This window comes from Rhinolophus ferrumequinum, chromosome 20 (genome assembly GCF_004115265.2).
Source record: "Rhinolophus ferrumequinum isolate MPI-CBG mRhiFer1 chromosome 20, mRhiFer1_v1.p, whole genome shotgun sequence".
Taxonomy (NCBI): Eukaryota; Metazoa; Chordata; class Mammalia; order Chiroptera; family Rhinolophidae; genus Rhinolophus; species Rhinolophus ferrumequinum.
Window position 1 is genome coordinate 17,148,556 of NC_046303.1, and position 224,970 is coordinate 17,373,525.

The 224,970-nt window shown below is 39.5% G+C and overlaps 4 protein-coding genes across 10 annotated transcripts; 2 read left to right on the plus strand and 2 right to left on the minus strand.

Moving 5' to 3' along the window:
- The first annotated feature begins 777 nt into the window (after positions 1-777).
- TRA2A (transformer 2 alpha homolog) lies at positions 778-23,988 on the plus strand. 5 transcript variants are annotated; one of them, XM_033088208.1, is made up of 9 exons: positions 778-996; positions 10,295-10,607; positions 10,888-11,021; positions 13,749-13,914; positions 16,278-16,466; positions 19,152-19,267; positions 20,708-20,839; positions 21,171-21,238; positions 21,394-23,988. In XM_033088208.1, the coding sequence occupies exons 4-9, from the start codon at positions 13,882-13,884 to the stop codon at positions 21,402-21,404; spliced, it is 549 nt and encodes a 182-aa protein (XP_032944099.1). In that variant the 5' UTR covers positions 778-996; positions 10,295-10,607; positions 10,888-11,021; positions 13,749-13,881; the 3' UTR covers positions 21,405-23,988. The 5 variants fall into 5 exon arrangements, with proteins under 5 accessions (XP_032944099.1, XP_032944100.1, XP_032944098.1 ...); XM_033088209.1 differs by having other exon boundaries at positions 10,295-10,596; XM_033088207.1 differs by having other exon boundaries at positions 10,295-11,021.
- A 24,002-nt stretch (positions 23,989-47,990) lies between these two features.
- IGF2BP3 (insulin like growth factor 2 mRNA binding protein 3) lies at positions 47,991-161,405 on the plus strand. 2 transcript variants are annotated; one of them, XM_033088578.1, is made up of 15 exons: positions 47,991-48,514; positions 49,927-49,987; positions 85,409-85,457; positions 119,292-119,343; positions 119,439-119,502; positions 129,019-129,300; positions 133,064-133,198; positions 134,483-134,605; positions 136,816-136,951; positions 138,486-138,611; positions 152,142-152,258; positions 155,300-155,374; positions 157,964-158,095; positions 158,798-158,911; positions 159,201-159,517. In XM_033088578.1, exons 1-15 carry the CDS (start codon positions 48,340-48,342, stop codon positions 159,297-159,299), a joined length of 1,740 nt encoding a protein of 579 aa, XP_032944469.1. In that variant the 5' UTR covers positions 47,991-48,339; the 3' UTR covers positions 159,300-159,517. The 2 variants fall into 2 exon arrangements, with proteins under 2 accessions (XP_032944469.1, XP_032944470.1); XM_033088579.1 differs by lacking the exons at positions 47,991-48,514; positions 49,927-49,987; positions 85,409-85,457 and adding an exon at positions 91,212-91,330 and having other exon boundaries at positions 159,201-161,405.
- MALSU1 (mitochondrial assembly of ribosomal large subunit 1) lies at positions 155,369-170,264 on the minus strand. Of its 2 annotated transcripts, XM_033088580.1 has the most exons (6): positions 169,975-170,264; positions 168,617-168,795; positions 163,483-163,564; positions 162,081-162,260; positions 161,391-161,450; positions 155,369-155,518 (listed from the first exon to the last, which is right to left on the minus strand). In XM_033088580.1, exons 1-5 carry the CDS (start codon positions 170,252-170,254, stop codon positions 161,401-161,403), a joined length of 771 nt encoding a protein of 256 aa, XP_032944471.1. In that variant the 5' UTR covers positions 170,255-170,264; the 3' UTR covers positions 155,369-155,518; positions 161,391-161,400. The 2 variants fall into 2 exon arrangements, with proteins under 2 accessions (XP_032944471.1, XP_032944472.1); XM_033088581.1 differs by lacking the exons at positions 155,369-155,518; positions 161,391-161,450 and having other exon boundaries at positions 161,725-162,260.
- An 11,183-nt stretch (positions 170,265-181,447) lies between these two features.
- Positions 181,448-201,380, minus strand: GPNMB (glycoprotein nmb). Its single transcript, XM_033088893.1, has 11 exons — positions 201,214-201,380; positions 196,551-196,703; positions 195,655-195,798; positions 193,423-193,596; positions 191,055-191,213; positions 190,430-190,741; positions 188,245-188,343; positions 187,303-187,405; positions 185,438-185,652; positions 182,993-183,086; positions 181,448-182,525 (listed from the first exon to the last, which is right to left on the minus strand). The coding sequence occupies exons 1-11, from the start codon at positions 201,281-201,283 to the stop codon at positions 182,378-182,380; spliced, it is 1,671 nt and encodes a 556-aa protein (XP_032944784.1). The 5' UTR covers positions 201,284-201,380; the 3' UTR covers positions 181,448-182,377.
- Between the last annotated feature and the right edge of the window lie 23,590 nt (positions 201,381-224,970).

The following is a 224,970-nucleotide window of genomic DNA, read 5'->3' on the forward strand; positions in this document are numbered from 1 at the left end:
GGCTGAATGGATAAGAACACAAAACCCATACATATGCTACCTACAAGAGACTCACTTCAAATTGAAAGACACCCACAGACAGAAAGCAAAGGTATGGAAAGATATTTCATGACAATGGGAAAAAGGGGGAAAAAAAGCTGAGGCAGCAATACTTATACCAGACAAAACAGACTTTAAAACAAAGGCTATAAAGGGGTGGCTCAGTTGGTTAGAGCATGGTATTAATAACACCAAGGTTGCCGGTTTGATCCCCACATGGGTTACTGTGAGTTGCACTCTCCTTAAAAAAAAAAAAAAAAAAAAAAAAAAGGCTATAAGAAGAAACAATGAGGACCCAGTAAACCCTTTTCAGGGTATTTATCCAAAGGAACCTAAAACACTACTTCAAGGGGACATGTACGTGCATATGTTCATTGCAGCACTGTTTACAGTAGCCAAGATGTGAAGGCAGCTTGGGCATCTCTTGATGGAAAAGTGGATAAAGAGGAGGTGATATATATCTATATCTATATATCTATATCTATATGTATATCTATATAAAGGAGTCAAGGTCAATAAAAGCTCATCTGGTGACTGAACATCTACAAAAGGACTGATGCATTAGAAAGGAGTCTGAAGTTTGGAGGCCAACGCTTGAGATTAGGTTACTACGCACGAGGTTCGGAGCACACGCCATCCAGCCGGCTACGCCAAGACCGCAACAAAGCATCGCGGGAGGCGGGGCCTCCTGACGTCACAGAGACGTCCCGCCCCCTTACGCTGCGCACTAGCGAGGCCAGAAGATTTCTGGCGGCGACGGCGCCATCTTGCAGGACCCTGAGACCGAGTGGGAGTGGAGTGTGGCGGCCGTTGTTGCCGGCTCTTTCCTTCTCCCCACGGTCCAGTCAGCAGGTTGATTAGGCCATAGGCCTTCAAGCCGAGACTTGTCTCTTATTTAATTCTGGGGAGCGCCTGGCCGACATGAGTGATGTAGAGGAGAACAACTTCGAGGGCAGAGTGAGTACAAAGCCGCGGGAGCCGTCTTCGGCGGCGGCCCGATGCTCGGGGTTTCACGGGGACGAGCGCGGTCGGGCTGGGTTGCCGGGAATTTTGCGGGGGCCTTTGGGGAGCAGCCTCTGGAGCCATCGCGGTTGCTTCCTCACATCCCAAGATGGCTTCTGGGTTCCACTCCTGCCCCAAACACCACGGATGACCCCCTCCCCCTTTTTTAGAGACTGACTGATGCCTGGACTCCCGGGTCCGATTCCCCCTGCAGCGCGCCCTCTATTCTTCCCACCCCTGAGCCTTCCTTATCTCTGTTCCGAGGTTTGGGTCCCCGTCGCGGTGGGGCGGGAGCAGACGGCAGGGAGGTCCCCTCCGACCGGATAGTGGTAGGTGCTTCCTGCGGTGGCATTTCTGGCGACCCCGAGCATCGTAGAGGGTCTCGGGATCGAAAGTGCGCGGGGCTGTCGTCCGGGCGGGCAGAAGCTGGCTGGGGACTAGCTGGGGCCTGTGTCTCCTTGGCTCTCTATTGCAGTGAGCGGCCGCGTCTCTGTTGGAACCGGCGGCGTTGCGTCTATAAAGGCGAAAGCCTTGAGGTTGAAGGTGGGACGAGCCTAATGAAGTGGTTAGTCAACGACCGCATCGACCCTTAAGCGTTCTTAGGACGAGAGCTGTGAGGGGAAAACTACGCAAGGAGCCCTGTTCCCTACTATAATGCCCCTTCTGCTTTCCTTTCATTTCAAAATGTAGAAATGCTATAACGCCTTATTTTTCTGATTCCTTGATGTTGGGTTCTTTTTCCCTCTATCTCTCACCTTCTAATGCTTTTCTTCCTATGACCTTTCATCTAAAAACTGACCGCTCCTTTACAGGTTTTTTTACGGTTAAAAAAAAAAAAGCAACAGGAATCTTCTGTCTTAATCTTACATAACTGAACACATTTCATGGCTCAGTATTTTAAAAATAGCTAGTCAGTTTATGCTATTCTGTAACTCAAAACGGTACCTGACAATTTCAGGCCCTCTCCCATTTCTTTTCTCAACCCATCCTTCAGCAAAGAGGGCTCAAAGGTTTTCATTATTTGGGGTGGGTGAATATAAACATCACAAAGATACATTATCGTAAGCTTCAATGGACTAGACGTTTATCAACGTTTGAGTTATATTTCCGAAGTGACCCTCGTAATGGAAGTGAGTGTGAAACCCAGAAAAGCAAACGGTATCTCCAGGCAGCTGTTCTGGCTGTTTTGTTGGTATTCTAGTCACTAGGGGAAACGCATCAAAAAACACGTAAGGTGTGTGCTGGATGGAATGCTTTTTTTTTTTTTTTATTTTAAAAGCTCATAATATAAACACCTGGAACTAGACAGTTAAACCAAAGAAGGTGGATTTGGGCTTTTGTTCTTTTTGAGAAGAGAGATTTAAAGAGATTAGAAACAAAAAGGCTACTTTCAGTACTTTTAAGATTGGATTTTTAAAATAAAATCTGGAGCATAGATATAAATGAGTATGGTTGAACCTGCTCATTGATTATTGTCCCAACGAAACTTTTTTAAATCATGTAATGAAAGCACTTGATGCTGGTAAACTGCTGCTTGTTTTGAAAATGTTAGGTAGTTATGGGAATTCTGCAGTCCATTAGTTTTTCCTTCAATTAACTTGTAAAAAAAATTTTGTTCATGTTTGTTTTGATTTGTGAGGAAGTGAAGAGGATTATTTGGGACCTGGTTTCCCTTTAAGTTCTTATTTTTTTAATTAGTCAAGTGGAGGAATGGAGCAAGTTCTAGATAATTATCCTTTTACCCACCTAATAGATGACTTCCACCCAATTGTAAGCTAAAATGTATGTAGGTATTAATTTATTTTAATAGAAAAGGGGTTTTTATCTCCCCCCCAATAGTGTTTGTGGTCATGGAAAATATTTTTTCACGCTGTGATACCAAAATGTATTTTAGTGTGAATGAACTCAGATTGAATAATGAATGTGCCCACACTCACCTATTATGTCTTTTTTTTGTAGGTTGAGGTAATTGTCTTTATTCATAATTGGTTAAAGAATTAGAAGAATGCCAGAAGCTTTTCTAAGGGTGTATTTTACCTTTTTTTTAATTCTAAAGCAATTCACTAGTGCTTTTGGTTTTTAAAGAACAGTGATCTTTTTATCTCACCACAAAACCACAGTTTAAAAAGTTTTTACAGAATATAATTTTTGTGTTCTTTGTATCTAAATGTAATCACCATTTAGAAAGGATTTTGACATAATGTTTTTGAAGTGTTTAAGTAATTGTTATACTTCAAACTCTTGACTAAAATAGAGAAAAAATTGACGGGTCAGTATTCAGATTTCATTTTCTATGCACATATTAACACCATCTTACTGAAAAAATATTTAGAATTAGAAGGTAACTTTCTAGAGATTGTAGAACACATTAGAGAAACTGGGCTAACAGTAATAGTTCCTACTTTTGTACAATTTTAGAATCTATACCCCCCAAAAAAAATGACGTATTTTCTAATTTACTCCTCACAATAATTTTTCCAAGGGCTAGAGTACTCTTACCATTTTAGAAATTAAAAACTGAGACCCAAAGACCATGTAGCCAGGAATAGGAGATGTAAAAGTCCCAGTCGTTTGCTCACTGCATACTTAACCTATGCTGTGTATATTTTGATTGGCTTTTTTAAAAAGAGTGCACTGCACTTCAGTGTCTCAGCCATTAATGGATTTTGCTAAAAACCAGTTACGGGAGCTTAATTTTCTATTATAGATTAATGCCGCTTCCATTTTAAAGGACTGGAGTAAAAGAACTTGAGGAAACAAAATATAATTGACTGAATTTAGTTTTAAGTAACCCTTAGAGTTAACCAACCAAAATTCCCTTCTGCCTGTGGTGAATCTGCTGAGCATCTGCTGCCTTTTTATTAAAAAGGCCAGGTGTTCAGGGAAAGAGAACTTGAAGTCCTATTTGAGATGACTTACAGCTCAAATCTGGGTAAAAGTAAGTATATAATCAAGTACTGTGTGATAGAATTAATAAGGAATTCAGAAAATGGACCTGAGCAGTTTTGTGAGCTATGGGAAAGGAAAAACTTTACCTAATATGTAAAACTTACACTGGATCTCATGATTAGGAAAATGAATACATGGGTGTGACAATTAGTAGGTTGCTGGAATAGTGAGAGATGATAGATTTGACTAAATACGCAGTCAGACTAAATATGCAGGGTTTTGAATTCTAGATTTAGGAATTCGGACTTAATCCAGTGTGCAGTAAGGTGCCATTTCTGGATTCTTAATCCTGGGAATTGTGTAACGAAAAGAATTTTAGCAAAGAATAGACTGGTACAGGAGGAGCAGCAAGGCACAGTTGAAATACTTAAGGAAGGGAATTATAAAAATTCTGATCTAAACAGGATATCAATGGGATGTAAAGAATAAATTAGACATTTTTAAGGGATCCAGGAGAATAGTGGTGCCCTTAAAATCAATAGAGTCATCAAAGCAGTTTCTTGGGATATTTTAAGTGAAAATGTCTTTTAGAGCTGGGAGTTAGGTTGGCACTGGAGCTATGACTTTGCATATTATCTTCAAAAACTGAATTATTCGCTTCTCACAGCTTAAACTAAAATTAGGATTTCGATCTCAAAAAATTTTAATGTCCTTTAGAAAAAACATTGAGTCCATTTTTTTCCTAATACAATGGCCCAGTGTTTTTAATGGAGGTTAATGATTCTTCATCATGTAGTGATCCAGCTTATAATTCCACAATTGTCTTATGCTTTGTAGTATAGTTGAAGAGGAAAATTACTCCTTATTCCCTTTTGAGAGCTTGCTCCTACTTTTTTTAGACTTACTTAGGGTTCCTCTTCTTACTATGTGAGATTATTGACTGGATGTCATAAATGAAGAGCCAAACACAAATTCATCTGTATCAATTTGGAATTAAAATTTGTGTGTTAATACTTTGATGAACAGCAGAAATGGGGGAAGGTTTATTCTCTGACACCTGATTTGTAATAATAGGGGTGATGACTATGCCATTCAAAATCCAGCTTGGGGACTTGTTCCTTTTTTTAAAAAAGTCCTTAAACTGGGTTTTTTAATTTTCTGCTGAAAATTTTAAGTGTGAGGGTACTAGAAAGGTTTGCCCTCTCCCCTCCTTTTTAAAAAAATAATGTAAATAAAATTGAATCCCTATTTTACAGATAAGTATGTCAGCACTTTAGTTTTTTAAAAAAACGTAGTTCAGCTTCTTCAGCAATTTAATTTCCTCTCATCACATCAACCTGTTACAAAAAGAGGAAGGCTTCCTTATAATAGGTGTTGTAGTAAACTTGAGACAGTCTTATTTTCTTGGGTTTAGTTTCCTAAAACTAAGTACTATCATCCTGTTTTAATGGCTTTTTTGTAATCAGAAACTCCCACTATTCACGCAAAGAATTTGTAAACTAGAAATATTTTAATGCTCAAAGATTTTTATATTCAAAATTCTTTCACCGAAGGGTGCTAATTTGCTCAATAGAACTAGAAAGTAGGATTTTAAAAAGGAGCAATGCAATGAATTGTACCCACAGTACATAACTGTAACTTTACAGATTTGACATACATGGTGCTTATGGGATGTACTATTCCTAAGAGAGAATAAAATAGCATTGGGATGTGAAAGAATATCAAAGGATTAAAATATTTAGGAATGAGTCGTTAAAAAAATACAAGTAAACTTTATGGACTTAATTTTGTAATTGAACTGAAGTTATTTACTCCTGGTATAACAGGTGTAATATCATAGGTATGAAATGGCCATGTTTAATCAGCATAGTTTTCTAGAACTTGTCAGACAGTGTGAAAACTTTCTGTTTGTAGTCTCAGTGGATGCTTAGGCATTAAATAACTAACCCTGGGACCTTTGTAAAAAGGTATATATTCACATGCTGAGTTAATAATGATATTTGTTCATATGTCCTAACAGATTTAGCAGGACAGGAGTAGAGGTGAGAAAAATGGTAAAGATCACGGGGGGGAAGAATCAGTAAACACTGTAAATAGTTTGAGGGGAATATGAAAGGAAATGTGGTTTCCCCTACCTCCTTTAAATTACTACCATGTATTATTGTGTATACTTCTTATTGTTTCATGATTTTCAGTAAAAGTCTGAGTGAGGAGGCCTAACCAATCTGAGGTAGAAGAAAAGTTACGATTTTTCCTTTGAACTCAGGCCGTGTAGTCTTACTCAAGATTCATAAATACTTCATGACGTTAGAAGATGAGAACATAACTAGAGTTCTGTAACAGGTTCTCAGTAGTTTGCTTTCAGCTGCTGTCTGTTGGCTTTTAATGTACCTAAGAGGACATCTTAGTCCTTATAAACTTTTCTATACCTTTGAAATTGTTGCTTATACACTAGGTTTTTGGAAATGACAGTTTATCATGAAATAAGCTGGCTGGTTTATGAGCCACGTTTAAATTAAACTTGTACAAAATATTATAAATTTTACAGGTAATTTCACAGATATGACATGAGTTTAAATTTGATTATATACATATAAGCGCCAATTCTTTGTTGAGCGTTCCCAAAATTATTCGAAACTTTAGAGCATATAGACACAGTGTTAGAATACCAGTGAGCCTTTGCAGATACAAAGACCACTGTAAGCTCATTTAGAATGCATCATTCCGATACTACCTCAAAAGAAGGGAAATTATTGTTTTAAAATAGCTGTTGTGAGCAATTGGTATTTTCTTTTTAAGGAATTGCTCTAGTAGCAGCTATGGGTTAAGAAGAGACTGGGAATATTTCTCGTATTAAGCCTTCGAGTCTGTAAAGGAAAAAGTCTATCATACTCAAGAGAAAGGAGGCAAAACTTGTCTGTAGACTGAAATTAAAGAATTGAGTCAACACAGGTTTCCCACAGGTCCTAGAGAGTGAAGTTCTTGGTACAATAAATATTAAGTTATTTGAGTAATGTAAGTACCCCCCCACACACACACATACAGTTTACCTAAATGCACGAGTGTATTTCTATGGAAATAGAGCTCCAACTTCATAAAGTAGTAGGAAAATATACTTGGAAAAGGTTGTTTTAAAAGTTTATACTACATTCATATAGACTTGAATTTGTGTAAACTTGGCACTATTACTTGGCATAGAATTTGCCTTACCATAATATTAGAATTGGTTACAGTATAGTATTTATATTGATTTATGTGTTTATTTAATGGGCTTTAAGTATTACACATGTATATTGTTGGAATTTTTTCCACCTATATTAGCTGTATTAAAAGACACGGCAGTTATTGCTTGCGTAGTTGTTCATGTCCTGCGACAGTGTGCATATATTTAATAATACATTCTCCTGGTTAAAGGAATACATAGTTATTTTCACTGTGTAAAATACAACTGTATTTCAACACAGAAAAGAAACATGGTTCTTAGACTACTTTATTGAATACTTTTAATATTTATGGTTAGCTCCCTCCTTTTTATTTTTGGTTGTGTCCTTCAGCTAACCCCAGAGATAGGTACCTTGATAATAAAGAATAGTTAAAAGAACAAACACACATCATTTAAACAGGTTGTACTGTGAGAACTTTTTGCTTGGCTTCTGGTTAATAGTAGTTAGATTTATATTAAAATTCATGATTTGATTTGGTTACAAGTCAAAAGTAGAAAAGGATAAACTAGAATTTGTCTATAAAGGGCTTATTGTAGCCTGGTTGCTAATGCACAGTTCAGTAAAAATGGTATTTATTTGGTACCAGCTTTTGAGAAATAAGTTGCTTAAAAATGGTAAATATTAATGCAACTACTTTTCTGTGTGAAGACTTAACTGCTAGTTATTATGACAGGCCATTTTTTAGGTATTATAGTAAAAATAATTCTGAAGAATTAAAAGTTTAAATTTGTAGTTTATTCATCTCTAGTCTCTAAATTGTTTTGGGAGGTTAATAGGAGTTAAAGGGGAGTTAAGAGGACTGTTTCTCACAAATGCCTAACCACTACACTGTACACCTGAAACTAATATAAAATAATACTATCAACTGTAATTTTAAAATATATGTAGTCACAGGATGTAAAATACAGCATAGGGAATATAGTCAATGGTACTGTAATAGCTTGTTTGTACGGTGTCAGACGGGTAGTAGACTTGGTGGGGTTATCACTTAGTGAGGGGTGTAAATGTCTAGTCACTGTTGCTTTGTACATCTGAAACTAATAATAAAAAGGACTGTTTCTTAACTTTTAATGATTCCAAGAAGAAATGTATGCAGGTTTAGTTTTCTCTGGTATCAAAATTGAAGGAGAGGCAACAAAAGAGGTTAGGTATTTGTGACACCTTGGAAAATGAAAAGCAAGCCTTCTTTAAAAATATGCTGATGTCTTTTGAAAAGATATTTTGTAATATCTTAATACTTTCATAACAAACTAAAAGGAAAATTGCATTCTTTCCCCCAATATGTTGCTATGCCAGACCTGGGATTCAAACTTTAAGAAGTTACTGAGTTACCTTGTTTACATTAATTCCTAAGAAGTAATTTTCATCACTTGAATAATTTTGAACTGTTAGTTATGCTTATGAGGGAAGACTTGAAAATCAAATATACACATGTATTTGGACCATAAAATTTTTATCCCATAACAAAAAGCTTCACATAAACATTTAAGAATAAATGTTGGGTTTTAATGTAAGATTTTGATTTCTATCCTAGTCAAATGAAAGGTTTTACAATGTCATAGAGCACAAAACCTTCTGATACGTGTATATATAACAGGGTTGTGGTGACACTTATAGATCCTATTCCATCTACTGCTATTCAACAGTAGCATAAATGAATGTTTTACCAGTGTATCTGTTATATAGAAGGGAAAGCCAAAAGTGAGAGGGGAAGATACTTGTATCATCTTAGCTGATGAACCAGCGTGTGAGATTTCAATTATGAGCAAATTAGCCCTACTTTGTTTGTTTGTTTAAGTATTGAGTATTGCTGTGCCTGCTGCAGGCATCCGTCCAGGAATTTAGAGAGTATGTGAGATGTGGTGAAGGACTTACTGTGTGTAGCTAAATGGGGACGGTTAATATTGAACAGAAAGGTAGCAATATATTTCAGTTTTATTTTCCGCTGAAAAAGTAAATAGGCTTGGCAGCATTAGTGTATACAGTTTTTGATAAATAAGTCTTTTGCCATTAAATGCAAAGGAAAGTTTTAGGTGTTGCATGGTCATCTTCTGGCATAAATGAAAATTGGTGTGAAATTGGGATAATTATTTATACTACTAATCAAGGCTTAAATGGGGAGAGAAACCAAATTGTCCATTGTACTTTGGTCATAGGTGCCTCATGTATCAGTCAAATTAAAAAAAAAAAAAGGAAGACTTAAATCAGTTTTAAATTAATTGATTTGGAAAGTTTTGATTTGTATTCAACGTTTTCAGAAGCCAGTCAGTTTTCTGGTATAGGATGTAGTCACTGAGGGGAGTACAAATATTCACAGCTGCATAAAATATGCAAAAACTGAACAAAAAGGTGGGATCAAAAAAGAAAGCCCACGTTACTAATTTTGTAATGACTTCTTGTACATTATGATACATCATGGATAATACAGAATTTTTAAATGACACAGTTGCAAAAATACATACATAAGGAATTTACAAGCCAAAGGGGAAATTTGAAGAATTTCATGCTTTCCCCATTTTTCAATATGCTTATTTTTACTTCAGAACATATTTTTCTGGTTACGTCAGAGTGAGCAAAGATAGTGGTCAAACAAAATTGGGAGATGTTCATAATTTTACTAATTTTTTCTACTTCTTTGAACCTCAGCATGTGTCCTATAATGTTTGAGTTCAGATGGGTGTGTACAGATACTTCAGCCTAGGATGCTTTGCTTTAACTATATATATTTTGATATCTTAGCATGGCTTAGTGGAAGATTATTTTAAGATCACTAAGAATCTTCAGGTTATAAATTAGTGAAAATGTAAAGCATAGGTGGGGGGATTGCAGTTAATGTTAGATTTATGCTTGAATTAACTATATTAAAATTGTTCACATTTTAGGAATTAGGATGAAACATGAAAGGGGAGGAGGGTGAAGAGTATGGTAAAAACATTTAGAGAAATTCAGTAAATTCTCTTTAATTTTTAGAAAGTAGACTTTTGAACAATTTTAAAGATTATAAAATTGTTTTTTTAAATTAACTAGTTATTTGCACTTTACCTGCTGGCTTTTCCATTTGGTAGATAACATTCTGAACTCCAGCAGAGTTTTATAATCCCCACGTGCTTAAATATACTAAATGTTCTTTTTCCATTAAGGTTAATGTTCGTGAAGAAATTGAAGAGTTTTTTCCAAGAATGTGGAAGATAAATCAAGATAAAAGAAGGCTAATGAAAAGTATTAAAGATCAGAAAATTAAAATTGAATGGGGGAAAAAATTGAACAGAAGATTGGTCAGATAGAAGCACTTGAATATTTTTTTTAAGGCTATTTTGAATTGTTTGAATTGGGGAAGAATACACGAAGTATGAAAAATGAAAAACTCAATGAAGAATGAAGAGAAGTAGAAAGCAAGAGTGAAGTAGAATTAAAAGAATCTGGAAGAATGAATGGGTCCTAGGTTAAGTAAATGTATGGTTTATGTTCCAGTGTCTGTATGATCAAGTTGTAGATGAATTTGCATGATTACTTAGTTAATAGAGAATTGGTGCTCTGGTTCAAGTAGGGAATTATTGAGGACAGTTAGCAGTATTAACATTGGGTTATTAATGAGCTGAAATTTTTTCTGGAGGGTGTTGCCTAACCATTTGTTTTTCAGGAGCAATCAATATAAATAATTACGGTACTTTAAATGTTAGGTGTTAGGCACCTGCGTGACCAGTGCCATTTGTAATACTGTCTTCTTTGTTAGGAGTCTCGCTCTCAGTCAAAATCTCCACCTGGAACTCCTGCTCGTGTAAAATCGGAGAGCAGGTCAGGATCTCGTAGTCCATCAAGGGTTTCCAAACATTCTGAATCCCATTCTCGATCAAGATCAAAATCCAGGTATGTGTTTTTAAAGTAATACTTAAAATGCTTTCCTTGGCTTTTTCAGGGCAAAATGGTTTTTGCTAAATCCCTCAGTTTTGCTGCGGGATTGTATACAAATTTCAGCAAAGACACACAATCACGTAGTGTTTCTCAAATTGTAGAGTTTAGAAATAATATGTTCTAGATAACGACTTAAAGGTAGAGTCATTGCTAAGCCCAATTAAAACAAATACGTCAATTGATTTAAATGTACTTTGCATTTAAGGATTAGTGTTTGGTTTTATTTCAATAATATTTGCACAACAAAAAGATAATTTTCTCCATTGGAGACTTGGCGTGTAATTTAGTGCAGAGGAAGTTGAAGTATGTGTTATGTATGTTGTACTGGTTATCAGAATGATATGAGAAGCTTTTTCAAGATTGACATTCCAGCTACATCCTATATCTGAAGATTCTGACCTTAGTAGGTTTAGGGTAGAATTCTGGTCAGATGTAATATGGGGTGCATGGTGGGGAATCCCTGGGTGATTCAGAGTCCCTACCCCTACCATCTCCCCTGACAACAAAAACTCTAGTAAACTCCGGCAAGGTTCACTGTATCAGATGTCTCAGGTGTATTGGGGTAAGGAAAAGCAGCCTGGGCAGTTAGTTTGATAAGTCATTGTAATTTTTTGAATGGAGACATAATTTATGTTTTTGAGTAGAGTCTGCTTGCATGGGGGCATGAGACAGAAGAATCGGTTAAAAGACTGGACTTTTCTTGAGGTCCATAGCTATATCTTTTTCTGTATTGTATCAAGCCCAGTGCTTTGATTTACTAACCATTCTGTTTAATTAAATGCACATGTGCAGAATACCACTGAATAGAATTTGGGTATAGAAACAGAAGTGAGCGTATTTTCACTTAAGGACCTTGCATTTGCTGACTTCAGCCTAGAATTTCTTCCCTTAGCTATTCTCTTATCACTTGATTTACTTCTCTACCCGTTTGTCACCCAAAAACATTAAGTAGCACGAACACTTTTTATTTCCTTAATTTTTTTTCATAATACTTGTTGCTACCTGATTAGAGAAAAGATAGACACTCTTGAAGGGTTTTCAATTAATGTCTCACCTTTCATTACTATTTGAAAAGTATCAATTAATATTTTAAATGACCAATTTTCTTATTAATGTTTTTATTTTTTAAATTAAGTCTGTAAATTAATCTAAAGAAAATGGGAAATATCCTGTTTGGTATTCTTGCGCAAATATGTTTTCTTCATACATACCTCGTTCCACCTCCCAAATGATTAATTTCTTTTAGATAATAGGCCACTCATTTTATTGTTTTCATTCCCACGCAGAAGCCTTTAATTGTTTGCAACCTTCAATGAATATGTACTCTCAGCTTGATGTTCAAGCTTCTACACAATGTTGTCTCAGTCCTTCTCCAATCTTCCCTCTCATTACTTCCTTTATAAGTATCCTAATTCCTTGCAGATTGTACTGTTTTGCAATCCTCTGATTACATCTCCATGTCTTCTTGCCAAGGAACCTTTGCTCTTGCTATTCCTAGGACACTTTTCCCCTGTCTACCTAGCAAAGTCTGTTAAGCCTCCCCGCTTTATTATTAGCCTTCTTTGTTTTGAACAGCCGTCCCTCATTTTTCTTCCCTACACCCATGTGCTCTCTTTCTAAACTTTCTGGCCCTTAGCTTTTATAACATTTATTGAATGCCTTATAGAAGTTATTTTGTATAGCTGTCATCACTACTGGTCTAGGTGTTTAGTTAAGGATGGGTCATAATGAATAGTAAATAAGAAATTGTTGTTGCATTAATAGGCAAAGAAAGAGGACTGGTTGAGAGCAACTAGAAATCAGATAGATGAACTAGGGGATTGGCAGTGGAGAGATGGGTGACATGCTGCAGAAAGCTTTAAAAAATGAAGACAAAAACAGAAATGAAGACTTAGATTAGTTGGACATTTAGGTTGATGAATTAATTTAGTAGATGGTAGATTGCAGCAGGCTAAAAGAAAGATTGGAAAGGAAATGATACTTAACAGTAAAGGGAATCTAGAACAATATTGAGAAGATGGTAAGTGATTCAGTCAAAGGATTTTATTGTGGTAATGGTAGGTGGTTGGTGATTCATTGTCTTTTGTGGTAAAGTACACACAAAATTTAGCCAACCATTTTTAAGTGTAAAGTTCAGTGGTATTCCATACATTCACATTGTTGTGCAACCATCACCACCATCCATCTCTGTAACTCCTCATCTCTTGTAAACCTGAAACTCTATCCCCATTAAACAATGACTTTCCCATTCTCCCCTTCTCCCAGCCCCTGGCAACCACGATTTTACTTTCTGTCTTAATGATTTTGACTACTAAGTACCTCATATAAGTGGAATCATACAGTATTTGTTTTCTTGTGACTTGTTTCACTTGGCATAATGTCCTCAAGGTTCATCCACGCTGAATATTACAGAATTTCATTCCCAAGGGTAGTTGTTGTTTTTCTTTTTAAAGAAAGTAGAGCCTTAACGTGCTTGTAAGCTAAGGTGAAGAGATTGAATGTACAAGGGATAGACTGAGAACAGGAGAATATTGTAGTGATTAAGAGAATAAGAGGAGGAATAGCGATTCCTCAGAAAGGAGAAAGGAGCTGAGAATAATAAGCAGGGATATATGTATGTGTAGATCCTTGGCGTTGACCATTTGGTTTCAGTATTTTCACCTAAATTTATTTCTCACAAAGGTCGAGGTCAAGGAGGCATTCTCACAGACGTTACACTCGATCCAGATCCCATTCTCACTCTCATAGGAGACGCTCTCGAAGTAGGTCATACACACCAGAATACCGGCGTCGAAGGAGCCGGAGTCATTCTCCAATGTCTAACCGGAGAAGACATACAGGCAGCAGGGTATGTGGTTTTTAAAAGTCGATGAAAACTTATTTTGTCTTTCATGTGTGTTTAGTCATGGCATAATATCTTGCTTTTATGAGAGCAAAACCATTGTTTAAAGGTGGTGTTTCAGAAACATCCTTGAGTGTATGAATATTGTTTACATGCACTTAAGTATATTTTCTTGACTTTTGAGTAGTTAAAAGAGACGAAATTTGGGAAGAAACGGTATGTTCCAAGAATTAAAATGAAAAGCATAAACTGAGTTGAGAATATTGAGATAAAAAGTTTTATGGGGGTGGGCAACAAGGAAATACCGAAAACTGTAGTAATATAAGATATGATCAAACAATACGGTGAATGTTTAAATTTAAAAAAAAATTATTACAGTAAAAGACATATTGCCATTAATCCCCCTCAGAATACTCCCCCTTGCTTCGAACACACTTACCCCATCGTTCTTGCCACTTTCTGAAGCACTTCTGGAAGTCCTCTTTCGTGTCTTGAGTTGCGCTGTCATGGCTGCCTTGATGTCCTGAATCATTTTGATTTTGGGGAAGAGCCAGAAGTCTCACGGTGCCAGATCCGGTGAACAAGGTGGATGGGGAAGCACCATAATGTTTTTATTTGACTGAAATTGCTGTACTAGAAGTGATGTGTGACACGGAGCATTATCATGATGGAGAATGATTTATGGGACACTTTAAAACACACCTCTCAACAATAGCTCACACCCGACTGACTACACTGAACAAGTTGAAACTTGTCACACACTGTAAGGTTCCACGCGCTGCTTTCGGCCCAACCCCTCACCCCCCACTGAAGAGCCCTCTGTTTCCGTTGGGTGGCACTCGGTGATCACAATGGAAAGGCTCCGTGTCACACATTGCTTCTGGTATGTGGCAATTTCTGTCAAATAAAAACAACAGTGGGGGCGGGCCCAGTGGCTCAGGCGGTTAGAGCTCCATGATCCTAACTCCGAAAGCTGCCAGTTCAATTCCCACATGGGCCAGTGGGCTCTCAACCACAAGGTTGTCAGTTCAATTCCTCGAGTCCCGCAAGGGATGGTGGGCTCTGCCCCCTGCAAATAAGATTGAACACGGGCACCTTGAGCTGAGCTGCCGCCGAGCTCCCGGATGGCTCAGTTGGTTGGAGCGTGTCTTCTCAACCACAAGGTTGCCAGTTCGACTCCTGCAGGGATGGTGGGCTGCGGCCCCTGCAACTAGCAACGGCAACTGGAACTGGGGCTGAGCTGCGCCCTCCATAACTAAGACTGAAAGGATAAACAACTTGAAGCTGAATGGCACCCTTCACAACTAAGATTGAAAGGACAACAACTTGACTTGGAAAAAAGTCCTGGAAATGCACACTGTTCCCCAGTAAAGTCCTGTTCCCCTTCCCCAATAAAATCTTAAAAAAAAAAAAAAAAAAAAACACAACAGTGTGTCCTTATTCACCATATCTGGCACCATTCAACTTCTGGCTCTTCCCCAAAGTCAAAATGACCATGAAACGTAAACGTGAATCGATTCAGTACATTGAGGCAGCCATGATGGCGCAACTGAAGACACTCATGAGAGAGAACTTCCAGAACTGCTTCAGAAAGTAGCAAGAATGATGGGATAAGTTTTTGAAGCAAGGGGGAGTGTTTTGAGGGGGATTAATGACAATGTGTCTTCTACTGTAATCAGTTGTTTTTTTATTTAAACATTCACCATATTTTTTTTATCACACCTCATAGTTAGCACTTGTAGTATTGAGCATTGTGAGAAGTTCTTTAATACATTTAATACTCTTAACAGCTCTGTAAGGTAAGTTACCATGGTGTAGATAGGGAAATCAAATCTTGCATATGTGACATTGAGGTTTATTTGCTTTTTGGCTAACTGGCAGAGCCCAGGTTTCAAGCAGGCTCTGGATTCTTAATGTTCCTGTGTTTAACTTCTATCCTGTGCTTATGTGATACTGTATTATTTAACTGCTGGAGTCTGCTAAAGAATAAAAATGGGGAATGGCAGTATAATCAGCAATTACAGATAAAGTCAGATTAAGTACAAATCTATAAGGGATGTAAAACATTTTGATAAGCTAAAAATACGGCATTAAACTAAGGGTGAATTCTTGGATGAATTCTGCAAATTGCTGGGCTAGAGAGTAGGATTGTTTTTACTCAGGCTACAACCTGAAGTATATTCTAGCCAAGGCCTGGGTGTATTATGAACTGTAGGACATGGCTCATCTAGTTTTTTTCCCTCTTATTTCCAAGTCACTTGAAATAATATAGTCTTTGTATATTGGGTGACGTGTTCAAGCAAAGTATTTCTGTTTTAATTTTTATTTTAATTTGGAGCTTAAAATGAAATGACCTCTTTACTCAATAGGCGAATCCAGATCCTAACACTTGTCTTGGAGTGTTTGGCCTCAGTTTGTACACAACAGAGAGAGATCTTCGTGAAGTATTTTCTCGGTATGGACCATTGAGTGGCGTCAATGTGGTTTATGATCAGCGAACTGGACGGTCAAGAGGATTTGCGTTTGTTTATTTTGAGAGAATAGATGACTCAAAGGAGGTAATTTTGGTTTTATAATTGTGTCAATTGGAAAATTTTCTAATGTGCATGATTAGAATATTGAGTTACTGTTAAAGGTTGATTAACAGACTTGCAGTTCCATAAACATCATGTCCTTTTTCATTCTTGATTCAAACTCTGCCTTTCAGTGTTACAATTGGAATGGCCAGTTTCACTTTCTGAGTTAATGGGGAAAAATGAAGTGTGTGTTTTCTTTTGAATAAGCCTTATTAGTGCTCCAAGCAGATGATTATATTCACTTTTTAGAATTACGGTATTTAGATTTAATCTGTTTAATTTTGTGTCTAATTAGCTGCCTGTGTATAGATATAGAGCTTTGTATTTCTATTCTCTCAGTATTCATTTATCATTCTGTTCTATAGTTGAAAAGTAATACATGAGAAGAATTGGTACATTTTCATTTTATTTAGTGCCATTCTTAATTTGCCTAACAGAATGATCCTAATCAATGTTGGTGATTTAAAATAGTGCTGTTCTAATGTATTAGGTAGTGTAGTGTGAAAGAAGCAGTAGGCTGCTTTCTCTATACTAAAAATTGATCACAATTGAGTTAGAAAACTCCATTTTAAGCAATTTGAGGCTCATTGTTAAGGTTTTTGTCAAACCTTAAGAAATGGCAAGTACTGGCATTTTTTGTACCATTTTCCATGTGACATTTGGATATGTAGGTCATTATTGCTTTATGCATCAAGAGTGCTTGATTGTAACATAAACAATAATAATAAATGTTACCTATCTTTTAAAAATAATAAAGACTATTGGCATCTAGTGGGTAGAGGCCAGGAATAATACTAGACATCCTACAGAGCACAGGATAGCGCCCACAACTTAAAATTAGCAATCTCAAAATGTTAATAGTGGTGAGCTTGAAAAACCTGGCTAATTCTAACAAAATAATGCCTCAGGTTGTAAATAAATGTTATTACATTTATGTAATAGACATTCTAATAGGCACTCCAATGTTTTGTCAGTATTATGGTTTTGTTTTGTTTTTAGTGTTAACTTACAGTGGTCCCCTCTTATCTGTGGGGGATATGTTTCGAGACCTCCAGTGGATGCCTGAAACCACTAATGGGACCAAACTTTCACCTTTTCCACTTAAAGGAAGCACTTTATACAGCATCTCTTTGGCAAATCCAAATTGCTAGCATCGCTATACTTGTGCTTTGGGGCCATTATTAAGTAAAATAAGGGTTACTTGAGCACAAGCACTGTCATTGCTACAGTTGATCTGACAACAGAGATGGCTACTAAATGATTAGTGGGCGCAGGGTGGCTTTATACAGTGTGGATATGCTGGACAGAAGGATGTTCACATCCTGAGAGGGATGGCACACAATTAGTTTTAAATTGTTTATTTCTGGAATTTTCCATTTCATATTTTTGTCCCATGGTTGATTGGATAACTAAAACTGCAGTTAAGGGAGACTACTACATTTGTGATTTGTTTATTCCTGTTCTCAATTAAGGGAAAAAGGTGTAAATTTAGAAATACCAGGATATCTGATCTGAAGTAAATGTTCGAAGTGAACCATATCACAGTGTTTTAATACGAAACTTGTTTGTCCTATCTCTTGATACCTCTTCCCCCAGGTTTATTTCTCGGTAAAATAAAATGAAAATGGCAACTTAGTTCCAAAGAACTTCTTGCAGATTTTTTAAAGTGGTTGAAGTATTATTGAATTTATTGGTATTAGTGTCAAAGGGCAAACTGATGGGGAAAGTGAATGCAGATACAAAGACCTTAAGAGCACTTACTGACAGATTTCAAGGTTCCTTTATATTTGGAGTTCACTAGGTGGCAGTGTGTTGCCTAAGGAATGTCCTGACTAGTTTAGACTTGTCAGCTGAATTGTGGTTTCTCCTTTGATTTGCCCAGATTGAAATTAATTACTTCAGCCTCAGAGTTATGCGGGCTTCCCTGAGTTGGGTAGTTCCTTCTTTCTCTATGGCTGTTGCCGCTGCCCCCAGTCTTCTATCACAGGCCAGTTAAGCGTCCATATGTACATTAGAAAAGTCAATACTATTGACATGCATCCAGCAGGGATTAATGTGTAAGATCCTATCCCTTTTTTTTTTAAGATTTTATTGGGTAAGGGGACCAGGACTTTATTTGGGAACAGTGTGTACTTCCAGGACTTTTTTCCAAGTCAAGTTGTTGTCCTTTCAGTCTTAGTTGTGGAGGGTGCCGTTCAGCTTCAAGTTGTCCTTTCAGTCTTAGTTGTGGAGGGTGCAGCTCATCTCCAGGTCCAGTTGCCGTTGCTAGTTGCAGGGGGCGCGGCCCACCATCCCTTGCGGGAGTCAAACCGGCAACCTTGTGGTTGAGAGGATGCGCTCCAACCAACTGAGCCATCCGGGAGCTCAGCTCAAGGTGCTGTGTTCAATCTTAGTTGCAGGGGGCGCTGCCCACCATGCCTTGTGGGACTCCAGGAGTTGAACCGGCACCCTTGTGGTTGAGAGCCCACTGGCCCATGTGGGAATTGAACCGGCAGCCTTCGGAGTTAGGAGCACGGAGCTCCAACCTCCCTAAGCCACCGGGCTGGCCCACTATCCCAATTTTAAGTTTTGAAATTTTGAATGGAAAATGTGTTAAATTTGTTACAATTTTGGTAGTTTCTCCTTGGTGAATTATGCATGACATTCTACGCCTATTCTCCTTTAAAGGCTATGGAAAGAGCAAATGGAATGGAGCTGGACGGTAGAAGAATTCGTGTGGATTATTCTATCACCAAGAGAGCCCACACACCTACACCAGGCATCTACATGGGCCGACCAACTCAGTAAGATTTCAAGTTTCCGAAGCTAGATTATTATAGCCAGAAATCCATCAGAAATGGCTACAAAATTTTGATGGGTCAAAAGATAAAATGATTTTTCCTATAATTAAAATTGAAAGTTATTTAATTTGTATATAGTTTCTTTAGTTTTTATATATACAGTTGACCTTTGAACAAACTCGGAGGTTAAGGACCCCAACTTCCACACAGTCAAAGCCATGTATAACTTTTGATTCCCCAAAAACTTAGTTGTCCCTTAGTATCCACCAGGGATTGGATCCAACCCAAGGATACCAAAATCCAAAGATACTCAAGTGCCTTATGTAACGTGGCATGGATCGGTGCATGCAGTCAGCCCTCTGCGTCCTCACACTCCCGACCATAGATCAAAAACAGTACAGGTATTGTACTGGGAAAAAAGTCAATGTGTAAGGAGACCTGCGCAGTTCAGTCCCATGTTGTTCAAGGGTCAACTGCACATATATGTACATATGCTCGTGTGAATATGTGTGTGTGGACGTACATATTCGAGCAAGGAGTAAATAAAAATAATGAAGTGCATTTCTGGCCCTTTTATGGTACTATAAAAATAGAAAAATTAGATGCTAGAAAAATATTGTATGCTCTTAAGAAAGTATTCTCTTTCTAGTCTTATGTGACCTTGGAAACCTCTGTATAGGGAGGGGTTTTACTGATAATTAGCATGGTTTTTTGTTTGTTTGTTTTTTAAAAGCCAGCTTTCACATTGTGTAGAACATAAACGGAGGCTTTTATGGTGTGTGTGGTTTTTTCTGTTTGTTTGTTTTAATACAACTAAAGACAATATTTATGTCTTAAGAATGAAAGAAGGAATATAGAGTTTCATCTAAAAGCTGACTGGGGACAGTGTAGGATTTGGCAAACTAAAGTGAACAAGTGCCCCTATGATGAGTTGGGAACACAGCAGGGAAAGAGGGCTCAGTTTAAATTCACTGCCAAAGCTTTAAACACTAGAGCTTGAAATTGTTTTAGTGCTGGACCTTACTGTAAGGTAGTTCATTTCTTGCTGTTTAGGGTTGGTTACTTTTTAATTTTTGATGTTTTTAAATTGTTTTGAATTAGTCGTAAGGACACACATCTTAGCATTTTAGTATTGTTTTCCTGCACAGTCATTTTTACCTTGTTGTAAAGTCCTATTGATTTGGGTAGTGCATTAATAAGAACAGTTTGTAGTTTAGAGAGTTGAAATCATCCCTGGTTGTTTCTGTAAAGAATAGGAAGCCGTAGCAGAATACCATGGGCGTTACCCAGCTAAGACATGGAGGTAATTGGCATGACAGGATTTCCTTTCTCCCTTATCTTGCCTCCTTCTTCTGTTTTATTTTTTTAAAGTACCATTTTGTATTAAATGACATTGCAGAATAATCTTTCACACTGATGTGACATTTTTACATTTTCCTGCAGTAGTGGCGGTGGAGGCGGCGGCGGCGGTGGGGGCGGTGGAGGTGGTGGAGGCGGCCGGCGTCGAGACTCTTACTATGAGAGAGGGTATGAGCGTGGTTACGACAGATACGAAGACTATGATTACCGGTACAGGTAATGTTTTAACTTGGGATTTCTGTTCTGAATTAGGTGATAGTAGTATTTGGCACTTTTAATTGATGTTTGATACGTATTAATAAAAATATTTAAAAGATTTTATATGATGCTTTCTTGAGAAAGTAGGAAGAAATTATCTCAAAGGCTGTGAACAGGTTAATTATCTGTATTTGCCAATTGTTGTGGCATTTACTTACTGTTTAAGTATCATTTGCACACGAAGAATTTAAAAGTTATCTTGGGTCCGTTATTTGCATGATGGGAAATTTTTATTTTCATCTACTTCAGTGGATTATGTGTATGCTAAGTAATCTTTTATTTCCTACAGAAGAAGATCACCATCTCCTTACTATAGTCGATACAGATCACGATCAAGATCTCGTTCCTATAGCCCACGTATGTGCTCTTGTGCTTTTGTAGCATTAAGAACTTTATCTCTAACTTTAATGGTTGATTGTAGAAAATTGGGGTGTGTGGTGACTGTTGATAGTTGGGAAAAGGACAGGCAAGTCAAACTATAACTCATTTTGCCTTTTTTTTCCCTTTTTCAGGACGCTATTGATAAACAGAATGGTTGCAGTTGAGGACATGTTTATCTTTTCTCTCTTTCTCTTTTGTTGTTTAATTCTGGATTTCTCTAATCCTTCCTATATCTTAAAAAGAACCCTTAAAAAACTCTGGTTTATTTAGCATCTACACTTTGTCAGTCGGAGTGCTGTTTTCCACCCCTTTTATTATTCTCTTAAAGATGTAACTGTCATTTTGAGTAGTTTAACATCTTGAGTAAAAAAAGGAGCTCCCAATGTTATGCTTTGTAAATGGTGTGTTGTTTGGGGTTTGTTTTTGTTTTTGTTTTTGTTTTTTGGGGGTTTTTTTTTCCTTCTTTTATAGAAAATAAACTGGCTAATTAAATGAGGAAAGAAATCTTTTTAAAGCTTCTTTTGTGTTAGATACTGTATTAGACACTATTAGAAGTCTGCATTTACAGTGAACTCCTTTTTTAACTTTCTTTTGGGGAAGATAGTAACACATAAAGTAGTTCAGTCATGTCAAATTTGTCAGGGGTGGCATGGAGCAGTCAAATAGTTGAATGCAGAAAGTTTGAAGCTATAAAAGAAAACACTTGGTCATTTCTTTTGAAGAATGGAATTTTTGAACCCTGAATATTATGTCACTTTTTAAAAATGGAAAGCTTGTGAACGCCTATAAAACATGTTGTATTTAAAATACATCTGTTAAAATTTACAAACTTAAAAGTGTGTTTTTTGTATTGAATTTATTGAAGTTGAAGTACTCCCTTAATCATTGAAGGACAACCTTTATTATTTATTACTTAGAGCAATCGTATACTTTGCTGTTAGAAATTTTGGTGTTAGGACAATGGTTAAGCAGGCTATTGTATAGTATAGAGTCCTTAGAGGATATGTGTGGGGAAAAGTAGTCTCCTTTCAAATAAAAGTTAATTTCTTCGAAAATGGAACTGTCTCTTTATTGTGTTAAAATGGGAAAATAAAACTGGATTGATTTGGGAACCAAACCAGTCCTTCCTTTTTCCTGACATTTTTGCTTAAACCTAAATGTATAATCCTTGTTTCTTATTTAGTCTTTGAAAACCTTTGTTGTACTCTCTCTCCCCTTTTTTGTTGACCAAGTTGTAAATACTGAGTATTCAATATCAAGAATCATGCTGAAGGAATGATAAATAATATGGTTATTATCTTCAAGAAGCCCACATTTTAGTAGGAAACACACTTAAACGACTGTAATGTAATGTAAGGGGAGTTTTTTAGCAGACGTGGAGGGTGTTTTATAAAAAGCTATAGGACCATGAGCTCCTTTGTTTTTTCCCCTCAAAGCAGTGGGAATAAAATTAGATTATTATGATCTGTGTAATAGATTGATAGGATCTGTGGTATTGAAGTGCTTCAGACATCTTTATTAAACAGCTACTTTTCAAAATGTCTGTCTTTAAAAAAAATTTTTTTTTGTAAATAAAGATGATATCCAAAGAACAAAGCAATCTCTTGTTGGTCCCTACAGGGTTTTTGTTTATGCCAGGTTATTAAAAGACAGATTCACTGCCTTAACAAGAACATTAATCTGTTGACTATGGGAATACTTTAAAGATTGAAGCAGTATATCAACAAAAAGTGAGAAAACAGTCACAATCTGGAAGCGAACTAATAGCCTATGAAGAGACAGTAAACATGTAGATGTATCACGTATGTGTTAATGGAGAAAAGGCAGGGAAGGAGAATAAGAGAGTAAGAGGGTCACAAGGTTAGGGCAGTCTTTGAAGGCTTCCCAGAGAAGGTGAAATTTGAGTAAAATCTGAAGGTAAGGAAGGAAGCCTTGTAGCTATCTGGCGAGAGCATGTTAGGTATAGGGAACAGCTCATGTAATGACCTAAAGGCAGTAGAATACCTGGAATATTGGAGAAAAGAGCACAGAGATGATCACCAAGGGCTGAGCCTTGCTGGGGAGAGAAGGGTTGGGAGGAGTGGTTTTAACAAGAGAAGTTCTTTTAGAAGGAGACTGTCAGAAATGGGTGCACAGCTGTAATGTTACATATATATGTAGACATACATATGTGTTAGATGTGTTAGATTTCATGGTGTACATCATAGAAATAAAAGTGGATATTTTTGGGCCTCTTCTGATACCTATAGTACTAAAGTAAAAATCTAAGAATTTTTTCAGCTCATTGAAGGTAAGAAACTTTCAGTCTGGTTCCTATCTCTTTTGGGTCATGGAGCCCTTAAAAATCTGGAAAAAACTGCAATCTGTCTTCCTGGGAAAAGTGCACATACAAAACAATTTGTATACAAATACTGGATTTTTAAATTATTTTGTGTGTAGAATAAGATCTGTAATAATATGCACCAGCTTTCTAATCCTGATTATTTACCCTGTGAAGTAGTCTGGAGAAACGAACTTGCAGAAAAACAATAGAACAATTTTACTTACAAATACATGGACATTATGTGTAGCCCTGAGGATAAAAGCTTCTGTCATAGACATTGCCCATGGATTCAGCAAGAATCCATTGCCTTTCCTGGCTGTTTGTTTTTTTAGGATGTGGCTTAGAACATTGGAATTTCATACCACCTTGAGAACTGTGAAGCACAAGTACTGGGGGTGCCAAAAAAATGTATACAAGTGGACACTTTGGTCAACGTTGCTCTAGCAACGTTGTACACCGTAATCAGAAGTATCTGGATGCTGATGGTAACCACTTTGAGCACCTCTTGTAATTGCAGAGGTCAAACGTGACTTTTATTCATCTTGTGTTATCTATATACATTGAGTATTACAATTTCAATAATTTTTTCCATATCTTAAAATGCGTATACATTCTTTTTGCACCCTCTGTATATATTGCTTCATTATGGCAATTAAAAGTATTTGTAATGTAAAATAAAGGTTTATTTGTTCAAAATGTGTTCATCCCTGATGCCAAACTTAATGCTTCTGGTGTATGGATTTACTTTTTCCCACCTAATTTTAAATTAAGTGGGTTGGTCAAAATCAGTGCATTTTTCTAATTATATGAAATACACATTAGAAGGTACGATGAGAGATAAACCATCAATGGAGAAAAGGCAGGGAAGGAGAATAAGAGAGTAAGAGGGTCACAAGGTTAGGGCAGTCTTTGAAGGCTTCCCAGAGAAGGTGAAATTTGAGTAAAATCTGAAGGTAAGGAAGGGAGCCTTGTAGCTATCTGGCGAGAGCATGTTAGGTATAGGGAACAGCTCATGTAATGACCTGGGGAGTAATGAACATAGAAAACAAGAAGGGTCTAAGTTACCTTCCAAGAAAGCAAATTCAAATAGAATTGAATTCTATTCTAAGTTACCTTCCAAGAAAGCAAAGTCAATTTATGTTCCTACCAACAATATATGAAAGGGAGGTCTTTTCTTGAAGCAAAAGGTGTTAAGATTTTACTAAAGGAAAATAAGCTATACTTTGAATCATTTACACCACAAAGTTACTTCAAAATGAAATTAAGGTAACAGTTTTCAAAAACTATGGTGAAATAAACTAATGGAACTATGGGAAAAGAGACTACATGATAGAACAAAAAAATGCATACAAACTATGATATCCTCTATACTTAATAGTGATTGACTAATTCTGCCCTATACTTATCATTGACCCCATAAAGGCTACCCAATGGGGAAGCTCTGCATGGTGTTCTTAGGTTTAAAGAAACTGTTGCTTGGGGCCGGCCCAGTGGCTCAGGTGGTTGGATCTCCGTGCTGCCGGTTCGATTCCCACGTGGACCAGTGGGCTCTCAACCACAAGGTTGCCGGTTTGACTCCTCGTCTCCCGCAAGGAATGGTGGGCTGTGCCCCCTGCAACTAACAACTGCAATGACCTGGAGCTGAGCTGCGCCCTCCACAACGAAGATTGAAAGGACAACAACTTGACTTGGAAAAAGTCCTGGAAATAACACACACTGTTCCCCAATAAAGTCCTGTTCCCCTTCCCCAATAAAATCTTAGGAAAAAAACAAGTTAAGGCATTGTATTAAAAAAAAAAAAAAAAAAAACTTGCTTAACACTCAAACCAGTCATGAGTCCTCCCATACGGATCTAGCTGTGTATCTCTGATAGTAATTTAATCCAGGAATAGGTTTTTGTGGCATAATTTTCACACACAAATACAGCTTTATGATGTGTAAATTTGAGAAGATACTCTATACAGGGAGTATAACTGGCAACACACTTTAACAATTAGTTGGGGGAAAAATTGAAAAATTGAGACTACCAAAGAGAGGGTCTACGTAGACTATCCTCTCCCCTCAGAAGTGAGCATGGACACCTGGGTAATTGAGGCTTCACAGTGTGGCTCTGATCACTTAAATTTTGAAAAAGTAAAAATACAGAGGGGAGAAGGGGGAGTTAGTGTTTACTTTGTATAGTTTCAGTTGGAGAGGATGAAAAGGTTGGATGGTGGTAATGGTTCCACAACAATGAATGTACTTAATGCCACAAATCTGTACACTTAACAAATGGTAAATTTTATGTATAGTTTACTACACACAAGAAAAAGGACATATAGAGCAAAAAAATTCAAGCTCCCCAAAATAAAGGTCCACACATATCTAACTTGGTATTATTTCTCGCTGGTATATCCTATGATTTTAAAGTTGCAAAATGATTAGGTAACCAGTGAGGTAATTGCTTCGTGACTGTGGCGTCATTGGTGCCTAGAACAGAGCCTACCTGCTATGGGGTAAGTGTCCAATTAATATTTGAATGAATAAGGATAGTAACATGGGGAAATGATTGGTAGGACCCATTGACTTGCAAAATCCCCAATCAAAAGCTCATCAAGTTAAAGAGCTGAAGTATAAAAGGAATATGACAGAGAGAGTCTAACCTGAAAATGGATTCGATCATGATGAATACATTTGTGATTAAAACCTAAACTAAGAAAGGATTAAGAATTACTTTTAGGGGCCGGCCCCGTGGCTCAGGTGGTTGGAGCTCCGTGTTCCTAACTCCAAAGGCTGCCAGTTCGATTCCCACATGGGCCAATGGGCTCTCAGCCACAAGGTTGCTGGTTCAACTCCTCCAGTCCTATGGGATGGTGGGCAACACCCCCTACAACTGGCAACGGCGACTGGACCTGGAGCTGGGCTGCGCCCTCCGCAACTAAGATTGAAAGGACAACAACTTGACTTGGAAAGAGGTCCTGGAATTACACTGTTCCCCAATAAAGTCCTGTTCCCCTTCCCCAATAAAAAAAAAAAAATTTTAAATCCGTTTAGTAAAGGAAGAAGAGAAATGGCAATTTAACATAATTACAAAAGTATCGGTACTTAAGTCACCTCGTGTGTTTATTTACATGGAGCAGATCCTTAATGTCAGATAAGTGAAGCGTTCTGATACTTATAAATCAAGTGCAGAGAAGTCAAATGGAAAATGTTCTTTTTTTAAACAAGGGACGTGAATTTTATTTTCAAGTACCGATATTATTTTCACCAACCTATGTAAAGACATACATGTATTTGTAATTGAACTTTTAATACAACTTAAAATTTTAAATTATGGTTTGTATGCTCTGGTTTCTCAGGACTATTTAGGGTTTATAATTTTTAAAATACCATGAGTTTTAAGTGCAAGACTCAAATGAAAAAAACTGCAAACATTTGTTGTCTGGTGTATATGGATCCTGAATCCACTTATATACATTACTGTGTGAGAAGACCTAGTACTACAAACATTTGAATCCTTACCCTAAATTTATATATACATGTAATGGAGGTTAATTGTTATAGAATGCTCTGCTACATCCGTCAAGGTGTCTTAAATTCCAGTAAACATTCAGACTTAGAAAATTATATTAATCCACATTTGGCATCATATTCAGAAAAATATAGGACAGGAAGCAACATGCAATAGGGCAGCTCCAGGCATTCCACAGGAGCCCTTGGAGCAGTCCACACAGCAGTGCCAAGTAGGCACAAGGTGATTAAATCCACATTGCGCAAGTGCAGGAGCCATCTGGCTTTAAGGGTTTTATGCATCAGTACCCAATCTCTTGTAACAACTCCATAGGCATAGCTTCCAAAGCTCCTGGAAGACATGCCTATGTCACTGAACTCTGAAGCTTCAAAGTATGATGTTCGCATCAGATACAGTTTCTTCTAATCCAGTCCAGTCCAGTCCAGATGCAGTTCACCAATTATGTCCTTTTTGCCATAAGCAAATGTGACAGAGTTGACATAACAATCATTATCAGGATGCCAAAGAAATTTAATGAAAGGTCAAATTCTCAAGGGGGCAGTGTTTTGTTAACCACTTAAAATCTTACAAGATGGGCGGTTGGGCATGGATGAAAATTTTCCAAAGATCACATGGAAGAATCTATGTAGGAATGAAAAAAGAAAAGAGTTTACAATAGATCCCCGTACATATGAAAATTTATACGATAAAGATGACATTTCATTTTGGTAGAAAAAGTACAGAACAAAAGATAGTACAATTGGCTATTTGGAAGAAAATAAATTTAGACCCTTTCCTCAGATTACATTAATATAAAATACGGATGGGTTAAATATCTAAATGTAAAAAATAAGGCTATAAATTACTATTTGGAACCAAGATAGTAATAAAGCAAGACTTCAATGGGTGCTAAAACTAGTGGATAAAAGTTAGAGGAATAACCAGAAACGCACTGTCCGGGGCCGGCCCGGTGGCTCAGGTGGTTGGAGCTCAGTGTTCCTAACTCTGAAGGCTGCCGGTTCGGTTCCCAATGGGCCAGTGGGCTCTCAACCACAAGATTGTCGGTTCAACTCCTCGACTCCCACAAGGGATGGTGGGCTCCGCCCCCTACAACTAGGATTCAACACTGTGCCTTGAGCTGAGCTGCTGCTGAGCTCCCAGATGGCTCAGTTGGTTGGAGTGCGTCCTCTCAACCACAAGGTTGCTGGTTAAACTCCTGCAGGGGATGATGGGGCTGCATCCCCTGCAACTAGCAGCGGGAGGCTGGACCTGGAGCTGAACTGCGCCCTCCACAGCTAAGATTGAAAGGACAACAACTTGACTTGGAGAAGGTCCTGGAAGTACACACTGTTCCCCAATGGAGTCCTGTTCCCCTTCCCCAATAAAATCTTTAAAAAAAACAAGTTAGGCATAAAAAAAAAGAGAAAGAAAAGAAACACACTGTCTGAAAATCTCTCCATGCAAGATACTTGCTAATTACAAAGGGAATATATTTGTAATTTTACACTGGAGAAACCTAGCAGACACCCCTTAACCAAGTGATCAAAGTTAATATCACTGGTAATGGGACTAATGGACATCACATGCTTCTTGATATGATGCACTAACGACAATATCACTTTTGTGGCATTTCACAAAAAAATACATAACTTGAGTCTAAGCATGGGAAAAACCAAATAACCCAAAATGATTTATAAATGGTTTCATTGCTTTCAGTCATAGGGATTCACACAATTTATTAATCAGTCCTTTAGCTCTTTTAAAAAATCTGCTTTATTGAGGTACATTTACATAAAATTAAAATCACCATTTTTAAGTGTACAATACGATTTTTTATTAAATGTATACAGTTGGGGTTTACATTATTTTTTAATCTACTTCAACCGTTAGAGTAGAAACCTTTTCATATCAAGGCAGTTATTCTTAGTATTTCTTTCGTACTTATCATATTAGGGAGTTAATTATGTGAATTGACTTTCCAGATGGAATTGGTGTGAAAAAGAATGTTTAATTTGATTTTAACTAAAAGTAAATTAAGTCCTTGGTGAACTAAGGGTTATTCTACTTTTAGGTGACAGATGTGTCATGAGAAAACAAAGTGCTAACCAAAATTTTATTTAGTGAAACAATTTTTATTCTATGGCCTTTAGTTTTCAGAGATTTAGTAAGGTCCTACAATTTCCACAGTAAAATACAATTGGACTTAATTTTAAGGTATGGGAAGATTGTTAAAAGTTGTTTATTGGAGTAAAAGAAGGCTAACATATTTTAAAACTTACTTCAAGAGTTGAAATAAATGTCACATTGATAAGAAAATTCAATTAACCAGAGCACTCCAACAGATGACCAAAACTTTACTAATTTTTAACATAAATCTTCATAGAAATGGGCCCAAATTTGAGTTAAACTTATGTTGATACTTATAGCACTCCAAATCTAAATTGGACATTTAGATTTAGAATTGTAAGTGTGAGAAGAAAGCATATTTCTTTATAATATGGGTGTGAGAAAATCCTTTCTGACTCAAAATTCAGGTGCAATAAAAGATTGATAAATTCAACTGTATAGAAATAAAAACTATGACAAACACCATAAAGTCAGAAGAAATATGATAAATTTGTAAACATCACAAAGGGTGAATCTCCATATGTACTCATATGTGATAACAGACATTCCCCCTACAAACTCTTAAAAATGAAGGTGAAAAGAGAGAGAGAGAGAGAGAGAGAGAGAGAGAGAAAGAGAGAGAGAGAGGAGAGAGAGAGAGAGAGAGAGAGAGAGAGAGAGAGAGAGAATAAGAAAGTTTTTTACAGGTGAATGCCAGTTAATAAATATACAAATGATAATAGAAGTAGAAAATAATAATTCTGCAGCCCTCAATATAACAGATTCAGACAAAAATTATCAGTGGATTCTAATATCAGTAGAATGGGTGTTAGAGGAAGGGGTATTTGCTCAGGCTCAAAGTATCACGCCACAGATTACTTATGTATTACAAAAGAAAGGACCATTCCTTTACAATGGAAAGATCTGGCAGTCACATTAACAAAGTAATCAAATTTAGCATCACTGATAGTGGAACAACCCAACGTGTGCCTCCATGAACCTATACTGTAATACAACATAAGGTTTACAACTTTGCTTATGAGTATTCTTGCCTGAATCTAATTTGGAGGAAATAATCTGAAAAATTCAGAATGTGAGAAATTCTGCTTAACAACCAGCCTGAAGGGCTGAGGTGAGGGTGGAGTGGGCTAGATTAAAAGACACTAAAAAGATACACTTTCCATAGGCTATGCTTAAATCTTGATTGCATCCAGGATCTAACAAAAGAAAACATCAGCAAAAGGTATTTGGAATGATAAATGTCTACCTAGCATATTATTTTGTACACCTGAAACTAATAAAAAAAATGGTATTTGGGTTAATTGGGAAATTGAATTTAGATTATATATTAGATAATACTATTGAATGAATGTTCATTTTCGTAGCTGTAAAAATGGCATTATGATTCTATGAGAGAATGTCCTTATTCTTAGAAGATGAAGGCTGAAAAGGGTGAAGTGTAGTGAGTGCAGCCTTCTTCAAATAGTTCAAACAGACAAAAACCAGTGTATGTACATACACAGAGCTAAGCCAAAAAAAAAGTTTGCGGATTTATCATACTATTCTTTGAAACTTTTGGTAAGTATAAATTTACTTAAATAAAAATTAAAATGTGTACAATGTATAGTTTGAAAAAGGTGAGACCACTGTGGCTAAAAACTGGAAAAAACTCTTATCCTTAAAAGTAAAAGAATAATCCTGGGTTTTGGCAAAAATAAAATAAATAAGAAAATAAAAATAAAAATAATGAAAGGGAGATGAGTGGCCCAATTCCTCAAAGAACACTTCTACAGTATATGTGGTATGAATTACTATTCCTGGGCTTGCTAGCCCAGGGACATTCACTTAGCTAAACACAATGCAAGTAGGTTTAGAATATTTTTTCAGCAAATTAATCCTTTGGAAAACAAATTATGGTCTCATATTGTGAGAAAAATGCTACTGTCGTAGCATGTTGTATACCACATAAAAGAGCTGAAAAAAACAAAAACATTTAAAGATCACACGTGAGATAAAACCATAACCTAATAGACAAGAATACATAGACCTTAGAACTGTATCTCATTACTTAACATGCTATTCTGAAGGGATGAGTTTAATTTCTTGAATCTTAATGGTTTCAGCCTACATACAATTGAAAGGAAGTACTAAAACTTTGACAAGAATTCGTTTAATTTTACAAGTAGTAGAATCAGAAGAATAAATGTTGTCCAAGGGTCCGTGACATATGTTTACTCCCTCTCCTGTAAAGTGAGGTTAAGGTTTTCTCTTGGGGTGGTGGAAATGTTCTAGACCTAGACAGTGGGGCTGGTCACACAACATGGTGAATGCACCGAATGCCGATGACTTGGACATTTTAACATGGTCAAAATGGTGAATTTTTAAAAAGTGATGCTAGAATTTCGAAAGATAGGTGCCTGGGGACAAAAGCCCACTCACCCTTCCTCTCACCCTTATTTATTTCAAAATGTTAATTCTGCTACAATTACAGTTCTCTAAATAGAAATTTATTATCCTGTCGTATATTCTGCATTTCTTCCCAGTAGAATCAACCTAATTATGATATATATCGCTATCTTAGCTGTGATGTAAGTTTCTCCACTTAATATTGAAATACTAAATGGCCAAAAACAACCTGTAAAGAAAAGTCATCCTTGCGTGGCAGTTTTCCTGTTTAAGGAGAATCAGTAAAATTTTAGAGCTGGAAAGTGTTTTAAAGCTCACTTAGTCCAGCCCACTCATTTTCAAATTAGGAAGTAGCCAGATAAAAAGTAGGTATAAGGCCAAACTTGTGTGTGACACCATTTAAGTGAACCTGATTTTTAAAAACTTTTTATTTATTTTAAGTGTGTTTTTCCAGGACCCTCATCTCCAAGTAGTTGTTTCAATCTAGTTGTGGAGGGCGCAGCTCACACTGGCCCATGTGGGGATCAAACCGGCAACGCTGGTGTTATGGGCATTGTGCACTAACCAACTGAATCAACCTGCCGCCCCCAAACCTGATTTGTTTAATCATTAGCACATAAGAGTATCCTACCTGTGGGAATATGACAGTGGGCTGATATAATAATTTCTACTTACCGTTTTAACACACTGGTTAACAATTACCTTTTTTTTTCCTCCATTCATTTGCCCAAGAATATAAAGAGCACAAAACAAACTTCAGCTTAGATAAGGATGAAGAGGAAAAATGAAGGGCTCTACGCTGAGCTAATAACCACTGCTCTGGAAAAAGACTGAAGAGTTATTGTATATAGCTCCATTTAAACAACCTGAAATGCAGCTCCCAAAAGCCTGAAATCTACCCACCCTGAGTGATGCTCACAAATTACTGAAACAAGTCAGAAAACAGAACTTTCACTTCACAAAATTATAGTGAATCCACGCCTGCATGTTGAATATTGCTCCAAAAAAAATAAATAAAAGTAAGACAGAAGTATGGGAAAAGGCAACAAATGATCAAAGGCATCCATCGATGACTATATTAAGAGACTAGACTAAGAGAATCCGGGCACTATTATCTAGAAAGTCAAAGTACGAGGACATATGATTGAGGTGCAAAAATTGCTGAAAGAAACTGGTGGGATGAGTGTGAACTTGTTCATGAAATCCTTATACTTAGAATTAGAAAGCATGCTTTCAAATCTTGAGAGATGTTTTGGGGGAAAAAAGGTCTTTAGAGCATAAGTAGTGAGCTGCTTGTGCTCCCTTACCGCTAGTCTCTGTTGGGACATGATGAACCAAGAAATCCGTGGTTGACCCCCCAAAAAAAATTATTTGATGGAAGTGTTGTTTTTTGAAGTTACTCTGATATTTTCATTTCATTTAGATATATTCAAGAAAGGTTTCGATAAATCCTAAATAAAAGCTTTCAAATGGGCTATTAAAGAAAGCTAAGGACATTTTGGTTATATAGCACTGACATTTTTAAGGACTGCATAAATGGCGTTTATATGCTGCCTCTTCAGGGGTGATGGGCCAGGACCACACCATCAGTCTCTATCCTCCACAGCGCCCTACACTTTTTGGGACACGGTGTTTGTTGAATAAATAAGGAAACCCTACTTCACCAAATTTTTTTGATAACATTTATGAAAGAAATTGTAGACTTGAACAAATCCAGTTCAAAGTACACCTAAATACATAAAGGTCTTTACAGGAAAATGTATCTGCTATATTCATCATGTTCAGAATCTAGTGCTTATATAAATCTTTTTTGTTAGCTAACCACACAATGACACTATATTACTGTATTTTAGATATGCTAGCTATTTGATATTGCCCATAATAAAATAAGAAATGTAAAAGTTAAGGCTTCCATAAAAATCAAAGCATATATTTTACTATCTAAAAATTACAGCTATTTGAAAGAGGAAGGTGAAATGAGTTTACTGTGACTTTCTAGAATCCCATTTAATAATTTTTATAAGGCTCTCATCAACTCTACTTTTTTAACCAGAGAATTGTTGTTTAAGGAGTTTAGATTGCAGATTGACATTTGTTCTGCACTTCTGCCATTTCTTCTCTTCAAATAGGACTATATCGTAGGGACTACATCATTAAGATTGTGTTATAAAAACCTCATGTTTACTCAATATATTTTGCCAAATGTGACAAAAGTCATTCATAGTAAGCCTCAAAAGAGTTTCCTTTGAATTCAATTCTCTCTATTCTTGTTTGTTTAGAAGTTAGCCCACGTATGAAGGGATAGTTTATCCTGCTTTACCTGACAGGATTGTATTGAAAATGAATTATGACCAAGGATTTTTCATCACCCTTACAAAACTGGAGTCTATAGAACTTTGATATGTTTTGGTTCAGAAGTATTAGTCTATATTCTCAACCTCAAAGTAGCTAGTTTTTTATTTGAAACAGTCACCACATACCTTTTAGAGGGCAAGGTGGAGTATGTGTTTTTGCACACAAACCCCCAGTATTTGTATGTTCAACAACTTTAATGGAGGACTTGCTTCTTAGAAGGCTGGATGTTAAATGGTATCATGCATTCATTCAGCAAATATTTATTTATTATATACTATGTGCCAGGCACAATTTTAGGTATTGGAAAACTAGCAGTAAGTAAGCAACATAGACCAAACCAAACAAAACAAAACAAAAAAACAATCCCTGCATTCATGGAGTTTACTTACACACAAAGATAAATCAGAACTTACTAATCAGTTTACACTCTAATAGGGGAGAGAAGTGTAAAAATTTTTTAAATGAACAATTGTCACCCCAACAAATTAAAAAAAAAATTTAAATGATTAATGTCTTCCAATATATAGACAAAGTGCTATTTCAAAGTTCACACTTTAAAATTCTGATATAAGAGGAGGGATAGATTATTTCTAGTGTCAAGGCTGAGGGAAGACTTCATAGGCAATAATGATTCAGAAATAGTCTACAAGTATAGTCTAAGCTATGAATACTTGATACATATAATTATTTTACATTAAGTTCAGTATATTACAAAATAAAAATAACAAAGAAAAATGAGGTAAGTTTAAAATATAAAGTACACAATCTGCCCATCTTTGACTGTCATGGACATGAAAGATTTTCAACCTTAAATACATAACAGCTCAGGAATTAAAAGGAAAAATAAGCCCAAATTTGACTGACTTCCTTGTTTTCAAAGAATTATTAGTTCCGATTTTAGACCATAATGATTTTTCTTATTAAAAATATATTTAAAATTTTTGCAGTGGTATAAAAGTCTTATGAAATAGAAATCTCTTATCCTATATTTGCATTATTAATAACTCCAAAGTTGCAGGGCCAGATTAAAAGGCTTTTATTTTTATAAGCACTTGGAGCTATAAACTAAATAAGCTAAATAATATTTTCTGCTATGTTATTGAGAGTCTTCATTTACTTTCATATTATAAAAGTTATGTTAACGAAATAGCCTTGCAATTTGCCTAGACTCTAAAAATTTTAGTCTCTGCAAAAATTTGAAATATCATAGGTGAAAGCACCAACCAAATCTCTTTCAATAGAATTCCAATGAGGGCTTTTTTGGGATTTTTTTTTTTTTTTTTTTTTTTGCTTTACAATTTGTTATTTTAAATAAGTGAGAAATAAGAAATGGTTCCTAAATCACTCAGTTTGCTCCATCAACCTTCTCACTCTCCTTCATTCGATGAGAATGAATTAAACAGATAAAATGTACAGGGGCACTATAATCACAGAATGTTAGATTCTGAGTCCTATAACTGTGCTTATTTCAAATATTTAAAATAAAGATTCATCTACGGGATGCTTTTTTTTCCCTCTTAGCAGAGCCATGCTACTTCCATTATTTTTGCTAGTTTTTTAAGTGCACCACTGCTAAAGCTATTTTGCAAGAAGGAGCAGTTATGCCGGAGTTCTTTAATTCTTTGGAAAATTTCCTCTTAAATGGTGTTGCTCAAATGAATGTGTCAACTCAGGAGGGGAAAAGCCTAAGCCAGAGATAGTCACTGCAGCACAAATGAAAACTTTATGTCTGTCTTTTCTCTAAGTAATTCTTACAGAATATTTCAAAAATCCACCAGGAATAGAAGTAAACATACACATTTAAACCCAGCACTTTAAATTCTTTCAATATATGGTCTAAATCTAATGATATTTTATTTACCTTTAATTTGGTCTAGAATATCTTCCAATAGGTCTCAAGGGGCTCTAATTTTTGTTCTAACCATCTGTAATCTGTTTCTATAAAATTAAAATATCCAAATTGATCTGTTCTTCAGAAATCTAAGGGAAGCAGATAGAAAACTAATTTCAAGGCCAAATGTAATTAATAGTAAACATTCACATTGACTAATCTAGTAATTTGGATGTTTTTGTTTTCACTTTTAATTCTTTTACACATAAATTCTGTATTATGGCAATAATATCTTCTCTAAGTTCATGTGAAGCAGAAGGATTTCATCTAATAGAAGGAAACCTTTTGTGAAAATACATTCTTTTACTTGGAGAGTAGATAACAAATTTCAGATAATTTTCAGGACATTAGCTTGTGTTAGTGGTTGGCATCAGTAAGGGATTCCTTTAGGATAGATTTTCATTTTTATTCTACTTTCCCCACCAACTGTTACTTAGCTGTGGTATTTATATAAGCTTTCTTTTCTCTGATACTAGATAGATGTATACAAAACATCCCTCCCTGCATTATTTTCCAGTGCCAAGCATTAATCCCTTCTCTCTTGCTTTTCATAGAACTTTCTGAAGTGGTCCAATAACTTCATTGATATTCCCAGTCCTACTCCTTTTTCTGAAAACGAAATTCCACGAATAGTTGTAGAAAGCCTGCTCAGTATCCCATTGTTTTAACAAAGGTAAAGGATGGTATAAATAGTTTAACTCGCTCTATAGCTGTGAAAACAAAGGCCAAGAAGGTGACAAAACTGATTCAGGGTCACAGCAGGGTCAGCTACCTACATAGAAAACAGGCGCCATTGTGGCATCCACCGTTTGTGAAGATCAACAGATTTACAGATAGACAAGTTATTCAAGTGCAGTGTTTAATTCAAAGGCACAGCCAAGGACTTTGAGCTCTTAGAACAGGATGTGGTTCATGCATCTTCTCAGGGGTGGGAAGCCAGGAGGATTTATGGCTAGTGACCACCTACTCCTTATCGGTGGAGCAAATAAGAGCTGGTGGCAGAGTGAGCTTCTGCCAGCTGTTCTTCGACAACCAGCAAATAAGAGAGGAGTGACCTACACCATGGGAAGATATATATGCACATGTGAGTGTACCTATATATGTACACACACACACACACACACACACATAAGTAAATAGTAATACACAGTCCCCCCACCCTCTGAAATTTTACCAATGCTGAAAGTAAATAAAATTCAAGCCCACTGATAAACTACTGTTAACTTGGAGTAAATCCGAACATACCATTTTTAAAGTTTCATATGAGGAGGAATTTCTTAACTTATTGCTAAGATTGTGTGAAGTGGTTGAAATGCAGATTCCTTGGCCCCTAGAGGACCTGATATAGCTGAGCCACGAATCAGACTTTTGAGAGTACACAAGAGAAATCATGGGCTCTTCTTCCCTACAAGCCTTTCACACTGAATTGATTTTACCTGTTTGGGATAGTTTAAAGATACCGAGTAAAGTCACTAAGATGAACCAGGTAAAAAATGTTTTTCAAGGTCTCCTCTACCCTCAAAGCTTTTTCCTTTAGCTTTCAATGATAAGCAGAACCTTTGGTCAGGATAAATGCAGGGGTTTTTTGTTTTTTGTTTTAAGTAATGATATTGGGTCTGGGCAAACCTCACCTTGAGTCTGTTTTCCTGTCACCAAAAATAGAAAAATGTATTTATTACTAACTCTCACTCAGGATTGTTATATGGTTTCATTCCATAATAAACTCATCTCAGTTCTGCCTTAGACTAGCTGTATGTCTACCTATGTTGACCTTTCTTAGCCTCAATTTCCTCAACTGTAAAGTGGTAATCCCTAGTAATCGTTACAGCCCTCAAATTATAGAATCATTTTATTATGAAACAGGTTCACGTTAAGTCACATAAAATAGAAGATACCCTAATTTAACACACAAACAAAAAACCCAAACTTCTTTAGACAAAGTATCCAAAAATTGGGAATATATGTATATAGAAAAGTATAAATATTTTCCTCCTTTGAGTTTTTTAGTACTAGGCTCTAATATACATTGCCTCAATCCCTTCCTCTTTCCATTAAATAAAAAATGCTAACAGTTTACATTTCCAAAGACAAAAATCTTAACTACCAAAATTACATTTTAGGGAACTGTAACTTACTATTTACTCTAGTCAATCTAGATCTCTTCTGGTTCACACAGCCTTTTCCTGTTACAAGTGCTTTAAACACTTTGACTTAACATCACATTACAGAATCTGCTTTCTTGAATTTTACATCCACTCTAGTCTGTGTTTTTTAAATAAATAATTTGCATATTTATATTGATATAGCCATAGCAGAATTTAAACTCCAGAGTCTATAACTTCATGTGACATTGCATAATCACTTTGATAAAGCGACTCTGACAATTTGCTTGAATTGCATTGGTTTCAAAATAAATTTGTTTGACTATCCAATCTCTAATCAGTTATATATGATATACATATAATCAAATTCTCCAATATTCTTAAATTATATGTAAGATTATTTTTTTTAAAAATCAGTAAAAACCTATTTATTAGTTTATAAATACCATTAATTTTGTTGACTTTTAATAGGTTATATTCCAAGCTTTCATGGAAAAATTAGAAGAAAAAGTACATTTTAATCCACAAATAATAAATTTTAACAAAGTAATTAACAGTCTTCAGTTTAACTTTCTTGTTTTCGATTTTACTGCAAGGAAACATGAAAAAATGTTAAAAAGAACAAGATAATTGTTTCTTTATATCACATGTAAAGTTAGAGGAAACCATGAACTATCAAAGAGATTCTTCCCATAATAATTAGTAATAACTGCATACTAAAAATACCTTCAAGTATTAACTGTTACAGACTTTATACAATAAAAACTATAAGCTTGATCATTGGATTTGGTTGTGGGAAGATATTTCAATTTTTAGCTTAATCGAGTTCCATAAACAAGGTGATTTTTTTTTTCCCTTGCTTATATATCTTCTTTGCACTTGGCTATAATATACTTATTTCCATTAACTGCCACATCCGAGAGTAATTCAGTTTATTATTATATCAACAGAACATTGGTAAAGATAAGGAAAAAAATAATAAATGCATCATTTATTGTAACAAAAAGAAACTGTTTATTTAAAAGGCAATGGCCATTCTTCATCTACCCAAAGTTCAAAGTGTTAAAATATTTGGTTATCCTAATGTAACCTGACTCCCCACCAAACTTTGTAATGAAATAACTTAGGGATACTTAATAATCTAGGAAGGAGAATCTCTCACAAGAAGAGTAATAGGAAGAGGCTATCATTGATTGAGACAACATTCTTCATTTATAGCCACTAAAAACTTCATTGGTGGTCAGACCTGAAGCAACATTACAGTTTAATCTGTTTCCTTATCCCTCCATAAACATAGAAAAGGCAATAAATAACAGAACCCACCTTACACTTAAAATCTGAGTTTCCTCTCCAGATTTAGATTTCAAAACACATTGTTGTTTTCACAACAGCAGCAGACCATGTCTTTGGCATTTTTCAAATAATGCTATTTACTTTGATTAAAATAAAGTGCCACATATGAATTATATGCACAAATAGAAGTGGTAGAACAATTCAACAGAAAGAATGTGATAACTTTATACCTTGTAAATAAAGTTAACATTATTTTCAAAATATGTGATCATATTATTCTGTAAGTTTTAAAACTGATCAAGTATGTTTTAATATTGAATACTTTATTGTATGTGCATAGTAAAATAGTTGAAAACAAGACACAGAAAGTTATAAAATTAAAAACATTTGTATTATTTAAATTCTAATGTTGATGTACTAAAAGTATCCTAATTTCACTCTGTATTGTTACTCTGGTCTTCCCAGCTTGAAAAATATCATATTCAAATATTCTGATGGTTAAGAAAAAAACTTAATAGTGCTACACCTTGCTTGTTTTAACCTGCAACCTCAGAATTTGAACACAAGTTCTATCTTGTTTACTCCTTCTCAAATCTCCAGAGGACTTCTCACAGGAATATGTGTATATATTCTTTTTTCCAGTTGCACATACTGACTGCATTCCATACCCGACAAAACTACCCTCAACTGTAAGATTTGCTGTTGTTGAGGGGAAAGAGTAATATTACCTTTAACCCTATTGTCTATTTCACTGGATTCAAACATTTACTCAACTTTTTTTTTGTTTATTAATATTTAAAACAAAATTCAATTTAATCTCTTTTTAAAAGTCACAATATTGGCTCTGGATTAAAATAAAATTTGAATATAGCTCTATAATTGCCAGAGATAAGTGCTTAGAGTGTATTATACCAAAATTTTCGATTTTTTAGTTTATTTTCTATTTGGCTTTTTATATATGGCCAGTCATTGAAATCAAAACCAAAAATGTCATTTTAATCTTGGTAGTTGAAATATAAGAGCAAAGAAATTACCATAAGAGATACAATAATAGAATCAAGGAGCAAAATTCTAGGCAATTTTCAACAAACGAAAACAAAAGATGGTGACAATATTTTGTATTTAATTGTCCTAGAACAAAATTTTAACAATATAACAGAAACCATATCTATTTCTGATATAACAAAATTGGTATTTTTCTTGTTTTTTATAACTTTTTTTAGTGCCCTCTTTATAAATTAGATTTTTAATAGCTGGATTAGAATTAGAATGGATTAGATAAAATTAGAAAGGGGATCATAAAATTACATTCAAATATTCAATAGCAATGTTTCATACTTGTTTGCATCAAATTATATACATTTTAAAAAGTCTTTACTAATATTTTACAGATTAAAATTTAGTTACTTTTATTTTCCAAGTGTTGGAAAGTGCTAGGAAAAACATTTTTAGGTTACAAATAAGACATGAATAGTTTACAAAGAAAAATTACTTTAAAAATAGAGAAGTTACCTCAATGACTAGCACATGACACAGCCCCCAATCAAAATTAAATAAGGAGAAATTATTAAACAGATTCAATTACTGATATTAAATTAAACCTCAGGTCAAGCAAAATTTTACCTTTGAGAAAGCACTACCATTGTCAGTTTAAAACTAATTAATCAGTAAATTTAAGTCACTTGAGAAAACCAACACAAAATATTGCCAAGTTTTAAAAATCAATTTACTACAAAAAAGTAAATGTTTCAACAGAAGTGTGTTAGGCATGAATTTTAGAACAAATAATAAGTATAGTGTCAATCTTGATCAAGATTTCACATTAGGTTTGTTTTTTTCCTGATGTATCTTAAGTTCTCAGATTATGATGAACTTTAGCTGAGCTGTTTTGAAATAATAATAAAAAATCCTCACCTCCCTTGCTGCTTTCATCTTTAAAGCTGGGATTATCATGCTAGAGAAGCTGAGGACCAAAATGTAAACTGAACTCAAAAAGGGATGAATTTTAATGAGTTAAAGTGGAAATGGTAATGATCTACTATTGTTCTTTCAAGTAAGGAATTTACAAACATATCTTTCCTTATTAAATCTAAAAATTCACTTTCCATTTATAGACAGCATGAGGAATCTATCAATTTATCTCTAAAATCACCTAGAATGAGTTGATTTGTATATACTTCTCATGAAATCTGCTGTTTCATTAAGAGGACTTTAGTTCCTAAATTTTTTGGAATGGGATCTGGAAAAGAAATGGTCAGGAAAACAAAGGGTTCAAATATTTAAATAGTAACCTAAGATGTGTCTTTTAAATGTACATGTTAGAAAATGCTGAAAACTACCTATAACGTCAGCATGTGCTTTGCTTTTCAATTATTTTAGTGAGGGGAGTGGGTTCTTATTGTTCTTTCCAGTGGGATTTCATGCTTGGATTACTGTCCCATTTTACTCCATTAGTTAATACATTCTCTCTCTACCACCCTTAGCAAGGAAGCCTTCAGGATAAATGAGTTGCAACCAAGAAACAAGTTTAAATACCCAACTCTTCTCTGCCTTCCCATACTCCTCCCCCACAAATGCCTACCTTCTTTGTTTTCTAGGGCTGGTCTGCAAATACTTATGTACACACCAATTACCAAAGAATCTTTTCACTAAAGGTCTCATCCCTCCCCCTCCTAGAAGAATAGTAATAATAAATGAATATTTTAAAGTTTCACCCAAGTGAAATAAAATACATAATTGCAATAAAAGGAATCATGCTTTGTTTACTACTTTAACACTTAAATACAAAGTTTACCAGATAGATTAAAATTCTCATTCCTGATTTAGTAGCTGAAAATTAAGACAATCAATTTCTCCCAACCAGAACAAAGTTTTCTTAAAGAAAAATACTGGTTATATAAATCTTTGATTTTGAGAAAACATTTGAAAATATCTCAAGTTCTAGAGTTTGGGCTTGTCTATATTAATTTTGGAATTTTTTCTACAATTAAAAATTTCTCTAATAATTTTTTAAGAATATTTTTCTAATGCATCATTTTCAAAACATAAAAATTGCAGAACATTAAATCCCAATCTAGAATCGTTTTACAAATAATCTTGTTTTCACCTTTTCAGTTTCTTAGGTATTTAAGGGTTATCTAAATTATTAACTCTGTCATCTTCAGCATTTACACTATAAATTTAATCTCTAAGCTTTAATTAATTTGTTCAACTCAAAATAAACCATTTTTAAGTTACTGATGTTTCTGAGAAATAATTTTACATGAAGACTTCAATATATATCTATTAACCACATTAGTGAAATGTAGTTGAATTATACAAAATGTAAACAAAATATGTGTATTTTAAGGTTTTTCTTTACTAATTAAGTCAGTTTAAAATTTTTGTTTTAAAGAGCTGTTAAAATAACTTTGTTTTAGTGTTATGGTTCATGGCAGTTTATGTCACTCCAATTAGTTGGTTTTTAGACACTAAAATGAAAGAGTACAGAACTAAATAAAGAATACTTTTTCCAAAAGATTAAGAGAATGAAGTAACATCACTATTAGCTAAGATTTAACAATACAAAAACAAATTTTGAACTCAGTGTTTTAAACCAATTCTCTCCAAGTTTTTAATATTTACTGGGGAATTATCGTTTTACTGGTTTTTAACCACATCAAGTATTTTGTCAATACTTAAAAAATGAGCAATTAAATTATCTGTGAACAAATTATTAAATTACATTTCTAACTGGTAATTTCCTTTTGCTTAGATAATGAAAGAATTGGAAAGTCTGTTACGAAATTAAATATACCAAACAAATTTATACTTCCCTCTTTTCTGTCATGGTCAGAGTTCTGATCTTTATTTTTGAGAAGACCAATAGCAACTTATGTAGATAATTACAAACGTTGCAAAGACACCACTACCTGGAACACACCACTGTAGCTGTTAGCTTTTTCAGTTAGTGAAATTAAATATGATTATTCGTTTGTTTTGTGCTTCCCTAAGCCAAACTTGTATTTATTTTTTCTCACCGTCTCCACCAAATGTCCGTAAAATTAGAACATTTCAGCTACAGAAATCGCTAATCCTTCAAGGTCGGTCTCAGCTTCTTTGGTCTTAGGACAGCTTCAACGAAAATATTGGTCTCGGCATAGCTGATATTACCCGGAGTTTTTCGTTTGCTTTTTTTTGGAGGGGTTGTTTGGTTTTGCTTGTAACAATCCCGTGGACCACAAAGGGGGTTAGAAAAGGAGGGGGCTGAAAGAGTGGATTTCTCTAGAAGCCCAGGAAAATTCAGGCATCTAGAGACGTATTTTGCTGTTGTAATTTAAAAAGACGTATACATTCTAAGATGTTGGAAACGAAAGAAACGGTGTGACTTCAGCTACTTAGCATGGCGCAAACCCACGACCTCCGGGCGCTGGACGTTGGGGGAAGGGAAGGGAGTCTGCGGGCACCATGCGGTCAGCCCAAGGGGCGGGCTCCACACGCACACGCAGAACTATTTTCTACTCTTCCTTAGTCATCTCCCCTTTTCCTCTTTGGGGGTTGGGGGGCTCACAGTTAAAGGGCAGGAAAAATGAAAGCACTAAGAGGGGAACCCAACCTCAACCCTAAGCAACAACAGAACCAATGAGAGGGAGTAAAGGGTTATTTTCGCGCCACAAAAGATGGAAATCCAGGGGTGGCTAGCGGGCCAATGAATGGAAACCAGCAAACGGCTCCGGCGGAGGCAGCCGACGATGATAGGCTCCCTCCATCCACCAATCGGGTGAGAGTCGAAGACCCCCGCCCCCTCCCCAGCTAGGGGCGGTGTCTCTCTCCACGCCGGTTGCTCAACTTGGTTTCTGCGAATCGGCCCCCGTGCTGCACAAAACCCCGCCCCGGGGCCGCGTTTGCGCGCCCTGGGCGCCTGTCTCACTGTCCCGCCCCGCCCCGGGCAGAGGCGCTGGGTTCAGCGAGGGCTTCTTGCGGTCTTTTTCCTTGGGTACCAAACATTTCCCAGCGCAAGGGAGCCCCTCGCAAAGTCGAAACAGGCTGGGAGCCCGGGAGGTCTGCTAATCGCACGCTGCTTGATTCGCCCCCGCGGGCCACGGAGGAGGACCTCAGGTGGCGTCATACAGTGAGGGTAAAGATAGAGGCGCCCCCCGACCCCCAAGTCTAACCAGTCCACGCAGCTCCACGCGGACGGACAGAACCCGAAGCGGAGCCAGAAGGCGCCTGTCCCGCGGCAGAGCCAGGGCCGTGCAGTGTTCGAGGGCCTCCGAGGCTAGCCGGCGGCCGACGAAGGATCTTCCCCAGTGTGCGCTGCAAGGATCCCGCCCTCTTTCTCCCGGCAGAGCCAGGAGGAAAGGAAACAACCCCATCTTCTCATCTTCTGGGGCACCATTTTTTATTTTAAACAAAAATAACTGAAGGCAGGTTCAGAAGAGGGCAGAGCCAGGTTACTACTTATCACGCATCAGGTTTAAACATCAGAGCCCAGGAGAGCTGGTTGAAGGAGCAAGAATGATGTTAAAAATACGTCGTAGGAGGCCCAGGCGACGCGGCGAGCATTGCGTGCTCACCCGAGGACTTCGTCTCCCGCTTGTCCCCGAGGCAGCGGGAGTTAGGGGTAACAACGAGAATTTCCTTTCCCCCTCCTTTACCTGCTCAGCCTTCGGTCATTACCTGTGGATACCGCAACGGTAACCGACCTTCTAAAGAGCTTTTTTCTCCTTTAATATTACACTCACCCATAAACATTTTTATTGCCCTTCGGTCAGCAGATGAGGAGGTGCAGCTGTCCAAAGAGTAAACAGGCTGCAGTTGGAAAGACTCAGTCGCATCAGAGCACATACAATGGGTGGGAGTCCTTCGTGAAGTTAACATTAATTAGGAGCTGCAACTGTTTCAGGAAGAACTTGGAGTAGCCCATATACATAGTTAATTTCTTGTGGGAGATTCATTAAAAGATTGCGAGTTAGATTGACTTTATATTCATTTTTGAAAATCCACCAAAGTTATTTTTGCAGTTGAAATGCCAATAAAAAACAATTACCCATGCTCTTTTTACTCAGCCATTTAGTGTATACTTATCTCTCAGTGCTTGGAAGAATCGAAGTGGACTGTGTCCACCTCCCTTTTTGATGTGTGAGCTTATATAACTCGTGTATGTTTTTAAGGTCCTAGACGGAGTATCCAGTTTGTTACAATAATACACAGATTAAGTTCACAAGAGTCCTAGGAACATATTTCATCAAAACAGCACACACTTGTTTTAAATTCCAGCTGTTAGATTTGTTTGATAGTGACAGACAAGCATGGGCTAGTATTTATGGAAAATAAACAATTTATCCCATGCTTTGGAAGTAGATATTTCCTTTGGTCTCAGTTTTAATAGCAGCAAATTCAGTCAGCAATCCAGAAGGTACCATTCAACTGACTTTGGAAACAAGCTAAACATACAAAATTTGTTTTTATGAAAATCACTAAATGCTAAATTATCAGAAGACTCGTTTATAACATTTAAAGAAGTATTTAGAAAAACACAAATGAATGAAAAGCATATTTTTCCAAATAGTTTTTGAGCGCATGCAACAGGTCCATGAAAAATAAATTCACAATTTTTGATATTTTGAATACCACAGAAGTCATAAATACATATTTTTTTCTTTTTTAGAACCAAAGTTCTCTTTTTAAAAACATCAAAAGGAAACAAGCTCCTTTTAAAAGTTAAACCTAGCCATAAACTTAAATTTTCACCAAAATGTTCAAGATAGAGCTCACAAAACAATTCTAAACATTATACAAAAACACATTTGTCCTCTTTATCTGATAAAGTAAAAACATTTTCCTAAGTTAAACGTGAATGAAAATACTGTGAAAGTGAATTTACGTTTAAAAAGTTGGATTTGCTTGCCAGGAAAAAAACCTAGTAGAAAGAACAGTTGCATTTAAAATGGATGATCTGACACCTTCCGGTTCCTTAACACAAAATTACAAAATAAGTTTCTCTTAAAAGAAAAAAAACGTAAATACTATTTATATCATGTAATAATTCCCACATACTTAAAAAATCACCAATCATCTTTTTATTGGAAAATATACTTTTAAATGCCATGTACGGGTTTGACAAAGGGAAATTAACTATCAATTGTCATAATTACTTCAGCTATTTCAGTGTAAATCACAATAGTGTCTATTACACAACACATTTTCCTACTAGTAAGAGTACGAAGTGATTAAATAGTTTTGTATGTAATTCTATGCTATATAGAATTCCATTCACTTATTTAAAATAAGCATTTTGTTTTTCATGGAATACCTGTTAAAAATATACCACAAGTATCTGGTACAAGTGAAGCCTTTGAGTGGAGTAGACAATCATTAAACGACATTTGGAGATTTCCAGCACTGCGTTCATTTCCGTATTCCTCGTCTCCAGTCCACATTTTGTTGCCCAGGAAGGCTCCACCGGGCCCAGACCCTCCCCCTACACCCAGCATTGTACTCGTTACGTACAAGGGAAATTCTGAATGGTTCTCATGGCCAAATGCGGGCAGAAAAGAGGCAGAAAGAGACTCGAATAATTTTTCAAGTGCGAATAACACCTAGGGGTAACGCAGAGCGGTCTCTCTGTTTTAAGAGTCCCAAGTTCTCCAACTAAAATTATTTAAATGAAAGTACGAGCCTACCCCACTCCTCCTCCTCTGGAAACTACAGGAAGATATGGTTTCCGTTTAAATACCGACTTTTCCCACTCTGTCTTCTCTGCTCCGGCCTCCGGGGCCCCGGGACGCCCCTATCCCCACGCCAGAAACCGCCACCCTTGCGCTCCCCTCCCCCACTGTTGGCCAAGCCCGCCCCCGGCCTCATTTATCCCAGAGCCTTTTCTGAATCGCGCAACCAATGGCAATCGCGAAGCCGAGAGCCACTGCGAGCGCAGGCGGAGGCGGAGGAGGTGTCGCCCAGACACCCGCCCAGGACGCCGCGGGCTCCCATCCCCCACCGCCCAGGCTTGGGGGCCCCCCCCCCTTCCCCGGTGCCCCGGCCCGCGAAGGGTGCAGGGGTGGGGCGCCCCTGCCCGCCTCTCCCGCCCCTATCCACCCTACCCCCTCGCCGCGTTTCCGCCCCTGCCAGCTCTGGAAACGTGCTCGCGGCTTTGCCGAGGTTACACTTCTAATGTCATCCAAGCCACAAGGCGAGTTCGGAATTGTGACTCTTTGCTTTTGTTAATTACCTATTTTAAGAAATCGAATATTTAAAACTCCGGTAACTAGAGCTGAGGAATTGCCTAGTTAGTACCCACACCCCATCTCATTTAAAAAGGAAAAAAATCGATATTCCAACCCTACTCCCCTCCCCCTCAGGATCCGCCCCGACCGGATAACCCTTTCTAAACTCCGTGGTGACAATCAGCTCAAGCAGCCGCGCTCCCCTCGCTCGCCGGCTGCGGCTCCTTTAGCGTTTCCCCGGCTGCCTCCTCCCCTTTTCAGGGTCCCTCGCCCAATCTCCTTTCCCCTCCCCCTCTTCCTCTCGCTCGCTTTTTTTCCCCCGAAACCCACTCTAATTGAGGCGCTGGGATTCCTCACGTGAGACGTTGATTTGTAGTTTGAACACGTGGCTCATTCAAAAAGCCGGACACTCGGAGCGGATTTTTTCCGCCTCCTGCGCCTTCCTCCAACCCGATTCCCCTCCCTCCTGCCAGTCACTCTTGTGGGTTTTTTATGGGGAGGCGGCGCCTGCCCTCACGTAGTGTGATATTTTCACAGTCCTCCGGCCGAAGCTAAAGGGGTTGGGGAGGAAGAGACAAAAAGTAGTTTTCCCCCTCCTCCTTCTCTTCTCCTCCTTTTTCTCGCTAAGCCCGCCTCCTCCTCCGAGTTAGGAAGACTCGTTGATGCGTTTGGGTTCTAGCAAGGCTTTTCAATTTCTCTCTCTTTTTTTTAATACCTAGAAAAGGGAAAACAAGACTCCTCGGATCTGATTTTTCTGTCCTCGTTCTTATCCTTGGTTCTTACTGTGTTTGTGTTTTTAAACGGCGAGAAGACGAAGGGAACAAAACCCTCCGGGTCCATCCATCCCTGTGGGTGGTTTTAATTTTTCTTTTTTTCTCCTAATTCTTTTAAACAACCACTCTTCACAATGAACAAACTGTATATCGGAAACCTCAGCGAGAACGCCGTCCCCTCGGACCTGGAAAGTATCTTCAAGGACGCCAAGATCCCAGTGTCTGGCCCCTTCCTGGTGAAGACTGGCTACGCGTTCGTGGACTGTCCGGACGAGAGCTGGGCCCTCAAGGCCATCGAGGCGCTTTCAGGTGGGCCCCGGCCTGGCCCCGCCGGGCGCCTGCCCCAGCCCTGCGCCTCCGCCTGCCCGGGCCTGCCGGGGTTGAGGGCCCGGAGCCAGGCCCGCGGCTGCCGCCGGCTTGTTCACGCAGGGCTCCGGGCGAAGGCGCGGAGAGGGGCCGAGGCCCCGGCGCCACACGCGTGGGCTCCGGGGTGCTTCCTCAGCTGGGCTCCCACCCGGGCCCCCGTCGCTCCCCTCCCCCCGCCGGGGGTTTGCGGGCGCAGGGCGGACGCGCTGTCAAGAAAGCTCGGGCGCGGGCTCGGAGGAGGAGCGGGGGACCGTGGCGGGGCCCGGGGAGCGGCGCCAGCCGGCGCGGGACCCTCAGCGCTCGCCCCGCGCCCCGCCCGGGCCCAGGCGCGTGCTCGGGCTCCGGCACGCCGGGCCTCGGGGGCCGGCCGCGAACGCCTGCCTCTCCCTCCCTCCTTCCTCCCTCGCTCTGCTGCTTACTTATGGCATTGGAGTCGCTGCGCCGCTCCCGCCCCAGACCCCGGCAGTGGGGGAACGCGGAGTGGCCTCGACCCGGCTGCGGAGTGAGGCCCGCCGCGGGCTGGTGCTTCGCACCGGAGGCCCCGCGCTGCCTCTCCACACTGTGGGAGGCGGGTGAGTGCGACCTGGGTTCCATGCTCCGCCGTCCACGAGACAGGGGCAGGTGGACAGGGGCGGCCTGTGGTCGCTAGGTAGGGACCCGCTGTTCTCCGCACCCGGCCACCGGCTGCGGCCGCCGGGGGTTTCGGGACGCGATCTGCGAGGGCGGGGGACGGTGGGTAGGGGGGCAGCGGGCCCGGCCGCCCCCAGGGGAAGGCTGTGCTGGGGTCCCTCTGGGATCCCGGAGGCTTTCGGTGTGGTGGGCGCCGCGCTGTCCTTCGTGCGTTGTCCATTGGATACCGAAATGCACCTCCGGGCGTTCGCTCCTTCTGCACCCTCTCTACTGTCCTCGAGCCTTTTCCTCCGCTCCCTGTTCCCGGAGGGCCCGGGCGCCCCCTCCTGAAGAGAGCCAACACAGCCCCCTCTCCTAAGTTTGTCTTGTGTGTGTGTCCAGGGAGGTGGGCGGAGGGGCCGCGTCCATCCTGCGACTGTCGTGGGGTTGGGTGACCCCCCTCTGGTGGGCGGGGGAGCTCTGCCAGTGGGTAGACTGTGACTGAAGTAGCGGGGCCGCCAATCGACTCCCCTCCTCACCCATCTGTAAGTTACACACACAGCCGGGAGGGGGTCAGCTTCCCACCCGCGCGGTGCCGGGCTTCTCTCCCGGTCTTGAGTCGCGTCCGGATTCCGTTTGGGGGTCTCAGGAGGCCACTTGTGTCGCCGCTCAGAATGTGCAGGTCCTTTGGGCGCGGAGAGCCGCTAAACCCGGCCAACTGTCTTCCTCCTCTTGTGTGTCCGCAGGTAAAGTGGAACTGCACGGGAAACTCTTAGAAGTTGAGCATTCGGTCCCTAAAAGGCAAAGGTGAGCTCATTTATTCTGTTCTCGCCGATTCTGTTCTCATTCCAGTATTGGGAGGAAAGACTATCAACACAGCTGAAAACAACTTTTCCTCTTGTACTTATTGGGCGGCTGTATGGCGTGGCGTTTCTCGACTTTTTCTCTTGTATTTAAGTGTATGGCAGGTGTGTTTGCGTGGGTAATGCTGCAAAGGAAGAGAGGGCTTATGTGTGGCCTCTGCCACTGGAGTAGTGTTATTGGACTAAGTCTCTCGAGGAAGCTCTCCCATCTCAGTATTCTCTGGTAGAGGAGGGCAAGTTGCTTCATCAGGAAATCAGTCGGAGGGCAGTTTTTGGGAATCTGTAACTCTTGGGAAGCAATGGGTGACCCCTCCCCCACCACACCTATAAGTACAGGGTAGGCGAAAGCAGCTGTGGACACACACGAGTGTGTCCTGCCTTTCTTTCTCTGTCCTAAGCTGGCGGCGACCAGCCTGAGAGGCCAGCCCCAAGTCTGAGGGGAGAGGGAGTGCCTTTACCCTGTTAGCTGGCCAGCTGGGATTGGAACACGTGAGTGAACCTCTGGCCTTCTTCTGCCCAGAAGCGCCTTGCACGCACTCCGGAGGCAGACAGGTTTCTGCAAACCGGTCTTTGTCTCCCGCTTCTCTCCCCCATCCTTAAAAAAAATATTTTTGCTTACGAATTACCACCAAGAGATCGTGGAGACTAAAGATTTGTGCTACTTCAGCAAAGGGATTGCACTTTGCAGAGAGCATGTGTCGTGTGTCATTTTATAGAATGTTTGGAGGCTGTGTTTTAACCTCTAGAGTAATTGGGAGAAATGGCTCTTTTCTCAAGAGCAGGCCAGATCCCTGCTCTGTAACTCTAATTGGAAAGGTGCTGCACCCTCCCAGTGGTGCTAGGGCTGGCCTATGCCTTTCTGGGTTTCACAAGGTGGGGTTAAGGTTCCTGCCCTTTCCCTTCCCATCTCCCCACTCCTAACCTGGGCCAAACAATAACGGGGAAGTTAATTTAAACTAGGACTCTGTATGTCTGGTTAGGTATTGGTGGAGTGTGTGTGCTGAAGGGCAGGAGGGGTTTGCAGCCGTAGTTCCCTGGTGCAGAGCAGACATGGCTACACAAAATGTCATGGTTTGCCTATTTCTAGATTGAACTCTCTTCCAGGTAAAGCATTTTCACAAGTCGCGCTTTTGTTAGTGAGCTGGTTTTGATTTTTGTAGATTTCTCTTGTTCGTGTACTTAATTTTTATTAGGATAGTTGGAAAGGGATTTACCTGACCCAGTGGATTTAGTTTTAGTTGGGAATTTTGGTAGGGGTCAAATTATTTCATATAGTAGAATGGAATTCTTTTTAAAAAGCTATTAAAATAGTAGAATGTGTACAGAAAAGTATCTAAATCGATCTCAGTTTAATAGGAATTGAAAAATTGAGGATAAAGTCATATCTCCTCAAAAAGAAGTTTAAAGGCATGATCTGAATTGTTTACCTGGGGAAAAATGTAAGCACATTCGGCAAATTGTAATTGTTTTCATGTTTAGCCAGTGTGCCTTAATTTTCTTAAAATACTGAATAAAAAATAAGCAAATGGTTGTGTTGCAGGACTGGCATTTTAACATTTGGGTTTCTAAATTTAAACATTAACTGTCTTGTGCTTTTCAGCTATAATTCATTGACCTGCAGGTAAATGCAGGTTACTTTATCTCACTCTCCTGATTTTCCTTTCCATCCTGTGTGAATTTCTCCCCATGTGTAGGGAATTAAATTTAAAACATCTGGTAAGGAGACTGCTTGTTTTATTCTTAAAGGCTTTTGCTCAAACCTAAAAACATAGTTACTTGTTACTTGATAACAGCAGGAGTTCCTCTTTCAGAAAGCACATAGGTAAAATGTTACCAGTCACAGCAGCTATTTATCAATGGAAGCCTCTTCAGTTTATTAACAATGTAGATTAAATGCTCAGGATTTTAAATGATACTATATTACTAGCAATGTAAATAGGAATACATTGGAGGCAATCAAGATTAAATGCTCAGGATTTTAAATGATACTGGATTACTAGCAATGCAAATAGGAGTACATTGGAGGCAACTGATTTAGAGAATACTCAAATAAGTCCTTTGCTTGCCTTGAAATAGCTAAAAACAAAAGGAGAGCTTTCTTTTTCTGCCCAGGGAAGTTTGCTGGAAATCCATATTGCATTTTTGTTTTAATTGAACTTTGGAGCTGTGATGCAGTTTCCCTTATCTGGACAGTTCCACTTTCTGAATGGGCTTTGGGAGAGGGCAGAGAAGGCACCCTGGTGATCCACGTGCCCAGCACCTATAGGAAGGTCAAAAGGTGGTATTGGTGAAAGTGCGTTGAATGCCACACATTGATTCTTGCCAAGGGAGCCTGCTGGACTTCTGGGTGGAGTTCTTTGTGTTTAGCAGTCACTGCATTCCATCCCATCATCATGTAGGCATCTGAGACAGGCACACCCACACATGCAGCAATGACCTTTATACCTGCTGTGAGCCGGGTGCTGAAGAATGCTTATGGCAGCACTCTGTGATGGATAAATGGGCTTGCAGGCCTAGGAAGCGATTCGATGCTTAGCAGACTGGCCCAACTCCGCCTGGGAGCAGAGCTGGGGGTGGGGGGACCCTTTCAGGAAGGGGTATTGTTGAATTTGGTTCAGACCAAGCTTAGCTCCTGATTACCGAAGTCTCAAGGGAATGTGGAAGGAATGTTGCTTTTCTGCATTCAGATACCCCTCAGTTGGGGAAGATTATAGCAGTGCTTCACAGCGCATGAGTTCTCCTGCATCCAGAATGAAGAGACGATTGCACTGAATGTCCGTGAAAGTGTTGCATTTTCTGTTCCAAATGTTCCAAATATAAAAGATAGAAATATAAAAGATACATGAAGACTTGGCTTCATTCTGAGGTATAAGCTTTAAAAAAAAAAAATCCCTCACCTTTGGGGTAAGGGTTAAGGGTGGGCATGAAAATTGTGACTTTGGAAGACTAGCTGAGCTTGGTTGGAAGAGCAGTCACTGGTAATCTCTGTGGGACCTTGTCGGTGCCCCTATGTGATTATGTAAATAGCACCAATTTTTTTGTTATGTTGTGGGCTGTTGGGCATGGGAGAGGGAACGGGAAAGTCGCTGACACTGGGGAACTGAGAGGATGGTGGTTTTAGTTCATTTTCCATTACTTTTTTATGAAATTTTTAAATAATATTTTCAGTTTTCTATAGCTTAAATTTCCTCATGGTTTCACTGTCGGCACTGATTAGGATTACATGTAGCCAAAAATATATTTGAATAACGGAGAAAAAAATAGTAGCATGTTGTAGTTAATATTTTCCCAGGAAGAATCTGTTAACCCAGACTGTGGTGGCCAAGCTCAAATGTCCTTTTTCGTTTGTTTGTTTGTTTGTTTGTAGCCTTAAAAAAAAAAATTAAGTGAACAACTTATCTCCGTATTAGACCCTTGTGTTTACCAAGTAATTTGGGTAGACAGAGCATGTAGAAAAGTTACTGGGGTTTTAAATGTGTCTTGTTTTAAATGGCTATTTAGAAGCTAGAGCTGCCTTTTAATAGCTGTAAAGTGTGGAATAGGATGCTATCACGACCAGCCACGTCCCTAAACCTGGGCCTCTGACCCTGTCGTCTCAGAAAAGCACAGCTGTTTGTAATGCTGACTATTTAAATATAGGTATGAATCGCTGGGCTGCTCCTGGCGTATCAGTGTGGTACAGGTGAATCTTGTGAATTAGGGAGATTTCTCACACATGTAGCAACGTGAGGTTCTGAAACTTTCCTGGCTGGTTAAGAATCATAAGCAGGGTTATCTCTGGGTGCTCAGGTCAGTAATGCATGACTGCTTAAGTGGTTGTAGCCAACGAGATTTTTCTTGATTTCGTATTGTTTTCTCCATACAGTTGAGTTTAAGTGATTTCTTAACGTTGGCCTTATTAGGATTTAAACAAAAAATCAATGTTAAGCAGCGTGTGTGTGGCTATCCACCGTAATAAGGAAGATGTTATGGAAACCTGACCTGAGCCTGGAGCTGATGGGAATCGAGAATCTTGGCTTCTGTTTCTCTTTCCTTTTGATTTGTGTGATCACTTACATTCTCTGTTCATACCAAATGCCATTATAATACATGAGAAGGGGCATATCTTGTTCTGAGTTTTGCTATTCTGCTTGATATAAATGACCAGCTAAGGCTTAAAAAATATTACAGAGATCTGTGATTTCCCTGGTAAGAAACTTGTGTTTCTTTTCTGTCGTATGGCAGTGCAGTTGTTTTTGCACTTATACCTCTTTTGGGCAGGCAGCAAGAGGGCAATGATCTATGTCAGGCTCTGAAATTCTTCTATGAGCCACATCACTCCAGTTAAAGTGTTCCGGGTCTGGGATTTTGTGTGAAAGTGAGGCTTTGAGCCGCCTCGATGATGTATTTAAAGCAATTCCGTTGTAATTGTCTCTAGCCGTATTAAGACAGCAACTTTTCTAGCAGTAACATTTTTGAAAGGTATGAATGATCCATTCAGTAACTCTGGTGGTTGGTTTGGTCTTGGAGGAAGGAGAGAGTCTGTGCTATTCTTAGCTGAGTTTCCTTTATCGACTCTTGCCTCTGATTCAAGCTTCTAAAGTCATAAGACGGGAGGTGGCAGTGTGGTAGCAGTGACCAAGGGGTAGGATTGGCAGTTGTAGTTAGGTCTCTACCCCGTAAATCTGACACTTAAAAATTGACTTGGACTGCCAGGGTTTTGCTTGAAAGCTGGTGGCAAATGTAGTTTTCAGTATAATACCCTCTATTAAAACTGAGGGTATAATTTTTCATGGTCTGAAATTGCTGTTTGGCAAGTGTTCAGTATTGGTAAATAAACAGTTATAAATGCTAATATACTATGTGGATTTTGTTGCCCTGAAGGGAAACACATAGTATATAAATTATTCATTTTAGAAAATTATCCTGAGACCATTTAACTTGATTAGGAAATAATTTTAAATTATGGTGAAACTATTCTTTGAGGACTCGAATAGAACTGTGAGCCGAAAGAGACCTAAGTCCTTAGAATAAGCTCTGGCGTTAACACTTAGTTGTTTAGGAAGTTGATTCCATTGCGGTCATGATGTTACAATTATCTTTTGCTACATAACAGATGCCCACAAAACTAGTGACTCAAGACAACAACGTATTCATGATTCTGTGGGTCTGCGCGGTGGTTGGTTCTGTCCCAGCTGGTGCCATTTTGGGTCGTTTACTAAGCGAGGCTGAAAGGTGTAAGGAGGCTTCACGCATGTGTTTGGCCTCTCGGTGCTTGTCTTGGCCTTTCTCCATGGTATCGCATCATTTGGTAGTAACCTGTAGCTGGCTACCCCCAGCGAAAGTAGAAGCCGCTAGGCCTCTGAAAGGTTTGGTCCTGAATTGGCACTTTAGTCCCTCTGTCCCATTACCATTCTGTTGATCGAGACAAGTCACGAGGCCAGCACAGATTCAAGCGGGGTATGGACGCAGACTCGACCTCTTGCTGGTGGAGTGGCAGCCCTGCACAGAGAGGGAGGAGTTGGTGGTGGCCATCTTTGTAGTTGATCTTCCATAAATTAGAGGAGCAGGAAGAGGATTGGCTTCAAAATGCTTGGAATGTGAAATATCTGAAAATTGCATTTCGCTCTAGAAATGTGGAGCCAATCCCCATTGTACTAGCCTGGCAAGAGATAATGGTACGAGCTTTGGAGGTGATGAGTAGTGGTCAGTCTCTCGTTTTCTAAGGAACAGCCAATAGGATTTGCTGATGGGTTAGGTGAGGGGTATGAGAAGAGTAAAGGATGGCAAGAAGATTTTTTTTTTTGCCAGAACAGCTGGGTGGAAGGTGATGCTGCTTACTAAAATAGAGAGCATTGGAGGCAGAATAGATTTTTGGGTAGACATCAGGAGCTTTACTTTTAGCATATTATGTTTTTGATACTTATGAGAAATTGGGAATGTAAGGGAAGAAGTTGAGCAGCTGGATATATCAGTCTGTTGCTCAGGGGAAGGTGGGAAGTAGACGTGAAAATGAGAGGCTTCGTTAGCTTATGGTATTTGAAATCATGGAATTGGATAAGATCACCAAGGGACTGAGGCTGGTGCTCGCGGAGGAAGGAGGGACCAGCAGAGGAGAGTTAAAGAAGCCAGTGAGGAAGGAAAGCCAGCAGAGCGAGCTCGACCTTAGAGATAAGGGAGGAAAGCCTGTGGAGAAGGAGAGTGTCACCAACTGTTTAGCACACCACTGAGAATTTCCGACTCAGGTGAATGAATAAGCGAGTGGGGGTGGTGGTAAGCCTCAGCCTTCTGGCTTTGCTGTAAATAGATGGAGAGTGAGCTGTGAACTTTGGAGCAACCTGGAATGTAGCCTTCTCTTGCAGAATTTGTTTATTAGGATATTAGTTCCTTTTCTTACTTTCTGGAAACATCTATGAGCATGTTTATTTTATCACCTGCTAGAGATGGAAGAGTCTGAGTTGAGTAGATCCTCTTGCTGAATGGACAAGGCTTGTTTATGACAGTTGACCTGCTCTCTGGTGTCTATTTCAACACTTCTGGTGACTGTGAGCCTACTTGAGCCACAGTTGCATATAGACAACACATTCTGCTTTTTATTAATATACACTTGGAAAATCTTCTGGTTCCAAAACAGTGTAGAGCAAGTCCAGTGCTTCTCTCTGTTCTTGTCTAAATACTTGATTTGACAAACAAAGGTTGAAACTATTGGCCAAAACATTTATGGATATCCTGGGCTAGGTTTAAAATACTTGAATCGCTTTGTGATGTTAAGATGCTGGAATAAGTGAAGCATTTCTTCCATTTTACTCATAAAACATTAGCTATAAGAAATACAAGAAACCTTTTGTAACCCTCATTTTTGCATATTTAAACATCTGGTCTTTGGTAAAGTAGCCTCCTCCTCAAATTGCGAATTCTCTTTGGCCCCAGTAGTCACTGGGTGATGTTGGAGGTGATGTGTTAGAGCAATTGATTTTGAGACAGCTGACTTGGTCAGAATGCATGTCTAAGACTTCCTGTGTCTATGCAAGTCCTTTGATCAATAGAGTTCTACTTTGAAAATAGGTTAAACACTTAACTAATTGAAGAAAGGAGAACTAATCAAAATGAGATAGCACAATAGATTTTTTTAGTGGCATTAGTTGCTTTACCAAAGGATTCTGCATAAAGCCCAGGAGAAGAAGTGACTTGCCCAAGGGCTGCAGGTGATTAGTGGGACCCGTTTCCAGGTCCCTGACTGGGCCCTGCCTTCATTCCTCCCACTTAAGTTGTCAAATCCTCAAAGTAGCTTACACAGCAGCCTGATCATGTTTGCGATGGCAAGTCAGAGCAGAGATGTCCTGTTTCTTGCTTTCTCGGAAGAAAAAAAGAAATCTTGTTTGGCATTTTTGAAGGGTTGATTTATTGTCTTCCTGTAGGAAAAAAGACAGGAACAGGTAGTCTGGAATTTGGGGCTTACTACAGAATAAAATATACAGACATCTTTGTTTTAAGATGGAAAAAAAAATGAGACGACTTTTTCCTTGGAGGTAATTTTTAGCAGCTTCACCTTAATATAAATGAATCGCAGAGAAGTTGGGGGTGCCTAAGGAGATAGGAGAGGAGAACAGAGGGCATGAGGAAGCCGATGCCATGGTTTTGTCTCAGGCAGGTGATTGTGACTGATGGGGCGTGTTTTAGATTGCAGAAGAAGTAGGGTGTCTGGAGCGGAGTCTCCTGCTTGTCCCAGATGGTTACCAACATTAGCAGGATCCTGGCTCGCAGAAGGAAGTCTCTTAAACTTGAGAGTATTGTTAAGGATTAGGGGTGAGTAGGAGAGAGAAGTTGTGCTGGAAGCCCTTGATGGCGAGGCTGAGTCCGGCCGCATGTGCCCTGGTTGGTCTGAAGGGTATGGCCAGAAGAATGTGGGATAGGAGATCTTAGATCTGGGTTTGAATCCCAACTCCACTTTCTAAAATGCATGATGTTGTTTCAGGTTGAGGAAATCGAGGCCTGGGAGGTTAGAATGGAAGTGATGCCTCATAGGATCGTGGGGACGTGTGTAAAGCATCACTACAGCATCACTCAGTGGTCACGCTAAGGGCAGCTGTTGTATTTTCCCCCTTGAGATTCAAAAAGCAAAGGCTGGGTGTAGGTTATATTTGGTGGTGATAATAGAAATATGGAAAATCTTCTGTTCTGGGATGTGGGATATAAGTAGACATCTGTGGGTGGTGTCCTTTTGTTTTTATTTTCATTGAGCAAGTATTACTTTTTTTAATTATTAGGGAATAACCTAAATACAGTAGAGTGTGTAAGTATTAAAAACTTGATGAATTTTTGCATATGCAAACATTCAAATTAATTCAAAACACATGAAGGAAAAGGTGAACATACTTGTTTTTCAATCCTCCCTTTACCCATGTATTTCCCAGGTCTTACAGCTGGTAGCTTGGTATATTATTTTCCAGAAATTCTTTTTTGCATGCATCTATAAACACTTTTTAATTTAATAATGAAATCATTCTGTTGATATAATCTGTTCTTTTACTGAATTGTGTACTCTGAAGAATCTTCAGTGTAGATACAAATAGTTCACTCTTTTTAAACAGTTGCATTGTTCAGCATAGGTGTGCAACAATTTAACTGTTCTTTTTATAGTAATTTCACTCGAGCATATTTATATGTATGTCATAGGACTCTGGGTTGTTTATTCTTAGAAGGTAAATTCTTAGATTGGGAATTGCTATGTCAAAAAAAGACACTCACATTTAAATGTGAAAGTCTCTGCCCAAAACACTAAGTTAACATATTGACATGGTTAGTCATAATTTGACAAGCAACAGAGCTGTTTTCAGTGAAGTGTGCAATGAGATTGTTTGGTTAAAAACTGTCTTTTCAAGCATGGAGGACTCTTACCATTCTAGGAACATCGTTTTCTTTCTACTGTAGATGTTGTACTAACTCTGACAAGTCTAGGTTCCAAATCATCTGGGGCCCTTGTATGTAAAAATTAAGACAAAAGTTACAAAGGTTTAGGTCTCATAACTTATAGCTCGAATATCTAGGGTTTATGTTTTCCCATACTTAGCATCTTGAATTTTGGATCTTACCTAGAAACTCACAATATTTTCTTGCACTGGGCATTTTACTAAATTATATTTTGAGGTTAGATGTAATTAAAAATTACTTTCCAAAACAAAGTGTTACTCAGCTTGCCACTCAAGCTGGGCAGAGGATGATTGGAAAGTATAATAGAAGCTGTGATGTTATTAAAACTGTTTGAGAAGTGATTGCCTTCTCCCCAGTAATCCACAAATGTCTATATATATATATTTTAAGTCAGCTGTTCTTGCAAAAAAGGAGTAGCTCTTGTTATTTCTTTGGAGAGATACGTGTGGTTGAAAATTTTAATTTCCATATTTTTTGTGTGCTAGTTTACCTATCTCTGCATTTGCTTTTTTTTATTTTTTATTTTTCGAGTTTCAGAAATGAATTAATTCCCTATGGCTTATATGAATTTTTAGTTGAACAAGCACTTGTGCTTATAGTTCCATGTAGGTTTCAGGGGCTAGAAGAATAAGATACTTGTTCTAAAGAGAACCTGGAGTTCAGTGGCTTTTCCTTCATTCTGTCTCGATCCCTGGATGATGTTTTTATCTTCAACACCAACTTGAGTGGCTCAGTGTGACTGAGTCATCCTGAAGGTAGATGCATATCTCTGCAGGTAAAGAGAAGTTGTAAACATGAAACACAGGAGGGGGGACAGCAGGCTTAGCTGGTATTGGTTCCCAGCCAGGGATAGGTTCAGAGAGGAAGGGATAAGGTTCAGACCGGGCTGTGCAGGCAAACTGAGGCGACCCGTGTGCCACTGGGGGGAAAAGACAGAAGGGGCCGCAGGAGCCGAGGCGTGTAAGTGTGAAATATCCTGGTGTGTGCGGGCTGGGGCAGTGGAGGGGACCACTACAAGCTGTTTGGGATTAGAGAGGCTCCCCTTCAGAGGATGGAGTTTGGGGCTGAGCCTCAAGGGGCAGCAGCATGAGCAGCCTCTGAGTCTGAGGCGTGTCTACCGTGTTTCCCCGAAAATCAGACCGAGCCGGACCATCAGCTCTAATGCGTCTTTTGGAGCAAAAGTTAATATAAGACCCGGTCTTACTTTACTATAATATTAAGACCAGGTCTTATATTTTACTATAATATAAGATGAGGTCTTATATAATATAAGACTGGGTCTTATTTTACTATAAGATGAGGTCTTATATAATATAAGGTCGGGTCTTATATTAATTTTTGCTCCTAAAGATGCATTAGAGCTGATGGTCCGGCTAGGTCTTATTTTCGGGGAAACACAGTATATTATTCTGCTTCTTCATGTGTGTGAGTTTAGAGGCTCAGTCAGTGTAATTTAGCAGGTGGTCATCTGGGATTATCATGCAAGACTTGATGCCCAGGTGAATTTTGCGATCTGCACAGCAAAGATTGTGTCGAACTGCTTTTACCTCTTAAGTACTTCCTGGGAAGGACTGTGCCCCTAAAAACATGCCATGGAGTTGAAAGCTGTTCTTAGGGTACCCTCTGCCGGGGTAATTAGGGTCAGCTGTGATAGGACTGAGGAACCCGGACTGAGCCTGTGTGACCTTTTTAAGGTCAGCTATGACAAGAGTCGCGACTAGTGATGATTAAAGGATACCCGTGGTATCCGATTTTTATTGGAGCACCTCAGATGATGTAATGACCCTTTGGAGAAAAATGAGCTAGACTCATCTACATGCACACACTGTTGACAGCAAAATCAGGGGCAGCAGTAGAGCACAGTGATAGGGAGGGCCGGGGACATCTTGCTAGGAAGCACCAAGACCCCACTTGCTCAGCTTTGTGGTCCTGGCAAACTGATTACACTCTCTGAGCCTCTCAGTTTATACATAGGGACAATAAAACTAACGGCACCAGGTTGTTAGGAGCTGAATGATCACGTCTGTAAAGGACTTCTTGGAGTATCTGACACCTAAGTGGTATTGACTCATATTAATTAGCTTGTGTATTTTCATGGGGCAGCTGGAAATAAGTGAGGAGTGTATCTATTCCTGTGTAATCCCATGGTTTGTGTCTCGTGTAGCCTCCACATTTCCGTGTTAGAATGAGTTCTGCGTTGCGAATAAGTTAAGAATTTGTACTTTATGTTTAAATGTGTGGGTCTCAGGATCCCTAACATGTGTCTAGTTGTGAAATTATCTTGAGAGATCGCACTGTTTAAAAAGAAAAGAAAAAAAGACGAGGAGATGAAGAACTGTTAATTTCAAAGAGATAGACAGCATTGCACAAAAATGTACAAAGGAGAAGGAGCTGCAGTTCGGAAGGGGATATCTGAAGAGCCAATCTTAAGGAAAGGAAACCCAGTTTTAGCAGTTAGTATTAGGAATATGCCAGTGATAATGGCAGCGTTGCCTCTCAGGCTGGGGACAGTGAACGAGATTGACAATATTTGGTGTTGGCAAGAATGTGGAGGAATGAGCACTCATACGGCTAGAGAGTAAATTGTCAAAGACTTCTCCGCAGGCCATTTGGCAGTATCTGTTAGAACTGAAAGTGTGAATACCCTTCAACCAAATATCGTGGAAAACAGCTCAGTCCCCATGGTTTCGTGTGGTTTCTTAAGCTTAGTTTTAATCAGCAATATTATAAAAGAGCTCCAAATCACCAGGCAGGGCTCGGCAAAAAGGTCTTGGGTAGAAGTCCATAATAACATACAGATAAACCTGTAGGCTTTATTATATCATTCATTACATTTTAACAGGTATTACACAGATAATCTGGAACTTTCACCATTGTCTACTTTCCAAGCAAAGACGATCCCTAGCCTTAATTTGACTGTCTGGGACATTTTGTAGTTACCAATTTTTTTTTTTTTTTTTTTTTTTTTTTTTTTTTTTTAACCTGTAAGTACTGGGAAACTGTCAGAGCTCATGGTGGTAGACAAGTTTGCCAAAACTCTGATTTTTTTTACTGATTTTTGAGCTTTTGAAAGTAGAGTTTTGAAAAGGAGGAAGATAGGTAGAACTCCTTCTTTTCATTTTCTTTTTTTTTTCCTTAAGAGAAGTTTGAAGTAATGTTAAACAATTTCTAATGTTTAGGCTTCTTTCTTGTTTTTCTCCATACTAGCAATTTTACTTGTCGTGTCCTGTTACAAGGAAATACTTGGCAAAAAGACACTTTTTGCAGTAGTGTTTAATAGAAAGTTGGAAATAACTTAAATGTCCATCCAAAGAAAATGTACGATATTTTAACAAACTATACTGCAGTATGTTTTGTGGCTGTTATACAGAATGACAGATTTATATGAGCTGCCAGAGGAAGAGCAAATTGAAAAGCAAGTTATGGAAGAGCTCCTTAAAAAGACAGGTATTTGGAAAAAACTCTTATGCACAGGTCTGTTTAAAAACAAAAATGTCTGGAAGGTTATCCACAGAAAAGAGTGGTTATCTCTGCAAAAAGGAACTGACTGAGGAAGGAGAAGGCTAATGGTTTTGAACTCTGTAGTAATGGTTCTCAAACATTTTGGTTTTGACTCTTTGACACTTAAAACTTGAGGACTCCCAAAGAGCTTTTGTTTGTTTCATTAGCAATCAACTGGATAATGTTTAAAATTATTTTTAAATGAATAACTGTAATAAAACCCATTACTTGTTAACATAAGGTTTTTGTAAAAAAAATTCTAAAAACAAAATAAAAATTAGAAAGTTGAATTGGTTCACATTTTTGCAAATTGCTTTAATGTTTGGCCTAAAAGGTAGCTGAATCCTTATAACTACTTCTGCATTCAGTCTGTTGTGATACATTGTTTACTTGACAAGTGGTAATTTTTTAAAGGTTCATTGAAATGTGGAATCTGAAATCGTATCTGAATTTTTTGAATTCTGTTACATTAAAATCCATTGGTCTTTCTTGCACTTTGGACTTTTTTTTAAAAAATCTGTAAGTATTGGGAAACTGTCAGAACTCATGGTGGGAGAAAAGTTTGCCAAAATTCTGGGTTTTTTACTCAAAAGCTCAAATTTAGTCATTGGCAACAAATACTGTGAGTTTTTATAGAAGTGACTGGCTGACTCTTCTCTTTTGAGAAAACGTCTATCAGATACTCAAGGTTAAATACTTTGTCTTTAGCTCATTCAAGTGAAAATGGTGCTCCGTGAATAAAGTGGCTGGTTCAATCTTGCAGTTCAAACAACTGAACACAGTGCTTTTTCTCCAGACAACCATAATAGGTAACCCAAGTTCTTTACGCGTACTGCCCTTGGCTTCACAGAGATATTCACAAGATGCGTACTCAAGGGTCACTTAAGAAAATTAATGATTTGTACTGCTTCATCAAGAACATTTAAAAATGAAACTTGGATTATGTCCTTCAGCGTTACTGCCTTCATTCATTCATGCTCAAGTGCTCCAGGTTACCCACCCATTGCTTTTGCACCATTGGTGCCAATGGCAACACAGTGAAAAAGGCAAATAACAACTTAGTATGATAAAAATAGTTTTGATTTCTTGGACCTCTTGAAAATGTCTCAGGGACCCCCAGGAGTCCACATACTATACATTAAGAATTGCAGCTCTCCACGAATGTGGTGTTTGAAATTAGTTGGATTAGCTCTTCCTGTGAATATATATTTACATCATAACACAGCAGATGGCAAGAACAAGTGAGGACTTTATACAACTTCATGGCATGTTAGCCTTGATCAGGAATTTTACAGAAGTCAGTTTGTGAAAAACAGGTGTGGGAAGAGAAAAAAAAGTAAGAAACTAAGCACAAAGGAAAATTCTAGGTGTGCGAAAGATAAAATATTTAAGCAGTTAGGGAGCACTTCAAACAAATACACAGGAGCAAAATGAAGTGAGTTTGGACATTTGGGCACCCACAGTCATGTTTTAAGTTCCACAAACCAAAGGGAATGGTATTTGTTGACTGCAGGTCTTGCCTAAGGAAATGAACAGCCTCACTACCTTTTGTTATCCCTAAAATGTTAAAGAAATTAATTAGAATCTAGGGGTACCATCAAAGTTGGTGTTTTAGATATTTTGATGTTTAGATATTTTGATGTTTTAGATATTTTGCAGCTTGAAGCCTGCGGTGACTTCTTGAATGTGTGAGGGTGAGGAGGAGTCTCACCTCTGATACATTTCAGCTAGCTTTCCTTGCCCTTCCTAAGTGTTGGTTAACCTCGGGAAATTACTTTTGTTCCTATCACAGGAGAGGGACTTTGCTTAGACAATAAATTTTTTCCCCCTTCAAGAGTTATAACACAACAACGACCTTTCATGGTATTTCACCAAGTTTCCGTTCTGAATATATATATTTTTTCTGGTTTGAGAAAGCTTAGTAGCTTGCTAGTATGTTTTCTTTTTCAAATGGTTCTGTTTTGCCGATCTCGGATCTTAGCAGTTTTTAAAGGATTCATTCAACACAATTTTGACTGTTTACTACGTGCCAAGGAACCGTGTTAGTCTCGGGAAGACAAGAACTTGCTGTCACAAAGCCTAAGGTCTAGGACCGTGCTGTCCGCTAGGGCAGCCCCTGGCCGCGTGTGGCCGTCAAGGAATTGAGATGTGGCTAGTCCTAATTGAGAAGTGACGTATGAGTAAAGTCATTGGATCTTGAAGACTTAGTTCAAAAAGAGTATAAAATATCTCAAATTTTATATTAATTTCACCTGTTTCTTTTTACTGGAATGTGGCTCCTAGGAAATTGGTGTATGTGACTTGTGTTATATTTATTGGACAGCACTGATTTAGCGAGGAGAGATGGAATATGCGTGTATATACATTGTATATATATATACACATATACATGCATATATAACGTGAGGCATGCTGAAGGTTATGGAGAATAACTAAAATGGTAAGGAGGAATGGGGACAGTTGGTTACTTCATGTTGATGATCAGGGAAAGCCTCACCAATAAGGCGCTCTGCACGAGTAGCAGCTCATACTTCTATGAGCTGGGAATTAGAGGGAAGGGAATTAGAGCACTAGGTAGGTGCCCGGGGAGGACAGCAAGCCCAGGAAGCACCGAAGCCTGTGCTCACCACCTTCTAGTCAATAAGGAGGCCATTGTGGTTGGATTAGAGCAGCAGAAGGAGAGCGGTAGAACGTGGTGGCTAGGAATGGAATGAGAGGAAGCCATGGAACGGTTTTTAGAAGGGACAGTTCTGTTGAGGTTTATTTTTAACAGGGAACTCTCTGCTTCAAATAGAACATGGTGGGTGGAGTGGGACCAGGGAGACCAGTTAGGAGAAAATCACAATTATACAGGTCAGAGATGGTGATGGTGATGCCAGGGCTATTGACATGATGGTAGTGGTGACGTATGGATAGAATCTTCTACTTTGAAGATGGAGCCAACAGCAAATGTGGAGGGATTGGGTGAAGGGAGTGATGGAGGAACCAAGGATACCTTGACGGTTTGGCACAAGCAACTTCAAGGATGAGTGGAGGGGAAGACAATGAGTTCCGTTTGGCCGGATGAAGTCTGAGATGCTTGTTAGACATGTGTGATAGGACAGTGAATAGGTGTAAATGGAGGAGGAGGGTGGGAGGAGAAGAGGTCCACAGGTATGGTGGGGAGGTGAGGGGAGCCCCAGTGATGGAGCCCAAGGACAGGCCCATGAGGTAGGAGAATCTTGAAAGAAGTACCTGTAGGCCCTTGTGAAGGTGTTTCAGTAGGAAGAGTTATCCACGGTGACAAATGATGTAGAATAGAGTGAGGATGGAGTTGGCCACATGTCACTACTGGTATCCTGACAGGTGAAGTTCTGATGGAGCAGTAGGGCTGAAACCTTGAATGGTATGGGTTTGTGAAAGAATGGCAAGATGGAGAGGAGGTCGACACAGCAAGTGTGGATAGACTTTAAAGGGATGCTCTGTAAAGATCTCAGAGAAATGGGATGGTAGTTGGAGGGGTTGCAGTTTAAAGGGAAGGGAAGGATTGTTTAAAGCTTTTTATTTCAATTTATAGGAAAGTTGCAAAGACAGTACAGATTATCCATATACCTTTCATCCAGTTTCCCCAAATGTTAATTTTGACTATAATTTTTCTGGAACGTGTGATTGTAAGTTGCAGAGCTCAGTATCTCAATGTGTGTTTCATAAAAACCAGGACATTGTATTATATGACCACAGTAAAATGATCAAAATAAAAAAATTAACATTGATACCCTGGTGTTTAATGTACAGGTGTTATTCAGATTTTGCCTGTTGTTCCACTAATGTCCTTTTTCTGACCCTGGATCCAATTCAACATTACATAATGCATTTATGAGATGTTTCTTAGTGTTTTTTTTTTTAAATCAGTCTAGGATAATTCCTTAGTCTTTTATTTGTCTTTCATGACCTTTATGTTTTTGAAGAGTGTAAACTAGCTATTTTGTAGACTGTCCCTCGTATAGATTGGTCTGCTGTCTCCCTGTGGTTAGAATCAGGCTGTGCATTTTTGGTGGAATACCACAGAAGTGATGATATCCTCCGTGAACCGCCATATCAGGAGGCTCGAGGTGTTCGTTGATTTTGTTCCAATAATGGAGATGTTAATTCTGATCTTCTGGTGAAGGTGGTATCTGCCAGGCTTCTCCTATGTAAAGCTACTATTTTCTTCTTTGCGTGAAGAATCTTGTGAGGGATGTATATATCTATATCTATATCTATATCTATATATATATATTTTTTTTTTAAGTGTGTTTTTCCAGGACCCATCAACTCCAAGTCAAGGTTGTTTCGATCTAGTTGTAGAGGGCGCAGCTCACAGTGGCCCTAGTGGGGATCGAACCGGCAACCTTGTTGTTAAAAGTACTGCGCTCTAACCAACTGAGCTAACCAGCCGCCCCGTGAGGGATATTTTGAGACAATATAAAGATCCAGTTTCTCATCTCACTTTCACTAAATTAGCATTCATTGATGATTCTTATCTGAAATCATTATTATTGCAGTGGCTGCCAAATGGTGACTTTCTATTTGTCATTCCTCCTCCATTTGTTAATTGGAATTTTACTCTAAGGAAAGCTTTCTCTTCTCCATTTATTTTATTTGTATTAATATTGACTCACTCATTCTTTCATGGATTATAACATGTTACTATTATTTTGTTGCTCTGTCAGAGTGAGGGTTTTTAAAGTAAAAGGTATTTTAGATTTTAGCATGGTGGTGGTGAGCTAAAGGCATGATTTGGCCAGATGAAAAATGGTTATGATAATCTGGTGTCCATAGTACTAGATGAAATCTTTGCATGTTTATGTTTCATTTTAGATGAGCAGTTTTGCACTTAACTTGAAAACAGACTTTAGCTGCCTAAGTGCAACACGTCTAACATATTTGACTCTCTTCTGGTAATGTCTTACAACTAGTAAAAAATGAGGTCATTCTTCAGGTATATATGACACATTAAGTCCAAATTCAGACACTGTGCTCTGCAGCTGAAAATGTGTAATACGTGCTGTCTGGTGTATGCATCACTTATAAGAATTGGTAATCACGTGCAGGTTTTTCCCATACAGGTCTAACTTTAGCTCATGATCAGGCATTTTCCCTGCTCTATTGCATTTTGATGCACTAACTATATATAGTACGCGTGAAATTGCTAGAGCACTGTCATGGATTTCTTCAGTGTTTCTGTTTAATCTTACATCTTTTGGCAAGTGGTATAGACACTGAAACAAATCAAATGGAATCTCAAACTACTTGAGATAATAGACTATACAAAACACCCACAGGAATTAAGCAAAACTGTTTTTTTCCAAAGGTAATTAAATTTGGAGGAGTTTTTAAAATGCAGTTGCATGACAAAATTTAAACCATAAAAATGATTAAAATCTTTTTCTTTGCCCCCAAATGCAATCGCTGTGTAGTTTCTTGTGTTTTGGGGGAAAAGATTTATGTATGTGTGTGTGTGTGTGTATATGTATACACACACACACACACACACACACACACACACAAGTATCTGTGAATGTATACTTTTTAGGAAAAAAATATTGCTTACTCAGTTCTGCCCCTTACTGTTTTGAAGTTTTAAAAAGCAATTTTAAAGGTGCTTTGGAAGCTGGGGTGGGGGAATTATGGCAATACAGTAGTTCAAAACTATTAAAATAGAGAAGTCTTGATTTAGGAATAAAGTACGTTTACCCAAATCTGGGCTGATAATAGATTAAAGCTTGTTTAAACGTCTTTGCTATTAACAGGGTATTAAAGCTGTTAGGTTTCATTATTAGTACTTAATACAGATCATTCTGATTTCTGAACACTCCAATGTGTGCTTTACCTCTAGCATCAGTATGGAAAGAAGAAATATGTTGTACGATGTTTAACCAAAACTGAAAAAAGAAAAACCATCCTGCAACTTCTGAGACTCTGAGAGCACTCCTTTTAAATAGCATGTACACAATACGTTATGTTAACGAACTAGTTCAGTACTCAAAATTTCATTCTGTTAGTGTTCTTTCCCCCCCCAACATTTTTGGTTTTAAAAATTTCCTTAAAAATTTCTAAAATATTTCATTTTTAATATTTAATTTTTTATATTCTTAGTTTTCCTAGTGGTGTTCTTAAACTGCTTTTCTGGGTTCTCAAAATGCTGTTTATTTTTTATTTAAAGTATCTTTAAAAATTAGTTTTGAATTACAGTTGACATACAGTAATTTCAGGTGTGCAACATAATGATTAGACATTTACATACCTTATGAAGCAATCACCATAAGTCTAGTACCCATGTGACACCATACATAGTTATTACAATATTATTGACTATATTCCCTATGCAGTACTTTACATTCCCACGACTATTTTTGTAAGTGACAATCTGTAATGCTGTTTATCTTTAAAATTAGAATTTTTACAGAATCTCTTATTAAAATATTCTGCATATACAGAAATTTGATTTGTAAACTTAAAGGAAATAGTTCAAGATTTTAAAGAGGGGACTTATTTTTATTTTGAAACTTAATATAAATATTTTAAATTGAAGTATATATTAATGAATTTTTAACAAGTGAAATACTGGTGTTTTTAATTCCAGGTGGAAGTCTGTCTAAAACATTTAGTGCACATCAAACTGGCTTATACTAAATTTATAGACTTGTTTAATAGCTCTTAAATAAACTATAATTAAATGTTAAGAATCTCTTAATGGATTACATTACTAATTACATTAGTAATTACATTAGTAATGACATTAGTAATTCAATACTGCATATTCTAAGACTAGTTATGTGTCTTGAACTTTAAACAAGTTTATGTTTTAAAAATATCACTATAGTGTCTAAATATGTATAGCTGAGATATTTTAGTTTTGGTCATGTTAGATTTGTGTATCAGCCCAACTTTTTCAGAACAAGTTCTAAATTTTATGATATTGTAATTAATTTTTAAATGTTAAAATTTCACTAACCTTCCAAATGGCTTGGTCAAGCACAAAATTCTAGTCAGTTAAGTTTTTTTGTAATTTTTTAATTTGGTTTAAATACTGCTACCCTAAATCTCTAAATTTATTAAAGGACTGGAAGGATATTTTAATAAAATAACATCAAAACAAAGTGTCTAAAACAAATACTTAAAGTTATTGATTAAATTTGAAACACTAAAACTTTTTAAAATCTGGAGATTGGTCTCAGAAAAGTCTAACTACGTATATATATTATTATTTCTTCCAATAATGAAAAAAAAACCAGAAACAAAACACCAAAATGTCAAGAATTAAGATTTTTGAAAGTATAGTTCTATATTACTAATTTTGAACAAAACTTAAAAACTTACAAGATAATGTTAATTCAAAGCCAGCTGATAATAAATCTGCTTCAAGACATTGTATTTTAAAGCTATTGATATTTGAAGTTTGACTTCTGTGGCTTATTTGCAATTTTATTTTCTTTCAACTTAGCTGTTGAGTCCTACCAATGACAACCAGTGCATCCATGTGCTAGGGATACAGAAAAGCATTATCTTACAATTACGAAAGAGAAAAACATTTTATAGTAATTTGATTCAAATAAGAAAGCAAATTTATGTGACTGATATGTGCATTAACATATTTTTAGCCATTGTCAGAATTGGCAGTAACTTTAATGCAGAGCTCAACTGAGTCTTTCAGACTGTTTGATTTGGTAATCTGCAGTTTTTGGAAGAGGTGGGAGCGGTTAAGATTCTGAAAGTTTCTCTTTTTTCCCCTCCAGAATATTAAGATGTGTGTGTTGTTATAAGTAAATCAGGTCTGGTTCTGGTTGGTTGTTTGGTTACTATTTGCTTGGTTTCAAAACTGTCATGACTCTGAATTTATAGGCTCTTGAAAAGACAGACCAAGTTACACATGCAGTATTCTTCCTGTTGCTTTTTCTGCTTGTATCAGAGTGAAGATAGAATTCTGCGACTAGTTTTTTAGTTACCCACTTTATATAATTAAAGCCTTTCCAAGTCTCAATACCAAAATTCTAAACATAGGGGTAAATAACTATTTAATTGATGTCTAACAGATAAATCTATAAGAAGGGATTTAGAATCCCAAATATTTGTAACTGATATTTTGCTCTTAAATTTAAGATGTGTTTTAGTTTAAATCCTCAGTAGAGTATGCTACATGCAAGTGTATATGTTTGCTGTAGGATGTCTTAGAAGAAAAAAAAAGTTAAAATTTCGACCTAGGTCCTTCCACAGTCCTTCTGAAACCTGTGGGTTTTTTTGTTTTTTGTTATTTAAAGACCGGGTGAACAGATGGCTGGTGGTTAGGGGGTGTGTCAGAGTCCTCGTGTGCTGCCCCCTGGTGGACTGTCTGTCCTGATAATTTACGTTTTGCACTTGTTTCTACACGTCAGTCTTTAGGCAATTAATTAAGTGCTTGGCCAGCGTTTAATACGTTCTTAAGTGTTTTGAAAATGCATAAGCTTTTATTTCAACATTTTTACAAGGTGTTAAAGTCTAAAGCCCAGCCCACTAAAATTTAATGCCCTGTACAGATTGTTAATGACAGACTTAGTTTGTGATGGTTTTCCTAATAGTAAAGCTTTCAAAAGGGTTAGAGCACTTAGGAGTAGTGGGGGTGTGGGGGAAAAGGGGGAGAAAAGGCCATTTTAAGCTCTCGGTGTCTTTGTCATAGAGAAACCCCGAGGGCAGATAGATGTGCTCTGGGTTCTTTTGAGGGTGAGCACTGTGCAAAGGTGAGAGCCTTTTATACCTTTGGTGCTCAGTGCCCCTGTCTCCTTTTGGCTTATGTTAAACTTTTTGGCCAATTACATCAATACCGTAAAGCAGACCAAGAGTTTCTTCCTTTGAGGGACTTATGTCCTCCATAAGTTAGTCATAGATAGTGTTTTTTTGCATATAATCACAGTGATTATAAGCATATTACATTCTAAATTATCATACTAGGCACACTTTTAACATGTCACTTTTTAAATTGAACCATATGTAACATTTTCTTAAATAGAATGAAAAGTACAGCCATTGAATTTTCTAGCATCTAGGTCTTTTACATTTATTAAGTAGATTTTATCATTATTGCTCTTGGAAATTTCTCGTATGTTTTAGAATGTAATTGGAAGTGTGAATATAATTTGGAAATGTAAAATATCGTTACTGAAGTTGTGAAGAAAACACAACAGAACTAGATTATTGTAAAGTTTGTTTAACGAAAAGATGCATGCCTGATAATTTTAAGATCATTTTATCTGTCTAATAACAGATATAATCATTTATAATTATAATCAATTTTTATAATCAATTATAATCATATGGGGTTTTTGATAGGATTTCCCAGTAGAAGGGAACTTCTTGAGATACCATATGCACTGGATTTTCTATTGTCAGAATAGCTATTTGTCTTATTCATGTGTCATATTAGCTGCTGGGTGAGGTTGGATGTTTGATTACTTTGCAATGATGTACTCTGTGTTGATGTGAACTGCTGGGGCCCCTTTTACAAAGTATGGATGTAAATTTAAAAAGTCAGTGTTTTCTCCAGGAAATTGGGATTTATGTTGTTCTGATTATATTGGGCAGTTTTTTTGGAAGATCTGTGTAAGTGGTTTTTTTGTTAAACAGAAGCCAAATAGTAGGCACCTAAAGTTAAGGTAGAAATAGCATGGAGTTAGGAATTTGAGTTTCACTTTTTCTTTGCCTGCTTTTTGACCTTGGTTAAAATAGTATCTTGAGGCTGTTTTCCTTAATCTGTAAAGTGGGAGTGTTAATGCCTACTTAGCGGGGTTGGTGTCAGAATACAATGAAAAATTTCTAGTGCCTGGCACAGCCTTTTATCCATTAGGAATTCCGGAATAAATGGTATGTGTTGTTAGTTTCATTCTCAATATTGTTGACAATTTAAAATTTATTGGTAAATTGTAGTTGTGGCAGAAATAATCTGGAAATGATTAACTTTCTCCTGAATGTTGGCTGTTTTCAGTCTTCCTAGCTAGATGATGGAACTTTTCATCTGCAGTATCTCTTATTTGTATCCGAATTGGTACAAATGAGAATTATGTAGAATTTCCTAATATTAACAAAATATTTCTTTTAAACGAACAATACAATTTTATTAATATACATTAAGTTATAAAACAAAATTTTTGTGAATAACCTGTACTTGAAGTTATATTATAATTGTGGCAACAAAATGAATCTAAGTGTACAGTTATCCCTTGGTATCCATGGAGGATTGGTTTCAGGAGACCCCCGCTCCCCAACTGATACCAAATCCAAGAGTACTCAAGTCCGTTACATAAAATGGTGTGGTAGTTGCATATACCGCCCCCCCCATCCTCCCATATACTTTAATCTCTAATTACTTATAATACCTAATACAATGTAAATGCTATGTAAATAGTTGTTATGCTATATTGTTTAAGGAATAATGACAAGAAAAAAGTCTGTACATGTTCAGTACAGATGCAACCATTGTAGACCTAACTATATAGTACACATCAGCAACAATGTAACTTTTTTTCCCAGAATATTTTTGATTGTGGTTGGTTGAATCCATGGATGTGGAATCCTGCAGATACAGAGGGCCGACTGTACTGTCCTTCCCAGGCAAGAGAAGGAGACTATTGTCTAATGCAACAATCTTAGGACCTTTTAGTGTTTCTGCAGTATGGGAAATGCTAATGTGATTGACAGTTATATGAGTGAAAAGTACTTACAGCTTCTTTGTTACCAGACAGTCATGTAAACTTAAATCATATTTTTCTTATAAAACTTCCTTCCTCGTGGTATGAAGTACTAACAGGCCCAGAGTTTTGTTTTAATGGAATTTATCATTTGTGAAGATGGTGACTTCTGGATTTAAGGGAGTTGGGAAAAAATGAGGACATTTCAAAAGTACTACAGTAGAGACAATAGAATAATAAATCCTGTTATACCCCTCACCTAGTGTCAAGAATAACTAGCTGGTGACGAGCCTTATTGGATCTCTGTGCCCCAAGGCCATACCTCTCCCGATGATTTTTGGAGCAAATTCAAGACAGCAAGCATATTGCAACGCTAAATTCTTTTGGGGAATTCTGTTAGAGAATGTATCTCTAACAGATAAAGACTTTTATAAAGCATAGCCAATGCCGTTATTACATATAAAAAACATTGGCACTAATTCATTGATGTCACATACTCCAGTTTTTCCCAGTTGTCTAATTTTTTTCCCATTAGGATTCAAATAAGTTTCATAGATTGTGATTGATAGGTCTTAGATTTTTTTTTTTTTAAATGTCTAGGTTCTTCATCTTTTTTCTTTGAAATTTGTTTGTTGAAAAAAACTTACCATGTCTTGATGAAAATAAGACCGGGTCTTATATTAATTTTTGCTCCAAAAGATGCATTAGGGTTTATTGTCAGGGGATGTCATCCTGAAAAATCATGCTAGGGTTTATTTTCTGGTTAAGTCTTATTTTGGGGGAAACGTGGTAGATATTTGTGCTGGAGAGTTTCCCAGGGTCTGGATTTTGCTGGTGTGGTTTCTTTCAACATGAACTATATACTCTCTGTCCCCAGAGGACACCATAGGTCTACAGATTTGATCGTTTTCAGGTTTTATTTATTTTTTTAATTGGCAAACATGTCATAGGCAAGGCATGTGAAATATTTAATGTCTTGGCCAAGGTTTTGTTTAAAGGAATAACACAGATTTAAGTAGTTTATCAATGTAAATTCAAGTTTGGGGAAAAAATTGGTAGGGATGAGGAAGCATGTTGCATTTAAGTAAAAACAGTTTCTTTAACCTATTCTTCCTTAAGTAGTGTAAACATACGTGTGTGTGTGTTTAACTGCACTAGAAGGTAAATTAGCTTATTAAGCAGGAACAATTTGCTGCTATCAGGAACTGGTAAGGTAGCATTGCATTTATAGTACGCGTTGTGCTGGGAGAAGGGTTATCTGCAGAGTCTAATAAGGTTCTATCAGAGGCACAACAAGGGTTGACTTGCCTTGGACAAGGAATGTCAGACAGAGATATTTGTCTACCTTTGTTTTCTTGCTATGTAAGAATTCTTCAATTGCATGAAACAGAATTTTCATACTGATTTTCTTGTGAGCAATAACCATTGTTTGCTTATTTTATTTGCTTGATTGTACAAAACATACTAAAATTTGAAATGTAAACTACATAGATTCTATAACAACCTCTTTGAAACAAGAAGGCATCTAGGGGTGGCCGGGTTAGCTCAGTAGGTTAGAACGCGGTGCGCTTAACGCCAAGGTTGCCGGCTCGATCCCCTCATGGGCCACTGTGAGCTGCGCCCTCCTTTAAAAAAAAAAAGAAAAAAAGAAAAAGGCACCTAAACTCTCTTCATTCTGCAGACTCCGGTAGTGGGGTTATTATAATTTCTGAAGTTGGTGAGAACTTGATGATCAACTGTAGCTTTCCCACTTAAAAAACAAACCCAAGGATGGCCTTGGGAGAAGGACATCCAGTTGGCAGTAATATGAAATAAGTGTTAATGTAGAGATGCCCTAGATTCAAAATGCAGCGCTTTTAAACGTTATCCTAAAACACCTCTTCTTGCAGGTACAGCTCACTTAGTGATGGTGGAACTTTGTTTCTTTATTGTTCCTGAAGTTTCCTTGACAAATAGAAATAAAATTTTATCAGTTAGTTTTGCCTTTGAGGATTAGATCAGTTCTGTCCCATTGAAAAATGTGAAATTTTATATATATGTAAAATTTTCACTTTTCTAGTAGCCACAATAAGATGTAAAAAGTAACAGGTAAAATTATTTTTTAATATTTTATATAACCAGTATAGCTAAAATTTTAACCTTTTAACATGTGATCAGTATTGAAAACTGTTGAGAAATTTTGTATTCTTTATTTTTGGTACTGTTTTCAAAATCTGTTTTATATTTTACACTCATGGAACAATTCGATTTGGACTAGATTAGCCACATTTCAAGTACTCGGTAGCCTCATGTGGCTAGTGGTTATTAGACAAAGTAGTTTTAAGATTTCAGCTTTTAAAATCACTTGTTCAAAATATGAATCTTGCTGGGGAAAAAAGTATTTATAAAATTAGTTTTAACTGTGGAAAAATAGGGGAATGATTAATTTTCAGTGTGACTGAAACAAACTAGAGGTTTCATATGCCAGTACTTTATTCCCTTGTGACCACCCTACTAGTCAAGGAAGATATGTGTAATTTGCTATATATTGTGTTAATGTTATACTTTTGAAAGAGCTACACTTTGAGTCATACAGGCAATGAGACGTGTATTTAAATAGAACTATCTCTGATATTCCGTTGCATGTGTTTCTGTGGTTGGTTGAGACACTGGTAGTAACTGTTCTGGTTAAATGCATGTTGTCAGATTGTCTCAGCATGAAGACTTAATGGTCTGCACGGGGGCTCTGGAATCTTCATGTTAAGTAAGCCCTTCTGGTGATCTAATGTACTAAGGGAGATGTTTCTTGGACCACGCTTGGAATGCCGTCTCTGTACAGTGAGGGAGCAGCATACTTTGTCTTTTCCTCCATCCAGTGTTCAGTTCAGTAGGATCTGGCATCATTGCAGCAAATATGCTTGTCTTTACAGTACGTGTGACCGCCTTTCAACCCAATAGATAGGATTCAGTCTTCCACAGGCATTCTTAACCTGAGGCCTATCTGATTTACTCCTAAATCTCAACATTGCTCCCTCCTTCCTATTTTTACTGACACTTTAAAAAAAAAATTTTTTTTATTGGAGAATATTGGCGGATAGTGTGTTTCTCCAGGGCCCATCAGCTCCAAGCTGTTGTTCAATCTAGTTGTGGAGGGCGCAGCTCAGCTCCAAGTCCAGTTGCCGTTCTCAATCTTTAGTTGCAGAGGGCACAGCCCACCATCCCATGCGGGAATTGAACCGGCAACCTTGCTGTTGAGAGCTCTAAACAACTGAGCCATCTGGCCACCCCCTATACTGACACTTCTTAAAGACTGTCCTAAAATGCCTAATTTCTTCTGTTAGACTGTAAAATTTTGAGGGGAGAGAGAACTGATGTTACAGAGCGAGTTAGAACTCAGAATCTATAGCTGGTTTCTCTTGCTTCATCTTATACTGCAAGATGGAGATGATATCTTACTTCCCCCCTTAACAATTAGTAAAGTTTATTTTATAAAACACAAAGGCAAAAAGAGATGGAAAACTTCTCATGATTCTATCAGTACATCATGGTCATTATTTTGTTGCTGTACTGCTTTCTTATTTCTATTTGTGTGTGTGTACACATTTTTTTCTGCTTGGGACATTATTTATTGTGGTAAAACACACATTTTAAAATGGTCATATTTTATGTTTTGTTTTTGTAATGTACTTTTTCCAATAAATAATGCCACGAATATGTGTCTTCATTAAATATTCTTTCACGTTTATACTATCTCCATGATATTTTGTTGCATATATAATACAGAGAGTTCCAAAAAATTGTACACACCTTTTAAGGAAGGAAAACTATTAAAATTGTCATACTCAATATATACTGATAACAAAAGATAAATACAAGTCACGTCTGACGTCTGCAATTACAAGAGGTGCTCAAAGTGGTTACCATCAGCGTCCAGGACACTTCTGATTACAGCGAACTACTACTTGAGCAACGCTGACCAAAGTCTCCAGTTGCATACATTTTTTTGGGCACCCCTGGTATTGTAATTTACTTAGCTAATCCCTTTTACCTGGACTTCTAGGTTTCTCCTAGTTTTACTGCCATGTTTCCCTGAAAATAAGACCTAGTCTGACAGTCAGCTCTAATGCGTCTTTTGGAGAAAAAATAATATAAGACCTGGTCTTGTTTTATTGTAAGGCTGGGTCTTATATAATATATAATATAATATAATATAATATAATATAATATAATATAATATAATATAATATGTATAATATAATATAATACAATATAATACCGGATTTTATATTAATTTTTTTCTCCAAAAGACGCATTAGAGCTGATTGTCCGGCTAGGTCTTATTTTCGGGGAAACCGGGTACTACCTATTTACAAACTTCAGGCTAACTCTTGGCGCACCTTACAACTTTACCTAAGGAAATAACATAAGAAAGAGAATCCCCAAATCAGAGGCTGCACCTGTAGGCAGGATTTGATAAGAAACTGCCAAATCAGTGATGAGGCAAGGCTATGCCAATTAATGCTTTTCATCAGCAGTGTGTATTAAGTTTTTTAAACATCGCGGTTGACTTTTTGAAAGAGCTAATTCTTAACTGTATAAAACAGAGGATATAATTATAATATTGAATACTGCAATTATTACCAGTAACTAGAAGCAATATTAAATTTGGCCAGGTTGAACAAATTCTAATTTGGGCGTAGACTGAGTTGGTTGTTGCACAACTGGGATCAAGATCTGAAACCAATACAGAGGGCCCCTAAGTGACACATGAGCGAAGCCGTGCTATCCTGTGTTCTGAGTCCACAGGGGTGGCTTTCTCTTTGAAAGGGACGGGTCCAAATGTGGACCATGTACCCCAGTTCTTTGCATACGAAAACAAGGCAAAGAGGGATGGGTTACAAGTCAGAGTTGGTTTTCTCTTCCTGTCTTCAGCTGGAGTTAGCAGTAATTCATGATCCAAGCTGCAGCCTCTCAAGTGGGAAAGTGGTGATTCCCTGGATATAAGCATTGGTAGAAAGAAAAAAGTGAGACAGAACATTTTAGGCAAAATAGATAAAATATACCTTCAGGACTTGCAGGTAGTTTGGACAGAAGGTCACGGGTCTAATCCATTTCTGTGTCTTGCATTAGGACTCACCATGAAATGGGTGGCGTCACAAGTGGCTGGGTGCCTGGCCATGTGATTTTCATGATATGTTGAGGCAGTTGAGTTAGCTGAGTTTTCAGCATAGTTGCCTTCCTTGCTTGGTATTGATGTGTCACCATGTCCATTCGATGTCAGTGATGAGTCTCGGTATGTAAATTACGATTGTACAGTTTAAAGCTGTGGGATAAAGTGAAAATGTTGCTTGGGATTACCATGTCTTTGACCTTTTGGGTTTAACATGCAACCTGTTACTCTTCTAAAGTTATTTGATACTGTTACTTTTTTGGTTGGATTATAAGTGAAATCAGTAAGATTGAATACAGTGTAGTTAAGAGGATAGACTCTGGAGCCAGAATGCCCAGATATGGATTCTGACCATGCCATATGTTTGCAGTATGTATATACTAGTGTAGACCTGGGCAAGTTAAACTTCTGCTTTTGTTTCCTATCGAAAAAGCTGACTGTGAGGGTTAAATGAGATAATAGACATTCTCTTAGGCAGATCGGGCTGCCTAACAAAATACCATGCACCTGGGTGGCTTAAATAACAGACATTTATTTCTTATAGTAACGGAGGCTGAGACCTCCAAGATAAAGCGCAGGCAGATTCCTTTGTTCTTGGTCAGGGCCCTCTTTCTGGTTTGTAGACAGACGCCTTCTTGCTGTGGGCTCCCATGGCCTTTCCACAGTCTTGTTTTTCCTTCTCTATATCACAAACATTTATTTAATTATCAATTGAATGTTTCTCAGGTGCCAAGCACTGTTCCAGGCTCTGAATGCAACAGTGAATGAGACAGCCTAAGTCTCTGCTCTCCTGGAGCGTGAGTCCTCTTAGCACCGCTACAGTGTGTTGCAGGAGGAAGTGAAACACCAACATATTTTGTTAGTGAAATTGAACTTTAATGATTTGGTAATCATGCAGTAGAAACAAGTGTCAATGTCTGTTTTCTTGACTCTTAAGTATAGAATCAGAGTAAGATACAAGTAAGATACAAGCTAAAAGCTCATATGGGAGATGGGAGCTCAGAGAAGCAGGTGGTCGTGTCTTAATTGTGTACAGCCAACTTGGTAAGTACAGTTGAGTGGGGTAGATTTTTCTCTAGTACTTTCCAGGTCACCGGTTTGTGTTTATGAGCTGGATAATTAGAATTAATGCCTTTGTTTGGTCTCTTTTCGTTTTTAAAAGATTTTTATTAAAATATAGCTAACATACAATATTAGTTTCAGGTGTACACCATAGTTATTCCACATATATGTACCTAAAGAAGTCATCATCATGTTAAGTCCAGCAACCATTTGACACTGCACCGTGCTGTCGCAATACAAGACTCACAGATCTGCCATCCAAACACTACTAACATTTCCAGTGATTTTCTTACAGCTCATAAGGGGGAGAGAGAACAACTGCCACACTTAAGTTTGAGAACAAAAACCAGAAAAATACTGATTTAATTACTTGTATTATTTAAGAAACTCCAGCACAATCTGTTTATACGTTAATCATATAGAATTTAAAGATTTCTCCCCAGAGAGTAAAATGGACTAATCTGTTTTAGTTCTCAGGCTAACAGATTAAAAAAAAAACTTTTAAAAATGCCTATTGTGCTTAAAATATTAGTTAACCATGAAAACTTGAAAATTTGAACCTTTTAATCTAATCCCCTTCACCTTCCCCACACTTTTTAAAATTTTAAATTACAGTTGACATTCACTATTATATTAATTTCAGGTGTACAGCATAGTAGTTAGACATTTATATAATTTAAGAACTGATCCCCCTGACTGGTATCCACCTGGCACTATACATAGTTATTTCAGTATTATTGACTATATTCCCTATACTTTATTTTATATCCCCATGACTATTTTGTAACTACTAATTTGTACTTATTAATCCCTTCACCTTTTTCACCCTGTCCTCAACCCCCCTCCTATTTATCACCCCCAGTAAATCTAGTACCCATCTGACACCATACATAGTTATTACAATATTAACTAGATTCCTTATGCTATACCCTACATCTCCATGACTACTTTGTAACAACTAATTCATTCTTCTTAATCCCTTCCCCTTTTCCACCATTCCCAACTCCCCTCCCATCTGGCAACTATCAAAATGTTCTCTGTATCTATGAGTTTGTTTCTGGTTTGTTTATTCTTTAGATTCCACATATAAGCAAAATCACATTGCATCTGTCTTTCACTGTCTGATATACTTCACTCAGCATGGTCCATCCATGTCACTACAGATGGCAAGAACCCATTCCTTTCCCTGGCCAAGCAATTTTCCATTGTATATACATACCACCTACTTTTTATCCATTCATCCATCAATGGACACCCAGGCTGCCTCCACATCTTGGCCATTGTAAACAATGCTGTAATGAACATTTGGATGCTCATGTCCCTTGGAAGCTGTGTTTTGGGTTTCTTTGGATGATTAACCAGAAGTGGGATTACTGGGTCATTCTTTGTCACTTGCTATAGCCTTTGTTTTAGAGACTATTTTGACTGGTATAACTGTTGCTACCACAGCTTTTTTTTGTTGTTTCTATTTTCATGAAATATCTTTTCCCCATCCCTTTACTTTCAGTCTGTGTGTGTTTTGATCTGAAGTGAGTCTCTTGTAGTCAGCATCTGTAAGGATTGTGTTTTCTTATCCATTCAGCCACCCTATCTTTTGATTGGAGCATTTAAGGCATTTACATTTAAAGTAATTGTTGATAGATATGTAGTTATTGCCATTTCATTATTCATATTATTTATTTTTTAATCTTAAATAAGTCCCTCTAACAATCCTTGTAATACTGGTTTGGTACTGAGGAACTCCTTTAACTTTTTCTAGTCTGGGATTCTCTTTATTTGTCCTTCAATTCTAAATGATAGTTTTGCTGGGTAATATAATCTTGGTTGTAGGTCCTTGCTTTCCATCCCTGAATGTTTCCTGCCTGTCCCTTCTTGCCTGCAAACTTTCTGTTGAGAAATCAGCTGACAGACTTATGGGAGCTCCCTTGTAGGTGACTAACTGATGATTTTCTCTTGCTGCTTTTACGATTCTGTCTTTGTTTTTAACCTTTGGCATTTTAATTGTGATGTGTCTTTGTGGGCCTTCTTTGGTTCATCTTATTTGGGACTCTGCATTTCCTGGCTTGTATATCTTCCTTTGCCAAGTTAGGGAAGTTTTCCATCATTATTTCTTCCAATACGTTTTCAATTCCTTGCTTTCTCTCTTCTCCTTCTGGTACCCCTATGATGTAAATGTTGGCACGCTTGATGTTGTCCCAGAGGCCCCTTAAACTCTCCTCATACTTTTGGATTCTTTTTTCTTTTTGCTGTTCTGATTGGGTGTAGTCTGCTACCTTATATTCTAAATCGCTGATTTAATCCTTTGCTTCAGCTAATCTACTGTTGATTCCCTCTAATGTATTCTTTATTTCAGTTATTGTATTTTTTATTTCTGGCTGGTTATTTTTTGTTATCTGTCTCTGTCTTTACGTTTCCTATCTCTTTGTTGAAGTTTTCCTTGAGATCATTGAGCATCCTTGTAACCAGTGTTTGGAACTTTGCATCTGGTAGATTGTTGATTTTGTCTGTTTTGTTTAGTTCTTTCTGTGGAGCTTTGTTCTGTTCTATTTGGGAAATGTTTCTTTGTCTCTGCATGTTGGCTACATCCCTGTATTTGTTTCTATATATTAGGTAGGGCTGCTTTGTTTCTATATATTAGGTAGGGCTGCTATGCCTCCTGGTCTTAGGAGAGTGGCCTTATGTAGTATGTGTCCTGTAGGAACCAGTGGTGCAGTCTCCTTGGTCACCTGAGCTGGGTGCTCCAGATGTGCCCCTTGTGTATGCTTGTTCCCTTTTAATATGGACACTTTTGACTCTTGTACTGAAAGAGTGGAGCGCGGGCATGGTTAGGAGCCAGAGGTGAAACTGCAGACAGAGTTTAAGATTAGTTACTGTGTAAGAGGGAAAGAACAATTCTTTTTATTTTTCTTTCCCATTTCAATGTTGTCTTAATTTGCATTGTTTCTGTTCTTAGTGTTATTGAATATATTTCTACGTAATTTCTTAACAATTCTTGATGTCAAAACACTGAAAACAATTCCGATGTTTGTCTAAAATGAAACTTGAGAGAATCAGATAATGGAAACAGGACAGTCATTTAAGGGAAATGATTATTCTGGAGTAACTTTCAATAAGTAAATGGGTATTGGATGTGAATTTGCAGAATGCATTGGGAGACATGGCGAATGGATTACTTCTGATGTATGAAGATGGTATTCTATTAGGTTGATACAAAAGGAATTGCGGTTTTTGCAATTATTTTTAACCTTTTAAACCACAATTCCTTTTGCACCAACCTAATACTGTGTTCTCCGAAAATAAGACCTACCTGGACCATCAGCTGTAATGCGTCTTTTGGAGGAAAAGTTAATGTAAGACCTGGTCTTATATAAGACCTGGCATTATATTATATTATATTGTATTATATTATATTATACTATACTATACTATATTATACCCAGTCTTATATAAAACCCGGTCTTATGTAAGACCGGGTCTTATGTTAATTTTTGCTCCAAAAGACACATTAGAGCTGATGGTCTGGCTAGGTCTTATTTTTGAGGAAACACGGTATTTAAAGAACAGCTTGGGAGTCCTGTGAAGTGGGTTTTGTCCCCCCTTTTAAGAGGATTTTATTTGAGTGGTTCTTACGAAGATCGTTGCACTATGAAAGTCACTTGTTTGATAGAAAATTGAATATTTGTTTTTATAATATGAATAATTACTTTCTAGTTGACCTGAACTCTGTATGTTCAATTATACATGTACTTTTGGGGAAAATTTTTCTTAATACATACCCTGAAAAATGAGACCAGTGAGGATGAATGCTTAGTTTCTTAACATTATTTTGCTAACTCTTACTGTGTCAGATGTTTGATTAAAAAAGATTAGCATTTACATATGTGTAGTAATTCTTCCTTGGTTACCCAGAGTAAATATTTACACAATGTGAGTAACTTTTCTGCTAGCTAAAGCAATATATAGCAGTTTCAAAATCTATGTATTAGAAATCTTTTTACTAGGGTGTATTTTTTAAGGCTTTCATAGAAAATATAAAACTTATACAAAAAGCAGAGATATAGTACACATCCTGCAGTTATTAGCACATGAGTTATTTTGAAACAAATCCCAGACAAGCATTTCATGTGCAAATTCTGGTGTTTTGAAAAATTTTTTTCTTTTTTTTTTTTTTTAAATTTATTTTTAATTTATTGGGGTGACAATTGTCAGCAAAATTACATAGATTTCAGGTGTGCAATTCTGTATCACATCATCCATAAATCACATTGTGTGTTCACCACCCATAGAAATTTTTTTCTTAAATTGACATTTTCTGTCACTATCTCTTTGGTGTATTGCTTCTGCTGATTGTGTTTTGTTTTACTGTCTCATAAAAATAATGTAAAAATGCTTCTTCCTTCCTACATTTTATGATTACAGACGGTGTACCTGAGTTTGGTTAATCTACATATTTTTTTAGAGTTCTCAAAAGGATAGGCGGTATCTGTGGCGTTTATTTGTTCTCATGCTTTGGGGGAATGGAAGAGAAAAAAAGGACTGGGTTATGAATCTTGCAGAAGCTGTTGTTTTGCTATGGTACTTCAAAATAAGTGGATTCTTTGACTGGGAAAGGAAAACTAACTGTGGTTCTAATTTTAGAAGTTAAGTAGTTTAATTACTTCCCTTGAGATGTACAGCCCAAGTCGGTAGGTTTTGTTTTGTTTTTTAATAGCCAGTTGTCTATAAATTCCTTTCCCTTCTAAAGGGGGTGATTGGTGTGTGACGTCTACTACAGTCTTATACAATTAATGGCCCTCCCGCCCTCCTCTCCTTTCTTCTTGCCTGCCTGCCAGCCTTTCTTCCCCTTCTTTCCTTCCTTCCTTCCTTCCTTCCTTCCTCCCTCCCTCCCTCCCTCCCTCCCTCCCTCCCTCCCGTACTCCCTCCCTCCTTCCCTCCCTCCTTCTCCCTCCCTCTGACAGTGTTGAAGGGGTAGAAGAAGAGGGGATATACATTTACTTACATATAATATAAATAATGTAATAGTCGACATTATATATAATGTGTATGTATATTTGTATATGTGAGCATTTGAACTAAGGTGGGGAATTTTTAATGTTTTCTCTACTGTGGACTTCTGTGGCAGCTTGAAATGTGGAGACTTCTTAGCATGTTTTTAAATATATAAAAAATATATAGGACTACAAGGAAATCAATTACTTTGAAATCCAGTTAACAAAATGTTAAAAATCATAGTCATATATGCTTTTTAACATAATGAGTAACACGTTGTAGCAACGCATCTAAATTTCACAGTAATAAGTGTAAATGGTATTTAAAGATCTACAGCAACTTAATGTGATATGAAAATAACTGATTTATGTTGATGTCCAAATTATAAGTAGTGTAATTCTACTGTGGTTTAATGCCACCATTCATAATTGAAAAGAGGTGCTAAATTTCAGTTTGTGGATAGTGAAAATAAATGTAAAATCTCCCCCCCAATCCAAGTTCCCTGAATTCTGTCCATGGACCCCTTGACTGCAATCTCAGATTAAGAACATCTGCACTAAAGCTTTGTGTCCTGTGATGCTTAATTTGAGGCTAAAGCGTTTGAGCTTAGAATATAGTCACCAGATGTAATGTGTTTCCAACATTAATGTGGGCCAATTTTAATGACTTTTTTCTTTAAACTTTTATTTATTTTAAGTGTGTTTTTCCAGGGCCCATTAACTCCAAGTCAAGCAGTTGTTTCAATTTAGTTGTGGAGGGCGCAGCTCATTCTGGCCTGTGTGGGGATTGAACCGGCAACCCTGGTGTTACAAGCATCGTGCTCTGAACTAACTGGCTGCCCTTTTGAAGGCTTTTAAAATAAGCTATCACTGTGGAATAATGCTGGATCTCCAAATGATCTCAATATGTACCCTGTGATTAACTTTGTCTCCTTTTTCCTTCTTGGGTTGCCTTTTCTTACTGGTTTGTAGTTAATATAAAAATTAAGTAGTTTCTCAACACCCATGTTGATTGTTAATGTCTTTTGCTTTTATGTTTTTTTTTTCTTTTAAAAAACATTTTAATTCTTCTGCAGGATTCGGAAACTTCAGATTCGAAATATCCCGCCTCACTTACAGTGGGAGGTAAGAATTTCTATATTTAACGTTAAGATTTTAGTACTAAGCCTAATGCTGTTAGTTTTTCCAAAGGTTTTTCTCCTGCCCCCAAGTCTTGTGTTAGAGCCCAAAATTCTCTCTTACAGTCTGTGTCTTGCTGTGGGATTTTCTTTGTAAGGGCACACTGTATCTTTTAACAATTGCTCTTTGAGATACTTTTTTAAAAAGTTGAAATAGGTTCTTGGGTGAACTGGATAATTTTCCTCATTCAGTCCCATCCCGACAGAATCTTGTTTGAGATCTTTCTGATGAGCTTGCCAATTAATTGTATTTAAATATGAAGTTCCCTCCTTGGCAAACTTTAGAAAAGACAAATACCTGCTACTTACGCTTTATTTTAAAATGTTACTCTGCTTTCTCTTGCTCAGATGGTGGCACTATAGTGACTGTGTGTAAAAAAAAAAAGCTATTTAGCACAATTGAGTAACCTGTGTCAGCAATTTCCAAAGCATAATAATGATGTCAGTGGTGAGAATGTGAGACACCTGTGGTTGAAGAGGTGAAAGAAAATGTCTGGACTCTTCCAGATGATGGAACCTGAAGTTCTTAAAACCTACCTGGGAGAAGGTGGTGCAGGGAAAACTGCTCAGCTCTTAGGTATTTTTAATATAAAAATCAAGAGTAACTAACTTTGTGTGTGTCACGTTGTCTTCTAAAATGATATTAGATGAATCACTAACCTAGAATCTTCATCAAAATGCAAAGTGTAGTGAAAAGGTTATTTTGGCGCTGAACTGAGGGAAGTTGTTCTGAGCTGTTTCTCCAAGATGCCAGCAGTTGGTAACAAATCGTTTGTGCTCAGAATATTTTACACAGCATTTATTTTGAGAAAAATATCATCGAGTGTAATCTTTGTAGGAGGAGTTAGTTCTTTGGTATATGCTGAATATTTTTCAAATTATATATAATGTATGAAAAGTATAGTTTTGTAGATGGAAACAGTGACTTACAATATTAAACTCTATGCATTTTGCTGTTTCAGATTAACATTTTTTTGGGGGAAGTTTAGTAGCTTGGAGGTGGGTCCCCCAATCAAGTGTTGTGATATCAAGATTATTGGTGTGATCTCCCTGGGCCATGTTACATGGGATTTTCTGTTTGGGAACTATATCTAGTGTAATGTAGCTTTCAATGCAATAGTCCGGTGGTAGCAGCCAAATTCAATAATTATTAGAATAGTGGCATGTCAGCTACAGGCAAGTGGAGTTTCCTTTTAATTCATTCCTAATAGTTTTTCAAATTTAAATTGCAGTGGCTTCTCAAGCATTTAGTTTATTGTATTTGGTGGCTTTTCAAGTTTTTAGTTTATTGCATTCTTTCTCATTCTGGGTAAAATGTCATGAGAATAAATCTATCTCTGTCTTACCTAACGTTTATATTTCATTTTATCCTCTCCATAGTCCTTTGAGGTACAGTGAAGTTGGTGACGTTATCTCCATTTTCAGATGGGCAAATATGGGTACATAGGATTCATACGAAGAACACATATTAAATTGTAAGAAGTTTGGAACTAGACTTTGAAACTCTTGACTTTTAACCCCTTTAACTTTTTTAAATGATTGTTTGAAATATTGATCAACAAAATTTATTGAGGGTTTGTCAGGAGTAGCATGAGCTATTGCAGTGTTTCCTTTCCTTGAAGACTTGAACGAACACCATCGGTTATTTCCTTTTTGAAACGACTCACTTTGTATACATTTTATTTGTACACACTGAGTGTGCTGGCTGTCTCGTGTCAAAGCCTTATCTTAGGCAGTGATAATTTTACACTTACTGGCCTGGACTCTCTTTATATTGCAGGGATTAGACTTTGAATCCCTTGATTATTCTTAGAATCAGTGAAAGTAGAATGACTAGACGTTATGTGCCTCCTGATTTGATGCAATAGGAAATACACAGACACAGATTAAATACTGTCTGAGAAATAGAGGTTTGACTGGATTCACTTTCAATCTAATTTTGAGTTTACAAGAAATACAGAAGATAGAGGCAAAACTTACATGATGCCACGAAGGAAAAACTAGCCAAGTCCAGAATATGGGACCTTCTACAGGACAAATTATACTCTGAAGAGGTTTCTGCAGTGTAAGAGCCGTTTCTGCCTCGTGCATAGTCTGATGTGATTGAGCAAAGGAAGCAGAAGTGTTTTCCTGGGCTAAACATAGGGGAGTAAGGCGGTGGTGGCACGTTCATTATAACTAAAGCACCCTCAAATTGCATCAAGGCGTCTGACATTCATGAGTTGGTCTCTCATTCTGGACATAGAAAGCAAGTAACCAGTATACTAAAAATGAAAGGTTAAAGCTACAGTTTGGATATTGCAGCATAAAATTTTGTGTCTTTTTCTCAGAGCAGAGTTACCTGAACGATTTCTTTTGGAGGTCTTTTTGGTGCTTCTACATGCGCTTGAAGCTATTTTTGGAAGTGGATCTTATAGGAAATCTTAAGACTCTTTTGTAAGGCCAAAGGATTGCCCTAACAGACTGTTTTATTTAGCATTTGGCTTGTTAGTTTTGAACCCAGCTCCTAGTAACAAGTTTGGAGAAAGTTGGCTTCTAGGGTATAGGGAATATTAGAAAGCCCTTGGCTTCCTTCGTGATGAACAGAAGTTTATTCCTTTGGGGTTTGGTGGTGGGAAGTGTCACATTAACGGTAGGAAGTGGTGGGGAGAAGTGGCAGAACTTCCCTGTAATTCATCAGGTCAGTCATGTCCCGTCTGGGAGAAGGGCTAAAGCTTTAGAAAGAGGCCACGTGTTAGACCATCATGAAAGACACACTCTAGTAAATCAGGTGGAAACCTCAGAAAATGGGTATTTTCTTGTGAGCTGAGGCAAGTACTTATAATGGAGAACTTAATATGGTCCACGTTATGCTTAGAAGAATACTTAATGAGGGTGACTTGTAGAGGTCAGAAATTTCCCAAAGATTGGTAGCAGCTTCTTCAAGCTGGTAACATCTAAATGAAATCTGTTATTTTCTTTCCATGTGTACTCGGAATCTAGTAAAAAAGATAGATTGCAGGAGACCTCCCTGGCTGTAGGAGGGAGCAGAAATAGCAGTACCATTAAACCAGGCCCTGGCAGAAGGGAAACCAAAGGAGTGTTTATTTAGAAAGAAATAAGGAAGTAAGCAAGAAAGTAGTGATGTCATGTGATCTAGTCAGGGGCGGAAACAAAACAGTAGCACAGTTAATATAAAACAGCTCAAAGAAAGCCCTCCTAGGCACCCTTGGACAAATATGTACTGAGAATTAGAAGACTGTTTTGGACATTGGGGGGGAGGTGAGATGACTTCCAAGGGAAGAGATTTAGGCAAGAGCTGTGGAATCTGTTAGGTGAAGTCCCTGGTAGAGGCTGACATCTTTAAGGGAAGGAACTGTCCTTCATCTTCATCTCCCCGAGTGCTGATTCCTGTTTGGCACTGTGGTCAGACGAGTTTTGGTCCATGATGAATATGTGAATTAATGCCAAAGAGAAATTGGGTGAGACCAAAACTGACAATGTAAAGCTAACAGTCGGAGGTGCTTTAACTCAATCAAACAGAAAGCGACATCTGTAGAAACAGTGGCGTTGAATTAACTATGAACTGAACAAGAGGTCGCCAGAGGCACTGATACTGAACATTAGAAATAACCCGTGTGAGGGTTGCCTTGTGCAGCAGACACCTTGGAGTTGGAGATAAAGTAGCAGCAGATAAACAGTGTCCTGGGATGGTGCTTTTCAAACTTTTTTCTTCAAAGGGGATGGTATGGCAGAAGCCTGGTGTGGATATAGGTAAAGGCACAGCTATTTAAAGGTGGCACAGAACCTTGCCTGCTGGTTCCCTCTTTGGCCCCTGGGGAGCCCCCGGGGAGGTTTTGTGGGACTCTTTGAAAATCACTGTGACATCAGTGAATTGGAGTATGAAGAGTTGTTAGAGGTAGTTGATCTCCACCAAATAATTCAGAAGGAATGTAATAAGCAATTAAGGGGACCATTGACACAGATAGGTGATCTTTCTTCACCATGGCCTGACTGAGCACTGGCCCATAAATAGCTGACACGCAGCGCTTGTGTGTTGGGTGCTGGATTAACCCATTTTATCTTCACCACAGTCCCATGTTCCCACTTTACAGATGAAGCAACTGAGGTACAGTGAGGTGAAGTAACTTGCCCAGGATCGTGCAGCTGGATAGTGGTAGAATTTCTGCTCTTAATCAGGTTACTCAAACAGAAAATTCCCCCAAAACGTAAGTTTCTATTTCTTGTAATTATCACTTATTTGCTTTCAACATGCCCTGAAAGTGTGACAGTGAATCCAATAAAAACTGGATCCTCCCTGGGTCTGGAGCAAACGTGGTTATGACTGACCAATGGGCTTGGACAGATTGTTGGGGAAAGTTGTGGGGAAATTCTTCCTTTTAGAGAACTATGGTCAGTAGAGTTTTTCATGCATCGTCGGTCTGGGATGGGTCAGACTTTGCCCCATTAGAGATGACCTGGTGAAGGTGTGCAGGGGAATACCAGAGTTGTCTGCGACCTGTACGTGAGTGGTGTGTGAGGTGTTTACTTCTGCTCCGAGCTGCTACCTCCCTGTGTTGACCACACCCTTGCACTGAGATGCCTGGGCTTTTGCCCTGAACTTCCATAGTTCTTCTGAGCCGGTCATCCCAAAGGTCTCCATGCCCTTTTATTATGAAAATATCAAACATAAACACAAATAGAGAGGCTAATCTGACGACAGTCAGTTTCAACCATTCTCAATATATGGTCAGGCAGTCTTGTTTTGTTTATAACTCTGCCCTCTTCACCCTTTTCCCAGACTATTTTGGAGCAAATCCTAGACACATCACTTCATTTAGTAAATACTTCAGTACGTATCTCCGAAAGATAATGCCTCTGTATTAGGTTGCTAAGGCTGCTGTAAGAAAATAACACAAAGTTGGGGGATTAAACAACAGAAACTTTTAATCGGGAATTGAACCGGCAACCTTGTTGTTGAGAGCTTGCGCTCTAACCAACTGAGCCCTCCGGCCACCCCACAAGATCTTTTTAAGACATCGAATCAGTAGGTTTCCCCCACCTCTTTGTGTGTGTGTGTGTGTGTGTGTGTAGCATATTTGTTGAAGTTGGTTTGTTCTGTAGAATGTTCCACTCTCTTAGTTGGCTGCACTACATTCATGTGTGATCCCTTAACACGTTCCTCAGACCCTTGTGGGACTTGGATTGCACTCAAGTTCACTTTGTTTGGACAAGACAAGGTATTTAGGTGTTATATATTCTTCCACCAGGAGGTACATAATAGAATGTCTGTCTCTGTGGTGTGAAATGCCATTGATCGTTGTGAAGATTCATTGTTGTGTGCTTGCCAGGATGGTAATATTCTAATTCTGCAATGTCTTCATTTATTAGTGGAATGCAGTTGTAAAGAGGAACTTATCCCCATCAGTTATTTGATCACTCTGAGGTAAAGTTTGTATAAGAGAGGCAGGAAAAATGTTTGATTCTTTCCATTTATTTTCTATCTTATAAATATGGGTGCCTTGGCGTCCTACAAGGATGACCAGTGAGTTGTTTGTTTTTTTAACCAGTGAGTTTTATGTGTATAATTATGAGCTCATGAGTTTAAATACGTTGAGTTCCAAAATTATTGGAATCATTCATACAAATACTCAAATTATTCTAACCCAAGAGGCTCGTGGAACTTCTTCAAGACAATGCCAGTGTCCTTTTGATGCCACCTCAGTTGTTGATGGCATCCTTGATATTGGCTACAAGAAGCCCCAGGTTTATCTTGTACATTTTCTGTTCCCAGGATCGGAATCAGTCCTTTCTCCAAGGAGCCTGGTTCTTTGGGAAATGGTATGTGGAGATCACAGTGTGATCATGCTTCTCTTGGGACCAAATCCATTGGCCTTTCCTTGGCTGTTCATTTTGTTGTTAACGTTTATGCCCTCAGTTCTGCTGTCTGTGGGTTTTAGTTGTGGCTGCTCTTCTGTGTTTTTCCCTGATGTGAGCTTCTCCATTCCTAAATGTGAACATTTCTATTATTTACTCTGTTTTTACTCTCTTGGACATTCCACTTGTTTCTACTGGTTTTTTGCTTCCTGCTTGAAAGCAAACATTCTGTTGAATATCCATTGAACTTAAGGTGTCAAAAACTAAATTTCTTTCCCTCTCAAATTATTGCTTTGTTTTCTCTGAATTTTAATATTGCTTAGGTCACGTGGGCTTGACCTTGAGGTCATCCTTGATTCTGCCTCTCCCTTTTGCCCTCTGGCCACAGGAAACCAGGTGTACTTAGGTTCCCCGTCCCCATGCTTCCTTTGATGTTCTTTCCCATACCCATGGCCACCACCCTGCAGAGGATTCAGTCATAAGTCAGCCTTTTTAAGCATCTTAATTACCAAGTGTAAATGGAGAAAACAGCATGTAGGCACGACCACCCTATGAGGGGTGACCACAGAGGGCTCCTGCTATGTGTTCTCAAGCTTTAAAACCATCTTTAGAAGTAACTGAGCACTAATTTTAGGATTCTGTGTTAGTGCCAAGATGTTAACTTGCTCTTTTAATTTCATAATCTGCAAATGGGTCGTGTAACTCTTCAAATGAAAACAATTTGTCCTTTCTGTTTGAATTATATTAAACTGTCAACAACCACAAACAGATTGTTTATGGTTGTAAAAAGAGGTTGTTGGTTTCGGTAGTATTTACTTGGAGTCATTGGCACATCCAAGAAGAAATAATTAGTAATAAATCTCTCTGATTTGTGTTACATGCAGAGCTTTTTTTTACGTGATACCTCTACTGCTTTAAAGTTCAGATTGGTGCTTTAGGAATAAGTGTGGTTCCCATGAATAAAGATTGAGAGGAAAAGAAGTTAACTACTTGGGGGTGGGAAATAAGGTAGTCGTTATCCAAACTTTAATGTTCCATGACCAAACAATCAAACAAAGAAGTCACTTTTAAAAAGCCTATTTAAAAAACATAATCTTCTTTTCTGCATGAGATATTTATGCTCTGAACTTGCAGAAGCCCTCAAAACTCTTGCTGTTTTCTATGCTAAGTGGTACCTTAAGTGTGAAGAGGTTTGTTTGTTTGTTTTTTTTTCCCTTGAACGTGGAGAGAAGGGATCTGTGTTGTTTTTACTGACAACACTTCTGATACCAAATACACAGTGTCTTTTCCAAACCAGTTCCACTCTCCGTCACCCACCAGGTGTCCTACAGTTCAGGTCAATTCTGACACTAACTATTGGGTTTAGTGTCTGACTCCACAGGTTAAGGGTTCCATTTCACAAAAAGGGCCCCTCTACCCCCAGATGCCAGCTGCAGTGGGATATCTAGGTTAACTCACATTTCTACTTGAATGACTACAAATTTGGAGGGACGCACAAGCGCCCTCCCCACCACCACCACCATCATGCATGCGATAATTCACTAGACTGGCTCACAGAACTCAAGCAAGTTCTTTACTTACTGTTACCAATTTATTATAAAGGATACAACTCAGAAACATCCCAATGGAAGAAATGCTAGGGTTAGGTAGGAGGAAAGGGGCACAGAGATTCCATGCCCTCCTTAGGCATGCCATGTGGTTCAGGACTAGACATGTCTAGAGAATGCTAAAGAGAGAGCATTTGAAATTCAAGTGCAGAGAAACCTTCACTTGTTGCTCTTTTCCTATTGCTTTCTACTTCTGATGTCAACGAACAAAATATTGAGCGTCAACATGGGGGTGGGAGAAGTCCCAAGGCAGGGGTTTAGAACAGTAATGCAATTGGGAATGACAGGGCACTCGTAATCCTAGTTCTAATTTTAGCATTGGCAACCAGAAAGCAGGGTTGCCTCAATACTTCGGGCATTTTCCCCTTTGTGTTTTGCATTGCTCAATGGCCTACTTTGTCTTATCCCAAACATAATCTTACTATTTAGAGTTTCTTTCCTTGTGGGAATGAGAGAGGCTATCGTTTTCTGTGGTCTTTCCTAGACGTGTAGTATACACGCACTGACATCTTTTCAGGATTCCTCGGTTATCAATTGCTCCTTGTCTAGTAGACAAAAGGAAGTGTTCAGTGAGCATTGGCTGAACTGAGAACGTAGTGTGATGCTTTTCAGAACAGGACCATAACCCAGATAGAGATCTCTGTGTTCATCTTGCAAGGTTCGTTCTGGCTCTAATTGTTGTCACCCTCCTCACTGTACAAGTATATATGAAAAGGATTGAAATGGTTTTAATTAGCTGTCATCAGGTTGGTGATAATGAATTGATGTTTCAGACTTTTTTTTTTTTTAAAGCAAGGTCTATATTTGATTTGTCCGATTTCCCTTATTTTTGTGCTGTCATGTTCCTAGCTCTCATGTTCTTTTCTACTCTGCCTTTAAGATCAACTTAATAGCAACATGCGGGGAGCCCTGACCATGGACAGGACAGTATGCTAAACTCTTTAGATGGATGGATGGTTGTTTGTTTCTTCCAGCCAACCTTAGGTATAAGGAGGAAAGGGGGCTATCCCCACCTTGGGGAAGGAAGGGAAGAAGGTAACAAATAGAGAAATTTGTTGAGGTCTTGCAGCTAACTTTGGCTGAGTGGGATTCAAACCAGGCAACTTGACCCTGAAACCCCCTTTCTTCGTTACTACTGTATGTAAGCTATGTGTGATTCTGTCATCTCTTATATAAAAATAAGAATGACCTCTACTATGCCCTGTAAGTCTATTTATGACTTTGAACACCAACTTCATCAATGTTTTTATTTAGATTTACCATAATTTCTTCCTATAATGAGCACTAAGATTTTTAAATAGACCTGCATTTTCAATCCTCAGACCTGCACCCTCTTTTAAACAAATATTTTCTAATGTTTCAATTACAATCTTGAAACTTACAGAAAATGTAACCCTTCTACATCCATAATTTAAAACTCAGTATAATGCCCTAGTAATACCAGAAAGGAGAAATAAAAGGGAAATAGTTTATAGAAAATAATATTTCAATACTTATGATAAATACCTGGGCATGACCAGAGCTTGGGCATAATGAAATAATCAAGTGTCTGTGCCATATGTAGAATAACCATCAGCAAACCAATATTGATGGTAATACACAGGTATGCCATACAGGTGCCTCAAAGTTCTGTTCTGTAGGGGTGAGAAGCAGACCAAAATACAATTATATCTTTTTTTTTTTTTTAATTGAGGAAGGGGAACAGGACTTTATTGGGGAGCGATGTGTACTTCCAGGACTTTTTTCCAAGTCAAGTTGCTGTCCTTTCAGTCTTAGTTGTGGCGGGCGCAGCTCAGCTCCAGGTCCAGTTGCTGTTGCTAGTTGCAGGGGGCACAGCCCACCATTCCTTGTGGGAGTCGAACTGGCAACCTTGTGGTTGAGAGGACGCACTCCAACCAACTGAGCCATCCGGGAGCTCAGCGGCAGCTCAGGTCAAGGTGCTGTGTTCAATCTTAGTTGCAGGGGGCGCTGCCCACCATCCCTTGCGGGAGTCGAACCAGCAACCTTGTGGTTGAGAGCCCACTGGCCCATGTGGGATTCGAACCAGCAGCTTTCAGAGTTAGGAGCATGGAGCTCTAAACGCCTGAGCCACCGGGCCGGCCTCTACAATTATATCTTGATTTACATGGTGGTTGCAGTTTTGGAAGATAGAGCATGTATTCCAAACTGAACAATTCCAATGAACTGAACACTAAATACTTTGTGAGGTTATAGACTCAGGTAAATGGGCGCTATGTGTATGTGACTGTGAAGGGCTTTTCAGAGCCGTGCAGGACTTGGGGCATCTCTATGTGTGAGACTGTTCTACACACGTCAGGATGTGTGACTTACCTGGCTCCTGCCTATCAAGTGTCAGTGAAACCCCCTTCTCCCACCCTGAAGGATCCACAGCTTCTAAAACCACTCCCTACGCGTAAGCAACGAAGTTTTCTGTACTGAGAATTACTGCTCTAGATCATTCCTCTCCCAACAGTGGGGAAGGTCCAGTTTTACAACAATTTCCAATCGATCACTGACATTGTAAAAATACAAAAATTATTAGAAAAATGGAATTTCAGCCAAAAAGACAAGCCGATTTTTATCATGAGATTCAGCAGATGTAAAATTCCTGTCAATCTGCTATGAAAATTTCTAAATGCTTCATCTCCACTTCTGAACTTACCTTGTTACTGTGTGGTCTCTTTATCTCAAACTTTCTTAACCCAAAGTCACCCAAAATGAATGTATGTTATTGAGAAATTCTTCCTCTTCGAAGATTTTAGTCCTGCTTTTCCTAGCCAAATGCTCAAACGTTTTATTCCCAACACCCCCTTTGCTGTCCATAAATATTACCCTTTATAAAACTATTGTGTTATTTAATGATGGAAACGAATCTAACTGTCTCACTATCAGGGATGCTTTTTTATTCCATGATAGAAATTTGCAGTGTATTTAACAGGCAGAACTCAGATAGTTTTTGGTCTCTCTGTAGCTTTATATACTTGAAATCCACTGCACTTTCTCCATGCCAATGCACAGAGAAGCTGTGACTTTTCTAACCTTAATTTTAGAAGACTTCAGCTATGTTTTTCGCACTCTGAGACTCTTGATGATTGAATATAATTCCTGTGACATAGCAGGAAGGGTCCTGGATCATGAAACGTGTCCCGTGATTCATATTGGTGATATGATGGCAGAACACTCTCAGCAAGGAGCCTGCAGCTGCTCCCCTGTGGATTTGTGGGGTGAACACTAGCGCTGCTGGAGAGATCAGACGGTGTTGCCACAGTGACTGAATCTTAAATGTGACCTCTCTCCTTTTCCTGCCCTTTGGGTTCCTCCAGATGAGCAGAACTGTTTATGTGGCTTTCAGAGGGACCTTGCCTTCAAACACAGGTTAACGATCTGAGTTTTGATAGCATCTCAATACCTTCGCTTTGCCAGCTGACTCAGTGCACAGGTAGTCCTGCTGTGATGCCTGTGCTTGGCTTTGGTGTGTGTTTGTGTAAGTGCTTATGGGATAGACCCAAACACAGTCAATGAGGTGGCTTTTGAAGTGGTTCTGAAGTGACATGGACATGCTTGGGCCTTTAGCTATTTCTTAAAAATTTTGGTGCTTATAAAAAACACAAGTAGGTCAAAGGACGGGATTTTATTTCCTGCCTTACTTTGCGAGGCTGGGTGGCCTAGTCAGAACAGCTCCCTTCAGTTGTGGCGTTGGTGTGGTAGAGGGGGTACTCTGCTGTGAGGAAGCTCTCAGTTGACAGCGCTGGCTCTCGAAAGTGTTCCCTGGAGGAGAGAAGCAGGGCAGAGCCAGCTGGGGCTCTCTCAGGCGCAAACCACCTGCTCAGATAGAGCTCACAGACATTTGTTTTTCAACATTTACAGAGTTGAGTTATGTTCAAACTATGTTCCTCTTAGATGGATTTATCTATATGTGATCAGCAAAAAAATAAAAATAAAAATGGCAGTATACCAGGGGTGCCAAAAAAATGTATGCACATGACTTGTATTCATCTTTTGTGATTGGTATATATTGAGTATTACAATTGTAATATAGTTTTTTTCTTTGCTTAAAATGTGTATACGTTTTTTTTTGGCACCCTCTGTATAGTACTTTGAGTGGAGAATTTTTGTCCATCATTTTATTCCTTGATCCTCCATCCTGGGGAAATGCGATATGGGAAATATGAATGTTTCTTCAGTTGCTCAGTTCCCATGTGCCTCTCATACACACTGAGAACATGTTTCGAGATCCATACTTTTTATACCATGTGTCCCATAACCACTAGCCAATAACCTGATCTGGTGTTAAATTTAAATAACAATGTGTTCTAATATTGGAAGCAAAATACGCTCATCTGTCCTTAGTGGGTATGATGGACTGAATGTGTCTCTCCAAAATTCATATGGTGAAGCCCTAATCGCTAATGTGATGGTATTTGGAGGTGGGGCCTTTGGGAGGTAAGTAGGTCATGTGAGTAGAGCCCTGGGAATGGGGTTAGTGCCCTTAGAAAAAGAGACCAGGAGAGACGGTTCCTCTCTGCCATGTAGGATACAAGCAGGAGGCAACTGTCTGTAAACCAGGAAGAGGGCCCTGGCGCAGAACCCAGCTGTGCTGGCACCCTACTCTTGGACTGCTAGCCTCTAGAAACTGAGAAATCAATTTCTGTTGTTTAAGTTGCCCAGCCTGTGGTATTTGTTACAGGAGTCCAAGATGACTAAGACTTTAGGGAAAGTGTAGAAATGTGGTACTTCATTAGGAATTTAAACTTTTAAATGCTCTTTGTTGGAAGTTTTCAAACATATACATGTAGAGAAAATAGTATAATAGAACTCCCATGTACCCAGCTTTAAACATTACCAACATATTCTGCTCTTATCTATATCCCCTAACTTTGTTCTTTTTTCTAAACTATTTTAAAGCAATTCAAGGGTGACTGATGGCACAGAAAATTTGTTTTACATGCTCATGTAAACATAGATGCATTAGTTTCCTATTGCTTATGTAAGTCAGAAATTACCACAAATGTGGTGGCTTAAAACAATAGAAACTTTTTCTCTTCTAGAAGTTAGGAGTCAAAAATCAGTCTCAATGAGCTGAAGTCAAGATGTTGGAACCATTTACTTGCCTTTTCCAGCATCTAGAGGCTGCCTGCTTTCCTTGGTTTGTGGCTTCTTCCTGTATCTTCAGATCGTGTCATTCCAATCTCTGCCTCTGTTGTCACTTGACCTCTCTGACTCCTCTCGTGCCTTTTTATAAGAACCCCTGTGATTACATCAGGCCCACCTGGATAACCTCTCCACCTCAAGATCCTTAATTTAATCACACGTGCAAGGTCTCTTTTGCCATAGGAGGAATGTCCACAGGTTTCCGGGATTAGGAAGTAGATACATTTGGAACCATTATTCAGACTACCACAGTAGGACCACAGTGTGATCAGCATTCAAATGTCAGGTAAATGGTAGAAACACAGTCCCAAGAGTGGGGACTCTAATCACGGCGAAACACATAAAGACTCAGTCCTTCAAAACCTGGAGAGATCGCTGTACAGAATACAGCCTGTCAGATAACAAGAAAGAAGGAGGCGCGTATTGGGGTAAGGCCAGTTCGTAACTGGTGTCTTTTGAGACATAAAAGAAAGCTGTAGTCCAACATCAGATTCAAGACTTCGAGCAAAGGTGACTTAACTGTACAGAGCCTGTTTCCCACCTGTGAAAAGGAAATCAACAATATGTTTCTTTCGCGGGCATTGTAAGAACCAGCAAATAGCACAAGTGCCTTGTCCCATAGTTGATTGTAAATTAATAAACTTCAAGGGATTTGTCCTTTGGCTGAAATGCTCATCCTTTGTGCTCCACTATAGGGAAGTACTTTGCTTCCTCAACCCCATCACTTTCATAGTTTTGGAGCTTTTGTCATTCATATGGTCTCTGCCAAGAATCCATTTGCTCCCTTCTGTTTTCCTGAATTCCTATTAATTAGCCCTCAACTTAGAGGTCATTTCTTCCGCAAAGCATTCCTTACATTTTCTGCCATCCTTGGATTAGGTGTCTCTTCTATGTTTCTCCCATACTTAGCACTATAGTACCACTTAGCACTTCATATTTTAACTGCCTTCTGACTTGTGTCTGTTCCTCCACCAGATTCTGAACTTTGGATGCAGGACTGTATCATCTCCCAGTTGTCATCAAAGACCCAGAATAGTGTCTGTTGTGGATTAGCTGGTCAATACACACTGAACCTCTCTTGGTTGGAACCTTTTTCAACTCAGTAATAGATTTAAAAAAAAAAAAAGGTTCACTGGAGTTTTTCGGGGGGAGGTAGTGGCACGGTAGGCTTAAGGAAATAGAATGTAAACTTCTTGTCCTAGTTCATTGCGTTTTATTGAAGTGGAAATAAACCACAGAAGTGTATTTAAAATGCTATTATTTTTGTTATGTTTGTTTGTGGGGTCTTTTTGTTTATTTGATTTTGGGGTGGAAACTGATAGAAATCTTGGTACAGCTATGTTGGGCCCTTCACTAGCAGGGGACATGTTGTATTTTAGAAAGAGAATCTTGCAGGTATTTTATCTGTCACTGGCTACTTGTTTTAATGTTTTAAGTAGCTCAGGTGTTTTGGATTAGATTTGTTTTTTTTTAATTTATTGGGGTGACAATTGTTAGTAAAACTACATAGATTTCAGGTGTACAATTCTGTATTACATCATCTATAAATCCCATTGTGTGTTCACCCGGAGTCAGTTCTCCTTCCATCACCATATATTTGATCCCTCTTACCCTCACCTCCCACCCCCCACCCCCCTAGATTTTCTAATAGTATTTTAGCTTAAAATTCAACTTTCTATTTTGGGGGAAGCTCAATTTCTTATTTTTTCTTTTTTAAAGAAAACCCTCAGACTTGACTTTCGAAGAAGTGAGTCACAGAGAAGTCAGAAGCATCACTGAGTAACGCTCCTTGTGGCTGTTACTGAGCAGGCCGCGCCTCACGATGCAGGCTGCATTAGGATGGATGAACGCTAAGCCCTCCTGAGTTGACACCCATCATTGCCTCCATGTTCTCCTTTCTCAGCAAATCTGATGCCCATCAGCTCTGAGCATGTTCTGTGCACTTCCAATGTTCCAGTATTACTGCACTACCTGAAGGTGGCCAGCTGAACAAATACTTCTCATTTCAAATAGTCGTCATCATTTCTTTTCCTTAAAAGACATAACCTAATCACGTTAGCGTCTTGCTTCGCTAAACATGGGCAAGTCTGTCATCAGACACAGCTTTGTTTCTGTATGCTAGGAATTTCATTCTGACTTACTGTTTAATTAATGCGCATTTAATTAGAGGACCTTTGCTCAGACGCTCCCTCTGCTGCTAGAGACAGAGCTTTGTAGTATGTAATAGAGCTTTAGTTCCTTTTTACTGATTGGGTCCAGCTTGGTGTTTTCTCTTAATGGATTGAAGGATCACGTCTACCTTACAGTATATTTCAGGGTTTTAACTTTTTACTACTGATTTCATGCTAATTATTTTAATCCTTAGTTTCCCCTGGCTTTATTTTTTCTCTCATGGACATTCAAAAAAAATCTTGTGTCGATTGTCTTTTGTAAGTTGCTTCATCCTTTTAAGAAGTAGTTGTTTTTCAGTCGTGCAGGTTTTTCTGTAGCTAAAAGAGCGTGGTGTGTGAACTAGATTAGTGGTTGTCTATCCTCTTGCCATTATAAGTAATATAGACTCATTGGATAAAATTTGAAAAGTACAAAAAGTTTTGGTGTATTACCGTTCTTATTCCTATGCAGGAATTCAATATAAATTGAACGAGCAGATCAGAGTGTGACTTTTTAGGCCATTTGTTGGTACAAAAGCTTTTGTAGAAATTTTGTGCTTCTTTATACTTTCCCTGCTAATAGCTGAGACTGACTTTCACCCATATCCTCTCCCGCATAACTCATGTTAAAATAATTTAAAATCTTAACCAATTTTATTTGCAAAAACTAGCATTATTATTTCAATTGGCATATTTTGACCAGTAGTGGAACTTTTAAAATGCATGTTGACCATTTCTTTTTGGCTGTCAGTTCTGTTCATGGCCTCTTTCCTCTAACTATATATGTCTGGTAATACTTTTCTTCCTGGGAAAACACTAGTTATACTATGTCGAGATTACAGATTTATCATCCAGTTTCTTTTCTTTCCATCTGTGCAGGCTTATAATTGAAAAAAACACACACAAAAACACTGATCCTATTGCATATAATTTAACGTACTGCTTTGGTTTTTTCCTCTTAAACCTTAGATCCTCCTCTCAAGTCAAATGCTGGTAGTAATTCTCATTTTCTTAATGATTTACCACAACTTAAGCCATATTAGTAGATCTCTTATTTTTCAATAGCTTTATTGAGGTATGATTGACATAAAATAATTTACACATCTTTATACGATTTGACAAGTTTTGACATAAGTATACACCTGTGAAGCCATCACAAAAATAAAAAAAGAGCATAACTATTACTGCCCAGAAGTTTCCTTATGCCCTTTTATAGTCTCACCCACTATTCTCCTCAAGCAGCTGCTGGTCTGCTTTCTTTCACTGCAAATTGTTTTGCATTTTCTAGAGTTTTATAATTATGAGTCAAATAATATATACTCGTTTGGTCTGGCTCCTTTCAATCAGCAGAATTACTTTAAGATCTACCCATGTTGTGTGAAAAAAAGCTTATTCCTTTTTATAGCTGAGTAGTATTAATAAGCTTATTAATAAGAAGCTTATTCCTTTTTATAGCTGAGTAGTATTCCGTTGTGTGGATATACCATAATTCGTTTATCTGTTCATCTGTTCATCTGTGGACGGACATTTGGGTTGTTTCCAGTTTTTAAACAAAGGTGATAAGAACGTTATGCACAGGTCTCTGTGTGGATATATGCTTTTGTGGGGACCCAGTTGAATGTCCAGAGTTGGTATGAAGATTATTTTACACTAAAGACTTTTGAGATTCAACAGAGGCAGAAAGAAGCCTCTTCATAGTTCTCCTTATCTGAACTGACTAAAGGCAGAAACTTCTGGGAGTGAGGCTGCCATAAATACCCTGTCTGGAGTTTTATTAGCCTGAGGAAAGATGGAGAAGACCACTCCTTTTTAAACAAACATCACAAACTTTTATGTCCCATTTACTCTTCCTGTGAAGCCTTTCTTTCTCCACCTTCTCCCCCATCAAGTTAAGTATATAAATCCCCATCTTTAGCTATTTAGAGAGCTACTTCTTTTGTGTGCTTCCATATGCATATATGAATAAACTTTGTATTTTCTCCTGTTAATCTGTCTGTTGTCAATTGAATTCACAGGTCCCCAGTCACTCAGCCTAAGTTGGTAGAGGAAAAAGTTTTTACTCCCAACACTTAGATTTCTCTTGGGGGAATTCTAGAAGTGGAATAACTGGGTCATAATGTAGGTATATGTTTCACATTTTAAGAAACTGCCAAACTGTTTTTCAGAGTACAGTAGTTATACCATTTTATGTTCCCACCAGCAGGTTATGAGATGTCCAGTCCTAACGTGTGCAATTCATTGGTTTTGAGTATATTCACTGAGTTATGGAACATCCCCAGTATGTAATTTTAGAACATTTTTATCACTCCAAAAAATCAACGGTGCACCCACTGGCACTCACTTCTTATTTCCCCCCTCTCACCAGCCCCTGGCAACCATTGATCTACTTTCTATCAATGGATTTGCCTATTTTGGACATTTTATATAAATGGAATCATACAGTGTGTGGCCTTTCATTTAGTATGAGGTTTTCAAGATTCTTCTAGGTTGCCAGTGTGTGTCAGTGCTTCGTTCCTTTTTTTAAAATTTTTTATTTTAGAATAGTTGTAGATTTATAGAAAAATTGCAAAGATAGTATAGAGTTCTCATATACCCCATAGCCAGTCTCCCCTGGTGTTAACGCATTACATTAGTATGGTACATTTGTCACAGTGAAGGAGCCAACGTTAAACTGAGTCCATAATTTATTCAGATTTCCTTAGTTCTTACCTAATATCCTCTATCAGTTCCTGGATGCCATCCAGGATACCACATTATATTTAATTGTCATGCCCTTTTAGGCTCTTTTTGGCCGTGCTAGTTTCCTAGGCTCTCCTTGTTTTTTTTTTTTTTTTTTTTTTAATTTATTTTTAATTTATTGGGGTGACAATTGTTAGTATAATTACATAGATTTCAGGTGTGCAATTCTGTATCACATCATCCATAAGTCACACTGTGTGTTCACCACCCAGAGTCAGCTCCCCTTCCATCATCATACATTTGATCCCCCTCACCCTCATCCCCCACCTCCTTGTTTTTTTATGACCTTGACAGTTTTGAGGAGTATTGATCAGGTGTTTTGTAGAATGTCCCCTAGTTGGAGCTTGTCTAAAGTTTTCATGATTTAGACAGGATTTACGGATTCTGAGGGAAGATGACAGAGATCAAATGCCGTTCCTGTTATATCAAAAGAGTACATACTCCCAGCATGACTTAATCACTGTTGATATTAACCTTGATCAGCTACCTGGATGAAACAGTGAATGTTAGATTGCTTCACTATGAAGTGACTTCGGCCCACCCCGAACCCCTTTCCTTCCTGTACTCTTTGGAAGGAAGTCACTATGCACAGCCCACACTTAAGAAGTGGGGAGTTAGGCTCTACCACCTGGAGGGCAGAGTATCTACATAAATTATTTGGAATTTTCCGTGGACATTTGTGTATTCTCCCCCATTTATTCAATTTCTTCAATCATTTGGACTCATGGATATTTTGTACCTTGGATCATAATTCAACATTAATTTTGTTCATACTGTTCCAGCTTTAACTGTTGGGAGTTTTCCATTGGCTCCTGTATCCCTGTGGTACTCTCACCATTGTGTGCGTGCATGGTTTTTTTTTAGTTTGTTTGTTTTTGTTTGTTTTTTTTTTTAAAGCACTTCCATACTTTCTGGCACCAGAAGATATTCCGCAGTCATCTTGTATAATTCCTGCTTCAGTCCTAGAATCCGCCATTTCTCTAAGGAGCTTTGGCTCCTTTTGTTGGAGACTGGTATTAGAAACCAAGGTCTGGGCACTGAGTGTGACCATTGCTACTGGGGTGTCATTGCTTCTGGGTTCTCTGAGCTGACAGTACAAGGGAATACATGGCTATATGCCAACCTGTTTATATGTATGTCTATAAATATCTCTGTGTAACTATCATAGTAAACTACATATACTGATAACTTCATTTCTTTTTATTGCTATATAACATTCCATTGTGTTGCTTGCTATACCCCATTTTGGATATTCATCAGTTGATGGACATTTGGATGGTTTTCACTTTTTGAATATTGTGAATAATGCTGCTGTGAACAGTCATATGCGAGTTCTTGTGTGGGCATATGTTCTCAGTTCCCTTGATGTAGACCTAGAAAATTGTACTGAGTCACATGGTAACCCTATGTTTAAAAGTTTTGCCAAACTTTTCCAAAGTAACTGGATCATTATACAGTCCCACTAGCGATGAACGAGAGCTCCAACTTCTTCACATCCTTGGCAACCAACGCTTGTTACTGTCTCTTTATTTAGTCATCTTAGAGGGTGTGAAGTGAGCTTCGCACTGTTTTGATTTGCATTGCCCTAATGACTAATAATGTTGAACTTTTTTTTTCATGTATGTATTTGCTATCCATATATCTTTTTGGTAAAGTGTCTTCTTTAAGTCTTTTGAACATTAAAAGATACATTTTCTTACTGAGTTTTGAGGTTTCTGATCCAAGCTTTTTATCAGACATATGCTGCGCAAATACTTGCTTCTAGTGCAGTATATGCTTTGCAAATACTTTGTGTTTTTTTTAAAGTGTATTTCAAACAATATTGAAGGTAATTATCATTATCTTATTGATTTGGATGAACTATATGCCATTCTTCAGCCATATTAGTAGATTAACTTCAAAAAATGTGTCAAAAATTTTAAAGCTTTCTCAGATGGATAGTTTCACGTGTATACAAATGTAAAAAGAATAGTATAATGAATCATTCCATGAACCTATCACCTAACTTAAACTGTTTATAGCCAATCTTATTTCCTAATATCTACTCCCAATACCCGTGCTTCCTCCATCAGATAATTTTTAATAAACCTTAGTAAATAATTTTATTGATAATTTCATCATGTATTTCTAAAAATTAAGGGCTTTAAAAAAACATAACCAATATTTTTACACAAAAATTCTTATTATAAAATGTGAAGCCTGTTCAGATGTTTTAGTTGCCTCACATATTTTTATAAGAATTTGTTTGCATCAGGATCCATATAAGGTCCATGCTTTGCAGTTGGTTGATTTTTTTTCTTCAGCCTCTTCATCTTTGGATTCGCACTCCTTGTTTCCTTGCCATTTGTTGAAGAAACTGGATTTTTGTCCTGTCACATCTAGATAAGCGGATTCTAGCCGTGTAATGTAGTTTTGTTTCTCAGTCCTCTATATTCCTGTGAATTGGCAGTTAGAATCACCTGGGGAGTTTCATTAAAAAATTCTATGTTCAGGTTATATTCCAAACTAATTAAATCAGATCTCCAGAGTTAGGGCCCAGACAACAGTATTTTAAGGTCCCCAGGTGATTTTGCTGTGCTTCCATGGTTGAGAGCCACAAAAGGCTTGGTCTTAACTCACTTTCCCTTCCTCCCTCCACCCCTTTTTCTCTTTCAGGAAAAATAGTTCATAGGTGGTAGTACAGACTGCTGTCAGGAAGCACATACCTGGTTTTCTGTGTTTGTAACTTAGCAGCCATAGATTTTAAGAAATCCATTATTTCATGAGGGGAGGCAAAAGGTTGATTTTCCAATTCTGTTCTTTCATTTACTAATTAAACTGCTTTTATAAAGAAACTTCCCAAGAATATTTTGTTACTGTGAGATTCAGTTCCTACAAGAAAGGCAAGGTAAATGTTTGATTCTATTTTTTTTTTAACTAGTTCTCAGTTCTCCAGTGGTAACTGATACTTTAAATATTTGAGTTTGTATTATTAACACTTTACATGTTTCAGTTTATTTTTGTTAGCTTTATGATAGTCAAATTATCTTATTTTTAGCCAGTGGGAGCTCTTTCTAGTTGGCTTCTGAATCCTTTTGATAATACACTTGTAGTCTTTGGTAATAAGAAAGCAGACACCAACGGGAACTAATAAACGACACCAACGGGAACTAAAAGGTTTCTCTATTTGTATAGAAAATATATGCTGCGTATATAAAAAGACAAACAAAAAGTCAGAGTGAAAATTTCCATTTACTTGGAGATTTAGTGAAGAACTTCCTGAGCATGCTTTATTTTTTGGTTTACATGCAGAGTTATTTACACAAAGGGGATGATACAATCAGTACTGTTTTGCAAATAGTGTGTAGTACCTACCAGGTGTGTTGTAGAGATCCATTCACGTCCATTCTTTTTTTTTTTTTTTTAGACTTTATTGGGGAACAGTGTGTATTTCCAGGACTTTTTTTTTTTTTTCCCAAGTCAAGTTGTTGTCTTTTCAATCTTAGTTGTGGAAGGTGCCGTTCAGCTTCAAGTTGTTGTCCTTTCAGTCTTTGTTGTGGAGGGCTCAGCTCCAGGTCCAGTTGCCGTTGCTAGTTGCAGGGGGCGCAGCCCACCATCCCTTGCGGGAGTCGAACTGGCAACCTTGTGGTTGAGAGGACACGCTCCAACCAACTGAGCCATCCAGGAGCTCAGCAGCAGCTCAGCTCAAGGTGCCGTGTTCAATCTTAGTTGCAGGGGGCGCTGCCCACCATCCCTTGCGGGACTTGAGGAATTGAACTGGCAACCTTGTGGTTGAGAGCCCACTGGCCCATGTGGGAATCGAACCGGCAGCCTTCGGAGTTAGGAGCATGGAGCTCTAACCGCCTGAGCCACCAGGCTGGCCCCATGTCCATTCTTTTTTAATGGCTGTGTAATTGGAAAAGACTATCTTTTGTTGGGTGTATAGATTGTGTCCAGTTTCTCGTTCTTATAATACAGTTCCCCCTCTTATGACTATTCAGATGTAATCTATATATCGTACAATTCACCTACTTAAAGTGTATAATTCAATGGTTTTTGGTATAGATGATATGTGCAATTCTCACTACAGTTAATTTTGGAATATTTTCATCACTTCAAAAAGAAATCCTGTACCCTTCAGCTATCACCTCCTGTCCGCCTGGCTCCCCTTAGCCCTAAGCAACTGCTAATCTTTCTGTCTCTATAGATTTGTCTATTCTGGGAGTTTCATAGAAATACAGTCATTGTATTTTTTGTGTCTGGCTTCTTTCACTTAGTCAAATGTTTTCAAGGCTCCTCTGTATTATAGCGTGTATCAGTACTTCATTCCTTTTGTTTGCTAAATAATATTCCATTGTATGGACATACCACTTTTGTTTATCTATTCATCCATGGATGAACATTTGCATTGTTTCCACTTTTTTGGCTGTGGTGAATAATGCTGCTTTAAATATTAATGTACAATTTTTTTGATATGAACTTATATTTTTATTTTTTGTGGGTGTATACCGAGCCGTGGAATTGCTGAGTTCTATGGTAATCTGTTTAAAGTTTTGAGGAACTGCCACTGACTTTTTGATTATAGCCATCCTAGGGTATAAAGCGATGTTTCATTGTGGTTTTGGTTTACATTTCCTTGATGGCTAATGATGGATGCCAAGCATCTGTTCATGTGCTTATTGGCCATTTGTATATCTTCTACGGAGAAAGTCTGTTCAGATCCTCTGCCCATTTGCAAATTGAGTTTTGTCTTTATTACTGAGTTGTGAGAGTTCTTTATACATTCTAGATTACAAGTCCATTATCAAATAATGATTTGCATGTTAACCTGCAGGTAAAAAGTATACATCATTAGCTCACCTGTCCTAATTATTGCTCTGCACTTCCAATCAGTATTCATTGTATGTATGTGAATAATTAATATTCAAGACTTGTATATCAAAATAAGCAATGTACTTATAGTGTTTCCAGACATGGCTTTGCTTAAGGAAAATTAGCGAGTTTGTTATGGGGTTCTAGAATTTTGATTTTTATACTTATCTGAAGTATCACTAATGAACAGGGCCATTTTCATTTCACCATAGCCGCTGTAACAATTGTATAAAAAGTGGTGGGAGGATAATTATTAGGGTGGCAGATGAGGCACTAGTTGTGATGTAAGTTAATTTGTATTTAGTTGAACTTTTGGTAGTGATTGAAATTCTGACAGATATAGTGCTTGAGTTTTTTAAATTTTAGCAAATTGCTAAGAAGGTAAAATTTTGTTTCTGTCTATAAAACATAAAAAATGAGAGAACATTTTTCTTAGGGCATATTTGAAATCCTGGGAAAGAAACTTAATCTTGGAAAAAATAAATCTGGTGAGATCAAATTTCATTTTACTCAGGAAGTCTGCACTGTGCTCTGAAACATACAAAAGTAGCTTTTCTGTGAACCTGTTCTTGTATTCAAAGATAATGACCTGTTTAGTGCTAATTACATAGTGGAATTTTAATGACTGATGCCAATATTACACCTTTGCCCGAGGATTATTGTTCAAGTTGCTGAGAAATACTGATATTAATTTGTAATTTTGACTTTTGAAGTAAATTTCACAAATCAGCCATCACTTTAATAATTACAAAGAACTTCATCTTTCTCTCTAATTATACATAAGCATATACAAGTAGAGAGTATATAGTGAATCCTCCTGTAACTGTCAACCAGCTTCAGCATTTATCGACGTTCTGCCCTTAGGTTGGTAAGAAGAGGTTTTGAAGATCATTTTCTATTCAAGATGGTGACCTTCTGAGAAATGCATGGTGTATCATAATAAGCACTAGCTTTAGGGTCACTCGGGGGAGTGTCCGAATCCTGACACCATATCCTTGCTGTTTGACTGGGCAAGTGACCTTTCTTCTTAGAAGCTCAGTTTTTGCGTCCTAGAAACAGGATTAATATCTACCTTTGAAGGTTGTCTAGGTGATTAAATGGGCTAATGTGGGTGAAGAATCCCAAGAGTGTTTTGTGGTTAATTACTGTTTTGTGGTTAATTAGTGTTTTGTGATTAATCCCAAGAGTGTTTTGTGGTGTGTACATATGTGTGCCAATGGGATGGGTTCTCGGTTGCCATGTTGGATTTCCAAAGTCTGTAACTGTGTGCTAAGGCCTATCCTAGATACAGCAGAGTGATAAAGAGTCTAAATCCGACACAGAGGAATGGACAAGCCTCTGGGTTAAGTACAAGGTGCTTAACTATTAGTCTCCTAGGGGCGCCATAACAAATTCCTACAAACTAGGAGGATTAAAGCAACAGAAACTGATTGTCTCATATTTCTGGAGGCCGGCTGTCTGAAATCAAGGTGCTGGCAAGCCTGTCTCTTAGCGTTTGGTGTTTGCCAGCAATCTTTGTATTCCTTGGCTTATAGATGCATCCCTCCAGTCTTTGCCTAGGTGGTCACCTTGTGTTCTCCCTGTGTTTCTGTGTCCAGATATCCCTTCTCTTATAAGGATGCTAGTCGTTGGATTAGAGCCATGTTCGCACATAATGGTGGATATGAAGTTTTAAAGGACCCAGTACAGGAGGTTAACCAAGATGGCGAGGTGGGGGTGATCAGGAATTTCATTCTAGAGGGTAATAAGATCTAAAGTGTATTCCATTTTAAAGGTGGTTACTAAGGAATTCGTTGGGAGTAGATGAGAGATGAGGTTGGAGAGTAATACATGATGTTATTCTTGAACCATATTACACTGCATGGATTTTTCTCCCCCAAAGAATCATGGGGAACCTCAAGTGTCTTAAATTCAAAATTCACATACCGTAGTGGATTTTTGTTACATTCATGGCTGAACATTAATTTTGAAATAGCCTTTCTGTATTCCTTGTTTTGAGGAAATTACCCAGATTATGAATCTTACAACACATCGTAGAAATTGGCACTCAAATTTCCAACCCCGTCATCCCCCGACAAGGATGTAGAGAGCTGACCATGGCTTGGCCTCTCAAATACATCCACATAAGAGTTTGATTCAGTTGTGAGCAATAATAGAAACGGGTTTGCCATGTGCATAGCATAGCAAATATATGGATGTATGTTTTGAAGTGTCCAAAAAGAAACCACAAGAACATACAGTTTCCAAACCATGTATGTTCTGGGAGTGGTGATTTGTAGGCAGGACCCTGGAAATCCCTGTGGTTGAAGATGGATGCAGCATGGGGAGCAGATTGAAGATTAGAAAATCGAGATTTTTTTTTTTAACATTTTAAAAAAACCTACATGAACTTGGTTGTTGAGTAAATAGAGCCTCTAACAGGTGAACTTGACGTTTTTTAGACTTGATTTCCTAAAAAGGGCGCATTTAAAACAATGATCTTTCTCCAACTATAACTTTTCCCTGACTACTGATGGACCTTTGTTACTTATTTACATAAAACCTTTAAAATTACTTGAGCATGCTCACTTCCAGTCCCAATTCATCAGGAGTAGGTGTTATCCAAGTTGGTGCTCAAATCTTTTCTAAAACAGCATGAAGCAGTGTCATGTTACAATCTGAGGGGTAGGATATGGGTGAAAAGCTTGCTCAATAGAATTTTGGACTAAAAACAGGACTCAGGGGCTTAATTAGCAGTTTTTAAGTACACCAAACACATGGCTGGGCTCCAAGTAATGCCTTGACCTTGAATACACACACTACCAAAGACTGAGCAGTGGATGGGTAGGGGAAACCCTGGTTTGCCTTGTAGACCCTCCTGCCCCACCCAACCAGTAAATTTCAGAATGGGGAGAATTCCACGGACATTTGTGTGGGTGACTTTTGTCAGTAGCTCAGCAATATTGTGATGATTTGTCCACCCCACTGTTCAAAAGCAACTATACTTCTTATGAAATACATATCTGTCATAGGAAACAAATAGCGATGGAGGGAGGGATTCTATTTGGCTTTTGTCCCGAGTCCACTCTCTTCTGGCACTCTGACCTTGTCTTAACAGTGTTCAGGCCTGCTGCAATGGGTTAGTATGGTAAGCATCTTTCGTTCCTCTGTCTAGTGCCCAGATAATTCACGTATTTAGCTCTGTCCTTTGTTCAATTGTTTCTCCAGTGAGAGCCTGAAGATGAGTAGAGAAGAACTTTATTTTCTTGGCATTACTTTTTTTTAAAAAACAATTTAAAGGCCAATATAAAGCAGTTTGATGTTCTCATTTTTTTTTTATCGTAAAATGTTTATTGTAAAACATTTCTCAAGTGATTAGGAAAGAAGAAAAAAGTCTTTCTCCCAATGGCAATATTGTTGTATGACTCTTAGTTCAATCTGGTGTGATATGTGTTTTTCAACATGGGTATCATGTTGTATGTGTAAATTTATATCCTGTTATGTCTTAAACATGTTCTTCTTTTTTTAAAAATTGAGTTATAATTCACATAGCATAAAATTCACCCCTTTAAAGTGTACAATTCAGTGCTTTTTAGCATATTCCCAAGGTTAGGAACCATCGCCACTACTTAATTCTGGAACATTTTCATTATTCCCAAAAGTAACCTCATAAACAGCACTGCCTTCCAGCGTCTTCCCAGTCCCTGGCAACCACTAATCTACTTTCTGTCTCTGTGGATTTGACTGTTCTGGACAGTTCATATAAATGGAATTATGCAATATGTGGATTATTTCACTTAGCATAATATTCTCAAGGTGCACCCATACTGCAGTATGTACTTCATTCCTTTATATGGCCAGATAATATTCCAGTGTATGAATATGTCACATATTTATCCATTCATCAGTTCCAGGTATTTCATTATAAGGTCCCATAAAGCCCAGTAGAATAACTAAAACACATCTGAAGGAGTAATTCTTATGGCAAATATTAATATTGACTTTGGAACCAGCCTTCTTCTTTAGCTGATTTTATTTTTTAAACCTTTAAATAAGGATAGTGTGTACACGGAAAATGCCAGCATCAGGATAGTCTGCCACCACTTGGATATTTTTCTCCTCATTTAGAGAAGTTGCTTCCTCTTAATCAGTACTTTCATCCACAAATACAGTTAGAATTGTAGTTAGGCTTTTCAGCTGCTGTCTTTGACACCTTTCCTCTAGTAATTTGTAGCTGTTTAGAGAGATAATCCCTGCCTTCCTGCAAAAGGAAGAAGTTAGTGAGTTACTGAAATTGACTTTTGCATCCAGGATTCCCTAGTCTTTGATTTTTTCATTTTTTTTTTTTTTGGTTTAGCAGCTGAGGTCTGGCAGGAGGAACAGGCAGTCACTGCTCTCTGAACGCTCTGCTGGACTCCCCCGAGACCTGTGGTGTGTTTGGGGCAGGCCACAGAAGGCTTGGTGTGCCAGGTTTGGGGGATATTGTGACTGAAGGGTCTGAATGGAATTTCATGTGGCATTAAAAAAATAAGCGAGGTTTGTATTTACCAACGGTGGATTGTCCACCAAGATGACATATTGGGGGGAAAAGCAAGATGAGTAATGAATATCATGTTAAGTCAGTTAAAATCTGCCTCAGTTTATTCATCTGCAAAGTGGGAGTAATAGCCCCATTATGTGGCGTAAATAAGCAGGTATGTGTAAAATGTTTAGAACAGTAATTAATACACTGGTTTTACAAAAATTAGAAACTCAAAATATTCATTTTCTATAGGTGTGTATGTGTGACTATGTAAGTATATACACATTTTAAAAAACTTGAGCTAAAATTTACATATTTATAAAATTTACCATTTTAAAATGTGCCATTAAAATTTACCATCTTAAAAGTTCAGTGGGTTTTAATATGTTGACAAGGTTGTACAAACAGCACTACTAGTTCCCGAACATTTTCATCCCCTTTTCATCCCCGCTCCTCCAAACCCCTGGCCTGTTAGCACTCACTCCCCATCCCTCCTCTCTCCAGCCCCTGGAAACCACTGAACTACTTTCTGTCTCTATGGATTTACCTATTTTGTCTGATAAATGGACTCATACAATAAGGCATATTTTATGTCTGGTCTATTTCACTTAACATGATGTGTTCGAGGTTCATCCACCCTGTAGCATGTGTCAGTACTTCATTTTTTCTTGTGGCTGAAGAATATTCCTGTGTGTGTGTGTGTGTGTGTGTGTGTGTGTGGCACATTTTGTTTATATCCATTTTGGTTGCTTCTACCTTTTGGCGGCTGTGAATAATACTGCTATGAGCATAGGTGTTCAAATGTCTCTTCAAGTCTCTGCTTTCAATTCTTCTGGGTATATATTCAGAAGAGGAATTTTTGGATCATATGGTAATTCTATTTTTAATTTTTTTTAAGGAACTGCCATATTGTTTTCCATAGAGGCTGCACTATTTTACATTCCTCCCAGCAATTTATGAGGTTCTAATTTTTCCACATCCTTGCCAAGACTTATTTTCCTTAAAAAAAAAAAAAGTTATAGCCATTCTAGTGGGTATAAAGTAGTATCTTACTGTGCTTTTAAAATGCATTTCCTTAATGACTAATGATATTGATCATCTTTCCATGTGACACATACTTCTGAAAACATTTGGAGAGACACCCCAAACTGACAAAGGTTTCTTTTAGGGTTTGGGGCAAGTAACTAGTCTGGAAGTAGGTGGTCAAAAGGGACCCTAACTTTATATTATTTGGAATGTTTTTTTACGAGTATTTCTGTTAGTAAAATATAGAACAAGTTAATGCTGATTAATACCTTCATCTGATTTGAGGTATATAGAAATACAATATTTAGCACTTGGGACATGGGAGTTGATAAAGTTCTTTGCCTGTCAAGAATGATTCTGATTTTCCAGCAAAGTAAGGATTGAACTGATTTCAGTCTGTCTCATTATATTTCATTTTAATTGTACGGGGAAATGAGGCAACTCAGCTAACCAAGTGGATAGGAGTGTGGGCTCTGGAATCTGACAGCGGGGGCTTAAATCATTTCTCTGTCACTTAACTATCCAAGTTCAAATACTGTTAACTTCCCCATGCTGTAACTTACCCATCTGTAAAACGGGATGCTACCTCATGGTATTGGGTGGACTAAATGAGTTAAAACAGATAAAACATTTTGGACAGTGCTCTACTAGAAAGCACCTAAATGGATCACGCATAATTCATTCTGAAAGGCCAGTGTAGTTGGAGAGAGTGGCATTAGATGATGCGTGATGAGTGGGTCACATAGGGCCCCCAGGGCACTTGTTAGGGATTTTGGACCCTATCCAAAACACAAAGGGAAGCTCTTAGAGTTTACAGTAAGGTGTGAGTTGATTAGCTCAGCTTTTAAAAATCAATGTAACCCAGCACTGTCTAAAAGAAAAATAATGCAGGCCATGTATGGCTACTTATTAGCCACGTTAAAAATGTAAAAAAAAACCCTGGTGAAAATTAAATTTAATTATAACTTAAATGCAGTATATCTAAAATGTTGCAGTTTTGACATGTAATCAATATATTAAAACTTGAGGTTTTGTTTTAAAAACGAAGTCTTCTAAATCTGGTGTGTATTTTACACTTAAGCACCTCTCAAATATGGGTTAGCCACATTTCAAGTGCCCAATAGCCACAGGTAGCCAGTGGCTATCACGCTTGCACAAGGCAGGTCTAGTTGTTATGGGAACAAGCACTTGGAAGCAAAAATGAATATGGGAGGCAATTTAGGAGCGTGTTGCAGGAGTCCAGAGAGGAGTGATGGATGCTTGGTCTAGTGTGGTGGCCGAAGAGAGAGCAGCTAGCAGGCACAGAGCAATATATGGGAGATAGCAATATGTAGGTGGGCTTTTAATGATGAGCCTCAGGAAAGGGAAGGTAAAATTATCAAGGTTAAATGAAAGGTTTCTGATACACAGACACGGAAGCCAGTGTAACTATTAGGAATATGTTCCTTAGAACACACCTGACAAATAATCACCTCACTATGGTTAATAATCACTCGTCTAGCGGGAGAATAAAGATCAGGGAAGAGATTATAAAATGACATTGCTTTCATTTCCAGGATTAGGTAAGCTCAGGTGCTATGGAAACGGGCACTTTACCCAGTCTTGCAGGTGTGATGAGAGCATAGGTGTGGGGGAAGCATATTAAAGATGATGGGAGAGGTAGGCTGTACCAGTACACTGGTGACCTTCACCCTGTTGCAGTGTGGACAATTTCTATTGACATTTTGAAGCCGCTGAAGGAGTAGTAACTTCTAGCAGGACAGTAGTCGTGGGTGGTGGGCTGGAGGCAAGGACGCCAATTAGACCCTTGATTCAGATAGCTCAGAGGTGATGGGACCTGAGCAGTGGTTCGAAAGAATAAATCATCAGCAGAAGGTTTACCAGCAGAGCATGAATTGTTCCAAGCCCATGGGGGATTAGCTGAAATATAGCTATTTTTGTCGGGAGTCATGGTGGGGCTGCTGTGGCAGAAGAAATCTGATCATGTGTGAGGTACAAAGATAGTTTTTCAACCATCTTTATTTCGGTGTTCTGTGTATGAATAAATTAGGCTACTAGATTGAAGAGGGCATGAAGAAACTGATCTTGATTATGGTGATGGTTTCATGAGTACATACATCATGGCAAAACTGATCAAATTTCGTGCAGTTGATTGTACTTCAGTAATACTTCAAGGGTTTTAGAAAACTGGGTCATTAGCTAGTGTTATTGATCATAGTTATTCTTAACAGTTTTATTGAGCAATAATTCACATACCATACAATTGAGCCATTTAAAGTGTACAATTCAGTGGTTTTTGCTATGCTAACAGATATGTGCAACCACACCACAATTTTAGGGCTGTGGTAATTTTCATTACCTCAAAAGGAAACCTTTAGCTATCACCCTCCACCCTCCCACTCTCACCAGCCCTAGGCACCCACTCATTTTTGTTTTGTTTCTATAGAGTTCCCTATTCCGGACATTTCATGTAAGTGGAATCCTGTGATATGTGGTCTTTTGTAATGGCTTCTTTCACTTAACAGTGTTTTCAAGGTTCATCTATGTTGTAGTATGTATCAGTCCTTCATTTCTCTTTATGGCCAAACAATACTCCACGGTATGGCTATACCACAGTTTGTTTTTCAGTTCATCAGTTGATGGGCAGTTAGACTTTTTTCTGCTTTAGGCTATTATTAATGGGTATAATTCTTTACTGTTACGTTAAAGAAAGTGATAATCTTTGCATTCATCATGTGATTCTTTGCTATTTCTATATTTGGATGAACTTTTTTTTAAAGTGTTGAACATTGGAGATTTTAAAATCCTAAATATATAAAAAGGGGGAATTCCACCAAGACATTTCCTCTGAGGGTTTAATTTGCTTTGATACCTTCTTTCCCTTCTAGTTGGTATTTAAACTTACCTAAGCATAGAGAAATGTTTTCTTTCTGGCTTGAGTAAAATAAATTTAAGAATGAGAATTTCAGTTAAGAGATTGTGGAAATGTTGGAAATGTGCAGTGGAAATATTTTTGGTTTTTTGTTTTTACCTTTAAAACAAGGCTGTTTAAAAGAAACATTTGTGATTGAGATTAGATGGGAGAGAAAAACATACAAATGTCCTAGAAACTGAGAGGGGACAAGAACCTAGGGATGGGTGGTTTATGTGATAGATAACAGGAATATTTGTCGTATCTTCCTGGTTAATGCAGGATAAATCAAAAGGGCAGAACTCATCAGAAGTAAGTTGTATTTACTCTTGGAGAGGTCAGTGGATCTGACTGGCATGAGACAATTTGGTAGTGCTGCTTGACATAACACATTCAAAGAAACACCTTCCTAATAGGTGAAAGGAAAACTGGTTACTTAGCCTTGCTCAATCATTTCAGGCTTGGAAACCCTTCTGGGATTTGGGAATCTGACTGGGCTACTGACAGTCGTCCCCCTATCTCTCAGTTGTGATTATCCCCAAACTTGTGCATAAAACTTTGAAGACCACAAAGACCCTTTGAAATCCATCTGTGGTATCTAGGTAAAACCCTCTAAGTTGTGCAGTTAACGTGTTCTCAGTTAGGAACCAAGATTGATGCTGGACCTATTTTTCTTTTAAGGATTATAGCGTTTGTTTGTTTGTTTGTTTTAGAGTCTAGTTTATTGAAGTATAATTTACATACAATAAAATTCACCATTTTTAGTGTATAGGAATGTAGTTTTTAATTACTTTCCCAGAGATTTTACACTGAGTATAGTTGACAATCAGTAGCATTTATTATTTCTTAGGAATAACTCTACAATTTTGTTTGAATGTATTAAACTTTGCACAATATATGCAATGAAAATTTTTATGTACATATCCTTGATTTTTTTGTTAAAAAATTTAGTTGTATAATTTATGTCTGTGTGTATGTACATATTTACATGTAAACATATAAATATATGTGTATGTTTGTGGGTGTGTACCTATATATAAGTATATATAATTTACACATCTCTGTCAGTGAGCCTTTTGGAGAACATTATTATTGCAGGTTTAGTCAGCAGTGTTTATAAATCATGGGCGTTTAACTTTTGTATTGTTTTCTCTATAGTAGTAAAAGTTAAGGTGATATAAGCTAAACTACGTGGAGAGTAATGTATTAAATTGTTGAACAAATGGCTTTTAGGAAGAATTAAGAATGATGTTTATTTAAATTAATATATTAAATTGGCAGTTACCCCTTACTCTCTATACCCCTCCTCCATCACCACCACCTCCACCCCACCCCCCAAGATGTTTAAGTTGCCATAAAGCTCTACTATTAGAGTGGTTTTCATTTAAAAGCTAATTTTTAAATGGTCAATGTACCTTTCCTGCAGCTTTAATTATTTAAGATGGAATAAATTAAAATTCCTTGTTAGAATTCTGTTAATTTATGTATAAAATTTTGATATTGAAAATTAAAAAAATATATATGTAGGTTGCTTTTAAAAAACGTTTAAGGCGTGACATGCTGCATATTATCCATGTGGAGGGCATTGTAAGAATTTTCCTATTTTTGCCCTTTATAAATAAATGTCTTTTTGTGTGCTAGGGATAGTACAGTGAACAAAAAAATTCCTATTCACATGGAGCATACATTCTCGTGGCTGAGACAAACGAAATTTTATGCAGTCAGTTAAGTGCTCTAAATTAAAAATTAAAAATTAAGCTTTATGATTTAACAGTAGCTATAATTGGAGACAAAGATTAGGGTGCTTCTATGAATAGGACTCCCTCAAAAGAAATTCACCGTGTCAAAACTTGACTATGAAAATCTGTAACTATGCCATTCACAAATAGGTAGTAACTTTATTTAAAATGAATAAAAATAAAAAGCTTATTCTCAGACAAACGTTGCCATAGATTTCAAATTGGAATCAGTAGACAAAAATGAAATTCTGAAAGATACAGCATAAGATAAACATTCCTTTAGAAAAAATTGCTTACAGTTTAGTAGGAAATTACCATAAAAATTTATTAGTGTGTTTCTTAATGCTTTACTGTGTTCTGGGGGCCATAAAACATTCTCAAGGGGTTGTCCTTCAAATTTTGCAATTAAATTGATGAGCAAGTCATTAAGTATAAATTAATAGAAACTTGTCACAGTTCTTGGAAACTGAGGACAGTTGAATTTCGTTTTTACCTATGAGACATACACCTGCAGTTTATACTATAATAAAATTTAGTTACTGTTTTAACGACCTCTCATTAGAATAACATGCACAGACTGTAATGATTCAGCTACAGGAAAGATGGCAAAAACATAGTCTCCAATTGTACATTTTCCAACCCAGTGTCGATTTAGAAATTTTCACTTCTTTTTTACACTTTTTACTAAGTATTGATATACCACTTAGGTTAGTCTTTAAAGACTCCAGGTAGAATATCAACTATGTTCTTTCTTCATTTTGCTAGCCTGTCTTAAGACAGTAGTCGTCTGTTCCGATACACCCATTATAGCTATAAAAGGAAGTACTCTGAAAAGGAACATCTTAAAGAAAAGATAAAACTTAACTTGGGCTCTTGTCTTGTGACTTTTATACAGGGAGGAAGTAGGTGATGTGTTGCTGTATGTATGGGAAATATATGCTTCTTTCTCCTCCAGCCTCAGAAACCAGGTGGCTGTAGCTTTGAACATTTTGCTGAGCTGCCTTACTTCCTGATTACCCAGAGGATCTTGGGTAACCAAGATCAAGTCAGGGATTTTGGGATAGGCAGAAAAGAGAAGCCCATGGGGTACTCTCTATGGTGCCTTTTCCTTGCTTTTGAAATCAAAAACCCCAGTTAATTTTGGGGACATTTTTCCATCACAATTACTTTGTGATTTGCAAACATATTTCTGCCCTTGCTAATAATTTGGGAAACTGAAAATTTGTAATTTTCTCTCCCCCTCCTGATAGGTGCTGGATAGTTTACTAGTCCAGTATGGAGTGGTGGAAAGCTGTGAGCAAGGTACATGTCTTCTCAATTGCTTTCAAATTTGTAAAAAGAGGGAAGTGAAAAGAAAACTAACTTATTTTTTTCTCTTCCTTTTTCTCTTTCTCTAGTGAACACTGACTCGGAAACTGCAGTCGTAAATGTAACCTATTCCAGTAAGGACCAAGCTAGACAGTAAGCAATTTAAAACTTTTTATATATAATGACTAGATGAAGTATAGTACTTATATTTTGGGTTGGTGGATAGCAGAAATAAACTTCTTTATTTTGCAAAGTTTGACCCTGCAAATCTTTTAAAATTTGAATGTCTAATAAGAATTTGCATTGGTTAAAGTTTTACTACATTTTCAATATATCTTTAATGCCAATAGAGTGACATAGTATGAAGCTGAATTATATCTTATTTGCAAAAAGCGGTAGGCCTGGGTATCGTCAAATTACATAAAGACTTTATTTTATCCAAAGCTGGTAAGTTGATCATGTATTAAACTAACAACAGTGTTAAATGTTAAGTTTTCTTGCTCACTGATTTTTCTAATGGTAACTAATATCACTTAGGAGTGTGCGGACATTGAACCAATGTAGTCTGCCTTTAGATTGGTGGAAGAAATATATTCCAGTGCAACTGGGAGGCAAAAGTTCATGAATCAAAAAAAATAAAATCTCAGGAAAAGATAATTCTGTAGGCTTGGGAATGATCTAATGAACTGACTGAGCACTAGAGAGAGAAAATGAGGACCCCACCAATACTGCTTTTGACAGATCTGCTCAAACGCCATCGTGAAGGAATGGCAGGCAAGGTGCCACAGTGCTAAGTGTCAGCAGTCCATTGGTAGTCTTAACCACCTCCAGATACAGTATGGGCTGGAACAGACTGTCCTCTGTGCAGGAAGGCTGACAGGAAAGACCATGCTGGCTGACTCTGAGGGCGAAAGGGAAGAGGTGAAACCAGTTGCAAGAGTGGGAATTGAGCGAGGTTACCAAAGGCAATACCACTCAGGGAGGAACTACAAGAGGAAAGATAGGAAAGAAGGAGATGGAAATTTGCACAACACAAATGGAACTTTATTTTTTTTAATTGGTAATATTCACATGGTTCAAAAATTTAAGGGTCCAAAGATATATATAGTGCAAATCTTACTCCTCGTATTGTTCCCCAACTTCCTTAGAGATAGCCATATGGAAGACAAATATATGTATTTTTCCTCCTTTTTACACAAATGATAACCATAACAGTTGAGTGTTTTGTACATATAAATATATTTTTTGTAGTTGTCTAAAATGTGATTGTATGGATATGGAGGCCTTAGTTAGTCCCAAATTGGATGTTTAAGTTACTTCAAGTCTCTTATAGTTATGAACAGTTAGTGAATCTCTTTTTGCATATGTCATTTTGTATGTGTGTGAGTATAGCTGTAGGTTAAATTCCTAGAAGCAGATCTGGTGCTGAGTCAAGATATATATGCCTTTTATTTTATTAGACATTGGTAAGTTATGTTTCATAGAGCTTGAACTAATTTAAATTCCCATGTGTGAGTCCTTTCTTCTTACTCTCCCCTAACACAGGGCTTTCTCAAACTTTGCTGATCTAGTAGGTAAAAAGTAGTATCTAATCATGTTAATTTCATTTTTTTCTCATAAGCAAGCCTTACAAGATTCACTTGTAATGTTTTAATGAGACTTTTAAGATTTTAAAAAATATTCTATTTTTCCTTCTGTTTGTATGTAATATGAGGTTTTTGGACATCTAGAAATTGTGGTATGACTTGTAAAACTGAATTTTCCCCCCTTCTTCCGCCTACCCACACCCCCCAACTCTGGTTTAAGCCGTTGTTTCTCAGTCTAGCTGTGTAGGACACAGCTCCTTGGCCCATGCTGGTACTACGAGCCTTTGGCTCCCCCCAGCTGAGGCAGCTGGTCGCCAGTTGGTCGGCCGCTCACAGCAGCCCACCGCAGCTCACGCTGGCTGCTGGCTGCTCAGGATAACCCAGCTCCAGGGAGAGCTATTGTTCACAATCTTAGCTGTAGAGGGCGCAGCTCAGTGGCCCATGTGGGAATCGAACTGGTGACCTCGGTGTTAGGAGCACGGCGTGTGCTCCAACCACCTGAGCCACCGGTCCGGTCCAAAACGGAATTTTTTTAAACAAACTTTATTGTTCAACCATATCATCTAAGAGGAAGAACAGGAAAATTTCACATTTTAGACCCCAAGTAGATTGGAGCATAAAAATGAGGACAGTGAGAATGTAGAGACTCCATTTGTCTTACCTGCTTCAGATTTTAGAAAGATTTATAACGAATATTTGGTGGACCCAAATCTCCCTTGGATGGAAAATATGGAATAACACAATAAACCCAAGGATATTTGGAGATTGTCAGAGGCCTGTTTTAGTTGTCATATTTGAAAACTTATGTAAGGCTAGCTAGGTAAAGGGGAAAGACGCTTAATTTGACAGTGGTTTTGTCATATGGGAGAACATAACCTACATAGTTTTGAAGAGACAGAAAATGAACTTCAGTAGGGACAGGTTGACATTCCAAAGCATTAAGAGCACAGCACAGGAAGGGTAGACGGGTCAGTCAAGGCAGAGTAATTGCTGAAAATAATCCTAACCTGACAGCAAGCTGCATGTGGAGACATTTTAGTTCTAAAAGTACTTGGTGGTGCTGATGGTTGGAAATTGGCAGTGTCCTACTGATCCCCAGGAGGGAGGAAAGGACTGTGAGGAATTTGTAATTCCAGTAATTAGGTAACCTAAACAAATAAATTGGGCATTTCCATGAGGAATCTCTTGTTCTAATAGTCAGTCAGTTAACATTGATGGATCACCAGCTATGGACCGGAAGGTGCCAATGCATAAAGGCAAAAATCCCTGCTCTTACGGATGCGCCGCCCAGTGGTGAAAGAGTATTTGGAGGGAGATCACCTGATTTTAATTCCTGCCCAATTTAAGGATACTTGTTGGAATATTGGGTTTTCTCCCCCTCAAGAATCCCAGAGATCAAAGAAAATTGGAAAATAATTCAGAGAACATTAATAGATGTAAAGAATGGAAAAATCAGTTTTGTGACACAGTGTTATGAAAATTTCCTATGAAAGCTTTCTAGTCCGTTTTTTTCCAGATACGGAGTACACTCTCACTCTGTGACGAGAATTACTTGTATTTGTGAGGCACTGGATGTAGCAGAAAAAGCATGGCCTCTGACTGTAACCATGATCTCTGAGCTTCAGTTTTCTCAGCTACAAAATGGGGGTTGACAAGAAACAAATATCTTCACGCCTATGGGCACATATTTATAGGAAAGAGTCTTATCAAATGGCCTTCCACAGAGGCACCCAGTAAATAGTACCTCCTGTTCAACCCACTGGTTCTGGGCTGCTTCTAGAGCAGCATGAAGTGGCTGGAGCTGGGGAAGGCTGGCCCCGCCACAACTTGCTCCACTGACCCTCACAAGCCTGTTCTCTGGGCTCTGCATGACGGCTGCCTAAACCAAACCCTGGCATTTCTCCATGCCCTTTCCTTGGCAGGCCATCCAGAACTCACATCGTTGGGTAATGAGGGTTGAGTTGACTTCTTTTCTTTCCTTAGCACCTGTTACTTGTGAGTCTGTGCCCCTGGGAGGTGCTTGTGCAGGTGTAGGTAGAATATGGAGGTTAAGAGGATCCATCCCAGAGTCCAATTCCATGGAATGGATTCTCTGTGCCACCACTTGTCTAGCTGTGACTCTGGTCAAGTTAGTCTGTCTTAGTTCATACCCATCTGTGAAATGGGAATAATTGATAGTTCTTAGCTCATGAGGCTATTGAAAGAAACTAACAGAATGCTTCTAAGACACTTATAATATCTAACAAGTAGTAAAATCTCCAAAGGTTGCAGCTATTACGCATGTTTCCAACATTTTTCATTGCTGTTGATGATTCGCTGTTCTTGTTCAGGATACCTCATTTCAGATAATGACTGGCCACTGGTCCTCAGGAGTTAAGGACCTAGTTTAAAAGCGTTTGTGGCTGCCTCTTTTTGTTCCTTAAGGTTCTATGAATGCCACTTTTAAGAAGATTGAGTCCTCGGAGTAGACAGAAGTTAATGTGGAAATTCCTGCCACCTTGTGGCCAAGAAAAATCAAAGATTACTAGGACATACATACATTTGTTTAATCTTAAGTCTTGAATTATTATTAAAATAATAAAATGAGTAAAATTTATAAAAACAATAAATCATTAAAAAACAGAAGTATGTATTTAGTATTTCTCATTCCTTGCAGCAAGAGAGGCTTGGGTCTCTGGAACACCTATTTCCTTCCAGAGGTGTTCACATAACACTGTCAAGGACATGCATCACTCACTGGAAGATTTGTAATGTGTGACAAAGAAATAGCCCTTTAGAATTTGCAGGCATTTAGTTCTTATACTTTTCTTTAGGGTTTTTATTTCTGATGTTTATTTTTGGTGAGGGAATAGGAATATAGTTTGTTTCTATTTTGAAGCTTTCATCGCAGATCCTTCTATATGAGTTTGAAGACCTGTATCAGGTACACAGTTATGATTAGACGTGGTTGAAACAACTTGGCTGATGGCTAAGGGGTGGAAAATCACCCATAAACTTTAAAAATTATGTAAATAGAAGATTTATTCTAGAAAAAAAATAATAACAGGTAAAGCAGCGAGACAAAGGAATTTCTTGCCATTTTGACAGAGATAACCACTGTTAAATTTGCCATCAAATTTTGTAGACTTTGTCCCATGCGTTATAACTTTTAACATTACGAAGCTCATTCTGTAGGTGATCTTTCTCTTAACTATATTTATACTGTTTGTAACCTCTATGTAGTATTTCATCCCTACCCCAGTCTATGCCTCCGATTCTCCATTGGATATCTAGGTTGTTTGCAGGTTTTGTTGTGGTTGTTTGCTTTTAGAGCTGCTTTAATTAATATAGTCCTTTGCAGGTAACTATTTGGGCTTCGTCCATCGTTATTTCCTTAGTGGTGTTACCTGCAGTGGTGTTACCAGGCTTTTGGTAATTATTGCTGAATTGTATGTTTCAACCTGTTTTTCTTGGTGCAAGCAGAAAACTGAATTGTATGACTTTTCAATAACGGTTTGACCTCATTTTGTTAGGACCTGTGCTACACACAGCAGTGAGGTCAGGGAATAAGCAAAAGGAAATTTTAGACTTGGACTTTTGCAATTGAAAGGGATCATAAATCTAATCTTTGAGGTTTGTAGGTGAGGAACCTAACGCCAAATAAGAAGGGGATCTTCCCAAGGTCACATGGCTCCTTATTGTTCCCGCTGGGCTACAATGTTGGTTTCTAGTTCCTCCTCTTTTTCACGACGAAGATCTGTATGTGTGTCCCTTGGAAAAGTTTAACTTCTCTGGGTTTCCTTTCTTCTTCCCCTCACCCTCATCCTTGATTTAAACTACTTATTCTCTCTTTCTCTTTCAAGGCTCTTTGGGCTCTAAGCTGTGATCTATCCCAGTAAACTTCTTACTAATACGGATATGTGCTACCAGCTACTCACCATCTTTGAAATGACTCAAAATAATGTCAGAGCAGTCAGGTCATGAAGAGAAACAGGATTCTGAGCGATGTACTTGTTGGATAAACATCTTTGACTTCTGTTGACCTGAATGCATATGTTTTGAATACTTATAACAATTGGTCATCATATGTCTTTTTTTTCAAGGTGTTTTTATTTTAATTGAGGTATCATTGGCATACATTATGTAAATTTGTTCATTTGTATGTCAGATGTATGACATAATGATTCAGTATTTGTATACATTGTGAAATGATCACCACAATAAGTCTAGTTACATCGGTCACCTTATCATCGTACATCTTGTATACACAGTATGTTTTGTGAAAATACTACAATGTTTTCCCCCACAGACTCAGCAAACCACTAAATGACATAACTGAATATCAGACTTTGTGCAGAGGAAGGTTGTAGTGAACTGAAAGTTCAGAAACTCAGAATCTTTAGTCATGAGAAAGCTACGGCTTGCCGTTAGGTTGTTCCTGTACTTTCTCAGCTATGTCCAAATTTGGAGCACTGTGGTTTAAGGGGTTGGAAACTCGGCTTAGTTAGCAGTTAGAGTGCGGGGTGTCACAGTGTGTGCTGGTTGCCCTCTGACAGCAGCAGCCCGAGGCTGGAGCCCTGGGGGCCCAGACTATGCACAGTCCTGGAGCACCGTGCTTTCTGACCTCCCGAGTGAGAGAATCTTTCCTCCTCAGAAAAAAAAAAAAAAGAAAAAGGAAAAAAGAAAGAAAAGAAAAACTTTTAAAAGCAGCACAATGAAGTTGGGAAGTTATAGTTTATGCCAAGTCTAGAGTTGTTTCCTGGGACACATGACTTCAGCCAGCCCCAGAATACATAGACGCTTCTGGTGACTTGCATGTTTATATCTGTTTATCTCCGTGGAGGAGGATGTCTGTCTATGTTTGTCTCACTCAAGGAAGAAGTTCTTTACCTTGTTTTTCTAACATTGCTGACTGAATTCCGCAGTCAAAATTTACTTATTCTTCTAAAGTCGGCAATATTCAGTTTTATAGTGGGAAAGGGTATTACAGTAAACTACACTGCTGTTTATGCTTGTAGGTATAGTGGATTCCTTCACTGGGTTCACCTTTCCTTATGTTTCTGAAAGCACCTTCAGTGATCTGTTTCTCCAGGCTTTTGAAGAGTTTTAAAGTTGTTTGGAATAAATATCTAATTGGTTGAAATGTCTGCAATTCCAACTTTCTATAATAAATATGCATCGTAAATATTAATTAAAATTTCTCAGCGCTTGCCTTCCTTCAGGAAAAAACAAACTATTTTAGGGCCCTTCCTCCATATTTCCCTTCAGGGAAAAGGGGAGAGGGAGAGAGCAAGGAACAGTAGGTTACATAAGGCCCTGTTATCAGGACATTGGTACAATCAGCTGTGATATGTGCCTGCCGTCACCCTGGGAAGCTTATGAAAAGAATGCCCTCTGACACAGAATCATATAGAAACATCCCTAGATAGATTTGAAAAAGACAAACACAAAATTATGTACATTGTGATCCTGGTTATGCTTTTAAGAAGGTGTTGAACACGTACACCATGTGTGTAACCATGCAGAAAGGACTGGTCTGTCTGCGGAAGTTATCCTGGTTAAAAGTGATTCTGGGAGTTGGTGATAGTGACAGAAATATCTTGTTACTTTGGTGTTTCTATATGATTGGGATCTTTTGTAATAAGAGTTAATTCGTGTGCTAGGCACTGTAGGACAGTGAGGTAACGGGGATTGAAGTCAGAGAGGAGGGCAGAATTCTGGGTCCTGAGAACATCAGGACCCAGATGTTCTGGCTGTTAGGCCTGCCTTCCAGTTCCGTGTTTTTGGTGCCCTTTTTGGTGCTACCATGTTTCCCTGAAAATAAGACCTAGCCGAACAATCACCTCGAATGCGTCTTTTGGAGCAAAAATTAATATAAGACCAGGTCTTATTTTACTATAATTAATGTAATATAATATAATGTAATATAACATAATATAAAATAATATAATAATAAAGACCGGGTATAATATAATGTAATACCGGGTCTTATTTTTTGCTCCAAAAGATGCATTAACGCTGATTGTCCGGCTAGGTCTTATTTTCGGGGAAACAGGCTAGAACCATCTCCTCCCTCCATTCCTCCCCACCTCACCCCAGTCTTATTCGAAAATTGAAAGATCTTCAATGAGGAAGGCAGTATGTGAACTAGAAATGACCACTGAGCAACTCGAGAGACCATTTCGTGCCTGTATTTCTTCCCTTCCTGGGCTGAACTCAAAGTCCATTGGAACAGAATCTGAACAAAGAATCTGAATCACCCTAGGAAAAGTGGGGGACAGTTAATTTGTTTTTAATTTTGTTGTGTACTGGGTGTGTGTATTATTAGAAGTGTGTTTGTGTGTTTGAAATCTTGCCCATATTTTCTCTATTCGTTTTTTATTGAATTCTCTACTTTTAAAATACTTAGGTAAAGTAGAACACAACAATAAGGGTGAATCTTATAAACATGATAGGTAACAGATGTCAGACATGAGAGAGTACGTGACATGTGTACTAATATATACTTATATATAGACTTCTAAAACAAGAAAATTAATCTGTGGTGTGAGAAGTCTAGAGGAGGGGCAGTTACTAGAAAGAGGTGCCGGTCAGGCGTCTGGGGCACTGGTATACCCTAGTTCTGGATCTGGGTGTGCATGTTTACCTTATGAAGATTCATTAAGATATATTCTTAAGATTGGGTACTTTTCCATAATAAAGTTCAGAAATGAAAAAAAAAAGGAAAGGTCCTCAAAATAGAGGGATGGATGGATGGATCGATGCATGGATGGCTAGGTTAAATAGATAAGGTAGAAAATAGCTTCACTTGCTTTTTCTGGTTCATGATCCCCCTGCCTCTCAGATCACAAGGTTAGGGGCTGCGGGTTTTCTCAGGAACTGGCTCATAATAGGTACTGAGAATTTATTGAGTGATTGATTATCCTGAGTATTAAATCCTACCAATCTCCCATGAGTGGTTTAGAGAGAGAGTCCTTTGATGCTGAAAATGTTTTAATATTTGTATTTTGTAAGAGGGTGAAATGAGGGAGGTATATATTTCTAACATCTTTTACCTTCTGATTTGGAAAGATTAGCCCGGACAAGGACAGCCCACTCACTTCTCTTGCTGTTTGGGTACTCCTAAGTTGTTACTAACCTCTTCGATAAGAACTTATTCAAGTTCAATTGCAGCATTGTTTACAATAGCCAAAGGCATGGAAACAACTGAGTGTCCATTGATGGGTGAATGGATAAAGAAAACCTATTCCCCTTCCCTTCCCTTCTCTTCTCTTCTCTCTCTGGAATAGTATTCAGCCATGAAAAAGAATGAAATCTTGCCGTTTGCCATAACATGGATGGATCTTGAGGACATTATGCTAAGTGAAATAAGTTAGAGGTCAGACAGAGAAAGACAAATACTGTATGATCTCAATTATATGTGGAATCTAAAAAACCAGAACAAAACAAACAAACAAAAACAAGTTCATAGATTCAGAGAACAGATTGGTGGATGCCAAAGGTGAGGATGGGGGTGGATGAAATAAGTGAAGAGAGTCAAAAAATACAAACTTTCTAATCATAAAAAAATCATGGGGATGTAATATATAGAATGGTGGCTATAGTTAATAATACTGTAGTGTATATTTGAAAGTTACTAAGAGAGTAGAACTTAAAAGTTCTCATCACAATAAAAGAAAATCTGTAACCATATATGGTGGTGATCAGTTTACAATACATACAAATGTCGATTCCTTATGTTGTACACCTGACACTAAGTAATGTATGTCAATTGTACCTCAATAAAAAATAAATTTAAAAGTTTGACAAATAGTATTTTTTACTTTCGATTTTTTTATTGGAAGATGGCAAAAATATGTTTCCTTTGGAAAATTGTTGGTCTTTCCTGTGTGTACTTCAAAGGAAAAGTGTGTGTGTGTGTGTGTGTGTGTTGGTGGGATGGAGTGTTAAGTGTGTTCTGGGTTTGCTACTTGTTCGGTGGCTTTATTCAGAAGTTCTAGAGCCAGTGATCCTGAGTGGAAAAGGTGGGTATTGCTCTTGCTGGAAGGTTTAATATATAGCTCGATTTCTCTTTAGCACCCCCTTGCTCTTTGTCACCTTTCAGAGCGTTAGACAAACTGAATGGATTCCAGTTGGAGAACTTCACGTTGAAAGTGGCCTACATCCCGGATGAAATGGCTGCCCAGCAGAACCCCTCTCAGCAGCCTCGAGGTCGCCGGGGGTTTGGGCAGAGAGGCTCATCGAGACAGGGGTCTCCAGGATCAGGGTCCAAGCAGAAACCGTGTGACTTGCCCCTACGCCTGCTGGTTCCCACCCAGTTTGTGGGAGCCATTATAGGAAAAGAAGGTGCCACCATTCGGAATATCACCAAACAGACCCAGTCTAAGTGAGTATTCCCGGCTGTGTGGTGGGTGTTCGTGTTTTCCCCTTTGAATCTTAATAACAAAGTATGTTGTTCTGCTGCTGGGTGTTCGTCTGAAAATGGTTATGATCCCTTCTTGTCAGTGCTTGGGAATCAGGGCGAACCTTATGATTGATACCTTAGTGTTCGTTTCATAAAAATCTGGGGCTAAACCTTTATCTCAAAGGGGAGCTCAAATTTTCACACATTAATAGAAAACAAATGATACCGAAACCATTTGTGACAGGGGAGGCCCTGGCGAACTAAAGGGCCACTTCTAGGTTGTTCTCTATGTCTCCAATACCCAATGATACCTGCCTTTTTGTTTTTGGAAGTGATTTTCTGAGTCCAGTACAGACACAGTTTTTCAGCCTTGCTTTACTTGAGGAAAGAATCGTCAGCTCCTGGTCTAGATTTATCTCATGATTAAGCCATGTAGCCAGATGGCTTTTTCTTTAGGATGTGGATTGGGAATTTTAATTTGCACATTTTAGGGGTTGAGAGATTCTTGGTTAAACATTGGAGCTAACTTTTCAGGTTGAGAGATTCTTGGTTAAAGCAGGAGTTGTTTGTTAGGATTTCCCACAGTGGCCACAGTGCTGAGCACGTGGCCTGATATACAGAAGTCTCTCGTATTTGGCAAATGAGCGAAATGTAACTCCAGTGCTTCACATACGAGTTGTTTTGCTTTATTAGCCATCCTGCTATGCTGTATGCTACTATTTTGACCCAAAGAAGCTTGGTGATGACCTCTCTCTCCACCCCTACTTCTGTGGAGTACCTGGGGATTGTGACAGCCATATTTCCTGAAGAGCTGTGAGTGTTCCAGGGAGAAGAGGCTGTGTACAAACCTCTCTTGTGTCACTCTACACCAAAGCGTAGGGAAATGGCCTGGGGCCAGCTACAGAGATAGAACTACGGAGAGTCTTGCCTTTTAAATTTAGTAGGGAAGTGGATTTCATTTGATGTGGTCCAAGGAATTAAGGAGAGTCTTTTTCTGAAAGTACAACTATGGTGCTGTTTGTTCCAACAGGCTTAAGAGGGTCTCCATATTCATCATAGACACTGTGCCTGCATTCAGTGAACCAGTTGACTGATTTCTCACGCAGAACCGAAAAGAACTGTTGTTTAATGGTGGTGGCGTGCCCACTCCACCTGCAGAGTGGCGTCTAACCCTGCCTTCCCCTGCTTTGAAGCAGGAGATGTTGGGTGCTGGTTACCTTTGTGCTAAATCAGTGGCCTTGACCTCATGATGTAGCAGGTGGGGAAGACAGTTGAACCATAGCCTCAATCAGTTTTATTGTTAAATTGACTGGTTTTAATCTTAAAGTCAAAGGGTTTCTTGCCTCCCTTGATCCACCATTACCTGCAGAAACTAATTATTAAATGGTTTTCCTTCCTTGTTGAGTGGCAGATTAGAGTTGTTCCTTTTAAGGATACTCATTTCCTTGTCAGAGGAAAGAGTTTCTGTGATTTAAATGGAACTGTTTTATTTCAGGCTGGAAGATGGAGGCTGAAAAGGGAAGGGAAGCAATTTTTGTTATATCTGACGATTCATTTGCAGAGCTCTGCCAGTGGATTTAATTAATTCTTGCCATTGAAACTAGTCATTATCAGATCCTCTGTTTCTGGAATGACTTCAGCGGGTTACCTAATCTGTAAAGCAACAGTCCCTTCTCTCAGAGGATCAGAGTTGAGTAATCCTTAACATTGAACAGGTGGAAATAAATTGGAAGGAGGGAGTTCAACATGTTACCTACTGGAAGATAAGCAATACTTAACAGTGACCGGGGATTGAAACAGTGGCTGGAAAAATGGTTCTGAGATTGGGGCTATTATCTAAGGCACTGTGTTTTATTGGTTATTTCTAGTTAGTCCTTATTTGTTTCATTTCTTCATTCATTCATTCATTTCACATTTTTAGAAAAGATTTACTGTGGAACAGTGTGTTTCTCCAGGGCCGCTCAGCTCCAAGTCCAGTCGCCGTTTCAATCTTTAGTTGCAGAGGACGCAGCCCACCATCCCATGTGGGAATTGAACCAGCAACCTTGTTGTTGAGGGTTTGCGCTCTAACCAGCTGAGCCATCTGGCTGCCCCATTATCCTTATTTTAGTGATAGGTTTTACCTCTGAACTGTATCTTCAATTTTCAACCAAATATTTAGGAAAATGAAATCCATACCTCGATTTAATTGGCGTGATGAAGTGGTCATTCCCATGGCTTTATTTTCTTGTGTTTGAGTGGCCAAAGGGACTCACAGGTATCTAATTTTCTCTGAACACACTTTTTTGGATAGCTGATTTCTTTCTTGTACTTTTCCAACAATAGCAGACTTGTTTCGCATTCAATGCAAAATGTACAAGTCTGCAAAAGAAAACAACAAAGAGTTCCCCTTCTTCATCTCAGCTCCTGAGGTCGTCATTGTTAAGCTGAGGATGTATCTTTATAGGACTTCTTCCTTGTGCCTACAAACAAGTGTAGCTTTAAAGGAGAAATCTCATCATGGTATGTATTGCGTTTTTTCATGGGAGATCAAGGACTTCATACCATGTTGGTACCTGGTACCACATGTTTTTAAACAGCTGTGTGATATGGATACACTGTTACTTAACCATCTCTTCCTGGTGGACATTTAAAGTAATTCCCAATTCTCTTTCTACTGTAAATAGTGCTCCAGCGAACATTCCTATGCCAGTGGTTTTCAACCACAGGTGACTCTCCCCACCCCTGCCCTTTTGGATATTGCAATTTCTGGAGACATTTTTGGTTGTCACAACTGGAACGGATATGGTGTAGGCATCTAGTGGGCAGAGGCCAGGGATGTTGCTAAACACGCTACAATGCACAGGACAGACCCTACAACAAAGAATTAAGCTGGTCCAAATGTCAGTAGTGCCGAGGGTGAAAGCACCACTCTTGACCCACGTAGGAGACATCTGTACGAGATGTTACGAGAAGTAGAATTCTTGAGTCAAAAGGTGATAAGCATTTTAGCTTTGATAGGTTCTGCCAATTTGTTCGACCCTCCCACCAAACCTATGGGTATGCCCAGTTACCCATCCTCTTGCCAAAACTTAATTTTATCTATCAAAATATTTGCAGGGCTGGAAGAAAATGCACCTTACTTTAATTGCTGTGTATATACTTACTAGTGAGGTTTAACATTTTGTGTTGATTGGCCATTTGCATTCCTTTGAAGTAGAATTGCCATCTCTTTGGGGTCCTTTCCTGTCACTTGGTTACTGACCTTCCACTGTGAAGGAGGAAAAATGTAGGAAGAGCCTTGCAAAAGGAAACAGATGAGCGAAATCTCAGATGATGAATAGTGAGAGAATAGTGTGTAGACCGGGGAGTTCAACCTGGCTTGTAGGATTCCAGCTACAGCCCTCTTGGCATGAATTCCAGTTCCTATTTGTTTTAGAACAGAAGGAAGCCTTTGTCTGAAGGCTCTCTGACATGAGATGTTTGTTCTCTGTCACTTAAAGAGAAGCGTTAAGCAGATATGGAAGGGCAGAATGAAAAGATGTCCCTGCTTGGTCAGATTGAGGGAAGACAGAGGAGTGTTCCTGGAATTAAAATTCATCTCTAGAGCATCCATGTTGACAGTTTATCAAGAGCTTATGCTCTTGATGGAAGTGAGTCATCCCCTCTGCCCAGAAGTCCTATGACTTGGAAATTGGTCATTATAGACTCTTGCGAACGCGTGTGTACAGCTCTTGTTTTCCTCTCTCCTTGTGCCCTCCCGAAGAATCGATGTCCATCGTAAAGAGAATGCAGGTGCTGCTGAGAAGTCCATTACTATCCTCTCTACCCCCGAAGGCACCTCTGCGGCTTGTAAGTCTATTCTGGAGATTATGCATAAGGAAGCTCAAGATATAAAATTGTGAGTAAAGAGGATGAACCGATGAAGAGGTTGATATTCGTGCTGTTTTATTGTGGCTTTCTATGACACCATCCTTGGGGATTGCCGACAAACACGGGGACTTGCTGTCCCAATGAGCTACAAAGGTTGGCACTACTGATTTGGTTGTAAAGCATAAGTCCTTAAAATATTTTATTGTCACTCATGTTTGGATATGGGGTGAGTGGTGGTAATGGGGTAAGTCCGGCTGTAGAAGAAGGCGACTGGGGAACATGAGAAGCCCACCTAAGGTCCAGGAAGTATCTCTGGGATTTAGCCAAGGCAGGGCCCCAAATCCTCACTCTTTTCCTCTGAGTTCACGGGGGCTCCGTTCCCATCATCTGCCCAGCCCCACCCAGCAGCAGCATCAGGGAGTCAGGAGGTGGGGGAATCCCTAATCTCGTGCTAAGGTAAACTGGGGATTTATTTGGATGTTCCATGTTGGAACTCTAAACATCTTTTCCACAGAAACTGTGAGTGGAGGTTGGGTTTTATGCTTTTAGTGTTCAGCCCAGTGCTACGCAAAAAAGTAGACTCCAGAGTAAAGTGCTGGAGTTAGCCTGGAGACCTAATCACCAACATTTAATTTGTAGGGACCTTTAAAACAGTAAATGTATTTTTAGTTATAAGGTGTTATATGGTGCTATAAGATTTTAATTCTTTTTTAGTATAGAGAAAAATAAAGAAAAAGCCCATCATCCAGATAACCCCAATGACCTTTTAAACAGTGATATGTACGTGTCTATGACTTGGACATTCAGAAAGGTACAAAATGAAACATGAAGCCCTTGCTTCCTGCTCTTACGCTCTTCCCCTAAAGAGTAACCACTGTCGAGTTTCTTCTGTTCCCTTGTATAAATTGTGCATGTATCGCCAGGTATGTATTTTAAAATTTATACTAAAAACATACTATTTTGCATTTGTACATTGTGTTCTGGTATTGGGGGTTTAGGAATATGGATTTGAGTAGGGAGTGTTTTCAGAGAGCTAACAGAACCCATCATTGGAAGATATTCCCTGAGATGAATAAAGGAAAACTTTTAAAGATTAACTTCTATCCAGATACCTGTTAATGTTTCTTCACGCCCTCTATTCAGGCACTGCTAGAATGTAGGCTAATGGTCAGTAAGCTTTAAACTCTCCCTCGCATGATGCTTCCTCTATGGTAGGTAGGAGGTAAATGTTTAATGAATGAATATTGTCTTTCTACCAAAGAGTAGGTTTCCTTACCTTAGTTTCATGACCATTTTTTTTTTTGATTTACAGCACGGAAGAGATTCCCTTGAAGATTTTAGCCCATAATAACTTTGTAGGCCGTCTTATTGGTAAGGAAGGAAGAAATCTTAAAAAAATTGAACAAGACACAGACACTAAAATCACGATATCTCCGTAAGTGCTGCCTTACCATTTCGTTTGAATTAGAAAATTTTCAAATATTTTTATGCTGTGGGTTACATATTAAGCATAGCTTCTTCAATTTTATAGCTGTTCTGTTTTCTTTTGAAAAATGTCAAACACTGTTTTTAAGCTGTAGGTTACATATTAAGCTTAGTTTTACAGCTGTTTAAGCTAGCCTGTACTGCCATACTTATACTTTGTTTCTCAAACTCAGTCTCCTATCTACTACCTGTTTCTAACCTATATTGAAAGTATTAGCTATTCCCACTAAAGAGGCAGGAAGCACTAAATAGTTTACATTCCTATTTCCTAGCTGAAGTTTTGGCTAAGTTTTCTGACATATACTCCCAAAGTCAGAGTACATAACCCAGTTTATTATCCACTGCTGTGTGACAAATTATCCCAACAGCTGGCAGCTTAAGACAATAGTAAACATTTATTGGTCACCTCGTTTCTATGCATCAGGACTTCAGAAGCAGCTTAACTGGGTGGCCTGGCTCAGGTCTCATGTTGCTGACGAGTCAATGCTGGCTGTTCGTGTGAGGCCTCAGTTTTACCACAGGGGCCTCCCCGCATGGCTGCTGGGGTGTCCTCAAGACAGGACAGCTCTCTTCTCCCAGAGTGGATGGTCCAAGAGAGCAAGGTGCAAGCAGCAATGTCTTTTATAACAGACCGCCTCAGAAGTCACACTCTGTATTCTTCTAATGGTGTTCACACAAGTCAGCTCTGTTCCGGGTGGGAGAGAACTCACGTCCTGGGCAGGGGCTCATCCTGGAGGCTGGCTACCACATCTAGAGTCCATGAATGCTGTGGAATTATATGGAAGGATGGTTTTCTTCATCTGAGGGGACTACTCTTAGTTTCCCTCAGAGTGTCCAAAAAAGATCAGGTGGGAAGAGCTTGATGAACCAAGGAAGAATGGTAGGGAAAGACTGAGGCAGCATGTTTGTGTCGCAAGGAGTTTTCAAAGAAGGAGGGTGGTAAGGAAGTAGGAAAGTCATGCTTGGTTGTAAAGAAAGAAAAGGAAAAAAAAACACCTCACAAAGTGGTAAATATAATAAATGATCCTACTCTGTCTCAAAGTTTACGTTCAGAAAGGGGAAGGTTTTAAGTGAAAAAAAATCTTAAAAGCTGTTCTAGAAGCAGCTATTTCAAAAACTGTAATATAACATCCTTGGCAGGGGTGAGGTGGGTTGGGACTGGAGATTAGAAATGCACTTCTGTAAGTAGTCTAAGACAAATAGTCTTATTGTGTAGATGTGTACATTTTTAGCAACTTGTAGGGGGAAAAAAGGAATAATATCCCGTTCCTCTGGCTCAAGTTTAGCTTAAGATATTCTGCTAGTAGTGAAAATGAGAATTGTAACTCTAGGACTGTAAAGGAGAGGTACACCAATATTCCGTATCCTTTCAATCTATGTCCTTAATCTTATTTTCCATGGTAAGTAGCTCCCACACATTCCCTCTCAAGGCTGTTGACTAGCTCACGTGTCATCTAAGTGAATTTTGAAGCTTCAGCAGTACCTGGGTTAAGCAGGGAATATTACTGCTGCATTCTAACTTTTTAGTTGTCTGAATGGTCATCAAGCGACCATTTTTTAAAAATTTAGTCAAGATGGATTGACTTACATTATTTCCTTCAGCCTGCTTTGATTTCAGTTCTAAAATGACTGGCAAAAAGTAAGTTTAGACACATGAATTCTGGTTTGCCTTTTTGGACTGTTTCCGTGCTTATTCCTTGGTGACCCAGAAAATGCAACTGTGTGAGAATGCCGATTATGCCTAGAATTAGTCAGTGCAGACTAGGAACGTACTCACTAAAGGTGACGTGCATCTGGTTCTTGGTTTCTGCTAAAACTGTACATCCCTCCATTCGTTTTCTTTATGTTTCACTTTTAAATTGTGAAAATGGTTCAAATGTAAGTGGTCAAGAAATACACTGTTTAAAACAGGGGCTTAGTTGAACTATGTACACCCAGTCATTTTTATTGAGAAGGGAGGAGGGGGCCGTATTTCCTCTCGTGTTCTTGGATTCACATCTTTGGGAGCTTACTCATTTCTCCTCACGTCTAACCACTCACTTTTACATACTGCCAGCCTCCACAGTTGGGTTTTAATTGCCATCTGTGGCTGAACTATTATTAACTGTCTTCCTGCTGTAATTTCCATTCTCTTTCTTTCCTCTCGTTTTCCACCTGCAGGTTGCAGGAATTGACGCTGTATAACCCGGAGCGTACGATTACAGTGAAAGGCAATGTGGAAACGTGTGCCAAAGCTGAGGAAGAGATCATGAAGAAAATCAGGGAGTCTTATGAAAATGATATCGCTTCTATGAATGTTAGTGTTAATATGAAGGATGTGTCTTTCTTTTGATGAATAGTTAGAAGACGTTTTCAGTTGCATTAATATTGATTTCTTTAATGGTGTCATCATTAGATGGAGTTTCTCATTGATTTTTAGCACCGTAGTGAGTGTCTGGGGAGAGTTGGGAAGACACAGGCGTTGACATTAGGCTTGACTATTTCTGTGATTTTAGCAAATTATTCAGTCTTTGAGACTTAGCTTCCTCCTCTGTGAGGTAAGGCTAATACCTACGTAAAAAACGTTGCTATCTCCTGCACAAGGTTAATTTGAGGGAGTAAGTATAGTAAGAATGTGGGCTTTAGAGGTGTGTAAACTGGGTTTGAATCCCAGCTCAACCATTTATTAGCTGCAGCTCTATTCTCTTGGACATGTTATTTGGTCTCTCTAAGCATCAGTTTCCTCTTCTGTAAAATGGGACTACTGCCTATGTTGCATGCGTATTAGAATTACAGTAGATACAGTGTATGTAAAAGCTGTTATGAATACAAATTGAAAACTTACTTAGTTACTCATAAACCTTGGAGATAAAAAATCATCTGCGTAGTACAACTAAGACAAAAGTGAATTGCCAACATTCCTTAATGGGTGGAATGGTACTGAAGATGTAATGTTTCAAAAGTGCATCTTGAATTTTCAAGTAAGTGATTGAAAAAAAATTCCACTGTGCCTGTCACCTGAAACATTACATCTCAAAGAAGGAAAATGTGAAAATGATACTTTTGTGAGAAGAGCCGAGAATGCTAATCGTTTGCGCCACTTGACTGCTTGTCTGCCTTCACGGCATCACTGCTCATCCAAATGTTTGAGTCAATCGGGACTTCTTAAAAGATTCTCAAGTATGCTCAAGTCTCGACTAACTCTCTAACCTCCACCTTACTTCCTCAACCCTTAGAAAATTAAACCACAACAAAAATCCCCTTTGTGGGCTCCTGGATCCACTCCAAAGATATGTTGAGTTGCAGCAGTAACATGCAGATGGCACCTGATTTCCAAACACCTTGACTTTGTTTTAGGTCCTTAGACCCATGACTGCCAAATTTTACCCAAGGAGTAAAAATCTCGTAATAGCTGGTTCTGTATAGTATCTGGCTTGCTTTTCAGTGGACAAACCTTGCTTGCTGACTTCTTCCACCAATGCCAATTTCCAGTCTGTATTCACCGTGTGCCCACAGTATGCAGAGGACACATTTGTCTGAGCGCTGTCAGCTGGTCCTAAAGAAAAGGAAAGCTGTGTTCCCTGCTTAGAGAAACCCCGTGTGGCTTTAGATCAAGGAGGGGGGCAAACAAGCACACGGATTTTAAAATACCAAGAAATAGAAACAGATAAAAACTCTGTACTCAAGTGTAGCCACACGGGAGCACCTTGGTTCTAAAATTTGATTTTTAATACAATGATTTTTTTCTCTACCAGGCAAGAGGCCACAATCTGATTATTTTCACTTACTGAATGTTCAGTGACCCTTGATCTTTTCATTGTAAAACGAAGGGACTTTTTTTCCTGTTGCAGCTTCAAGCACATTTAATTCCCGGATTAAATCTGAATGCCTTGGGTCTGTTCCCACCCACTTCGGGGATGCCGCCACCCACCTCAGGGCCCCCTTCAGCTATGACTCCTCCTTACCCACAGTTTGAGGTAAGATGATATGCCTCGGCTTTCTTTATGGTTGAGTGGGATACAGTCAGACTTTGTTGCCTTCGGGTAGTGTGACATGAGATGTGTACTGGGGAAAAATCAGAAAATTGTCCCTTGCGATCTAGCATCGGTTTAGCATCAGCACATGCTTTCCAGGTCTGGTCACTAGAACCTTATCTACTTCTTCGGAGACAGACAACGTGAATTATTTCTTTTGAAGTTTTTGGGTGGTAGAGTTGTCAACATGTGCTTTCAAATATCAAAAGAAATAGTTTTGTGCATGTGTGTGTGCAAACGTTCAATAGCTTTTATTTATTTTGTAAACAGGTATAAATTATTAAGAAATAAATCTTATTTTCATATTTGCTTTTGGAGAATAGCATTTTCCCTGAAGTCAGAAATAGACCAGTGATAGTCTGAAAATAATTGCAGCATAGCAGGCACCTTGTGTAATAATTCTTTTTCAAAGTAGTTCATAAGTCAGTTGTATTATCAGTGATGGTTGGGGGTAGACAATCATGTGAACTAAAATTAACAGCACTCAAGGATCTTCATTCATGACTTCTTTTTACCTCTCCCCCTTCCTGTTTGGTTTTCTCCTTATCATAAAACATGTGAGTGGTATCTCCGACCCCAATTTAGGGAAATATCCAGGTGGAATAGGTTGAGGGGTCCCATGATCCCACTGTCTAGAATACGTGGAGAGTAAAATGCCCCTGGAATTCTACAGAGGGCACAGGTTGCTGAGATTATCCGTATTTTATCCTTGTAGGAATGAGACTTGCCTTGCCTGTCCTTGCAACCACGAGACTGTTAGGTGTTCTTAGCTTTTGCCCTCTTCTTATCAGCAGCCTTTGCATCTTCCCCTGCAACTCGTCTGTCACTTGCACATGTTTGGGCCTGGAAACCATACGACAAAGCCTATTAATCTAAGGATAGGCCTCAGAATTCCAGCTTTGTGTCAAGTGTGACTAGTTCCATGCGTTAAAGGAAGCTTCCCCCACAGCTAACGGGGCTGGGAGGTAGCTGACGCATCTGCACATTGATGCCAAAGAGTTGAGAGCCCAGGGTTTGTATCCCTGCCGGTCAGTCTCCTCTTTGCTCTCAGGTTGTTGTCTCACTGGCACAATGAAGAAACTGAACTAGATGAATTATGTCTAAAGAAGGACTCATCTTTCAGGTCAACTGTTTCTAGTTTTTACAGAATCCAATAATATAAAAAGTTTAAGAAGAGGATAAAAGTGAGCCTAAAATAGGAATTTGAGAGTACACGGATTGGACCGCGAATATGCCTGCTAGAGTCTTTCTTACAAATAGATGCATTTGTAATATGATTGCATTGAGGGCAGACGTATCTCTGATAGTTTTGTGCAAAATGACGTTTACTGAAAGCGAAAAGGAGCTGATGATTTAAAGGGACTCTGCTAGGGAAGCTCTCATCTAATCTACATTTCCGCTCGCTGCCCTAACCTCGGTTTCTCTCTGAGCAAATCACTTCACTTCTCTGTTCCCCATGTCCCCAGTTTGTAAAATGAACTGTCACTTTTACTCTTTTCTCTCTCTCTACTGGTTACAGGTCATGTTCCCATGAGTAAAGCCTCTCACGTTATGAGTGGGAGCATTTCAGAACATTGTTGGACATCATCTGTCTTATACACTTAAGTGGATGCTTCAGTAGTAAAAAAAAAAAATGCCTAAATGGAATTGCTAGGTAGCTATTTTTTAATTACACAAATAAAAGAATAGGAATAGTCTCTGAATTTAGTCAATTTTCTGATTTAATGACACGGTTCTGTGTCTTAGGTTGCAATGTTGTTAGAAAAATTAAGATTGGTTTAAGAGAAGGGAGATCATATTAAGAACTTGTATTTCTGAGGCACTTTTACAATTTTAAATGTCAGTGACTTAAGTAGCAATTTTGTTTTATGTTAAGAACAGGAGAAGGAGGTCAGTGACCTTGGTTTTATTGAAAGTGAGCCAAGAATAGGATATAAGGAAGATCTCAGTGGGATAGGTGGTCTTTGCTTCTCCTGAGATTTTAAAACTAAATCACATAGGTGCAATTACATAGGAACAGCCAGTGAGAACAGGAAAAGATGCGGAAGCTGCCAGCAGAAGAAGTAGAAACACTGCAAGAGAGCAGGAGCTCAGAACCCCTACTGGCCTGGTGGTTTCAAGGGCAGGAAAAGGAAATTCTCATGATTTATTTATTTATTTATTTTATTATTATTATTATTATTATTTTTTGAAATTCTCATTCTTAATGTTATAAAACGTGGACAGTCTTAGCATTCCGTGTTCTCTGCGTAGTTCCGATGGGCATTTTACTCTGCCTGTATGCAAGGCGGTAAGAAATGGAATCCCCAGCTTTACACCGGACATCTCCCTGTATTGGTGTAGTCGTTACCACCTAAAACATTCAATGCAAATCTGTCCCCTACCCAGTTGGAACAGTCAACAAGTTGTGCAGGTATCGCATGTGTTGCGGAAGATGAGTGTGACCTTGTAACTTTTCTAGAGATTTAACTTCATCTCTCTCTCTCTGCCTTGGACCTCAAAGAATGTATCAGGAATTCTCCATAGAACTTAACAGTGGAAAGGAGACATATTTTTCTACCTTCTTCAAAACAGAAGAAATCTTTGCCTTGGTGGGTTTTAACAATAGGTGCCCACAATGGGCTTTCCCTCGTACATAGGTGCGTAATCTTCTCTTGGACAGTTGGTGTATATTTTTGCAAACTTTGTAATTATAGGTGCTTAGTAATGAGAATATTGTACTATTTTGAACTTTTCTTCTTGAGGACACTCACCTTGATGGTAGCCACAATAGCCTCAGAAGTTTGGCAGAACACTATTATTTAATAGGCAGTCTGTGTGTAAATTTCCCATTACCCCAATTCTGTCCTACGTATCTGTGTGTTGTCAATAAAGAATCCAATCTAGGATCAAACATTGCATTTAGTTGTCATGTTTTTAGTCTCCTTTTTTAAAAATCCTGAACAGCACTCCCTCCTCGGCCCCCATTTCCCCTTCTTTACGGCATTGACAAATCCAGGCTAGTGGTTTTATAGCTTGTCCCCTAATTGGGATTTGACTGCCTCCACCCGATTAGGCGCAGATCATACCTTCTGTTGGGGCAGGAATTTCTTCTCCGTATGTCACACTGGGGAGCAAATGATGTCACTGTGTTGTATTGTGTGTATTGGTCAAATTTGATCGTATGATTAAGGTCGTGTCTGTCCAATTTCTCCACTGTAAAAACTGGGATTCAGAAGTAATCAGTAGTGCTTTGAGAATGTGTGAGTATTTGGTTCAACAGTTTTTCACCCAGGGGGTTTAATATCCATTGCTGACATTTGCCCTTATCATATAGTCCCGTCTTTATGTCTGTCTTCTTTTACACTGTAAGCTGACAACCTTCTGTAAAGTAGAGCCTTCTCCCTGACTTAAAAGGAAAACTTGTTTTTTTGCTATTTACATTAGAATTTCCCCAGACCTTTTGAATTAGAGCACCCCCCCACACACACACACACACATACACACCTTGGGGTAGGGGGTTGGGGGTGAGACCCAGGTGTCATTATTCTGGAAAACTCCATAGGTGACATCAGTGTGTAGCCACGGTTAACAACAGCTGTTCTGTTTCTTAACTGGTTAAGAGTCTATTCCCCACCTTGAACTTAAAATGAATCAAAATCTCAGTGGGAGTGGATGGAAGCTGGTTTTGTAAAGGTCAGCAGGAGCTATTTGTTACCCATTTACTGTCAAGAACTATTCTGCAAGGAATGTTGATTAGTCTGTGGAGGGTGGACCCAAATGTTGGAGAGAGTATCTCCTATCAAGACTAATGCTTGGGAGACAATATTTGGAATAAGCGTAAACACACACCACTCATGTATGCCCCTTTTTCTAACTTGTTTGAAGCGTTATTTTAAAGTGTAGTGGAAAAACTTACCCCCTTTTCTCTGCACCACCTGTCATTCTAACACACAGGCAACTATCAGGCCAAAGCCTTCTGTGGGATGCTGCCACATGTCTGTTTTCATGCTTCTAAATATATTTTGGCATGCTGTGTTATCAGGATTAGGTTTGGCTGTGTGTTACAAGTTTTAAAACGTGGTTTAAATGAGTTTTCCTTTTTCAAGAGGAGAGTTCAAGGGTAGTTCTGGTGTTAGTTCTGCCATGTCATCTCGGCCTGGTGCTCCTATTAGCTTAGTATGCCGTCTCCTGGCCCAGCATGACTGCTCCAGCTCCAGCCATTGAGTCTGATTCCAGCCAGCAAGAAGGATGAAGGATCAAAAATTGGCAGCCACCTCATTTAAGGACACTGCTTTTCACACTTCCACTGGTGTCGTGTTTGCTAGAATATAACACCTGGCCACGTCTACCTGGAAGAGAAGCCGGGGAATGGAGTCAATAACTAAATAGGTGACTAGGTGCCGAGGACGGTTATTTGACTGGGCCCACCCTCGATTTAGCATATTACATGCTAAAGGAATCTCTCAAAGCCTGGGAGGGAAGAGGTAAGCTTTTAAGCTCTCCCCCTACCCATTTACCCACCTCCCCCACCCCCTAAAAAAAAGAGCAGACTCTAATTCTGGAGGAGAATATTCCGTGTTCTAATTCCACTCCTGCAGATTATTTTCATCTAATAAAGAGAAAACACCACTTTCAGAGAATTGTATTACGTCTCTGGATGCCAATTAGAGTAAATTTTACTTCCAAATAGCTGTCAGGTGATTTTCTGGTTTAATTTTTCAGAGAACAATTCTTTAACAAGTTTTCTTTTAGTCTATAACTTCATGGGGGAGGCATACTTAGTTTTGGAATAGCTTTGCCTTACTGTCTATTATTAGACTTTGTTCCTTTTCTAAACCCAAATCACTAATAAGCGGTCACCACTTTTTTTTTTGCTTACCATTGCTTCGTCGGGTCCTTTTATTCCCTTTGGCTTCACTTTCTTTCTTGCTGAAGAACGTAGTCTTGAAAGTCTGTGATGACAGTTTTTAAAAACCCGGACTAAAGGATTGAAGGTTGGCAGATATTTGCTCTCAGCCCTTGGTGGTTACCCTCCATCAAGGTCTGGCATCCACAGCTGCAGCTCAGAAGCTTGCTGGCCTTAGACGCTCTCACAGAAAAGCTTACTAAGATTGTCTCTTCATCCTCGATGCCCTATAGGTTAGCAGTAAATGTCTGCTCTTAATTTAAATGCATATTGCCTGGCAAGGAGCAGGTTTTGATGACCAAATGTTTCAAAGAATCTGACTCTATTTTTATGCACTGCTTCCTCTTTCTTTTACAGTTGTTTCATTTTTCTCCTCGTGTTTTCTCACTTCTGCTTTGTAACATGAAAGTGGAATGGATGCGTCTTGCCTTGGATACATCCCTTGCCTCTGCTCCTTCCAGAACGTTGCCCACCCCTCCCCCGACAACATACCCTTCTTCCTGGAACCTGCCAGGTTGATTTTTCCCAGAGAGCCAAAGAGTTGGTTCTTCCAACAGACAAAAACTGTCTAGTTCCTGCCCAGCAGCTGGCTCATGCCATATTGAATTGGCAAACTTCAAGTTTATAAATGACAGGAAATGCTCCTTCCAGAAATGCTCCAATAGTAGGGAAGAGGCAATTGGCAGCTAGTGAGCAGAGCAAGAGCTGGAATTGGCTCAGAGCAAGAGCTGGAATTGGCTCACTGCATCATCCGTAGCTGGATGGACCTGGCAGCTTGCTTTGGGGTTGGCAGAAGTTACCCCAAGTGCTGTTTTCTTCATAATTTTGATAGCGTCTTTAGAGTCTTCCCAGAAGTCTCCAAAACAAGTGTAACCTTAAAATTGCTAACTTGATGCTGATGGAAGATGCAAGCAAGGTTCCTTAGGTCTTAGCTAGCTGGAGGTGCTCTTGAAGAAACAGTATGCGTTGAAAGGGAGTTTTCGATCAGGTGAGTGTTTCATGGAGACTCTTCGTCTTTCTGCGGATTTCTTACTGTGGGTGCAGCTCTTGTCAGTAAACAGTTTCCAAGTAGTAATTCATTGCACACTTTTATTACCTCTAAGAGGCCTTGATTACTAAGTTATGGGGAAAGAGCTTCTTTGCCTTTTTTTTTTGAAGACTTCAGTATTCTTTTCAGGTCATGGAGTTGAGTAAACTTTGTTCCAGTTCCAGACCAAAATCCATTCAAACAAAACAAAAAGACCCAGGAGTATCTATTTCACAAGCCCAAGGAAAACACTGGCATCCTTCCAGGTTCCTGGAGTCTGGTGTTGGCGGGCTTGCACGTCTCCATGCCTCTGTGGTGTCTTACATTCTGTTCCCCACAAAGTAAATACACTTAACCTTATACTGTTTGCTCATTCTTGTATCTCCTCATGATAGATGATTAGGAATTACTCACTGGCAGACTTCACCAGTTAGGCAAACTTTCAGTTGAGCAGCTTTGTTCTTTTGTTTTTTTTCAAGCTATAGCATAGAGTCGGCCAACAAGTCCAAAGGAAGTTTTGCGGATAGCACCTGGCAGAAATCCACTGGGGAGCAGCTTGTGTCCTGTGAATGTCCTTCGCCTCTGAAGGTTTAGGGCAAAGGGCTCAAGATAATGCATCTGACCATTAACTTAAAGGCAAAGAATGTGTTGCAGAAGGGGTCACGCTGATGAGTTTTTCCAAGTTCCATCTCCGAGACCTAAATTCACAGATGGAAGAGGCTTATCACAACCCATTGTTCTGGCTTATTAGTTTTGTAAGTAAACATGAAGTTCTCTGCTTATCAGAGTGCCCAAATCCTGAAAACATGGCTCACTGTATATGCTCAACCCATAGAAGAAGCCAGTTTAATGACTGTCAAGTGGACAGGATGTTTACGTGAGGTGAGTGATGTTGCCAGGGGAAAATTTCTTTCAAAAGTAATTGGTAGTCAGGGAGATGCCAGGTGGACGTGGGCATTGGAGCAGAGGGAATTGGGCTGTGTTCAAAATGCCTCCATCAAGCTTCAGACCTCTGATGAGTCAACGTTTTATTAAGGTGCTATTGCCAAGACTGCACGTCACCGTGTCAGTCCAGGGCACCCCCTCCTGTGCTTGGTCTGCTTCTACACTGCTTCCCATTTGACAGGCTCTGCGGCTTCTGTTTGCAGGCTCGTGCACAACGTTGCTCTGTCTGCAGAGTGATTCTGCAGGTCTTTGCCTCTTCTTCCTGTTAGATTTTGGTCCTTTCGGCCCTTCTCTGCTGACCACCATTCCTTTTCCAAACTTTGCACAACTTAGGCTTCATGTTGGATTTGTTACCTCCCTCCCCCAAATCAAGAAAACAAAAGCACCAATAGCATTTCATCACTGTGGTAGAAAGATTATTTTGCTTTTGTTCAGCTTTTGAGGCTGTGACATAGTTTTTGTCTCCGAGCTTTTCTCACAGCAAGGTCTTCTGGATCTTCTGGGCTGAGACGCAGGCTCAGACTGTGCTTGTTGGCCTTCGGCTCAAAGGATGATGTTGTCTCTTATGTTCATCCTGAGGACACTCAGAAGTAGCTCTCTGGGATCCGTCCCACAAAGCGTGGTTTTTACTAAGTACATGAAAGAGTTTTTCTCTTATAGACATGGTAAATCTCACAACTGATTTTTCTTTTAATTAGCTGCTGGAGAGCTTAGCGCCAAATTTGTGTAATAACAGCATTTCTGGCTTCGTCTTGTCTTTTCTATTCGGGTCCCTGTGCTCTTATTTCTTCACCTCCTTTGTTTTATCTTTCTAGGTTATGTGTACTTTGTAAGCAGCATAAAATCTTTCTGGAACGAGGCCCAGAAAACAAATAATTATATGCATTGGGGCAGATCTGGGCAATTACACATTAGATTTAGTCTAGTCATTAAAAAGGTCCTTATCCCCACCAGACACCCCCCCCCAAAGTATATTATTCAGAAGAACGTTGTAAGTTCTCAGTGAGATAAAATATTTAGATCCTATCTTTAAAAAAATTGGTTAAGGATAACGTATCGGTTTTACTCTAAGGATCAGAATGACAAAATAAATTGGTGCTAACACTGAGCAGAGCTGGTCACTGTCAGCACTCATGCAGCTGGTCTATTGTGTTTCCCTGAAAACAAGACCTCGCCGGACAGTCAGCTCTAATGTGTCTTTTGGAGCAAAAAATAAGACCGGGTCTTTATAATATATAATATAATATAATGTAATGTAATGTAATGTAATGTAATGTAATGTAATATAATATAATATAATATAATATAAATATAATAATATAAAACATAATACCGGGTCTTATATTAATTTTTGCTCCAAAAGACGCATTAGAGCTGATTGTCCGGCTAGGTCTTATTTTTGGGGAAACACGATATCCAGTTACTAAAGTGAGATAGGCCTCAAAGTGTCCCTCTGGAATCCTTGGTGTATGGGAATTGCATAACACACTGGCAGGCTGGGAAGTATGGCACTTTTCCAAAAGAGGCACTGTTCTGATGGCTTGGAAATACTGAAGAATGAAATAATTTTATGTGGTGTTCACCACTGATGAATAGCCACAGAAGTGACCCGACCAAACCGTGCAGGAAAGACCCCTATTGCAAATCTCCATAGTCAAGAGTTTCATGGTAAGGCAAAGTCTTCTGGTGTGTGTGTTCTAAGAAGGCTCGTAGAGCTCCAAGGGAGACAGCTGACAGCTGTATGAAGTCCTGTAGTGTGTTACGACATCCTGGGACACATAAGGAATAACAAAGAAATACCAACTGTAAAGAATATAGTGCATGTATTTATACAGATGCTGAAGAAACAAAACCCAATAATCAAAGAAGAACCCAATGGTTTTTGTCAAGAATATTTCCTGGAGTTGAATTTTAGGCTAACTTGTATAGGAAATAGGTTTGTGGTAGGGATTATAGACGAAGGAAGAGACTTAGATAAGCAGAGTGTAGATGATTTTCATTTGTGAAACACTAGGTGTGGCGTCTAGAATCATATTAATACATTGCTGAATTTTTCGTAAGTGTGAAAGGCATGGTTCCAACTAAAATGATTTCCCTTTAAAATATTGACTGTAAGATAAATTTATTAGCATGAGAATTTGGAACTATCTGTCAATTTTAAATGGTCATGCTTCAATACAGCATTTCTATTACATAAAATCTTAGAAGTATTTGTACAAGGGCACAAGATTTATGTTTAAAGATTTGATTGCAGTATAGTATGAATTAGTGAAAAATTGGAAACAAGACTTCTTTTTTCCCCCTTTCTTCCGCTCTCCCTACCCCCAACTCCGTTTCAAGCTGTTGTTTCTCAGTCTAGTTGTGTAGGGCACAGCTCCCTGGCCCATGCTGGTATTATGAGCCTTGTGCTCCCCCCTGACTGAGGCAGCCGGTCGCCAGTCGTAAGCCACTCACAGCAGCTCACACCAACCTCTGGCTGCTCACGGCAGCCCAGCTCCAGGGATAGCATTGTTCACAATCTTAGCTGTAGAGGGCGCAGCTCACTGGCCCATGTGGGAATCGAACCTGTGACCTCGGCGTTAGGAGCACAAACACCTAAGCCACCAGGCCGGCCCCAGACTTTCTAAAGGTCTTTAAAATAGCATCCTCAGCTGTAACAAAACTGTCAGATAAAGATGAAGGAATTGCGGATTTCTTTTCTTGACACCTTTTTGGTGATGTAGTTATTTTATTCCCATAGTGGAAAGAAACATTGAAACTCTTAAGTTATAAAGTGTCTTAAACATGCAGAAGATGGATGTGTGCAGATGAGACAACACACCTGTTGCTTTTCGTTTCTTGTTCTAGTAGAGCATTGTGTATGATTCAATTAATCTTTTTGTGTGTGTGTGGTAATTTTAATTGGGGTATAATGGACGTAACTAGTTTCAGGTGTACAACATGATTTGCTATTTGTATATTGCAAAATGATCTCAAGTCTAGTTAACCGTCTGTCACATCATTACAAAACCTGTTTTTCATTGTGATGAGAACTTTTAAGATCTACTCTCAGCAACTTTCAAATATGCAGCACAGTATTAAGAAGAGTCACCACGCGGTACATTACATGCCCGGGACTTATTTTATAACTGCAAGTTTATACCTTTTGACCCCCTTTATGTCATTCTTAATCTTTAGTTATCCCTATTCTTTAAAATAAAGAAATGTTTTAATGGACTATCTCTGGTGCCCTTCTTAGCATGTTGATGATCAAAGGCGTAAGCTTTTGCCAACTACACATACTAAATTTCTTATGATTCCTAGGAAGTCGTGCCAAAGCAGATAAAAGAGTGGTCTGATCAGGGAAGGCAGCACTTTCTTGAATGCGAGTTCTATTGGGCCATTTTTCTTAAGAGTAACTTATCGGCTCTAGGTGACTATTTCAAAGCAGAGCCATACCCATTGGAAGCTGGGTATATAGTGTGTGTGTGTGTGTGTGTGTGTGTGTGTGTGTGTGTGTGTGTGTGTGTGAATATGGCTAAGGTGATAGAGAAGCCCAGCTTTGAATCCTGGCTCCAACATTAGTATGGGACCTTGTGCAAGTGACTTAACCTCTCTGGCTCAATTTTCTCATCTTTAAAATGGGAATCTTGTTGTTAGTTTCTATCAATTGGATCAGTTGCGAGTTGTAAATGAGGTGATGCACAGCACCTCACAGAGGAAACTCAAACTCACCACACAGGATTGCTTGTCTACCCCTGCTCTCTGATTATAGTTACCTTCCGTTAAGCCCAACTTTTTACGCTAGCATGCTTTTGATCCAGCTCCCACTACTACAGAAAACACAAAGGCAGCATTGCAATGTTCCATGAATGCGTTAACTGGAATTACACCATTCTGTGTGGGCGAAGAGAGAGCCTTTTTGTGTAATTCAATAATATTTATCAATTTGAAATGTTTAGGCCCTTTAACTCAGCATTTCTAAGAATTTATGCAGTATAAGTATTTGTACAAGGGCACAAAAGTTTGTACAAAGATTTGATTGCAGCATTATATGAATTAGTTGAAAATTTGGAACTAGACACATATACAATAGGGATGAGATATATATGAGAGCTGTGGTATATGTTTGAAGGAATACTGTTGATAGAATGAGGTAAGGCTGTCTGAATGACATGGGAAGATATCCAAGGTGTACTGCTAAAGTAAAAAAGCAAATTAGAGCGTGTTATATGTAGTTGCACCCATTTTTTAAAAAGTTTAATACATTTTCCCCCATGAAACATGTCTGCCTGTCGTTTTCTAGTTTCCCATGTCTTCCTTTTCTCTAGGTTTTTGTCATTCTTCCTGAGCATTTGGCTTGAAAGAATTACAACTATTTGGGCTTAGTACTTTAGTTAGGCAATTAGCTGATTGTGGAGTTAATAGTTATTTGGTCAATGGAAGTTTTTCTGAGTTTAGGAATTCCTAGACAAGTTTTTGACATTTTCAGATTTTGATGTTGTTGTTGTCTAATATCATTTCCCTTAGTTCCATTTTTTAATTGGCAAATAGGCAAAAGAACCAGCCCAGCTCTTTTATTGTTTCTAGAGTTTTTGTTTACTAATTTCTTTATTTTCATATTTTGGCTTATAAACGAGAGATTTCACACAGCTCTAGAGGCTGCAAGTCTGAGATGAGGGTGCCAGCATGGTCAGGTGAGCGCCCTCTTCCAGGTTACAGACTTCTGGTTGTATCCTTACGTAACGGAAGGACCTAATTTAATCTTTTTTAAATCATTGCTTCAGAAGAAGGAAATTAAAGACTTAAAAAAAAAATTTCCTACTGAATAGTGTGACTAAACCATGTCCTATGGAACAACCTTCTAGTAAGTCCCTGTTGAGGGATGAGTGGAATGGCTGATTCAGCCATCCGTGGGCTTCTGCTGTTGGCCGTCAGTATCTTTCCAGACATGTGGCGCTTCGAGCCGGGTTCTCTAGCTCCCCCTCTGTGCTTACAGGGAGAAGATGATACCCACCATTAATGTTACTAGTAATTTCTGTGTGGTGATGTCTTTTGGTGGAGCAACATTAAATGGGACAAAATTATGTTTCCTTATCCAGTAAAAATGAATGAGCCCAGTGCTGCTGTTTTCTTTGACTGAGATTTCCAGAAACTTCTAAATCAAATTCTAAAGATTTCCCTAGTTTGCTGGGATGCTTAAAAGCAAAACTGCTGGCATGTTTTTGTTTTGAGACTTTTAAAAAATTTTTAGAAAGAGTTTAGGTGAAAAAATTAGACATTATACTGGAGCTGTTTGGTGGCTGTATGTGTACGCATTACAGTATTGATGGATTGAGTTCTTAGGAATGGAATTTATAGTATCTTACATAATGAGAGAAGGTTCAAGAATTATGTGAAATGTTTCTTACCAAGTAGTTCATGTGTACATTTCTTACTGCAAGGTGTCTTCTAACATTTCTAGAAATCTGTTTGTTAGGTGTACTTTTTCTTAAAAAACAAAAAAATGCATATTATGCTTGGTTTACTCAGTTTTTGCTCATCTTAAAATATTTCTTAGCACATATGGGAAATCTCTGTACCTTTCAGTTTTGCAGTGAACTGCTCTAAAAAAAATAAAAAAAAATAAAAATATTAAAACATTTCTTGGAATGAATTACTTGGAATTATAATAACTTATCCTTGGAAGCATGTTTTTCTTACTGGTGTTAGAAGGTAAACAGTGTTAGCTACATGAACATGTGAGATTGCTTCTGCGTTTTAAACCTTTAGCTCACTGATGACATTACTGAACTTTGAATCGGCCTTTGTTAAGGACCCAGTCACTGTGAACTGTCCTCTTGAGCGTGTCCTTTAGCCCTGCAAGAATGATTGTTTGAAGGGAGACTCGGGAGGGGCACAGCCAGCTCGAGGTGGGAAGATGAGGGATACAGATAAAATCCACTGATGAAAAAAACCTTTTAGGAATTAGCCTTCAAAGTGTTGTCCAATTTGTCCATAAGAGGCAAAGGAAAAGTAGAGATAGAAGGAATAAAGAATTATATGGGGAAAATCTTACCGCATTTTACCACTAAGGTGAATTAGGTCTTTTCTAATCCTGTTCTATGCTTGGGTGTGAACTTTTACATGATTAAGAAATACAGAGATTCAGGAACTTTTCCCTTTGAGAATAGTTCTCAGTATGTGTTTCAGAAGCAGACCCTATGCGGATAAGGTGTGGAGCTGGGATCCTTGGATGCTGTCCTGTCTGTTGATGTGCAGCCCAGAAAATCATTTACTTGTCAAGAACCTACCTTGGGTATAGTGATGGGGGATCTCACTAAATTTTACATACAATATTGTGTCTCTATTCTGTTTAAAGTTTATAAATTTTCATATCTTTTAAATCTGCAATTTGGTGACATTCTAAAGTTGATGAAAATTGTGTACAGAAGTGACATTTCAAGTGCAAATGCTTTCAGGATGAGTATGTAAGATCTTCTCAACCTGGTAGGTAAATGTGTGTCGACTTACTGTGGTGGTTTTCCTAAAACATCCCAGTAGCCCTGCTGTATGAAGATGCCCACATCCCCGTGCCAAAGACAATAGCCTGATTTGTATTAAATAAGCATGAATATTGTTTCATTTCCAACAGCAGTCAGAAACGGAGACTGTTCACCTGTTTATCCCAGCCTTATCCGTCGGTGCCATTATCGGCAAGCAGGGGCAGCACATCAAGCAGCTTTCTCGCTTTGCAGGAGCGTCTATTAAGGTACTGTGTTCCTCCCCTGTAGCTCTCCTGGTGCCTTAAAACGAGTAAGTCAGACACGAGTCTTCTTGCCACTTCACAATTTGAATGGAAGGGAGCAATCTATACTGAGGTTACATAGGGGTGTGACACAAAACCCCAAACAGTAGCTTACACAACGGAAGTTCGATTCTCTCTCGGAAATAGCCTGGAGGTGAGCAACCCAGCGCGTGCTATGGCTCTGCCCCAAATCCTTGGACTGAGGTCCCTATTGGCTCCTCTACCCCAGGCATGGCCTTGGTCCCTCATGGGCCCAGATGACATTACTCAGTGGTCTAACAACCACATCTGTGGCCCAGCCAGTCGGAGAGGAGGACATAAAGAACCTTTCTCTTAGGTTTCCCGTTAGCTGCTGTAGGATACTGCTGCTCACATTCTGTTGCCCAGAACTGAGTCAGGGCCAGACGTAGCAGAAGGGGCAGCAGGGAAATGTAGTCCATGTGTGGTCACCTAAATTCTATTATGATGGGAGGTAGGGTAACAAACATCAGAGGACAACTAATGGTATCTGCTGACTACATAATTGTGTGTTCTGAAGAATCTGTATTTTGATATGTTGAGAAACATGGGTCATTTTGTTTTTAAAAAATACACAAATTGACAAAGGCTTGCTATGATAGCTTTCTTCAGGAAAACCCCTCTATTCTATTGGAGGGTTTTATTTTGGTTATGTTCTATAACTTTTGGTTATATATTATAAACTTTTAATAAGATTTTATTTAAAAGACTACAGTACTCAAAAAACTGCACTCAAATGTTTGTAGCATCTTTATTCATAACTCCCAAAAATGGGAAGAAGCAAATGTTTGTCAATTGGCAAATGGATCAACTGTGGTCCAGCTATACAATAAATACTGCTTAGTAATAAAAAGGAACAAACTATTGATACATACTATAACTTGGATGAATCTCATGTGTTATGGTAAGAGAAAGAAGTCCGATTCAAAAAGCCACACACTGTATGATCCCATTTATATGACAATCTGGAAAAGGCAGAACTATAGGGATGGAGAGAAAAAAAGTCCGTGGTTGCTGGGTAGGAGTTGGAGGTGGAGGAGGGGTGACTGCACAGAGGCCGCACGAGGAAACGGGGGGAGTGACGGAACTGCTTTTATTTTGATTGTGGTGCTGTTTACATGACTGCATTTGTTACCAAGAGAGTAAACTTGACTGCATGTAAATAAACAATAAAACAACCACACACAGAAATAGTCTTTAGACACTCTCTTATAGCAAAAGATAACAAAATGTGTGCACAGGAAATGCAGCCAAAATATGTAAGTGGGTAAAGGAAAAAACACTGAAAAATCAGGTGGTGAACTAGCTTTACTATCCTGCTAGTTTCCTGATTAATGAGTTAAAAATAAATCTCTGACACATGCTCACACATTAAAAAGAACCTAGTAGATTCGTTTTGGGAAAACTGCAACGAACATTTCATGAACAAGAACTGGGTATTTAGACATTTGTTTCTTTTTCTTTCTGGCTTTCCATGGAGGTTTTATAATGAGGTTAAAATGTTTTTGTTTCCAAAAAATCTGAAACACACAGAATATGAAAGAGTCACCACTACTCTTTTAACACTTGGGTAGATTCACAGATATGTCAATTTCCAATTATGTGTGTTCATGTCTTACACATGTAGATGGTTCTTCATCTGTCCTGCACACATGTAATGCAGCGCTGCACAGAGTTCTTTCAGCCAAACTGTGATACACAACCTTGTGCTTTAACGAGTCCACAGAAGTCGATTTGATCAATCAAAAGGCACGAGCTTTGCTCAGGCTTTTGAGAGATGGCGGCATTTTCTAGTCCTACCCTCAGTACGAGTGCCCTTAGCCTCAGTCCCCTCTCACCAGTTTTGACAAAGGGACTTTTTAAAAAAGAAAACTAGTCAGAAAGATAAAAAACAATTATCTTCTTTTCAGGGATTTCACAGGGATTTCCTGTGAATAGAGCTTGGACTAAAAGGAAGTAATTATTTGCTTGTTTTATAGACTCAAAAGTAGTCAGTGCCCAGCATAAAGCAGGAATAGTATCAGCTTGGCTCGAGGTGACAGCGATGTTCGTTATACGTTGACGGACGGAGAAAGCATGATCCATGAAAAGCAGACACGTTCTCTTGATTGTAAACGTGTGGGGAAAGGTCTCTTAACTGACAGTGATCACGATCAGAATTGAGTGGTAGAATTTGCAGTGGTTTTTATTGTCTTGTTTCCTATTCCTGTATAGTGATGTACTGTAAATAATGAGAATCAATTTGCTTCCTGTACAGTAAACGTCTAGCAAATATTTTTCTTTTAAAACCACTCCTTACCAGCTGGGTCCCAGAATCCTTGCTTACTGTGACTGGGGAAATGCTGAAGGGGATTCCTCCTCCTCCAACAGTCTCTACATTACCCCAGCCCAGACTTTCGTGTGATTTCAGATACGCTGCAAGAATAGAAAAGTCTGAGTTTACTTCTCTCAAATTAATGTTAGTTTATTTCACGTTACTCCAGTGAGCGCACGTTGGGGGAGTTTGCCAGGCGTCCTGACTGGTGAACGTAGCGGTTTCTTGCACACACAGGAAGCCTCGCGTTCTCATACATGTGGGCCAAGGGCCACACTTGGAGCACCACAGGTGTCATGATTAGGAACATGGGTGGTGGAGATGGCAGGACCAGCTCTCCCCATTTCTGTGAGCTGTGTCATCACGGGCCAGGTAACTCCCCTTCAGTTTGCCCATTTGTAAAGCAGAGGCAGTACCGCATCAGGGTGGAGTGAGGCTTAGCTGACCGCAGATGCACTTTTCCGTCGGGGCAGGCCCCTGCCCCGTGTCAGTCAGTCGATGGCTGGAGCAGTACCTAACGAACCCACATTAATCACTGCCTCTTTGTAACTTCCTTCCAGAAGGCTTTCATTCTACATGTCAGTAAGTCACGTGCACGTGTCTGGCTGGTTTGTGTAGCATTTCTGTTAGTGGCACCTGAAAATGTCGTAACCCCCTGATGGGTCTGTTGCAGATTGCTCCAGCGGAAGCACCAGATGCTAAAGTGAGGATGGTGATCATCACCGGGCCACCAGAGGCTCAGTTCAAGGTAGGTGCTCTGGAGCCTGGACACAGGGAACGAGCCGATGCGGAGAGTAGTGACGCCTTCTTTCCAGGAACTCCGTAACCTGGCTTCTCCCTTAAATGCATCTAATACTCAGTAGGAAGAATCTCTCAGTGGATGTTTGTCAGACTAAGAACCAAGTAGAAACACACCCAAAATTACATTTCAACAATAAACCCAAAGACTTTGTTTTAATTTCGAGAGTTGTGTAAGGGTCGTTGGGTTTACCGATCTCCCAGAGAGAAATGGGCTCAGTGCCTCCTTCTCATGTGAAGGTGAGACCTTCAGGCTGAAATTTTACAAACCTGCCTGGGTAATGTGCTTCAGAGAACTTGTTCCCAGATTTTTCTTCTAGTCCCTGAGAAGCCTTAACCTTGAATTAAAATGCCCCCTCTCCCTCCATCTTCCCCTTGGATGTACTGTTGCCCTTGTCCATAGTCTCGCCACAATCACTCTAATCCTCAAGTTTTAGAGGCATGTGGCATGTGTCCTGGTGTGAACCACTGCTCACTCGTTTATTGGGGCCGGGGGCCTTTGGGGCTGGAACGCCCCTCACTATAGTGCAGTGCTGTAGCACGGTGATGAAGCACAGAGTCTTGGCAGCCAGGCTGCTGGTTCAAATCCCAGCTCTCCTGTTTACCAGCGGTGTGAACTTGGGCAAGTTTCTTAACCTTTCGCTGGCTGGTTCCTCATCTGTAAAATGTGGGTTAAGAGCACCTACAAGGCCTAAACAATATATAAAGTGCTTGGAATAATGCCCGACACACAGGAAGCACAATATAAATGTGCTTGCTGGGGGTGGGGTTAAGCAGACTGTGCGGGAGTCGGACGAAGACCGGGCCGAGTGCTCAAATACACGAATACGTATCTGAGCATATGGTTTCTCCCGTAAAAATCAGTGCGGGTGTCTTGTCTGTCACAGGTCAAAGCAACTACTGAATTCCAATGAAACTTATATATCCAAAACCCGTGTCTTGTTCCTACCGGGTAGCAGTTGCGTAACAGGACGACTCTTTAACCTTAAGCCTTAGTTCTTTTAGCTCAAAAATGTGGCTGGTGACACGTGCCTACACCTCTCCCCATCTCCTCCTTTTTAAAACCATCACTTTCTTTGCCCTCTATTTTCTATGGGCCATTTTCCACTAAAAATCCAAAGGTTTTTTTCATTTCATTTATAGGAAGAACAGGAAACAAAAGGATTAGTTGCTTTGAGATGTAGGTGTGAGTGGCCTGGGCTCAAACTCAGGTGAAGAAATTGAGTCCCTCCACCAGCCTTGTGGTCTGGGCAGTTCCAGTCCTAAATCAGAAATGTCAAAATTATTTCCTATCCTGACCCTACAGGGTCAGTCACTTTCAGTGTGAAATCTTACAAGGTACATACAAACATCAGTTATTACTGTTTCTTCTTGGTGCTGGCCTCTTACTATTTGATAAGTGGAATGACTACCTTGCAATTCCTACAGCGCTTGAATGCTGGGAATTCAAAGTGTGCTTCCCTGTATTCTCCAGTGCACATGCTGCACAGTTGTCTTAAACGGAACACTTACGAAACGCTATAATACTTGTATCTCATGTATGTGATCAGTGAGAATTCCAAATGAATTATTTTAGGGACCTAAGGAATAGCAAACCTAACCTGTATTTTTTTCTCAGGAGCTTGTTTTGGAGAACGATGTATCTCCCCAGGGTCCTTTGTGCTAACAGCTCCATCTGTGGTGAGACTTTCAGGATGAATGGAATATATACCAAGATGCATTTTTCCCTGTAATCCCCTAAAATGAGCTCATCATTTCTACACCAATGAAAGTGTGTTGGATACTTTTGTTTTTGTGGTTTGCACTGGCAGCTTGTTAGATCAAACCAATCTGACCTCTTTTCCCTTTGGTGCATAGCTGAGCTAATTAATGTTCGTATCCATAACAGGAGAGATTTCTTATGTATAACTTCTAGTTGTGTGCAGGTGACAGAATGTGTTGACTACAAATATCAGAAGTATATGTTAACTTGATTTTGTAGCCTTATTATTCAAAGTAGAAACCACCTGGCTAAGATGGAAAAACGTGTTTAAAAAAGAAAATATTCCCTTCAGCAGGTTTCTTACTGGCCCATTTAGACACGAGCGGGGCTTCCTGTGAGCCCGACACAGCTGGCTCTGTAGTTCTTCCCCAGTCTCTTTTGCTCAAGAAAAACACAGTTGTTTTCTTATTGCCTGTAGGAGAGGTTTTACCTTTCAGGACTGGAGAGCAAGTGGCCATCTGCCCATAAAAGTGATTTACTTTTAGTTAGGATCACTACTAATTAACTGTCTTGAACTGTTCTTGTCAGAAGAACATGGTTTATTCTTCTTTCATCAATCACTCAATTACTTTGTCTGTGATGTGTGGCTGTTACTGTCAACCTTTTCTCAGGCTCCCTAGAAAACTTCTCCATGTCTTACGTGATCTTCAACGATCGAACAAGTGCAGATGTGCCTCTGGAACGGTTATTCCAGTGGATCTGGGCCATCTTTGAAGTTAATGGACCTTTTGTGTCTCCTACATGAATGACACTGACAGGATATGTTCTCATCTATAGGCTCAGGGAAGAATTTATGGAAAAATTAAAGAAGAAAATTTTGTTAGTCCTAAAGAAGAGGTGAAACTTGAAGCTCATATCAGAGTGCCATCCTTTGCTGCTGGCAGAGTTATTGGAAAAGGAGGCAAAACGGCAAGTACTTCAGCAAAACCTGTGCAGTGGTATGAAAGGGAGAGCATTGAAAGGTACTTAGGAGTTCCAAGTCCCTGAAGTTGGGCTAATGTATAAAAAGCAGGACCGTCTGGGCCAAGGTTTGGAGAAGCCTGCCTTTTGTTCCTCTCGTCTGCGTGTCGGTGTCACTCATGCCTGTCCTTCAGACCACTTGTGAGAGGACTGTCTCATATTCATGTAAGGGGCATTCAGCATTTTCCTGTTGATATAGCTTCAGCTTTTCTTTACTGCACAATGATGTGAAAAGAAAATTTTTCAACATTTCATTTATTTCTATAACTTGTACCTCTACGACTGAAAAAAGCAAATGGTTCCCAGTTTGTCTTTAACACACGTAACGTCTGAGTTGTTTTCAAAGCTGTTTGCAATTTTGAAGTGATTGAGAGTCCACCCTTTGGAATCAGACTTTCAGGGTTTGAATGTGGTTCTGCCATTCACTTATGTAACTTTGGGCATGTCAGTTTCATTGGCTTAGCCTTAGTTTTCATCATCTTGCAATGGGGACAATATTCATAACCTGATAGAATCATTAGTGGATTGGATGAAATTTGTAAAGCATAGATAGTGTTTGGCACAGAAAAGTGGGATTTAAAAAAAAGTAAGTGCTCAGGAAATAGTGATTTTTAAAAAAAACTCAACATGATTTATATTTATCTTTTTCAGGTGAATGAGCTCCAGAATTTGTCAAGTGCAGAAGTTGTTGTCCCTCGTGACCAGACGCCTGATGAGAATGATCAAGTGGTGGTCAAAATAACTGGTCACTTCTATGCTTGCCAGGCAAGTGGGCTTGAACAGGATAAGCAAGCTCTTCTGCTTCTTTGTCAAGTGGAAACAAGTTTCCGATGGGTGCCCCCACTCCATATAAATACTTAAGGTTGTTTGGTGCTAAACACTTTTAATCCCCCTGTTAGCAGGAGATTTCAGAGACTACTAGCAAACTGAACTAATTAGTGTGTATCTTTAATCTTCAAATAAATTTCTATTTGAAGTTGTTGAAATGGAAAAGTAAAACAACTTTTAGTAACTTTTGATCAGGTAGAAATTTCAAAGCTCTCTCCTTTTGTAGGTTGCCCAGAGAAAAATTCAGGAAATTCTGACTCAGGTAAAGCAGCACCAGCAGCAGAAAGCTCTGCAGAGTGGACCACCTCAGTCAAGACGGAAGTAAAGGCTCAGGAAACAGCCCACCACAGAGGCAGATGCCAAACCAAAGACAGATTGCTTAACCAACAGACGGGCGCTGAACCCCCATCCAGAATCACATGCACAAGTTTTTACCTAGCCAGTTGTTTCTGAGGACCAGGCAACTTTCGAACTCCTGTCTCTGTGAGAATGTATACTTTATGCTCTCTGAAATGTATGACACCCAGCTTTAAAAAGAAAAAAAATAAGGGGGGGAGGGAGGGAAAGAGAAGAGCTCTGCACTTCCCTTTTGTTGTATTCTCAGTGTAACAAATATTCTAATTTTTCTTAATATTCCCCCATAGTGCCAGAAATTGGCTTAATGATGCATTCACTAAATTCATCAAATAAGTAAAAATAGATTGCTCCTAAGTCCAATTGTTAAAATTGGATCAGAATAGAATTATTACAGGAACTTAAATGTTAAGCTGTTAGCACAGAAAAACTGTTCAGTTTTATTTTTATCTAACACTAACACGAATAACCTAAGGGAAGTGCTGAATGGTGTTGGCAGGGGTATTGAACGTGCATTTTTACTCTACTACCTCAGGTATTCAGTAATGCAATGAAAGCAAAATTTTGTGGGGTTTTTTTTTTTTGAAAATTTTATATACTTTATAAAGATAAAAATCCAACTGTTTTTTAAAAAATAAACTTAAAATTTAATTAGCTAACAGGCAAATAACAGAAAAAAAATTTTACTTCTGGCTGGTGACAGTAAAGCTGGAAAATTAATTTCAGGTTTTTTGAGGCTTTTGACAGTTAATAGTTGGAAAATCCAATAAACGTTCAGTGACATGGAGCAGTGCCTATGTTTGGAGAGCAGCGATACCATTCATTTTTTCGTTTATGTAGGAGACGTTTGGTAGTCCTGACAGCGAAGTGGTTGCAGGTTTGGGAATGGCTAGTTTCAATGGCTTCAGGAGACTTTGGTTCTTTCTGTTTGGCTACGTGATTGAATACATAAATGTTTTGTGCTTTTGACTATCACTACCTAAAGAAAGTGCATCAAGGAAGAGATGCAGCCCTGTGGACTTTAAACTGATCGGCAAAAAGCAAGCCTCAGCTTGTCTCCTAGGATGCTGGGTTTGCCCAGACACCTCGGACCAGTTGGTCTACGCTTTGAGCAGACCCCACAAGAATTGCTTTTCTGAAGCCCAATGGGGCAGTCAGATGGTGTGACAGTGTTTACAAAGGTTACATCTGCGTGTGCAGGCGCTGTCATGAGCCTCACTAAGCTGTTTTGAAGATTTTTAAATGATGATAAATCAAGAAAAATGAAAGGCCACCTAAAATATTACATAAAAATGTAGCAGGATTTCTGTATTCTCTGCAACCAGTTATTGTAAGGAAACAATTTTTGGAATATGATTCAAATGATGGTGATAAGACATTTGACCTTTGACACTGAGCTAATTTGCCCATCCATAACTTGATGGCAAAGCCCAGTATGTACAATTATGTGGGTGTGGGTGGTCTCCAAGGCCACGCTGCTCTCAGAATTGTTTGTGTTGCTTTTGTTCATAAAATGATCACAGTCGTCATGTCACACGAATCTGAAGGACATATAATAACCCCTTAAAAATCATTTTTGCCTCATTTGTATTTCAAGATGAATTTCTACAGCCTAGGTAAACTTTTCTGATGATCTGCATATCAGACATTTTGAAAATGACTTGAAATGTTTTCCTAAATGTTTTCAGAAAACAAGTTTATTTTGTAGTTTTAGCCAAAAAGTGCCCTTTTTGTCACTGAATTCATCTAGCATTCATAATTTTTTTTCCATACAGTGAAATGCTAAAAAAAAAAACATGGACTGGTTTTCTAGTTGGTTTTTAGGTGAGATGTGCTTAAGGCCAGAGCTCTTCCTCAGTATTTGATTTTTCCACTATTTGGTGTTTGTTTGTTTGTTTAAATACAGATAGGTGCTGCATTTATTTCTGCTGGTTTAAATTCTGTCATATCTCACTTCTAGCCTTTTAGTGTTGGCAAATCATGTTTTACTTTCAATTAAGCATTGGTAACGGAGTATCTGGTAATAGCTAGGAAATAATTCTGTAACTGAGTTTGTACTCACCGCATACGGATCATTCGTCATCTGTAATGTGCCCCAAATGCAGCTTCATTTTCCAGACACCTTGATGCAGAATAAAGTTTTTCATCATTAGGTGCAGCTTGGTGTGTAGAATGTTTTATTTTTGGCTTTTCAAATAAATGTGAATTCTAAATTTGGTCAAATTATAAACTTACACAGACTTTGACACGATGTTACTAAATCTCAAGTTAAGCACCAGTATCTACTGGTCAATTATTTTCTCCATTACATGGTACTTAACTTGAGCCTTGGTAACACTGTTGCATGTGAACTAAGAACTAGAGGCTTTAAGTCATAGGAGGAGTGAGTGGGGTACTTATGTGATTTTTGTTTTATTTAAAAATTTTTGACTATGTCATTCCACAGAATAAGATTTACACTTAAGCAAAATTAATTAAAATCTGAGCAGAGAGTTCAAGTGAAGCACAGGGACCAGTCAGTGATAACGCCAGGAAATCCTGCTGGGACCTCAGGAATAAAGACAACACATCAGAATGGTCGTTGACGCTCATTTACCTACAGTCTCCACAGCCGAATGTCAGGGAGCAGAGTGCCCACAGAGAAATAAGACTTGCTTTGACAACTTACCCAACTGGGTGGGGTTTAGGAGCTATGTTTTTGAGAAGTGACTCAATCCCACTCTGAAATGACTAAAACTATCATTTTATTCACATTTGAACTCCACTGAAGTCTGGGATGAAGTGTCATCTTCTATGCCAAGAATGAAGTCTTCAGGTAATGTCTCAGGTGCTATCTGAGCTAACTGGTCATCATAAGAACGTAGGGTCCATAATTTCTCTAGTTCATATGTTTCTCTGGTTTCTGGAAGCATCAAATGAATCACCATGCTGCCTGTCAAACATAAGAATTACAATGAGGAAGCAGTTCTTTTGCTGCTGTTCTTGGGACCGCCCAACCCTCTGTGACAGTTTATTATTCACAGCAGAACTACAGGAACTGGAGCTGTGGTTTCTCAAAGTGTGGACCACAGATGAGCATCGACTGGGAGCTTGTTAGAAACACAAACTGTAGATCCCATTCAGCAAAATACCACGAAAGTGCTGCTGTGCCTTTTTCTCAGTTCATCATACATGACGTCAATATGTAACATTATTCAAGTGGTAACTTTCTTCAAGCGGCTAAAGGTGAGGTCTGTCAAGTTTCTCTTGGGAAACAGTTCTCCAGATGTGTCACATGTCCGCACATCCTGTGACCACAGCACTGGCTGCCTTTCCTTCTGGACTGCCTTAAGGATGTTTGGATGGCAAACAGTCTGACACTGTCTCTGGAGCTGAGGGCAGGTTGCTTACAGCAGTGGTTTTCAATCAAGGACGTTTTTTATTTTCACAGTTGGGGAATAGCCAGAACAAATGCAGATCTGCTTCCTGCGCATTATAAAAGCTGTGGATACCCTATTCTCGGGGTTCCTCTCTTAGACCTGTGTGTGCAGGCCCTGTGTTTCTCTATAGAAACCAGGGCTCAGGGAACCTAATGCAAAAATGCTGCTGTTGGTTAGTTACTGCTGTGAGCAATAAACCGTCCTGCATCTCTCACCCTGCAATAGTCTTGAGTCTTTACCAATATCCATGAAACTGGTCAGCTGACCTGTTAGTTTACAAATAAGATGACATCTCAGACCCTTCATAGTTCTTGACAGTTACTGTGTTTCTCTTTGTAGTAAGTATGTTGTGGGTAAATACTTTTTTTCATACTCAAATTTGTTAGGTCTTTTCAAACTTCCAGTACTGTGCCTGGAGTGCCTTTCTCCTCCACCTCGGCTGAGTTGTCTAAGGCCAAGGTTACATGTACCCCAAGCCTTCCACCACCATTAAGGAGATCTCTCCCATATCTACCATGTTACCCACCCTATTCTTCCTTTCTGGCCTGTATGACTATATATGTACAAGGCTGGTGATCATTTCACATGTGAATAAGACCACCTGGGTTATAATGAAACAAATTTCAAAATTTTTACATGGAAAAACTCAACAATTTAATCTCAATCCTTTTGTAACTAAAAATAGTTCAAGATTAGTTCAATACCAAATATGTAAAATGTGCCCAAATCACTTACCAAAGTCCACGCAGAGCCAGTCATCAGTGTCTTTTCCTTCGATCTTCACATGAGGCTCACTTTTACGTTTCAGGAATTTGTACTGAAAAAAGGCAGGCCATATATTAAAGGGAGAAGGGATAGGGGAAGTTGCTCTGAGGGTCTGAAGGTTTTTTTCTTGGACTTAATTTGGGACCTACCTTACTCATTCCACACTATAAACATAGGCATCAAAAATCAGATTCTAAACATGAAACACTGACAGAATTGAAGGAAGAAATACATGGCAACACAGTAATATAAGAGACTCAGTACCCCATTTTCAATAATGGATAGAACAACTAGACAGAAGATCAGTAATGAAATAGGAGACTGGAACAACACTACAGAGCAGTTGGACTGGACAGACATCATCAGAACATTCCACCCAACAACAGAACACATACGGAACACTCTCCAGGATAGATGATATGTTAGGCCACAAAAAAAGTCTTAATCTAAAAAGTCTGAAATCATATAAAATATATTTTCTGATCACAATGAAAAGAAACTAGAAATCAACAGGAAAAAAAAAACAGTAGAAAATCCACAAATATGCACAAAAAACACTTAAGAAAACCAATGAGTTAAAAAATAAGTCATAAGGGAAATTAGAAAACATCTTGAGACAATTGAAATAAAAACACAACATACCAAAACTTATGGGATACAGTGAAAACAATACTAAGAGGGAAATTTATAGCTATAAATACTTACATGGAGAAAAGTTCCCAAATCAAAAACTTAAACTTATACCTTTAAAGAACTAGGAAATGAAGAACCAATTAAAGCTAGCAGAAAGAAAGAAACAATGATCAGAGAAAAACAAAAGGGAAAAATCAATGAAACCAAGATATGGTTCTTGAAAATGATCAATAAAGTTGACAAATGTTGAGCTAGATTGACTAAGAAAAAAAATAAAAAACTAAAATCAGAAACAAGCAAGGAGACATTACTATCAATTTTAGAGAAAAAGGATTATAAAAATCTATGAATGACTGCACACCAATAAATTGGATAACCTAGATAAAATGAACAAATTTCTAGAAACACAAGACTGAATCATGAAGAAATAGAAAGTCTGAATAGACATTCAGGAATAGTAACAGGATTGAATCAGTGATCAAAAACCTCTCAACACAGTCATACTTCAATTTAAAAATAGGGGAACAGGGCTGGCCCGGTGGCTCAGGCGGTCAGAGCTCCATGCTCCTAACTCCGAAGGCTGCCGGTTCGATTCCCACATGGGCCAGTGGGCTCTCAACCACAAGGTTGCCAGTTCGATTCCTCGACTCCCTCAAGGGATGGTGGGCTCCGCCCCCTGCAACTAGAAAACGGCAACTGGACCTGGAGCTGAGCTGCGCCCTCCACAACTAAGACTGAAAGGACAACAACTTGAAGCTGAACGGCACCCTCCACAACTAAGATTGAAAGGACAACAACTTGACTTGGAAAAAAGGCCTGGAAGTACACACTGTTCCCCAATAAAGTCCTGTTCCCCTTCCCCAATAAAATTTTTTAAAAAAAATAAAAATAAAAATAGGGGAACATAGGGGACAAAATCTCCCAACAAAGAAACGCTCTGGACCAGATGGCTTCACTGAAGTCTACCAAATATTTAAACAAAAGCTAACACAAATTCTTCTCAAACAATTCCAAAAAAATTCAAGAGGAGGAAACACTAAGTCATTCTATGAGACTATCCAAAGACACCATAAGAAAACTACAGACCAATATCCTTGAATACCGATGCAAAAATCCACAACAAAATACTAGCAAACCAATTCAACAGCATAAAAGTTTCATACACACACACACACACACAACCACACACACACACACCACAACCAAGTGGGCTTTATTCCTAGAATGTAAGGATGGTTCCATATGAAATCAATGTAATAAGCCACATTAACAAAAACCATGGGATCTTTTCAAATTTATGCAGAAAAAGCATTTGACAAAATTCAATATCCTTTCATTATACAAGCACTCAAGAAACTAAAAATAAAAACAAACTAAGATAAAGGCCATATATGAAAAGCCCACAGCTATTATCATACTCAATGGCAATACTTATCCTCAAAACTGTCCCAAAAAATAAAAAAGGGAAAGCTCCCAAACTCATTCTATAAGGCAAGCATTACCCTGATACCACACCCCGATAAAGACACTACAAAAAGAAAATTAAAGGCCAATTCCCTGATGAACATAGATACAAAAATCCTCAGCAAAATATTAGCAAACCTAATTGAGCAATACATTAAAAAGATCATTCACCACGATCAAGGGAGACTTATTCTAGGGATGCAAGGTTGGTTCAGTATCTGCAATCAACGAGACACACCTCATAAACAAAATGAAATATAAAAATCGTATGATCATATCAATAGATGCACAAAAAGCATTTGACAAAATTCAACATCCATTTATGATAAAATCAATAAGCAAAGTGAGTATAGAGGAAACATATTTCAACATTATAAAGGCCACGTAGGACAAACCCACAGCTGAATAATTCTCAGTGGTGAAAAGCTGAAAGGTTTTTATCTAAGTGGACAAGCAGGCCCACTCTCACCACTTTTATTCAAAACAGGATTGGAAGTTCTAGCCACAGCAATCAGACAAGAAACAGAAATAAAAGGCATCCAAATTGTAAAGAAATAAAACAGTCACTATTTGCAGATGATATGATACTATTTATAGAAAACCCTAAGGAGTCCACAAAAAGTATTAGAATAAATGAATTTGATAAAGATGCAGGATACAAAATTAATATTCAGAAACCTGTTGTGTTTTTATACACTAATGAACTATCAAACACAAAATTAAGAAAACAATCCCATTTACAATTGCACCCAAAAGAATAAAATACCTAGGAATAAATTTAACCAAGGAGGTAATAGACCTGTACTCAGAACTGTAAGACACTGAAGAGAGAAACTGAAGACATAAATAAATGGAAGGATGTACCATGCTTATGGACTGGAAGAATTAATATCGATAAACTGTCCATATTTACCCAAAGCAATCTACTATGATTCAATGAAATCCCTATCAAAATATCAATGACATTTTTTACAGAACTAGAATAATCCTAAAATTTATATAGAACCACAAAATACCCCCGAGAGTCAACGCAATTTTGAGAAAGAACAAAGTTGGAGGCACCATGGTCACTAATTTCAAAGCTCCAAAACAGTATGGTACTTACACAAAAACAGACACGTAAATCAGTGAAACAGAATAGAGTGCCTAGAAACCGTGCTTATGTGGCCAATTAATCTATGACAAAGGAGGCAAGAATATACAATGGGTTGAAGAGAGTCTCTTCAATAAATAGTGCTGGGAAAACAGGGCACACATGCAAACAAATGAAACTGGACCACTTTCTTAGATCACATATAAAAATAAACTCAAAATGGATTAGACTTAAATGTAAAACCTGAAATCCTAAAACTCCTAGAAGAAATCATAGGCAATAAACTCTGACATTGGCCTTAGCAATTTTTTTTTTTTTTTTTGGATATGCCTTCTAGGTCAAAGACAAATAAAAGGGACTACATCAATCTAAAAAGTTTTTGCACCTTGAGGGAAACTATCAACAAACGAAAAGACAACCCACTGAATAGGAGAAGATAGTTGCAAATGATACATCCAACAAGGGGTTAATATTCAAAACATATAAAAGACCTCATACTTGTACAACTCAACATCAAAAAAAAAAATCTGATTAAAAAATGGGCAGAAGACTTAAATAGACATTTCTCCACAGAGGACAGATGGCCGACAGACACATGAAAAGATGCTCAACATCATTAATCATCAGGGAAATACAAATCAAAACCACAATGAGATGTCACCTCACGTGTCAGAATGGCTAAAAAGACAACAAACAACAAGTGGTGGTGAAGATGTGGAGAAAAGGGAACCCCTGTGCACTCTTGGTGGGATTGTAAACTGGTGCAGCCACTATGGAAAACAGTATGGAGATTCCTTAAAATTAAAAACAGAAGTATCATATGAGCCAGCAATCCCACTTCTGAGTATTTATCTGAAGAAATCAAAAACACTAATTCAAAAAGGCATATGCACCCCTACGTTCACTGCAGCAATATTTAAAATAGCCAAGATATATAAGCAACCTAGGTGTCCATTGATGAGACGATTGGATAAAGATGTGGTGTATATACATATGTGTATGTCTGTGTGTGTGTGTGTATATATACATATATATATAAAATGGAATATTACTTAGCTATAAAAGAACAAAATCTTACCATTTGCTACAACATGGACGGACCTAGAAGGCATGCTAAGTGAAATAAGTCAGAGAAAGATAAATACCGTGTGATTTCACTTACATGTAGAATCTAAGGAACAGAATCAACAAACAAACAAAACGGAAATAGACTCAGAGATATAAGGAAAAACAACAACGAAACTAATGGTTGCTAGATGGGAGGGGGGCGGGGATGGGGGAGAAGGTAAAGGGATTAGAAAGTACAAATAAGTAGTCAAAATATTGCCTTGGGGAAATGAAAGACAGTCTGGGGAATATAATCAATTACGCTATAAAGATTTTGTAGGGTGTCAGATGGGCACTTGTCTTATTAGGGAGACCACTTCATGGACGGTGTAGATGTCTGACCACTACGCTGTACACCTGATGCTGAAGAATACTGAGTGTCAACTATAAATACATATATACATATACATATATATGGTCACGGGATGTGGAGTACAGCATAGGAAATATTGTCAATGGAATTGTAACAGCCACATACAATGTCAGAGGGGTAGTAGACTGGGGGGTTATCACTTTGTGATGGGTGTAAATGTCAATTACGTTGTTTTGTACACCTGAAACTAATAATAACAATAAATAAATAAACACTATTTGTCATTAAAAAAAAAGAATTAGAACTATCCTGACTCACTAGGGATGAATATTTGTCCCCATAAGTTTCACTATCAAAGAACATAAAACACAAATTCTGAAAATTTGGGCTTATATAATCTCATATGATGCGTTTACTTTTCGAGTATTGCTCCTCAGCCTGATGCTCTGACACTATTCAGTCAACGGCTCTAAAGAGAAAACAGGGCACCCTACCATTTTCACTATGTAGTAAGCCATGGCGTGTAAATGTCGGGTAGAAGTCCCACTGCCAATCACAAAGTAATCTGTGTATTTCATTTCTGGAGGGACCTTGATCACACAAATGTCTCTTGCATTTTCTTGCCTCAGAAGTGAAACCAGCATATCGATGTCAAACTGGAGACCAGCATGACCTGAAATACACAAAGATTTGCTTGTGTCAGGTGCCAAATAGGAGACCCTGTATGCACCCAGAGATACAGGCAACTGACAGTGAAACTGCTCCTCCGTGAGGGTACTTAGATCTAAAAATGTTCTGAAAGAAGACAGTGCCCAGGTCTCCTGGAAGTTGAACTTGGCCAGTGGTTTTATATAGCACAGCTCAACTTTTATAGGAAGTGCGCTCAGGTTACTGAGCCACCACACGTCCTTTGCCATCACCGTGCCCAAGCAGAACCACACATCAGCAACAAACGACTGTCTGTTCACTAGTCCTGGAGGAAACCGGCAATATACCTCAAACACAGAACTGCTGTACAAAGACAGACAAACAGAAGTTGGGGAGGTGGTGGTATGCTGGGGCGTATCAAATTAAATCCCAGACATAAAGGGTCACAGAACGAAAACTGGGAGCTGGAAAGGCTCTGACATAGTACCTCCTCCACAATCTTCACTTGAGAGATGAAGAAACTTAGTCCTCACCGAGTAAGCGGGTGGCTCCAGATCAACCAAAGAGAGGGTTAAAATTTTAATAGCAATTCTCATTTTAAACCCTCAGGTTTTTCTTACAAAGCCATTTAGGTTATGGAACAACTATTATCTGTGGAAACGTCTTTCCTTTTTCTGTGGAGAGTGAGATAGTCTGTTTTTCATCTTGAATATTAAAGCCTGTGAATGTACAGCCCTGACGTTCCTAAACGGACTCCCAATGGCTAGTTCACCAACAGCTCTCCCTCGCAGACACTATCCTTCTGCACGTGTCATCTATTTGCCACCTCTCAAGTTTCTAAAAACTTGATTAGAGGACCTAAATTAGCCCGTCTCCTTTAGCGCTTCCTACACACCCCTTCGCCCCCAGCCCCTGGCTCTTCCCCAGAATCCTCACGCCCCGACACTCGACAAGTCTCGGGAGCCTAGGAAGAGTTTGAAGGGGGATGAGGACAGCGTGGCCGTTCGGACGCCTGGGTTTTGGAAACGTCAGTTCATCTTCACAGTTGGCGACCAAAATCTGTGAAGTCCCTTCCAGCTCTGGATCAGAAGTTTCGTGACTCCATGAGAAATACATCAAGAGGGGAACTCAGAGCCTCCTCGGCTGGGACCAGGCTACGGGCTGCCTGGGGGAAGGCGCCGCCGCCCTCCTCCACGTCCCGTACCTGCAATGCCGGATTCGGGGCGCCCCTCGTCGGCTGCCCCCTCTTCTCGCTCCTCCAGGCCAGGCCCGCTGTGCAGGCCGCGCGCACGATACGGAGTCAAGCAGGCCCGGCTGAGCGCTGGTCCCGCTGAAGGCCGACCCGAGGTCAGCAGCCGAATCTGGGGTCCCTCGCTCACCGCGGACCCGGCTCCCGGGGAAAGGGCCCTGCGCCACAGCAGCGTCCACACCCGCCGTGCCGCGCATCCGCCCGGCCCCATGGCCCTCGCCACGCATCTACTCATGGGGCGGGGCTTAATGGAGCACAAGCAGTTTCTGCGGCTTTCGATTGGCCAGTTCAATTCAGCGGCCTGGAAAATCGACGTCAGGAGCGTGGGCGGGACCAGGTCCTGAAGGCGGGGCCATGGGCGGAGTCTGAATGCAGAGGAGGAGGAGGAAGGTGGCCCAAACAAAACGACGGGGAATTATATTTTGAGTGGTCAGAGGACCAGTAATTACTCACTTTGGCCTACGTCATAGTGATGGAAAACGTTGTCCTTTTTCTTTTTCTTAAAGTTTTATTGGGGATTATTGGGGAACAGTATGTTTCTCCAGGGCCCATCAGCTCCAAGTCCAGTTGCTATTTTTAATGGTAATTGTAGGGGGCACAGCCCACCATCCCATGTGGGAATTGAACTGGCAACCTTGTTGAGAGCTCCCGCTCTAACCAACTGAGCCATCTGGCTGTCCTTCCAGAAGCTCAGCGGCAGCTCGTTGTCTTCAATCTAGTTGTGGAGGGCAGCCCACCAGTCCATGCAGGAATCAAAACCGGTAACCCTGTTGTACCGAGCTCACACTCTAACCAACTGAGACATCCAGCTGCCCTCATTTTTTTTTTTTTAATCTGTCACCGTTCACTGGAATGTAAAACTTCATGAAGGCAGAAATTTTGTTTTAACTCTTTTAAATTTTGTTTTTAACTCTTCTCTCCGCAGCGCCTAAAACAGCTGGTACTGAATGAAGAGAAAGAAGTTGCTGCTGTTCAGTAGACTGGAATTAAGACGTATTATTTTCTACCCATTGCGCATTACCAAAAAAATTATCACTTGTTTATGCCAATGGACTGCGCTGTGGGTCCCAGGTCTGTGAGAGTAAAGAATGCTGAGGTGCAGGTACAGTATTATATCCTAGGACTTGAGATCTGAGAGACCCCAAGAGGAAAACTGACTTTCTCATGGCCATACTGGAACCAGAAGCTGTTTCTGAACTCCAAGCCTGATGACTCCTGAAAGGAAGAGGCAGGTAGAAGGGGACAAATATCCCAAATGCCTGGAACAGGGCCAAGCACGTAGTAGGTGCCCCAAATGCTTGATACATTATTTAATTTCTTTTAAAGAAATAACTCCAAGCGCTAATTTTGGGGGAATTAAAAACTACAGAAACTAATATAAGCACCTGTGTGTACCACCCCCAGATATTTACAATTGCTTCAAGTACTTTTTGAAAATAAGAATAAACAGATAAAGTTAAGACTCATCCTCTTCACTTCCATTTCCTTATAGGCATAGATTTGGTGTTTCTCCCAGCTTTTGCCATACCTGCTTTCCACCTGTATTTGCCATCTCTTTTAATGGATCATCATCCCCCAAATCTCCTGACCTGTGGACTGCATTCACTCCAGGATCTCCCTTCAACAACTAATCCATTGTTAAATCCTGCTTATGCTACCTCCAAAATGTTTTCTGAATTAGACTTCTTGTCTTCATTCCCACTGTTCCTTCCTTAGTCCAAGGCCTCATTAGCTATTGCCTAATTATTGAGACAGCCTCCTACCTGGATTTCCTGTCTCCAGTCCATCTCTACTTTTTGCACCCTCCATGCTGCCACACTGCCATCTAGAATTATTTTAGCCTCCTCTGCTTTTTGGTGTTTTCCAAACACACCATCATCTTTCAATGCTGAGATCTGCACATGCTATTCTGTTTTTTTAGAGCACCCCTCTTCCACCTTTTCACATGACAAACTCGGACTCACTGTACAAGACCTACCTTAAACATTAAGACATCTCAGGGGTGGCCGGATGGCTTAGTTGGTTAGAGCACGAGCTCTTAACAAGGTCACCGGTTTGATTCCCACATGGCCCAGTGACCTGGGCCCCCCCCACAACTAGATTGAAAAAAACTATGACTTGACAGCCTGGAAAAACACACTGTTTCCCAATATTCCCCAATAAATAAATAAAATGCTTTCTCAGATGGTCCTTCAGAAACCTCTTATCCCTTTGCTCATAAATATGTCAGGATACAGCAGTTCTGTTTAATAAAAAAAAAAATGGAAGTGTTTACTTTGCCCTTTGTTTTCTACAAAATGTGATTCCTTTGATTTCCTAAGAAGGAGGCTTCTGCTGCAGAAGGCTTCCTGACTTGAGCTTCCCTCTTTTTGCTCCCATTTGTTCTCTTTAGGGTTACTGAAATAACATGGTTGTTATCAACTTATCCAAACAGTTCTCTTAAGGGGACACATTGTAAAAATGTTAAGAGTAGCAACAGCTGTGATGAGACATTCCAATGTTGGGCAGATCAGAGTGGTCTGTACTGACTATAAAACAATAAATTCAAGGTAATTCTAAATTAAAAGCATCCCAATTGAGAAGAATCCTAAGCCAGTGTTCTCTTTCAAAGATACCCCCCTGCCTCCACTTTTCTTTCTCCCTGAAAGGTTCAGATTCTAGGCTGCATGGGCAATGACAGCTGGGAAAACACTCGTCAAAACGTGCTTTCAGCTGCCTCAAGAGGCCACATGAAGGCTTTTCCCTGCTAGAAGACATACATGACTTGAACTCTGCTTTGCTTTGCTTTTGTTTCCATTCTGGGTCTGCTCTCCTTTCCTAAGCGGCCACATCAAGAAGGTCCCTCTGATGGTGACAGTTGGACTGTCGGTTCTTTTTTTTTTTTTTTTATAATGATGAAACAATTTCTTTTCTCAATTACAATTGACATTCGATATTATTTTATGTTAGTTTCAGGTGTACAGCATAGTGATTAGACATTGTGGGGACAGAGCCCCAGAGAGCAGTTTCCAGGCTCTCAGCCTCACACGTGGAAAGGTGCTGGCTCAGGTAGTAGTTGGCTGTCAGCTGTAACCAGTTAGACAATTGGCCCCTGATATAACTGCCGTGGCTGCATTAGGGAGGGAAGTTGAGGAGAAAGTGGAGAGCAGGTTGCACGTCATGTGAATCCAGCCTCCAGTGAGGCTATAGCGGTATGACTCCCCTACCTATGGCTCCGTGGGTGTTCCTTTTTGGCCTCACCATATCCTGCGTTCTTGTGTGGGGAGTGGGACCAGAGGCCCTGCAGGCCACCCCGCACGACAGACATTTATGTAAGTTACTAAGTAAATGTCTGTTTCTTGAGCCACGTTTTTCTGAGGTCCCCTACCCACATGAGTAGGTAGGGGACTGCTCATAGAAGCTACCATGGATTTAGGTGTTAGGAGTTTTAACTAGAACTATTCATATGTATTTGTAGCAGTATATCATATGAGAAAATCCTAAAGACTTGGAGTTTTGGGATTTTAAATAGTAGGTAACCAGCAAGTTGCCTTGAAGTAGCCATTTACCTAGCCAGAGTAATTGGCACCACCTCAATTCCAAACAAACCATTCAAATTGTATTACAGAAGTTCAGCAGAGAGCCCAACATAGATTACTCAATAAACATTTCAGTGAGAACATGTTGAAAACAGAGACGAAAACACTTTGTGCTGGGTGGGAGAGGAGAAGCATGGAGAGAAAAGTGGCAGCCCCAAAGCTGGAGGCAGGCAAGGGACCTGTGTGATTCTCGGTGGAGTGAATAAACCAAATGGCCAGCAGGAAGGGGCCTGGCAGGAAGTATGGAGTTATGAGGGTAGAAAAGGTTGGTGTCAGACTGCAGAGTGACTGTATCTCTCTTTCAATCTTAACAAACACATGAGGGACCATCAAATATCGGTCGCAGTCCCAAACACAGAGCTCTAGGCATTCATTATAACACCCACCTACCATTCTCCTGCTCTGAACATATCACAGCGCAAGTCAGTGGTTTTAGGGTTAATCTTAAATCCTCATATGAACAAAAGGTCCCTGATTAGATGCAGGCTTCCACACTTGCCTTTGTAGACAGCCGTAGAGGCCACATCAAAGAGTTTGGATTTTCCCTGTAAGTGATAGGGGAGGGCTTCTTAAAACATGACTCCAAATCCTTTGACACTTTTTTCATTGAAAGGTGGTGTCATGAAGAGACTCAGCTCCCCCCCCCCGCCCCCCCCCCCCCCCCCCCGCACAGTAACGCAGGACAAGGTGAGGCCAAAAAGGAACACCCACAGAGCCATAGATAGCCATTAATACTAGCTTTGAAATTCCAAAGTTATCTTTTAAAAGATGGCCGTGGAAGGAACGAGCAATATATATACAGGAGAGAGGAGACAGAGAGAGACAGAGAGAGAGAGAGAGAGAGAGAGAGAGAGAGAGAGAGAGAGACAGAGAGACAGAGAGAGAGAGAGAACATTTGGAGCCGTTATTATAGTCCAGGTCTGAAGAATGTTAGAGAGGAAAGGACAGAGATGCTGTTTTTTAAAAAAGACTTAAAAGTGCTTATTAATGGAAGCCTGATGCAAAAATGTTAGCAGGAACGGACAGAGATTTTGTTTATTAAAAAAAGACTGAAAAGTGCTTATTATTTAAAGGGTCATGTAAAAGGGGTCATCATTTAGGCACATTTTTAAGGGCATCCTCACAGATAAATGGTCTAGATGAGCACATTTCTGACAGTCTCTCCAATAACCTCGCGGGATGGCTGAGGGGAGACTCAGGCTGAACTGGAATCAAAACATCACTGTCTGTAAAGTCAGGTGTCCCCTCAGGGCATGTTCGCTATCCCTGGGGCTCAGGACCAATTGCTGAGTAGCTATTTTCATACAGTATTAAAATGAAGGAAGGCCACAGCTGAAAGCTGTGAAACACAGCTCCTCTGCAGAAGCAGTCTTCTGTTTTCAGAGCCCAGCTTTCTGCCACTGCCCTGAGAGGAGTCAGTGACTATGGAATGCTTCCATGGCCACCTCTTCATCCAGGGGGACAGAAGTGAAGTTTTTTCATTTTATAGATGCGGTGAAGTACATTTTTGGGGGTTAACCATCAACAGTCGCTGTGAATCCACCCAGAAATAACATCTTTAAGTTGGAGGGTGGACTTTGTAGGAAAAGGAAAGAGGTCAGGGTTTGGGGTTTCAAAGTTCTAGACAGTTTTGAATGGAATCTCTTCAACTGCATTCCTATTAGGTTGTTCAGACCACACGTGAGGAATGAAAAGACTGTTCATAACTCATTCCTTTAAAATACTACAAAAATTTCCAACATATAGAATAGTTGAGAGAAAAACAAACGAAATACCCAGATTTAGCAAATCTTCATTTTGCTATATTTCAGATCTTTTTCCCTTTGGAAGTAAAATAGTACTGATTCAGCTAATGCCCTGTCATAACCCTCTCTCATGTCAGGCTTCCCTCCAGCGTCAGTGATAACCACTCCCCTGAATTTGATGTGTACCCTTCTCATGCATGTTTCTAGTCTTTAACTTCCTGTGTGTGCATAAACAGCTTAAATTATTGTTTTAAATGTTTTTAAATTTGACCTACATATTATCATACTGTGCCTATGACTTGTTGTTGACATATCTTTGCTCTTTTTATTAGCATTTCCCCAGTTGCTAGTGGGGTTGGATATCTCTTCATATGTGGATTTCCTCTTTCATGGATTGTCTGCTCGCAAAACTTTGCCAGTTTTCTTTTCTAGTGAGCTGTCTTTATTTTAAATTTCTTTTTAGAAGTTCTTTTATCCCACTTGAAAAGTAAGTAATATTTGAAAACTACGAAAGAATACATGTAGCGTGTAAAACAAACCTACCAGTCTGCTGAAGCAATAAAACATGGCCAGCTCTTTGAAACCAGAATTGCCGCTCCAGCTGCACCACTCCCCCTCCCCAGAGACAAGTAATCTTTAGTCTTCTCTTCTATAGGCTTATTACGTGTGTTTGTACACATTCCCATATTGTTTGGTTTCCCATGCTTCTGAAAGCTTTACATAAAATATATCACGTTGTATGTATTCTTTGGCAACTTGATTTTTTTCTGTTAATATTACTTTGGTGAATCTTTCCTCTTGGCGTTTTATAGCTGGAGGTTTATTCACTTTCACTAATAATTAATATTCCATTGTATATCCCAACTGATTGATCCATTCTACTGTTGAGGGACATTTGCATTGTTCTTCATGCTGTTCTGATTGTGCTTGTCCATGTCCCCTGGAGCACACGTGCAGGGTTTCTCTGGGGCATCCTACACCTGGGAGTGAGATTGCTGGATCATATGTGCATCTCGAACTTCAGATATCGCCGGATTGTTTTCCAAAACCGTTGTTCCAGTTTAGACTCCCATTAGCAAAGTATACTTGTTCTGGTTTTCTCACTTTTGCCAACACTCGATTCTGTCAGATTTTTTTTTGTCACCTTTGCCAATCTGGTGTATCTGTAATGATGTCTCATTGTGTGATGATTTGTATTTCCCTAACAATTTTTTATATAATCTGGGCATTAATCTGTTATCAGTTACACGTATTGAAATTATATTCTTCCAGTCTGTGCCTTTTCATTTTTCATCAACTTTATTGAGGTAGTTATGTAAAATAAACATAACCAATTTGAATCCTACAATTTGATGATGTTTGACAAATGCAGTTGTGTAATCACTACAATTATGGTATAAAATGTTTCCTTGTCCCCAAAAATTCCCTTGTGCCCCAGTCAATACTCTGGCCCCATTTCTAGTCAAAGGCAAGCATAGATCTGCCCTCAGTCACAATAGTTTGCCTTTTCCTGAATGTCATACTATAAACAGACTCATCCAGTATGTCTGGCTTCTTTCATCTAGCATAATGCTTTTGAGACTTACCCATGTTGTGCCATCTATCAATAGTTTTTTTTTTTTATTGTCAAGTAGTATTTCATTATATGGACATATGACATTTGTTTATTCTGTTACCAGTTGATAGAAATTTAGGCTGTTTCTAGTCTGTGGCTATTACAGATAACATTATTATGACCATTTAGGAACAAGTTATTTTTTGAACATAAGTCTTAATTTCTCTTGGTTAAATCCCTAGGAGTAGATGGTCCACGTCATATGGTATGTGCATATTTACCTTTATAAGAACCTGCCAAACTGTTTCCCAACTGCTGAATTGTTTCCCATCTTGCACTTCCACCAGCAGCATATGAGAATTCTGTGGGTTGTTTTTCTTTTTCTTAAACAAGAAGTTTGTGGTGTCTTTTTTATACAGAACTTTAAAATTGTAACATAATCTGATATATCAATCTTTTTCTTTATAGCTGGTGCTTTTGGGGATTTATGAAATCCTTCATTACTTGGTTCTTCATGTTATGACTCCCCCATTTGTAATTTTTCCTGAGATTATTAGATAGTTTTTTCTTCAGAAAGTCTTTTTTGACATTTCCCCATAGCAGTTCATAGGCAATGTACACTTAACTTACTATGTCCCATAATACAGCGTTTGTTGTCATTATAGAATAATGTGACCTGAAATTGAGGCTAAGAGCTCAAAGTATTCAATTAAGAAAATTACATTTCATGTAATTGGAAGTCTCTGAAGAATTCTACTTTTCTCAATTCAGTTCAGAATGGAGTTCAGTAATGCTTTAAAACACAGATCAGCAAATGTTTTCTCTAAAGTACTAAATAGCAAATATTTTAGGCTGTACAGACCATATGGTCTCTGTCCCAACTACTCAATTCTGTTGTAAGACAAAGAAGTCGCTGATAATATATAATGAGTGAGTGTGGCTATGCTTCAATAAAACTTTATTTATGGACACTAAAATTTGAACTTCATATAATTTTTATGTGGCATAAAATAATATTCTCTTTTGATTCTTTCCAAACATTGAAAATAGATAAAAACTAAGTTTTGCTTGCAGGCCATAGAACAACAGGCAGACAGCCACATTTGGCCCACGCATGTACTGCCAACACCTGATTTAGAATACAACAATCCTCTTGACATCACTGGAAGGAAACCAGGTAATATCATCTTCCCCATTTTGCACAGTAAAGCACTAGAACCCAAAGAAACTTTAGAGTTCATCCAGTTTAGTTTCCCTCTCCTCCTTCTCTCCTCCATTTTATAGATAAGGAGATTTTGGTGCACAGAGGGAAAATACCTGGCTTCAGGCTACATCTTGATTTAGGTCTTATCTACCTTCCTCTATTCAATTGCAAAAACAAAAATTTAAAACTGTATCCACAGCCACAAAATCCTTCTGCCACATTCTCATCTCATCAGCAGGTAATTTTCTTTTAATATCCTAAAGGAACTTGTTCTAATAAACCATCTTAAAATTAAGGACTCACTAAGCTCAAATTTTGATATTTAATTGGTATCATTAAAACCTGGACAATGCAATTAACTGACAATTGCCTTGTAAATTTGAGATTTTGATTAGTGCGGTGACATGGTGATATCTATGGGAAAAATTATACAGAGAATTAAAATTGGTTACACACTAAAATACCGTCAAGGTACCCAAATCTCAGAAAGCCTATGGAAGATCTCCACAGCAAATTTTATTCCAGAATTTCAAGGACAAAATGGCAGTTCAGTTATAAACAGGAATTGCTTTTGCAGGTTGGGCTGAGGCCAATGGAGTTCCCTGGATTGGGGGAGGAGGCTCCGGACCAGAGGTTAGCGCTCTCCCTGCAGGGAACATTTCCAGGAAAGCAGAGTCCTTGCCTCTGTTTCACAGCTGTGTCCCCTCCAATCCAGAGCCTGGGACATACTGGTACTCAGTAAATGATGGCTGAAAGATCAACATCAGTCTGTGAGAGGTGAGTCCTGGGAACTGACTCTGAGTTTTTATTCCAGCAGCATTGAGACCATTCTTTAAAACAGAATCTTAAAGGGCAGCCGGGTGGCTCAGTTGGTTACAGTGCAGGCTCTGAACAACAAAGTTGCTGGTTCAATTTCCACATGGGATGGTGGGCTGCGCCCCCTGCAACTAAAGATTGAAAACGGCAACTGGACTTGGAGCTGAGCTGCGCTCTCCACAACTAGATTAAAGGACAATGACTTGGAGCTGATGGGCCCTGGAGAAACACACTCTTCCCCAATATTCCCCAATTAAAAAAAAAAAAAATTAAAAAACAAAACAAACAAAAAAAGAATCTTAAAAGATGTTTTCCCCAACCAGGAGCCTGATCAGAAGGTGGTCTCAGAAGGTGGTCACCTAAACACCCCAGATGACTATCTTCTCATCTGCCCTTAGCCTGCCACTTACATTTGGAGTTACCATACACGCCAGATGTCATGCATGCATTGATAGTACAAGCTGTTAAAAAATTGAAAATTCAAGAAGGGCAACCTTTGTTTCTGAATGAGTCAGAAGTGTTTAAAATGCAGACACTTACAAAAAGTCCTAGGAATGAGAAGTTCCCAGAATAATTTATTACCTACACATGTCAATTTTCTTGGGAAATTCGAATTCTCAATAAACATTAATGGTCACCTACCATCTTTTAGGTGATTTCCCCCATTGTACAGGTAGCCATCCAGCAGAAGTTAAATGACTTGCTGCCAAGGTCCTATGGAGAATATAAACCTAAATAATTCATGATTTCAGCTCATTCTCCTGCTATTTGTTATAGTGAAATGGAGGGAGGGTAGGTGAAGGTTTCGACTGGCTTCCCACTGGCTTCCTTGGTGACTGACTGTATATTCCCTGCTCTCTGCTACTCCCTGTTGATTTGAAAAGGAAAGTGTGGCTCTTAAGACCACATTTCTCTAAGTTAGAACCTGGGAGCAGGAGTGTCAGCATCATCCCCAAACTGGCAAGAAATCCAAATTATGGGGCTCCACCCCAGAACACAATTAGAAACTCTTGGCGGGGGGGTGGGGTGGGGATCAGGAGTCTGTGTGTTAACAAACCTCCAAGTGATTTGGCTGCAACTTGACAATACTTTTCTGCGTTAGGTTCTAATGTCCTGGCCTCATACTCATTGGAAAAAATGATAAAGTGTCTTCCCACTGCTTCTGTCCTCAGGCCTCACATGTGGTATACATCACTATGCCATACACAAAGGGCTTTCACGTCCATTCATTCTTTTAGAGGGGCCCTCAGCCGCTCTGTGAAGTAAGTGAGGAAGGGACCACATGTCCATTTTACAGATGAGGAGACAGGCTCAAGAAAGGTCAAAAACTTGCTCAGGGTTACTCAGCTTTAAGTGGCAGAGTTGGATTCGAATCCAAGTCTTCTGTCTTTATAGCCATGTCCAAGATTTCTTCAATTACTCCATAATAGGTTTTCTAATATTTTGGGCCAGATAACGTGGGCGGCTTTGCTGTGCGGTGCTGGACTTGCAGGATGTTTAGCAGCGCCCCTGGCATCTACCCACTAGGTGCCAGTAGCACCCCACCCTTATGGTGACAACCAAAAATGTCTCCTAATATTGCCACTGTATTTCCGAGGGCAGAGTAACCCGTCGGTGACAACCACTGACCTACAGCCAACACATAAATGGGGAGAAATTTCACAATACATGTTCTGCAAATTTTGTAGTCTTTGGAGATGATTTAAGAATAAGTAGCTGATTTTTCACCTTTAGGCCATCTATGAAATGAAGGAACTAGACTAAACGCTGATCTCTTCCAGCTCCTTAAGAAAATCGTCATCGCTCCTTAAGAAAATCAATAACAACTCCATAATAACATCTGGTATACAGTATGTATTTAAATTTCCTTCAGTTGCCCAAGAAAATCCTCCAAAGCTGTTTTATTCTTTTTTTTCCCCATGCAGGATCCAATCTAGATTCCTAAGTTGATTTTAGTTGCTGCATGTATCTCTTTAGTCTCTTTTAGTCTAGAACTGGGGTCAACAAACTATGGCCCAGGGGCTATATCTGGCCTATCACCTGCTTTTGTAAATAGGCTTTTGCTGGAACACAACCATGCTCTGTGGTTTACGTACCTGGTAGTTACTCTGCCCTTTGAAAGTTGAGTAGCTGTGACAGAGACTGTATGGCTCACGAAGGCTAAAATATTTATTACCTGGCCCTTTGTAGAAAAAGTTGACTGATCTATAACCTAGAACTATCCTCTTGCTTTTATTTTTAATATAATACTGACTGTTCAAAGAGTCCTGGACAATTGCTTATAGAAAACCTCTTCTCTTATATTGGCCTGATTATATACATTTACATATTAAAGGTATTGAAATTTCACATTCTGTATATATCTATTTAAAAATATAAAGTGTTTATGACATTATCAGTGTTCCACAGGGCAGCATTAAATAACTTTTTATGTGTCAAAATTATAAATGAAATTGAAAGGCAAACAACAAATTGGAAAATAATTACAATTCCAGGATCTTGTCTCTTTTCAGACTTTATTTTTCAGGAAGGAGAAAAAAAAAATGTCATGTCTGACATACAGTAGATAGTTTTAGTTATACATGGAGGTAAAACCCTTACTGATCAAGTTTCTATATCATTTAAGTAGAGAAACTAGTAGGAAAACCATGGGTCTCCTTTAGAAAACTACAATATATAATTTCAAATACATGCACCAGAGTATACAGGAATTCAGATATATACACAAGTGTCAACACTCTGAATGCCAGGCCATGTGCCTAAAAATATGCCTGATATACAGAAAGTGCTAAATAAATGTTCAGGGGATAAATGAATGAATGAATACCATTCCTTTACACAGCTGGGCAGGGCAGCCCGTCATGAAAATATTCACACCTATTTATTAAATAATGATGATGATGATTTTTGTATAACGAGCATATACATCATAGTAGAGGCTTGGCCTGTTATTGTTCCATTGGGAGCTCATGCACGTGCATTGAAAGAGGATTCAGTTAGCTTGGAACGTGATCTTAACGACAAGAATACAGTATGTACATTCGTTTATATATGTGGTTATATATGGAAAGTGTCCAGCCTTTCCTTCCGGGTAACCTAGGTCAGACTCTAATGAATAATAGTAGCTTCTCCCCCTATGCTTTGGACACAGCCTGTCTATTCTACTAATGACATAAGACATCACGTCACTTAAGTGAAAAAATAAATCATAATGAAATAAAGCACTGCTCACTGATTTTGTCAGTTATATAATATGGTGGAGGCTGTGTGCAGTATATAATTCCTCACCACTTCCCTATAATGCCATCTCACCTGTATAAAAAAAATTGTAACTCCCCTAAACCACAATAGTTATGTTACAATAATCTTTCGGAAAAAAGTTAATAGTCCTTTCCTCTAGCACAGCTCACATATATGGCACTTGAAGAGCGAGCTGTGGGTGAGAAAAAAGGCTGAAGGTTTAAAGAGTTCCTGGTTGGTTTTTGAGCAGTGGATCTTTTTCCCGGCTTCCAGGGAAGAACGTGACCTTCACATGGTTGAGAAAAACATTCAGGCCTTGGCCTCTGGTCCCGGTACTGTTTCCTATCTGTTTGTATTTCTTGTGTTTTCTGAAAGCAATGTGTTAGACGGATTAAAAAAAGATCTCCAGATGGAATACGTTACTTTCTACAATCTTTTTTTACATGCCCCGTGCAAAGGGCAAATAACAAATTGATTAATTCCATTTAACCTAATATAGGGCTTTAAAGAAGCTGATGTTTTATGAAAATATATTTATTTTCTCTTCTTTATGCAAAAAATGTGCCTGTTTACTATAATTTGAGATTATGTGTTAAATAGTAAGTTGACACAATTTTGTGAAGTTACTGACATCTGGTAGTGTTTTTAGGATTTAAAGAAACCACAGTAAAATCAACAGGCGGGTTTGGTATTCATCATTCAATGGAAGATTTTCCTTCCCTCACACAAAATGGTTCAAAGCCAAAAAGGGGACATGGCCCATTTGTGCAGTATATTGCTATTTAATTTTGACAATACACTATAGTGATTTAAAGTGTTAGAACCAGCAACTTACTTGTACACCAAGAGGGCTATCACAGTGACAAATATGGCCAAGCAGACAACAGAGACCAGGGCACCATTTGCCATTCTTAGAGGGGAGCCTGCATCTTAAAGCAGAAGAAAGACCGTATTAGTGATATCTTCGCCTAGAGGACATGCTGCTTGTAATGTAATTAAATAAATGAGGGAGGGAGCTTTCAGAAGATACATGGCTCCCTCTGGGCTTTCAGTAATCTTTTCCATTAAATAATACACAGTCTTTGGGTCAGTTTGTCTTCCATTTAGAGAATGAGTTAGCATGTCTGGAACACTGTGTTAATGGCTCAGGAGAGAGATGTCACATCCTGGAGATACCTGCTCAGGTCTCAGCTGACCCAGCAGCACCCACGTGGTGAAGTGATAGTCCCGCCCACTCCCCTAGCCTCATCTCCCACTACTTACCTTCCAACTGTGCTAAAAATCCTGGGAGTTTCCCACCCTCCCCCTCCTCTTTCAAATCTCCATGCCTTCTGCCGGGAATGTCCTTCCTCCAGCTCATCTCAAGTGCCCACCCCTTTAGGACACCTTCCAGACATTCATGAGACAGCGGGTCACCCCTTCCTTCCTCACTACTCTACTTGCCTCTCTTCATCTGCCTCAATCACATAGTATTGCAGTCACTTGTTTACACATATTTCTCTCCTACTATATTGTGAGAACCACAAAACAAGGATTATGTCTTCCTCTGTACTCCTGGAACCCAGCAAATCAATGAGTCTTATCTCTACCGCCAAAGTCCAACTGGAATTTATTTTTCCTTCATCTTCTCTGCCACCACTGCAATCCCAGCCCCCAGTCCTAGGCACAGAGTCGATGATGAATATTTGTTGAAAGAATTGTGGGTGCTTCCTGCCTGTTCATTGAATCAACGAATAAAATAACGAATTTTTATTCATTGTCCCATTTCAGCTAAAAGTCTATGGGTTCGAACAATGATCTATGTTGGAAGTTCTGACTCTGAAATCCAAGTCATCAAGTTACAGTGGTCACTGGATTAAAAGCTCTCCTTCTGAACTTCCTTTATTTGGATTTTGAAAATGGCTCGGGTCACCCCTCAAGTTATCACTCACTACAAGAAGAATTAAAGGAGCACACACATCTAATCCAGATTAGAGACCAGTGGTTTGCCAGCAGCAAGGGAAGCTTCACAGAACAGGTTACGACTCCAAAGGCAATTCTAAAAAAATCTGTAGCAGCACAAGAGCAATAGCGCAGCAGCTCTGAGAGGTGACAGCTTGAAGTTCCAAGCTCACCTGGATACAGAGGCGACACCTGCCTTCTTCCGCCCTGGAGCCTTTCATCCCAGGCACGCCCTCCAGGAAGCAGGGGACTTTAGTATTCTTGTTTTGTTGTTTTTAAATCTACACCTTGGATCTTACCAACAAGAAGCCCTCGTCCAAATAATTATAGGTGTGATGACTTAAGCTTTTCTTTCAGTGAGGTTAAAGCTGCCTTTTTTCTTGTTAGCAGGTAACTACATATATTTAAGCACATTTTACCTTATGAAGTCCAAAACAGTTATCTGTGAATCAGTTATCTGTGAATTAGAATCAGACAGTACCTGTCAATCCTCAAATTAAGAAGCAAACTAAGTGCTGTAATGTGTGTACAGTTTAATCTCTCCTTTCCATTCCACCATGTAGCACTCCCCTAAGAGATAAAGCAGTAACTCACAACAAAGTTGGTTATAAGTGAAATCCGCTTAGGGTCACCAGGTCCTGTCCTGATTTTGAGGATGGAGAACATTGGAAGCCACAGTAAATGAAAATTTCTCAAGAAAATGTTTTAGTCCACTTTGTTAACATTTGACCTCTGCAAGCATCAGGAGGGTAAAGATTAGTTTTTCTGGTGAACATCTGAGGATAGGTAAGTTGGTTTGGTACAGTCTCCATGTAATGCTTGGTAGAATATGGGAAGGGACAGAGAGGACACGCAGCATGCCAAGGGTCCCCTTGGTTTCTCAATTCTCTTCTTGGCTTCATGCCTTTGCCTGGGTGGATTCTAACGACTACAGGATACCAGCCTCCCCTTTGTTATAGTTTAATTGGACAACATTGTTATTTTTTATATTGGGCTTTATACTTCCCCCTCGAGATATGAGTCTATTTGAACATGTCGGGATCATATCCTGTTATTACTGCTCCCTGATCACAGCTGATTTTTTTGATCAAAAGGCTTTTCTTTGGCCACTATTTCACGCGGTCTCTCTCTTTCATCCCTTCCTTAAGTAGGTTTGCTGTTGGATTTTAATGCCAGTTCTCAAATTCACATTAACAATAGGTCAGTGAATTTTGCCCTGAAATAAAGTTAAACATTGGTAACAAAGCTCGGCATAGCTTTAGTGTTGAACACGACACCCTTGATCTGCGTTATGAAATGCTTGTACAATCACCTCTGAGCAAAGATGAGCAAAACTCACCTCTGCCCGGGATGGAGACGAGGGTGCTCGTGAGGACCAGACTGGTGTCATCACCCAGAGTGAGGTTCATACAGTAGGTCCCAGACCCTCTGAAGGCTCGTCTCACTGTCAGCAAGCATGTGTCGCCCATGTCCACATCCACAGGGTTGCAGACTACGTTCTGGGCGATCTGGCAGGTGGGGTCAGAAATTATGGTGCAGACCTCTGTGGGAATGCTGAGGGCACGGATGGCACCGGGCAGGAGAGAGAAGAGTGCAGTCGTTTTAAAGGGAAAATCGTTACATTTCTATAAAGTTAAATTCCACCTTATTTTTACACAAACCATAGAACGTGGAATAGTTGCATATCATTTACCCTTAAACAAGCCAGGTGTGAGCTACTGTGACAGCTGTCTCCTCCAGAAGGTGAGGCCCTGGAGGTGGAGGAGGAAGAAATGCTGTTCCCCAAGGCAACAACAGCCTCTTGGAAATGGTGCGAAGCCCAAGTCATTCCCTCTACCTTTTGGCTCCCTAGAATGGCCAGAGATGCAGACGGCTCAGGTGTGAGGCAAAGGTGTTACTGAGTGCCAGAGCTGGCCCTGCCTGGGTCCCTGGGAGACGCAACAACCGCAGCCATGATGGCTGATCATGCAGTATTTACTGTGCGCAGGGCACTGACCCTTAGACGTATGACGTGGTCTTGTCCACTCCTCTTAATGACTCCATGAGGAAAATATTATATTATCCCAGAGTAGCAGTGGACAAACCAGCTTGGGGAGGGGAAATCATTGGCCCAAGGTCACACAGGCGAGTAGAGGTGAAGCTGGGACTTCAACAAAAGATGTTTGACAACTGTCCTTGTAACCACTAGGCTGCCTGGCCACGCATTACTGTCAGAGCCACTGTTTCACTTCTGAGTAGACTTCCTGGTCTCCTGAGTAGACCTACTGAGTAGACCTACTGGGTAGACCTACTGGGTAGACCTACTGGGTAGAGCTACTGAGTAGCTCTGATGCGGTCTGAGGAGGGCGTGGGGTGATTGAAGGGCATACCCTGGCCTCTTGCAACGGTCTCACTCCTTCAGTCGGTTTTTCTCTAGTTTCTGTCATCCTCACTTGTCACTCCTCTCCCCAAGCTGAACATCGTCTCAGGTACCCTTTTTTACCAAATAAGGCCACATTTTTTATACCTTCCCATGCTCTTAACTAATTTATACATCTACATACACATATATTTTAATGACTTGATTTACACATATGTGAATCAGTTAATTCATTAACATATTTAATTCGTTAATTGATATGGTACATATATTAATTAATATATATTTAGCCTATTATATATAGTTATAACTAAACCATCGGAAGTCAAATTGGCTAATGCATTCGAAGAGCTTCGTAAATTATAAAGAGAGAAAGAATTATCAGGCATTGCCATTAATTAATGCTGAGACACAGCCATTCCATGTTGGCCTCCTGCCACTCCAGAGAAGCCTCAGGGAGCTTAAGAGCGGGGTTCTGAGCCAGACCTTGCCCAGTGAATTGTGCTCTGCTGGGTACCCACTGCCTATGGGGGCAAGCTCTGTAATCACCGTGGCCCCATCTGTAAAATGGGGAGAGTCATAGGATTGTGTGAGGATTTAATACGAGGACAGATGTAAAATGTTAAGAACATAGGAAGTGTTCAATCAAAAATTATTATTCAACTCCATCAACAATGAAAGGGAATGAGCATTGCTCAACTCTAGCAAAACAAATGCATGCTTGAGAGTGCCTGGTAGGGACCTTCCTTGTCCTGGCTTACTAGTGAACCAGGAATTTAAATCAACTCAGAAGGGGAGCCTGGGGTCCTCACTTGACCCAATCCTCTGACAGAAGATGTACTCACGACCCTTGGCAGGTCACGACGAAATCCATCAGGGAGTCGGCAGGCTGTGGCATGGCCATCTGAACGTCTGTCATCTGAATGATGTTAACCTCTAGAATTCCCTCTAACAAAACAACCCCCATAGAAAAACACATCAAAATACAGTGGAAACCAAACCAAATCAAACCACTCCTTAACAAATCAGAAGGCCAAACAAAATGCACACGGCTTTCTTGCCACACAGAAACACACCCGATCTGAAAATCTATCCCATGGCATCGGATACATGTCCATGCAGCATTTTCAAAGTCAAACTTAACTGCTCTTCAACCCAGCTCTTTATTTCTGGAGCCTGTGTATGTATTAGAAGGCAGCACTCCCTCTGGGCAGATGTTTCAGGAAAAGGTGCCCCTGCAGGGATGCAGCCCCCAGGCTCGGGCCTTGGCCAGCTTCTCTTGGCAGAGGTGGCTCAGCCCCAGAGGGCACAGCATGAGTTTTAGTCCCCGCACCAGAACCAGGGTGCACAGCAAGGCTCCAGCCCCAACCTGTCTTCTCTGTGGGCTGTGCCTAAGACACAGCCAGCTAGGTATGGTAGTCCTGTTCATCCCTGCTTCTCACACACCATAAGTGGGACTGTGAAATCAGCTAGGGGAAGGAAGTGGAAGTCGTGGGAACTTGTTACAGGCCTTCCTTCAAGGCACATTGATTCAGATTCCTGGGATGCACAGGGTGGGGGATCCAGTCCGGGTAGGCTCATTAGTATGTGAGCCTCCCGGAGGGCTCGTTTCCATCAGGATGTCTAAGGAAGGCCAGTGGGAATCGAGAAACGTGGAGTCCTTGCTCATGCACGTGCACCTTGCACAGACGGCGGGTGCCCTGCTCCCCACCCCCACCCCTTCAGAGCCAGCAAAGTGGGCGGGTGGCCCCTGGTAGATTCTACCCCCTTTCCCCTGCTGGTCTTACCTATAATTGTGATAGTGGCTTTAAAGTAACCGTATCTGATAATCTGGCAGTCTTCACCAGGTATCTCCCTTAGCTCCAGGGAGTCGTCGCCAGCAAGTACTGGACAATTTGAATAACAAGATTTTAGATTAGTTGCTGGGAATATAAAAGGTGTACATCTAAATATCTTTCTACCCATTTTTAGGAAAGCATCAGGAATCCTATACTATTAAACTGCTGCAGAAATTTGAACTGAATGAACAAACACCTCACTTCCACCCCCGTTTTCAAGTCATGGGCTGACTCTTATAATCACCTTGGATCCCATTACTTATTTCCACCCATCCCCCTTCTCCAAGTCTCACAGCTGCTATAAACATTTTGGGGTTAATTATGGTTGATTTAACATCTTTAGCTAAGGACAGACAGCTTCCCTTCACTATAAAACTTAACTCATAAGGTTACTACCTTATATCTTATGGTCTAACCTATGGAAAATAAAACCAGAAATTTAAAATACCCTTTCATTGACTTAAAACACATTTTATATGTTATTATATAAACAGGTTCTAAGAAAAACAAGCTACCTGAATAAAAATACAATTCAAAATAGACTAGCATTTAGCAACCTAACATTAAGCCCCTTACCATTCAGGAATTTCTGGACAGTTCTAGATATTATAGGCATCTGTAGTTTATTTTGAATTTTATACCTGGTCCCCTTATTTGTAAGGAAGACCATCAACGCTTGCAGATAAAGAAATTGATTGTCCTACAGAAATACCACAACAAAGCTACATGTTTAAAGCTGTTCAGTTCAGCTATATTTGTCATTGGAATTAGGATTAACGTAATCATCCATCAATAAGAGAATGGTTAAGTAAATTGCAGTTTATATATAGGATGGAACACTATGTAGCCATTGAATAAAGTGAGTGAGATTTGCCTGCACTGATCAATGGAAAGCTGTCTGTGATATGTAAGTGAAAAAAAGAAAATTATAGAACAATATATATAGCATGAACCTACAGACATAAAAATCAAAACAATAAACCCTATGTGTAGCTATAAAATATGTTTCGAAATGCATAGAAAAATGATCTAGGAAGAAACCCTCCCAACTAGTAACAGGATTTAACTCTTGTGAGGACAGTGTGAATAGCAACTTTCACTTTTATTCTAAATTTCTTTATGTGAGTTTTTACGAAGGAACATGCATTAATTTTGTAATTTAAAACATTTCAAAAAAGAATGAATCAAAAGCAGTAATAAATTACAGTGTCTCGATTTATATATTCTTGACTTCACAAGAACTCATTTTATTAATAACACACTATGATGACAGTTTATTATTTATAACTAACAGGTTTTGGTAAAAACAATCGCGACAAGTCTGAACGTCATGAGGGAGTGTTCCCTCTGGGCTTGGTGATGGCACCCTCTTGTGACCACTGAGAGAATGCCAGCCTAGAACCATGTCCAGGACCCTGGGGTGCTAAGACGACTTATGGCTTTGTGGGGAAGGATGGGGAACCAGATGGAAGCTAACGCTTCCCAAAGCAGACTCTTAAGAACTTCTTGAATGTCTTCATATACTATTACCAGATAGTGGGATTTAATTAACTATGGCTTATAGCCAGAACAATTTTAATGTCTCAAGTCTTTCCAGCTTGCTAGCCAAGAAATATTCTCAAGGTGCATTCTCTTGGGGCCATTTAGGAACTGCTCTTAAGTTTTGCTGTGTTGTCATGGGACATTAGATGGATGTAGGCAAGGCAGAGAGGAGAGGGAAAGTGGGGAGAAAAGTGGGAGGATGGGACGGAAAGTGAGATGGCCTGAATGTTTATAAGGCGTCTTCTCAAAGAGACAAAAAATGGTAGAAAACAGAAATGTGATGGGCTAGAAGGGGGGAAAGCGTCTGTATACATAGGAAGGGCCAGTAACAATGAGGACGGTCAAAGAGCTGTGTGCAAGTCACCAAATTCAACTCGCAAAAGTGACTTTAAACATATTCTTCTTTCTTCTGTATTCTAACAGCTTACAATGGTGATAAATTGGCTTTTAAAATCAACAGGTACAGAATAGAATCATTGCAGAGTCTGTGTACAATTGTTTTAACTAGGGATCTAATAACATAGTCTACATGAATTTTTTTTAGAGGTTAAAGACCACCCACCCCGCCAAAGATCACCCAGAAAACACTTACGTAAAGAAGGGGTGGGTTTTGGAGGTCTGCGTGAAGGTGAAGGACAAGGTCCAGGCACTGCAGCTTGCACAGTAAGGTTAAGGCTGAAGTTTCCATTGAGCACATACAAGTGATTCAAAGTGTGGTTGTTGGAAACAATCAGACCAGTGTTATCCCCGAAGTTCCACTTGTAGTAAATGGCAGACTCATTGAGAAAATGGCTGGGATCGTGAATCAGGACATTGAACGTGATGGGGAGGTCCCTGAGGAACGTATCATCAGATGAATTTCGATCATTCCTCTGGGACATATTCACAAACAGAGGAATCTGATCTAAAAGTTATAAACAAAAACAACAACAAAAGCATGATTGCTTGATTTTAAATGGATGACTTCAGAAATGCTTTTAGGCGAAAAATTTAAATTAAGGAGAATTCAGCATCATTTTTCCTTTTCCTCTGCAAGTTTTCTAGAGTTTCCCTAAGTTATTTGGGAAAACGGAGAAAATTCATCACTAAATGTAAGTCTGAGAAGCAGTCCAGATAAATTGGAACATAACCCAGAACACATGGCTCTCTTTCTTAACCTAGTAACCTCACCAGAACTAAGTGCTTCATCCAGTTAATTTAGAGTTCACACCACTCACCTGTTACCACGTACACAACTTTTGCTCTTGTGATGGGAACATTTGTCCATCGGTGTCTTCTATAGACAGTTACTTCCATGATTTGAGGGCCAAGTGTCACGTTGGCTGTGTTTATTGAAACTCTCTCTGAACATCGTCCCAGTTTCTGGAAATACTGACCTTTGAGAGATTGGAAATATTTAGGTATTGGTTACCTTACAGGATCATTCTAGAAAGTAGTTTCTTAAAGACTTGCGACTGCCATTTGGAGTTTGCTCTGGGGAAGGAAAACCAGGATGAGAGTGTGGGTCTGGCTGCTTCTGAAAGGAAGATGGTGCTCATTTTTATGTAAAACCTTATAAAACAAACCCACAGTTAAACATATTTGCATATCGTTGAACAGAGCTGTTTAGTGAGATAATACAATCATTACTTTGTAAGTAAAGACTTTTTATAAGTAATCTGGCATTTGAAATACGTATAGTTCCCACATAAAATACATTGAGTGTAATGATGAGCTGTCCGATGGAGCTTAAAAAATTTATTCAAAAATCTACCTTATTTTTATAACAATATTACTATTTTAGCTATATTATTAAGCAGCTTTTTCTTTTTTTAGGGGACCAGAATCCTCCAGTTTAGAATAGTATGTGTATATAAATATGCAATAAGTGATGAAAGCTATGGTGGGTATGAAAAAGAACCGAGTGGTTCCATACACACGTTTCTAACATACCCCTGGCCATTCTTTTGCTTTCTCCAACCCTAACCTAAATTGAACTGCCACTGTCTAGCTAGTGAAAGGAATTCTTCTCTTTCAGGGCTCAAGGATTTTTCTAATCCTATTGAGGCGCAGGGATAGACGTGTCATTGGAACAACAGGTATTGTGAGATGGATGCTTGTGAGATGCAGATGTTTAAAGACCATGTTTGTCACACGGTAAAAGTCATGTGACATGGTAAAAAAGTCACATGGTAAACATACATTAGTCTCCTAAGGGGCGTGTAATTTGGAATCCCCCTTTACTTTGAAATGTAGAGGCAGTTCTGTTGGAGGTTGTAGGAGGGAAGAGGTATCTGTCGGAGTTAGTTTCAAGTGAGAAAAAGATTAATTCTGACACTGATAGATGACAGAGGCAATGCTTAATTCAGGGAGAATATCAGTTAGATCTTAGACCTCAGCAGAAGATGGAACTTCAAAATAGTCTTGTTACAAAAACAGAGCAATTTCTGGCTGAAAGCTGATTTTAACCAGTTAAGTTAATGGATGTTAACGAGACCACAAAGAGTCTGGAGTGTTAGTGAGCACAAGTGACTCCATGCAAACTGTCAGGTCAAAGAAATCATGACATTTGGTTAGTTGACTGACAAGACCATGAAGGCACTGAAAAACGCCAGATTTAAGGCAACTGATTGAAATAGATGGGCATAATATTTGAATATATTTTGTACTTCGTTCAGTTGGAATGTATTATGAGTATTTTCTTTGGCTTGTAAATAAGTTAATGGGAGAAAGAGAAGCTCTCTCTAATTTACAAAGAAAAACATTGAGAAATTTGGAGGCTGTACAATTGGTAGCAGTTTTCAAATCCTCAGAGCCAGGTGGTACCTGGTGACATTTTAAATTAATAACGTAGCAACTTTGCTATTAATAACCTAAATTTGCTCCTCCTAAAAATAACCACTTCACCAGCAATAAAGCAAAGTGGATACCATTTGTGGTTAAAAAAAGAAAAAGAAGGTAGGTTATATCAAAGAAGAACAGTGGTTAGATTATGCTATTTCTACCCAATGGACTATTATGCAAACTGTCAGGAATATTATGCAAACAGTCAAATGTTCATGATATTAAGAAAAAAAACTCCATGTACATTATAATCCTAAACAAGTAATACTAATAAAGAAAACACCATCAGGTTAACAGTGATAATCTCTGATGTTAATTACGGATGACTTCTTTTTCATTTGTACTTTTCTGAACTTTCCAAATTTCCTAAAAAGAACATGTTTCTTTAATTCTTAAAAAGTCATTTGACAATATGAAAATTAAAGAATAAATCAACTGACCCCCATCTGAATGCCATTCAAATAAATAAATATTAATATTTTTCATATTACTGTTATAGACAGAAAAGATTGAGTAGTTTTGTTCTAAAAAAGAAAGATGGTTCTGTTTTTTTTCCCTCCTTTTAATTTTTTGTTGTCCTAGAGATTTGGCAAGGCTAACCCTCCCCTTCCATCCCAGTTAAGGAAAGTAGAAAAGCTAACAGAGTAACTGTTATTAAATTCTCAGTGTTATAATTCTCAAGTTCAGAATAAGAAAAGAGAAAAAAATTTTAATTTTAAGGAAAAGTAAAGAAAAAGCTAAGGAGTTTCGTAAAAGTCCAACCAAGTGTGTGAAACACATATACGAAATTCCATTTCCTCCATCCATGGTGGTGAGGGAAAGGTCTTCCGTCGGGGAACACATTGTGATGGCTTTGGTTGGGGCCACTTTCCCAGTCATCGTCCTCTGTCCACGCTGTCCGGTTATAAGCATGTGGGTCAGGAGATGGACCTGTATCTAAACAGAGAGAGAAACAAGCCCTGTCATCTGGATTCAGATGCACAATGCCCATCATGGAACTAAATACTTTTTCATATTTTTTAATAACTAGTTTAAATATAGTGGGACAACTAAAACCCTAATGGTCAGAATTCATTCAATGGTACATTGATGACCTGTGCATTTTTCTGAATATATGTTACATTTCAATAAGTTTTATACAAAACAATTATTCATGAAAATTCAATCTAGAGATATCACTTAATATATTTTATCTTCATATTGGGTCTCCAAATCACAACTATATTCAAACCAAACTCAAGGATACTTTATCGTTTTATTTGGATACACTCTATCTGCAGCTTTTTTTCCTGACTCATTGGACATCATGACTTTCCACTCCTAAAGGCTTCAGCACACATCTTCTAAGAATAAGGGTATTCTTCTACGTAAACACAACATCAGCACCCCTACCACAGTAATCAAGGGTCACATACATTTGGCTTTTTTGTTTCAGCAAGAAAGGTAGGGAGAAGGGGAGGTAGAGAGAGGGGGGAGAGAGAGGGAGAGAAGAGGGGGAGAGAGAAGAAAAGAGAGGGAAAGAGAGGGAGGGAGAGGGGGGAGAGAGACACACAGAGAGAGAGATAAGGAGGGAGGGAAGGAAAGAGGAAGGGAGGGGGACAGAGAGAGAGAGAAAGAGAAGAGCAAATATGGCAAAACGCTTCAATTGTTGAATCTAGGTAGAGGATATTTGGTGCTTAATGTACCCTCCTTTCTACTTTTCTGTTGATATGACATTTTCCATTTTAAACAAGTCATGACCAATATCTTTTCACCTAGAACAACCTCATCACCCTCTTGATTGTTGCTGTTGTTTTTCTTTTTACTTCATTGACATTTATGAAGAGTCTTTTTATTGATCAATCAATTAAAGCCACAGTATCTTTTATTCTTAAATTGACCCAAACAGGGCCAGTGGGGGAGCGCCTCCAAGCTGGCTTCTGTGTCCTTAGGACACGTTCCCATGAGTCTTGGAGCACTTCCTTGTTTTCTGGCACAATAAGATGTCCCAGGCTCACCTGATACTTTTTGTGCCCTACGCCTGGAATCTGTCATTTCTTCAAAGATCCCTAGTTCCTTTTCGTGGTGATAGATATTTTATTAACATTTTCAGAAGTCTCAAGGACTCTTTCATATAAAAAATGCTCAGAGGGCTAGACTGTCATTTGAAACATTTCTAAGAATCAGCTTTTTTAGAAAAAAAGAGAAAAATGCTACAGAATATTAAATACAACACCTTTTAACTGTCAAACCCTTTCTATATAGAATCTAATGTTTTCCTCATAGGAAGATGAGGAACGCACTCATTGACAGTTTAATAGAAGTGCTAAATAATAAAATCAGATAAGTGTATTTAATAGCCTTGTCACTGCTTAAATAATCTCAGTAATTAGCTTGCAGTTTTTGAGAATGTATGATTCCAACAAGATAATTTCCCTTTATGTATTTGTGTTCATTTGTGCTCTTTAACATGTACAAAGAGTTTCCTGCTTTAATTACGAGCAAAACAAATCCAGAATATATACATTTTAGCATTTGTGCTAGTCACACAGCATTTGCTTAAGAAATACTTGTGGGCAGAAATTAATACGATCAGCAAACACCTGTGAAATTGGCTATTTTTTGAGTAGCCAAAAGAATTCTGAGTACTAAAATCAAAATCTGAGAGTCAACAAGGCATTCTCTGTCCAATCAACTAGCCACTAAAACAAAGCTGAGTGTGACAATATAGCTTCTGAAAAGGGTCCCAAGCAGTGCAGAACCACCAGTTTGCTGAAGTGGCATTGGCTAATGTGGATGGTGATGAAGGGACTGGATGAAAGCACACACTCACCCTCACTGTCATCCAGCTTGAGGAGAGGGTGACATAGTATGACAGCAGCATCTTGCACTTACAGAAGTACCTGTGAGCATTGAGGTTTCTGAGATGGGTCTCCAGTAGTTCAGGAGAACTACTACCGTATACAGTGGCTTGGAGAACTAGGGACTTCCCGTGATGTGAATAACATTCCTTACCATTTCTGCAGTTCTTCTCATAGACTATGCTGCCATCAGCATCTTCCTTTTGGCCTCTGGGGAACACCAGCTTCACCACAAATGTTACATTCGAGCCCACCAGTGCTGGGGAGTCACTGGTCAGAACCACCCGCATATTGCCTCCTGGAACAGAGAAAAGTGGAGGGACCATGCATCTCTCCTTCCTTTCACTGATGAAGTGAAGTTAAATCTACTTAAAAGGATCAACCAGAGGATCCTTAGGCCTCTTTACGATGCAGCCATTTATTTTCTGGATTCCTAACTTTTGCTTTTGCTTTCAGAGTACAACCTTATAGAAGATGAATAAAAAGAGAAGTCAGATCATGTAAAGAATTCTCTCAACACAGAAAGAACATTTACTTAAAATTTAAAAATCTGCTCAATTGGCTCGAGGAGACAAGTACTAAAGGTTTGTATTTTTTAATCTCAACACTGCCGATTAAAGAAGTCATTCATTCATGTGAATGAAAATATACTCACTTTCCGACAAACCACACTTGAGATGGTTAAAAACTGCTCTGGAGTCTTCTGAAGATGACCATTCACACATTAGTTAAATAGGTTTGAGGCTCAACTTGCTCACCAAAATCTTCTAAGAACTACAAACTTGTAAATTCTTAGGAGATCAAACTGGTGTGTGTGTGTGTGTGTGTGTGTGTGTGTGTGTGTGTGTGTGTGTCTTAGAAAGTGATATGTTGACATAAAGGAAAAATTGCCAAATCCATGTGCCTCCCCCTTGGTAACTAATGTCATTCACAGAAGAAACATAAGTCATGTGATCCACAAGTCTAGAATCTCTGAGACTTAAGTAGGAAATGACAGTTGTTTGGGTTGAATCTTTTTTGGGGGGTGGGGGGTTGAATCTTTTGACTTACCTTTCCAGGAGTTTTTCCACCTCGGGTCTCCTCTTTTCCATACTGGATAGAGTCTTTCATTCCAGTCATTTTCATCTGAAGACCAACCACTTAATTGGTTGTACTCCCTTATATAACCAGAAGTTCTTTCATTGCTCAGCGCTTCATGAAATCCTGTATCAGTATTTGAAAAACAAATGATTTTGTCTACTCCATTCCTCATTTGGGATTTAACCTAACAATGGTTAAAGCTCCTTTACATTTCATAAGTTGGAAAGCACATACGTAATAATTTCCAATATGTCTAGCAAGTAATGATATTTTTAAATATTTACTGGAAATATCTTTACTACAAGTATTCAGACCCTATCCCTTTATGTACCATCAGTGAATCAAGGAAAACTTTTCAAAGTCAGTATTTCTTAACCATCAGTTTGTTTCTTAACATGTATCCTCTGAATATTTGGATTTGATACAATATCATTAGGAAAACACTGACACCAATGATCTTCAGACCAGTTTTTGCATCTCTTCCCATTCTGAACTGTGCACTTGGCTAAAGCAATGCTAGTCCCAGGAACGCTTCCAGGATCCCAAGAGATGCATACTGGAGAGCCCATTATTGAACAATCTCATTTTTTTGTTGGCCCAGCATATGGTAAATGTTCCATATGCAGGATTGTAGTCTACAGTTGTTGGGTACAGTGTTTTTCTTTAATGTCTTTATGTCAGGCTGGTTGATAGAGGTTTTTTGTTTTGTTTTTTTGAGACTTCTATGTTCCTATTGTTTTTCTGTTTCTTTATTTTAATTACTGAGAGAGGGATGTTGAAATCTTCAACTACAATTATGGATTTGCCAATTTGTCCGTTTATTCTTTCAGTTCTGTCAATTTTTGCTTTATATATTTTGAAGTTCTGTTTAGAATTTTTAAGTGTTCTTCTTGAGTTGATCCTTTTATCATTAAGAATTGACCTCTATCTCTGGTAATACTCTTTGTTCAGAGAGTACCTTGCTATTAATCCTTAGTGTTTAATTGGCACATCTTTTTCCATCCTTGTACTTTTTTAAAAAAATGAAATTTATTGGGGTGACAATGGTCAGTAAAATTACATAGGTTTCAAGTGTGCATTTCTATAATATATCATGTGTATAATTGCATTGTGTGTTCACCACCTGGAGTCAGTTCTGCTTCCTTCACCATATATTTGACCCTCTTCTACCATCTCCCCCCCTCCCTTACTCTCTGGTAACCACTACACTGTTGTCTGTGTCTAGGAGTTTTTGTTTCTTTGTTTTGTTCTTTTGTTGCTTTCAGTTTTATATCCCACATATGAGTAAAGTCATGTGCTTCTCAACTTTTTCTGTCGGACTTATTTTGCTTAGCATAATAATCTCAAGATCCATCCATGTTGTTGCAAAACGGCAGTATTTCATCTTTTCTTATGGTGGAGTAGTTAGTATTCTATTGTGTATATATACCACATCTTCTTCATCCAATTCTTCTATCGAGGGACACTTTGGTTGTTTCCATGTCTTGGCCACTGTAAATAATGCTGCAGTGGACATCAGAGGACGTGTATCTTTATGGGTAGATGTTTTCTGGTTTTGGGGGGTATATACCCAGGAGAGGGATTGCTATATACATTTTTATATTTGAAGTGAGTTTCCATAAACAGCATATTGTTGGTTTTTAAAAAACTACTCTACTTTTTATTTGGTGTGTTTAGGTAATTTTCCTTAGATTTTATTTTGGAAATGGTAGGGTAATGATGTGATGCCTAGAGCTGCAACGGCCATATTTAACCATGAGGGCAGCAATCTGAGGAAGCAAGGCAACACATCGAAGATTTCAGAATAGAAGGATAAAACAAACCCCATAAGAAGCAGACTTTAAAAGTCTCTGTGTGTGGTGGGGATGAATGGAATCACCCCCAGTACCACTGTGGCTTTTCCCTCTGCACTTTGGCCTCCCGGCTCCCTCCACCAGCAGAGAGGTGGCTGCTCTGCCTAACCACTTTGTCAATCAATACCTCTCCTTCCTCCTTTCTACCAGGGCTATGATTTGAAAGTGGCAAGGAATCGCTTAGTGTTTGAGACACTGCTAAATCCTACCCATCCTTATTTTTTTCTGGCCAGAATCTCTGCTCTAGGGCAAGGTGAAATCAGGCACGGCTGGGTTTTGTTTACATTGCCTAATGGGCTGGGACTCTTCTCAGACTGACAGCAAAATTCAACTTCAGGCTAATCTGTTTTACTGAGCAGTGCAAAGAGGTGCTGGTGGAAAGAAGGCTACAATTAGGCTCAGAGGCCTCATGTGGGCCTGTCAGTTCTCCCATCCTCCATCTGCCAGGACAGAGGAGTCTCTCCTGGCAGGTTCATTGTCATAAGAAAATTGCTACCATGTCTGTCTCCCCCTCCAAGCACCTTTTGTTAGCCGATCTCACAAGAACCCCATTACTCAGTTTTGCAAAGAAGGATATGAAAGCTCAGTGGAGCTAAGTCACTTGTGGCTCTGCCCCATCACTGGCAGGGAACCCAATTTGTCCAACTGCAGGAAGGACATCCGTCTGCAGGGAAGCCACCTTCTTCCTCTTACCTGCTGTGGGGCCTGGGGCAAGTTACTTGCCCTCTCGGTGGCCCGTTTCCTGGTCTGGGAAACGGGATCATCACAGTGCCAGCCTCCTCAGTCTGTCCCCAAGTCACATGAGCCAAACCCAGGCCAGCGGCCCTCCCAGACCTGGCAGCTCCCTTGTCAAAGACACCAGGACTTTTCTCGGCCCCAGTCGCAAGAGATGGACGGGCGGGGTCTTCCAGGACCCGCACTTCCCAAGCCTCCAGCCTCAGCTGCTTGGAGAACTAGCCGTGCCTCCACCTCCTCCAAAATGCCGCGTCCCCCTCCCCCCATTGCCCCCACCGTGGAGGTCCAGCGGCCCCTGGCCTCCCCAGCCCCAACCTGGGCCTCTCCAGCTTCGGGGAAACCTCCCTCCCTGGCCCTGCGGGGCTACCAGCGGTCCCCGCTCTTTCTCTGTGTACCCCGCAGTCCCATCCCATCCCACTCCGCAAGGACAACCTACTTATAGGACACCTCTCTCCCGCCAGGAGGAGTGAAGTGATGCTTCCGGAGGCCCCTCCCGCCATGCGTTCACGGTCCTTCTCTCTCAGAGCTGGGCCAGCAGGTGAAAAGCAACATCTGGGCTTTAGTTTCCTCACCCGTTGAATAGGGAAAGGATCATCTGCTCCACAAAAGTGTTGTGGGGAATTACCTGAGTGACGAAGGGAAGCAGTCCCCATAGAGGCTACACATGGTGGGCATGAGGTGGATGCTGGTCCCTTCTCAGCGGCTCCCTCTCCCACGCCCCCTTTCCTCCCCCCAGTTGCCCAGCAGGATCAGGAACCCTGGAATTTTCGTCCAGTGAATGTCACTACTCTTTTTTTTTTTTTAATTTATTGGGGTGACAATTGTTAGTAAAATTACATAGATTTCAGGTGTGCAATTCTGTATTACATCATCTATAAATTACATTGTGTGTTCACCACCCAGAGTCAGTTCTCCTTCCATCCCCATATACTTGATCCCCCTTACCCTCATCTCCCACCCCCACCCCCCTTACCCTCTGGTAACCACTAAACTATTGTCTGTCTTGTCTATGAGGTTTTTTTTTTTTTTCTTAGACGTTTATCATTTATATCCCTCACACTGTGGACCCCCCGCCCCCCATCCGCTCTCTCTCTGACATCGCACGGAGCCATCACATTTCCACTATCTCCACTCCCAATGCTGTACTCTGCCTCTTGTAAATGTACACATACCTATACATACATATATATATAATATTATAGTTGAATGTCACTACTCTTGTGGAGTGAGGTGCAGTGGACCTTCTGGGTGATGTGTAAGTCACTTGCTTCTTCCACTGCACACTATCTCTGCCTCGCGGATGGGGGCTGCCATCGCCACCCACCCTCTGGACTTGACAAGTGGCCACACATGGCCCAGTGGCTAAAATTCTGGCTTTGCATTCTAATCACAGGAGGAGCTTTTTAAACAAGGATACTCCGACCCCACCTCCGAAGATCCTGATTGCACTGATCTGGGCATCAGCATTGTTAAAAAGTCCCCAGCCTCTAGTGCATAACTAGAATAGACACCCGGGGCTTCCGCTCTTCTCTCAGTAACCCCACTATAGAGGCTGCAAGTTCCTGCAGGTCTGGAAAGAAATATCAGCAGGATTTTAGCAACCGCTTCTGGGTTGGGATTATGAGAGAGCTTGTCTCCAGATTTGGGGCCCCATTCTATGTGAGCTCTCTACCTTACTGGATAGAAACCAAAGTGTAGTGGGTAGCATTGCTTTGTTCTCAGGCCAGAGACGGTTCCCCTCACACCTCCACCCGCCCACTGTCTGGCAAGACAGTGGGCGGCAATTGCGAGGGAAAAAAAGCTCCCTAAGAGAGAGGCTGCGCGGTTATTACTTTCCAAGAGCCTGGCAAGGAGTGGAGCTGGAGGCATTTTGCTGGAGTTCCAACATTCCCAACAGTTTCCAGAAAAAAACACACAACTGAGCCTGAAAGCTTCCTGAGGAGTTCCATGAAGTCCTGCTTCTGGCTCAGACAACAATACTTCAGACAACACAGCTTCAGCCAATAGCCAGAGAATGGGTTAAACACCGAAACTGAGTCACTTACGTTTAGCGGCATCGGGTGGCAATCTTGCAGCCAGAAGCAGAAATCCCAGGAAATAGTAGAGATAGCCCATGTTGTATCCTCACAGACCCAGCAATCAAGGTTTCACTGTTAGCTCCGCTGGTTCCATCCACTAAGAACAACGGTGCTTTTCTGGCCTCTACCACGCCCCACTCCCTATTTTTAATTAAATATGGGCCTCAGGCTGATCATGTGATGGTATTAGGGCAGCATTGCCTGATCTGGTCTCTTGAGTTCAACCTCTTACAACTCATGTGCTTCTGACTCACTCGCTCTTAGCATCTGTTTATTCACATTTCAGATGCACACTGTTTCAATGCTGTGATTCCACATTTCTAGTTAAAGAAATTTCTAGTGAACTTCCTTTCATTTGGACCCTCTCTTCCTATCCTTCACCAAGTAAAATTTCAATGTCCAGCCTTATTGATTATCACCTGGCTGCCATTCCTTTACTGATTCACTCACCTAGCTCATGTTGAAATGACACAGTTCTGCTTCTTTTGCTGTAATTTAGATGGCCAGCTCCTCCCAGGGCTAGCTCATGCTTGTACATACCCTTCCCCCAAGAGGAGACAAAGATGGGGGAGGTATCTCTTCAATAACTTGGAACTGTGGATTACATATATGCATAATAACATACGTTGTGCCAGAAGGTGCTTTGAAACAGCTGCACGGGCCTCCGGTAGTTGAGAAATTTACCCCACAGCGCATTTAGGATAGCTGTGCAATTCCATGTAATTTTTGGAACAGCCCTGCATAAATTTTGGTAACTGCTCTCAAAGCATTTATGTGTTGTATCACTTTGGGCCAATTGCAGAAAACATACAGCACATTTATTTCATGTTACAGAAAGCAAGCATTCGATGGCAACACAAGCTTCCCTGGAACATGAATTTTATACAATCAAGTTATTTCTAGTTACAGAATGTGCAGAAAATGTGGCAACATGAACACTTTACTGCATGTGATCGTTCTCTGAGTCACATCGACACGACCATTTTCAGGAGAAACGGAAGTCCTGGTTAGGGGTGAGGGTACAATTTGGGGTACCGATTTATATTTCAGCTTTGCTAACGAGGACTAGAAATAGACTGTGAGACTGAATTCCATGGAGTGGGAGTGGCCAATTCCTGACCCTAAGGCCCCATACAGCTCTTCTGAGCAGCTTTTACAGACTTTGAAGCAAATATGAAGGGAAAAACAGCAAAGGAAGCATATTCATGACTGAAACAATGGTTTCCTAATACAAATGAATACATGAATAATGGAAGTGTTGATTAGTTTTATGTTCTGTGAATAGTCTATACAGTTCTGTTTGCTTTTTACAACAAGCGTATAACTTTCAGAAATAAAAAAAACAAAAAGCTTCTGTTTAGGAAATACTTACTGTTGATTTTTTTTTTTTTTTTTAAGAATTATTACTCTTTGTTACTGATAATTATTTCAGGCTGTATTTTTGGCCAGATTAGCAACCTCCATCTCTAAATAAATTAGAAGTGTCACACTCTCCTGTAACAAAAGCTTAATTAATAGAGAGACAGACACCATGATCAAATCTTCTCTCGTGTCTTCTCTTCGTCCCTGTTCCATCAAGGGCAGATGGCTAGGGCAACAGGTGAAAAAGCAGGCAGCTGGATGAGGTGGAGAAGAAACCAGAAGTGCTTAGTTTCAAAGCACTACCAGTTGGATCCTCGGTCCCTGGATAATCAGCAGCTGACAACGTACAAAGTAGTTTACTTTGTAGGACCACATACAGGGCTACGTGTTGGATAAGAAATATCCTCAAGGTTGATGTTTTTGTTCTTTGGTTTTTTTTTAAAGTAAAATTGTGCTATAAATTAAATTTGAAATATTCATTGAAAGAAGGGAACGATCTCAATGACTTGGTATTATTGATGTGATTATTCTGTTTAGAAACAATGTTGAGAAAAGTATAATAATAATCAACCTTTGAGAATGCATCAAATTGCCTGTAAGAGTCCCGGTTTCTGACACCCCTCGTGGTGGCCCTGGTCCCAAACCTGAGGAGAAGCACCTGTAATGACTGCAGCAGCCACCCACAAAGGCACACGTGGCATGGCCAGTGACAACCCCACTCAGGAGTTGTGGCAGGCAGTAGAGGAATGCCTTTAGGTTTAAGAATTTTTCAGTTCAAGCTAGTGTTTTTGAGAAAGATCTTACAATAAAAATTCAGGTTCTTTTCTCTCCAACTGTTGTAAACAGCTACTGTATTAGTTCCCTGTTGCCACTGTAACAAAAAAGAGAAACTTAGAAGCTTAAAACAACACAAATCTATTATGTTCTGGAAGCCAGAAATCTGAAATGGGTGGCACTGGGCCAACATCAAAGCGTCCGCAGGGAAGGTGTCATGAAGACTGTTTCCTTGCCTTTTCCAGCTTCTCGAGGCCTCCCTGTATTTCCTGGCCCGTGGCCCCCTTCCACGTGCAAAGCCAGCGGTGGCCTGAGGAATTCTTCTCACCTCACATCCCTCTGACACTGACTCTCCTTCCCTCCTCTCTCACTCGTAAGGACCCTTGTGAGTACCTGGATAATCCAGATTCACTTCCTTGTCTTTAAGCCAGTTCATTAGCAACCTTCATTCCACCTGCAACCTTAATTCCCCTTTGCCACATAACATAGTCACAGGTTCCAGGGATGAGGGTGTGGACATCTTTGGGGGGCCATTGCTCTGCCTATCACAGTTATACAGCAGGTGACTTAGCACAAAATTATATTTATGAAGAAGAGTTATGTGATAAGAACAGGGATAGGAAATACCTCTCAAAGTTTCCAAGGCTTGTTGAAACAAAGCCCTTGCTACTTGGCAGAGCAGAAAGGCAAGAATGAGCTAAAAATAAAGGAGGTATCACTTCAAAGAGGGGTGAAGCCCATGTGACTGCCGTGCCCTGATGTGGGCTTTTGAACGTGATATAATCAGAGTCACGGTGTTCAGATTTAAGCATTAACGAATGATTCAGAAACTTCTGTTTGGTGTCTAGCTCTTCAGTTTCTCCTGAGTGCTCTCCGCATGAATAAGTAATTAAACTCCCTCATTTTCAGGTTTACTAAGTTTTGAAATGACTCTTTCACCAAAATATTTTTCCTCGCTTTTCAGGGAAAGAGGAGAAAATGAATCACAAAGGTCAGTGCACCTTTTTCTGGTCACCTCTGCAATCACAAAGTATCCGTGGCTGTTGTATCTTTAGCCTGATGCACAGACGAGGTGTGGGGAGAGTGCATTCCAGGTGGGAAGGAATAATATGAACAGAAGACAGAACCTAAAAAACAAACAAACAAATGAAGTACTGGTACATGCTACACTGTGGACAAACCTCAAAACATTCTGCTAACTGAAAGAAAACCAGGCATAAAACGTCACATATCATGTGAAATATCCAGAATAGGTAAATCTGTAGAAAAGAAAACGGATTGGCGATTGCCAGAGGCTGTAAGGGAGGAGAGAATGAGGCGTGACTGCTGAGTGGGTGTGGGGTTTGATTTTGGCGTGATGAAAACATTTGGGAAGCAGATAAAAGTGGTGGCTGTACAACATGTCAGGGTACTAAATGCCACTGAATTTGTTCACTTTAACTTGGTTAGTGTTATGTGAATTTCACCTGGATTTAAAAAAGAGTGAACATTAATGATTAACTCCGCAATACCCTTTGTCAGATGTGCTGGGCATGATGCTACAAACAGGATAAAAAGAATAGGGCACCTGCCTTTACGGGGCTGAGAGTCCACGGGAGGCAGTGGCCAGATGATGAAGCATAGATGAGGGCTGTGACAGAAAGATGTCAGGGTGCTCAGCGACAGCATGAAGGAAGGGGCAGCTCCCTTCTGTCTGGATAGCCCTGTCCCTTACAAACATAATACAAGGTGAGGCACATACGTAATTTAAAATTTCCCGGTAGCCACATAAAAAAAAAATAGTACAGAGAAACAGCTGAAATTATTTTGATACTATGCATTCATATACCATCAATAAAACAGCGTGTCAGCACGGAATCAGCATATAAAATGGTTAACAAGACCTTTTACATTCTTTTTTCGTGCAGCCTTTGAAATCCAGTGTGTGTTTTACACTCAAGGCACATGTTGTTTCAGACGGGTACACTGCAGGTGCTCAGCGGTCACATGTGCCAGTGGCTGTGTATGGGACAGCACAGCTCTGACGCGAGGCCTGAAGCCTATACTGCAGGTAGAGAAAGTCGTGGGGCCACAGCCCAGAGGAGAGCAGAGGCTGAAGGGGAGCTGAGGTCTACAAGCTGTGAGGTGACGTGCTCACCCTACAGCCAGGGTGGAGGGTTAAACCTGATTTTGATGGAAAGTGAGCATAAGAGGGAAGATGTTTAAATGCGCATGTGGTGTTTTTTTCTCTGAAGATTTCTCAGGAGTGGAGATAAAGGGGAAACTTAGAGGTTGAGTTCCCGTTCCTTCCACGTGATTGATTTAATGACCACTTCAACCCCTGACGGCCCATCTCCAGCATTCTTTTCAAAGTGGAAATAAATCTTGCAAAACTTGGTCTCATCTCAACTTAGTCATCAGTGCCCTGCTCAAGATGATGTGTCAGCGTTAGCCAAGCGTGAAATCTCTCCAGACAACTGATTTCAGAAGTGTAAGATGTGTTTCCATAACTTTTTGCAAGAATAGTACAACTCCCATATACCTTTTCTCCAGATTCACCAATGTTAATGTTTTGCCCCGTTTGCACACTGATTTACATATACTTGTGTGTATATTCGTATATATATGTATACATACACGTTATTGTTTTTTTCAGTTTTTATGAACCATAAATTTCAGATGTCTTGCTCCTTTACTCTTATGTGCTTCAGCTGTTATTTCCTAAGATCAAGGGCATTCTGTTAACATAAATACAGTGCAATGATCAAAATCAGAAAATTTAACATCAGTACGAGTATAAATAACACTACCTACTCCCTGGTTTATATTTACCATTTTTCCAATTATCCCAATAACATCTTTTCTAGCACTCTCCCCGGCCCCCAGTTCAGGATTTGATCCAGGACCATGCATTGTATTTGCTTGTCCTATCTCTTAAATCTCCTTTAACCTAGAACAGTCCCTCAGCCTACTTTATCTTTCATGACATTAAACTTTTTGAAGAGTATAAGCTACTTTTTAATAAAATGCCCCTTTTTTTTCAAGTTGTCTTCCTCAGGCTTAGATTCAGGTTGTGCATTTTGAGCAGGAAAACCACTGATATGACTCCCTTTTCAGTGCATCACCTCTTCCAATAACTTTTGAACACTTTCTATTCATGATATAAATAGAAATATATACAAATTCGTAGCACAAGAACGTGGCATAGAACAGGTATGGAACATTCTTGTTTGAGGTTTGGAGGCCTTACCAAAGGCCTATTCTAATTCTCACATAAAATTTATAAACAAATTAAAGTTGCATTCACATAAAAGCAGCAAGGTTGTTCCCATTTTAGTATATCTGGGAAGATTCTAAATATGTTTAGTGTGTGATTTCATTGAAAATATTTACACAACTGTAATGAGACGTCCCTCAGTTCGCATATATAACAACACACTCTCCCTTGTTACACCAAATTAGTTTTTATAAAAGGCTACATTCCAGAAGTTTCCTGTCTTGCCCTCTTTACCTTCAGTGTTTTTGTAGTTCACTGGGTTTGAACAATAACTCTCGAACATTTACTTACCTTTCATTTATTAATCATGTGAATGCTCAAGCTTATTGAGCTTTATAGCTAAATGCTATGTATTCATTGATCCTTTATAGGAAGTGATTGAAAATGAAACAGGGGCTTTGCTCAATAGAGGTATTTTCAAAGGTAACTAAATATGGAAATGGAGACAAATAACATATAGTTCCGAATATGCCCAGCTGTATAAAGCAAAACCCGGTGCTGTTTCAGAGCTGAGACCTATGGAACAGAGGCAGATTTAAGGCCCAGCCTGACTGCTTGGCCCTCGGTTCTCCCAGGAATTCACCGGTTCCAGGTGGGAAAAGGGATATGGCTGAAGCTGACATCAGCTTCACAATTCTCTTTCTTTTCACCTATTCGCCACCGAATGTAAATTCCATTATGATTTTTGAGTGTGTGTGTGTGTGTGTGTGTGTTGGGAGTGCTGATAACAATGGATCATAAAAAGTGCAATGTTTGACTGAAACAGAGCGCACCTCTGGAGCCATGTTGAAGTTTCCAGAAGTTTGGAGAGACTGTGGTTCATGGCAGTAGTTGAAGCTTCAAAGATTAAAATTTTAGATCCGTTTTACTGTTGTTCTTTTGACCCACTCCTCACCATCTTCTGACATCAGGAAACATCCACAAGTCAGGGCTCTGCCCTGAACCCATCAAAGCAGATGCCTGTGTGAAACAAACGCTTTTATTTGCTGTAAGTTTCTAATTTCTCATCACAGTCCCTATTTCCTCCACGTTTCAAACTCTGTGTGTGTGTGTGTGTGTGTGTTTGGGGGTGCTGTGTGGATTTACTTATTTATGTTCGTGCCTGGGTCTTCAAGGCAGGTAGGACTGTCAAAAAGGACAGGGAAAGAGTGTGGGGACAGATCCCCCCAAAGTCACAGATTGAAAAAAAGTTGGGAAACACTGATACGGAGCAAGCCAAGCAGCCACATTTCAAAGAAGTATATAAACTGAGTCATAACTCTCTCTTTATCGAGTTTAAAAGCTGTACTACTTGTTAGTCTTTGTTCAACTGTGCCTTCACTTGCCATCTGCTGACTCGAGGGCTCGTAAACAGAACGTGTAACAGGTTCTGTGAGACCGAGAATCAAAGAAGCCACCTGTCCCGGCACGCTCGCTCGCTCGTGGAGCCCAGGGCTCTGACTCACGACAGCCAGGACCCTATGCCAGGCGCTGGTTTCATGTCTCCTTGGAACCTGTGTGTTCACATCCTGGTCTTTCTTTTCCACTCGCAGTTGTGTGCTTTGGTTGTAAGCCATCGCTATCATTCTGTATGGTTGCCGGTTTAACCGTTGCGAAAGATCACCCTGGTAAACCTGATGAGACAGCCATTATGCATATCAGAGTTTTGACTGCGGGAGGGGTGTGAGACCCTGTGCAACTTGTGGCCTCATGCCGTGCGACTCAGTCCAGCAGCAGAAGGGCCCTGACTGTGAAACATGCCATTTTATTAGAAAAGGCCAAGCAGAACTTATAAAAAGCTACTCAGCTAACCTGGGTGCTTCTATGGCTTGGAAACCAGGAGAAACGATTGGGGAAAGTTTTTCTCTTTTAAAAGGAGTAATCAGTCTTAGGGGAGGTTGGAATTAAGCTATTACTTCGTTCCACTCATAAAAAGTAGTTCAAATTTCTGGGTTGCCTTTCCAAGATGAACCTTCCCACTAGTGAACTTTGGGGCAAGCACTATTTGCCTACCCCAAAGCCATGGCCTTATTCCTCATTTTCTGATGCTATTTGAGCTTTGGGTGGAGATCTCCAGTTCTCAAGGGAGGGGGGTCGAGCCCCGGGTCTAAGCGAGCCTGTGATCCACTCCTGGCTAATGCCACAGGGGGAAGTCTGCCGGGGGGGCCTCGGGTACATTTTCCTCTCCTGTAAGAGGATGGTAGTAAGTCAAATTCTTCGCCATGTTTCTGCCAGTTTTCTGCCTGTGAATGTGGTCACTTGATGTGGAAACTATGGAGGAACTGCTGCTACTAAATTGCAGCCCGGAGGGGGCAGGGGAAGAGGTCTCACTCCAGGGCCCTGAGCTGACATTGAGCTGATGAATCAATGCCAGTCCTATCTCTGGATTTCTCATTATGGGGGAATTAAAAACCCTATCAGTAGGGGATTCTGTTACTTGAAGCCAAAAGTAGTCCTAAGGGTTAAAATTAACACGGATTACCTCCAAGGCCCAGTGCGAAGCAATCAAGGAAATAAAAGGTATGATTCCCATCCTCAAGGGGACATTCAGTCTGGTTCGGGGACTGGCAAACTTTTTTTCAGTAAAGGACCAGAGAGTAAATACTTTAGGCTCTGTGAGCCACATGGTCTCTGTCACAACTACTCAGCTCTCCAGTTGGGAGAAAGTAGCCGTGAACAATGTGTAAACGAGTGAGTGTGGCTGTGTTCCAATAAAACTTTATGGACACTGAAATTTGTATCTCATGTACTATTGTTCAAGTATCACAAAATATTCTCTTTTTTTCCTCTTCAACCACTTAAAGATATAAAAACCATTCTTAGCCGAGAATGAGGTAGGCTGGATTTTACTCCTAGATGACTCACCCCTGTGCTGGGCAAAGGAGGAACCTAGAGAGAAAAATACTATCATTTTGACTTACAGGAAGGGAAAACAGAAAGGAGGGAAAAGATATGTTCTTCCACTTTTGTCCTTCAAAGAAAATCTCTTGGCACTTGAGAAGGGCTGACCAAGGGGTGAGAGAGGACTGGAAAAACCAATGTGAATGGAAGAAATGTTCAAGGACCTGTACGCTGTTGAGGTTTGGTTTGAGAAGTTCTCTCCTCCCCCTAGGTCACTGAGATATTCACGCACACTTTCATCTAGTAATCCCATTGTCTCAGCTTCCAGATTTTGGCCTTAAATGGATCTAGAGTTCGCTTTGTATGTGTTATGTGCGGGATTCAGTGTTATTTTTTTCTATGTAGTAGCAAGATTTCCCAATACTATCTTTCGAGAACCCTTCTTTTCCCTGGTTTGTGGTAGAGGATGGTTGAGGGGGAACTTGGGTGTGTGTCACCTGGGGAACGGGAGGACCAAATGTAAGGATGTGGCTACGGTAGGGAGAAGGGACGTCCAGATGTCCTCACAGCAACATGAATCTGAGGACCGTAGGGAGAGCGTTAGATGGAACACTTACGTAACCTAAAGACACGTCCACTCACCATCACAACAACACACACACAAGAGGAAGCAGAGTCCCCTGAAACACAGGATGGTGGGGTGGGGGGATACGGGAGTGAGGAAAGTGAGTAAGAGAATAAATAGAATATAAAGCAAGGGAACAGACTTATGTGGACACTAATGATGAGAATGTGCTTTAAACAGAGGAATAAAATTAACTCTCTTCATCTAGGTTAATAGGGGGAAAAAAAAGTTTATGAGCATCTTGAAAAACCAGATCATGTTGTGACCTGGGGTTTCCTGATCTTTCTCGCCTTCCGAGTGAAAGCTTGGTAATTATCATGCCACAGCAAGGACACTTCCTCCTAGGGGGAGTAGAAGCCCACTTGATGAGTGAAAAAAAAGGCCAGAGGTTTTTGTCAGGCGTGGGCGGGTGTTAGGGAGTAAGAGTGTGACAAAGGAGGGGAGCAGCGTTGTAAGAAGGCCATTCTGGCAGGACGACGGTGGTGATGACAATGATGGTTGCTTTTCATATGCTGGACAATAATCTAAGTGTTTCCATCCTCACAACAACCCACAGGGGTAGGTACTCTAATTGTTTGGATTTTTTAGATGAGGAGACTAGGGCACAGAGAGGTGAAGTACTTTGCCCAAGGTCACACAGCTGATACTAAGTGCTGGGACCGGGATTTGAATCCCTGCAGTCTGGTTCCGGAATCTGCCACTGAATCCTCGGCTGTGCTGAGGGTTTCACCAGGGGTTGGCAGTATATGGTGAAGCTATATCACCTGTACCACTTAATTTACGTTCTTGGTATTAATGGTTTAATTATAAAAGGTTTAACTTTTTGAAAATATGGGGACAATATACAGATTTTTTCTTTTGCCTTGAAATCTTTTTTTCCCCCCAGGAATATTTGTTCTGTGGTTTTATTGCTCGATAAATTAATACAGCGCTGACAATTTTTCAGTTAAAAAATACTGAGGGCCACGTTCTTTGCGGGTGCCATGAAAAGGATACTGTGACGTGTCCTTCCTGGGCCTGAACACTGAGAATGACAAAGGGGAGAGGGGTCCATTTTGATGGAGGTACAACTATGACAAGTTAACAGGTTAACGGGACCTTTTAATCTCTATCTTATTTGTAACTTGATCAATGGAAAAGATTTTGGCATGTCTTCATTAGTCTGGAAAATAAGTGGCTGCATTTTACATGAAAATACTGTCAGTGAGCAGAATGAAATGAGGAGGAAAGCAAATGCAGAATAAGGTCAGTGAGCTATGTAAAAGGGAAAGTTAAAGATGTTTGTATTCAGGGCTCTCCAGTGTTAAATTGATCTTTCAGGCCAATGTTTTGGAGTGTGTTCAAACCCTGAAGAAAGAGCGACATTCTTCGTTAGCTGGAGATAACAAGAGGCATTTTCAGTAGGATTTAATGCTGGGTAGAGACTGCAGCAAGTGTGGAAATAACTGAGTCTGAACTCATTGAACTGATTTGTGCTGTTTACTGATGTTCAAACATGAAAAGACCCCATTGATTCAAGTTCTCTGCCCCTGAATCCTTTCATCAAGTGTGCAAGGAATTGGCATGACACTCAAGGCCAAGAAGAGTGACACCATGAAAAAGAGACACGTAAAGGAAGTGGGCTTTTCTGGCAGGGGCACCCAGCGCCTGTGAAAGGGAACACTGAGGGTCTGTGGGGCCAGGCCAGGGGCCACAGCTGTCAGATGAGGCCTGAGCCGAACACATGGCTTCTGTCGAAGGAATCGGGTTTCTGAGAAAGAATGAAGGCCCGGGCTGCACCGAGGTGGCCGAGGAGAGCTCAGAATGGCGAAAAAGACAGCTGGGTTGGCACTAGGAGCGCGCAGCAGGTCCCCTGAAAGGCAGCCCTGCTGCGAATAAGGGCCGTTGTTCCGTGACTCTTCAGCCCCCAGGGGCTCGACCAGACCTGCTGAGAGGAGGGGCCTGTCCATCTGAGTCACCTCCGACTGGGCTCCATGACACACAGAGCTGGAGGCTAAAGTCTAATATGCTCTACTAGGTACATCCTTCAGAAAGACAGCAAGCAACAAAGGGATGCTCTCGGAAGTGAGAAAAACAAAGTGACAATCAGGAAACAACATAAAGGAGGAGGAGGAGGAGGAGAAAAGGGGCTTTAAGACTGAATTCCCCCTCTATACACACATATCTCTCTATATAACTAGTTATATTTTATTATTTAACATTTTCAGACATACATAAAAACAAAATAGCACAATGATTCCCTGTATCTCCATCACCTGGATCTAAATTACTAACATTTTGCCATATTTTCTTTATTTATATCGTTTCATGGTGTCACTCTATTTATTTTATTTTTTTACCGTTCTTTTAACACAAATCCCAGACACTTCCTGAGTACTTCAGGATGCAGCACTAAAAACCAAAGATTTTTTTGTAACTCCAAATTGCCAACAGTTGTAAGTTAATAATTCCTTATTATCACTTCATACTTAGTCCATTGTGTTAGTTATCTGTTGCCGTGTAACAAATACAACAAACCTAGTGGCTTAAAGCAGCACACATTCACTGTCTCCTAATTTCTATGGGTCAGGAGTCCAAGCTCGGCTTACCTGGGTCCTCTGCTCAGTGTCACACAGGCTGTGATTAAGCTGTCAGCTGGACTGCGTTCCTTTCTAGACCCTAGGGTCTTCTTCTAAGCTCCTGCGGTCGGTAGAATTCAGTCCCTGTGGTTATAGGACTGAGCTTCCCAGGACAGTCAGCTACTGCCCTTTGTAGCACAGCTCCTGAAAGGAATGTCCACGTTCACCACGTCCACAACCTCTCCGCCCATTCGCTTTTGAAACCATTTCTATTAGGCTTTCTACCCCACCCTTCCACTGGAACAGCGCTTGTCAAAGCCGCCACGACTCCGTATTGTCCAATCTGCTGGTCCTTTCATCTAACTTCACTTAACAGCACCGTCAGCCACAGCTGATCACCCTCCTTCTTGAAACACTGTCTTTTCTTGGATTCCAGGACCCCCTGGATTCCAGGACTCTATTGCTCCCTCCTCCTCAGTCTCCTGTGCTGGTTCCTTCTACTCTCCTCGACCTCCAGATGTCACAGTGCTCCAGTCCTCAGCGCATTCCTGATGTAAGCTCATCCAGCCTCATGGCTTTCAAGGCCCGCTATATGCTGAGGACTCCCAAACGCATCTCCAGCCTGGTCTTTTTTCCTAAACTTCAGGAAAATAGTAATAGTAATAATAATGATAACGACAAAAACACTAAGATAAGCACAGTGTTTGTGTATACGTATTGGCTATTAATACATTATTAATTAAAATAATAATTATAGCAAATACATATACAGTACTTAATTTTGTGACAGGTACTGTTTTAAACACTTTACAAACAACTCATGTAGCCCTCATAACAGCCCTATTCAGGCAGATACTGTTATCATTTCCATTTGACAGATGATGATAACTGAGGCACAGAGAAGTGAGGTAACTTGCCTAATGTCACACAGCTAACAAATGATGTATGATATGAACCCAAGCAGACTGGTCCCATAACCTGTGCTTTACTACGTTAGACTGCATTTTATTTCCCTGCCTACTATACATGTCTACTAGTATATCTAAAAGATACCTTAAAGTTACCGTGTTCGAAACGAAACTCCTGATTTTCTTCCCCAAACCAACTCCTTCCATAGTGCGATGGATATTGTGGATTGGCCCGCTCAGCATCTATTCCAAGCGCCTTCAAAAGTGCCTTCCGATATTACAGGGCCTGGAAAGCTAAAACCTACATTTCCCAGACTTTCCCGAAATTAGGGTTCCAGATGTTATCTCGGTTTTGACAATCAGATGCAAGACTTGGCTTTGGAACTGATTTAATGGGAGGAGAGGCAGGAATAGGCACGTGTTTGCCATTGAGGACGCTGGCAGAAGCGGCCCACCTCTGAGGCTGGCAGAGGCCGCTTGCTTACTGGCAAGCTTGGTGGTGTGCCTGAGAGTTGCTCCCAGAAACTCAGGCTAGAGCCTCTATTGTTGGCCCTTGTAATGATTCTGGGAGTCATTTTATGCCCTGAAATGTCCTTTTCTGCATAAACTAGCTAGAGTGGATTCCCTTCCCTGCAGCTGAGCCTTGACTGATAGCGGCACTTCCATTCTTACCTTCGCAGCAATTCCATTCTTCATGGGTGTGTATGTACGTAAAACTTACTCTTCAAATATGTGCAACATGTTATTTATTATGCCTCAATACAGCTTTTAAACTATGGTCCATTTTGAGTTAATTTTTATATATGATGTGAGGTATGGCTGGAAGGTCATCTTTTGCGTGTGAATATTTAATTGTTGCGGCACCATTTGTTGCAAAGACGATTCTTTCTCCACTGAAATGCCTTCAGATATTTGTCAAAAATCAGGTGTCCATATATTTCTAGACTATTTCTCGACCCTCTGTTCCACTGATCTGTTTATCTATCTTTTTGCCAATACCACACCATCTTGATTACTGTACCTGTATAATACGTCTTGAAATCAGATGGTGTCAGCCTTCCAACTTTGTTCTACTCCACATGAATAGAGTCTTATTTTATTCAATGGATTAAGATCTGTTACTATAGTTATTAATTTTAGTGCTCAAATTGTTCCATATTTGGCCCGTGGGAGCCCCCTCAAATGAGCTCCTTCATTCTTTTTAAATGTCCCCATAATTAATTCATATATAATAATTTATATAATTTATGACTTTTTGACATAAGAAGACATTCCAGGCTTATCCAGTATTTTCCCTGTCCCAGCCTAAGAGTCAGATATTTCCCCTAAAGAACCTTGATTCTTCTTAATAAAGTGTGGTATTTAGAAATCGTGACCTTGGTGCTAGGGGCCAGGTCATGGTGCCCGATTTTGGCATGTGGGGTTGTGCTGAGCCACCCTGGCCATGAGTCAGTAAGCACCTTGGAGTGTGTGCCCTTGGTTTAGCTGCGCACTGAATAGGGCTCTTCCTAGCTGCACCCTGTTCCTTTGGGCCAGCTACAGAGGTCAAAGGGCATTCTGGGCATCTTCTCAAATATCAAGAGAAGAGGAGTGCCACAGGTGGGGTGGTTCCTGAGCTCTGTGAGTGTACCATGCCTGGTGCCTCATCTCTTCTGGGTTCTTTTCTTTTCTAATCCCTTGGGGGTGCTTAGGAGGGATCCTTAGACGCTTCCATTGCTGCCGACGTATCTAAGCAGGGAAGTTGGAAACTAAAAAGCTGGTTTGCCCCGACACCCCTAAGCTTCCATGCAATTTCTGATCCTGTGGTCCCCACAATCTCTTTTGGGAACTCTAGATTTGTCCGGCCACGGGGAGCTTTCTGCACCCAGTTCTGCTGACTCTGCTCACGTCTCCTCCCAGCCTGAGTGGTCAGAGTGAAGGCTTCCCCTCCTCCCACGGCTAGAAAGCCTTGGCCACAGAGGCAGTGACCACAGACCAAGGAGCACTTGTGTGCAGAGCCAAAGGACAAAGAGACCTGCACCCACTCACCAGAACTGCTGAGCCTGTGGTCTCCCTGCTGCAGAAGTGTCCGAGGGGTCCTACCTCGAGGGCATTTTGGACAGTGAGAGAGAGGAGATGTGAAGGAGACCACAGACAAATATTTTGCTTTTGTTTCCTGACGAAAGACTGTTTCCAATGCAGTAGCTTTATGTCACCTCTCTTGAGATGTCCTGTGATAATGATCAACCTTCTGTGTTAGTTACAAGGCAGTGGCCAGCGTGATAACACACCCGCCAGTGTTCCATCTCTCCCTGCGTCACCTCTCCGTTCCTGTCACTCTGGCTGCCCTTGGACAGTATGCTACAAGGAGGCATGAAAGTGTAAGTATGAACAAGCTCCTATCTCAGGCTGTTCCCCAGGGCGAGGACACAACCCTGTCAGCTCTTGTAGCAGAATGTTCACACATGTACTAAAAATAATCCCAGCCACTGTCCAGCTCGTTACACCCCTCCGTGGACCCAAAGGGACACCTTTAGCTGCGGCCCCATTAGCCTCTTAGAGAAAGGCCCAGCGTGAAAAGGTTGAAAGCTCCAACTATGTCACCACCACTAGCAAGTGCAGAGCCCACACTGCACATTGGGGACAGTCCTCATTCTTGGCTCCATTTCATTTTCCCCCACCTTCTGTTTCCTCATCTACGTGTTTAAACTGGTATCTTCTGGCATGTAGTTTTGTAAGTCATCTCATATCCTTTCTAGATAAAAGTTGTTACTCAGTAAATAACTGACAATTGTGAAAGTAAATTAATTCCTACAAGATCAAGTGTCCTCTGCCCATAACATCCCAATGAACTAAAAAGGGTTTTCAGGGCCTACTGACTTACGCGGTATTATTCCCTAGGACACTCTGGCACAACAGCGATGGGACAGTGTCCCGGAGTCATGGGATTTGCTCTGCAAGGGCCCGAGCCTGGTGGTTAAAGGCCTCCCGGCCAGCAAGCCCCATGACACCGAGTCAGCTGCCCGGGGCTCCTGGGAGGAGATCACTGCCCCCCTCTTCCTCTTTCTCAAAAGTAAAACACATCCAAATCCACTCACTGTCCATTGAACAGATAAATGCCCGACAGCCTTCTCTGATACTCAAATGCAGCATAATTAGTCCACCAGCTCTGCAGGAAACAGGGAGCCCAGAACACCAGTCACGCACTTAGCCTATGGTGAATGACTTGAAATACTGCAGGAAGAAGGATGGATGAGGGTCAGCCTCACATCACTGAACTCGGATGAAGTACCACGACCTTTCAACCAGCAGGAGAGAGAGCAGGGTCTTCTCAACTTCGTCATTCTGGTACCATCGTCGTGGTTTTTGTCATCTGCGTATTTTTTGTTATAGTTTTTACTTAATCGTTATCTTGAGTCTACTATACTAGTGATACTTTAATCTCATCCTAAGCAATAGTACCCCTGAACTGGGGAGTTTGATATGCTATGGTGTGTGTTTTTTTTTTCCGATCTCTAGAACAATAATGATTATAATCTATCTATAGAAAAGGAACCTATTGTAAAATAAATATTGGAAGCCTATGGAAATTTAAAAAAATGTGTTCACATACCTCCTAAAGTACATCTCACATACATCCAGTGGTAGACGTGCCACACTGGGGGACACACCAAAGGAGGACCTTAATCCCGGGTCTCACAGGGCTGCTCTGAAAAGTGCTGGCTATAGTGGGATTTGGGAGATTAGAGAACCTGTCCTTTAAAAGAGTCAGAGGTACATACATACATTATTAGGGACTGAGACCCTGAATACCGTAAATGTAATTCACCCCCAGAATTCATCAAATCAGCCAGCATTTATATATTGATTCCACCTTCCTCATTTGGTAATGGAAGTAGGCCAGCTGCTGTGTCTTTTGCTTCAAGCATTACTTAGTAGAAATTTTGTTTCAAGTTGAATAACTTTCCTTTTGTGCTCCTCTCTTCTCTGAATCTCGTGATTCAATGGGAATTAGGGAACTCTGCGGCTATAAAGTGCTACTATCACAGGATAAAGAATAACTAATGTATACAGATCTAGAAACCAAAACAATCACAAGGTAGCAACTATAACTTGTACATCATTCCTGTTTCTGTTTTGTGGCTTCTGGTAAAACCGAGTCTTTAAAAGACCACTAATGCCAGTGGTGCAGATTTCGTAAAGCCCTTCAGAAACAATGCTGACAGTTACAAGTTCTCTCTGTATTTTGTGAGCAGTATTTGTTCATTCAGTTTACCAAGCACCAGTAAAAGAAAGTTTTGTTTATAAAATTCCAGCGAATGTTGTGGCCTGAGGGAAGACTGTATTTCTTTCTTTCTTTTTTTTTTTTTATTAAGGAGGGTGCAGCTCACAGTGGCCCATGCGGGGATCGAATCGGCAACCTTGATGTTATTAGCACTGAGCTCTAACCATCTGAGCTAACTGGCCACCCCAAGACTATTTCAGCATGGGCTGGGGATTTCACTGGGAAGCCCTGTGGAGCTGAGAATGCTAATGGAGAGAGGCGGGATCCCATAAAAAAGGAACTGGAGAGAGAGTATTTTCACTCGTTCTTGCTCCACGCCAGGCATGAGGACCTTTGTTGTAAGGGTTGAAAAATGGGGTTGGTGGTGTTTAGTCAGGATGTCACTAAACGTGTGAAGGCAAAAGAGAAAAAAAGTTTGGAAAAATAAGTTTTCTGCAAGGTCAAGGAAGAGAAAGCTTACTTATTAGCAATAAAACAAGGACGGGAAGTGTAATCGGGTATTAACTGGAGACGTGGACAGTGTGAGAGCTAAGTTCTAGAACTTCAAAACTGAGGCTAGCCCAGAGAGGTTTGTGATTACTTTTTTAAAAGTCAGGTAGCAGAAGCAGAAAGGACACACGACAAACTTCTGAGAGATGCTGAATGCAGTTAGCTGGAAGTGCTCATGCATGGCTTTGGGGTGATGGGTTGGCAGGGTCAGAGCATCGTAGGGCAGGCGAGGCCATTCACCACAAACCCAGGGCACAGAGACAAAGGATGAGAAGCCAGGCACTGGTCTGAGGGCGATGTTGCCTCTTTGGGGCTGGAGGTTGGAGGGCTGAGGTCGTAGCTTTTTTGGTGGCTTGGGTTGTAGCAGCGCTTAGACAATGGCAAAAGAAGGGACATTGGACATTTCAAGGTTTTTACCATTTCTTCAGAACTGTTACGGTGGAAGCAGAGGCTATGAGGCAGAACAGATTAGGAGAAAGGTACCCCCGGACCTCCAACCAGGTGACCTAAAGGAATTAGAAGGCAAGTGGGGCTTCCCTAAAAACTTCAGGTTTTTTTTCTTCTTCTAATCTTTGGGGAAGTTTCCAAGAGTCCCTCTATGGCCAGGTGGACATTTGGTAAACTGAAGACCATGAAAAAACAAGTCTAGACGTTGCAGCCTCCAGGGTCCCCTCCCCATGCGTCTTCCTCAAAGTAATCACAGGAACAAACAATGTGACATGTTGATGGCGTGATGGAAAGGAGCTTAAAAGCAAAGAAAGCACAATACAGCAGTCATGTGCTTGCTGAGACTGGTGAAGAAAGAACCGTGTGTGTATGTGTGTGGGTAGGCAAGGTCCAAGAAAGTGCATCCTGGCATTATTTGTGTTAGCAAATTTCTAGAAAACCCAAATATCCATCAGCATTGGAGAGGTTAAATAAATTATACATTTGTGCACTGGAATATTATACAGCTGTTAAAAAGCAGGCAGCCCCTTGTAACAGTTTGGTCAGGACATCAGAAGAGCCTTGTGTATCCTATGACTGGTCCAGGAAGGGCGCAGAGCCCTGATCATAGCCAGTGAGAGGCTATGTATAGCTTTGTCCAGGTCTCCTTCTTCCAAATGCAGTTGTTTCTCATATATTCACATGCACACAATCATCTGGAGAATCTTGTTAAAATGCAGACTCTGACGCCGTAGGTTTGAACTGGAGCCTGAGATCCTACATTTGTATTGAGTTCCCAAGTGGTGTTGATGCTGCCTGTCCTAGGACCACACTTTGAGGAGCAAGGGTTTTGCAGAGAGGTGGAACTGCTAGGTGGTAACGATCTGTTTCTTGAACGTTGCTAGATGTTACCAAATTGCTCTCCGAAGTGCTGGTACCAATCCACAATCCACAACAGCCCACAAATCTCTACAACATTACATCTTCAATGCTTGTTCTTGTCCGATTTTAATATCTGCCAATTTGATGGACATGAAGTGGTATCTTGTTATATTAATTTGCCTTTCGTGAGTGTTGAGGTTGGACTTCTTGAGTTTCTTCTATAATAATTCTCAACATAAACTAACATTTGGGGCAGAGAAAATGTCTTCATTCATCTGTTTCATTTTTTAAAGCATCCTTCTTCAATGATTCCCTTCCATTTTCAACGCTTTCAATTGTACTTTTGCAAAAGTACCGGACACAAAAGTGGAAAGGCAGAGCTGAAAGAACAGAACTGGAAAGGAGTAAAGAGAAGCAGCTAGCGTCAAACCAGCTGGAAGAATTCTTAGTCTTGTTTTTGCACGTTTCCCTGGCTGAGTAAGAGAAGGAATTGCAAGTTTAGGGAGAGAGGGATAAGAGGTCTGTATGTTCGGAGTACTTCATTTATCTCGAATCTTAGGGTAATAAATTTCACTTAATAATCCTGCCAAGGGGCCGGCCCGGTGGCTCAGGCGGTTGAAGCTCTGTGCTCCTAACTCCGAAGGCTGCCGGTTCAATTCCCACATGGGCCAGTGGGCTCTCAACCACAAGGTTGCTGGTTTGACTCCCGCAAGGGATGGTGGGCTGTGCCCCCTGCAACTAGTAATGGCAACTGGACCTGGAGCTGAGCTGCACCCTCCACAACTAAGACTGAAAGGACAACAGCTTGACTTGGAAAAAATCCTGGCAGTATACACTCTTCTCCAATAAAGTAGAGTTCCCCTTCCTCAATAAAAAAATAATAATAAAATAATAATCCTGCCAAAAGTAAGCCTTTGCCATCTAGAATGGTTACGCTCCATCCTACAAATTATGCTCTGTCTATAAGGGAAAATGGGACATACATGTATTGTAAAGGTAATGCATATGTATTATAGAAAATGCTAATAAGCAACCCCCTCTGCCCCCAAAATCCAATGCTCTAGTATCTAGTGTAGCATGGTGGTTAAAACATGGGTTTCTAAGTGTGTGAATTCCAATGTCACCATTTGTTAGTTGAGTGACCTTAGCTAGGTCATTTAACATCTCCATATTTTGGTTTTCTCACTTAGAAAATGAGGATCATAATGGCAGCACCTACATAATAGGGTTGTAAGGATTAAATTAGCTCCTAGACGCAAAGTACTTAGGACATTGTCTGACACATAGCGAAAGCTCATTAAAACTAGAGCGATTGCAGATGACCTAAGCAAGATGGTAGAAGACCCCCCAACGCTCCTCCCCCATGGACACTTGAATTTAACAGCAATACAGGGACCAATTGCCTCTGGGAAAAATCTGGAACCCAACTAAGAGGTTCCTATACTCAAGCAAGTACAAAACCAAGCACATCAAAGCCTGGTGGGACACTGTGTGGCACTCTCTCCAGAGGCCCTCTCCCTGGCACTGTGTAGTGCGACTGTGGGGAAACACCCAATCCCCATCTTGTTCCTGGGAAGGAAAGGAGTAGAATATACTTCCAACAGCCTGACTTGTAGGTGGACCGCCCTACCGGCCGGTTTCTATCTTGCCTGAATCCAAGTACTGGCAAGAAGCAGGAGCCAGGTTGGAGCTTGGCCTTAGAGAACAAAAGTGATCAACAGGCGCCAGAGCCTGCAGTACCACAAATAGACAGGAGGTGGCGCTCCGGCACCATGGCACCAGAGAGGCCGCCGTAACACAGAGACATCCCGGGACCTCCTCGGTAGAAATAGGCAAACCTCTTAAATTAGGAGATAATGTATAAGCCCAGAGAGGATGCATCCCCAGAAAAAGGTTTGAGAGATCTCCAGAATCTCTACCAGGGCTAAATGGAGAATGTCCTCCTTGTATGAAACCAGACTGCAAAGAGAAACCAGACTGGGAGAGATGGCTGATTTTTCAAATACCGAAATCCCACCACAAGGAAACAAGACTTACAAAGAAACAAGAAAACATGGCCCATTTAAAGGAACAAATTTAATCTCCTGAAACCAACCCTAAAAAAACAGAGACATGAGTTACCAAAGAATTCAAAATAACCATGATAAAGATGCCCAATGCATTAAAAGAGAGTACAGATTTACAACTGAACAATTTCAGGAAAACAATGCATAACCAAAACGAGAATATCAACAAAGAGAAACTATGAAGAACCACCAAACAGAAATTCTGGAAATGAAAAGAACAATAACTGAACTAAAAAATTCACTAGAAGAACTCAACATCAGATTTGATCAGGCCCTCAACACCCCTCCCCCCAAAAAAAAATTTTCAGTGAACTCAGACGCAGGATTTTCAAAATTACTGAGGCACAGGAGCAAAAGGAAAAACGACGGAAGAAAAATGATGAGAGCCTAAGGGGTTTACAGGACACCATGATGCAGAACAAAGAACACATCATGAAGTCCCAGAAGAAGAGGGAAAAGGAGCAGAGAGCCTATTTGAAAAAATAACAGCTAAAAACATCCCAAAATCTGAGACAAATGCATGAAACGCAAAACACTCCAACTGGGTAAATAGAATCCAGCAATCTCACTTCTCGGTGTCTGTGCAAAAGAATTCAAAGCAGGAATCCAAAGAGGCAGTTGCACACCCATGCTCGTTGCAGCATTATGTACAGTAGCCCAAATTCCATCGACAGATGAAGAAAATGTGGTTCATACATAAAATGGAATATTATACCACCTTCATCAAGGAAATCTTATCACATGCTACCACAGGGATGAACCTCAAGGACATTATGTAAGTGAAATATGCTGGTCAGAAAAGGGCAGTTATTGTATGATTCTACTTCTGTGGTACCTAAAGGAGTCAAAATCATAGAAGCAGAAAGCAGAAATGTGGTTGCCAGGGGTTGGGGGAGGAGGGAGATAATTAATGTTTGCTGGGTATGGAGTTTCAGTGTGGCAAGATGCAATAGTTTTGGAGGATCTGTTGTCCCACGATATGAATGTTGTGCACACTACTTACCACTACTGAAGTACACACTTACAAATGGTTGAGATGGCAGATTTAACGTTACGTGTTTTTATCTTAATCACAATTAAAAAAAATCTGAGCTATTATTAACTTTTGGGTTTTGCCCGCCTATGAATATATACTTTCCTCCAAATTGGACCACATTGTACATGCTCTTTTATAACGGGCTATTGCTCGTTGACTACAGAATCAAAACCTTTCCAAGTTATTCTTGATTCTTCTAGGTCATTTAGAAAAGGTGTTTAGTATTCCAGTATCTGCATCTACCACAATTCACCGATTTCTTGAATTTCTTGTTGGTGGTGGACAAGAGATTGAATTATTTTACTCTTTGGAATGATACTGTGTAACTAAATCATATTATGCCTTTTAATTAGTCTTAATATCAGCTTGTTTTATCTCCTTTTCAAATCCGCTCTCCGTTGTTACACTTCTCCCCTTCTAATCTGTGATCAGATAATCAAGCTAGTGAAATCAGTTAACTTGTAATAAAACCTTATTTGTAATTCTGTCACTTGCTCTAAGTTTTAGGTGAAAGGGACAGCTGTTGCCGCAGTGTGAAGGGAGGCTGTTTCTGCTTATTTGGGGGTGTATCTTTCGGGTAGGCCAGCTCTGCTGGAACCGGTTCTTGCCTAACTGAATAAATCCAGATGGCATCCCATGGTCTCTGGTTGCCTCTTCCCTTCCACTTCCTCTCGGGGTTTTAACTCAGTTGACCCTTGTGCCTGGCCACCACCTCACTGTTACCTGTTTCTGATTTGTTGAAGCTCTGCTGCCCCTTAGCCTACGATTAGGACCCAATAGCTGTGTGCACACGCCCTGCTGGCGTCTACTTTGTAGACTTCATTTAAGTTTCCCACACTTGTAAGTAACCCATAGCACTTCTTTGTGCTTTTTGACAGCTGCACTATTTGATAACTTTGGATCTCATTAAATTCACATTTTGTGTGTGTGTGTGTGTGTGTGTGTGTGTATGTATGTACAGAAAACAGACTTCAATAATTAAATCAAACGAAACTCCCAAATCGGTTATTACTGAGTAGCCTAAGTGCAGCCGGATAGGTTCCCATTTCCCAAACTTGCCTGAGGAATGTCATAGAACACTTGGCAAAAAAACATATTCCCAGGCCTAGTGCAATGGATATATTAATAAGTACCCACGTGATTCTTAAAATCAGGCAAATTTAGAAACCCGGGGCCCTTACCTGAATCCTCAGAGCTTCCAGGACAATGGGAAGTTCAACTGGGACCCAAGGGAACCTAGTAAGCCTGTGACCAATCTTTGGTAGCATATGCTTCACCTCATCAGGGCAGGAAAATTCTAGGAGTCAACTGCAAGTTGAAAGAAACACTGGAAGGTCTCTAGAGCTTGAGACCAAAGCAGGAACTTCGGGTCTGCTTACCATCTGTACACCAACACTGGCTTCAAACATACACCCCTTGGGTATAGATTCTATCCCAAATGCTGGTGTTCCAGACTGTCGGTAGGAGCGACACAGTTCGTCAAAGTATAACAGAAAATTTGTATCCTCTGAAGACTGAATCGTTTGCATATATGCCAAAATCATTTAAAGAGCATATTTTTATGAGGTAAGGTTTTATTTTCACTTAAAAAAATCAGCATAATACTAGATCAATGTTAGGTAACTGTTCTTGCAGTGCTAGCTATGTAATTTTTGAAGCTTGAGAAAGGAGCATAGAAGCTCTGATACATATGCTTCAACTAAAGACAGGTCTTTGGTTTCTTGGATCAACCCATTATAAGATACACAAAATCTTACCCCTCGATCTGAAGACACAGGGAGATTCAAGCATGTCTGAGAATACAATAAAAGCTCCACACACTGAGCTGGTGAATCTTGACCCCCTATGTATAGCGTTCATTCACACGAGATCACAATTTTTATTCCCCTTACAATCCAACCACTTGATGAGATAATGTAAGGAACAAATAGAATTACGTAAAAATTAAGCTAAGATAAAAATTACCATAAAGTTGTTGAAGAAAACTCAAATGGTGGTCCATGAGACAGACATAATTGAAGGGGGATCAAAACTATCAGGGAAAAATGCCTCCTAGCCTTAAAAACAAGTTTTCACCCTGTATAAACTGTTGTTTTTAAGAGAATCTTCTTTAACATGAAGGAAAGTTATGCTACTGATGTTTATTCAGTAAGTAGGCTAAATATTTAAGCATTTTTCCCCTAATGGTTTTAAAAATTATCTCCTTCCTATGGGCCGGCCCGGTGGCTCCCGCGGTTAGAGCTCCATGCTCCTAACTC

Excerpts from the sequence above, each read along its gene's own strand:
- TRA2A (XM_033088205.1), top strand. The coding sequence starts at position 961 with ATGAGTGATGTAGAGGAGAACAACTTCGAGGGCAGA. Across the intron at positions 997-10,887 it reads AGAACAACTTCGAGGGCAGA|GAGTCTCGCTCTCAGTCAAA; the intron begins GTGAGTACAAAG and ends CTTCTTTGTTAG. Across the intron at positions 13,915-16,277 it reads GAAGACATACAGGCAGCAGG|GCGAATCCAGATCCTAACAC; the intron begins GTATGTGGTTTT and ends TTTACTCAATAG.
- MALSU1 (XM_033088580.1), bottom strand. The coding sequence starts at position 170,254 with ATGAGTAGATGCGTGGCGAGGGCCATGGGGCCGGGCGGATGCGCGGCA. Across the intron at positions 168,796-169,974 it reads CCCCGAATCCGGCATTGCAG|GTCATGCTGGTCTCCAGTTT; the intron begins GTACGGGACGTG and ends TGTGTATTTCAG. Across the intron at positions 163,565-168,616 it reads CTTACTACATAGTGAAAATG|TACAAATTCCTGAAACGTAA; the intron begins GTAGGGTGCCCT and ends GCCTTTTTTCAG.
- IGF2BP3 (XM_033088578.1), top strand. The coding sequence starts at position 48,340 with ATGAACAAACTGTATATCGGAAACCTCAGCGAGAACGCCGTCCCCTCG. Across the intron at positions 48,515-49,926 it reads GGCCATCGAGGCGCTTTCAG|GTAAAGTGGAACTGCACGGG; the intron begins GTGGGCCCCGGC and ends GTGTGTCCGCAG. Across the intron at positions 119,503-129,018 it reads AGTAAGGACCAAGCTAGACA|AGCGTTAGACAAACTGAATG; the intron begins GTAAGCAATTTA and ends GTCACCTTTCAG.
- GPNMB (XM_033088893.1), bottom strand. The coding sequence starts at position 201,283 with ATGGGCTATCTCTACTATTTCCTGGGATTTCTGCTTCTGGCTGCAAGA. Across the intron at positions 195,799-196,550 it reads GTGGAAAAACTCCTGGAAAG|GAGGCAATATGCGGGTGGTT; the intron begins GTAAGTCAAAAG and ends TCTCTGTTCCAG. Across the intron at positions 190,742-191,054 it reads AGTTGTGTACGTGGTAACAG|ATCAGATTCCTCTGTTTGTG; the intron begins GTGAGTGGTGTG and ends TATAACTTTTAG.